Source organism: Carcharhinus amblyrhynchos, chromosome X, assembly GCF_965287045.1.
Source record: "Carcharhinus amblyrhynchos chromosome X, sCarAmb.v2.hapA, whole genome shotgun sequence".
In the NCBI taxonomy this organism is placed as follows: Eukaryota; Metazoa; Chordata; class Chondrichthyes; order Carcharhiniformes; family Carcharhinidae; genus Carcharhinus; species Carcharhinus amblyrhynchos.
In genome coordinates, this window is record NC_137359.1 from 5,372,475 (window position 1) to 5,656,754 (window position 284,280).

Consider the following 284,280-nt stretch of genomic DNA (forward strand, 5'->3'; position numbering starts at 1 on the left):
GGGCAATGTGCCAATGCTCAGGGAGCACTTTGGCACTGGCCATTGGGCATGGGGCAGCGCCAAGGGGGCAGGACCTATTGGGAGGGACCTCGAGGTGGGGCCTGATGGGGGCGAGGCCTAGGTAGTGATCAGTGGGGGTGAGGGGGTCCCGTTTCCACTCTGCATGTCTAGGATCAGTGGGGGAGGTGGGTCAGCTGGGAAGGGGTGGGGGGAACGGTGTCGACACTGCAAAGCGTGGATTGGGACTGCGTGGGGGGGGTGCGGTTACTGTCAGAGAGGTTAATCAGAGGGGCGGGCTGGAGATCATGGCAGGCCGTGATGAGAGGGTCAGAGCTGGGCCCGGGAATTGTCAGGGGGCCAGCGATTGGGCCGTGGGGTAGGGGGGGTGGGGGGGAGGAGAGCCAGTGTTTTTGGGGTCACGGAGCTGGCCAGCAATCATGCTGGCCAGCAATCAGGAAGCTGGCAGTGTGGGCCACTGTGTGTGTGCCGATCTCAACACTGACAGATTAGCACATGCGCAGTAGTCCACTCAGTGCGTTGGTTTCAACTGTTCCAGCCCCCTGAAAGTTTTATGATATTCATGCTGGTGGCCTCTGTGGTGGACAGAGTGTGGGAGATTCTTCTCTGAACTCCCACTGAAAAAACCAGCGTGAATTATTCCACTCTTACGCGACACTTAGAAGTTTTTTGGAGGAATTCTGGCCATTATCATTGAAGGGAGTACAGAGGAGGTTTAGTAGGATGACCCCAAGTATAGAACGACTGCCATATGAGGAAAGAGTAAACAGGTTGGATCTTTACGTCTTGGTTTCAGAGGTGATGTGATTGAAACATATAAGATTCTCGGGGGGTTAGACATGGTAAATGTTGAGAGGATGTTTCCAGTCATGAGAGAGCGTAGGACCAGAGGGCATAATCGCAGAATAAGAGGATGCTCATTTAAGACAGATCTGAGGAAGAATTTATTCTTGCAAAAGGTGCTAAATCTTTGGAATTCTTTGCCCCAAGAAGCTATGGAGGCTGAGTCCTTGAACATTTTCAAGGCTGAGGTCGATAGGATTTTAATCAGTAGGGAAATTAAGGGTTATGGAGATAAGGCAAGAAAATGGACTCAGTGAGTGTAAGATCAGCCAAGATCTTATTAAATTGTGGAGCTGGCTTAAAGGGTTGAATGGTCTACTCCTGTTCCTATTTCTTATGGTCTTATGGACCTTGAATGGGCTGTGCACACCTCCAATCAAGGGAGTTCATATTCATATTCAACAAGGCACACGGGGAGCATGGCCATCATAACATATAAAATTGCTCTTTGTAGTGTTTTATTACCTTTCTTCCACTTCAATAAATACTTTTATTTGGTGTTTAACAAAAGAGAGATCTGAATGCTCACTGTTTCTGCAAATGTTTCTCGTTAATATCCAAAAAAAATCCACCATACAAAACCAGTGTTTCATATTTGAAAACTCTCACACATAACATCAGTGGGGTTTCATAGAAAGTAGAAGCCGGAGTAGGCCATTCGATTCTTCGAGCCTGTTCTGCCATTCGTTTTGATCATGGCTAATCATCAAATTCAATATCCTTGAATTGTCATTTGGTTTTGCTGGCTTGTCCCAACAACCCCACCCTCCTCCACATGGCCACTGTCGCTGTTCAACTTTTCTCCCACTGAGCACTGCTCTCTGTTCTCCTATTAACACATTCTGCTATCCAACCTTTGCCATTCTTAACACTCTTTAGTCCCTAATGGTGCCATTAACAGTCCCTATGTCTTATGTCAGTGACATCATTGTCAATCTCTCCTTAGCTGTGACCTATCACTGATTTTCCATTCTGCCCTACCCACCTCTCCAAGTATATAATTCATCACATTTCTAACCTATTTCAGTTCTGTAGGAGGGTTATATGGACTCAAAATGTTAACTATTTCTCACTTCACAGATGCTGCCAGACCTGCTGAGTATATCCAGCACTTTCTGTTTTTATTCCTTCTTGGAAGATTTTATTCCATGGTTTCAGTTGGCATAGCAATAAGAGGGCTTACAATTGACCTTCATACCCCTGGACAATGGAGGATATTCAAAACATCTGGTCCAAAATGCTCAGTAGGAGTTTATCCCAATCAAAAAGAGGGATTCCATGAGAAAGAAGTAAAATCCATAGTTAACAAAGGAGGTAAAGGATAATGTTAAATTGAAAAGCAAGGATATACAACGTGACAAGAGATAGTGGTAGACCAGGGGATTGGGAAGTTTATAGGATCCAGCAGCAAAAAACTAAACGACTCATAAGTAGGAAGAAAATTAATTTTGAGAGAAAACTTGCATGTAGCCTAAAGACAAATAGTAAGAGATTCTATGGATGTATGAATAGGAAGTGGGTGGCTAAGGTAAATGTGGAACCTCTGCTGAATGAGGTGAATTGATAACAGCAAGCAAACAGCAGATATGCTAAATAATTTTTTTGCATCAGTCTTCACCATGGAAAACATTGCAAATATCCCTAAGATATCAGATGGGTTAATTTCAAATAACATGGTAGAACTTACAAAAATTCCAATCATAAGGGATAGAGTATTAGAGAAACTCAAGGGGCTAAAAGCAGACAAGTCACCAGGACCCAATGAACTGTATGCAAGGGTTTTAATGCAAGTGGCCACAGAGATAGTGGACCCATTAGTTGAAATGTTTCATAACTCGCTAAATTCCAAGAGGGTACCAGAAGATTGGAAAACAGCCAACATGATAAAAAGGTTCAAAAAGGGAGAAAGGCAGAAGGCAGTAACTATAGGCCAATTAGTTTAACCTCTATTATTGGCAAGATGCTGGAGTCACTAATCAAAAAGGCAGTAGTGAATCATATAGGAATCAAACCTAGTCAACATGGTTTTGTGAAAGGTAAATCATGTTTGACAAATTCACTTGAATTCTTTGAGGATGCGACAGGGAGAGTAGATAGAGGGGATTCTCTGGATGTAGTGTATTTAGATTTCCAAAAGGCATTTAATGAGATGTCACATAAGAGGCTGGTGCATAACGTAAAAGCCCATAGAATTGGAGAAAGTGTGGATTGAAAACTGGCAGTCACATAGAAAACAAAGAGTTGGAATAAATTACTCCTTTTCAGAATGGAAAAATGTAACTAGTGAACGACTGCAGGGATCAGTTCTTGGCCCACATTGTCCACTATTTACATTAATGACCTTGAGGAAGGAACAGGATGTAAGGTTTCTAAATTTGCCGATTAAACAAAGATAGGTAGAAGGGCATGTTTTGATGAGGATATTGTGATTCTGCAATGAAATATATAGATAGATTGGGTGACTGGGTGAAAACCTGTCAAATGAAGTTAATGTGGGGAAGTGTGAGGTTTCTTTCTACTTTCCTTGTATTTCACACTTGCTTCATGTGTTCCCAGCCTCCTAGCTTTGACAAATGCCTCATTTTTCTCTTTGACTATTCTCACAATATCTCTCGTTATCCAAGGTTTCCAAAACTTGCAATACTTATCCTTCATCCTTACAGGAATGTGCCGGTCCTGAATCCCTATCAACTTACACTTGAAAGCCTCCCATGTGCCTGATGTTGATTTGCCCTCAAACATCTGCCCCCAATCTACATTCTTCAGTTCCTGCCTAATATTGTTGTAATTAGCCTTCCCCCAATTTAGCACCTTAACTTGAGGACTACACTTTTCTTTATCCATCAGTACCTTAAAGCTTACTGAATTGTGGTCACTGTTCCCAAACTGTTCCCCAAAGGTTGGTGGATTTGCGGATAGTGATGAGGACCATCGGAGGAAACAGCAGGATATAGATCAGTTGGAGACTTGGGTGGAGAGATGGCAGATAGAATTTAATCTGGACAAATGTGAGGTAATGCATTTTGGGAGGTCTAATACAGATAGGAAATATACAGTAAATGGTGGATCCCTTAAGACTATTGATAGGCAGAGGGACCTGGGTGTACAGGTACACAGGTCATTGAAAGTGGCCATGCAGGTGGAGAAAGGAGCCAAGAAGGCATATGGCATGCTTGCCTTCATCGGCCGGGGCATTGAGTTTAAAAATTAGCAAATCATGTTGCAGCTTTACAGAACCTTAGTTAGGCCACACTTGGAATATAGTGTTCAATTCTGGTCGCCACACCACCAGAAGGATTTGGAGGCTTTGGAGAAGGTACAGAAAAGATTTATCAGGATTTTGCCTGGTATGGAGGGTATTAACTATGAGGACAGGTTGGAGAAATTTGGTTTGTTCTCACTGGAACGATGGAGGTTGAGGGGGTGACCTAATGGAAGTCTACAAGATTATGAGAGGCATGGACAGAGTGGATAGTCAGAAGCTTTTTCCCAGGGTGGAAGAGTCAATTATTAGGGGGGCACAGATTTAAAGTACGAGGGGCAAGGTTTAAAGGAGATGTATGGGGCAGATTTTTTACAGTAAAAAGACTGACAACACCAGGTTTTAGTCCAACCTATTTATTTGATAATATACTCACAAGCTTTCGGGGTTAGCCCCTTCGTCAGGTGAATGGAGAGTTCTGGCCTCAGACAGAGCATATAAAGCACAGACAGTTTAGAGATTACTGATTAGAATGCGAATCCTTACACCTAACCTGCTGTTCAAGACCTGAAGTGGCTGATAATGTGAGTGGAAGGAGCACTGATCACAGTTTAAAGAGATGTGTATTGTCTCCAGACAGTACAGTAAGTGAGGTTTTGCAAACCCAGGCAAGTCACGGGGGTTACAGGTAGTGCGACATGAACCCAAGATCCCTGTTGAGACCGTCCTCATGTGTGCGGAACTTGGCTATCAGTCTCTGTTCAGCGACTCTGCGCTGTCGTGTGTCGTGAAGGCCGCCTTGGAGAATGCTTACCCGAAGGTCAGAGGCTGAATGCCCGTGACCACTGAAGTGTTCGCCAACAGGAAGGGAACAGTCTGGCCTGGTGACTGTCGAGCGATGTTCATTCATCCGTTGTCGTAGCGTCTGCATGGTCTCCCCAATGTACCATGCTTCGGGACATCCTTTCTTGCAGCGTATCAGGTAGACAACATTGGCCGAGTTGCAAGAGTATTTACCATGTACCTGGTGGATGGTATTCTCACGTGTGATGATGGTATCCGTGTCGATGATCCGGCATGTCTTGCAGAGGTTGCTGTGGCAGGGTTGTTTTTTACACAGAGGGTGGTGGGTGCCTGGAACTTGTTGCTGGGGGAGGTAGTGGAAGCGGATATGGTAGTGACTTTTAAGGGGTGTCTTGACAAATACATGAATAGGATGGGAATAGAGGAATATGGCCCCCGGAAGGGTAAAGGATTTTAGATAAGTCGGGCAGCATGGTCAATGCAGGCATGGAGGGCCGAAGGGCCTGTTCCTGTGCTGTAATTTTCTTTGCTCTTTGTTCTTTGACTGGAGAATAGCCAATGTTGTTCCTTTGTTTAAGAAGGGCAGCAGGGATAATCCAGGAAATTATAGGCTAGTGAGGCTTACATCAGTGGTCGGGAAATTATTGGAAAAAATTCTTAGGGACAGGATTTACTCAAGTTTGGAAACAAATGGACTTATTAGTGATAGACAGCATAGTTTTGTGAAGGGGAGGTCATGCCTCACCAAGTTGATCGAGTTTTTTGAGGAAGTGACAGATGAGGGAAAGGCAGTGGATGGTCAATACATGGACTTCAGTAAAGCCTTTGACAAGGTACCTCATGGTAAACTGGTACAGAAGGTGAAGTCACACAGGATCAGAGGAGAGCTGGCAAGATGGATACAGAACTGGCTTGGCCATTGAAGACAGAGGGTAGCAGTAGAAGGGTGTTTTTCTGAATGGAAGGCTGTGACTAGTGGTGATCCACAGGGGTCAGTGCTGGGACCTTTGTGGTTCGTAGTATATATAACTGATTTGGAGGAAAATGTAGCTGGTCTGATTAGTAAGTTCGCAGACCACACAAAAATTGGTGGAGTTGTGGATAGTGAAGAGGATACAGCAAGATATAGACTAATTGGAGACTTGGGCGGAGGAATGGCAAATGGAGTTTAATCTGGACAAGCGTGAGATAATTCATTTTGGAAGGTCCAATGCATGTAGGAATTATACAATAAGGAGTATTGATTGGTAGAGGGATCTGGGCGTACATGTCCACCGATCAGTGAAAGTAGCAATGCAGGTGGATAAGATAGTCAAGTAAGCATACGGCATGCTTGCCTTCATCGGTCAGGGCATTGAGTATAAAAATTGGCAGGTCATGCTGCAGCTGTACAGAATGTTGGTTAGGACTCACTTAGAATATTGTGTACAATTTTGGTTGCCAAATTACCAGAAGGATGTGGAAGCTTTGGAGAGAGTATAGAAGAGGTTTACCAGGGTGTTGCCTGGTCTGGAGGGTATTGGCTATGAGGAAAGGTTAGATAAATGCGGTTTGTTCTCACTGGTATGACGGAGGTTGAGAGGTGACCCGATAGGAGTCTACAAGATTATGAGTGGCATGGACAGAGTGGATGGTCAGATGCTCTTTCTGAGGGTAGAAAAGTCAAGTACTAGGGGAGATAAGTTTAAGGTGCGTGGGGCCAAGTTTAGAGATGTGCGAGGCGAGTTTTTTATACAGAAGGTACTTAATGTCGGGAACACGCTGCCTGGGGAGGTGGTGGGAGCAGGTACGATAGTGGCATTTAAGGGGCAACTAGATGAATACATGAATAGGACGGGAATGGAAAGATATGGACTCCATAAGTGTATACGGTTTTAGTTTAGGCAGGCATCATAATCGGTGAGGCTTGGAGGGCCGAAAGGCCTGTTCCTGTGCTGTACTTTGCTTTGTTGTCCTTGTTCTTAAATAGTCTGGGTCTATATTCCTTAGAGTTTAGACGAGTGAGGGGGTGACCTTATTCAATCATATCAGATCCTGAGGGGGCTTGACAGGTTAGATGGTGTGATGTTTTTACTAGTGGGAGAATCTCAAATAAGGGGACATAGTTATAAGATAAAGGTCTGGTCATTTATAAATGAGGTATGTAGAAACGTCTTCTCGCAGTAGTGAATCTCTAGAATTCTCCACCCCAAAGAGTGGTGGAGACTGGATCATTAGAAGTATTTAAAATGGAGGTGGATAAATATATGATAGATCGATGAATAGAGGGCTGTGGAGAAATGGCACAGAAACAGAGTTGAGGCCGTCATAGATCAGCCATGACCTTTTTGAATGGTGGGAAGACTTAACGGGCCTAGTGCCCTTCTCCAGCTTCTATTTCTTGTGTATGTTCCTGTTACTTGATCGCCATCCAGTGTCTTCTACTAGAAAGTGCATGTGTTTTGGGCTGAGAACAGATTTGGACTCTGTGGTAGTCAGCCATGAGAAGAAAGAAAGGGTGATGAAAGCAGATTCAATAGTAATTTTCAAAAATGAGTTGGATAGATACCCAGAGTAAATAGCAGTGCTCTAGGGAAAGAACAAAGAAGTGAAACTAATTGGATAGTTCTTTCAAGGAGACTTCCTTCTGTGCAGTATGATGCTATAAAAGAACATAATTTATATGGCACTTTTTGCAACCACAGGACTTTCCAAAAGTAAGTACTTTTGCAATGTTGTCACTGTTATACTATAGGAAAACACGGCAGCCAATTTGTGCACAGCAATTTGATGATAACCGGATCATCTGTTTCAATGATGTTTGCTGAGATATAACTATTGGGGAGATTTCCCCTGCTCTTCTTCAAAAAGTGCTATAGGATCTTTTGCATCCATTTCAGGTCTCAGATGATTTTTCATTTGTTCCAAGAGATTACATAGCTCTGGATAGGCTGGGAAATGTTTGTGTTATAGGCATAAGTCAGGAGTGTGATGGAATACCATGTTAATGGAGCTCCAAAACCACTCAAGAAGTTCAAAATCTGACAAAGCACTGTATTCACCATCTTAAACTCCACTACTTCCACCATTAGTACACTGTGGCTGCAGTGTGTACTTCCTTCAAGTAGGACTACAGCAACTTGTCAAGGAGTTCTTTGGCAAGATGTCCCATGCCTGAAACCTCCATCACCAACAACAAGGACAGCAGACACATATGAGAACACCATCACCTGCAAGCTCCCCAACTTCAAATCACATATCATCCTGATTTGGAACTATATCACTGCTCCTGAATTGTTGCTGGTCAAAATCCTGGAGCACCCTCTGTAACGGCACTGTTGGCCTTTTGGCTAAGATCAGGCATCAAATTAAGCCCAAAATAGGGTGCAACGTCTTACCTTGTCAGCTTGGATCTTGTTTGACTCTCTTGCTGGGACCCTCAGTTGGATTCAGTTGGATTTTGAATTTGGTCTTAGAGCGAGCAAGAAATGGATTTAGGCTTGCCTGGTCCACTCTGAGCATTGGTTTGTAACGTCATGGGTGGGGTTAAAAAAAAATTTTAAAAATAGCACTGTGGGCATACCTACTCCACATGGACTGCAGCAATTCATCAGCACCTTCTCAAGGGCAACTAGGGATGGGTGATAAGTTCCAGCTTTGCCAGCAATGTCCATATCCTGTGAATGAAAGAAAAAAGTGCATTATGATTATATGGAACAGGCTGGAGGGACCAGTTGATCATATACTGTTTGTATGTTCATACTATGATCTGTCAGCAGACAAAGAGGAAAGTTTCATTTCATTTATGTTACTGACAACTGGCCACTTTCCAGATATGAGCAACCATCAATGCAGTCATGTCTTTATTGAAAGCTGGATGCTAGTCTCATACATCCAGCTCTCCTCAAACATACAAGCATAATGTGATAAAGATGGGATAGAGAGAACAGCAGTGACTTGAATTCAGCCTCATTGTGCTCTCACATTCTGCCTCTCCCTTTCCCTATGTTCTGCTCCCCGCTCCCTGTCCCCCTCCCTTTCTCTGCTACCTTTCCAGAATGAAGCATTACCTCGAATGGGCCTCCAAACTGAAGCCAGGACTTGGAGTTGCACTGCTGCCCAATATGTGGGGGGTGGAGCCTAAAGTGATCTTTTATAAATCATATGACTGTCTAAAGTAAATAACAACTGGCGCTCTGAATTTAAAGATTTTGAAAAACTGCGCCACCCTGTCCCATGACATGGTACCCTACAGTCAACTCACGAAAGGCTATGAACCAAGAATTTTGATAATTTTTCAAAATCTCAAGAGGTAGAAAATGCAAACAGATTATTTGTGTTCTACCCCATCAAGAATGAGTTAATGAAAGCATTACTTATTTGAGTCATTACTGAGAAATTGTACCGTTTAATCACAAAGTGAGCATTTAATTGAGTCCTGGTTTTAGTGAATCTAACAAAAGAGGAAGGTTTGGAGTGATCAGCATGGCAGTGTCGTGAATAGTATAGAGGGATTTGAGTCAGCATAGATTCATGTAGTGCTTACTGTTGCCATGATGCTGGAGGAGAAAGAGGAATTAGGAGTACAGAGGGGCATATGAAGCACCCAGGCCCAAGAATTCTTAATCTGGCTCTAACCAGGGGCCTGCTTTGCTGGAGATGCTGAGGGTTTTAAAGACAGAGCCTACTGCTGCTGTACTTATGCCCTTGCAGGCTCTTTATTTACAACAATAACATCCCAATAGCTGTATTTCCCTCAGCTTCAAATGTTTATACACTTGAGGACATATGCTCCCATTCCTTATTTTTCCTTATTTTTACATTTATATATGCTACCTGTACTGCTAACCCTTTATAGAAATGTTTGAGGTTGAATTTCACTCATGTTGTCTGACATTAATGGGATAGGAATGGCCTCAAAATGGGGTGAGTGCCTTACTGTCCTGTTAACACCAACTGAACATCATGTTGAAATGAATCGAGCACCAAGTGTCCAAAGTATTATCTATTTCAGGCCATGGACCCTTTTGATTATAGAAATTGGGGTGCTATGGCGTAAATAGATCCCTGATTGCCATTTTTGATCACATGGTGTCAGAGGCTGATGAAGGGGCCAACCAAAGATTTATATCTATTTAGCTTCATGGGCCTCAGAGGAACAGGAATATCCCCAAAAAATAAGCTGAGATGCTGTAATGTCCTAATTATGTTAGGGGTTGTGAGTTTTTAAAAAAAGAAAAAGGTGTGATTTACACACGGAGATTCAAACTAACAACAACAGATTTATTTTAGGAGCTCTGGCCTGTACAGAGTACAAACTGAGAGTAAAACAACAGAATGTGCAACACCCCAATATTGTCATCGTCAAATCGTGTGATCAGCTCTTAACTCAACCTACAACCAAACATATATAAATATTATATATTAAATATATAACAGTTGCTGTCCACTCTCCCTGATTGTGACTCCCTCCTGAAACTTACTACTTGGCAGCAGCTCCTGCCCGATCTTGAGTCCGCAATCCAGTGAACTGCCACCCAGGCATGCACAATGCCAGTTTTAAATGAGTCTGGGGCCTCAAACCGGAGGGGTCCTCTTCACCACAAACAAGGGGCAACCAGTCAATGGTGAAAATTAACCCCACTGACTTAATTCAAAAATTCTCTATTAAATTCATCAAACATGACTTGCCTTTATCAAATCTATGCTGACCGTCCTTGAATATCCTGTGCTTCTCTAAACGCTGACTTATTTGATTGCAAATTATGGATTCTGAGAATTTGCTCATAACTGACATTACACTAACTAGTCAGTTGCCAGCTTGCTTATCCTTCGCTCCCTTCTTTAACATGGGTGTTACATTGACTATCCAGCCCAACAACATTCCTTTCATATTTGAGGAGGTTTGGAAAACTGTGTCCTCTTTGACTTCCTTCAGCATTCTGGTGCCTTATCAATTCTGCTCCTTTTTTCAGTACAAATTCTTTTTCTATGGTTTTTTTCTAACAATTATTCCACACTCTCCCCTGGAACATCTAAAGTTTCATTGTTCCCCCCTCATTAATTGTAATAAGAACAATTTATCCTTTAATTATACAAATGTATCCATTCTGTACTCTGTCCAATCCATTTTAACATTTTCCACTGCTGATGTTTCCACCTGAACCAGTTTGATCAGGTCTTTCTTATCTTACTCAATTTTTTTTTTATTTCCAGTCCAGCTTTCTTATGTATGACTCTTCGTTAATCTTAGCTGTTCTTCCATTAAATATAATTAAGTTGTAACTCACTATTTCCCAATTATTCTCCACACTTTCACAACACTTATTGGTTCCACTTAATTTCCCAGAACAAAATCCATCAAGGTTTCTTCTTACTCAATTTAAGATTTAACTTTATTCCTATTCTTCACTCAAGGTCATTGGTCCTGTGTAAGAGGCTACACAGTGGATGGAAGAAAAATCAGAAAGGATCCAAGTTGTTTGAAAGTAATTTGGCCTGGGGCATGGTGTGAAAGAATGTTAATATATTTTGGGCTGTACTTTTCTCTGGGGCAGGATGGACCTTGAGCACATAATCGAAGCTAATACAAAGGTAGTACTGCACTTTTGGAGATGTATTTTTGGATGAGACGTTAATCAGGGCCTTTATCTGGGCTCACAGATGGATATAAAGGATGCAACAGCATTATTTTGAAGAAGAGGAGGGGGGGAATTTTGCTCCAGTGCTCTGGGGTAATATTTATCCCCCCAACCAATGTCACTAAAATGGTCAGCTCTTACATTGCTGTTTATGGGAGCTTTCTATGCACAAGTTATCTACCAATGTTTCTCTAAGTTAAAACAGGAACTACATTTCTCGAGTAACTGACAATAAAGCTCTGTGGTAGAGTGGCAAAATCTGGTGAAAATAACTTAAGTCTGAAGATAAAAGAAATAGGAGTTGAGAGTAAAGGTCAGATCAAGGGAAGGGACAGTCAGGGAACCAATACAGTAATAAAGCAGATGTTAAAAAGGAATACTAAAAATCAATTATAAGAGGCAACTGTAAAAGATGAATAAGATTATCTGTATAGCAATTTACATAGTTTCCAAAATAAAACAGAGGAACTGGAGGCAATAATCTGTACCGAGGAACTAGATGGAGTAGGCATATGTGAAACATGGCTATAAAAAGAACAGGACTGACAATTAAATGTTGCAGGATATAATTTGATTTGATTTATTATTGTCACATGCATTAGTACAGTGAAAAGTATTGTTTCTTGCACAGTATACAGACGTTCATAGAGAAGGAGAGAGTGCAGAATGTAGTGTTACAGTCGTAGCTAGGGTGTAGAGAAACATCAACTTCATACAAGGTGGATCCATTCAAAAGTCTGGTGGCAGCAAGGAAGAGCTGTTCTTGAGTCGGTTTTATATGACCTCAAACTTTTGTATCTTTTTCCTGACGGTGGAAGACAGTATGTCTGGGATGCATGGGGTCCTTGATTATGCTGGCTGCTTTTCAAAGGCAGCGGGAAGTATAGACAGAGCAGATGGATGGGAGGCTGGTTAGCATGATGAACTGGACTTCATTCACAACCCTTTGTAGTTTCTTGCAGTCTTGGACAGAGCAGGAGCCCATACCAAGCTGTGATACAACCAGAAAGAATGCTTTCTATGGTGCATCTGTAAAGGTTGGTGAGAGTCATAGCTGACATGCCAAATTTCCTGAGCTGCCTGAGAAAGTAGAGGAGTTGGTGGGCTTTCTTAACTATAGATTCAGTGTGAAGGGACCAGGACAGGTTTTTGGTGATCTGGACATCTAGAAACTTGAAGCTTTATACCATTTCCAGTTTGTCTCTGTTGATGTACAACAATACAGCAGTGACTACACTTCAAAAAATACTTTTTTTTAATCATTCGTGGAACATGGGTGTCGCTGGCTGGCCAGCATTTATTGCCCATCCCTAATTGCCCTTGAGAAGGTGGTGGTGAGCTGCCTTCTTGAATCACTGCAGTCTGTGAGTTGATCCAGAATGCCGTTAGGGAGGGAATTCCAGGATTTTGACCCAAGGACTGCGAAGGAGTGACAATATATTTCCAAGTCAGGATGGTGAGTGGCTTGGAGGGGAACTTGCAGGTGGTGGTGTTCCTGTTTATCTGCTGCCCTTGTCCTCTAGATGGAAGTGGTTGTGGATTTGGAAAGGTGCTGGCTAAGGATCTTTGGTGAATTGCTGCGATGCATCTTATACATTGTACACACTGCTGCTACTGAGCATCAGCGGTGGAAGTATTGAATGTTTGTAGATGTGATGCCTATCAAGCGGGCTGCTTTGTCCTGGATGGTGTCAAGCTTCTTGAGTGATGTTGGAGTTGCACCCATCCAGGCAAGTGGGGAGTATTCCATCACGCTACTGACTTGTGCCTTGTAGATGGTGGACAGGCTTTGGGGAGTCAGGAGGTGAGTTACTCGCTGCAGGATTCCCAGCCTCTGACGTGCTCTTGTAGCCACAGTGTTTATGTGGTGAGTCCAGTTGAGTTTCTGGTCAATGGTAACCCCAAGGATGTTGACAGTGGGGGCTTCAGTAATGGTCACACCATTGAATGTTAAGGGGCAGTGGTTAGAGTGTCTCTTATTGGTGATGGTCATTGCCTGGCATTTGTATGGCATGAATATTACTTGCCACTTGTCAGCTCAAGCCTGGATATTGTCCAGATCTTGTTGCATTTGAATACGGACTGTTTCAGTATCTAAGGAGTCACGAATGGTGCTGAACATTGCGCATTCATTGGCGAACATCCCCACTTCTGACCTTATGTCGGAGGGAAGGTCATTGATGAAGGAGTTGACAATTGTTGGGCCTAGGACACTACCCTGAGGAACTCCTGCAGAGATGCCGTGGTGCTGAGATGACTGACCCTCCACAATCATAACCATCTTCCTATAAACAAGGTATGACTCCAACCAGCGAAGAGTTTGCCCCAAATACCCATTGATTCCAGTTCTGCTTGGGCTCCTTGATGTCACACTCGGTTGAATGTGGCCTTGATGTCAAGGGCTGTCACTCTCACCTCAGCTCTGGAATTCAGCTCTTTTGTCCATGTTTGAAGCTGTAATGAGATCAGGAGCTGAGTGACCCTGGCAAAACCCAAACTGGGTGTCACTGAGCAGGTTATTGCTGAGCAGGTGCTGTTTGATAGCTCTGTCGATGACCCCTTTCATCACTTTACTGATGATCGAGAGTAGACTGATTGGGCGGTAACTGGCCTGGGTTTTGTGTGCAGGACAAACTTGGGCAATTTCCACATTGTCAGGTAGATGCCAGTGTTGTAACTGTACTGGAAGAGCTTGGCTAGGGGAGTGACAAGTTCTGGAGCAGAAGTCTTCAGTATTATTGCCGGAATGTTAATCAGGACCCATTGCCTTTGCAGCATCCAGTGCCTCCAACCATTTCTTGATATCACATGGAGTGAATTGAATTGGCTGGAGACTGGCATCTGAGAAGTTGGGGACCACTGGAGGAGGCCGAGATGGATCAACCATTCGGCACTTCAGGCTGAAGACTGCTGCGAATACTTCAGCCTTATCTTTTGCACTGTGCTGGGCTCCTTCATCATTGAGGATGGGGATATTTGTGGAGCCTCCTCCTCCAGTGAGTTGTTTAATTGTCCACCACCACCATTCCTGTCTGGATGTGGAAGGACCGCAGAGCTTAGATCTGATCTGTTGGTTGTGGGATCGCTTAGTTCTGTCTATTACTTGCTGTTTTTTGATATTTGGCATACAAGTAGTCCTGTTTGGTAGCTTCACCAGATTAACACCTCATTTTTAGGTATGCCTGGTGCTGCTCCTGACATGCCCTCCTGCACTCTCCATTGAACCAGGGTTGATCTCCTGGCTTGACGGTAATGGTTAAGTGGGGGATATGCCGGGCCATGAGGTTACAGATTGTGCTGCAGTACAATTCCGCTGCTATTGATGGTCCACAGCGCCTCATGGATGCCCAGTCTTGACTTGCTAGATCGGTTCAAAGTCTGTCCCATTTAGCACGGTGATAGTGCCACACAACATGATGGAGGTTATTTTCAATGTCAAGGTGGGACTTTGTCTCTACAAGGATTGTGTGGTGGTCACTCTTCCCGATACTGTCACGGACAGATGCACCTGCAGCCGACAGATTGGTAAGGATGAGGTCAAGTATGTTATTTCCTCTTGTTGGTTCCTTCACCACCTGCTGCAGACTCAGTCTAGCGGGTGGTGAAGGAAGGTGGTTTGTTAGCTGTAAAGGACCTTGGGACATTCTGAGGTCATGAAAGGTGCAATATAAATGCAAGACTTTTCTTAATGATTAATCCATTTTTATATAAAATGCTGGGTCCTATATTGTTGTGGAGAAGGATTGTGTGTACAGGCACAGGCTGAAAACCCCAGTGTTAATAAGTCTTCTTTCCAGGGACAATGCAGGTAAAACTTTGATCTACCCACAAGAGGAAGCGGGAGTCTTTTGCTCTACTCTGACTCATCTAACTAAAGAAAAAAATTTCCCTTCAGGCCACAATGTGGTAATGTGGATTTCATCCGAAAATTGCACGTGCTTATACTAATCAAAGGAAGCAGGAACTCCCACAGACATAACACCTTGTCACGTCTCTGAGCACTTCACAAGCAATGAGGTACTTTTAAAATGCAGTCACCGGTGTAATGTAGGAAAATGCAGAAGTTAATCTGTGCCACAAACAGCAGATAAGTGAATGAGCAGATTGGCTGTTGTGGGATGCTAGTTGAGGGAGCAGTGTTGACCCAGGACTCTAGAAAAGTCTGATTGTACCATTTGGGACCTCAAAATGTCTCTGGATATGCTCTTGAGATAGGGAGAGGAATCCTTCATCTCACCAGTCTGAGCTGGACACAAACACAGCTTCTAGAGGTGTATGGATAATCTGTTCATCCAGTGTGCTATTCTACACTTTTTCTACCCAATTGAACATATGCTTAGAAACAGTTAGTACTATGAGCCTTCCAATTCTTGATCAGGTACTTGGTACATGGCATGTAATGTGAGCTTTATTATAATTTGTTCATCACAAATTTGCCTTTTACAAACTTTTAAAGTAATTCTTAAGTATTTTAAAATGTTGAACAGTACAGTTGTAGTCCTAAAATATACCAATGGAACATAAGCATCAGCAGGATAAAAGTTTGAAATAAATAGGTATGAAATAGTATAAATACATAAATGCAAATGGAATATTTTGTACCTAATAGTTCAAAATACTCGATTGTTTCTACTTATGTTAAATTGATCAATTTCATTTGTTAAAGGGATTAAATAAGGAAAGTAAAAATACACAGGCCTTGAGGCTCTGACAACAAAGCATGGAAAAGTGTTACATTCCCAGAGGTCAAAGTAGATTTTCTTTCAACTTAAAAAAGACTCTTTAATCAATTATCTTCCAACATTAAGTTAGTAAGTTAAACCACGGATGGTGGTGGTAAGGATTAGAAAACAGTGAGGACAAAAATAATTATTTGACAAGGGCTTCAATCAGAACCTTTCCAGAATGATAGTTGAAATATTGTTGACTTAGAAGTAACTATTGTGCTAGTCACTGGTGTTGGTGCAATACCACTTTAAGAAGGGATGTTTCATTTTGTCCAGTAGGGTTCAAACCTGCTTCAGAAAACAGCCTCACAAAAACACTAAGCTCTGGAATTGTAGGATCACATTGGGGCGCAATCTTTCTGGCCCGCCCCTGCTGCATTGGCCAATCGTTGCAGTCAGCCAGGAAGATAGTGTGCGAGGCTTTCGCACCAGGCGCGGACTGGTCTTGCACCAAAAGCCATCTTTGTGGCCCTGTTTTGTCAGTGCGATTAGCTTCGCACCCATTCTGGGCACAAAACCAATTCAAATGTTCATGTCATGCTTTGCAGAACACGTCCGGCACAGCCATTTCTGGCCTCTGGGGCGTTCCCCCTGTCATCGGTGAGAGGTCTCACCAACGAGAACTATTCCTGGTCCCCCCAACAGGACCTGACATAATGACCACGCCGGGGAGATCGGAGGTCACTGAAGTCCTCGGGTGGTTGGAGACATGGTCGGGCAGTGCCCATCAGCACTAGGCACTGTAACTATGGTAAAAAGTCTGACAACACCAGGTTTAAGTCCAACCGATTTATTTAATAGTAAACTCACTAGCTTTCGAGGTTACCCCCTTTGTCAGGTGACGAAGGGGGTAACCTACGATGAAGGGGGTAACCTCGAAAGCTAGTGAGTTTACTATTAAATAAATCGGTTGGACTGAAACCTGGTGTTGTCAGACTTTTTACTGTGTTTACCCCAGTCCAATGCCGGCATATCCATATCATCACCGTAACTATGCCAGAGGCAGTGCCAAGGGGTGGGGCCTGGGGGCCTGTGGGGTGGGGGAGTGAAGGGAGAGCTCTGCAGGAGGTAGGCAAAGGGGAAGCTCTGCGGGGGGCCAGTGGGGGAGGGGGAGGGATGTGAATCTCCCAACGGCCAAAAAAATTGACAGATGTGGGAAGATTGTGCGGGGTGAAACATTCCGGTTTTTATGACACTTAGTCACCAGCTTGTCCTGCCAATCAATCAGCGAGGCGAGCCAGTAAAATTGGGCAAGAGGTGAAAAATCAGTTTCAGGCCTGGTTTTTCACCTCTCATGATTTTACTAGCCCTGTTTTGCTGGCAAAATTGGCTTCGTGCTCAGAAAAGGTGCAAAACCAATTTCAATATTCATCACATGATTACCATGTCATTGGTGAGTTCTGGACTTTATTATCTGGGCTCACCAGTCGAGGTGCCCATCGGATAGGATCACGTGTAGTCCGCACCAACGGAGGCCTGATGTGATGGCTTTGCTAGTGAGAATAGTGCCCATTGAAGCTCCCCCGCCGCAGGAGGACAGGGCTGGACAGTGCTCACTTGGACGGTGCCAAGGGGTCAGGGCCTGACTGGGGTGGGGGAGGGGTTGGCATGACAGAAGAGGTGGGAGGGCGCTCCCTGGAGGGGGGAAGAGGGAAGTCTGCAAGGTGGGGGAGAGGGGGGGCGCTGGTAGGTTGATCCAGTTGCCTGCCATTTTAAAGCATTTTGTTGTGAAGTGGACCACAGTGTTCTACACAAACTGGACATTGTCTTTCCAAAGATAATTAAGTCCAACCGTTTTCTGGATTGCACTTTGTTCCTTGCCAAGCAGCCCTCTGAACTATACCTCACAGCCCCCTGTGTTTTGGTGCTCCGAAGGGTTTCCTGAAGGATGTCCAAAGACACGGGCTACTAGAGATGAGAAGGATTGAAATCTCTCAAGAGTTCTAAACAATGTACAGTTCAGCGTCCAATCTATGATCTTGTTTTTCTTTGTGGGCCTGTTGTCTGCAACCACATTGTTTGTGGTTCTGTCGTCTGTGATGCTGTCTGAGCTCTAAAATATAAAAAGTACAGAGTATTGACAAGACAGCAAAAATTGTACATGTAATCACAGTCAGTGTGATATCTTACATAATTATATCACACAGTAAATGTCATTAATGATTTCACCAGCTAGATAGTGCAGCAGGATTAGATGCAATCCTTTCATTTCGGGGATCTGGGCTTAAATGCAGACCCGGTTGAAGGGATGAAGTATCTCCTCTTTGTCAGATTAAAGAGTTCTCTATTTGGGCAGTGCACGGTGATCACAGTCTAAAAATGTTTTAAAAGCATTGACATTGAAATTGTTTCTTTTAGCATTCAACGTCCCTCCTCCTCTGGTTCACAGCCACACATTTTGAGTAAGTATGAGGCACTTGGTTATGGAATCTCTGGAACAGAATTTATTGATGTCAAACTTGAGTGAGAGGCTTAACTAGACATAAGACTATGTCTTTCAGTTTCTGTATCTTTCAATCTCTCCAAAGATCTCCTGGTGGAAAACTAGGTTTCCTTATACACCACATTTTGCCTACATTGAAGTTACATGTCACAGACAAGTGTGCATGATGTATCCATTCCCAAATCCTTTGAAAACAGCCTATTCATGTGAATTGTTCTGGTTGTCTACTCCAGACTACTTTCTTTGAGTCAGACTTGCTGACTCAACTGTTCTTAATCTTTCTGAATGAGTAGGCTTTATTAACTATTATCTTTCTATGCAATAGTTAATGGATTATTAGGGTTATTACATTGCTGACTTCCTTACTGTCACTTATTTTCTTGCATAAGCAGTTTTCATACAGAACAATCAGCCATTAAAAGCAGAAGGCAAGTTATACTTTCTTCTCACAGCATTTCAAAGTCAATCTATTTATATTAGAAAGCCTTTGAAAGCTCTAAGATAAAAAAGAAGTTTGATTATTCATATCTAACAAGATGTCTAACCTATAACTCCAACAGTTCCCTCCCTTAAGTTACTGTTCTGCATCCCTTTCAAGCCTGCCATCATCACTTGCCACCTCTTAAAAAAAACCCTGAATCCTCCAGCAATATTTCCTTTAATATGTTGTTGTGGGCAGCAGGTTTATTTTTCAGTGCATGGTCCCTTTAAACTTTGCACACACGTGAAATGTCATGATGTGGGAATGCCAGTGTTGGACTGGGATGGACAAGATGAGAGGTCACACACACACCAGGTTATAGTCCGACAGGTTTATTTGAAATCACAAGCTTTCGGAGCACTGCTCCTTCGTCAGGTGACTGACTTCACCTGACAAAGGAGCAATGCTCTGAAAGCTTGTGATTTCAACTAAACCTCTGGAACTATAACCTGGGATCTGTGACCTCTCATCATGAAATGTCACAGTCCAGAGCCTGTGCGGTACTTTGCAGGCTGCTTGGTGGCCGCGCACCTGGACAGTTTAGCAGGAACATTGTCCTTCAGCCTTGTGAATTATTGCTTCATCTCCAACCTCCTAATTTATAGAAATTAATGTTACCTTGATTGACTGGAGGAGATCCAGGATGATTTGTGAAAGATTTTGTGAAAATTTCCGAATGTCACTGTTGTGCTTTGACTCTATCACGTTTCCCAGTTGTTTGAACTGATTGTGGTAATAGGAAAGACCTTCCTTAATCTTCTTAAGGCACGTCTAAAAGAGTCAAAGGGTAAAGATACTTCAAGTGACACCACTGTTTGTGTTGTATACTTGTCTCATTGATACTGTACATTCCTAATCAAGTCCCAACTATCCACAGTTCACGGACCTATTCATAACTGGCATTCCTCTGACAGGTCGGCAGCACCAGGATGACGCAGATGAATGGAAAGAGCCCTAGCCCAGACCTTCATGAAGCTGTAAGGGTCTTTTCTCCTGAATGGTCTTAATCATATTTGGGTTCAATTTCGCAGGCATCACAAACTTGCTGATAACTCATCCAAGTGGCCACAGTATGTGTGCGAGGTGAGGCACTGAGTATTGGCAGACAATTTGACTGTCAACAGTACCATAGCCATGTGAAGCCAAGGTTAGATGGTTTTCTCTTTTTCCTTCCTCCCAACCCTTCCTCCCACTGAACCAGCGTGTAATTTGTTTTTATGTTTACTTTCAGAGAGCACTGACCATCTTTCTGCTATGAACACATTCTGCCATCTGACCTTTAGGCCAGTATTAACACCTTATTTAGTCTTCAATACATAAGAACATAAGAAATAGGAGCAGGAGTAGGCCATCTAGCCCTTCGAGCCTGCCCCACCATTCAATAAGATCATGGCTGATCTGAAGTGGATCAGTTCCACTTTCCCGCTTTCTCCCCATAACCCTTAATTCCCCAGTCTATCAGAAACCTATCTACCTATCTATATCTATCACTAACACTCCTTTTGCCTTGTTCATCAAATCTCTCCTGAGTTCCCACCTATCCCTGACCTTCTATTTTGCTCCACACCACTTCCAAAGTGTAAAATCCATCACATTTCTATCTGTCCATCTCTGAGGAAGAGGCATGCAGACTTGAAACATTAACTATATTTTCTCTCTCAACACAGATGCTGCCAGACCTGCTGAGTTTTTCCAGCATTTTCTGTTTTCATCTCAGATTTATCTTTGTAACCCAATTGCACTGAGACAAATTGCAGCACCCCTGACACTATCCTGGCTGAAATTTTTAAAATGTTCTCGCAATGTGGGCATGTTGGAATTTCTAGCTCATCCCTAGTCATCCTGAAAAAGGTGGTTGTGGGCCTTCTCCTTGAACTGATGATAGCAGTTTGATACAACGAAATGGCTATCAAAACTGAGGGGAAAGTTAGACATAAGATCATAAGAAGTAGGAGCAGGAGGAGGCCATCTAGCCCTTCGAGCCTGCCCCGCCATTCAATAAGATCATGGCTGATCTGAAGTGGCTCAGTTCCACTTTCCCGCTTTCTCCCCATAACCCTTAATTCCCTTGTCTACCAAAAACCTATCTACCCGTGTCTTAAATATATTTAGCGAGGTAGCTTCCACCACTTCAACGGGCAGAGAATTCCAGAGATTCACCACCCTTTGAGTGAAGAAGTTCCTCCTCAACTCTGATCTAAGCTGCCCCCCTCCCCCCTTATCTTGAGGCTGTGCGCTCTAGTCCTGCTGTCCTTTCTGAGCAGGAAGAATCTCTCTACCTCTACCCTATCCATCCCTTTCATTATCTTATATGTCTCTATAAGATCCCCCCTCATCCTTCTAAACTCCAACGGGTACAGACCCAGTCTATTTAGTCTCTCTTCGTAGTCCAACCCCCTCATCTCCGGTATCAGCCTAGTGAACCTCCTCTGCACTCCCTCCAAGGCCAAAATATCCTTGCGCAAGTGCGGCGACCAAAACTGCACATGGTACTCCAGCTGCAGCCTCACCAATGCCCTGTACAGTTGCAACAAGACTTCCCTGCTTTTATATTCTACCCCCCTCGCTATAAAGGCCAGCATCCCATTTGCCTTCTTGATCACCTGCTGCACCTGCAGACCTGGGATAGAAGCTGAGAATATTAGTTTGTATGGTTCATTACAAGTAGCAGTAGTCATTTCTACTGGGGCAGAGCTGGCCATGTCAATTTTTCTCCCTTGCACATTAAACTAAATCTCCACACAGAGCTCCCCACGTGTGAGACTAGATCAAGAAATAGCAAAGGTCACCAAATTAGAGGAATATCACTCAAAGGCTGAAAGTTCAGTATTGAGTTGCACAGTGAGAAGTTTACACAACAAAGAAAGAGGGGTTAGAGCATTGGCGAAAGGGAGGAGAGGGTTATGATATCTTGTCAGGTTGAACCAGAATCCTTTCCTTCTGTTGTGTCAGTCAAGAAACAGCATTAGGTGTCTCCACAGGTTCTGTGGGCTTAACTATACTCAGGAAGTGGAGAAATGCCAACCGTTGTGAAGGTTAATTTGGGGATACAAATTAAATACTTGCAAGAAAGTAAAATTACTGTGTTTTTAAATCAAGGGATAAAGTGCAGTTAAATCAGAAAGTGAAACAATGGGACTAACCAACAAACAAGTAGGAATATCTCATCATCACCCAGTATGCAGTAGTTTTTAAATAAATTATCTGGGTTCTGGCAAATTTGGCATTTATGTTCACCACTAATTACCCTCGTACAACTCAGAGACGTGCTTGGCTACTTTACAGAACAGTTACAAGTCAACCACATTGGTGTGGGCCTGGTAAAGACAGCAGGTTTCCTTCCTTAAAGCACATTAGTGAACCAGTTGGGTTTTAACGACAAGCTTCATATTGCTTTTATCAGGTTCTCAAACTGCGACAGTGGATTTTATGGCACATACTGATGGATTGTTCGTCCAGCAGCATAACTACTACACTGTTGTACATTGTCAGCTAATGCTTACCTCTGGAACAGTCCTGAGTGTGATTGGGTCACAGTTGTCATTGACTTCTATGCGTGGGATATCCTCACTGTCATTCAGTTTAAGAGAACTTGGGCAGTGCTCCTTTGGAGAAAATTATGGTATGATCATATTAATAGCTTTAATATATCATTAATTGCACATTGTCATATTATTTTAACTTCACTATTTGTCATGAATAGACATTTTATGCAATGCTTCACTGTCCTGATGCTCTGGTTACTCATTGCCATTAAATCTGTCCACAATTCCAAAGCTAATTTGCTTCAATAACAATAATAACTGTACACAGCTTCCACTATTTTTCCTGAGCCCAATTGGAGCATCCGCCTAACACCATCCCAGCAGAACCGGTTCAATCCTCCAGCCGATTGAGAAATTAGACGATGGCTGGAAATCGAGGAACGGCTCCCACTTTATCAGTCATGGCACATCAAGGGTTTAAATTCTTTGTTGGTCTACAGCCGTGTCATAATTTTGCCAAAGGCTAATAGAATATGAGATGAAATTCAAAAGCCATATATTTACATACCTTTATTTCCTATGTGTAAATATATTTTGATGCAACAGATTCTACCCTAGTGAGTTGCCTCCACCTTCCGTAAAACTCTAATTTACTTTATGTCTACATTCTCCTGGATGGTAACAAGTTCAGCAGTTTGCTTTTGCGGGCAATAAGCTTTTCACAATTGAATTGTGAAATTGAAAAGTTTAAAAAAGAATTGTACTACCTCTGTGAATTGCTGACCTCTGTATTTACGGCTGAGAGTTCGACTGCGTTATGTTTCTGTGTCAGATTCATCGCCTGACATGACCGTGGAAATTTAAGCTGACGCTACACTAGAACATGCAGCCTATTAGCGGTCAAGCATCTCGAGCCACGATTTATTCTTTCATCTGCTGGAGAATTTGTGCAACAACGGACTCGAACAACTGTTTGGGAGATTACAGAGTGGAATTGGATCTTAAACTACTAAAACTGTGCACTTGTAATTGTAGTTTACGCAGCCCCAATATAAATTGTTGACCACAGCTATCCAAATTTGGGAGGTGTGTAGGACAGGACAGCTGCTGTGTCGAATGTATCTTTCTAACCAAAATCTACAATGAGTGCAGAGGTGCCTTTTACCAGTAGAACGAGACATAGTCACCAAATGGACATAAATGGAATAAAAGAGACAGGAACAAAGCTAGATGAGTGACAGAAAACAGAATAGTGATCAGCAACGAAGCAACTCACCACCACCTTCTCAAGGACAATTAGAAAGAATAAAAAAAAGTTCGGTGATGAGTCGAGTTTAAATCCTGCAGGCATCTATTAACGGAATTCCATTTCTCATTAACCTTAACGTGAGTCAAGGTGGCGTGATTGAAAGGAAATGAAAACAAAAGGCTGGAAACACCTAGGTCAGGCATCATCAGCGATTGCAATGATGAAATGCCAGCGACTTAATATGTTAATTCTGTTTATCCCTCCATAGATGCTACCTAATCTGCTCACTCCCATAACTAGCTAAGATTTCCCCTCCCCACATTGAAGGTTTCCATATATTGGGAATTTACTCATCCATTGTTCTTAACAGTGTGATGGTATATGGGATGCGTGAATTCTAAGCCACGGGCGGAATTTTCCCAGAATGTTTCGAAGTGTCATAATGACGAGAAAACAGGAGTCCACCATGCTGGTGCTTACGGCAAGCTCGGCACGACAATCCTCCAGCACGCTTGTCAATTTTTTTGACAGCTAGCAGTTTTGTGTCAGTGCAGGGGGTTGGAGCCTAAATATGCAGATAAAGCCAGATTCAGAGCGCCGTTTGGCACTGCGCCCCAGTATGCTGGTGAACCGGGAGACCTCCTATCCCCTCCCCCCACACAGACACCAGTCTTCCCCACCCCTCCACACCCATCGGTGGCAATTATTATATTGTCACCTCCCCCCGCCCCCAAACCGACGCGGGTTGCTGGCATCAGGACCCTCCCACTGAGTTCTCTGGCTGACCCCCGACGTGCCTCCCCCCATCACTATCCCCCATTCCCCCGCGCGACTCACCCCCGCACGAGATCGTACCTGCGCAGCCCCCCCCCCAATCATTATCGCCCCCCCGCGCGACTCACCCCCGCACGAGATCGTACCTACGCAGCCCCCCCCCAATCATTATCGCCCCCCCGCGCGACCCACCCCCGCACGAGATCGTACCTGCGCAGCCCCCCCCCAATCATTATCGCCCCCCGCGCGACCCACCCCCGCACGAGATCGTACCTGCGCAGCTCCCCCCCAATCATTATCGCCCCCCCCCGCGCGACCCACCCCCGCACGAGATCGTACCTGCGCAGCCCCCCCCCAATCATTATCGCCCCCCGCGCGACCCACCCCCGCACGAGATCGTACCTGCGCAGCCCCCCCCCAATCATTATCGCCCCCCCGCGCGACTCACCCCCGCACGAGATCGTACCTGCGCAGCCCCCCCCCAATCATTATCGCCCCCCCCGCGCGACCCACCCCCGCACGAGATCGTACCTGCGGAGCCCCCCCCCATCCCCCACATCACTGTGCATAACAAAGAACAACCCAGCGCGGGAAACAGGCCCTTCGGCCCAACGAGCCCGCGCCGCCATTTTAACAAAGCCATAGGCCTGTCATGGTGCATAGCACATCCGTCGTAGCCCCACCCCCACTTAGGCCCTTGGTACTGCCCCGGGCACACTTACAGTGCCCACCTGGCACTGCTAGAGTGTCATGTGGGTGTTGCCAAGCCCCTGGAGATTTCAATGGCCTCCGATTGCCTCCCCCACCCTCACACGGCCCTGGTGCCTGGTCTCCCGCTGGTGGTTCCCGCCACTGTGACGTCTCGCCCACGAGGTGGGAAGCAGCCGTGCTGGACTCACTAATTACATGGAGATACAGGTAATCTTACGCGAATGCGTTTAAAGTCGTCTTGCCAGTAAACTGGGGCGCGTATCGGACTTTTAGCCTCTCACGCTATGTTTCCGGCTCGCCACGCTGATGAACGGGCTGGCGAGCTGGTAAGTTCACACCGATGCATGTTTTTAAAGGGACTTTAAAAGGACTAACGACCTTTAATTTAAAATGTTTGGCTGAGCTCTGCTGATAGCTGATGTACATGAGTACCTGAGTCGTCCTCCTAATGACTGGTAGTGAGTAGCATATCTAACACCAGCTAACTCAACACAGGCTGGCGAGGGAACCTGCTGTGTCTGGGACTCTACTGCACCATTGTCATACTTCTCCATGGGTCTCATTATTTGAAGATTTAAGAATTAAAATTTGAAGCTGTTTGCCTCAGTATTTAGTATTTATTTTCTAATCTGTCATTTCATATCAATCTGTAGGGTTCAAATATAAATTATCATATTGCGCATTCTGTTCTTAACATACTAGCTGAAACTGGATATAAATACAATTAGGGCCTGTGTTTGCTGGAAATTATTTCCGAAAATATATATTTTTTAATGGTACAGTTACCATCTGCATAAGAAACAGCTTATTTCATAAGAAACATTGGAAGGAGAGGTTTTCCCTAACCCTCCCATTAATAATAGTGTTTAATGGATATTTATTATAAGAATGTTGCCGAAGGTTTTGGTCCTGCATTCATCGGGGCAATGGCAAGAATGTCAAAATTGATACCGTCCCGACAATTAATATTACAAGACAAAAGGGTGCTGATTAAGGTGGTTTGACATTTGCCTTTCTTGGCTTGTCCTGAGAAGTGCAAGACGAACAGCCTCGGCGTCATGTCTCTTTTTCAGCAATATTCAAGTTCGAATTTCCTTCCCTGGTGCTGGGTAAAGGTGTAGTGGATCACAGTGTCTCTCATGAACACTATCGGCTCCCTCGCACATTTCCATTTTTTTAAAAGATTGAGAGTCTCTACCTCTGATGTTTCTCATTTTCTTAAAACTGCTCCGACAACTCCGATCTGTTTTTATTTTGATGTTAGTTTTATCTATTTTCAAAACATTTCAACTCATGTGAGACTAACTTCGTTAATATTTACTCTGAGAATAAATTACTGCACGTAAAGTAGAGGTAAATTGTACTGAATCAATTATTCCTAAGATTTAATTGCTTTTATAAATTTATTCTGTCCCAAACAATTCAACGATTTAAAATGCAGTGTAGACTTTTTATAACAGTTTTATAATATTTAATTATTATAATGTATATATTTTACTTGGAGCTACCCAATGTGAAATTGAAAATTATTTCCCCTTTGGTTTGTTATAATTGTTTGTTGATACAACTTTAAATATATTGGAGGAGAGCGTGTTAAATAATAAACTTTGCATAACTCACCGGTCTATGTGTGTAGTTAAAAGTCTTGGAAGTGAGATTCCTGGAAAGAATTCGACACGATGCCCAACTTGACAGGTGATCCGAGGCTGAACCCATGATCCCGGCCACGTTGAGCAGCAAGATGAGCGCCAGTATCTCGCTGGATCTCTTCATTGCTCACTGAGAATGTTACACACAGTTCAACAATGAGCCACAGCGGATTGTCAAATACAATCGACTACAAGACGCAACGTGCCTTTCCTTTATATAGGACTCGGTAATACAGCGGGATTTCCCACCAAAGACCAAAGCGAGAGGAAGAGCGTGATTCTATACAAATAAAACACCTCGACCCGACTACCTTTCGAATGCTCCACACAGGGCTCGCTTTTCAAATACAAATTTAAGTTCCCACTCGGGTATCATCGGGTCCAAAAAGTTTGTAACTTCGGTGGTGGGAAAAATTTTAAAAAACCATAATCCAAGACAGATTTCACAAAAATATTTGTCACTTGGACAAATATGGATTAATTAGAAAGACCCAGCACAGATATGTTAAGAACACGTCTGTTTAACTAATTTGAGTCATTTGATAGTAAAGATCATTTTATTTGATAGAGTTTACTATCAAATAAATCGGTTGGACTTAAACCTGGTGTTGTCAGACTTTTTACTGTGTTTACCCCAATCCAACGCTGGCATATCCACATCATAACTAATTTGATTGAGCTTTTGGATGAAGCAACAGAGAGGGTTGATGAGGGACACATAGGGTGAGATTCTCCAGCCTCACAGCCGCGTGTTTCCCGCCAGCGGGAGGTGGCGCATTGTTTGCTCGTGGCAGGATTCTCTGGTCCTGCTGCTCTCAATGGGAATTCCTATGGACATTAGCCCATACCAGCAGGAAGCCCCGTTGGCGGGATGCGCTGCCAGTGGGACTGGAGAATCCTGCTGGCATGAACGGCTGGAGAATTTCGGCCATGGACTTCCAGAAGGTGTTTGATATAATGCTTCATAACACACTTATCAGCAAAGTTGAATCCCATGGAATGAAAGGGACAGTGGCAGCATGGATACAAATATTAACTGGATGGCAGAAAACAATACCAATGAATGATTAATTTTTAGACTGGAGTGTGGTGTACTTTGATTTGATTTATTATTGTCACATGAATTGGTATACAGTGAAAAGTATTGTTTCTTGTGCACTGTACAGACAAAGCATACGGTACGTTAAGGAGTTCATAGAGTACATAATGGAGAAGGAAAGGAGAGGGTGCAAAATATAGTGTTACAGGTATAGCTAGGATGTAGAGAACGATCAGCTTAATATAAGGTAGAGGCAGGCAATGGCCTAACGGCCAATTATCAGTAGACTATTAATCCAGAAACTCAGCTAATTCTGGGGATTGGGGTTCAAATCCTGCCACGGCAGGTGGTGACATTTGAATTTAATAAAAATATCTGGAATTAAGAATCTACTGATGACCATGAAACCATTGTCAATTGTCAGAAAACCCCATCTGGCTCACTAATGTCCTTTGCGGAAGGAAATCTGCTGTCCTTACTTGGCCTGGTGTACCTGTGACTCCAGAGCTGCAGCAATGTGGTTGACTTTCAACTGCCCTCTGAACAAGGACAACTAGGGATGGGCAATAAATGCTGGTCAGCCAGCGACACCCATGTCCCACAAATGAGTAAAAAATAAGGTCCATTCAAAAGTTTGATGGCAGCAGGGAAGAAGCTGATGTTCCCCAGACGTCCAAATTAGGATTGCAGCTTTTCTTTACATGTATAAATTGGATGTTCAGGGAATAATTTCAAAATCTATAGTTGACACAAAACTTGGCAATATTGTGAACTATGAGAAGGATAATGATCAACTTCAAGAGGACACAAGTTGGTGGAACGGACAGACCTGATTAAATTTAACGCAGAGAAGTATGAAGAACGTTTTGGTAGGAAGTATAAGGAGAGGCAATATAAAATAAGGAGTGTAATTCTAATCTAAAGGAAGTGCAGGAGCAGAGGGACCTGGGGATATATATGCACAAATCACTAAAGGTGGCAGGACAGGTTCAGAAATTGATTAAAAAGGCATAACAGGTCCCAGGGTTAATAAATAGAGATGTAGGGAGAAATTTTATGGGGATAATGGTGAATCTTGGCCACTGGCTGGAGAGCCAACAAGAGAACTTGAAGGAAGGCCTGCTGAATTATGAGCCATTCCTGCTGAATTATGAGTAAGTGAGGTAAATAATAGGCCAATGATAGGTCTTCCATGAGATCAGGAGGGGAATCCTGCCCGCTGAGCACTTCTAGCCAATCAGAGGCTGGCAGGTCTTTTGCACAACAGCATCACTGAGAAGGAGGTGGCTGCTGCCAGAGTGACACTCCTGGAGGCCTAGGATTGCGGAGTGACCCAGGCCAGAATTAAGTGACAGTGATAAGGATTTTGTGTGATGGGAGGGTCACAGGGAAGGGTGCAGGAGGGAGTCAGCAGCAAAGGCATAGGGGTGGTTCTCAGCAGCCCCTCCCCCCTCCCTCCCAATGACACGTCCCTTGACCAGGCACTGAGTGGCTTTGAAGAGAGTCCCCCTGTCTACTAGGAACAACAAGCAATCCCCACAGATTTGCATGTCGTATTTCCTAGGTGGTGATAGGGCTGCCCACTTCTGTCTTAAAACCTGCAGCAGTGGGTAGAAACCCTTAATTAGGTATCAATTCACCCAACCCGCTACCATCCCACCCAACTAAATGCTTTCCCCACCTCCAAACTCAAGACAAGGAGAGCATAAAATATACACTTAGATGATGAAAGTAGTTATGACGAAACTTTATATAGCTGTAAGAATGTTGCAGTTGACAACCTGACAAATTTGCGTCAAGGAACCATCTTAATTACTCACTAAGGAACTATGCGGGTTTTACTGGGCACCCTGTGTCTCAGGATGAATGATGGCGAGGTTTGAGTCACCAAACCTTCCTACACTACACAGCATGGGTGGAACTACCATTACTGTAACAACTGTGTACAATTAGGATAATGATCACAAGCTATTGAGTGAATTAATTAACCATTTATAACCAAAGCATGGAAAGAGAAGACAAATGACAAGTTTCTTCACGCCCATATTGGTTTTTCCTTTGGAGAATAGTGGGGAAGTGGTGGAAGGATTTCCAAGCTGACTATAAGCCCATTGAATCATATTATGAATGCTCCTTCTGTGACCAAAATGTCCTGGCGTTGGACTTGAACCTGGAACTGTACGGGCGCTACCACTGTACCAGAAAGCTTCATAGTCATTCATTAACAATTGTTTATTAAATTCATAAGCATAATTAGCAATATTTAAACTTAAAAATTGAGAATATAAACTACTGTCAGTGGATATAGTTGTAGATGGAGTTAACTAACAAAATGAGCTATAGAGGTTATATACGTAGTTCTGTGATTCAACGTTAAATGGACTGATGATCATCAAATTATAATCCAGATCAGTGCCTGAGATAGATATAACTTGGCAGATTCATTTAAGGTTTGGGAGATTCCCCTCCATCCCAGAAGCACAATCAAGTTCCCCTTGTCCTCACTTTCCACTCCACCAGCCTTTGTATTCAAAGGATCACTCTCCTCCATCTCCAGCATGATGCCACCACCAAACATAACTCTTCCCCGCCCCCCTCCCCCACTCCCCTCCTGTTCCCTCTTTGATACCATGGTCCACATTACCCCCAACACTGCTAGCCATAGGAATTGGAGCGGGTGAGAGGCGGATCACAAATAGGTCTGTTGACTTCGGGTGGGATTTTATGGTTTTGGGATGAGCGAGGCCGTAAAATCCCACTCATCATCTCCTTACTACGCCACCTTCCTATGCAGTCACAGGCTGTGTAAAACCTGTCCTTTTATCTCCTCTCTCCTCACTGTTCAAGACTCCAAACGTTCCTTCCAGGTGAAACAGCAATTTACTTGTACTTCTTTCAAGTTAATCTATTGTGCTCACTGCTCAAGATATGGTCTGCTCCCATATGGGAAGATCAAGCACAGACTGCAGGACATCTCTGCTCAGCCTGCTAGCATGACATCAACCTTCTGGTCACTTGCCACTTCAATTCACCATCTTGTTCTCATGCACACATTTGTCCTTGGCCTGCTACACTGTTCTGTGGAAGGAACCTTCCACGCACCCGATGAAGGAACTCCGTTTCCGAAAGCTTGTGGGATTACTATCAAATAAACTGGTTGGACTTTAACCTGGTGTTGTGAGACTTCTTACTGTGTTTACCCCAGTCCAACGCTGGCATCTCTATGTTGTGAGACAGAAACAGAGCTGACCTTTATTCTGCTATTAACACCCACACTGAATCTGTGCTTTGTTCCTTTGCTTTTTGTTCCATGAAATTGTTGATATTTTATCTCCCCTGTCAAAGAATTACAAAGAATTACAAAGAACAACACAGCACGGGAAACAGGCCCTTCGGCCCAACGAGCCCGCGCCGCCGTCCTACTATCTCAGTGACCTATTCATGATTTTAGTCTACGCCTAACGTGCAAGGATCAGGGAGGTCCAATTTAGGGACAATTTAGTACCCAATCAATCAGCCTAAAAGCACATCTTTGGGGGATGTGGGAGGAAACCGGAGCACCCGGAGGAAACCCACGCAACCACGGGGAGAACGTGCAAACTCCCACAGACACAGGCCCAAATCCATGTGTCCGCACAGCACTGTCCCCTAATCTATGCCGAACCTTCCTTTTTGCTCCACCTGATTTGCCCCTGCTTTTCAACAGCATCTCATTTCTACCATTCTTCAGTTCCAAAGAAGAATCATATGGACTTGAAACATTATTAACATTATTTCTCGCTTAACAGATGCTACCAGAGCTGCTGAGTTTTTCTAGCACTTTCTATTTTATATCAGATCTCCAGCATCCATAGTATTTTGCTTTTGTTTGAGACTAATTTTGATAGCTAACAGGTTACCAACATTACATAGCTAGACTCTAATTTATCCAGTAATCTATGCGCTGGTATAGGTCATAGAGTCATACAGTGTAGAAAAGGCACTTCTGCCTATCGATTCTGCACCAACAATAACTACCACTAAAGGCAAGCTAATCCCATTTTAGGTAGTTAGCAATTTTCCAGACCTTATTAAATCTTGCATTTACGAGCTAAGCGGTTGAGTATTTGTCTCTCGTGTTAACGTCTGGGATGTGGAACGATAAACTTTATTCTGGAGAGGTATTGTCTATTCTTCTCATTCTTTGCCCTGGCTGAATCCACGTTACACACCAGTAACTGTCTCTATAGACTGTTGGCTTCAATCTCACCTTCTTTGATCTCAGGAATACAAATACATTTAAGTAATAGACTTATAAGAACATAAGGACATAAGAAATAGGAGCAGGAGTAGGCCATCTGGCCCCTCGAGCCTGCCCCGCCATTCAATAAGATCATGGCTGATCTGTCGTGGCTCAGTTCCAATTTCCCGCCCTCTCCCCATAACCCTTAATCCCCTCGCTTATCAAAAACCCATCAACCCGCGTCTTAAAAATATTTAGTGAGGCAGCCTCCACCACTTCAACGGGCAGAGAATTCCAGAGATTCACCACCCTTTGAGTGAAGAAGTTCCTCCTCAACTCCGTTCTAAACCGCCCCCCTTTATCTTGAGGCTGTGCCCCCTAGTCCTACTGTCCTTTCTGAGCGGGAAGAGTCTCTCCACCTCTATCCTATCCATCCCATTCATCATCTTATACGTCTCAATGAGATCTCCCCTCATTCTTCTAAACTCTAACAAGTACAAGCCCAGTTTATTCAGCCTCTCCTCATAGCTCAACCCCCTCAACTCCGGTATCAGCCTAGTAAACCTCCTCTGCACTCCCTCCAAGGCCAAAATATCTTTGCGCAGGTGTGGCGCCCAAAACTGCACACAGTACTCCAGCTGCGGCCTCACCAATGCCCTATACAGCTGCAGCAAGACCTCCCTACTTTTATATTCAATCCCCTTCGCTATGAAGGCCAGCATCCCATTCGCCTTCCTGACCACCTGCTGCACCTGCAAGCTGGATAGTTAAACTTCTACAACCTCTTCCCCTTTGTCCGGGGAAAGGGGCCCCGGTGAAGACATCCTTTAACAAGGGGAAAAAAATAATAAGGATAGAAGAAACAAAAAGAATCTTCAGAGCTTTGACAAAGGGTTATCTGGACTCGAAACATCAGCTCTTTCTCCTTATAGATGCTGCCAGACCTGCTGAGATTTTCCAGCATTTTCTCTTTTGGTTTCAGAATCTTCAGAGAGATGTGCCAAGCACTATGTTACATACTTCACACATCAAAAATACCTTTGCATTATTTGATTAAACCTGAATGATGTCAGAAAAGTACAATGACAAGAATTGTCAAATTAAATGAATTGATGCATTCACACCAGAAAACATCTACCTTATCTCGAAAATACTGAAGAAAATAAATCTTCACAGAAGACAGCATCCAAGTATGTCACAGAAAATTTGTCCATCAGAAAATACAGTTTTTTGAAGCTGCCCCTTAGTGGTTTATTTGTTATATAATTGTCTTTGGGAACAAACATGCTTGTTATTGGAATGGTCAGGAAGCAACCCCTTATTTTAAATAATTTTGTGCACAATACACTATTGGAAAACTGACTGCAGTTCCACCTTTTAAAATATCTGGTGCTCACTGGCTTCAGATGATTTGATTGTTGATATTGACAGCTTCCAATGTCAGTGATATAGTTGATGATCCTTGTGACATGCTGACAACCTGAGGCATGGGTTGTAAGTTTATGGCTGGGATAGTTAAGGAAGAATTTAATGTGGTCTGCACTTTCCTTTGCTCTAAGTGTGGTTTGTTTGTCTTGTTGTTTAGTTCTAAAAGATATTTTTAAAAATTAATTTCCAGATATTGTGCGTGGGGGAAATCACCTAAAAATATTGTCACACTGTCAATGCAAATGAAAATCAGGAGAGATGTATGACAGGCAACTGATCTAATACTGTTATACACTTTTTCCCCAAATCAAAATTAACCCTGGGTGTGAATAGCAACATTTGGACTAGCCACCAATTAGCAGTTCAAGGTTCCTCTAGCACTGTTTGAAAATCAGGGAGTTTCTGCAGAGTTCAGGTCCAACATTCCTCTCTCAAACAACAGAAACAAAATAAATTAACTTCTCATTCATCTAATTTGTTGTTCATGGGATCTTCTTGTGTACAAATTGGCTGCCATGTTTGTCAACAGTGACTGCACTTTAAAAACAGTTAATTGGCTGTGAAGTACTTTGGGATATCCAGCAGATGTGAAGGGTGCTATCTATATGTAAGGTGGTTCTTCGTCAATGAGATAAATCATATCAATGCACACCATTTATGGAAGAGACAGAAATGACAGAAGGATAAATTCATCAGTACATTCTCCCAGTAGGCAATCTTACTGAAAGGGACATTTGTGCTGTGATGTTGTGATTCCATTGCTGACCTAGTCAGTCTTTGAGTACAGCTCTGCTGGGAGTGCAGATCTGCTCAGTTTACCCTAGACCTCTTCTCAGTCCCCAGTCAAAATTAAGTTTGCGAGCCACTTTTATGAGGAAGACAATGCCCCTTTAAATAGACATGGTGGGCAGACCAGTCAGCAAGAGAATAGGTTGAGCAGTTCAGATTGCTGCCTGTAAAGAGGCAGTGATGAATGTCTTGGTGGGTCCTCTGGCGAATGCTGAGACTCCGAAAGCTAGTGCTGCCAAAAACACCTGTCGGACTTTAACCTGGTGTTGTGAGACTTCTTACAATATTGAAAGACACAGTGGAATGTGTGTGTTTATCTAAGAGGGAATGAAGCCTGGGATGGTGACAGGAATGAAGGATGGCTGAAGACTAGTGATGAATTGGATGGTGGGAGGTGCAAAGTATTCAAGAGGAGAGAAATAAAAGGTGCCATGACTGGAGAAGGAAAGGAGATAATGGCCCAAAAATTGCCAATTAAAAAAAGAGAGAAATTATAAGCTCAAATCAGTAACTAAAATGTGCATATGTGTGAACGCTGAATGAGTAATCCATTTATTTAAGATACAGAGATTGACAACTTGACTGTGTTTACCCGCATTTTTATAAAATTTAACCCAAGCGCAAACTTTCTTAGCAACTGTACCCACCTATTTCAATTGGATCAAGAAGGGTGGCATTGGGTAACCCAGTGTCACAGGGTCCGCAATCAGCAATACAAATGCCCCTCATTAATGAACATGTTCTAGCTCTGTCATTCTTTCATATTAATCTTCACTTTGTCAGTGATTAAAAGAAAAGGTTTTCTATTTCTCTCTCTCTTACCATTTTCATTTATTCTGTCTCCTTTCTACATTCCTCTTACTAATTTTTAATTCTTTCCCTTGATGCAGCTCCTTTTTCTTCCTCTCCTACATTTCTTTCAAATACTTTTATTTTCCTTTCTTCGTTCTCTCACTTTCTCTTATCTCTCCAATTTCTCCCTTTTCTCTGTCTCTTTCTATCTGCTTATGTTGAATCTATGACAATACTGCTTCTGTCAAGTTGAAACCTGAACATGCTATAGAAAAATACATAGAAAATAGAAGCAGGAGCAGACTGTTTGGCCTCTCGAGCTTGCTCTGCCATTCATTATAATCATGGCTGATCATTGAATTCAATACCCTGATCCTGCCTACTTCCCATATACCTTGAGCCCTTTACCCCCAAGAGCGATGTCTAATTCTTTCTTGAAATCACACATCTACTTTCAGTAGTAGTGAATTTCACAGATTCAGCACTCTATGGTGAAAAAAATTTCTCCTCACCTCAGTCCTAAAAGGTTTACCCCTTATCCTCAAACTATAACCCCCTAGTTCTGGACTCCCCCACCATCGGGAACATTCTTTCTGAATCTACCCTGTCTAACCCTGTTAGAATTTTATAAGTTTACCCCTTATCCTCAAACTATAACCCCCTAGTTCTGGACTCTCCCACCATCGGGAACATTCTTTCTGAATCTACCCTGTCTAACCCTGTTAGAATTTTATAAGTTTACCCCTTATCCTCAAACTATAACCCCCTAGTTCTGGACTCTCCCACCATCGGGAACATTCTTTCTGAATCTACCCTGTCTAACCCTGATAGAATTTTATAAGTTTCTATGAGATCCCCTCTTACTCTTCTAAGCTCCAATGAATATAATCCTAACTGATTTAGCTCTCCTCATATTTAGTCCTGCCATCCCAGGAATCAGCCTGATAAACCTTGACTGCACTCGCTCTATAGCAAGGACGTCCTCAGATAAGGACACCAAAACTGCACACAATACTCCAGGTGCGGCCTCACCAACGTCCTATACAATTGCAGTAATACATCACTATCCTAAATTCAAATCATCTTGCTATGAAGGCCAACATACCATTTGCCTTATTTACCGTCTGCTGTACTTGCACGCTTACTTTTAGACTGATGCACGAAGACACCCAGGTCTCACTGAGTATCTCATAGAAACTTTAAAAATTCTCACAAGGTTAGCCAGGTTAGGTTTAGAAAGAATATCTCTGATGGTGGGGGGAGTCCAGAACTAGGGGTCATAGTTTGAGGGTAAGGGGTAAAGGGGATAAGGGCTGAGGTGAGGAGAAATTTTCTCTCCCAGAGAGTGGTGAATGTGTGGAATTCATTACCACAGAAAGTAGCTGAGGCCAAAACATTGTGTGATTTCAAGAAAAAATTAGATATAGCTCTTGGGGCTAAAGGGATCAAGGGATATGGGGGAAAGAGAGGATCAGGATATTGAATTTGATGATCAGCTATGATTATAATGAATGGCAGAGCAGGCTCGAAGGGCCAGATGACCCTACTCCTACCTCGAGTTTCTATGTTTCTATGAATCCACCTCTCTCAGTTTACACCCATTCAAATAATAATCTGCCTTCCTATTTCTGCTACTTAAGTGGATGACCTCACATTTATCCACATTTTGCTGCATTTGCCATGCCCACTCATTCAGCCTGTCCAAATCATGCTAAAGCATCGCTGCATCCTCCTCACAGCTCACCCTCCCACCCAATTGTGCATAATCTGCAAATTTGGAGATAATACATTCAGTTCCCTTGTCCAAATCATTAATATGTAATGTGAACAGTTGGGGTCCTAGCACAGATCCCTACAGTACCCCACTAGTTACTGCCTGTCAATCAGAAAAAGACCTATTTATTCCAACTCTTTGCTTCCTGTCTGCTAACCAGCTTTTTAACCATCTCAAGACATTATCCACAATCCACTTTACATAGTAATCTGCTATGTGAGACCTTGTCAAAAGCCTTCTGAAAATCTAAATAAACCATATCCACTGGTTCTCCCTGGTCAACTACTTTCATCCTCAAAAAATTCCAGTAGATTCGTCAAGCATGATATCCCTTTTCTAAAACATGCTGACTTTGTCTGATTCTAACACTGCCTTCCAAATGCTGAGTTATGAAATCTTTGGTAATAGACTCCAGCGACTTCCCCAGTACCAATGTTAGGTTCACTGGTCTATACTTCCCTGTTTTCTCTCTACCTCCCTTTTTGAATAGTGGACTAACATTAGCGACCCTCCAATCCGTTGGAACCAGTTCAGAGTCCAAAGAATTTTGGAATATGCCCACCCGTGGATCTTTTATTTCGAAGGCCACTTCCTTAAGTACTTTGGGATGAAGCTTATCAGGCCCTGGAGATTTATCTGCCTTCAATCTCTTTAATTTCCCACAAACCATTTCTCTACTAATACTGATTTCCTTCAGCTCCTCACTAAAACTTTTGGAACAGAGAAAGTTTAGTCAGCTAAAGGACATGAAATATGGGAATAGTATCATGTTACTTTCTCGATAGATGTTCAGTGTCTTTGCTGGACAACCCACATAACATGAGTAACTTGTTTCAGGACCTAATTTGTTATCTTTGACTTTTGAAAATTGTACTTGGTAATCTGACAGTTTTTAGTTGGACCAGGTCTCATGTTCAAACTCTATTGTAAGATCATTTCTCTGATTGTCATGACCGAAAGGCTGTGTTGGCCCATAGACATATTACATTTGTTAGTTTATAATATCAGAAGCAAGAAACATATAGGGTGGGATTCTCCAGCCACACTCGCCCCAGTGCTGGAAAATCCTGCCCAAGGTCAACGGATCTTTGCATGGTACATGCTCCACCCGCTACGCTTCCCATAGCGGGTGAGATGGGAAAATTTGTCCCATAGGGTACGATTTTCCCAAAATAATATGTCAAACGAGAGTGAAAATGGGAGAGAATCACGTCCATTTTTTGGGTGAGCTCCCAGCTGAAATTGTATAGCATTTAGAAAATAAAATAGGCAAAATGTGATTCTCACCTGTAGGGGGAGTAGGTAGGGCCTATTCACACTGGGAAGCCAGCTGCTGAACTCTAGGAGTTTCATCCCAATCTCCAAATGCACTGGCAGATCTGCAACCCTCTCCCCAATTATCCCCCTCCCCCAGACTTTCTTTCTCTGTTGAATGCCCCCCGCCCCCTGCCCACACTCCCAGATATCAACCTCCACCTATCACCGCTCCTGGTTTTCTCACCATATTTTTCTGCAAGGCAAGGTCCGCGATTTTTCAGCACTCTGTGCCAAACAGGAGCCATCATGCGATTCTCACCAGAAATGAGTTGTGGTGGGGGGGAAGCCTGAGCTTTTGGTGTGTCACACAGGTACCCCGATCTCCCAGTGTACTGGGAAATCTGCTAACCCTCACTGACATTGCACCCCCACCCCATCATGGATGTCTATAGAATCCCTAGAATCCCTACAGTGCAGAAGGAGGCTATTTGACCCATTGATTCTGTATTGACCACAATCCCACAAGCCCCTATCCTCATAACCCTACCTGTTAACCCTACTAACCTCCTGATGCTGGGGGCAATTTTTTTTACATGGCCAATCAACCTAACTCACACATCTTTGGAGTGTGGTAGGAAACCAGAGCACCCGGAGGAAACCCATGCAGACATGGGGAGAATGTGCAAACTCCACACAGACAGTGACTCAACCTGGGAATCGAACCCAGGTCCCTGGCACTATGAGGCAGCAGTGCTAACCACTGTGCCACCATGCTGCCCCCTGTCACCTCCACCCTACAAACATTGGGCCCCCCCACCCCCTCCTGCCGATCGCGAACTCTGCAGAGTTCTCCCCTTTATCCCCTCTCTGCCATCAGCACCCCTGCAGAGTTGCTCTTGCCTCCCCCTCTATGTTATCCTCACCGGAATGGACCCAATGGGCACGTGACTTACCCACACTGTCTGCAGCTGAACTTCCTTGACGGGAGAGCTCCATACAAGCACTAAGGATAAGTGCACAGGCAGTCACAACAGGAAAATGGCACTAAAAAGGAGTGCCCCATGATTGAGTGACGCAGAGCTGGGATGTTTGCTGGACTGTCTAAACTGTCTAAATCTCTAAACTGTCTGTGCTTTATATGCTCTGTCTGAGGCCAGAACTCTCCATTCACCTGACGAAGAGGCTAACCCCAAAAGCTAGTGAGTCTATCATCAAATAAATCGGTTGGACTAAAACCTGGTGTTGTCAGACTTTTTACTGTGTTTACGCCAGTCCAACGCCGGCATACCCACATCATGTTTGCTGGACACAGTGGAGGAGAGGCAGGCAATAACCTCACCCCGAGATGGACGATGACTCAGGGATTGTGCCAGTAATGCGGCCTTGGAGGATGTGGTAGCAACCATCAGTGCACTGGCATGGAGGACCAACAACCAATGCATTAAAGATGAGCAACCACCCTTGGGCAGGAAGGGTGAGTGTCCACCTCCTCCTGACACCAATCCCATCTGTCATGCTTGCACTGACACCCCATGGCCTTCCAGCGCCTCCCCCCCACATATTCCTCCAACCTCTCTGACCACCTCTGTCAAAACCCCAGAGTACCACTCATGGTTTCATGGCATTAGCAGGGCCAGTTTGGCCATTTCCGGCTTCCCGGACGTGAGCGGTCTCATCATGCTTCCCACTAGTGGTGACCAGGCACTATGGCATGCCAGGGGGATTGGAGACTATTGAAGTTCCTGGGTGGTCGGAGGTATGGCTGTGCAGTGCCCATCAGGCATTGCCAGCCTGGCAGTGCCCATCTGACACCCTGGCAGTGCCCCCCACCCTGGCACTTTTATTACACTAAATGCCAAAAGATTGCTGAAAAAACTGCACAAATAATTTGCTTGTTCGGCACTTAGAATGTTTTTCATAAGATCATGCCCTCAGTGTCAAATGAGCGAGAAAACTAGAGTCATTTGCGTGTTTTTTTTTCAGCAAGCCGTGCATTGCAACCTTATAACACAGTGCAATGAAAGAACCTCAACGCGATTCTCCCCAGCATGGACCCTCCGGGCACGTGACTCACCGGAATTGGCCGCAGCTGTACAGCATTATCAAGGGAGAACTGCATATAAGCACTGATGATGGAGTCACAGGCAGTCACGCTGGAAGATGGCACCTTGTAGAGTAGCCCCACGGTTCACCAAGGGAGAGCTCGGCAGTCTGTTGGATGCTATGGAGGAGAGGAGGGGACATTTTCTTCCCCCGGGAAATCCAGAGTTGGGTTGGCAGTGAGGCCTGGGAGGCAGCAGCAGTGAGTGCCGAGGCAGTGGCACGGAGGACCGGCTGCCTGTGCCAGAAGAAAGTAGAAGACTTTGTTCAGGCAGCAAAAATGAGTGTCCATCCCCTCTTAGCATCAGTCCCGCCTGTTGCGCCTGCAAATGTCAATCCACCCCCCTGACACCCCACAGCCTTCCAGCACTCGAGCCCCTAGCATCTGTCTCCAACCTGTCTGGTACCCCCTGTCATAACCTCTGCCTGCTAAGGCACAGCACCAACCGACCCCACCCAACCGACCCCACCACTAACACCCCCGACACCCCATGCCCTTCCTTCCAGCCATCAGGCTTTCAATTTCCCCATCTGTCCCCAAGGGAGAAGATGGTCCATAACTGCTGGGAGTGGGAGAAAAAAGGGACAAAGGTGGCCAGGGCCCTCCAGATCCCGGCTCTCCAGGGGACGCCCACCAAGGGCATCACAGGCTATGGGGTGCGGAATGCAGCTGATCACCTCCATCTCTGATGTGCATCTTGGGGGGGCACCCAGATGTAGTGGTAGGCCTCCTAAATGGATGACCACCCCAACCATACCTAGAGAGTATGGTTGGGGTGCTTCTGTGTGGGAGGCTGCCTTTGGACCACTGGGTATGCGATTCCCATTCCCAGTGCCTGTGCCAGACCCCTGACTGGCATGGGACTTCAAGTGCTAATCCCAAGCAGACCCAGCAGTGGGTGCCCTGTAGGCCTACGTGTCACACAGCTTGGCATGGCATCCCCAGCACCCACCAAACCGTAGGACAACCCCCCACATATCAACTCCCCACTCCCAGGGCATTGTACCAGATAGTGCTGCCCCTGACCCTCACTCAGACATGGGCCCAGGCGCCAATGTGCAGTCAGAGAACAGGTAGGAGTCAGACTTGTATTGCACCAGGGCAGCATCACAGTGTGCCACAGAGTGAGGCATCCTGCTGCCTGGACCAGTAACCCGCTAACATGGCCAATCCAAGCCCATCACCATGATGTGGTGTCAATGGAACTTGGAACTCATGGTAGTGCGTGTGGACAAGTTTTGGGGAGGTGAGAGCGCATGCCTCCTAGTCAGAGAACTTTGTGGCAATATAGGCCTTGCTCACTGCGCCCCCCCCATCCCTCCCCAGCCGCGAGACCCTTGCCACCTACTGGCTCCTCTTCGACTTCAGGGTCTCCACATCCTCCTGGGCCCCCTCCTCCTTCTTAGAGTCATCCGCCTGATTCTCCCTCCTCCTCCAGAATGTTTGTCTGCTTCTGTGCCAGGTTGTGGAGCACACAGCAGACCACGATAATATGGTGACCCTCAGGGACTGTACTGCAGGGCATCACCAGAGCGGTCCAGGCAATGGAGCTGCATCTTCAGGATCCTCATTGTATTGGGGCTCCACCTCGGTCCCTGGCTTCTGCCAAGTCCTCAGCTGGTGGCCTGGAAGGAGTCGATTGTGTAAAGGTTTAGGAACAGTGACCCTCACCCGCCACCAGGAGCAGGTGTCCCCCTGCCCCTCAAGGTGTCAGGTCCATGAAGATCTGACACAGGTGCTGCACCATCTCCTTACTGATCCGCAGCTACCTGTGGTGGCAACACATGGCATCCAGCAGCTTGGTGCATGACATGCATGTCCTGAAAAAACAGGGGTCTCTGTCTCCTCTGTGCCCTGGCCCCCTCAGGCCAATGGGTGCACATCTCCCTCCCCTGACCAGTGCCCCCCTCACCTCCTGCTGCAGCCTCTGGCCCAGACTGGCCTTGGAGTGCACGGACATCTCCTCCTTCTCAACAATTATCTTTACTCTAGTCTAGGCAACCCAACACCACCCCCAGTGCCATGCACCATCTCGATGGGTTGCTGACCGTCACTCTACCCTCGCCATGGGGGCATGAAGATCATGTGTGGCTGTGCAGTGTCCCCATTGGGAATCTTTGAAGCATAGACCTAGGTCCACCCACCTGGACGTCTGGTACAGTGCCTTCCAGGAATGGCTTGCAGTTCAGACGTATGGGGGAAAGGCACACTCGTCGCTAGCATGGGATGAGTTCCCATCGAGGGCAGCACTGCAGAATCCATGCAGTGTGCGAAGCCATGTTAACATCAGCAGATCTCCCCTGACTGGGGCAGCAGCTGCTAGGCATGGTTCTTGTTACTCTTAGTGAGGCTTGGGTTGGGATGTCAGCAGTCAGCCACAGGGCCTGTCCAGCAGATGGATGGCAGGGTAACCATGGTGACATAAGTGGGATTGGCTGTCAACCTTATATGCAACTCTTTGTGGGTTGTTCAGTGGGCAGGGGGAATGCACACAACATGAGACCCCAAACCAGTGGTGACCCTCAACAGCAGGACTCCCAGATTGGCACGAGCTCCCCACAAGCCCCTGCCCCCATGCAAGCCCCCACTCTATCCCTAACCATGGCGGCGACTGACACCACCACCACCAAACCCCACCCCAGGTTGATGCGTACTGGGTACTGGTACTCACCTCATCGTTTGCCTTTGTCACTGCTGTGTCTGAACATCCTTATATAGAGCAGGTGTGATTGTCGCCAGCTTTTGGTCATCTGCCCTAATATCTCCTTGTATCATTGGTGTCAAATTTTGGCTGATTACGCTCCTGTGAAGCATCTTGGGATGTTTTACTATGATAAATATGTAGTACATGTAGTATAAGTCAGTGAGACTGGAAATGTTACTGGACTAGTAATCCAGAGGCCGAGGCTAATGCTCTGGGTTGCAGAATCAAAGCCCTTCACTGCAACTGGTGGAATTTAAATTCAATTAATAAAATGTAAAATGAAAGCAAGGCTCAGTCTAGGTAACATCATCAATTGTCATAAAAGCCCACCTGGTTCACCTTTAGGGAAGGAAATCTGCCATCTTTGTTTGGTCTGGCCTACATGTGATTCCAGACCCATAGCAATGTGGTTGACTCTTAACTGCCTTCTGAAGTGGCCTAACAACAAACGCTGACCTTGCAGTGATGCCTACACCCCACAGAAATAATTCTTAAAAAGTCAAAGGGAGACTTGGATTTTTATAGCGCCTTTTGGGATCTCGGGACATCCTAAAATGCTTCACAGCAAGTATTTTTGAAGTGTAGTCACTGTTGTAATGTAGAAAATGTGGCACAGAAAGCTCCCACAAACAGCAATGAGATGATGGCTAGATAATCTGTTTTTAGTGATGCTGGTTGAGGGATAAATGTTGGCCATAGGACACTCGGGAGAACTCTCCAGCTGTTCTTCAAATAATGTCATGGAATATTTTATGTTTATCTGAAAGGACTTTGGTTTAATTTGGACTTTGGACTTTGGGGGGGCGGTTTAGAACGGAGTTGAGGAGGAACTTCTCCACTCAAAGGGTGGTGAATCTCTGGAATTCTCTGCCCGTTGAGGTGGTGGAGGCTGCCTCGCTAAATATTTTTAAGACGCGGGTTGATGGGTTTTTGATAAGCAAGGGGATTAAGGGTTATGGGGAGAGGGCGGGAATGTGGAACTGAGCCACGACAGATCAGCCATGATCTTATTGAATGGCGGGGCAGGCTCGAAGGGCTAGATGGCCTACTCCTGCTCCTATTTCTTATGTTCTTATTAATGTCTCATCTGAAACATAGCACCTCAGCAAACTATTCCACTGTAAGAGGCATGACAACTGAATTCAATCAAGTCTTTACGTGACACACACGTACGCACAGCTCACTTTCCAACAGGAGTCATTTGGGAGAGTCATATAATTTTTCTGATAAACTGGAAATTCCTCCTGACTCTGTATCCTCTCCTTCAATGACAAAAATTTTGAAGTTTTAACTACATGTTGGTTCCTTATTCCCACACTCTTAAGGACATAAGGAGGGAGACGAGGACTGCACTTGACCAAAGATTCATGGCCTGTTTTTTGAGGAAGTGGTTACTGAGTCTGACTTAGCTGGAAATAAATTTCAACAATGCAATAAAAGAGTGAGTGAGCTCATTCCCTGTTGCGCTAATCTCTCAACAGGGAATCTGAAATTATTTTCTCTGATGTAAGGACTAAATACACAATTTTCCAAATGACATAATTAATGTGATGTTCTGTCCCATGCTGAAGTACATATACAGTAAGAAGTCTCACAACACCAGGTTAAAGTCCAACCAATTTATTTGATAGCAAACTCACAAGCTTTCGGGGTTTGCCCCTTCTTTCAGGTGAATGGAGAGTTTTGGCCTCAGACAGAGCAGAGAACAGCGCACACAGTTTACAGTTTACTGATTAGATTGCGAGTCTTTACAAATAACCTGCCATTCAAGTCTTAAAGATGCAGACATTGTGAGTGGAAAGAGCATTAGGCATAGGTTAAAGAGATGTGTATTGTCTCCAGACAGTACAGTAAGTGAGGTTTTGCAAACCTGCAAATCCGTTGTACGCTTGAATGAACATCACTCGACAATCACCAGGCAAGACTGTTCCCTTCTTGTTGGCGAACACTTCAGTGGTCACGGGCATTCGGCCTCTGACCTTCGGGTAAGCGTTCTCCAAGGTGGCCTTCACGACACACGACAGCGCAGAGTCGCTGAACAGAGACTGATAGCCAAGTTCCACACACATGAGGACGGTCTCAACCGGAATCTTGGGTTCATGTCGCATTATCTGTAACCCCCATGACTTGCCTGGGTTTGCAAAACCTCACTTACTGTACTGTCTGGAGACAGTACACATCTCTTTGACCTATCCCTAATGCTCTTTCCACTCACATTGTCTGCATCTTTAAGACTTGAATGGCAGGTTATTTGTAAAGACTCGCATTCTAATCAGTAATCTGTAAACTGTGTGTGCTGTTATACGCTCTGTCTGAGGCCAGAACTCTCCATTCACCTGACGAAGGGGCAAAGCCCAAAAGCTTGTGAGTTTACTATCAAATAAATTGGTTGGACTTTAACCTGGTGTTGTGAGACTTCTTACTGTGTTTACCCCAGTCCAACACCGGCATCTCCACATCAGAAGTACCACATGGACTGCAGCAGTTTTAAAAGGCTGCTCATCACGACCTTCTCAAGAACAAGTAGTGATGGGCAACAACTGTTGGCCCAGGCAGTGATGCGCACATCCTATGAACTAAAATAGGTAGGAATTAAGAACAAAGAACAAAGAAAATTACAACACAGGAACAGGCTCTTCGGCCTTCCAAGCCCGCACTGACCCCATGCTGCCCGATTGAACTAAAACCCCCTACCCTTCCGAGGACCATATCTCTCTATTCCCATCCTATTCATGTACTTGTCAAGACGCCTTGAAAGTCACTACCGTATCCACTTCCACTACCTCCCCGGCAGTGAGTTCCAGGCACCCAGTACTCTGTGTAAAAAATCTGCCTTGTACATCTCCTTTAAACCTTGCCCCTCGCACCTTAAACCTATGCCCTGAGTTCATCATAACTAGCTCACTTATGATGAACTCAGCATACAGTTTCTTGCCTTTTGAGATTCATCAGAATTTGACTGCGGGACAATTCCCATAAATCTCTACACTTGTCATGTGTGGTCCAATTTGCTGCTCATGTACTGTGATTTTGCATAGCGACCCCCTAAGACAGTGAAAGCACTCGGCTGGCATTTTCAATTGCCCATGGTGGCAAGATTGATGTGAGTGGACTTTAAAAATAGCACTCCAGGATGATGTGGCAGTGTCCCAATGCCTCCAGGATGCACTGGAATTTGGAAAATGAGGGAGGTGGGGGGAGGGTGGGGAAGAAGTCGGGAAACTGCTCACTTCCAACTTAACATCCATTAAGCTCCTTGAGGAGCTTGTTAACAGGCTGGGGATGGGGCAGAAGATAATTTTCAAATTGCAGTCTGTTGCACAGTAACTTTTGGCCACACAAGTGTTAGACAATGTCCATCTCCAGCAGAAGGGAATCTAACCATCCTCTCTTGTCATTCACTGGCACTACTATTACTGAACTCCCACTATCAACATCCTGGGGGGGGCGGGGTTTACCATTGACCAGAAACTAAACTGAATTAGCCATATAAATACAGTGGATATCATAGGCAGATGGGTGGCACGGTACAGTGGCACAGTGGTTAGCATTGCTGCCTCACAGCACCAGGGACCTAGGTTCGTTTCTCGGCTTGTGTCATTATCTGTGTGGAATCTGCATGAGTTTCCTCCGGGTGCTCTGGTTTCCTCCTACAGTCTGAAAGACATGCTGGTTAGATGCATTGGCCATGCTAAATTCTCCCTCAGTGTACCCAAACAGGTGCTGGAGTGTGGTGACTAGGGGATTTTCTCAGTAACTTCATTGCAGTGTTAGTGTTAGTCTACTTGTGACAATAATACTTAATCTTAAAAAACTAGGAAGCCTGCAGCAAGCAACTCACCTCCTGACTTCCCAAAGCTTGTCCACCATCTACAGGGCACAAGTCAGAAGTGTGATGAAATACTCTCCACTTGCTTGGATGAATGCAGCTCCAACAGCACTCAAGAATCTTGACACCATCCAAGGCAAAGCAGCCAGCTTGATTGGCATCTTTTCCACAAACATTCACTCCCTCCACCACTGAAGAACAGTTGCAACAGTGTGTACTATCCAAAAGATGCATTGCAGGAACTCACCAAGGCTCCTTAGGCAGCACCTTCTAAGCCCCGACCGCTACAATCTAGAAGGACAAGGGCAACAGACACATGGGAACACCACTACTTGGAAACTCCCCTCCAAGTCACTCACCATCCTGACTTGGAACTATATCCTGTTCCTTCACTGTTTCGAGGTCAAAATCCTGGAACTCCCTCCCTAACAGCCCTGATTGTATTGCACAGCTGTCAGGTTCAATGCTGGAACAATTAATTTATTTTTTATGATGAAACGTTTTTGCCACTAAGGATTTTTGTCCTGGCAATACATTTCAGTTGGCTGTTTGGCCACTTTTAGGTATGGTGAAACTGCTGGCCCTCTGATGTGCTGCCACCTGTCTCCCAAGAGGCAGCAGCAGGCCCTGTCATTGTTGCCACCTATCTTTAAGGAAGCTCAAGCTTCCTGGCAGAACTCAGTGTTACTGGTTAGGCGCTGAGCTTGCTATCTGTCCAACAAAGATATTTATATTTAAAGATTGCATTGCATGAGCAATAGTTGGGACCTGGAAATTATTCCAATGTCAGGTTCATGACCCTGGATTGAAAATCAAACCCCTGGTATTTGAGGGGATCCAAAACAGTAGGAAATAATTCCCCCTCACTCACAATCTACAAGGAAAAGGCGGAACTGATTTATGGGGCCTTTGTATGAAGAAATGCACATCTTTGATTTTGCTTTGTGGAGAAACTATTAGGCTAGTGAAAGAAAGTTGAAACCAAGAATCATAGCGATTACATGAAAGAGGCAATTACACCGATTGGGCTCATCCCAGTACTAGCTGTCAGTTTATTCTCTGTAATCCCAATTCCACCTATTCATTTATACTATTTTTCAGGAAAGAGAGGCTTAACATATGAAGAGTGTTTGAGAACTCTGGGTCTGTACTCGATGGAATTTAGAAGGATGAGGGGAGATCTCATTGAAACTTACAGAATACTGGAAGACCTGGATAGAATGGACATGGGGCAGATGTTTAGTAGGAGAGACAAGGAGCTGAGTGCACAGCCTCAGAGTAAAGAGACAGCTCTTTAGAACTGAGATGAGGAGGAATTTCTTCAGCCAGAGGGTGGTGAATATATGGAATTCGTTACCACAGAAGGCCAGATCATTGAGTATATTTAAGACAGAGATAGATAAGTTCTTGATTGGTAAGGGGATCAAAGATTATGGGAAAAGGCAGGAGAAAGAGGTTGAGAAACTTATCAGCCATGATCAAATGATGGAGCAGACTCAATGGACCGAATGGCCTAATTCTGCTCCTATGGTGGTCTATTTTCAAATACACAATAATCACAACAAGAGAGGAAGTGTTAGAGGAGTTGGAATCCTTGAAAGTGAATTAGTCGCTACGGCCGGATGGATTGTTCCATAAGATGTTGAAGGAGGTCAGGGAGGAAATAGCAGATCCTCTGAGGATTATTTTCCAATCTTCACTAGACACATGGGAGGTGCTGGAGGATTGGAGGAATGCAAATGTGATTCCATTGTTTCAAAAGGGTACAAAGGAAATGTCAAACAATTACAGGCCGGTTAGTCTTACTTCGGTGGTGGGCAGCGGAGTGTAACGGTGGAAGGGTGTTTTTCAGAATGGAGATCTGTAGCTAATGGCATTCCACAGGGATCAGTGCTGGGACCTCTGTTGTTTGTAGTATTTATAAATGATCTGGAGGAAAATGTGGGTGGTCTGGTTAGTAAGTTTGTGGATGACACGAAGATTGGTGGAGTTGCTGATAGTGCCAGGGATTGTCAGAGGGTACAACAGGTTATAGATAGATTGGAGGCCTGGGCATAGAAATGACAGATGGACTTTAATCTGAACAAGTATGAGGTGATATATTTTGGAGGATCAAATTTAGGTGTGAATTATACTGTAAATGGTAGAACCCTTCAAAACATTAACATACAGAGGGATCTGGGCATGCATAAGAACTAAGAGCAGAAGTAGGCATCTGGCCCCTTGAACCTGCTCCGCCATTCAATAAGATCATGGCCAATCTTTTCATGGACTCAGCTCCACTTACCCACCAGCTCACCATAACCTTTCATTCTTTTATTGTTCAAAAATGTACCTATCCTTGCCTTAAAAACATTCAATGAGGTAGCTTCAACTGCTTCATTGGACAGGGAATTCCACAGATTCACAACCTTTTGTGTGAAGAAGTTCCTCCTCAACTCAGTCCTAAATCTGCTCCCCCTTATTTTGAGGTCATGCCCCCTAGTTCTAGTTTCACCTGCTAGTGGAAACAACTTCCCTGCTTCTATGTTATCCATTCCCTTCATAATCTTATATGTCTCTATAAGATCTCCCCTCATTGTTCTGGATTCCAATGAGTATAGTCCCAGTCTACTCAGTCTCTCCTCATAAGCCAACCCTCTCAACTCCAGAATCAACCTAGTGAATCTTCTCTGCACCCCCTCCAGTGCCACTATATCCTTTCTCAAGTAGGGAGACCAAAACTGTACACAGAACTCCAGGTGTGGACTCACCAGCACCTTATACAGCTGCAACATAACCTCTCTGTTTTTAACTCCATCCCTCTAGCAATGAAGGACAAAATCCCATTTGCCTTCTTAATTACCTGCTGCACCTGCAAACCAACTCCTTGTGATTCTTGCACAAGGACACCCAGATCCCTCTGCACAGCAGCATGCTGCAATTTTTTTACCATTTAAATAATAGTCCATTTTGCTGTTATTCCTACCAAAATGGACGACCTCACATTTACAACATTGTACTCCATCTGCCAGACCCTCGCCCACTTGTTTAGACTATCTATATCCAAGAACAAAGAACAACACAGCACGGGAAACAGGCCCTTCAGCCCAATGAACCCGCGCCGCCATCTTAACAAAACATTTTCCTACACCTACCTTGACCCATGTGTATGCGAATGGTACCCCTATTGTAGCCAGATTCAGGGGAGAATAGTGTAGGGTCAATTTGGTACACCTATCAGCCTAAGAGCACATCTTTGGGGTGTGGGAGGAAACCGGAGCACCCAGAGGAAACCCACGCAACCACAGGGAGAATGCGCAAACTCCCACAGACACTGGCCCAAATCCATGTATCTGCACAGCTAGCAGTGATAGTACTGAGCTGCTGTGGTGCCCGTCCGCTGGTCCAGGTTTAAGCACACACAACGACGCAAAGTACTAGGCCACTCTTGAAACATCCAAGTGCAATCCCTTTGCAGATTTTCAGTGTCCTCTGCACACTTTGCTCTGCCACTCATCTTAGTGTCATATGTGAATTTTGACACATTACACTTGGTCCCCAACTCCAAATCACCTATGTAAATCGTAAACAATTGCGGTCCCAACACTAATCCCTGAGGCACACCACTAGTCACTGATCGCCAACCAGAAAAACACCCATTTACCCTCACTCTTTGCTTTCTGTTAGTTAACCAATCCTCTATCCATGCTAATACATTACCTGTACATAAGAACATAAGAAATAGGAGCAGGAGTAGGCCATCTAGCCCTTCGAGCCTGCCCCGCCATTCACTAAGATCATGGCTGATCTGTCGCTGCTCAGTTCCACATTCCCGCCCTCTCCCCATAACCCTTAATCCCCTCTCTTATCAAAAACCCATCAACCCGCGTCTTAAAAATATTTAGCGAGGCAGCCTCCACCACTTCAACGGGCAGAGAATTCCAGAGATTCACCACCCTTTGAGTGAAGAAGCTCCTCCTCAACTCCGTTCTAAACCGCCCCCCTTTTATCTTGAGGCTGTGCCCCCTAGTCCTACTGTCTTTTTTGAGCGGGAAGAGTCTCTCCACCTCTATCCTATCCATCCCATTCATCATCTTATACGTCTCAATGAGATCTCCCCTCATTCTTCTAAACTCTAACGAGTACAAGCCTAGTTTATTCAGCCTCTCCTCATAGCTCAACCCCCTCAACTCCGGTATCAGCCTAGTAAACCTCCTCTGCACTCCCTCCAAGGCCAAAATATCTTTGCGCAGGTGCGGCACCCAAAACTGCACACAGTACTCCAGCTGCGGCCTCACCAATGCCCTATACAGCTGCAGCAAGACCTCCCTACTTTTATATTCAATCCCCCTCGCTATGAAGGCCAGCATCCCATTCGCCTTCCTGACCACTTGCTGCACCTGCAAGCTGGGTTTTTGCGACTCATGCACAAGGACCCCGAGGTCCCTCTGCACCATCGCCTGCTGCAGTTTTTCGCCCCGTAAGTAATAGTCCTTCCTACCATTATTCCTACCAAAGTGGACCACCTCACACTTGCCAACATTAAATTCCATTTGCCATTTCCTGGCCCATTCGCCCAGCCTATCTAGATCCTTCTGCAGATTCTCCACACCCTCTGCACAATTTGCCGTTCCCCCAATCTTGGTGTCATCAGCAAATTTCAACACCCTACACTCGGTTCCCTCCTCCAGATCATCTATATAAATGGTAAAAAGCTGAGGCCCCAGCACCGACCCCTGGGGCACTCCACTAGTCACCATCCGCCAATCCGAATAGCACCCGTTGACCCCCACTCTCTGCCTCCTATTTGACAACCAATCCTCTATCCACGCTAACACCCTACCCCCAACTCCATGTCCCTCGACCTTCTGCAATAACCTCTTGTGAGGTACTTTGTCAAACACCTTCTGAAAATCTAGAAAGACCACATCCACCGGCTCTCCTCTATCCACCGCCCTAGACACATCCTCATAGAACTCCAGTAAATTTGTCAGACACGACTTCCCTTTAATGAAACCGTGCTGCGTCTGCTCTATCAAGCAATTCCCTTCAAGATGCCTCGCAATTTCCTCCTTAATGACAGATTCTAACATTTTACCTACCACAGACGTTAAACTGACCGGCCTATAATTCCCCGCCTTTTGCCTGGCACCCTTCTTAAACAACGGCATAACATTAGCCGTTTTCCAATCATCCGGCACTTCCCCGGAATCCAGCGACGTCTGGAAAATAACCACCAAGGCATCCACTATCACCTCCGCCATTTCTTTCAGAACCCTCGGATGCATTCCATCCGGTCCTGGAGACTTATCCACAATCAGCCCCTCCAGTCTGTCGAGCACCGCCTCTCTAGTAACAGTAATGTCATTAAGACCCTCCAGTCCTACCACCTTTCCATCGCTAACACCCGGCAAATTATTCACGTCCTCCTCCGTGAAGACAGAAACAAAAAAGTTATTCAATACCTTAGCCATATCCCCATCCCCTACCACTAGGTCCCCTTTCTCATCCTGTAACACTGTGCATCTTTATCTTATGCAGCACCTTGTCAAATGCCTCCTGGAAATCCAGATACACCACATCCATAGGTTCCCCATTGTCCACTGCACATGTAATGTTCTCAAAGAATTCCACCAAAGTAATCAAACATGACCTGCCCTTCATGAACCCATGCTGCGTCTTACCAATGGGACAATTTATCCAGATGTCTCGCTATTTCTTCCTTGATGATAGATTCAAGCATTTTCCCGACCACAGAAGTTAAGCTAACCTGCCTTTTGTCTACCTCCTTTTTCAAACAGTGGCATTACATTTGCTGTTTTCTGATCTCTGGGAACCATCTCTGAGTCCAGCAAATTTTGGTAAATTACCACTAGTGCATTTGCTATTTCCCCTGCCATCTCATTTAGTACCCTGGGATGCATTCCATCAGGGCCAGGAAACTTGTCTACCTTTAGTCTCATTAGTTTGCCCAACATTACCTCTTTCGTGATAATGATAGTTTTTAGGTCCTCACCTGCCATAGCCTTCCTGTCATCACTTTTTGGCATGTTATTTGTATCTTCCACTGTGAAGACCAACACAAAATACGTGTTCAATGCCTCAGCCATTTTCTCATTTCCAGTTATTACATCTCCCTTCTCATCCTCTAAAGGACCAATGTTTACTTTAGCTACCCATTTTCATTTTATGTACTTGTAGAAACTTTTGCTATCTGTTTTTATATTCTGAGCTAGTTTACTCTCATAATCCATCTTACTTTTCTTTATAGCTTTTTTTTGTGGCTTTCTGTTGACCTTTAAAGATTTCCCAATCCTCTAGTTTCCCACTAATCTTTGCCAGGTGCAGGTCCACAGTTCCCTCGAAGTGCTAATACAGGTAGCCAAGGCGACTAAGAAGGCATGCTTGCCTTCATTGGCCAGGGCACTGAGTACAAGAGTTGGCAAATCATGTTGCAGTAATAAAACCTTGGTTAGGCTGCATTTGGAGTATCATGTGCAGTTCTGGTCACTACCAGAAGGATATGGAAGCTTTAGAGAGAGTGCAAAGAAGGTTCACCAGGATGTTGCCTAGTCTTGAAGGTGTTGGCTGTGAGGAGAGGTTGAATAAACTAGGATTGTTTTCATTGGAAAGACGAGGCTGAGGGGAAACCTGATAAAGGTCTACAAAATTATGAGAGTAGACAACAGGATGGATAGTCAGAGGCTTTTTCCCAGGGTGGAAGTGTTAATTACAAGGGGGCACAGCTTCAAGGTGAGAGGGGGAGAGCTTAAGGAAGATGTGCAGGGGAGGTTTTTCACACAGAGGGTGGTGGGAGCCTGGAACGCGCTGCCAGAGGAGGTGATGGAAACAGGCACATTAGCAACATTTAAGAAGAATCTGGATGGGTACATGATTAGGGAAGGAATAGAGGGATAAGGACCAAGTAAGGGCAGAAGGGTTTTTTTTTTCAGTTCAGGCATCATGATCAGCATGGGCTTGGAGAGCCAAATGGCCTGTTCCTGTGCTGTACTTTTCTTTGTCCTCTTTGTTCAAATTGTCAGAATCAACCCTGAAAGATCAGATAAACTATCACTCAGGAAGGCATGGATTAGTTAGTGAAAGCATGATTTTGTTAAGGGAAGGGTTTGACTTACAAATTTTGTTGAATTCTTTGAGCAAGTGACAAGGAGGATCAGCGAGGGGAGTGCAGTGGATTTTGTCTACATGGATTTTAGTAAGGCATTTGACAAAGTCTCACATGGCAGGCTGGTCAAAAAAGTAAAAGTCCATCGGATACAGGGTCATGTGGCAAATTGGATGTAAAGTTGGCTTAGTAACAGGAAACAAAAGGTAATAGTTGAAAGCTGTCCTTGTGAAAGGAAAGCTGTTTCAAGTGGTATTCTGCAGGTCTCAGTGTTGGGACCCTTGCTGCTTGTTATATATATTAACGATTTGGACTTGAATGTTAAAGTTTATTTATTAGTGTCACAAGTAGGCTGCCATTAACCCTGTAATTAAGTTACCGTGAAAATCCCCCTAGTCGCTACACTCCGGCACCTGTTCGGGTATACTGAGGGAGAATTTAGCATGGCCAATGCACCTAACCAGCATATCTTTCAGATGTGGGGGCACAGTGGGGAAATTTATAGATGACACAAAAATTTGTCATGAAGTGGATAGTGTAGAGAATAGAGTAAGCTCCAAAATGATATAGATGGACTGGTGAAGTGGGCAGGAAAGTGGCAGATGGAGTTCAACTCTGATAAGTGTGAGGTAATGTATTTAGGGAATGCACAATTAAGTGGGAACATACTATGAGGGGTGGATGTAGTGTGGGGTAGCACAGTGGCACAGTGGTTTGCACTACTATCTCACAGCTCCAGGGATCCGGATTCAATTCTGGCCTTAGGTAACTGTCTGTCTGTGTGGAGTTTGCACGTTCTCCCCATGTCTGTGTGGGTTTCCTCTGGGTGCTCCAGTTTCCTCCCACAGGCCAAAGATAAAGATGTGCAAACTAAGTGGATTGGCCATGCTAAATTGCCCCTTAGTATCTCAAAATGTGTAGGTTTGATGGATTGGCCATGAGAAATGTGTGGATAGGGCAGGTGAGAGGGCCTGAGTGAGTTACTCTGTCAGAGAGTTGGTGCAGACTAAATGAGTCAAATGGGATTCTATGATTCTAAGCAAGAGATCTTGGCCTGCAAGTGTACGGGTTGTATGAGGAACGGTTGAGAACTCTGGGTCTGTACTCATTGGAGTTTAGAAGGATGAGGGGGGATCTTACTGAAACTTACAGGATACTGTGAAGCCTGGATAGAGTGGATGTGGAAAGGATATTTCCACTAGTAGGAAAAACTAGAACCAGAGAGCACAACCTCAGGCTAAAGGGACAATCCTTTAAAACAGAAATGAGGAGGAATTTCTTCAGCCAGAGAGTGATGAATCTGTGGAACTCTTTGCCGCAGAAGGCTGTGGAGGCTAGGTCATTGAGTGTCTTTAAGACAGAGAGATAGATAGGTTCTCGATTGATAAAGGGATCAGGGGTTATGGGGAAAAGGCAGGAGAATGGGGGTGAGAAAAATATCAGCCATGATTGAATGGCGGAGCAGACTTGATGGGCCAAGTGGCTTAATTTTGCTCTTATGTCTTATGGTCTTCAGGGTCTCTAAAGGTAGCAGTACAGGTAGATAAGATTGTAAAGAAAGCGTATGGAACGCTCTCCTTTGTTGGCAGAGGTATAGAATATACAAGTAGGGATATAATGATGGAATCATATAAGATACTGGTGAGGCCACAACTAGAGTACTGTGTACAGTTCTGGTCACCATGGTACAGGAAGGACATAATTGCTCTGGAGAGAGTGCAGAGAAGATTTACCAGAATATTGTCAGGGCAGGGTTTTTTAAAGTTTATTTATTCGTGTCACGAGTAGGCTTACGTTAACACTGCAATGAAATGTTAATCCCCTAGTCGCCACACTCCAGCACATGGTGGGTACACTGAGGGAGAATTTAGCATGGCCAACGCACTTAACCAGCATGTCTTTCGGACTGTGGGAGGAAACCGGAGCACTGGGAGGAAATCCACGCAGACACGAGGAGAACGCAGTAATCCAAGCCAGGAATCGAACCCAGGTCTTTGGTGCTGTTAGGCAGCAGTGCTAACCACTGTGCCACTTCAAATTGTATCTCCAAGAAGAGATTGGAGAGGTTCGGGTTGTTTTGCTTGGAACAGAGAAGGCTGAGGAGTGACATGATTGGGGTATACAGAATTCTGAGGGGTAGAGATAGAGTAGACAGGAGGAACCTGTTTCCCTTGGCAGAGAGTTCAAAAGCCAGGGGTCATAGATTCAAACTAAGTGGTGGAAAAATTAGAAGGGAAATGAGGAAAAACGTTTTTACACAGAGGTGTCTGGAATTTGCTGCCCAAGTGGTGGTGGAGGCAGAGACCCTAAACTCTTTTATCAAGTACCTGGATCTGCACCTTAAGTGCTGTAAATTGCAAAGCTGTGGGCCATGTGCAGGAAGATGGGATTAGAAAGGGCATCTGGGTGTCTTCGGGTCAGCATGGACAAGATGGGTTGAATGGCCCCTTCTGTGCTGTGTCATTTCTGTGGTTCTATACCTAATTCATTTTAAATCTCTGGCTCGAGAGAATGATAATGTAGTGACTACCTTACTTGGCTAGTAATTCAAAGCTGAAGTTCTAAGAAAAGTAATATTCAAAGCATTTACTGTTTATTTCTCCAAATGCTGCCAGACCTGCTCAGTTTTTCCAGCATTTTCTGTTTCTATTTTAGACTTCCAGCATCCACAGTATTTTGCTTTTATTATGGCAATGTAAAGCCTGGATTAATAATCCAGTCTGAACATGAGATCAAATCACAGCAGTTTGAGATTTTGAATTAAAAATTTAAAAATCTGGAAAGAAAAAATAAAAGTGATTATGAAAACTGTTGAATTGCTGGTAAAAACCCAACTGCTTCACAAATGGCCTTTGGGGAAAGAAACCCACCACGCTTACCTGATTTGGATCTACATTTGACTCCAACCCTACACCAAAGTAGAACTGAACTGCCCTTTGCAATGGGTTTAGCAAATCAGTCACCACTCAATTAAATTTTTTTTTTAACAATGAAAAGAACTACCTAGTTCCTTTTTTAAAGTTACTGTAGATTCTGCTGCCTTCACTGTTTCTGGATTAACTTCCTAAAAACTTTCATCATCTAAAACAAATCCCCTAACTTCTCCCTTTGTTCTTTTGGTGATGATCTTAGCCTATGCTCTCAATTCACTGACTCACCGACCAATGGGGATAGTTTATTTTCCCAATTTACTTTATTAAAGTTCCTTATAATTTTTATTCTATACTTACCACAACCTTTTGAACCCAAGTCTGAGATGATAATTCTTCAATATCAAAGAAACAGTAGTCAAAATATAGTCTATGATCGCCAGTAGGCCCTATACATGTGAGCCCCTGGGTGATCTCTCAGGAAATTCCTGCACAGAATGCTCAATTTATGTCTGGGCGTACTCCAGCACAGGTAAATTGTCAGGGAATTCCACCTTATGGTAATTCCCCACAATATTTGAGGCAATTAATCGAGCTTGCTGCTTGTGGTCATTATCCAGTAACCCTAGATGTGTGGACCTGATCAGAAGGATTGGACTGCACTGTCTTGTTTATCCAAGCATTGTGTTGCTGATAGAAAAATATGCATTTCTTCAGTGCCTTTCATGACCTTGAATGTCCCAAATAAAACTGAGTGCAGTTTTGGGCGCCGTACTTACGCAAGGATATTTTGGCCTTGGAGGGAGTGCAGAGGAGGTTTACTAGGCTGATGCCGGAGTTGAGGGGGTTGAGCTATGAGGAGAGGCTGAATAAACTAGGCTTGTACTCGTTAGAGTTTAGAAGAATGAGGGGAGATCTCATTGAGACGTATAAGATGATGAATGGGATGGATAGGATAGAGGTGGAGAGACTCTTCCCGCTCAGAAAGGATAATAGGACTAGGGGGCACAGCCTCAAGATAAAGCGGGGGTGGTTTAGAACGGAGTTGAGGAGGAACTTCTTCACTCAAACGGTGGTGAATCTCTGGAATTCTCTGCCCGTTGAAGTGGTGGAGGCTGCCTCGCTAAATATTTTTAAGACGCGGGTTGATGGGTTTTTGATAAGAGAGGGGATTAAGGGTTATGGGGAGAGGGCGGGAATGTGGAACTGAGCCACGACAGATCAGCCATGATCTTATTGAATGGCAGGGCAGGCTCGAAGGGCTAGATGGCCTACTCCTGCTCCTATTTCTTATGTAAAGCCAATGAACTACTTTTATATTGTAGTAGTCATTGTTGTACTGTGGGAAATGCGGCAGTCAATTTCACACAGCAAGTTCTCACAATGAGATATATAATCAGATAATCTGTTTTTAGGTGTGAGTTGAGGGATAAATTATGGTCACGACACCAGGAAGAACTCCACGGCTCACCTTTGGATCGTGTCTTGGGATCTCTTTTGTCCAGCCAAAAGGTTTAATACCTCACCCAAAAGACAGCCCCTCTGACAGTCTAGCCCTGCCTCGGTATGACTAAATTATACGCTCAAATTCTCTGGAGAGGGATTTGAACCCACAACCTTTGACTCAGGAATAGCAACAGGGGGAGGGGAAGAGTTTGGGGGATGGTGGTGGTGGAGTACTGGAAGACAAGTCAGTGCCGGTAAATTGCAGCAAATAGCCAGCAGCTTTGGAAGAGAAAGTGGATAATTTGAGCAGGAGGAAAGAATTACAAAGAGAAAAATCAAAGTTAAAATGTTGCAAATCAACAAGCAATTCCCACAACCTGACAGTTCTTCCAAGCTTGTATCCCACTTCCAAGGGATGATTCCACAATTCACTCGCTGACGTTCAAGTCTTAAATATTTTGATGACTTTTCAAAATGTAATAAATAAATAGTCCAGGCAATGTCATTACTAGTAACTCTGCGCCAGATGTGAGACAGGTTATGTTATGAAAATATTTTATCACAAATCACTGTGAGTGAGTGCTTGCCTTGCTGTGCTTATTTTTTACTAAGTTCCATGGGACATGTAAAATAGTGGCATGGGATCTTTAACACACATTTGATTCATGTAATTCCAAAGTAACCTTCACAGTGAGTGAAACAAGTTTCATCATTGACTCTGACTTATTGTTTCTTGTTGTGAAACCATTTCTGACTTTATGATGTTGACCTACATATGGTAAAAAGCAGGCGGGGTTCTGCGCCTGACTATATGCTGGAAAATGTGTGTATGTAGGTGTCAGAATCAAGCTTACACAATATAATTTCTCTCTCATTACCAGCCTGTTGATATTTACTACTGAGACTGACGAATGAAGAATGTGCTGTTTGGTGAGGCTGTGAAAGGTGCTAGTGCTAAAGGTAAGCACTTCCAGGAGAAATAATAGAAATAAAATTATCCCACACAATCAGCTCTTTCTTTATATCCCCTGTAAGGATTTATTTTATTTTTCCTTACAAAATTCCTCTCCTCCAAAAACATTACTGAGGTACAATCCTACAGGTACCACATGATCATATGTGAACCTTGACATTCAGTGGTACAGCAGTTAGTTTTTCCATAGTGAGGCATGGTAACATAGGAATTCCCGGACCAAAGACAATGTAGATCCTTAGCCAAAGAAAGCTTTGATACTGAGTTGTATGTATTAACTGAGTTCCTGCCAATTTATCATAGATGCTTGTGGGGTATTTCAAATGCAGAGTGACTATTCACATCCAGTCATTGACTTTCAAATGGCTCAGTAACAGGAAACAAAAGGTAATGGTCGATGGCTGCCCTTGCGAAAGGAAAGCTGTTTCAAGTGGTGTTCTGCAGGTCTCAGTGTTGGGACCCTTGCTGTTTGTTTTATATATGAACGATTTGGACTTGAATGTTGAAGTTTATTTGTTAATGTAGGCTTACATTAACACTGCAATGAACTTATTGTGAAAATCTCCTAGTCGCCACACTCTGGCACCTGTTCAGGTACACTGGGGGAGAATTTATCATGGCCAATGCACCCTAACCAGCATGTCTTTCAGACTGTGGGAGGAAACCGAAGCACCTGGAGGAAACCCACGCAGACATGAGGAGAATGTGCAGACTCTGCACAGACAGTGATCCAAGCCGGGAATCAAACCCGGGTCCCTGGCGCTGTGAGGCAGCAGTACTAACCATTGTGCCACCATGACACCCTGTTCTACTGTTCTACTGCTCTGCAGTAGAGTTCACCAGAGTTCTACCACACTGTTCTCTTTTATTCTACATGCTTGTTTATTGTGAATCATTCTGCTGTATTAACCAAAACTAACGGGATGATTTTAATCCACCCATGGTTTACATGGACGATGGTTTGTGAGGCCAGTGTCTGCCTAAGTGCATGTGCTGTTAGTTTTGCTTTCATTCTTTACAGTGTCTGTCTTGGACTGACATAATGCCATATGCTTTTCTGCAAAGCATTATTTAATTCCTCCATTGGAATTTACTCTGACAACAGGTTGAACCCCTGAAGCTCCAGTTGGTTCAGATAAGATTCCAAGAATGCCTATATGTCAGCCTTCTGGGTCCTGACTTTATGACACTTTTGTCCCATTACGCAGCCTGACTCATTGAACTTCCTTCACTAAAAATTTCTGAAGTTCCTGTCCAGCTTGCATTGAATCATAAAAAAAAACCACTAGATGCTTTATTTCAGCATCCTGGAACTCCTGAATTACCACACATTTGTGGTTAAGAAGCTGAGTAGGAAAATCTGGAACAGGTTCACTTTTTCCAAGGAGAATCAAATTAATTTGATTCAAATTAGCCTTCCCTGTTTTCAAATTGTATTTATAAACATGTGCTACAAAAGCCATTTCAAAATTGACCCCCTGACCTCTGCCTCTGATTTCCTTGTAATATACATCTCATGTTACAGAAGTGTGTACATACAACAACTTATATTTATATAGTGCCTTCAATGTAATAAACCATCCCAAGCTGCTTCACAGTAACAATATAAAACGAAATATGACACCAAGCCACACAGGGCACAGTGGGGTGGTACAATGGCACAGTGGTTGGCACTGCTGCCTCACAGCACCAGCGACTTGGGTTCGATTCTGGCCTTAGGTGACCGTTTGTGTGGAGTTTGCATGTGCTTCCCGTGTCTATGTGGGCTTCCTCCAGGTGTTCCGGTTTCCTCCCACAGTCCAAAGATGTGCAGGTTAGGTGGATTCGCCATGCTAAATTACCCCTTAGTGTCCGAAGATGTCTAGATTAGATGGATTAGCCATGGTAAATATGTGGGGTTACAGTGATAATGTGGAGGAGAGGGCCTGTTTGTCAGAGATTGGCCATGCTAAATTGCCCCTTAGTGTCCAAAGATGTGTAGGTTAGGGGGATTAGGCATACTTAGTCACCCTTTAGTGTCCAAAGATGTGTAGGTTAGGTGGATTAGCCATGATAAATGTGCAGGATTACGGCGATAGGGAAGGGTGTGGGCCGAGGTAAGATTCTGTTTCGGAAAATCGGTGTAGACTTGATGAGCTGAATAGACTCATTCTGCACTGTAGGGGTTCTATGATAAGGAGTTATTAGGTCAGATGAGCAAAAGCTTGGTGGAACACGTGTGAAGAGAGATGATGTGGAGTTGTCAGCGTTGGACTGGGGTAGGCACAGTAAGTAATCTCACAACACCAGGTTAAAGTCCAACTGGTTTATTTGGTAGCACAAGCTTTCGGAGCACTGCTCCTTCATCAGGTGAGTGCAGGATTTGTCCTTTAAAATCAAGATGTTTGACCATAAACCAATGTAGTTCAGTGAATATGAGGTGATAGTCAACAGAACTTGGTATGAGTTAAGATATGGGCAGCAGAATTTTGGATGAGCTGAAATTTATGGAGGGAATGTGGGAGACCAGCCATGCATGCATTGGAATCGTTAAGCCTCAGGATAACAAAGGAATGGATGAGGGTTTCAGCAGCAGATAAGCTGAGAAATGGGTGAAGTTGGGCACACTAAGGAAGTGAAAATAGGCGGTCTTAGTAATGGCATGAATATGAGGTTGGAAGCTTATCACATAAGAACATAAGAACATAAGAAATAGGAGCAGGAGTAGGCCATCTAGCCCTTCGAGCCTGCCCTGCCATTCAATAAGATCATGGCTGATCTGTCGTGGCTCAGTTCCACATTCCCGCCCTCTCCCCATAACCCTTAATCCCCTCTCTTATCAAAAACCCATCAACCCGCGTCTTAAAAATATTTAGCGAGGCAGCCTCCACCACTTCAACGGGCAGAGAATTCCAGAGATTCACCACCCTTTGAGTGAAGAAGTTCCTCCTCAACTCCGTTCTAAACCGCACCCCCTTTATCTTGAGGCTGTGCCCCCTAGTCCTACTGTCTTTTTTGAGCGGGAAGAGTCTCTCCACCTCTATCCTATCCATCCCATTCATCATCTTATACGTCTCAATGAGATCTCCCCTCATTCTTCTAAACTCTAACGAGTACAAGCCTAGTTTATTCAGCCTCTCCTCACAGCTCAACCCCCTCAACTCTGGTATCAGCCTAGTAAACCTCCTCTGCACTCCCTCCAAGGCCAGAATATCTTTGCGCAGGTGCGGCGCCCAAAACTGCACACAGTACCCCAGCTGCGGCCTCACCAATGCCCTATACAGCTGCAGCAAGACCTCCCTACTTTTATATTCAATCCCCCTCGCTATGAAGGCCAGCATCCCATTCGCCTTCCTGACCACTTGCTGCACCTGCAAGCTGGGTTTTTGCGACTCATGCACAAGGACCCCGAGGTCCCTCTGCACTGTCGCCTGCTGCAGTTTTTCGCCACGTAAGTAATAGTCCTTCCTACCATTCTTCCCACCAAAGTGGACCACCTCACACTTGCCAACATTAAATTCCATTTGCCATTTCCTGGCCCATTCGCCCAGCCTATCTAGATCCTTCTGCAGACTCTCCACACCCTCTGCACAATTTGCCGTTCCCCCAATCTTGGTGTCATCAGCAAATTTCGACACCCTACACTCGGTTCCCTCCTCCAGATCATCTATATAAATGGTAAAAAGCTGAGGCCCCAGCCCCGACCCCTGGGGCACTCCACTAGTCACCATCCGCCAATCCGAATAGCACCCGTTGACCCCCACTCTCTGCCTCCTATTTGACAACCAATCCTCTATCCACGCTAACACCCTACCCCCAACTCCATGTCCCCCGACCTTCTGCAATAACCTCTTATGAGGTACTTTGTCAAACGCCTTCTGAACATCCAGAAAGACCACATCCACCGGCTCTCCTCTATCCACTGCCCTAGACACATCCTCATAGAACTCCAGTAAATTTGTCAGACACGACTTCCCTTTAATGAAACCGTGCTGCGTCTGCTCTATGAAGCAATTCCCTTCAAGATGCCTCGCAATTTCCTCCTTAATGACGGATTCTAACATTTTACCTACAACAGACGTTAAACTAACCGGCCTATAATTCCCCGCCTTTTGCCTGGCACCCTTGATACCAAGGTTGTGAAAAGATTGGCTTAATCTCAGACTGTCGTTAGGGAGAAGGATGAACATGGTTTTTATACGTTTATAGTTTATTTATTTATTACTCACAAGTAAGTCTTACATTAACACTTCAATGAATAACTGTGAAATTCCCCTAATCGCCACACTTCAGCGCCTGTTTGGATCAATGCACCTAACCAGCACGTCTTTTAGAATGTGGGAGGAAACCTGAGCACCTGGAGGAAACCCACACAGACATGGGGAGAACGTGCACACCTCACACAGGCAGTGATAGTGGCTAGGGAACAGAGTTTGAGCTCTTATATATACACTCTTCTCTAACCAGAGATGGGCACCTGATATAAAGTGCAATTCTTGTTTCTCTTATTTTGAAATACTCACTGGAAATCCCACTAATTCTAGTCAATGTTATTTTATTGTATTTTACATATTCACATTGGGAGGGGAAGTTTTCCTTCTGTTGGGCCAGTCTCTCTTTTCCCCCAATGGGTGAGGCTTCACTTGTGGAATGTTTACTTCTGACACTTATTAAAAGGCCTAATGATGACTAGAAAATCATTGGCAATTGTCATAAAAATCATTCAATAATGCCCTTTAAGGAAGGAAATCCGCTGTCCTTACCTGGTCTGGCCTGCACATAACTCCAGAGCCACAGCAATGTGGTTGACTCTTAAATGCCTTTTGAAATGGCCTAGAAAGCCATTTAATTGTTTCTAACTGCTACAAAGCCTATTACAAGGAATGAAACCAAAGAGACCAACCTGCTGATCCTGCAAAGTTCTCCTTGCTAACAACTGGAGCTTGTGCCAAAATTGGGAGAGCTAACATCGTCATACTGATGGAACCATATCTTAGACAATGTCTCAGATACCACTACCACCATCCCTGTCCCACCGATAGGACAGAGGTGGCTTCACAGTGGTATACAGTGGGGAGGGAGTTGCCCTGGGAATCCTCAACATTGTCTCTGATCCCTACGAAGTCTCATGGCACCAGGTCAAACATGACAAGGAAACCTTCTGCTGAGCACCACATATCCCTCCTCCCACCCACCCTTCAGCTGATGAATCAGTACTCCTCCATGTTGAACACCATTTGGATGAAGCATTGAGGGTGGCAAGGGCACAGAATTTACTCGGGGTGGGGACTTCAGTGTCATCACCAAGAGTGGGTCCTAGAAGATATGGCTGCTAGACTGCGACAGGTGGTGAGGGGGCCAACAAGGGGAAGCACATACTTAACATCATCCTCACAAACTTGCCTGTTGCAGATATATCTGTCCATGAGAGTATTGATAGGAGTGACAACCGCACAGTTCTTGTGGAGATAAAGTCCCACATTCACATTGAGGATACCCACCATTGTGTTGTATGACATGACTACTGTGTTAAATGGGATAGATTTCGAACAGATCTCACAACTCGAGACTGGGCATCTTTGAGCCACTATGGACCATCAGCAACAGTAGAACTGTATTGAACCATAATCTGTAACTTCACAGCCTGGCAAATCTCTCACTCTACCATCACCACCAAGCCAAGGAATTATCCTTGGTTCAATGTAGAGTGCAGGAGGCCATGCTACAAGCAACATCAGGCATACATAAAAATGAGGTGTCACTCTGGTGAAGCTACAACACAGGACTACTTGTGTGGCAAACAGCATAACCAGCAAGTGACAGACAGAGATAAGTGATCCCACTACTAATGGATGAGATCTAAGTTCTGCAGTCCTGCCACATCAGTTGTGAATGGTGGTGGTGGATAATTAAACAACTCAGTGGAGGAGGAGGCTCCACAAATATTCCCATCCTCAATGATGGGTGATCCCGGCACATCAGTGCAAAAGATAAGGCTGAGGCATTTCAATCAGAAGCGCCGAGTTGATGCTCCATCTCGGCTTCCTCTGGAGCTGCCCAGTATCCCAGATACAATTCGATTCACTCCAAATGATATCAATAAATAACTGAAGGTACAGGATACCTCAAAGGCAATGGGCCCTGGCAATATTCTGGCAACAGTACTGAAAACTTGTGCTCCAGAACATTTTGCACCCTAGCCAAGCTGTTCCAGTACAGCTACAACACCGGCATCTACCCAACAATGTGGAAAACTGTCAAACAGGTCCCGTACACAAAAAGCAAAGCAAATCCAAATCAGCCAATTACTGCCCCATCAGTCTACTCTTGATCACCAGTAAAGTGATGAAAGGGGTCATCAACACTGCAATCAAGTGGCATTTGCTTAACAATAACATGCTGACTGACCCTCAGTTTTGGTTCCGCTAGGGTCACTTAACTCCTGACCTCATTATAGCCTTGGTTCAAACACGGACAAAAGAGCTGAACCCCAGGGATGAAGTAAGAGTGACTGCTGCTGATGTCAAGGTCACATTTGACCAAGTGTGTCATAAAGGACACCAAGCAAAACTAGAATCAATGGAATCAGGGGGAAAACTCTCGACTGTAAAATTAGATCAGCCATCATCTTATTAAATAGTGGCGCAGACTCATGGAGCTGAGTGGCCTACTCCCAACTTGTACGTTGACAAATTTATATGCCCAAAGACAGCAATTCAGAAAATGCAGCACTCTCTCAGTACTGCAATTGTCTGTCAGTCTAGATTATGTATGGAATCTGAGCTGTGGGACTTAGACCTTCTGATCAGAGGGGAGAGTGCTACACACTGAGCTAAGCATGATACCTGAATTGAGAGTGAAAGTGTGAGGAGCTGGATTGGATACAGTAGCAGAACCTTCCCAATTCCACAGAGGCAAATTTGCAGATTGGCGGCTGACCCGTTACCACCACTGGGCAATCTTGGCAAAGGCAGGTGAATTAAGTTCATTCAAAATATGAAGTCTAAATTACTTAAAATAAACCAGAGTGCATCATCTTTAACAATAAAAACAGAAAATACTGAAAAAACTCAGTGGGTCTGTCTGGCAGCACCTGTGGAGAGAGAAACAGAGTTAATTCTTCAAGTCTGTATCAAGTCATATGGATTCAAAATATTAACTCTGCTTCTCTCTCCACAGATGCTGTGCCAGACCTACTCAGGTTTTCCAGCATTTTCTGTTGTTTTATCTCAGATTTCCAGTGTATGCAGTATTTTACTTTTATTTTATTGCATCATCTTTAAAACTAATTTCTTAGGGGTGCATTTTGAGCCCCAGAAATCCAGGACCTATTTGGTGTCTTCAACATTTCAAATTCCCTTTCAGGTTTTCATGTCTTTGAGAAGTTTGTTAATTAATAACCTATCATTACTTTAGGGTATTCCAAAGTGCTTTTACAGTCAATTAAGTATTTTTGAAGTATAGTCATTATGGCAAAATAAGAAATGCTGTAGCCAATTTGTGCACAATAAACTCCTACAAACAATAATGAGGTAATGACTAGATAATCTGTTTTATTTGATTTGATTTATTATTGTTACATGTATTAATATACAGTATTGTTTCTTGTGTGTTATACAGACAAAGCATACCATACATAGGGAAGGAGAGAGTGCAGAATGTAGTGCTACTGTCATAGCTAGGGTGTAGAGAAAGATCAATTTAATATGAGGTAAGTCTATTCAAAAGTCTGATGGCAGCAGGGAAGAAGTTGTTTTTGAGTTGGTTGGTGCGTGACCTCAGACTTTTGTATCTTTTTCCCGAAGGAAGAAGGTTTTAATGATATGGATTGAGCGATAAATGCTGCTCAGGAAGAATTTCCCTGCTCTTCTTGAAATAGTGCCCCAGAAACATGCCAACTTTGGTTGGACATACTGCTGGAGGTTTCATCATGAGTCCTGCCTCCATCTGCTCTAGTCCTTTCCGCCCGCTCCTAAACATTTTACAACTGTAAAGTGTTCAAGGAAAAGGATTTTTCCAGTGATCAGGATGTTAAAACCCCTGAAATGTGTAAATGCCCCATCATGAATCACTCAGGAACAGCAGGACAATAGTGAGGATGGGGAACTTGAAATAAATAGTTACTTTCTTATCAACCTATCTCAAAACAAGCTGCACCAAAAAGGAATGATAAGAATTTGCGTTGAAATCCCCCGACCTTCTTTGACCCTTCCCTCGATCGTTTTGCCTTTCTTTTATCTCCCTCAAGCTCATTTCGATTTTGAGGCGGAACCATCATCATTCTCCAAGCGGCATCCGTACAAGGCCCAATTTTAAAATCCCACCTCCACATGCCTTTGATTGGGTGGAGTGTATGTCAATCAGCCTTATAGCTGAGGCAGTGTGTTGTGGGTATGCCTGGAAAGCTGTTGTGAGCTTTGTGTTAAAGGTGGTTGTTTATGTTTGTATTTGTGTTCAGTGTGATACGATAAATGGTAAAGAGGAAGCGCTGGTAGGTTTGATATTAATATTGCAATAAATGGGCCGCGGAACTAAAATTGAATAAACCGGAAAGGGTATCCCGAGATACTGGCTGGGCCTGGCTGACGTTTTCCATCGAACCCCCCCCACGCACCTTAGCCATCGTCCGATGGCTGCTGTATCTCGTTGAAATGATGAGCCTGACAACGATTGTTTGCAATTAAAAGTAAAGGGAAACGACACAGGAATTGCAGCAAACTGGCAGTAATATCGCGCAGGGGCCTTCCTCCACCTGAACCAGTTCTATGTGAAATGAATTGTCGGAAAAATTAATAAAAACGTCGGGGGATCAGTAAAAAGTTTCCATTTGCTTGTCTGAGTTGACTAGATTACCGTTTGTTTTGTCACCTAGTGGCCCGCTCTGAGCAAATGTACAAATTAGTCCGGTTTGCTGCGCACAGGACTTTGGGCTTGTATGTTTCATCTTCCTAATACTACACTATTCATACATCATAACATCAGAAAATCGTGATTTCTTTTAGTTTAATGATAAGGCATATTCTGGGGGTCCTGGAGAAGGAGATGTTCTGCTTAATTCACAACCCTTCTTTAGAATTTGTCCTTGATTCAGAAGGCCATTTTGATTTCCTGTTGTAAAGATGAGGGGGAGCCAGTAGATGTGGTTTATTTGGACTCAGAAGGATTTTGACAAACCCCACATAAGAGATTAATGTGTAAAATTGAAGTGCATGGATTGGGAGTAATGTATTGAGATGGATAGAGAACTGGTTAACAGACAGGAAACAGTAGGAATAAATAGTTTTTTTTTAAATGGCAGGCAGTGATTGAAGTACTGTAGGATTGGTACTAGGATCTCAGCTATTCACAATACATGTTAATAATTTAGGTGAGGGAACTAAATGTCACATCTCCAAATTTGCAGATGTTACAAAGCTGGGTGAGAGGATGAGCCATGAGGAGGATGCAAAGAAGCTTCATTGTGATGTGGACACATGCACAGCAGATGCAGTACAATGTGCACAAATGTGAGGTTATCCACTTTGTTAGCAAAAACAGGAAGGCAAATTATTATCTGAATGATGATAGATTGAGAGAGGGGATTGTACGACGAGACCTGGGTGTCTTGTACACCAGTTGAGAGGAAGCATGCAGGTGCAGCAGGCAGCGAAGAAGGCAAATGGTATGTTGACCTTCATAGCGAGAGGATTTGAGTACAGGAGCAGGGATGTCTTGCTACAATTATACAGGGCCTTAGTGAGATCACACCAGGAATATTGTGTGCTGCTTTGGTCTCCTCATCTCGCTATAGAGAGAGTGCAGCAAAGGTTTACTAGACCGATTCCTGTGATGGCGGGACTGATGTATGAGGAGAATTTGAGTTAGTTTGGATTATATTCGCTGGATGAGGGGGATCTCATAAAACCTATAAAATTCCAACAGGACTGGACAGGGTAGATGCAGGAAGGATGTTCCCAATCAGGGGTTGTAGTCTACAGACATGGAGTAAAACCTTTCGGACTGAGATGAGAAGAAATTCCTTCACCCAGAGAATAGTGAGCCTGTGGAATTCGCTACCACAGAAAATAGTTTACGGGAAATCATTGTATATATTCAAGAAGGAGTTTGATGTAGCTTTTGCAGTTAAAGGGATTAAAGGATATTGGGAGAAGGTGGGAGCAGGATACTGAGTTGAATGATCAGCCATGATTGTAAAGAATGGCAGAACAGGCTTGAAGGGCTGAATGGCTGACTCCTATTTTCTGTGTTTCTATATTCTGCATTGCAGTTTATGCTTTGATAATGGAATTTTATTTTGATACACATTATAGTGTAGCAACTGCTTGTGTTCATGTGTGCGGCTTTTTGAAGTATAAAAATGTCTCTGGCTCCTTGGCAGAGGTGTGAATGGAATCATATACTCTTTCATGGTGTGTGTATAATGTAGTAAAGGAATTTCTTAGCTCTGGAATTGGGCGGAGGTGGGAAGTACAGGATATTGTTGAATGAAAAAACTGGGAGTGATTTTTATTCTTGTATACATATTCTAGACTGACAGTCAATTGCAATAGTGGTCTAAGTAACAGTTCTTTGGATTGGAATTTCCTTCTTTCCAACTGCCCTTTTTTTCATCCTTAGAATAAACCATGAATTTTGATGGCCTTGATTCTAGCCTTGGAGAATACTCATCGTCCTTGCACCCTGGCATTGACCCATCCCTGGACAGTTCAATTGAGCATTCGCTAGACCCAAGGCTTGACCCAAACTTGCTGCAGAATGTTGAACTGGAAGCAGATGGTGTCCAGCTGGATGGCATGTCGGTTTCAGTGCCTGAATCTGTCCACCTTGTGGAGGGAATGTATTCAGAGCTGCACAGAGTTGTCGCAGAAGTTGGAGTCCCTGTAACTGCATCACATTTTGACCTTCAAGATGAACTACTCTGGGTGGGAAATCATGGGGTAAGTGTAGTACATTAACCTGTTCCTCCATCCAATTACGTTAATGGCTCTGGTGGTGTGCACAGGTAAATAAGGGATTGGCATGTTATACTTGCATAGTCTACAAGTTTCTCGATTAGCTGGTTTGATTCAGGGTCTCCTGAATGAGTCCTGGTCCATGGTTTTGAAACTTGACTTGTAAAGATGGAATTTGAAAAGAAACAGATGCACTTGTTTAATATGCAGAGTATGCTGAGATTAAAAATTATTTATCACCTGTTCAGAGCCTGGAATTTTCTTTTTCAAGTGAATGCTTTATGCAGTTGAATGTAAACCAACAGATCCAAACATCACATTGTAATACAAGCATACAGAATTCTAAAAATGTGTTTTGAATGTTCAGAAATGTGCTGATGGTCGATGTGGGATCAGCTTTCAGGTTGCTGCAATGTTGATGCAAAAATGGCTGCTGGGATATCTTTAGAAAACCTATTTTTCCTTCACAACTTACCCTTACATAGTAAGGAAATCCCAAAATCCCACTGGGCTGGTCCCCATAGCAACTTGATTGAGATGAGGAAGTTACCAGCTTTGCTCAGGCAATGACTTACAAATCCATATGCTGCCGGTTGACTCAATGTTATCCCACGTAATATGGTTTTGCTTTATATGGGTCATTTCTTCACTTTTATTGTTGAAATTGGGATTCAAAATAAATGTTTGACAAGTCCTTTTCGTAATCAGTTCGTGTTGTTTGATAAGTCTTAAACTAATTTATAGATTTTTTCTAAGCATGTTGCTTCTTTAATGTTGGAAGTTGATTTGTGATATAGAACTGAGGTGTAATCATTGCGAGGTGATGCTGCGTACAGTGAAAAAATCCTCTCAATTTTCTTGTAATTTTTTTGATGAAGGAGATGCTTAAAACTTGTGTAGGTATCAGAAATGGAATTCTAGATCCTCTTGAATTGTCCTCAGTAAAATAAAACATTGTGGTTTCTGCTAAATAATTGATTTATATTTGCTGCTGCTACATAATACATTGGGAATATTAAAGTTTGCTTTGTGTGGAGGTGGATGGGTGCATGAGCTCTTTATCTTCAAAGGAGCGTGACTAAATTTGTCTTTGAAATTTCTTTGTCTAGGGCCATGCAACCTCCTTCTTCGGCCCCACTATGGAGCGATACTCATCCTTTCAAGTTAACGCCACTGATGACATACGTCACATACAAAGCATAGAAAGTGGAGTTCTCTTTTTAAATAAGAATAATCTCAAGTGCTTTACTCGAGGGGGACTTATAATGTTTGACTATGTGTAAGTTTTTTTTTAAGTTCAGCTTGCTGTAGCATAAAGGCAAACTATTAAAAGTACGTGAAAAGCAGAGTTGAAGAGGTAAGGAGCATTGGAGTTTTTAAATTCATCCTTGGGCTGTGAAGATTGCTGGCAAGGTTAGCACTTATCGCTCAAATATAATTGTCCTTGAGAAGATGATGGTACTTATCAAACTGCTGCAATCCATGTGTCGGATTTGTCCCAGAGTGCTGTTGGGAGGGAACTTGAGGATTTTGACCTTCTGACAGTGAACAGCAATTATAGTTCCAACTCAGAATGGTGAGTGACTTGGAGGGGTAATTCCAGGCAGTGGTCTTCCCATGCATCTGCTGCCCTTGTCCTTCAAGGTGATAGAGGCCACAGGCTTGGAAGATGCTGTCAAAGGAGCCTTAGTGAGTTTTTGCAGTATATCTTGTAGATGGTAATACTGCTGCCATTATGCGCCTCCGGTAGAAGGAGTGAATGATTACATTTATTGGATGGGATGTTGATCGAGCACGCTGCTCTGTCTTGGGTGATGTTGAGTTTTTTGAATAATATTGGAGCTGCGCTTATCCAGGGAAGTGTGAGCCCATCACACTCAAGAATTATGCCTTGTAGATAGTGGGTAGACTTGGGAAGAGTTACTTATGAGAATTCCCAGCCTCTGATCTCTTGTGGCCATGGTGTTCAAGTTATGATGGTGCATGGTGGCACAATGGTCAGCACTGCTGCGTCACAGCACCCCGGGTTCGATTCCCGTTTAGGTCACTGTCTGTGTGGAGTCTGCACGTTCTCCCTGTGTCTGCGTGAGTTTCCTCCCACAGTCTGAAAGATGTGCTGTGGTTAGGTGCATTGACCCGAACAGGATTGTGAGGACCAGGGGAATTTCACAGTAACTTTGTTGCAGTGTTAACGTAACTTAATTGTGACTAATAAATAAAACTTTTAACTTTTTATGTTTACACACCTGCAATCTTATTCCCCTCTCTTTCTCTGCCCCCTCTCCAGCCCTCCCATCCCCTTATTTTCACCCCCTCCCTTCTCCCCTTGTGAAGATTGACACTGTCCTTTGTCACAATGACAAAGTGCACAGAAGGGTGTGTTGTCTGCCTGGTGCTCGGGTCCAGGATGTCACATCTGGGCTGCAGAGGAACCTGGAGTGGGAGGGTGAGAATCCGGTCGTTGTAGTACATGTGGGTGCCAACGACGTAGGCAAAATGCGAACTGAGGATCTGGGGAGGGAGTATGAAAAGCTGGGAATGGAATTAAAAAGTAGAACCGACAAGGTGGTTATCTCTGGACTACTGCCTGAACCGAGTGCAGACGGGCGTAGGGTTGATAAGATTAAGGAAGTGAATGGGTGGCTCAGGGATTGGTGTGGGAGGAATGGGTTTGAATTTATGGGGCATTGGCACCAGTATTGGGGTAGGTGGGACCTGTTCAGGTGGGATGGGGTTGGTCTGAACCATGCTGGGACCAGAGTCCTGGCGAATCGTGTAGGTAGGACTGTAGATAGGGCTTTAAACTAATTGGGGGGGAGGGTGCGAGGGTAGGTGACATTACGGGGTCTAAAGTAAAGGAGAGGGTACAGGTAAGGGAAGAGGCCAAGGATGTCCCAATAATAAAGGGAGTAGGGGGCGTGAGTATGGTTGGTGGCGTTCTGGCACATAGGGTCCAGGTGAAGGCTGGGATGAAGGCACTTTATCTGAATGCACGAAGGATTCGGAATAAAGTGAATGAGCTGGTGGCGCAGATCAGCACAAATGGATATGATCTGGTGGCCATTACAGAGACGTGGCTGCAAGGTGACAGGGACTGGGAGCTGAATGTCCAGGGGTATCAAGTGTTTAGGAAGGATAGGCAGGAAAAAAAAAGGGGGGGGCGCCGCGTAGCTCTGCTGATTAAGGATAGCATCAGGGTGGTAGCGAGGGATGATATTGGAGCCAAAGAGCAGAAAGTGGAATCGTTGTGGGTGGAGATTAGGAACAGCAAAGGGAGGAAGACGCTGGTGGGTGTCGTTTATAGGCCACCAAATAATGACCTGGAGGTGGGGCGGGCTGTTAACGCGCAAATAAATGCGGCGTGCAGGAATGGGACGGCCGTGGTTATGGGAGATTTCAATCTACATATTGATTGGTCGACCCATGTTGGACGCGGTGGGCTTGAGGAAGAGTTCTTGGAATGCTGCTGGGATAATTTCCTTGAACAGTGTGTGTTGGAGCCGACGAGGGAGCGAGCTATCTTGGATCTGGTGTTATGTAATGAGGCGGGTAGAATTAGGGACCTTGTGGCGAAGGATCCTCTTGGGAAGAGTGATCATTGTATGGTGGAGTTTCTGACGCAGATGGAGGAGGAGAAAGTGGGTTCCCGGACATGTGTCCTTTGTTTGAACAGAGCGGAGTACGGTAGGATGAGAGAGGGATTGGGGGAGCACATCGGAAGGTAGGTCTGCTGAGGAACAGTGGAGGATCTTTAAGGAGATCTTTCTTGGTGCTCAGCAGAAATTTATTCCGATGGTTAAAAAGGATCGTAGGAGGAGAGATAATCAGCCGCGGATAACAAAGGAGGTGAAGGAAAGTGTTAAATTAAAAGCGGATGCGTTTAGAGTAGCTAAGAGTAGTGGGCGAGAAGAGGATTGGGAGAGGTTTAAATGTCAACAAAGAAGTTGATAAAGAAGGTAGGATAAACTATGAAGCTGGACTAGCGCTTAATATAAAAAAGGATAGCAAGAGTTTTTATAAATATATAAAAAGGAAGAGGCTGGCTAGGGTGAACGTTGGACCCTTAGAGGATGAGAGGGGGGACTTAGTTGTAGGGGATGGGGAAATGGCTGAGGCCTTGAATAACTTTTTTATTTCGGTCTTCATGGAGGAGGACGTGAATAATTTGCCGGGTGTTAGTGATGGAAAGATGGTAGGAGTGGAGGGAGTGAATGACATTATTGTTACTAGAGAGGCAATGCTCGACAGACTGGATGGACTGATTGTGGACAAGTCCCAAGGACCGGATGGAATGCATCCAAGGGTTCTGAAAGAAATGGCGGAGGTGATAGTGGATGCCTTGGTGGTTATTTTCCAAACGTCGCTGGATTCCGGGGAAGTGCCGGAAGATTGGAAAACGGCTAATATTTACGCCGTTGTTTAAGAAGGGTGGCAGGCAAAAGGCAGGGAGTTATAGGCCGGTTAGTTTAACGTCTGTTGTAGGTAAAGTGTTAGAATCCGTGATCAAGGAGAAAATAACGAGGCATCTTGAGGAGAATTGTTTGATAGAGCAGACGCAGCACGGTTTCGTTAAGGGGAAGTCGTGTCTGACGAATTTATTGGAGTTCTATGAGGATGTGTCTAGGGCGGTGGATAGAGGAGTGGATGTGGTGTTTCTTGATTTTCAGAAGGCGTTTGATAAGGTGCCTCACAAGAGGTTATTACAGAAGGTCAGGGGGCATGGAGTTGGGGGTAGGGTGTTAGCGTGGATAGAGGATTGGCTGTCAAATAGGAGGCAGAGAATGGGGGTCAATGGGTGCTATTCGGATTGGCGGTTGGTGACTAGTGGAGTGCCCCAGGGGTCGGTGCTGGGGCCTCAGCTATTTACCATTTATATAGATGATCTGGAGGAGGGAACCGAGTGTATGGTGTCGAAATTTGCTGATGACACCAAGATTGGTGGAATGGCAAATTGCGCGGAGGGCGTGAAGAGTCTGCAGCAGGATCTAGATAGGCTGGGCGAATGGGCCAGGAACTGGCAAATGGAATTTAATGTTGGCAAATGTGAGATTGTCCACTTTGGTAGGAATAATGGTAGGAAGGACTATTACTTACGTGGTGAAAAACTGCAGCATGCGACGGTGCAGAGGGACCTTGGGGTCCTTGTGCATGAGCGCAAAAAACCAGCCTACAGGTGCAGCAGGTGGTCAGGAAGGCGAATGGGATGCTGGCCTTCATAGTGAGGGGGATTGAATATAAAAGTAGGGAGGTCTTGCTGCAGCTGTATAGGGCACTGGTGAGGCCGCAGTTGGAGTACTGTGTGCAGTTTTGGTCGCCGCACTTACGCAAGGATATTTTGGCCTTGGAGGGAGTGCAGAGGAGGTTTACTAGGCTGATACCGGAGTTGAGGGGGTTGAACTATGAGGAGAGGCTGAATAAACTAGGCTTGTACTCGTTAGAGTTTAGAAGAATGAGGGGAGATCTCATTGAGACATATAAGATGATGAATGGGATGGATAGGATGGAGGTGGAGAGGCTCTTCACGCTCAGAAAGGACAGTAGGACTAGAGGGCACAGCCTCAAGATAAAGGGGGGTTAGTTTAGAACGGAGTTGAGGAGGAACTTCTTCACTCAAAGGGTGGTGAATCTCTGGAATTCTCTGCCTGTTGAAGTGGTGGAGGCTGCCTCGCTAAATATTTTTAAGACGCGGGTTGATGGGTTTTTGATAAGAGAGGGGATTAAGTGTTATGGGGAGAGGGTGGGAATGTGGAACTGAGACACGACAGATCAGCCATGATCTTATTGAATGGCGGGGCAGGCTCGAGGGGTTAGATGGCCTACTCCTGCTCCTATTTCTTATGTTCTTATAAGACGTTGGTTCATCCAGTATTGCTAAGCAGCTACTGTGTATGTACTGACATAAAGGGGATGTACAAGGCAAGTTCTTTTTACACAAAGAGTGGTGGGTGTCTGGAACTCATTGCGGGGAGAAGTAGTGAAACTGACTTTTAAGGGGCATCTGGACAAAAACATGAATAGGATGAGAACAGAGGATAAGGGGTTTTAGTTCGGTCAGGCAACATGCTCAGTGCAGGCTTGGAGGGCCGAAGAGCCTGTTCTTGTGCTATAATTTACTTTGTTCATTGTATCTGGCGAGAGTCTTGCTCTACTTAGGTGCAGAAAAATAGGGTTGTTGTAGTGGGAGACTTTAATTGCCCTGGCATAGACTGGAAAGTGCTTAGGGCTGTGGGTCTGGACGGGGAGGAATTTGTAAAATGCGTACAGGAAGGTTCTTTGGAACAGTATGTAGATAGCCCAACTAGAGAAGGGGCTATACTGGACCTAATTCTGGGAAATGAGCCCAGTCAGGTTGTCAAAGTTTCAGTAGGGGAACATGTGGCAAATAGTGACCACAATTCTGTTAACTTTAGGATAGTAATGGACAAGGATGCGTGTTGTCCTACGGGTAGGGTGCTAAATTGGTGGAAGGCTAACTATAGCCGGATTAGGCAGGAATTGGTGGCCGTTGATTGGGAGAGGCTGTTTGAGGGTAAGTCCACGTCTGGCATGTGGGAGTCTTTTAAGGAACAGTTGATAAGGCTGCAAGACAGGCATGTGCCTGTATAAAGGAAGGATAGGAAAGGTAGGATTCGAGAGCCGTGGATAACCAGGGAAATTGAGGATCTGATCAAAAAGAAAAGAGAGGCGTATGTTAGGTCCAAGCAACTGAAAACAGATGGAGCTCTGGGGGAATACAGAGAGAGTAGGAAGGAACTCAAACAGGGAGTCAGGAGGGCAAAAAGAGGTCACAAAATGTTCTTGGCAAACAGGATTAAGGAGAATCCTAAGGCATTTTATTTATATGTTAGGAACAAAAGAGTTGTCAGGGAAAAGATTGGACCTCTCAGTGACAAAGCAGGGGAATTATGCTTACAATCCAAGTGATTAGGGGAGATCCTAAATTAATACTTTGCATCAGTATTCACAACGGAGAGGGATGTGTTGACCTGTTAGAATCTCCATTACAAGGGAGGAAGTGTAATGGAGATTCTCTCTAACGGGTCAAAACTGACAAATCCCCAGGGCCTGATGGCATCTATCCTAGACTGCTCAGGGAGACGAGATGAAATTGCTGGGCCTCTGACAGAAACCTTTGTCTCTTCATTGGACACAGGTGAGGTCCCTGCGGATTGGAGGATAGCGAATGTGGTACTGTTATTTAAGAAGGGTAGTGAGGATAACACGGGTAATTATAGGCCGGTGAGCTTGATGTCTGTGGTAGGGAAGTTGTTGGAAAGGATTCTCAGAGATAGGATGTATGCACATTTAGAACGGAACAATCTCATTAGTGACAGACAGCATGGTTTTGTAAGAGGGAAGTCGTGCCTTACAAATTTGGTGGAGTTTTTTGAGGAGGTGACAAAAATGGTTGATGAAGGAAGGGCCGTGGATGTCGTCTATATGGATTTCAGTAAGGCATTTGACAAAGTCCCTCATGGCAGGTTGGTGGAAAAAGGTTAAGGCTCATGGGATACAAGGAGAGGTGGCTAGATGGGTAGAGAACTGGCTTGGCCACAGGAGACAGAGGGTAGCAGTGGAAGGGTCTTTTTCCGGCTGGAGGTCTGTGACCACTGGTGTTCCGCAGGGATCTGTACTGGGACCTTTGCTATTTGTGATATATATAGATGATTTGGAAGAAGGTGTAACTGGTGTTATCAGCAAGTTTGCAGATGACACGAAGATGGCTGGACTTGCTGATAGCGATGAACGTTGTTGGACAATACAGCAGGATATAGATAGGCTGGAAAATTGGGCGGAGAAATGGCAGGTGGAACTTAATCCAGATAAATGCGAAGTGATGCATTTCGGTAGAACTAATGTAGGGGGGAGCTATACAATAAATGGCAGAATCATCAGGAGTGTAGACACACAGAAGGACCTGGGTGTGCAAGTCCACAGATCCTTGAAGGTGGCGAAGAAGGCATGTGGTATGCTTGTCTTTATAGGACGGGGTATAAAGTATAAAAGCTGGAGTCTGATGTTGCAGCTGTATAGAAGGCTGGTTAGGCCACGTTTGGAGTACTGCGTCCAGTTCTGGTCGCCGCACTACCAAAAGGACGTGGAGGCTTTAGAGAGAGTGCAGAGGAGGTTTACCAGGATGTTGCCTGGTATGGAGGGTCTTAGCTATGAGGAGAGACTGGGTAGACTGGGGTTGTTCTCCCTGGAAAGACGGAGAATGAGGGGAGACTTAATAGAGGTGTACAGAATTATGAAGGGTATAGATAGGATGAACAGTGGGAAGCTTTTTCCCAGGTCAGAGGTGACAATCACGAGGGGCAAGGTATAACTCCGATATCAGAGGGACGTTTTTTACACAGAGGGTGGTGGGGGCCTGGAATGCACTGCCAAGTAGGGTGGTGGAGGCAGATACGCTGGCAACGTTTAAGACTTATCTGGATAGTCACATGAGCAGACTGGGAATGGAGGGATACAGACGAATGGTCTAGTTGGACCAATGAGCGGCACAGGCTTGGAGGGCTGAAGGGCCTGTTTCCTGTGCTGTACTGTTCTTTGACTTAGCATCTCTCCTATACCAGTTGAATTGCGTGCCACTGTCAGTGTCCAAAGTCATGAAGAATGGTAACTTGGCAAGGTTTCAGAGGGCTGTTGGAACTTGTGGAAAATGAACCAGCACCCTCGTGAAGAAAAAGAAAATTAGAAGAAAAAAATTGGATCTTGAAAATTCTGACCTGTCATGTTTATTTGTTCCATGTAATTGTGTTCAACAGCCACTGAGGGACCTCTAATTTTGTAAGATGCCATGCAATTTATATGCTTAAAAGCTTGTGTCACAATTGAAAAGTTACTTTGAGATAACCTTCAGACCCCAAGGAGGTAAATTCTTCCTGGCTCCTGGGGCAGGTTTGGTTTTCAGCTCACACGCTAACTATAAACACAGCAATTATTGACTTAAAAGTCAGAACTAGATTTATCATTGGAATAGTCACACTAAATGAATTACTTAAAACACAAATTTTGGTTCAAACATTTTAATTTTGCATATCCTGAACTTTCCCCCCATTCCTTATTTTAATTTTCATTTTGCTTTTCCTTAATATGCTCTTGCCTATTTTAACTTTCATTTCCCGTTTTTAAAATGTTAGACAATTTGTTATTTCAGTCTTTCTGTTTTCCACTGTCCATTTGAAGGGTTGTGCAACTTCAGGAAAAAAAATTGCTCGTTTTATTATCTGAGAGACCCTAAAGACTCAAAGTTGACAGTCACTTTGCTTAGCAGCGGTTTTCCAGGGTTGAAGCAGGAGAAGCACACAGCAGAAGAGTAGACTAGTTTGTGGAGATTACTGCAGTGTTTTGGTCATCAGGCACAGAGTCAAAACCACTTTTCAGGGCTGTCACCGAGTATCACCTCTTTCTCTGAAACATATACATAACGGCAATGACATAAGTGTCCTGGTGATAGTGCTGCTTTATTTTTAAAACCCCTTTCTGTCAAATGGACATTGCACATCACTTGAATCTGCAGTATTTGTGAGTAGTTAGGTTCAGAATTGTTTGATTTACCATGTGCCATTGTATCCCTACAGTGCAGAAAGAGGCCAACTGGCCCATTGAATCTGCACCAACTGTCCGAAAGAGCATCCTACTTGGGCCCGCTCTATCCCTATAACCTCGCACATATACCATGGCTAACTTACAATCTTTAGACTGTGGGAAAAAATTGGAGCACCTGGAGGTAACCCACATAGACACAGTGACGATGTGTAAACTCCACACAGTCACCCAGGCCAGAATTGAACTCAGTCCCTGGCACTGTGAAACAGCAGTGTTATAATTATTGTGCCACCGTGGTGCCTGAAGCTCCCCGTTGTCTGTCACAGATATTGAATGTCTCCAATATGTCTCAAAATCGAGCAAACTTACAATTTTGGGATTTACGATATAATATTGGATGTTGTGGGAGCAGTGGCAGAAGATTCTATTTTTTATATGCCTTTACCTTTATAGAAGATTGCAGGCACTTAGTGAAAGCATTAGTCGTATTTCATTAAGATAGAAGTTCAATTAGTATGAGAAGCATTACTAAACCAGACATTGTAACTGAATAGTAAAGGGTTATGTAGAAATTTTGTCTTAATCTAGCCAAACGTCAAATAATGTTTTTATCAAATCTGTGTGTTGGCACAGTGTTAAACATGGATGTGTAGTGTCTGTGCAGATACTCACTCTGCATTTTTTTTAAAATTTCTAGTATGGATGAAGCTGAGGACATGCACAGTCTTCTTCTCACTGACAACAACTCTGTTCTTTTGGGGGGCCTTCAGAATCACATCATAGAAGTGGACTTAAATTCAGTACAAGAAAACGAAAAGGTAAAGTTCAAATTATATTATTTTTTCATGTCATTGGTTTTAAATTATTTGATTCATGTTTTAAAGGTATTTTTCTCCCTTAAGTGCTGTGATGATCTATGTCAGTGGTTCTTAGATTGGGGACTGTGGAATATTGTGAAGGGAACCTGTTGCTGTGGTGCGACAGGTCAGATGTGTGCTGTTGGCTGTCGTAAGGATTTCACATAATCAATCACATCCACAGCCCTGACAAAATTTCATGCAAGCAGAGTGCTAAGTCTAATTATTATAATTTAGGGTTGGGTTGTGATTACTAATCTAGGTCCACCAAAAACTTTTGAGAACTGCTCCTAGTATGGTATTGTTGATACAGGGGTCCCACATGCTTTTGTGCTACCTCAAGACCCCTCCTTATACACTTCGTTGGGACTGCCATTGAGAATCAGGCATTGGAAATGCTTGAGAGAATGCTTTGTGATTAGTTGTGGGTGATTGTAGTTTTTCTCGTCAATGCAGATACTTGATTAGTATTAAATGGTTGATTGTGGCATCTATTCTATTTCTAATAACTTGAAGGGAGTTTTTAACGGAAGATGTTGCATTTTTTTTCTGTTTCTGAGCACCTTGAGGTAATGCTAAGTAATTTGTAGATTTGCTGGTTTATTGTCCTCTTGCTTTTTCTCTGTTTCCCCCCCATTCCTCCAATTCTTTGGGGGTCTCTTTGCCCCCCTTTTCCAAACTAATCATTTTTTGTGGTTTTCTTCACTGCAGGCCTCAGAAGTTAAAAGGCAATGCTGCATCTGTATCCAGCTCTTGTTTCTTTCGCTCCTAAATAATAGATGATTTTTGGCTCAGACACAAATCAACGAAAGATTAGTGGAAAATATTTTTAATATGTTCTGAATAATTGGTCATATTCTTGTACAGTGCTTAATTTTCTGTCTCTTTCCAGTACACAGTTGAAGTTCCAGGAGTCACAATCATGCGACAGTCCAACCGCTTCTTCTTTTGTGGTCATACATCAGGAAAGGTATTTATCCTGAATGTACTGAATATAATACAAGAATTTGTAGGAAAAGGACATTAGACTGAACAGAGTGCTTTCCTTTCCATCATGTTGGCCTTTCCCTCAGTCCTTTCTCATTCCAGAAATAAATTCAGCCATTTGATACTGTCTGTTTAGCAGTTTTTGCTAATAATTAATTCCTTGCTCTGTTCGCCTCTGGGTGGAAGTATTCAATGGTGACTTCACTTCTTACTGCTAACTCACTTAGTAATCTTAGTTTCCAATTTGCATAGCGAGCAAGGGAGATCAGGGAGTGACTTCAAGGCAACAATCTTATCTAGCAGTTTTTAATCATAATTTGAACCCTGCCATGAGATTAAGCCCTGCAGTTTGTAGATTTTCTGGCATTCATTTTTTTAAAAGTTCCACTGGAGTTCTTAGGGATGAATTTGTTTAAATAGTCAATTACCAAGCAATAAATTAGTATATAGGAAAGGCTTTCTTGCCAATTCTATATTTATTTTGTCATCCAGAATATTGAATGTTTTATGAAATGTGTAATTCCTGTAGATATCCTGCCTGATTTCTTTCACTTTGAAGAAAGAATCAACATTTTCAAAATGTTTCTTTTTGGAAAACTCTGGAAAACCCTAAGAGATTACTATCCTTACGCTTGGAAACTGCGTTTTACTCAGCAGCATGGGGATTACCTATTACTATTGAGTTGCTAGTAAAATCGGATGACCTATGAGAGGCGTGGACTGTCCTCAAATAATTTCCAAGTAAATTTTACTGGAAAGTCAGAATGATTACTGTATTTAAGAACATAATAACATAAGAAATAGGAGCAGGGGTTGGCCGTCTAGCCCTTCGAGCCTGCCCCGCCATTCAATAAGATCATGGCTGATCTGAAGTGGATCAGTTCCACTTTCCCGCTTTCTCCCCATAACCCTTAATTCCCTTGTTTATCAAAAACCTATCTACCCGTGACTTAAATATGTTCAGCGAGGTAGCCTCCACCACTTCAACGGGCAGAGAATTCCAGAGATTCACCACCCTTTGAGTGAAGAAGTTCCTCCTCAACTCTGATCTAAACTGCCCCCCCCTCCTATCTTGAGGCTGTGCCCTCTAGTCCTGCTATCCTTTGTAAGGGGGAAGAATCTCTCTACCTCTACCTTATCCATCCTCTTCATTATCTTATACGTCTCTATAAGATCCCCCCTCATCCCTCTAAACTCCAACGAGTACAGACCCAGTCTATTTAGTCTCTCTTCATAGTCCAACCCCCTCGTCTCCGGTATCAGCCTAGTGAACCTCCTCTGCACTCCCTCCAAGGCCAATATATCCTTCAGCAAGTGTGGCGACCAAAACTGCACACAGTACTCCAGCTGTGGCCTCACCAGTACCCTGTACAGTTGCAGCAAGACCTCCCTACTTTTATATTCTATCCCCCTCGCTATAAAGGCCAACATTCCATTCGCCTTCCTGATCACCTGCTGCACCTGCAGACTGGGTTTTTGCGACTCATGCACAAGGACCCCCAGGTCCCTCTGCACCATAGCATGCTGCGGCTTTTCGCCTTTTAAATAATAATCCCTCCTACTATTATTTCTGTCAAAGTGGATAATCTCACACTTACTAACATTATACTTCATCTGCCAAAATTTTTTTATTAATTCATGGGACATAGGAGTCGCTGCCTGGCCAGCATTTATTGCCCATCCCATTGGAGGGCAGTTGAGAGTCAACCACATTGTGGTGGCTCTGGAGTAACGTGTATGCCAGAGCAGGTAAGGACGGCAGATTTCCTTGTATAAAGGACGTCAATGAACGAGGTGGGTTTTTCCAACAATTGACAATGCTTTCATGGTCATCAGTAGATTCTGCATAAGAACTAGGAGCAGGAGTAGGACACCTGGCCCCTTAAGCCCGCTGCACCATTTGGTAAGATCATGGCTGATCTTTTTGTGAACTCGGCTTCATTTACCTGCCCGCTCACCATAACCCTTAATTCCTTTACTGTTTAAAAGTTTATCTTTCCTTGCCTTAAAAACTTTCAATGATGTAGCCTCAACTGCTTCACCGGGCAGGGAATTCCGCAGGTTCACAACCCTTTGTGTGAAGAAGTTCCTCCTCAACTCAGTTGTAAATCTGCTTCTCCTTATTTTGAGGCCATGCCCCCTAGTTCTAGTTTCACCTGCTAGTGGAAACAACATCCCTGCTTCTATCTTATCTATTCCCTTCAGAATCTTATGTTTCCCTCAGATCTCCCCTCATTCTTCTGAATTCCAATGAGTATAACTCCAGTCTACTCTGTCTCCTCATAAGCCAACCCTCTCAACTCCAGAATCAACCCAGTGAATCTCTTCTGCATCCTCTCCAGTGCCTGTATATCCTTTCTCAATAAAAAGTCTGACAACACCAGGTTTTAGTCCAACCGATTTATTTGATAATAGACTCACAAGCTTTCGAGGTTTCCCTCTTTGTCAGGTGAATGGAGAGTTCTGGCCTCGGACAGAGCATATAAAGCACAGACATGCAAATCCTTACACCTAACCTGCTGTTCAAGACCTGAAGTGGCTGACAATGTGAGTGGAAGGAGCACTGATCACAGGTTACAGAGATGTGTATTGTCTCCAGACAGTACAGTAAGTGAGGTTTTGCAAACCCAGGCAAGTCACGGGGGTTACAGATAGTGCGACATGAACCCAAGATCCCTGTTGAGACCGTCCTCATGTGTGCGGAACTTGGCTATCAGTCTCTGTTCAGCGACTCTGCGCTGTCGTGTGTCGTGAAGGCCACCTTGGAGAACGCTTACCCGAAGGTCAGAGGCTGAATGCCCGTGACCACTGAAGTGTTCGCCAACAGGAAGGGAACAGTCTTGCCTGGTAATTGTCGAGCGATGTTCATTCATCTGTTGTCGTAGCGTCTGCATGGTCTCCCCAATGTACCATGCTTCGGGACATCCTTTCTTGCAACGTATCAGGTAGACAACATTGGCCGAGTTGCAAGAGTATTTACCGTGTACCTGGTGGATGGTACACTAGGGAGACCATGCAGATGCTATGACAACGGATGAATGAACACCGCTCGACAATAACCAGGCAAGACTGTTCCCTTCCTGTTGGCGAACACTTCAGTGGTCACGGGCATTCAGCCTCTGACCTTCGGGTAAGCGTTCTCCAAGGCGGCCTTCACGACACACGACAGCGCAGAGTCGCTGAACAGAGACTGATAGCCAAGTTCCGCACACATGAGGACGGTCTCAACAGGGATCTTGGGTTCATGTCGCACTATCTGTAACCCCCGTGACTTGCCTGGGTTTGCAAAACCTCACTTACTGTACTGTCTGGAGACAATACACATCTCTGTAACCTGTGATCCGTGCTCCTTCCACTCACATTGTCAGCCACTTCAGGCCTTGAACAGCAGGTTAGGTGTAAGGATTCGCATTCTAATCAGTAATCTCTAAACTGTCTGTGCTTTATATGCTCTGTCTGAGGCCAGAACTCTCCATTCACCTGACGAAGAGGGAAACCTCGAAAGCTTGTGAGTCTATTATCAAATAAATCGGTTGGACTAAAACCTGGTGTTGTCAGACTTTTTACTGTGTTTACGCCAGTCCAATGCCGGCATACCCACATCATATCCTTTCTCAAGTAAGGAGACCAAAACTGTACACTGTACTTGGGTGTGGCCTCACCAGCATCTTATACAGCTGCAACATAACCTCTCTGTTTTTAACTCCATCCCTCTAGCAATGAAGGACAAAATTCCATTTGCCTTCTTAATTACCTGCTGCACCTGCAAACCAACTCCTTGTGATTCTTGCACACGGGCACCCAGGTCCCTCTGCACAGCAGTATGATGTAATTTTTTACCATTTAAATAATAGTCCATTTTGCTGTTATTCCTACCAAAATGGATGACCTCACATTTACCAACATTGTTCTCCATCTGCCAGACCCTCACCCATTCACTTAGACTATCTATAGCCCTTTGCAGACTTTCAGCATCTCTGTACACTTTTCTCTGCCACTCATCTTAGTGTCATCTGTGAATTTTGACACACTACACTTGGTCCCCAACTCCAAATCATCTATGTAAATAGTAAACAATTGCGATCCCAACTCTGACCCCTGAGGCACACCACTAGTCACTGATCGCCAACCAGGAAAACACCCATTTACCCCCACTCTTTGCTTTCTGATAGTTAACCAATCCTGTATCCATGCTAATACATTACCTGTAACGCTGTGCACCTTTATCTTGTGTAGCAGTCTTTGGTGTGGCATCTTGTCAAATGGAAATCCAGATACACCACATCCACAGGCTCCCCATTGTCACTGAGAACAAGTCTGGAATGAATTCTTTGAGAACGTTACATGTGCAAAGAATTCATTCCAGACTTTTTTTTATTGATTCAAATTCCACCATCTGCCGTGCGAGATTCAAACCCAGGTCCTCAGAACATTAGCTGAGTTTCTGGATTAATAGCCTCGCAATAATACCACCAGGCCATTGCCTCCCTGAATATTATAGATATAAAAATTAATATTTTGCTGCGCTAGGAAGACGTTTTTTAATAAAGCAAAAATTAACCAGGTGATAGACTTTAAGGTTTTGTAGTGAGATTTTTACCTATCCTGACCTGAGGCTTAAAAGTTCCACGTGTTAATAACTGAGGGCACATTACTGCCCAGCTTTGAGATGTAAAGCAAAGTAACTTGTGACCAAGTGAGAAAGAAAATGAAAAGGACTTTTATTTATATAGTGTGTTTCATGACCTCTGGATGTGCCAAATTGCTTTACAACCAATGAAGTATTCTTGAAGTGTAGTCACTGTTAAAATGTGGCAGCTAAGTTTGCACATAATAAGGTCCCATAAACAGAAATGAGCTAATGACCAGATTGCCTATGTCATTTCGTACTGGCCAGAACATATGCCCATTAAAGCACCATTGGGGTGTGCTTATGCAACTCTCCACCTCTGGTGCTTGTTTCCTTTTTTTGCTGTAAAGTATGTCATACACGTTGTATTCTGCTGCAGCTCTCTGTTTCCCACTGCTTGCCTTAAGTGCAGTAAAGGGCATTACCATCATTGAATCACCCACTATCAACATCCTAGGAGTTGCTATTGACTAGAAACTGAATTGGACTACCCATATGAATTCTGTGGCTGCCATGGCAGGTCACATGCTAGGAATCCTGCGGCGAGTAACTCACCGCCTGACCCCACAAAGAGTATCCACCATCTACAAGGCCCAAGTCAGGCGTGTAATGGAACACTCTCCACTTGCCTGGATGAGTGCAGCTCCAACAACACTCAAGAATCTTGTCACCATCTAAGACAAAGCAGCCCCCTTAATTACTACCCTATCCATAAACATGCAATCCCTCCAGCACAGACAGACAGTGGCAGCCATGTGGACCATCTACAAGATGTACTGCAGGAACTCACTAAGGTTCCTTCGGCAGCAGCTTCCAAACCCATGACCACTACCATCTAGAAATACAAGAGCAGCAGATACCTGGGAACACCACCACCTGAATATTTCCCTCCAAGTCCACACGATCCTGCCTTGGAAATATTAATTTTTATATCTATAATATTCAGGGAGGCGATGGCCTGGTGGTATTATTGCGAAGCTATTAATCCAGAAACTCAGCTAATCTGACAACACCAGGTTAAATCCAGTAGATTTATTTGATAGTAAACTCGCAAGTTTTCAGGGTTTCCCTCTTCATCAGGTGAATGGAGAGTTCTGGCCTCGGACAGAGCATATAACAGCACAGACAGTTTGCAGATTACTGATTAGAATGTGAATCTTTACACCTAACCTGCTGTTCAAGTCCTAAAGAGGCCGACAATGTGAGTGGAGACAGCATTAAGCACAGGTTAAAGAGATGTGTATTGTCTCCAGACAGTACAGTAAGTGAGGTTTTGCAAACCCAGGCAAGTCATGGGAGTTACAGATAGTGCGACATGAACCCATCTGTAACCCCCATGACTTGCCTGGGTTTGTAAAACCTCACTTACTGTACTATCTGGAGACAACACACATCTTTTTAACCTATGCTTAATGCTCTTTCCACTCTCATTGTCGGCCTCTTTAAGACTTGAATAGCAGGTTATTTGTAAAGACTCGCATTCTAATCTGTAAACTGTGTGTGCTGTTATATGCTCTGTCTGAGGCCAGAACTCTCCATTCACCTGACGAAGGGAGAAACCCCGAAAGCTTGTGAGTTTACTATCAAATAAATCGGTTGGACATAACCTGGTGTTGTCAGATTTCTTACTGTGTTTACCCCAGTCCAACGCCGGCATCTCCACATCTTGGAAATGTATTGCCATTCTTTCACTGTTGCTGGGTTGAAATCTTGCAATTCCCTCCCTTACAGTACTGTGTGTGTACCTGTACCACAGAGACTGCAGCGGTTCAACAAGGCAGCTCATCAGCACCTTCTGAAGGGCTGCTAGAGATGGTAATAAACGCTGGCCTAGCCTGCAAAGCCCACATCCTGTAAATGAAAAACGAACTTGTCCACACCTGACGTGTTTAAACATGCATGTTCACCAGAAGTTATTGGTTAATGATCAGGCATTCAAGCCCTGCCAGATTCTTCTCCAACACCACCCCAACAACACATCCCTCCCATTGTGCTTGTATGAAACACTTCTTCAAGAGCAATTGTAACTTAATATTTTTAGAACTTAGCTTCATTTGTTCATTTAATTTTATAATTTTATGTTTGAAATAGTCAGTGAGGTAGTAGCTCCAAAATCACCAGTACATTCAGGGTAAGTGGTTGCAACCACCCAATGGAGAAGTGAGGCTTTTTTAGAAATTTACAGCAGAAGCGGAACTGAAATAGTCTTAAGAAAATAGGAAGAACAAACTAGCGGTGTCAACTGTTGGAATTGGTAACTAATCTCCCACAAAGACCATAATGGCTGATTAGGTTTGACTTGTTTTCTTACCAAATTTCCCATTTTTCTCCCCTTCTCAAGGTGGTTTAAATGATGTGGGCGTCCCACCTGAGATCTTTCTTCTTATTTGAGCTGAAGCACTGAGTGTTGGTAGGCTGATGGGAAGGAGGCATTACAGCTGAGCCTAGTTCTGTCTTCCAATGATGTCCTCATGTGCATATTTTCAGCAGAATTTACTGCATAGCTATCAGGAGTGGGCACCCTGGTTGTGTCACCTACTCCTCCACTTCCTCCTCCCGCCCCCAATCCATCCATATGTATGTACGCATGCACACATGGTGAGCTTAATTTAAGAACATAAGAAATAGGAGCAGGAGTAGGCCATCTAGCCCTTTGAGCCTGCCCCGCCATTCAATAAGATCATGGCTGGTCTGTCGTGGCTCAGTTCCACTTTCCCGCCCTCTCCCCATAACCCTCAATCCCCTTGCCTATCAAAAACCTATCAACCCGCGTCTTAAATATATTTAGCGAGGCAGCCTCCACCACTTCAACAGGCAGAGAATTCCAGGGATTCACCACCCTTTGAGTGAAGAAGTTCCTCCTCAACTCTGTTCTAAACCGGCCCCCCTTTATCTTGAGGCTGTGCCCTCTAGTCCTACTGACCTTTCTGAGCGGGAAGAGCCTCTCCACCTCCATCCTACCCATCCCATTCATCATCTTATGTGTCTCAATGAGATCTCCCCTCATTCTTCTAAACTCTAACGAGTACAAGCCTAGTTTATTCAGCCTCTCCTCATAGTTCAACCCCCTCAACTCCGGCATCAGCCTAGTAAACCTCCTCTGCACTCCCTCCAAGGCCAAAATATCCTTGCGTAAGTGCGGCGACCAAAACTGCACACAGTACTCCAGCTGCGGCCTCACCAGTGCCCTGTACAGTTGCAGCAAGACCTCCCTACTTTTATATTCAATCCCCCTCGCTATGAAGGCCAGCATCCCATTAGCCTTCCTGACCACCTGCTGCACCTGTAGGCTGGGTTTTTGCGACTCATGCACAAGGACCCCGAGGTCCCTCTGCACCGTCGCATGCTGCAGTTTTTCACCACATAAGTAATAGTCCTTCCTACCAAAGTGGACAACCTCACATTTGCCAACATTAAATTCCATTTGCCAGTTCCTGGCCCATTCGCCCAGCCTATCTAGATCCTTCTGCAGACTCTCCACGCCCTCCACACAATTTGCCATTCCACCAATCTTGGTGTCATCAGCAAATTTCGACACCACACACTCGGTTCCCTCCTCCAGATCATCGATATAAATGGTAAATAGCTGAGGCCCCAGCACCGACCCCTGGGGCACTCCACTAGTCACCAACCGCCAATCCGAATAGCACCCATTGACCCCCACTCTCTGCCTCCTATTTGACAGCCAATCCCCTATCCACGCTAACACCCTACCCCCAACTCCATGCCCCCTGACCTTCTGTAATAACCTCTCGTGCGGCACCTTATCAAACGCCTTCTGAAAATCAAGAAAGACCACATCCACCGGCTCTCCTCTATCCACCGCCCTAGACACATCCTCATAGAACTCCAATAAATTCATCAGACACGACTTCCCCTTAACGAAACCGTGCTGCGTCTGCTCTATCAAACAATTCTCCTCAAGATGCCTCGTTATTTTCTCCTTGATCACGGATTCTAACATTTTACCTACAACAGACGTTAAACTAACCGGCCTATAACTCCCTGCCTTTTGCCTGCCACCCTTCTTAAACAACGGCGTAACATTAGCCGTTTTCCAATCTTCCGGCACTTCCCCGGAATCCAGCGACGTTTGGAAAATAATCATCAAGGCATCCACTATCACCTCCGCCATTTCTTTCAGAACCCTTGGATGCATTCCATCCGGTCCTGGGGACTTGTCCACAATCAGTCCCTCCAGTCTGTTGAGCACTGCCTCTCTAGTAACAATAATGTCATTCAGGCCCTCCACTCCTACCATCTTTCCATCGCCAACACCCAGCAAATTATTCACGTCCTCCTCCGTGAAGACTGAAACAAAAAAGCTATTCAAGGCCTCAGCCATTTCCCCATCCCCTCCCACTAAGTCCCCCCTCTCATCCTCTAAGGGTCCAACGTTCACCCTAGTCAGCCTCTTCCTTTTTATATATTTATAAAAACTCTTACTATCCTTTTTTATATTAAGTGCTAGCCCAGCTTCATAGTTTATCCTACCCTTCTTTATCAACTTCTTCGTCATTCTTTGTTGATATTTAAACCTCTCCCAATCCTCTTCTCGCCCACTACTCTTAATTTGTAGCTAATCCATGGCTGTGTGGCTGAGATTGAACTGGGAATTTTCCAAGACTGTGGCAGTGTGTTCACCAGCAGTACCATTGAAGAGTATGCACCTTGCTTTTACTGTAATTATTGGACTTGTGTTTTTAGGTATCCCTCCGAGATTTGAGAAGTTTTAAATTGGAGCATGAATTTGATGCTTACTCTGGAAGCCTCTCTGATTTTGATGTACACGGAAACCTGCTGGTGACATGTGGCTTCTCAAATCGAATGAATGGTCTGTCATGTGATAGATTCTTGATGGTGTATGATCTCCGTATGATGCGGGCTATCAGCCCATTGCAAGTTCACGTGGATCCTCTTTTCCTGAGATTTATTCCTACGTACACATCCAGACTAGCAATCATCTCTCAATCAGGTACCTTTCCAAAGGCCAGAATTGTAATGGAGCGTTTATATTGCAGCATTTATAATTATAATAGGAGAGGCTGAATAAACTAAGCTTGTACTCGTGAGAGTTTAGAAGAATGAGGGGAGATCTCATTGAGACATATAAGATGATGAATGGGATGGATAGGATAGAGGTGGAGAGACTCTTCCTGCTCAGAAAGGACAGTAGGACTAGAGGGCACAGCCTCAAGATAAAGGGGGGGCGGTTTAGAACGGAGTTGAGGAGGAACTTCTTCACTCAAAGGGTGGTGAATCTTTGGAATTCTCTGCCCGTTGAAGTGGTGGAGGCTGCCTCGCTAAATATTTTTAAGACGCGGGTTGATGGGTTTTTGATAAGCGAGGGGATTAAGGGTTATGGGGAGAGGGCGGGAATGTGGAACTGAGCCCCGACAGATCAGCCATGATCTTATTGAATGGCGGGGCAGGCTCGAAGGGCTAGATGGCCTACTCCTGCTCCTATTTCTTATGTTCTTATATTGGGAGAACTCCTTTAGCAGTAAGATAGATGATAAATGTCCTAAAAGTGACAAATAATGCACTGGTTTTTACTTAAGGTGAATGTCTGTAATTTGCCTATGAAGGTCAGTTAGAGGTTAATTACTGGGAAACTTTATTTTGGTTTGCAGCCCTCGTAAATCCCCAGTTTCTCCCCAAAATGAAAAAAATCATCAGGAAAGGAATAAATTTCCTTATTATCTACTTAAAAAATAAGCATGGCACTAATTTGCGTGCATGATGGCTGGTCTAAGAGATTTTGCATACAGATTCATTTTTCTGTTACTTCACATTATTGTTAATAATTTAATATCAAACATAAATGGCTGAAGACTCCAAACAGTTTTTAATGTTTGCATATTTTTGTTCAGCTTTTTTTCTTGTCAGTCCTGTTTTTGGTAAAATCTCCTCAGTTTCAACTCTCATAATTTTGCCTGGGATTACTTTGAAATGAATTCCTGACACTTTGTGAATTGTGGATCCTCCATAATGGTGATAATCCAGCAACATTGAAGGAAAAAAAATAAAAAGGATAAGGTGTTTGCAACATAAATTGGAAATATTTAGGAATATATACTTGAGATTTAGAATCAGATTTATAATGGGCTGAAACTCTTCTGTTAGGATTTGACATTGTGAATGGCTTGTAATATGCTCTTAGTCATTTGTCAAGTTTTAAGGTTGCTTCTTGGTTACTGCATGCTCATACAAATCACTTCTGACAATTGTACTGCAGTGGTAACTAGTTATGAGATACATAGCGTGTAGTAGATGAAATGTGAGTTTTAAATACCAGGTGTGCAGCACACCATTTTATTTGATAAAATATTTTGTTTAAACCATGGCTTGTTGCAGTGATGTTTTCCATTTGTTGTTTTGCAGGGCAGTGTCAGTTTTGTGAACCAACAGGCCTTGCAAGCCCAGCAGATATTTTCCACATTAACACTGTAGGACAGCTAGTCATGACATTTGACGTGTCTTCTAGCAAGCAAGCTTTGGTGTTTGGAGATTCTGGAGGATGTGTGCATCTTTGGGCAGACTCACCAGATGCTACATTTAATGCCTACTCCCGTGAGACTGAGTTTCCAATGCCGTGCATGGTAGATACCCTACCACACCTAGACTGGAACGATGATCTCTTGCCTTTATCGCTCATTCCTGTGCCTCTTATCACTGAGTCTTTATTGTCTGACTGGCCTACTGCAAACTGCAGTGTTACACCCAGGTAACTGAAAGTTTATAGTTCGACACTTAAGCACACAAATGCAAGTTTTTAACTTTAACTGACTGAATTTGCTTGCTGTCTAATATGTTGTTTTTCCAGCATTTTGAGGTTTTGCTGTTCACTGTCTTTTTTCAGCAGTTTTTCATTTTAATAACTTTAACCAAGGTCTTATTACTTTAATTGGTAATATTCTCCTTTTTCACCCCGGGAATAAGAAACACACTCGAAAATATGATTTCACCTAAGACACTTGGTTTTACTTTGTCTTCTGCATTTACTTCTATTTCTTGGGTTTCACCATTTATGCCAGTTCGCAGAATCTTAGAATCCCTACAGTGCAGAAGAGACCCATTGAATCTGCACCACCTCTGAAAAACCATCTTACCCAGGCCCTCTCCCTGCAGAAGAGACCCACTGAATCTGCACCAACTCTGAAAAATCATCTTACCCAGGCCCTCTCCCTGCACTATCCCTGTAACCCTAAACATTTACCATGGCTAACCTACACATCTTTGGACAATTGAACCCAGGTCGCTGGAGCTGTGAGGCAACAGTGCTAACCACTGTGCCATCCAATGTATAGGCAATAACATCAAAAACCATCAAATGTAGTGGGAAATTCACAAAAAAATTGACCTACTTGCATGACTTACCTCACCAATAACATGCACTAAGTTCTGTGCTCTCCCTATAAGTGTTGGTCACTGGTTAAGTCAGGATTCGAGGTAACATTGTTCAGCATAAATTGATTTCCCATTCTAAATGTGTTTGCCACTCCATTTTGGATTATTTTCAACCAAGCATCTTATCCTTCAACAAGAGCCTGTCACATAACTTATTCCTAGTCCCCACTGCTGTGAACCTGTCACTAGGCGACGTGTGAGAGGACATTTTTGTGAATCCTCTGCTTATGATTAAGAAAAAAACGCTGATAACTTTAGCTTCTTTGTTCCTTGATCTGCTCGATCAGGATTTGGTTGCAGAATTGTGGGTAAATGTGCAGCCTGTAACAATAGGAAAACTTGTTGGTGTCCAGATGTGGCATGCCACAGGACAGTGTTCCATTTGAGTTCTTAAACTTTGTGACCAACCATTGGATTTATTTTGCATAGGATCTGTGAGAGGTTTAAGTATATTAGAATTGATTTGGTTCTGGTAAAGCCATTTTAATGTGGTTTGTGCCAACAGTGTAATAGAGACGCACAAAAGATCTGGATTTCCCATTTGAAACACTTAAAAATTTTACTGTGGCCGGCACAGTATCAGACTGTATAATTTTTTTCCCTTTTATTTTCCTTACTGTCCATGTATTACATTTTGACTGTAAAATTGAGGAAAATTTGCATGTTCTTTGTATATTCTTTGTGACATAATATTGCCACTGTGCATTAGAATCAGTGTACAATTTATGACAAAATTCCTGGAAAGGAGAGGAAAGCAAACAAAAATATAATCATATTTCTTGTATTATAGAATGCCCAATGTCCTCTATCTCCTTAGAGATCCACAGTTCACTTTGAGGGTCTTGTAATTCCCCAGTAACTAAAAATGGCCAGCTAGTCTCTATTTTAGATTAAATATACTGGTGGTTACTTGATTTCAGACGAGCTCCACCTGTTGATCTCGAAATACTGCGCACCATGAAGAAAGTTGGGTTTATTGGATATGCTCCAAATCCCAAAACAAAGCTGAGAAATCAGGTAAGAGTAAAGAAAATGCACATTTCTGTACTAGTTATTAAATGAGGCAATAGTGGCCTTAATGAATAAATGTTTTGGTATGGAGTTATTGTTTAGTTGGAAAGGTGCTGGCTAAATGAACTATTTTTCATTAAAAAAAACTTTGGAGAAGAATATTATCAAGCTCCCCGAATAATTCATTTCATTCATGGAGTGTGGGCTTAGCTGGCTAGGCCAGCATTTATTGCCCATTTTTATTGCCTTTGAGAAGGTGCTGGTGAACTGCTTTAACCACTGCAGTACATGTGATGTAGGTGCACCCACAGTGCTGTTGGGGAGGGAGTTCCAGGACTTTGAGCCAGCAACATTAAAGGAATAGTGATCTAGTTCCAAATTAGAATTGCAGGTGGCTTGGGGGGAGCTTCCAAATGGTGGTGTTCCCATGTATTTGCTGCCCTTGACCTTCTAGATGGTAGTGATTGTGGGTTTGGCAGGTGCCGTCTAAGGAGCCTTGGTGAGTTTCTGCAGTGCATCTTGTAGACGGTACACACGGCTGTTACTGAGCATCGGTAGTGGAGGGAGTGAATGTTTGTGGAAGGGATGCAAGTGGGCTGCTTTGTCCTGGATGGAGTTTCTTGAGTGTTGTTGGAGCTGTGGGCAAGTGGAGAATATTTCATCACACTCCTAACTGTGCCTTGTAGATGGTGGACGGGAGGTGAGTTACTTGCTGCAGGATTCCTAGCCTCTGACCTGCTGTTTTGATAGTGGAGGATTCAATGATGATAATACCATTGAATGTCAAGGGATGATGTTTAGATTCTCTTTGTTGGAGATGGTCATTGCCTAGTACTTGTGTGGTTTGGGTGTTACTTGCCACTTGTCAGCCCAAGCCTGGATATTGTCCAGGTCTTGCTGCATTTGGACATGGATTTCTTCAGTATGTGAGGAATCGCAAATGGTGTTGGACATTGTGCAATCATCAACAAACACCTCCACTTTTGATCTTATTCTGAAAGAAAGGTCATTGATGCAGCAGCTGAAAGTGCTTGGGCCCCAGGACACTACCATGAGAAACTCCTGCAGACAGAGCCTGGAGCTGAAATGAATGACCTCCAATCACCACAGCCAGCTTCCTTGGCCTGAGGTATGGCTCTAACCAGAAAAGATTTTTCACCCAATTCTGATTGACCGCAGTGTTGCTCAGACTCTTTGATGTCACACTCAGTCAAATGCGGCCTAAACATCAAGGGCAGTCACTTGCGTCTCAACTCTGGAATTTAGCTCTTTTGTCCGTAGAATAGAATCCCTACAGTACAGAAGGAGTCCATTTGGCCCATCGAGTCTGTACCGACCGCAATTCCACCCAGGCCCTATCCCCGTAAACCCACTTATTTATGCTGCGAATCCCCCTGACACTAAGGTAAATTTAACATGGCCAATCCACCTAACCTGCATATCTTTGGACTGTGTGAAGAAACCCACATAGACATGGGGAGAAAGTGCAAATTCTGCACAGACAGTGACCTAAGACCAGAATTTTGAACCAAGTCTGTAATGACATCAGAAGCTGAGTGAACTCAAACTGAGTGTCAGTGAGCAGGTTTTTGCTGAGGAAGTGGCACTTGATAACGCTATTAATGACCTCTTCCATCATCACTGATGATAGAGAGTAAACTGATGGGCAGTAATTGGTTGGGTTGGATTTGTCCTGCTTTTTATGTACAGGACAGGATAATTTTCAGCATTACCAGTGTTCTAGCTGTGCAGCAAGTTCTGGAGTGCACGTCTTCAGTGCTATTGCTGGAATATTGTCAAGGCCTATATCCTTTGCCGGATCCAGTGCCTTCAGTCATTTCTTGATGTCAAATTGGCTGAAGACTGACATCTGTGATGCTGGGAAGTTGCTGAGGAGACTGAATTGGATCAACCACTTAGCATTTCTGGTTGAAGATTGTAGCAAATGCTTCAGCCTCATCTTTTACACTGATGTCAAAATGTTTTTTTCCCCTCTTGTTAGTTCCCTCACCACCTGATGCAGGACTTGATCAACTCAGGTGCAACCAAGCCACTTTTGGTGATGACATTGAAGTCCCCCACCCAGAGTACATTCTGCACTCTTGCCAGCTCAGTGCTTCCTCCAAGTGATGCTCAATATGGAGGAGTACTGATTCATCAGCTGAGCATGTGGTGATTAGCAGGAGGTTTTCTTGTCCATGTTTGACCTGGTGCCATGTGACTTCATGGGAACCAGAGTCGGTGTTGAGGACTTCCAGGGCAACTCCCTTCAGACTGTACTATTGTACTGTCATCTCTGCCTTATTGGTGGGACTTTGTGGGGTCCGGCATCGATGTTGAGGAATCCAGGGCAGCTCCCTCCCGACTGTCCATCACTGTGTAGCCACCTCTGCTGTGTCCTCCTGCCCATTGAACAGGACATATCCAAGGATGGTGGTGGCGGTGTCTGAGAAATATCTGTAAGGTATCGTTTGGTGAGTATAATTAAGTCAAACTTGACTAGTCTGTGAGACAGCTTTCCCAATTTTGGCACAAGCCCCTAGATATTGGTAAGCAGGATTTTGCAGGGTCGATAGGGCTGGATTTTTCACTGTTGTTTCTGGTGCCTAGGTTGATGCCGGATGGTCTGTCCGGTTTTATTTCTTTGAGAATTTTTAGCATTTGAATGCAACTGAATGGCTCGCTAGATCATTTTGGAAGATATTTAAGAGTCAACTGCATTGTTGTGGGCCTGCAGTTACACGTAGGCCAGACCAGGTAAGGACATCAGATTTCCATCCCTAAAGAACATCAGTGAACCAGTTCAACAAAGGCCATCATTACCTTTAATTCCTGATTTTCTTTTTATTGAATTCAAATTCCAGGAGATTTGAACCCTGGGTTTCTGGATTACTAGTCCAGCGACAATACCACTACACCACTACCTCCCCTCAGTCATTTCTCAGTCATGTAGAAAAGATTCTTGATTCATTTTGTGGTCTATGTTGAGGTACCTGGGATGGCAGTGGAGACTGCAGTTGGCCTCAGTTCCCTTGGGCAAAAGACCAGAAGACCTTTAATGGTTCTCATGCCTACTTGCTGTCCAGCAAATGCTGCCAAAATGTAAGTGGCGTTCAGATGAATACAATAGGCCTCAGTTGTGAGGTCCCTTATGGTTAAAAAACCTGTTGTAATTCACAGTTTAGTTTACATATGAAGAATGGTTATTGAAGGGAAGTTGACATGCAATCTTGCCCGCAGTGGAGGCATGCTGTGCCTCCATTGCGCAGGCAAAGATGGGCAATTTAGAGGTCATAGAGTCATAAAGGTTTATAGCGTGGAAACAGGCCCTTCAGCCCAACTTGTTCATGCCCACCTTTTTTTTTAAACCCTTAAGCTAATCCCAATTGCCCGCACTTGGCCCATATCCCTCTATACGTGTAACTATCTAAATGCTTTTTAAAAGACAAATTGTACCTGCCTCTACTACTATCTCTGGCAGCTTGTTCCAGATACTCACCACCCTCTGTGTGAAAGAATTTCCCCTCTAGACACTTTTGTATCTCTCCCCTCTCACCTTAAACGTATGTCCTCTAGTTTTAGACTCCCCTACCTTTGGGGAAAAGATATTGACTATCTAGCTGATCTGTGCCCCTCATTATTTTATAGACCTCTATAAGATCACCCCTCAGCCTCCTACGCTCCAGAGAAAAAAGTCCCAGTCTATCTAGCCTCTCCTTACAACTCAATCCATCAAGCCCTGGTAGCGTCCCAGTACATCTTTTCTGCACTCTTTCTAGTTTAATAATATCCTTTCTATAATAAGGTGATCAGAATTGCACACAGTATTCCAAGCGTGGCCTTACCAATGTTTTGTACAACTTCAACAAGACGTTCCAACTCCTGTATTCAATGTTCTGACCGATGAAACCAAGCATGCCGAAAGCCTTCTTCACCACTCTGTCCACCTGTGACTCCACTTTCAAGGAGCTATGAACATGTACCCCTATATCTCTTTGTTCTGTAATTCTCCCCAGTGCCCTGGTTCAGTCTACCAAAATGCATCACCTCACATTTGTCTAAATTAAACTCCATCTGCCATTCTTCAGTCCACTGGCCCAGTTGATCAAGATCCCGTTGCAATTGGAGATAATCTTCACTGTCCACTAAGCCACCAATCTTAGTGTCATCTGCAAACTTACTAACCATGCCTACTATATTCTCATCCAAACCATTAATATAAATGACAAATAACAGTGGACCCAGCACTGATCCCTGAGGCACACCGCTGGTCACAGGCCTCTGGTTCGAAAAACAACTCTCTACAACCACTCTCTGGCTTCTGTCAAGAAACCAATTTTGTATCTTAGAACATAGAACATTACAGCGCAGTACAGGCCCTTTGGCCCTCAATGTTGCGCCGACCTGTGAAACCAATCTAAAACCCATCTAACCTACACTATTCCAATGTCATCCATATGTTTATCCAGTGACCATTTAAGTGCCCTTAATGTTGGCGAATCCACAACTGCTGCGGGCAGGGCATTCCACGCTCTTACTACTCTCTGAGTAAAGAACCTACCTCTGACATCTGTCCTATATCTATCACCCCTCAATTTAAAGCTATGTCCCCTCGTGCTAGCCATCTCCATGCGAGGAAAAAGGCTCTCACTGTCCACCCTATCTAATCCTGTGACCATTTTATATGCCTCTATTAAGTCACCTCTTAACCTTCTTCTCTCTAACGAAAATAGCCTGAAGTCCCTCAGCCTTTCCTCATAAGACCTTCCCACCATTCCAGGCAATATCCTGGTAAACCTCTTCTGCACCCTTCCCAATGCTTCCACATCCTTCCTGTAATGTGGCGACCAGAACTGTACGCAATACTCCAAGTGCGGCCGCACCAGAGTTTTGTACAGCTGCAACAAGACCTCATGGCTCCAAAACTCAATCCCTCTCCCAATAAAAGCTAACACACCGTACGCCTTCTTAACAACCTTATCAACCTGGGTGCCAACTTTCAGGGATCTATGTGCATGGACACCAAAATCTCTCTGCTCAACCACAGTACCAAGTAACTTGCCATTAGCACAGTACTCTGTATTCCTGTTACTCCTTCCAAAGTGAATCACTTCACACTTTTCTGCATTAAACTCCATTTGCCGCCTCTCAGCCCAGTTCTGCAGCTTATCTATGTCCCCCTGTAACCTGCAACATCCTTCCACATTGTCCACAACTTCACCAACTTTAGTGTCATCTGCAAATTTACTAACCCATCCTTTTACGCCCTCATCCAGGTCATTTATAAAAATGACAAACAGCAGTTGCCCCAAAACAGATCCTTGCAGTACACCACTAGTAACTGAACTCAAAGATGAACATTTCCCATCAACCACCACTTTCTGTCTTCTTACAGCTAGCCAAGTCCTGATCCAAACTGCTAAATTACCCTCAATCCCATGCCTCCGTATCTTCTGCAATAGCTTACTGTGGTGAACCTTGTCAAACGCTTTACTGAAATCCATGTACACCACATCAACTGCTTTACCCTCATCCATCTCTTTGGTCACCTTCTCAAAGAACTCAATAAGGTTTGTGAGACATAACCTACCCTTCACAAAACCATGCTGACTGTCCCTAATCAAATTATTCCTTTCTGGATGATTATAAATCCTATCTCTTATAATCCTTTCCAAAACTTTGCCCACAACAGAAGTAAGGCTCACCGGTCTATAATTACCAGGGTTGTCTCTACTCCCCTTCTTGAACAAGGGGACAACATTTGCTATCCTCCAGTCTTCTGGCACTATTCCTGTAGACAATGACGACCTAAAGATCAAAGCCAAAGGCTCTGCAATCTCCTCCCTACCCTACCAGAGAATCCTAGGATAAATCCCATCTGGCCCAGGGGACTTATCTATTTTCATACTTTCCAGAATTGCTAGCACCTCCTCCTTATGAATCTCAATCCCATCTAGTCTAATGGCCTGTACCTCAGTATTCTTCTCGACAACATTGTCTTTTTCCTGTGTGAATACTGATGAAAAAAATTCATTTAGCGCCTCTCCTATCTCTTCGGACTCCACGCACGACTTCCCACTACTGTCCTTGGCTGGCTGTAATCCTACCCTAGTCATTCTTTTATTCCTGACATATCTATAGAAAGTTTTAGGGTTTTCCTTGATCCTGTCTGCCAAAGACACCTCATGTCCCCTCCTGGCTCTTCTGAGCTCTCTCTTTAGGTCCTTCCTGGCTAACTTGTAACTCTCAAGCTCCCTAACTGAGCCTTCACGTCTCATCTTGACATAAGTCTCCTTCTTCCTTTTCACAAGAGATTCAACTTCTTTAGTAAACCATGGTTCCCTCACTCGACCACTTCCTCCCTGCCTGACAGGCACATACTTACCACGGACTCGCAGTAGGTGTTCCTTGAACAAGCTCCACATTTCAATTGTGCCCATCTCCTGCAGTTTCCTTCCACATCCTACGCATCCTAAATCTTGCCTAATCGCATCATAATTTCCTTTCCCCCAGCTATAACTCTTAGCTACTGTCTTCATCTTTAACCTGTTTTTCTTTGGCACTTGAAGCAATTTTATAATCTGCCACTTCAGGATACTTTTTAAATTGCTAATTTTATAGAGAAAACAAGTTTAAATTAATTTAACAGTTCTTCTGGATTGTTTGACCTCCGAAGGGGTCCCAGAGATGGTGGTTGGGGTCACAAGCTCAGCCTCCTCCAAGGTAGCAATAACAGTTGGAGGGGAGACTCAGGCTGGACAGCCCTGGGCTCACTGACTGCTTGTTAAGAAGTGGTGGGGTAGACGGTGATCCCAAAGCACCTTTCGACTTTGGGAAATGTTTTGAGTGGCGAGTGCTTAGCAGGCCTGGTATGATTGTGCATGATTGGTGCCGGCTTGGGCTGTTAAGTGTAATTCAGTGACAATGTGGTATAAACCAGCAGTTCACGCGGCTAATGAGAGTTCAGCTTTAAACTACTGTGTTTTTGCTTCTATCTGCCTGACGTACACCAAAGGCTGGTTAGAATATAGAATGCATTACTGCAAGAAGCTATGGCTATTTAAGAAGAATTTAGATGAATACCTCAAATATCGTAGGTTAGGTGGATTAGCCATGGTAAATGCATGGGGTTATAGGGAAAGGGCAGAGGGAAGAGCCTGGGTGGGATGCTCTTTTGGAGAGTCGGTGCTGACTCGATGAGCTGGATTGCCTCTTTCTGCATAAGAAATAGGAGCAGGAGTAGGCCATCTAGCCCTTCGAGCCTGCCCCGCCATTCAATAAGATCATGGCTGATCTGTCGCTGCTCAGTTCCACTTTCCCGCCCTCTCCCCATAACCCTTAATCACTGTAGGGATGCACTGTAATACACTGTAGGGATTCTATGGTTCTATTGAAGGGAAAGAGCAGAGAGGTGGCAGGGGATGGTGGAGGAATTGGATTAGTGCAGTTTGATCAAATGTAGTGCCAGCACAGGCTGATATGCTGAATGGCCCTAGCTACTGTAGATATGATATTCTCGATGCTGTTCTGCCTCTCGAGCAATATCAATCATCAGTGAACTCTCTTCATTGCTACTTGTGAAGCAGAAACTATATTGGTGGACCAAGTAACATCAGTGTGCAAATAACGAATGTGAAGCGGTGACTTGCGTTGATAAACTTGAGGTGGGTGTGTGGTTTTGTTGCTGCCATCTGCGGTTACGTTAATTTCAAGTATTAAAAGGGGGTCACATTGGAAAATAATTTGGGAAGCACTTGTGTTATTAATAATATTCATCTCCTCTCCTGGGTCTTTTCCATTTTGTTCGGCAGCTGCAGAGCACCTGATCTCAGACTTCTAATTAAAGATATTATGCAGTTCCAAGTTATGACAGAAGGATCCAGGGTAACAACTATGAATTTTCCTGCAAGGAAGCCCCAAACGTATGGTCAGGCTGGGATGAGAACTCTGTGCAGTTGTGGGCATGACCCTGAGTGATACAGCTCATATGTGTCACAACATACCATGCTATAACCTCTTGTAACCTTCCAGCAGAAATGGCATGTGGGGAAAGTCCAGTTTTATTTGTTTTGAATTCTTAAGCATTTGCTGGACTGGTGTGTTTGGATTAAGTGGACCAGTTTGTTTCATAGGGAATTGAGTGCAAAGCTTTTGTTGTGGCACATCCACATTGGTGCAAGCTAAATCAATATTTGTGGTTTAAAAAGTGGCAGCTTTTAAATTTGCCAAATTAGAGTCTTATGATTTTACTTCTTTATGCCTTTTTTTGCTCCAAGTACTGACTTTATGGCTGTATGGGAACCAGCAACCCTTGAGTTGCTCCCAAGTGGCCACTGTCCATGTATGCACCTAGACAGTAAGTGTCAGCAAACATTTCACCACAGAAGCGTAACTGCCCAGTTTAATTCTGCGCACGTGCATTTTCTGGCCGATTTCACTGGATAAGGAATCCTGACATTACTTTTCCTTCCTTGGTTAATGCTAATTGTAGTTCTCCTCCAACTGCTGTCCAAGCTAAGGTCAGCTAACTTGACACAGCCCAGGAAAAAAATGATGTATGCTGTTCCGTGACTTCCAGTTTAGTCATACAATGGGTTCATTGTTAACCGCTGGGCCATTAGCAGAACTCATTGTGCGTTTGATGTGTCTAATTATTCATTGAAGTAAGTTACCTGTTTATAGGTTCCATATAAACTGAAGGAAATGGATGCAGAATTTGACAGCTACAATCAAATCCCTGAGTCTCCTATTGGAAGGGAGGAAGAGCCTCATCTATACATGGTGCCAAAGAAATATCGAAAGGTCTGACTCAAATAAATTATAATAGTTGTTTGGTAGTATAGAACTTGAATATTGTTGAAAAGAGAGACATGTGGCTGAAGCTTCTGGTCTTGCATGCATCCAGACAAATGGAAGAATGCCCTAATTTCAAACAATCACACCAATTTATACTATAGAAAGAAAGGTGCTGACTGGTTGGCAAGTTGACTCTGGCTAATATGTTGCCACAGAGAAAGCAATGGGGAAATATAGGCTCCCCAAGCTCCTGGGTAATTCAAAAAAAGCTGCAGGGCTTGAACATATTACTTTTGTTTGCAGAGAACAGGGATCTCTGCATGTGAATGTATGTTGCTTCCAGCGTTAAGAACTCACCTGTTTGTTAGTGCAGCTATTAGTGCACACAGGATTGTTCACCAAGCCTCAACACAGAATTGCATCTAACAGTAGATGTTTTTTGAGTTTTGCAAATGGAGCCTAGTTGAATACGGTTTGTATACCGCCTATTCTGGACAGCCCAAGGAACATGCTGTTTAATTTGATTAGGGGCGTACCAGGCATTGCACTGAAACTCATGGACAACGTTGCTCAGTTGTGTGGTAGGCTTGAAAGTCTTTTGGACTCTCAGCAGCATCCTGTTAGTGGAAATTACCACTCACGTAGCTACAACTTGTCAATCAATCAACACTCTTTTCTCTTGCAATATTAATTGTTGTAATTGTTTAGCCTGATGAGTAGAAGACAAAAACTTTGGTCAGCGTGTCTCTCTTTTCAGCAATATTCAAGAGATCATTGTGTAGACTATATAATAAGAACATAAGAAATAGGAGCAGGAGTAGGCCATCTAGCCCTTCGAGCCTGCCCCGCCATTCAATAAGATCATGGCTGATCTGTCGTGGCTCAGTTCCACATTCCCGCCCTCTCCCCGTAACCTTTAATCCCCTCGCTTATCAAAAACCCATCAACCCGCTTCTTAAAAATATTTAGCGAGGCAGCCTCCACCACTTCAACGGGCAGAGAATTCCAGAGATTCACCACCCTTTGAGTGAAGAAGTTCCTCCTCAACTCCGTTCTAAACCGCCCCCCCTTTATCTTGAGGCTGTGCCCCCTAGTCCTACTGTCCTTTCTGAGCGGGAAGAGTCTCTCCACCTCTATCCTATCCATCCCATTCATCATCTTGTATGTCTCAATGAGATCTCCCCTCGTTCTTCTAAACTCAAACGAGTACAAGCCTAGTTTATTCAGCCTCTCCTCATAGCTCAACGCCCTCAACTCCGGTATCAGCCTAGTAAACCTCCTCTGCACCCCCTCCAAGGCCAAAATATCCTTGCGTAAGTGCGGCGACCAAAACTGCACACAGTACTCCAGCTGCGGCCTCACCAATGCCCTATACAGCTGCAGCAAGACCTCCCTACTTTTATATTCAATCCCCCTCGATATGAAGGCCAGCATCCCATTAGCCTTCCTGACCACCTGCTGCACCTGCAGGCTGGGTTTTTGCGACTCATGCACAAGGACCGCGAGGTCCCTCTGCACCGTTGCCTGCTGCAGTTTTTCGCCCCGTAAGTAATAGTCCTTCCTACCATTATTCCAACCAAAGTGGACCACCTCACACTTGCCAACATTAAATTCCATTTGCCATTTCCTGGCCCATTCGCCCAGCCTATCTAGATCCTTCTGCAGACTCTCCACACCCTCCGCGCAATTTGCCGTTCCACCAATCTTGGTGTCATCAGCAAATTTCGGCACTATACACTCGGTTCCCTCCTCCAGATCATCTATATAAATGGTAAATAGCTGAGGCCCCAGCACCGACCCCTGGGGCACTCCACTAGTCACCAACCGCCAATCCGAATAGCACCCATTAACCCCCACTCTCTGCCTCCTATTTGACAACCAATCCTCTATCCACGCTAACACCCTACCCCCAACTCCGTGCCCCCTTACCTTCTGCAATAACCCCTTGTGAGGTACCTTGTCAAATGCCTTCTGAAAATCAAGAAAGACCACATCCACCGGCTCTCCTCTGTCCACCGCCCTAGACACATCCTCATAGAACTCCAATAAATTTGTCAGACACGACTTCCCCTTAACGAAACCATGCTGCGTCTGCTCTATCAAGCAATTCCCCTCAAGATGCCTCGCTATTTCCTCCTTGATGACGAATTCTAACGTTTTACCTACAACAGACGTTAAACTAACTGGCCTACAATTCCCTGCCTTTTGCCTGCCACCCTTCTTAAACAACGGCGTAACATTAGCCATTTTCCAATCTTCCGGCACTTCCCCGGAATCCAGCGACGTTTGGAAAATAACCACCAAGGCATCCACTATCACCTCCGCCATTTCTTTCAGAACCCTTGGATGCATTCCATCCGGTCCTGGGGACTTGTCCACAATCAGCCCCTCCAGTCTGTCGAGCACCGCCTCTCTAGTAACAATAATGTCATTGAGACCGTCCAGTCCTACCACCTTTCCATCGCTAACACCCGGCAAATTATTCACATCCTCCTCCGTGAAGACAGAAACAAAAAAGTTATTCAAGACCTCGGCCATTTCCCCATTCCCTACCACTAAGTCCCCCCTCTCATCCTCTAAGGGTCCAACGTTCATATATAGTTTGTGACTAACTGTTTGGATGTCTCTTGTAGTATATGGAAATTTAGGGCTATATTATTACAGGCATTACATTAAAGGAATCTAAGGGGATGTGATGGAATATTTCTAAATGATAAGCTAACTGTCATGACCTCTTCCTCAAACCTCAGTCATTGTGTTTGTAGACTCTCTGTTCTGGAACAAGAAGATTATACCGTCGTGGGATAGTCTTGAACAGAAACTCATGTTGGGGGAGTGGAACATTGAGGGACCTTGTCCTGAACTTTGAGTTTCGTCAGGGAGATAATGTGACTGGAAGTGATGGGTGTACCCCTGAGTTAAACTAGTACTTTGATGCTTCCATCAACCTTGTGATTTGCGTCAGACCTTTCACCTTGGCCAGCAGCCCCTCATCCCTTATGTTACAGTGATGTCCAGATTGATCTATAATTCCCCTGCTTTGGGGATTTAATAATGGGTCTGCATTATTAAGACTAAATAGGAGCAGTTACTTATGTGTTTTTTGTTTAAAGTATTGGTTTGATTATGAAGAAATCTTTTGAATGTATGACATCTGCCTAAATTATTTAGCGGTTTACTTGTGTATATATATTTGTTTAGGTTACTATAAAATACTCAAAACTTGGTTTGGAAGACTTTGATTTCAAACACTACAACAAGACGCTGTTTGCAGGTCTGGAGCCACATATTCCCAATGCTTACTGCAACTGCATGATTCAGGTCAGAGATGCTCTTCCAATCTCTCATTGCCTTATAAATTGTCGACAGTTTTATGTGAAAAATAGAAAGAACACAATTCCGGTTTTAGCTTCATCAAAACTAACATTGTTAACAAATGTAAATGTAGATAGAGTTGTGATCTTAGCCAGTAAGAAACTAAGCATTTTCTCCCCATTCTATGGTACTATATGTTGGTACTCTTTGTGTAATTCAATAAATATAATTTTAAGAATGTTGTGTAATTTGTGACTATGCAAGTGCGAGTTCATTTTGCATAATGTGCTGAGTGGAGGATATTCGAAATCAAACTATAGTTACTTCTAACTTTAGTGTTTTTGAAGTTAATTTAATTTGCATGCCTTTGGGCAGAAGAGTGCATCATTCTTCACTGGTGTTAATGAATGTTATGACTGGTGCAGTTGTACTTTCACCTTGAATATGGGCAGGGTAGAGGGAGCTTTTCTCTTTTTCTTGTTTGAGTGTACGTATTGGAACAGTAAGTTCCTGATCTGGAAATTTCAATCTGTTTTCTTTTTTCCTCTGTCGCTCTTCTTCTGTTACAGGTGCTGTATCTGCTGGAGCCCATTCGTTGCCATGTTCAAAATCATCTGTGTCAGAAGGAGTTTTGCTTGGGTTGTGAGCTCGGATTTCTGTTTCACATGCTTGATCTTTCAAGAGGCGACCCATGCCAGGTATATAATTATTAAATCAGTTCAGTAAGATGAACTTGGCCTGTGTGCAATATCCCCTATATTTTTTTTCTGGTGTGCACAGGCAACTTGTTTTAAGTGAGCAGCTGCCTTTTTTTGTGCCTGGATGCACAGACACAGTAATTGAAGGAGGTGATTTGTGTGCAGCGGGTGCTGAGACTTTGACGTCACCATGCAGTTTAGAGGGAACATTACTTGTGTCCACTTAGACTAGATCTTTGAGCATGCCACCTATAGCATGGATTGTTCTAATTGTTCCTTATTAAACAGAGTTGCTGCCCACCTTTTGTATATTTTGAACAAATAAACAAAAAGTTACAAATGCTGGAGGTGGAAACGGAAAATACTGGAAACACTTTGAAGTTGTTATTGGAAACAACAGACAAGTATATGTTTACATTTTTTTGTCTGTTCGCAAGAAGATTTGCAATCAAAACAGAAAGTGAAGTCTGATCTAAAGCTTTTTCTTCTTTTAAATCTCTCATTCCCCTCCTCAGAAATTAGCCTTCTTTAAAATGATTTTTAAAATATTAATGATTAAAATGTTAAAAGTTTAAGGATTAAATTCAACCAAGAATGTATTAGTTAGCTGTAGTTTAATATTGTATGGGAAGTATAGTTCTGAAATTCATGAAAGTGAATTTGAAACAAGGTTTGTTCATGACATCTAGTAACAGAAACCCACAAACAAGCACTGAAAGTAATAATAATCTGGAAGTGTAGACGTGGGCTGTGGTACTTTTGTTATGATTGTTTTTCTCACTGGATGTTGGTGAATTTAGCAAATATGTTAATGTCATTAAAGTGAAATATTTAACTACAGTTCAATTCTGCAATTAAAACACAAAATACAAAGCTGGTTAATCAATAGTTGAAAAATAAAAGTAGCCTGATGTACTATGTTTTGATGAAGGGTCCCTCTCAAAAAATGTTAGTGTTTCAGATGCTAAATGGTATGATTAATATTTAGAGTTTTAAATAGATTTCCACATTTTCTGCACTTTGCAATTAAATTTCATTTTAGGATCATGCGAGCCTCTTACTTTCTTACTCCCTTGTCTCTCTGAGCCACACACCTCCTGCAGGTTATAGGATGGCTCAACAGCATGTAAGCTACATCTGTCAGGCTTGTTCTGAATAGCCACAGAAAGCAGTAGAAAAATGATTCTGGTTTTCCTTCTGTCCCCGTGGTGAAATGCCAAACCTCTCAACTTGGTGTAGCAGCCTTATTGAGATTGGGAGTAGCAGTTTAGGTCATCAGTCTCGTATCCTGCTACTTTGCCAAATATAGCAATTTTGTATTGCACATTCTGTATTGTTGTTATCATTTAAAGCTTTTATTGCAAATATAAAGCATTCTAGGTTAAACAGAATCTTGTGTGTGTAACTGCCATTTCTTTTTTCTTATTGGACAAGGAGGTTGCCTGAACTGGAGAGTTTTAGATATGAGGAGAGGTTGGACAAACTTGAATTGTTTTCACTGGAAAGGCAGAGGCTGAGGGGCAACTTGATCATAGAATCTTTACAGTGCAGAAGGAAGCCATTCAGCCCATTGAGTCTGCACCAACAACAATCCCACCCAGGCCCTATCCCCGCAACCCAACACATTTAACCTACTAATCTCTCTGACGCAACCCCCCCAAACACTAAGGGTTAATTTAGCATGGCCAATCAACCTAACCCACGTATTTTTGGACTGTGGGAGGAAACCGGAGCACCCAGAGGAAACCCATGCAGGCACAGGGAGAATGTGCAAACTCCACACAGACAGTGACCCAAGCCAGGTATTAAACCTGCGTCCCTGGTGCCGTGCCATCTACAAAATTGTGAGGGGCATACACAGGGTGGATAGTCAGGGGCATTGACCCAGGGTGTAAGGGTCAACTACAAGAGGGCACAGGTTTAAGGTGAGAGGTGGTAAGTTTAAGGGAGAGGTGCAGGGAAAGTTTTTCACACAGGGTGATGGGTGCCTCGAACGCGCTGCCAGTGGAGGTGGTGGAAGCAGGCACATTAGCAACATTCAAGGCGTATCTTGAAAGGCACATGAACGGGAGGGGAACAGAGTGGTAGAAACCACGTATCAGTGCAGGCTTATTTCACATTACATTGCAATAGTTGTTTATTCTAATAACCACTTTTCAAACAGTGATGGGATCATTAAGTGCAACTGAATTTGCTTGAACATCTCAACAGCACCACCTACTGTTTTGTCATGGAATTATTTTGCATTGGTATGCAGCAGTTATCCCTAAATCCATTGGATTTTGTATGCTGTTTATTTTTCACAGTCATTGTTGGCTCCAAAGTGACATTTCCAACAATGGAAGATCAGAACCTCAGTGGACCTACCTTGACAATGTTGATGAGTCTGATGGGCCTCCAGTGCACTTGGGTGCCGCCCATAATTAGCCAGCCATGCTGCTCATTAATAGAGGGGTGGATTTAGGTTGGGATCCTCCTCCTTGCTCAAGATAACACAGAAACCCAATGCTCTCATGTAGTGGTAGACTTCTCGTTGTTCAAGTAAGTCCAATCTGTAAGTGATTTCATCATCTTCATTGAGCCCTTTCATGACTGAAGAGTCCGATGCATCCACAAAGCTGGTAGTTCATGTTGTCATTGTTGGTGCTTGGGGCACTTCTGCAGCTGTGCCTTCCTCTGGGCATATTAAATGTTGTGAGTTTGGTGTAGATGATCCTCAAAATATGATGAACCAAAGGTTGCAGTATTTTCCCAAAAGAGGTAATCTGCAATGCAGAAATTCATAAGGCTCGCCAAATGATACAAGGATACCTGCAAAAACGGAGCCTGGCAAGAACCTAATGCAGGTTCTTGGTGGGAAACATGTACTGTGGTGATGAGCAGTACAGTCTTGTATATTTAAAGCCCCCGTGCAGACTTGGCGCTTGTCAAATTTTGACTATTGCCACTCTATAGATTTGGTAAATGGCGTATGTCCCTGTATGGAGTGTGTTTGGGAAATCAGAAACTCTCGTGGTTTGGCAACACTATGTTGTGGAGATGGGATTTTCTTATATGCTTGATGAATGGCTGGCCATATACCAGAAAACATTTTGTATGCTCCCAGCTGATATTACCACTGGACAGTCGGCTCCCAGAGTGGAACCCAGCTCGATAGATCCTAACTTTTATTTTTTGTTTAGAGATGTGGATGAACAGAGTTGCAGGAGTGCTGGTTGATGTTGTTCAACAATTAAATAAGAACATAAGAAATAGGAGCAGGAGTAGGCCATCTAGCCCTTCGAGCCTGCCCCGCCATTCAATAAGATCATGGCTGATCTGTCGTGGCTCAGTTCCACATTCCCGCCCTCTCCCCAGAACCCTTAATCCCCTCGCTTATCAAAAACCCATCAACCCGCGTCTTAAAAATATTTAGCGAGGCAGCCTCCACCACAATTCTGCCAAGCCTTTGGCCTTTTCAAGCTCTGTGGATGGCTTTGATTTCCTGCAGTTCATCATTAATCCTGAACCCTTCCTTGATGATTATAATCATGATTTTGTGATGTTATATCTTATCCTGACAGGGGCGATTGACTTTCTTTTTCTGATTGGCAGTCAGTGACTAGTGGAGTTCCACAGAGATCTGTGCTGGGACCCCAACTGTTCACATTATATATTAATGATTTGGAAAAGGGAACGGAATGTATTATCTCCAAATTTGTAGATGATGCAAAGTTGGGTGGGAGGGTGAGCTGTGAGGAGGATGCAGAGATGCTTCAGTGTGATTTGGACAGGCTGTGTTTGGGCATCCGCATGGCAGATGCAGTATAATGTGGATAAATGTGAGGTTATCCACTTTGGTAGCAATAATAGGAAGACAGATTATCATTTGAATTGATGTAAGTTGAGAGAGGTGGATACTCAACGAGAACTTGTTGCCTTCGTGCATCAGTCGCTGAAAGGAAACATGCAGGTATAGCAGGCAGTAAAGAAGGCAAATGATATGTTGGCCATCATAGCGAGAGGAATTGTGTATAGGAATAGGGATGTTTTGCTGCAATTGTATAGGGCATTGGTGAGGCCACACCTGGAGTATTGTGTACAGTTTTGGTGCTCTTATCTGAGGAAGGATGTCCTTGCTATAGAGGAAATATAGCAAAGGTTTACCAGGCTGATCCCTGGGATGGCAGGTCTGTCATATGAGGAGAGACTAAATCACACTTTTCCACATTGTATTCCATCTGCCACTTCTTTGCCCACTCTCCTAGCCTCTCCAAGTTCTTCTGCAGTCCCCCTGCTTCCTCAATACTACCTGTCCTTCTACATATCTTTATATCATCTGCAAACTTAGTAACAGTGCCTTCTTCTAAATTGTTAATGTATATTGTGAAAAATTGTGGTCCCAGCACTGACCCCTGAGGCACACCACTAGTTACCAGCTGCCATCCTGAAAAAGACCCCTTTATCCCCACTCTCTGCCTTCTGCCAGTCAGTCAATCCTCTATCCGTGCCAGGATCTTACCCATGATGTGGATATGCCGGCGTTGGACTGGGGTAAACACAGTAAAAAGTCTGACAACACCAGGTTTGTCTAAGGCCAGAAACCTCCATTCACCTGACGAAGGGACTAACCCCGAAATCTAGTGAGTGTACTATCAAATAAATCGGTTGGACTTAAACCTGGTGTTGTCAGACTTTTTACCAGGATCTTACCCTTAACACCATGGGCTCTTAACTTATTTAACAGTCTCCTATGCCGCATCTTGTCAAAGGCCTTCTGGAAATCTAAATAAATCACATTCACTGGTTCTCCTTTATCTAGCTTCCTTGATACCTCCTCAAAGAACTCTAACAGATTTGTCAGACATGACCTCCCCTTGATGAAGCCGTGCTGACTCAGTCCTATTTTATCATGAACTTCCAAGTACTATGCAATCTCATCTTTAATAATGGATTCTAAACTCATGCCAATCCACCTAACCTACACATCTTTGGACGCTAAAGGGCAATTTGGCATGGTCAATTCACCACCTAACCTACACATCTTTGGACTGTGGGAGGAAACCGAAGCACCTGGAAGAAACCCACGCAGACAGGGGGAGAATATGCAAACGCCACACAGACAGTGACCCAAGGCCAGAATCGAACCTGGGTCCCTGTGGGAAGCAGTGCTAACTGTGTTGTGTTATGTAAAATGAAAGATCTTTTATTTAAAACTTTCTTAAAAACTATCTCCATTTCCTAGCGAATAGCTTTGGAAATGCCAAATACGTATTTAATACATTTCATCAGGAAAAAAAATGTTATTTAAAGGATTAAGAAAGAAAATTATGGAAATGCTAAATAAAAGTGATGTGTTAACTGCTAACACAAAAGCAGTTTTAGTATAAAATCACAAAGAAGGTACAGATCAGGAAGGCCTTTCATTCCTCTAGAATACATCCATCCACAAACTTTTCTCGTCCCTCTATCATGGCATCCAATAGGCTTTTGAACAAATTCATAAACCTATCCAGTCAGGGGATTTTCACAGTAACTTCATTGCAGTGTTAATTGTAATAAATAAACTTTAACTTTAAACTTTAGATAAAGTACTGGAAATGTACAACAGGTTTGTCTGCATCTGTAAAGAGAAACAACAGGTACATCTTTTGGATGCAGACATCTCGGACTATAAGATAATTGAGTCCTTTAATAGAACTCAAAGGAAGAGGGAAGAGAACAATTTTGCCTTTTCACTGTTTGAGCCTATTTCCCTTTGTGTTAGTGTCATGATTTACCTTGAAGTAGAAGTAAATGATAATGGTACCCTTTCCAAACTCTCGAACCTCTCATACGTATATGAAGTAACCTGTTTCTTTTGAGGCTAACAGGTTCTAGTTTTAAGTTATGAATGGATGTAAAATTGGGAGGAAAGCAAAATCCTTTTTTGTTTGTTCCCTTTACTCTGCTAGGCCAGCAACTTTCTTCGTGCTTTCCGAACTATACCAGAGGCGTCAGCTTTGGGATTGATCTTGGCTGATTCCGATGAAGCAACTGGGAAGGTGAACCTGGGTCGACTGATACAGAGCTGGAATCGATTTATATTGACGCAACTACACCAGGAGACACAGGAGCAAGAGGGTCCACAGGCCTATCGGAGTGTCATGGGGAGGTGAGACAGCACTTTTAATGTGGACTGAACCAGAGGTTGTAAGGATTTATTAATTCTGGTACACAGGAAACATGCAACAACATGTACTATTAAATGAAAGATCGTCACACTTGAAGGGAATCTGCTCATCAATATTCTCACAATTGTGACATCACAGAGCTACTTATGAACAAAAATATTCTTTAATCTGTTTTATCCGGTGGGCAGTTGACATTGCCCACTGGATAAAAGATTGTTAAATAGTATTTAAATGATTAAGAAAGGAAATTATGATAAATGATATGAATTTGGAACTTGTAGTGCAGGTAACAGCCTCTCAGCACCAAAGCACGATATCTCTGGGTTTCATTCTACTACTTTTACACTTCACTCTTTGTTTTAAATCTCAACCCCATTACTGCAGAGAGGAGGGATGGCAAATGGAGAAAGAAGAGACTAGGTAATTTGTGATGCCACCTGATCCTTTTATGCAGTTAACAGTGAAAATGAACACAAACCTAATTGCTATTTTTACCAAATAGAGTACAATATACTATCTAACTATACTATTTAAATATACTACTGTCTCAAACTCTACCACTTCTTAATTTCAGTACATTTGGATCCTCTGGTGAATCTGTAATTGGGAAGCTGTTTGGTTGTGAAGTAGAGAACTGTAGCACTTGCCGCTGTGGGAAGGAAACTGTTCGTGTTTCTTCAAGTCTGCTTTTCACTTTGCAGTATCCTGATATGAATAGTGCTGGTGAGTAATGCACAGAGAATATGTTTTTTTTTCAGGAATGCAGTGTATTGCCGTGAGCTGCACTTCAGTGGCTAATTAACTTAACTTGTCCCTTTAAGGCTGCAATTTTTAAATGTTATAAGAACATAAGAAATAGGAGCAGGAGTAGGCCATCTAGCTCTTCGAGCCTGCCCCACCATTCAATAAGGTCATGGCTGATCTGAAGTGGATCAGCTCCACTTTCCCGCCTTCTCCCCATAACCCTTAATTCCCCTGTCCATCAAAAACCTATCTACCCGTGACTTAAATATATTCAGTGATGTAGCCTCCACCATTTCAACGGGCAGAGAATTCCAGAAATTCACCACCCTTTTAGTGAAGAAGTTCCTCCTCAACTCCGTTCTAAAGTGCCTCCCCTTATCTTGAGGCTGTGCCCTCTAGTCCTGCTATCCTTTCTAAACGGGAAGAATCTCTCTACCTCTACCCTATCTATCCCCTTCATTATCTTATATGTCTCTATAAGATCCCCCCTCATCCTTCTAAACTCTAACGAGCACAGACCCAGTCTGTTCAGTCTCTCTTCATAGGCTATCCCCCCTCAGCCTTCTAAACTCTAACAAGCACAGACCCAGTCTGTTCAGTCTCTCTTCATAGGCTATCCCCCTCATCTCCGGTATGAGCCTAGTGAACCTTCTCTGTACTCCCTCCAAGGCCAATATATCCTTCCACAAGTGCGGTGACCAAAACTGCACACAGTATTCCAGCTGCGGCCTCACCAGTGTCCTGTACGGTTGCAGCAAGACCTCCCTACTTTTATATTCTAACCCCCTCGCTATAAAGGCCAACATTCCATTCACCTTCTTGATCACCTGCTGCACCTGCAGACTGGGTTTTTGCGACTCGTGCACAAGGACCCCCAGGTCCCTCTGCACCGCAGCATGCTGCAGCTTTTCGCCTTTTAAGTAATAATCCCTCCTACGATTATTTCTGCCAAAGTGGATAACGTCACACTTGCTAACATTATGCTCCATCTGCCAGGTCCTCGCCCACTCGCTCAGCCTATCCAGATCTCTCTGCAGACTTTCCACACCCTCCACGCAATTTGCTTTTCCACTCGTCTTCATGTCATCAGCAAATTTCGTCACCCTACACTCAGCCCCCTCCTCCAGATCATCTATATAAATTGTAAACAGTTGAGGCCCCAGCACCGATCCCTGTGGCACTCCACTGGTCACCAACTGCCAACCAAAATAGCACCCATTGATTCCAACTCTCTGCTTCCTATTAGACAGCCAATCTTCTATCCATGCTAACACCTTACTCCCAACTCCATGCACCCTAACCTTTTGCAGCAATCTCTTGTGAGGCACCTTATCAAATGCCTTTTGGAAATCTAAAAACACCACATCCACCGGTTCTCCTCTGTTTACCGCACATATATCTCAGCACATTCTGAAGTCAGTTATAAACTTATTCCCATTGAGTCCATTCTGAGCTTGAATCATAGACTAGTACAGCACAATGGCCATTTGGACAATTGCCTGGATAGATTAGTAACTATTTCTAAAATCTCCAGAAACTCCTTAAGATCAAAGATATCAACAGTAAATGACTCGTACTGTTCTTTGTGCTTTTTAAGGGTGATTTAAATTTGGATGGATGACGTGGTGAACCCTGAAGTGTTCATCTATGTTTAAAAAAAATCTTGTTTGTCTGTGCTTCCTGTCAATTTTTCCCATTTTATAAATTCCTATGCCTATATTTAAAGTTTAAACTCAATGTAATTACATGTTCCCCCCAACCTATGGCCACATTGTAGCACCTCAGTTTAGTGTCTCCCGTCACCTCAGACTGTACTGCAGAGAAAATCCGAGGTATCAACCACTTGTGCAACTTTCTCAAATTGCAGTACTTTTCACAATACAAAGAACAACCCAGCACGGGAAACAGGCCCTTCGGCCCAACGAGCCCAATGTACCTATAAGTAATGAGAAATCAAAGTATTATGTAAAAATGACAATATATGATTTTAAGATGGAAACTCAGTTGCACCTATGCTTCTGGGTCCAATTACCTCAAACTCTATTCCTATTTCACCTGAATATTGTATTTCCGTTGTGAGGGACCAAATCAGAAACCTCAAGGTATGTTGTGAAGTTAGACTAGACCGCAACTATTTTTTTATTTTGGCATTAGTTTTTTTTTTAATTCATTCGTGGGACATGGGCACTGCTGGCTGGCCAACATTTATAGTAAGAAGTCTCACAACACACCAGGTTAACCAGGTTATTCAACCTGATGTTGTGAGACTTCTTACTGTGTTTACCCCAGTCCAACGCCGGCATCTCTACATCAACATTTATAGTCCATCCCTCATTGCCTTTGAGAAGGTGGTGATGAGCTGCTTTCTTGAAATGCTGCAGTCCATGTGTTATGGGCTGACCCACAATGCCATTGTGGGCAGGGGGAATTCCAGGATTTTGGCCCAGCGACTGCAAAGGAACAGCAAAACATTTTCAAGTCAGGATGGTGAGTGGCTTGGAGGAGAACTTGCAGATGGTGGTGTTCCCATTTATCAGCTGCCCTTGTTCTTCTAGATAGAAGTGGTTGTGAGTTTGGAAGGTGCTGTTTAAGGAACTTGGTGATTTTATAAGTGCATCTTGTAGGTAGTACACACTGCTGCTACTGAGCGTCAGTGGTTGAGGGATTGAATGTTTGTAGATGTGATGCCAGTCAAGTGGGCTGCTTTGTTCTGGTTGGTGTCAAGCTTCTTGAGTGATGTTGGAGCTGCACCCATTCAGGCAAGTGGGGAATATTCCATACACTCTTGACTTGTGCCTTGTAGATGGCAGACAGGCTTTGGGGAGTCAGGAGGTGAGTTATTCGCCACAGTATTCCTGGCCTCTGACCTGCTCTTGTAGCCACTCTGTTTATGTGATGAATCCAGCTGAGTTTCTGGTCAATGGTAACTCCAAGGATGTTGACAGTGGGGGGATTCAGTGATGGTAACACCATTGAATGTCAAGGGGCGGTGTTAGATTGTCTCTTATTGCTGATGGTCATTGCCACGTATTTGTGTTGCGTCAATGTTACTTGCCACTTGTAGGCCCAAGCCTGAATATTAGTATGAGGATAAGATATTTCACTCCAGGTATGATTCTATTGACACACTAGGAAGTTTTTTTTATCAAAACAAACTTTATTTTTAACAATACAGTTTAGATATAACAAATGAAGCATTTAAACATGGCAAGATACAATTCTTAACTGTTAACCTATCTTTATTAGTTCCAGTTTAAACAATATTCCTCATAGAGTTAAACCCCTCTTCAAAATCAGTTAGCAAACAACACAGGCCTACATGCTTTTACTTGTTAACAGTCCGAAAGCATTTTCACAACTCTGGAAAGAGTTGTCTTTGACACCCAAACAGCAGCCTCCAAAGAGAAAGAGAGAGAGTGAGAGTTACATACAGAGAGGGACACCTCTTGCTTTGTTCAGGATCAAGCAGAAACTTACTGTTTTTCTCTGTAAGCTTAGCTCCGCCAATTTATGAGACACTATCTCTTGTTAATCAACCTAGTTAAGTCCTATTTTTGAAACCCCAGGAGAAAAACCAAAAAATAAACAAAAGTGCATTAACTTGGATTAAAACAAATACCCCATTATCTGAAAGAAATTATTCTCCTGCATCCTCAGCATGTGGACTGCCTGGTGCAGACAAATCAGCACCTTATAAACAGCCGACTTCTAAACATGCCCTTCACAAGAAACATGATATCAATACATTTCTTAAAGGCATGGTATCGTCACACCACTTTCAACACTGTGGGAAATCAACTATAATATTGTTGGCATTTCCTATTTGTCACTTGTTTCTTGTAATGCATTTCCCTTTACCTTTGTTGATTTAACTCCCAGTAAAGCAATAATAAATTGGAGTCAAAGAATTACAGAGCATCTAAATCAAAAGCAAAGATTAGCCAGTACAAGGATGTGTGAAAATAACCAATCCTAAATGATTAGTCAGAACCTATCAATAATCACTTTAAAATAGACTCAGGTTTTGAAATAGAAATCATTCCCTGTGTTTTATGAAAATTTTAATAACACAATTAAGACTTTGAATAAGATAAAAACAGAAAATTATGTTTTGCAAAAAAGTGAGTAAACTTACAACTGAGCAGGAGCTAATCTTGTGAAAAGGGAAATCTATCTGCTTTGTACGTATGCTGTGAATGCAGAGCTACCTGAAAAATGACATGTTTATTGACCCCAGTTCTTTATTGAATAAATTCATTAAATGCCTTTTTAACTTTAGACAAAACTATTCGACAGTACGAGTTTGCTGAAGTACTGAAGAGAAGTATTTGTCTTGAACAGAACACCCAGGCCTGGTGTGAAAACTGTGAAAAGTACCAGCCTACGGTTAGTATATTCGGACTGGGAGAAAACCAGTAAAGGGTTGGTATATTTGCCAAGAGTTGTGTATAAAATGAGAATTACACCATGACCTGATGTAATGTGTGATGTGTAGAGAATGATGGATCAAATTGGAAGAGAATAAACTGATGAGCAGGCTCAAATCATGGTGTACCTATCTGAGCTATTTGAGGGGGTTTGTCCAATTGCTGAGAATATTCTAACTGTACTTTTGTATTGAAGCTGTTTAATCTAGTAACCTATGAATGGTAATTTTAGATTCTGATTTTGTTATGTTTGCATATATTTATATATAGAATCATAGAAATGACAACAGCACAGAAGAAAGTTATTCAGCCTGTCATGTTTGTGCTGGCTCATTCATCCAGTGCCATTCCCTTGCCTTCTCTCAGTAGGCCTGCACATTCTTCCTTTTCAGCCATGTATTCCATGGTATAATGGTGAGCACTTTGTGCAAGTTCGGTGAACATACATCTGGTAAAGGAAGAAGCTGGAGCTAGCCTGTCTTCAACACAGGTTTATTCATAAAATTCAGTATAACATAAATGCTGATTATCTTTCCCTTCCACATCGTTCTCCACACAGATGGAAGATGGTTCTTGTATGTGTCCTAACCTTTCCCCAATTCAGCAGTATCAGCTGTACTTAATCACAACTAGAGCATGCGCTCGATTGCCACAGTATTTGCAACATTAACACTGTGGACTCTAAGTCCAGTAACTCTTCAGGAACCTTTTTTAAGGAAACATTTTCTTAAGGCAGGGGAGTAGCACTAGGCGAATTGCTCCTGCAGAAGGCCAGCACAGAAATGACAGATTGCATGGCCCCCCTCCTGTGCTGTAACCATTCTACGATAATATAACTTGAATTTGAATGCCTCGATTGAATCTACCACCATCACACTCGGGAATTGCATTCCAGATCCTCGTGACTTGCTATGTAAAAACATTTTTCAGTGTATTCTAGTACAATTCTGTGGCTCTTGCATCATGATGTCTGCAGTAATAGGCTGTTGTACAGCAAGATGTGAATGTGGAGATGTGCAAAACTTTCCTGCCAGAGATTGCCCTGTGAAGCATGTGTTGTTTTAGAGTCCTGGACAATTTCTATAACCCAATCTTTTGATTGATAGGTTTACAATGCAAGATTAAATTTTCAATGACATAGTGAACATTTTCTTAGAATGCTTCTAAGATACGCTCACTGATGTTATGTCACAAGAATCTTGGGATAGCTATCATCATCAAACTTATAAAAGTTTAATTTTTAATTCAATAAAAAAATGAAAAGCAGCACTCCAATCTTGAGGAGCATATGCCATCTATCTCAGCTAACACTTCAAGGTCTGTACTCAGGTACAGTTCTGTTGTCAGAGATGCCATCCTTTGGATAAGATATTGAAGTAATGCCCTGTTTGCTTGTTCTGTTCCTTGCCATAGAACTGGTGAAAATATGGAAATTGGGTTGTATTACCAAAAACTACAGGGAAATGTTGACTTCCCATTTATGTACATAATGGAAAGATTTGGGGTATTTAAATTGGAATCTTACAGAAATGCAAACAAACATTCAGCATTGTTATAATTTTAAAGATTCTTCACTCTCAAAAGTCCAAATTGCTTGATTTATTAATTTACAATTTGTGAAGACATCTGAGAATATCTTTCACATTTGAATGTAGCAGGGACATATGCAGAAATTGATAGTTGGTTCCAAAAAGTTCTTTAAAAAAAAACAAGGCTGCCTTGTTCACGAGCAACACGATGAAGTAACAGGCTGTATCTTAGATTACATGTGCAGGATCTTTCTGGCCTTTGAACTAATTGGAAACTGGTGATTTTCATATCACTATTGTGCTTTGTTTTGTTTCTCTTCCCACACCTAGTGGTGCACAAGGCAAACTTTCATCTGCTTTCCTGGAACATCACTAGGCTGCCACTAGTGGCTTACAACTTGAGGGGCACTACTCCGCATCAGGCATGACAGACCAGGAATCTCTCCTTCGTTTAATGCCTGCCACAGGTGTTTCGGAAGGATTTTACAGATTAATACTCAAACCTGTTTGCTCTGTTTTTAAAAAAAACACCTTTCAGCAGATCTGGCAGCATCTGTGGAGAGAAAAACAGTTATGTTTCTGCTTGATGACTTTTCATCAGAACTGAATGAAACTTCCAATGATGATTAGATATTGTATTTTGTTCCAGGTTCAAACCAGAAATATCCGATGCTTACCTGATGTTCTTGTTATTAATTGTGAAGTTAACAGCAGAAAGGAGGCTGAATTCTGGAAATGCCAAGCTGAGGTCTGTAAAGAGGAATTAATTGTTGTTATTTCAAGATTACCTACTTTATACATCTGCTAAAATTATTTTAAATGTTTGTATCCCAGTCTGGAAAGTAGTGTTCTCTCTTTTGAGATTCTGGAATTAACAAATAAAACAAAAATAGAAAGAGTAAAAGAAAGTAAATGTCTTGCATTTATATAGCACTTTTCACAGTCACAGGTGTCCCAAAGTGCTTTAAAACCAATAAAGTACTCTTTGTGGTTTAGTCACTGTTGCAATGTTGTGCTTAGTTTATGCAGACTTTGGTGATGAAGAAAGGCAATGCCTCCCAACATTTCTCCGGTTGAAGAGAGAGTCAAATTTGGAGCACCTCTTTAAGAGACTAATTGGAATGGTAGAACAGGTTGCCTGAAGGAATGAAATGCGCTGCAGTGGCAAGCTGCTAAACAAAGGCCAGGCACACTCCCAACAAATGAGAGGAAAACAGAATTAATCATTCCTAGGCCACTTTTTTGCATCTCTTTGTGGCCAGATTCAAAGCAGTATGCTGGTGCTGAAGAGCTGATGGACTGTATCATTGGAAAGGCTCAGGAAGGGCTGAGCAAGATAAAGTTAACTTTTTGACATTTCCTTCCAAAAGGACAGTAAATTACCAAAAATAATCAATGCCATGTGCACTAGCTGAATAGTGAGGGAATTTCTTTTAATACTCATCTCGTTCTGATAACCGGCCCAAGATGATGAGGACTTTTCAATTCCAATTTTATTGACATCATCTGTTACATTTGCGTCTTCAGATATAACTTTCATTAATTAGTTTTGCTGATTCAGTGTACCTTGTATTGGACAATATGTTGTGGCTATGCTGAATTCAAGGATGATAGTTCTGTGAGAGAAATACTTGGTTCATTTCAGTAGCGGTTGTTTATACGTATGAAATATCTGGTCCTGCCAAATGGTCGTACTGACAGTGCTGTATCAGATCAAATTGTTGTGTCAATCAAGTGGTATTTTAAAGACCAAATACTGGACATATCTTCCAGTTAAATTAAATAGGAACATGTGCAAGCAATACTCTCAGTTAGATCATTGCTGATCTATACCTATATGTACGCGTGTGTGTGTATACATCACTGAATTGTTACAGGGCAGAAGGAGGTCATTTGGCCCATCATGTCTGCACTGGCTCTCCGAATTAACAACTCGCCTAGTGCCATTTTCCCATCTTCTCCTTGTAACCTTGCCGATTCTTTTCAGATAACAGTCTAATTCCCTTTTGAACACTTCAGTTGAACTTGCCTCCACTACACTCTTAGGCAGTGCATTTCAAATCCTATCCACTCACTGTTTAAAACAAAAAGTTTCTCCTCTGATTATTTTTCCTTCTTTTACTAATTCCTTTAAATCTGTGCCCTCTCATTTTCAATCCTTTCACGATTGGGAATAGTTTCTCCCTATCTAGTCTGTCCAAACCTCCCATGATTTTGAATACTTCTATCAAATCTCCTCTCAGTCTTTTCTCAAAGGAAAACAGTCCTAACTTCTCCAGTTTGTCTTCATATCCAAAGTTTCTCCTCCCTGGAATCGTTTTCCTGATTCTTTTTTGAAAACTCTAATGCCTTCAAGTCCTTCCTCAAACACAGCACCCAGACCTGGTCACAGTATTCCATATGAGGCTGATCTTGTAATTTATACAAGTTCAGCACAACCTATTTGTTCTTAGAGCCATTGAAAAGTGACGGTGCAGTTACGAAGCCATTCAGCCCATCGTGTCTGCACTGGTCATAAAAGAGAAAAAGGAAACTAGCCGCTCATTTTAATCCCACTTTTCAACACCTGGTCTGTAGCCTTACAGGTTACCCTCTTGTACTCTCTGTCTCTATTAATAAATTCCATGATGCTGTGTGTTTTATGAACTGCTCTCTCAGCCTGTCCTGATTTATGCACATATACACCCAGGCCCCTCTGCTCCTGCACCACTTTAGAGTTGTACACTTTATATTGTCCCTCCGTGTTTTTCCAAGCAAAATGAATCGCTTCACATTTCTCTGCATTGAATTTCATCTGCCACCCATTCCACCAACTTGTCTTATGTTTCTTTGAAGTTCTACACTATCTTTCTTATAATTCACAATGCTTCCAAGTTTTGTAGCAATCTATTAAAAGGTCCAACAGGGAATTCAGAAACATTTCTTTACCCAAAGAGTAGTGAGAATGTGGAATTTGTTGCCAAAGGTTGAAACAATATAGTATAGATGCATTTAAGGGGAAACTGGACAAGCATATGAGGGAGAAAGGAATAGATAATTACTGTGGTAGAATTAAGTGAGAAAAGTTGGGAGGAGGCTGGAGTGGAGCGTGAATACTCTCCTAGACTGGTTGGGCTGAATGGCCTGTTTTTGTGTTGCATTTCAAATTTCAACTGTCCCAGCAGCCTTGGGGGGGGGAAAAAATTACAAATTTTTACTACCCTTTGTCTGAAAAAGTGCTTCTTGATTTCGAGGTAAAACAGCCTGACTCTACTTTAAGATTCTGTCTCCCTTTCGTAGATTCCCCAATGAGAGGAAATAGTTTCTCTGGGGTATTCACCTGAACGCATCTGTTCATTTCAAATGCCTGATTAGATCTTCACTCAACTTTCTGTACTTGAGAAAATATATAAGGCCAGTTCAGCTAACCTACCCTCATTATTTAATCTTTCTAAGCACTAATGTCATGAGTTAACTCTGCACTGTACCCTTTTAGAGTTCAATATATTTTTCCTGAGATTCATTGCTACGAGATGTGTACCAGTGTCTACAGACCAGGAAGATTCTGATTCGATCTTATGTGTGCTAAGTCAGTTTATATCTTCGGCAGGGTAGTAGTGGGGGGCACCACAAATTTTTTTCTGCTACCTACTCTAGCACGGGTACTATGAGCCAGGGCTCTGAATCACAATGCAGTAATTCCTGCTCTCAAATTCATGGGAATGGCTGTCAGGTGAGGAGTATTCTTAATGGCAAGTGCTTGTAGTTCGCAATTGGATGAGAACAAAACAGGATTTGGCTCTAATGCCTTCTCTGTTCAAATAGCATACTAACTTTCACATGTAGGGTCTCGTGAATAATGACTGCGTAAATGAGAGAGTGTACCAGGCACTCTGCATAAGTCAACATTTTCACAACAGGAGAAAAATGAGGATGGGGTCAGTTTAAATCCAAATTTACACTGGCAGCTTAAAGTTTTTGTGAATTTTAATATACTGGAGTGATGTGCTTTATTTTGTGACAGTATGAATTGCACAACAAGATGAGAAAGGAAGATTTGGAGGCAATGAAAATGAAAGAAAATAACCCAACAGAATGGTAGGTTTGCTTCTTTTAGCACTTTCCTTTCAACATGAGTGATTAGTTTGTTTATAATGTGGCTTAGTTCAAATGCTTCTATTGAATAATCTTGGAAAAACTATGCATATGCAAAATTTTCCTTTAGTTGATTCATAGGATGAGAGTGTCACTGGCGAGGCCGATATTTATTACCCATCCTTAATTCTTGAGAAGGTGGTGGTGAGCCACTGCCTTGAGTACAACTGAGCAGTTCATTAAGCCACTTCATAGAACCATAGAATCCTACAGTGCAGAAGGAGGCCATCCGGCCCATCAAGCCTGCACCGACCACAATCCCACCCAGGCCCTATCCCCTTAACCATGCACGTTTACTTTGCTAATTCCCCTGACACTAAGGGGCAATTTAGCATGACCAATCAACCTAACCTACACATCTTTGGACTGTGGGAGGAAACTGGAGCACCTGGAGGAAACCCACGCAGACACAGGGACAATGTGCAAATTTCACACACGCTGGCCCGAGGCCGGAATTGAACCCGGGTCCCTGGTGCTGTGTGGCAGCAGGGCTTAAGCACTTCAAAGGGCAGTTGAGAATCAACCATGTTGCTGTGGGTCTGACATCAGTGTAGGCCAGACTGGGAAAGCGTAGCAGGCTTCCTTCTCCAAAGAACATTAGTGAAATAGGTGCGTTTCAGCAACAATCCAGTAGTTAAATGATCACCATTACAGCACTTTTTATCACAGATTTATTCAATTAAATTTAAATTCCCCAGCCACCACTGTGGGATTTGAACTCCCATCTCTGGGATACTTGTCCAGGCTAGTTTAGTGACATTATTGTCTCCTAAAAGGCCAATAACAGAAGTGCAACTGCTCCACCATTCAGTAAGATTCTGGCTGATCTGATTGTAACCTCAACCCCACATTCCCGCCTAACTCCCAATAACCTTTCACCCCTTGTTAACCAGTCTATTAAGTTCTGCCTTAAAAATATTCAAAGATTCTGCTTCTACTGCCTTTTGAGCACTTAGAAATTGCGTAGAGCATCAAAGATTTATACCTAATGATAAATCTTTGTGGCTGTGATCACTTGATCTGTGCTTAGAGTGAGTCAGATATCTCAGTAAAGGCAAGAATTGAGAAGTGTTTTGAAAGAGCATTGAATCACTGGTGTGTAATCAGTCTGTTGTCACAACCTACATTCCAGTTAGTTTATTATACCATAATACAAATAAATGATCCAGTCAATGAGAAATGATGTGCAGAAAACCTCACATTTTCCCTCCTTGCCTTGGTGAATGAATCTGCTACCAGTCGGCCCCTGATAATTTTTATTTTGTTACCAAAATCTGTTGTATGTGGAGCTTATTAGATCTTACAAAGGTACTTAGTTTAAAAACTATACATAAAAGCTTTCAAAAGATTTAGTGTAAATCATGGATAGGAAACATTTAACAAAATAGTAATGGTATCATAATCAAGAATTCTAGTGAATAGTGTTTGAGGATTACTATGTGTGGATCCACAAGAGATGGGTGAGATCCTAAATGAATATTTCTCATCGGTATTTACTGTTGAGAAAAGCATTGATGTTAGGGAACTAAATAGTGATGTCTTGAGGAGTGTTTGTATTATAGAGAAGGAGGTGCTGGAAGTCTTATAGCGCATCAAGGTAGATAAATCTGCGGGACCTGATGAGGTATATCCCAGGACATTGTGGAAGGCTAGAGAGGAAATTGTGGGTCCCCTAGCAGGGATATTTGAATCACTGGCAGTCACGGGTGAGGTGCCTGAAGATTGGAGAGCGGTAAATGTTGTGCCTTTGTTTAAGAAGGGCTGCAGGGAAAAGCCTGGGAACTACAGGCCAGTGAGCCTCACATCTGTGGTGGGTAAATTGTTGGAAGGTATTTTTGAGAGACAGGATCTACAGGCATTTAGAGATGCAAGGACTGATTAGGGACAGTCAGCATGGCTTTGTGAATGGAAAATCGTCTCTCACAAATTTAATAGAGTTTTTTGAAGGGGTAACCAAGAAGGTCGATGAGGGCAGTGCAGTTGATGCTGTCTACATGGACTTTAGCAAGGCCTTTGACAAGGTACCACATGGTAGGTTGTTGCATAAATCTCACATGATCCCAGGTGAGGTATCTAAATGAATACAAAATTGGCTTCTTGACAGAAGCCAGAGGGTGGTTGTAGAGGATTATTTTTCAAACTGGAGGCCTGTGACCAGCAGTGTGCCTCAGGGATCAGTGCTGGGCCCACTATTATTTGTCATTTATATTAATGATTTGGATAAGAATATAGGGGGCATGGTTAGTAAGTTTGCAGATGACACCAAGATTTGTGGCATGGTGGACAGTGAGGAAGATTATCTCCAATTGCAGCGGGATCTTGATCAATTGGGCCAGTGGGCTGATGAATAGCAAATAGAGTTTAATTTAGATGGCACAGTGGTTAGCACTGCTGCTTCACAGCTCCAGGGTCCTGGGTTCGATTCCTGGCTCAAAGCAACAAGGGTTCTAATTGGTGGATCTCTGTACTCTTTGACAAGGGAACGTTTGAGCACTTTGCTCGACAGACTGGAGGGACTGATTGTGGACAAGTCCCCAGGACCGGATGGAATGCATCCGAGGGTTCTGAAAGAAATGGTGGAGGTGATAGTGGATGCCTTGGTGGTTATTTTCCAAACGTCGCTGGATTCCGGGGAAGTGCCGGAAGATTGGAAAATGGCTAATGTTACGCCGTTGTTTAAGAAGGGTGGCAGGCAAAAGGTGGGGAATTATAGGCCTGTTAGTTTAACGTCTGTTGTAGGTAAAATGTTAGAATCCGTCATCAAGGAGGAAATAGCGAGGCATCTTGAGGGGAATTGCTTGATAGAGCAGACGCAGCACAGTTTCGTTAAGGGGAAGTCGTGTCTGACAAATTTATTGGAGTTCTATGAGGATGTGTCTAGGGTGGTGGATAGAGGGAAGCCAGTGGATGTGGTCTTTCTTGATTTTCAGAAGGCGTTTGACAAGGTACCTCACAAGAGATTATTGCAGAAGGTAAGGGGGCATGGAGTTGGGGGTAGGGTGTTAGCATGGATAGAGGATTGGTTGTCAAATAGGAGGCAGAGAGTGGGGGTGAATGGGTGCTATTCGGATTGGCGTTTGGTGACTAGTGGAGTGCCCCAGGGGTCGGTGCTGGGGCCTCAGCTATTTACCATTTATATAGATGATCTGGAGGAGGGAACCGAGTGTATGGTGTCGAAATTTGCTGATGACACCAAGATTGGTGGAATGGCAAATTGCGCAGAGGGTGTGGAGAGTCTGCAGAAGGATCTAGATAGGCTGGGCGAATGGGCCAGGAACTGGCAAATGGAATTTAATGTTGGCAAATGTGAGGTTGTCCACTTTGGCAGAAATAATGGTAGGAAGGACTATTACTTACATGGCGAAAAACTGCAGCAGGCGATGGTGCAGAGGGACCTCGGGGTCCTTGTGCATGAGTTGCAAAAACCCAGCCTGCAGGTGCAGCAGGTGGTCAGGAAGGCGAATGGGATGCTGGCCTTCATAGCGAGGGGGATTGAATATGAAAGTAGGGAGGTCTTGCTGCAGCTGTATAGGGCATTGGTGAGGCCGCAGCTGGAGTACTGTGTACAGTTTTGGTCGCCGCACTTACGCAAGGATATTTTGGCCTTGGAGGGAGTGCAGAAGAGGTTTACTAGGCTGATACCGGAGTTGAGGGCGTTGAGCTATGAGGAGAGGCTGAATAAACTAGGCTTGTACTCGTTAGAGTTTAGAAGAACGAGGGGAGATGTCATTGAGACATATAAGATGATGAATGGGATGGATAGGATAGAGGTGGAGAGACTCTTCCCGCTCAGAAAGGACAGTAGGACTAGGGGGCACAGCCTCAAGATAAAGGGGGGGGAGGTTTAGAACGGAGTTGAGGAGGAACTTCTTCACTCAAAGGGTGGTGAATCTCTGGAATTCTTTGCCCGTTGAAGTGGTGGAGGCTGCCTCGCTAAATATTTTTAAGACGCAGGTTGATGGGTTTTTGATAAGCGAGGGGATTAAGGGTTATGGGGAGAGGGCGGGAATGTGGAACTGAGCCACGACAGATCAGCCATGATCTTATTGAATGGCGGGGCAGGCTCGAAGGGCTAGATGGCCTACTCCTGCTCCTATTTCTTATGTTCTTATGTAAATGTGAGGTGATGCACTTTGTTAGATTGAACCAGTGCAGGACTTACTCAGTTAATGGTAGGGCATTGGGCAGAGTTACAGAACAAAGAGATCTAGGGGTACATGTTCATAGCTCCTTGAAAGTGGAGTCACAGATGGACAGAGTGGTGAAGAAGGTATTTGGCGTACTTGGTTTCATCGGTCAGAATATTGAATACAGGAGTTGGGACCCCTTGTTAAAGTTGTACAAAGAACAATGAACAACCCAGCACGGGAAACAGGCCCTTCAGCCCAACGAGCCCGCGCCGCAAGACATTGGTAAGGCCACACTTGGAATACTGTGTGCAATTCTGGTCACCCTATTATAAAAGGATATTATTAAACTAGAAAGAGTGCAGAAAAGGTTTACTAGGATGCTACCGGGACTTGATGGATTGAGTTATAAGGAGAGGCTGGATAGACTGGGACTTTATTCTTTGGAGCGGTGACCTTTTTGCGGGGTGACCGCCTAGAGGTCTATAAAATAATGAGGGCCATTGACAAAGTAGATAGTCAATATCTTTTCCCGAAGGTAGGGGAGTCTAAAACTAGAGGGCATAGGTTTAAGGTAGAGGAGAGAGATACAAAACTGCCCAGAGGGACAATTTTTTCACAGAGGGTGGTGAGTGTCTGGAACAAGCTGCCAGAGGTAGTAGTAGAGATGTGTACAATTTTATCTCTAAAAAGCATTTAGATAGTTACATGGCTATGATGGGTAAAGAGGGATATGGGCCAAATGCGGGCAATTGGGATTAATTTAGGGTTTTTTAAAAAAAAGGATGGCATGGACAAGTTGAGCTGAAGGGCCTGTTTCCATGCATAAATCTCTGACTCTATTATGGAGCAATGTTTACATCGGATAGACAGCACATTTAGTCCAACCAGTCCACGCTGGTGTTCCACTTGAGCCTCTTCCCATCTTTTCTCATCTAAATCTACCATCATAAGTGTCTATTCCCTTCGCCTTCAGAAGCTTGTTTAGCTTTCCCTTAAATACATCTGTACTATTTGCTTCAAGCCCTCCCTGTGACAGAGAGTTCTATTCTCTTACTGCTCCTCTTGCACTTTGTTGCAGTTCTCAGTATCCTCCCACCAATTTGGTGTTATCCACAAATTTAGAAATTATATTTGATTGCAAAGCCTAAATCGTTGATGTAAATTGTGAACAGTGGTCCCAGCACTGAATCTTGTGGAACACCACCTTCTGCCACTCTGATAACACACCCTCAGGTAACTGGTTTATTATCTGAATATTTCAACTGCAACAGCGGGCTATTGATTGGTATTCTGGTTGTCACTTTACTCCAGAGAACACAGCGCCTTTTGAGAAAAACCAGCCAGCAATTCTCTACAGAACTGAGAACTCTGCTCCTTCTGAACAGATGCACCCAGTATCTCTGTCAAAGAATTGAGCAAATCTATTAAACTATATCTGAATGAAGTTTTGAAAAATAAATTCCAGTTTATTTTGTTGTCTCATATAAAGTTGTATCATTCTCTTTCAATTTATCAGGTAAGCATGCTTTTTCAAAAGGAAGAAAAGATAGTTACTTTTCCAACTATTACATCTGAAACTTCTGTGGTACAAATAAAATAGTTCATAATTACCTTTACTTGTATGGTATTTATATAATTTGCAAAGCTGATGAAAAGCTTTATCTGTCAATACAAACACTAACTAGCGTATCCTGCATGTTTCCTTGGATAATCTATCTTCTTGGAATTTTTTTCATTTAATTTCAAAGGATATCCCAAATATCCCAACGCCTAAAGGAAAAAAGTGCTGAATTTCATGTAACTGTTGACAGTAATATGAAGTTCCATTTACAAGTCGAGACATTCATTTTTTTTTCAGGGAAGCACTTTGTAATGCAGAAGGCCTGAGCTTCTATACATCAATCGAGGAACTGAAAAATATATGGATCCCATGTTCTATCAAGATGAAGCTCACTAAAAACAAAGAGCTGGAAGTCACAAACTGGACTGAAAATGAAGGCGTATGTAACTATTTCTAGGCTTTGATTGCTTGTTATGTCTTTTCAAACCTTGAAAGATTGATTCTGATATCTAAATTTTTAGTGCAGATCTGAGAGGTAATCGAAATCGGGTGGTGGTACACTTCACAGAATCTCAGAATTGTTATGGTGAAAGGAGACCATTCGGCCCATAATGTCTGCACCAGCCCTCCAAATGAACATTATGAATTAGTATTATTCTCCTGTCTTTACCCAGTACCCTTGCACATTGTTTCTATTCAAATAATTAATGCGCCCTTATGATTCAGTTGATGTTACGACTGGAGAGGAAGATCCTAGAAGGGAATCTTGGCTCAGAAGACTGTAACGTTTACTTTTTTTAGAAAACACGAAGGAAGAGAGTCACAGTATTGCCTATTAGTTTTTAACAACAAGAAAAAACATTTATTAAACATGAAAAGTTTGATTATGATACAATACTTCACTCTTCTCCCCGCTTAGCTTCACAAATGTACACAAATTTCAAGGATAACACCTCATTCAAAAACCAACTGGCAGATGCCACTCACTCGATCTTTTGTGGGTTTCTCCTCAAATTCTCCCAGATAATTGTCGCATAAGTTTCCAAACTCCACACTCCGAAAGATGCACTTTAAAATCTTTCAAACAATGCTTTCCATCAGCTGTTTTCATCAAGCATTCACTTCCAGATTTTCCAACTATTTCAAATAAAGCTTCGTCCCCACAGTTTTAACAAGGATCTTCTTCCAGGTTTTCCAATTCTCCTTCAGGTTTCCTTTGTCTTGAATGCTTTTACACAAGCCCTGAGATCCAGCAACTGTTTGCCTGACAATTATTTAATCTAATGTTTCTCAAACTGTAGTAAGATATCACATACTTATAATCACTTCCGATATCTTTCTGGCTTCTGGCCAGGTAATTTTTTTTCAGCTGTCTGTCTTCATTGAACCATATCTTAATCCAGTCCCCATTTCCTCTGTTTCTCGAACTTCAGACTTCCTAGCTGTCCTTTAGATTTCTGCCACTGACCTTTCCTCTAGCAATGCTGAGAGATGTTTCTTCTTCTGCTGCCTGTCAACAGCTGCTATGAATTCAGTTAAAAAGAATCACAAAAAGCCTTCCTTTCCCAAGCTTTAATTTACTTTTCACGCCATAACTCTCTCTAAGCACAACTTGAATTGACCAAAACCCCCAAACACATTTGTCTAACATGAATCTGAGTGTAGTTTTACTCTGCTTACACAGAACCACTAAATTAAACCTACTTAAATCAAATCTTATTTCTAATGTTTAACAATACAAACATAGATCACTTAAAACTAGCTCTGTTTCCTGACATCTTGAATGCCTTGATTGAACTTGCCACCACCACACTTACAGGCAGTGCATACCAGACCCAAACTACTTGCTATGTGGAAACGTTTTTTCTCGCATCACATTTGCTTCTTTTGAAAATTACTTTAAATCTGTGCCCTCTTGTTCTTGATTCTTTTACAAGTGGGAACATGTTCTCCCTATCTAATCTGTCCAGCCCCCTCATGATTTTGAACACCTCTATCAAATTTTCTCTTAGCCCCATTGTCTCCCAAGTGGAACAGCCTCAACTTCTCCAATCTATCCTCATAATTTAAGTTTCTCACCCCTGGAACCATTCTTGTAAACCTCTTCTGTGCTCTCTCCAATGTGTTCACACCCTTCCTATAATGTGGCATCCAGAACTGTACACAGTACTCCAGCTGAGGTCTGACTATTGTCTTATATAAGTTCAGCATAGCCTCCTTGCTGATATGCTCAATGCCCCTATTAATAAAGCCCAGGATACTATATGCTTTTTTAACTGCTCTCTCTCCAACTGTTCTGCTACATTCAATGACTTATGCACATATACACCCTTTGCTTCTGCACTTGCTTAAGAATTTTACCCTTTAGTTTATATTGTCTATGTTCTTCCTACCAAAATGCATCACCTCACATTTCTCGGCATTGAACTTCATCTGCCACCTATCTGCCCACTCTACCAACTTATCTATGTCCTTTTGATATTCTGTGCTGTCCTATTCACAGTTTGCAATGCTTCCAGGTTTTGTATCATCCACAAACTTTGAAATTGACCCTGCACACCAAGATCTAGATAATCAATATATTATCAGAAAAAGCAATACCGTGCCTGGGGAACTCAACTACAAACCATCCTACAGCCTGAAAAATATCATTTGACCATTACTCACTGTTTCCTATCACTCGGCCAATTTTGTATCCACGTTGCTACTATGCTCTTTATTCCATGAGCAATAACATTTCTCAGACGTCTGCTAAGTTAAGACACGGCAGGGCAGCTTGGTCGAGTGGACTGCAATGTGTGGGAATTATGAACGCTACTGATGTTCAAGATGAGCATATGTGCAGGAACTGCTGCAGAAACTTGAGTTCTGGATTTCAGAGCTCGTGAGGCAGCTGGAGTCACTGTGGTGCATCTGCAAAGCTGAGAGCCACTTGGAAAGCACATTCAGGGAGGTGGTTACACCACAGCTTAGAAACCATGAGTCAGAGAGGAATGGCTGACTGCCAAGCTGTCCAAGAGAATCCACAGGTAGTGCAGGAGTTCCCTGGAGCCCTGCTTAAAAATTGTTTTTCTGTTTTAGAACATAGAACAGTATCGCACAGTACATGCCTTTCGGCACAGTACAGGCCAAACCCAAGATCAAGCTATCCCACTCCGTGTCATTCTGGTGTGTCCCGTGTGCCTATCCAATAACCACTTGAAAGTTCCTAAAGTGCCCGACTCCACTATCCCAGCAGGCAGTGTATTCCACACCCAACCACTCTCCGAGTAAAGAACCTACTCGGACATCCCTCCTATATCTCCCACCATGAACCTTATAGTTATGCCCCCTAGTAACAGCTACATCCACCCGAGGAAGTAGTCTCTGCACGTCCACTCTATCAATCCCCCTCATCATCTTATAAACCTCTATTAAGTCGCCTCTCATCCTCCTCCGCTCTAAAGAGAAAAGCCCCAACTCCCTCAACCTTTCCTCATAAGGCCATAATCTTTCCTCACTGGCCATAATCTTTCAGTCTTCCCTAAACTCAGGGGGTGCCAGAGGACTAGAGGATTGCAGACATTGTGCCCTTGTTCAAAAATGGTTGTAAGGATAAGTCCAGCAATTACAGATCAGCCAGTTTAACTTCAGTGGTGGGGAAGCTTCGAGAAACAATTATTTGGGATAGAATTAATAGTCACATGGAAAAATTAGGTTGATTGGAAGAGTCAGCATGGATTTCTAAAGGGGAAATCGTGTTTAACCAACTTGCTTGATTTTTTTGTAGTGGTAACAGCAAAGGTTGATGGAGTTCATAGAATAAAATCCTACAGTGTTTAAAGAGGCCCTTCGGCCCATCGAGTCTGCACAGAACACAATCCCACCCAGGCCCTACCCCCTTATCCCTACACATTTACCCACTAATCCCTCTCACCTACACGTCCCTGGACACTAAGGGGCAATTTCTTAGCACGGCCAATCAACCTAACCCACACGTCTTCGGACTGTGGGAGGAAACCAGAGTACCCGGAGGAAACTCACGCAAACATGAGGAGAATGTGCAAACTCCACACAGACAGTGACCCGAGCCAGGAATCGAACCCAGGGCCCTGGAGCTGTGAAGCAGCAGTGCTAACCACTGTGCTACCGTGCCACCCATGTGGTGTACATGGACTTTCATTTTGCGTTATGAAAGCTTATATAACCAGGCTATTGTCTCAATTGATGGAATTAGAAAGCAGGTGCTGCTAGGGGGTTCCTTGCTTAATTGGAAAAAAAGTTGACAGTGAGCTGCTGTGCATGATTTAATGGTTAGTTACACAGCAGCTTGGGTTGAGAAGTGGAACTAGATTATGTGCAGATATTTTTCTCAAGGTGAAGTGGTTAGTGTCTTTTCCACAACGCATGGAAAATGGATATATTTGAGAGCAAAACCTGGAGGAAAGACCATTTAAACAGAAAATTGTCTTGAATGTTAAGTTTGCAATTGGTGCCCAGGTTAATTTCTCTAGTTACAGAAATGGCTAGCATTTCCTTTTGCTAAGTAGTAGGAAATTTGAGGAGTAAAACCATTAGCAATCCATTGCGGTTATGCAAGTAACTCACTTTTGCAAGTGAAGTTTATTTAAAGAGTGTTGACTGAACAAATAGTACAGTACCTGCTATAGCTACTAGAGGGAGCACTGCTACTTACACAGCTCTCAGTGAGCCCTTGTGGCAGAAGCCTGGTATCAATGTGACTGTAATGTGGGTCCTTATATACTGGAAAACTGGAATATTTTGTACTCGACCACTGTTCCTTTCTCCATCACAGCTGACATATGATGCTTCAGTTTAATTATAATTGGGTTCAAAAATATTTTTTGTTAATTGTATTTACTGCTCCTTATTGCATCCTAAGAACATAAGAAATAGGAGCAGGAGTAGGCCATCTAGCCCCTCGAGCCTGCCCCGCCATTCAATAAGATCATGGCTGATCTGTCGTGTCTCAGTTCCACATTCCCGCCCTCTCCCCATAACCCTTAATCCCCTCGCTTATCAAAAACCCATCAACCCGCGTCTTAAAAATATTTAGCGAGGCAGCCTCCACCACTTCAACGGGCAGAGAATTCCAGAGATTCACCACCCTTTGAGTGAAGAAGTTCCTCCTCAACTCCGTTCTATACCTCCCCCCCCCCCCTTATCTTGAGGCTGTGCCCTCTAAGTCCTACTGTCCTTTCTGAGCGGGAAGAGCCTCTCCACCTCTATCCTATCCATCCCATTCATCATCTTATATGTCTCAATGAGATCTCCCCTCATTCTTCTAAACTCTAACGAGTACAAGCCTAGTTTATTCAGCCTCTCCTCATAGTTCAACCCTCTCGGTATCAGCCTAGTAAACCTCTTCTGCACTCCCTCCAAGGCCAAAATATCCTTGCGTAAGTGCGGCGACCAAAACTGTACACAGTACTCCAGCTGCGGCCTCACCAATGCCCTATACAGCTGCAGCAAGACCTCCCTACTTTCATATTCAATCCCCCTCGCTATGAAGGCCAGCATCCCATTCGCCTTCCTGACCACCTGCTGCACCTGCAGGCTGGGTTTTTGCAACTCATGCACAAGGACCCCGAGGTCCCTCTGCACCATCGCCTGCTGCAGTTTTTCGCCATGTAAGTAATAGTCCTTCCTACCATTATTTCTGCCAAAGTGGACAACCTCACATTTGCCAACATTAAATTCCATTTGCCAGTTCCTGGCCCATTCGCCCAGCCTATCTAGATCCTTCTGCAGACTCTCCACACCCTCCGCGCAATTTGCCATTCCACCAATCTTGGTGTCATCAGCAAATTTCGACACCATACACTCGGTTCCCTCCTCCAGATCATCGATATAAATGGTAAATAGCTGAGGCCCCAGCACCGACCCCTGGGGCACTCCACTAGTCACCAACTGCCAATCTGAATAGCACCCATTCACCCCCACTCTCTGCCTCCTATTTGACAGCCAATCCTCTATCCATGCTAACACCCTACCCCCAACTCCATGCCCCCGACCTTCTGCAATAACCTCTTGTGAGGCACCTTGTCAAACGCCTTCTGAAAATCAAGAAACACCACATCCACCGGCTCTCCTCTATCCACCACCCTAGACACATCCTCATAGAACTCCAATAAATTCATCAGACATGACTTCCCCTTAATGAAACCGTGCTGCGTCTGCTCTATCAAGCAATTCCCCTCAAGATGCCTCGCTATTTTCTCCTTGATCACGGATTCTAACGTTTTACCTACAACAGACGTTAAACTAACCGGCCTATAATTCCCTGCCTTTTGCCTGCCACCCTTCTTAAACAGCGGCGTAACATTAGCCGTTTTCCAATCTTCCGGCACTTCCCCGGAATCCAGCGACGTTTGGAAAATAATCACCAAGGCAATGAAGTTACTGTGAAAATCCCCTAGTCGCCATACTCCAGCACCTGTTCGGGCACACAGAATTTAGCATGGCCAATGCACCCAACCAGGAAGGAAATTGGAGCACCCGGAGGGAATATGTTTTCCTGTATTCCCTCCCAGAGTTTCTTTGAAGGAAATGAAAATACTTATGTTTACTCCCTAGATAATATATGTTTTGCATGTACTCCTATGTTTTACATAGAAGCTAGTAACATAGTGGTACAGTTGTTAGGACTGCTGCCTCACAGCACCAGGGACCCAGTTTCAGTTCCCGACTTGGGTCACTGTGTGGAGTTTACACGTTCTCCTTGTGTTTGCATGGGTTTCCTCCGGGTGCTTCAGTTTCCTTCCTGGTTGGGTGCATTGGCCATGCTAAATTCTCTGTGTGCCTGAACAGGTGCTGGAGTATGGCGACTAGGGGATTTTCACAGTAACTTCATTGCAGTGTTGATGTAAGCCTATTTGTGACGAATAAATAAACTTTAACAGTGCAGCTTAGAAATTAATTATAATCAGACGACTGGAATTGAAGACTTTTCAATGTGTCATTTTTGTAATTATGATTTTCCATCTTTTAACGCTAATTTGAAATGATTAAAATCCTTTTTGAAACAATAGCCAGACCAGACAAAGATAATATATTGAATTTCAGACTCAATTGTGCTGTTGTGCAGATCTGCATCTCTGCAAAGAGGACAGGGAGGGAAGTACTTTTACTATGAGTTAGAGATCAAAACCTGAGGATTGTGCTGAATAATTCACTGAGTGTTGGGAGAGAAGGAGGGAAGGGAAAGATCTGGGAAACATTAATTTTAAAGATATGTTGGAAACTACACATCGTTTCCAACATTCCAATTTTATAGTTTAACTTGAACAGTGAAGTTTTGTTCTTATGTCACGGGTAGATAGGTTTCTGATAGACAGGGGAATTAAGGGTTATGGGGAGAAAGCGGGAATGTGGAACTGAGCCACGACAGATCAGCCATGATCTTATTGAATGGCGGGGCAGGCTCAAAGGGCTAGATGGCCTACTCCTGCTCCTATTTCTTATGTTAACAACATAAATCTACTTTGAAGAAATTTGTTCTTTGATGTGTTTAAATAATCAGCATCACAAGACGCTGCTTTTACTTTTTAGGCTTATTATTTTTTAAGTCAAATGCACCTATATTCAGGCTAGTGTGTATTCAGTATATTAAGATCTGGTACTTTCAAACTATAACTGATTTGTTATGTGGAAATCATTGAGCAGCCTAAGGTGGCTTACTGTTTACTTTGGCCCTGTTCTATAGCTGAGACCTTCAGAAGATGAAGAGAACACTTACTTGTATGATCTAGTGGTGACAGTGGCACACATTTTAGATCCTCGGACTGGTGGTAATCTTGTGGCACATATTAAGGTTGGGGAAACGTATCATCAGCGGAAGGAGGTACAGTATGATTTGCTGCCAGATGCTTTCTACACTGGTAATGAGAGTGGTCAGTTCTAAGCTACTGTAAGTAATGCTGTTAGCTCAACTGTTTCATTAGAGGGAGAAAAATCAACTCTACAAAATGTAAAGTGTTTAAGTACTGTAAGATATATCATTCCTAGGATCTTGTCAGATTATCAGTTGGCCTTGTTGCAGCTGCTTTGAAACTGCTGTCCACTGTCCTTCCAAAATGCTGAACAATTAAAGAATCTCAAAACCTTATCAAGTGAGATTTCAATAAACAGGGATGGGGATTTGCCAAATGGCAGTTGCCAATTCTAAAATGTGAGAGAATCTTTCCATTTTTAGAAGTCGTAGGTTGGTATTTGGTAAAGTTTTAGCAATGAACCTCCACCACCACTTAAGACCAATAATTTTTCCTTTAGTTAATTTTTTTGAATTAATTTTTTTCCTTGGACTCGAGTATGCATCAAGGCATCACTGAGGGCATCCAACTCCTGTATTCATTGGCATACTAGCATAACCTTTCTGTTGTATATCAATAGTAACATTTTCATATTTACACTGTTTTCCTTTGGGTAATTGACACTGCCTTTTGGATTGAGGACAGGAGTCTCTGGAAAGGTGTTGATATTTGTCAGGGTTTCCCCAATTCAGTAATGTATGAAACGGCTGTCTTAATCCAGCATTTAACATGTGTATCTCACACCGTACTTTATGTTTCAGGGTGTCACTCACAAACAGTGGTATCTGTTTAATGACTTTCTCATAGAACCAGTTGACAAGGTAATAAATGATGGTGACTTTATCTTTTTGGTATTGAAACCATGTTGAGGGAGAAGGAAAAGGAAGGAGGAAGGGTAGCAACATTTGAAATGCATTCTTTGTTCATGTTTTGTGATTTTGCCCTAAGAATAGATCAAAAATCTTTTTCCATGATAGCTTATTATCTCTTCCTTCCCCCTCCCACACGCAAAGTATGTTGATAATTCAGTTTAGTGGAAGCAACAACTGGCTATATCAATATTGCTGCTAAGTGCTACTACAGTAATATGTGACCCATGACTCCACATGGTTCTGAGTTTCAGCTTGTGGTCATTACAGGGAAATGTGAGCGTGGCCAGCAACTTCAACATGCAGAGAAAAGATTACTCTTGCACAATTTCTAGCCATTTAGAATATGTAACTGGGAGGTGGGTGAGGACAAAAGTGAATAACTAAGTGTAACAGTATATAGGCATCCTGGTGAATTTTACCAGACTAATAGAATGCAGGTTTGTGCCCTGGTTCCATGTATAACAAGCTCCTACTGTTAGCTGACTGGAAGTAGAAGGGGGAAGGAGTTAAGATTCAAAACTGAAGCTAACAGCTTCACAGATGTGGAGAATCATTGTTAGACATCATCTAATAGAAAGTTACAGAATAATGTTGGCAAGAGGCCTGTTGAGAAGCTTACCTGATGAACCACTTAGACAAGAGTGTCACCTGTCACATGGGAATCTAAAGAAGAAATTCTCTTAAATGGGAGGTTGGTGAGAATTTTGTTGAAGTAGGGATTTAAAATTGGCATTTTGTTTTTGCAGTGTGAAGCTGTGCAGTTTGATTTGAGTTGGAAGATTCCCTGTATTCTGTACTACGCTAGACGGAATCTGAATTCCAAATACGACTTAACCAGTAGGTAACATTTATTGAATTATCAAATCATGAATTGCTGACTGGAGAAGCATAGGATTATCTGGAAGAAACCCAAATTTACTCCACCCTTGGTACAATATTATTTGGGTAATGCCCAGCATACTGCCTTTAGCTTGTTGACCCCTAACAATATGTGTATCAATATGGCAAGAGAAAGTAGTTAATTGCACTGTACAATGTAATACTGAATTGCATAGACCAAAAATATTGCAAATTTGATGACCAGTCTCTGCTGAGTTTGCTGACATAACTGGGGAAGCAGAAGGGATTGCTACAAATAGTAGGAAAGAACTCAAACGGGGAATTAGAAGGGCAAAAAGGGGTCATGAAATGTCCTTGGCAGACAGGATTAGGGAGAATCCTAAGGCATTTTATTCATACATTAGGAACAAAAGAGTTGTCAGGGAAAAAAAATCGGACCTCTCGGGGACAAAGGAATTATGCTTAGAGCCCAAGGAAATAGGGGAGATCCTAAATGAATACTTGCATCAGTATTCATAAAGGAGAGGGACATGTTGACTGGAGGTGTCTCAGAGGGAAGTGTGGACCCATTAGAGAAAATCTCCATTACAAGGGAGGAAGTGTTAGGTTTTTTAGGGAACATTAAGACTGATAAATCCCCAGGGCCTGATGGCATCTATCCTAGACTGCTCAGGGAGACAAGAGGTGAAATTGCTGGGCCTCTGACAGAAATCTTTGTCTCTTCATTGGACACAGGTGAGGTCCCTGAGGATTGGAGGATAGTGAATGTGGTACTGTTATTTAAGAAGGGTAGCAAGGATAACTCGGGTAATTATAGGCCGGTGAGCTTGACATCCGTGGTAGGGAAGTTGTTAGAGAGGATTCTTAGAGATAGGATGTATGCACATTTAGAATAGAATAATCTCATTAGTGACAGACAGCATGGCTTTGTGAGAGGGAGGTCATGCCTCACAAATTTGGTGGAGTTTTTTGAGGAGGTGACAAAAACAGTTGACGAGAGAAGGGCCCGTGAATGTTGTCTATATGGATTTTAGTAAAGCGTTTGACAAAGTCCCTCATGGCAGGTTGGTGCAAAAGGTTAAATCTTATGGGATAAAAGGTGAGGTGGCTGGATGGGTGGAGAACTGGCTTGACCACAGAATGCTGTGGATATGCTGGCGTTGGACTGGGGTAAACACAGTAAAAAGTCTGACAACACCAGGTTTAAGTCTAACCGATTTATTTGATAGTCAACTCACAAGCTTTCAGGGTTAGTCCCTTCGTCAGGTGAATGGCCAGAACTCTCCATTCACCTGATGAAGGGACTAACCCCGAAAGCTTGTGAGTTGACTATCAAATAAATCGGTTGGACTTAAACCTGGTGTTGTCAGACTTTTTACTGTGTTGACCACAAGAAGACAGGGTAGCAGTGGAAGGGTCTTTTTCCAGCTGGAGGTCTGTGACTAGTGGTGTTCCGCAGGGCTCTGTACTGGGACCTCTGCTATTTGTGATTATATATAAATGATTTGGAAGAAGGTGTGATTAGTAAGTTTGCGGACGACACAAAGATGGCTGGACTTGTGGATAGCGATGAACATTGTCAGAGAATACAGCAGGATATAGATAGGCTGGAAAATTGGGCAGAGAAATGGCAGGTGGAACTTAATCCAGATAAATGCGAAGTGATGCATTTTGGTAGAACTAATGTAGGGGGGAGCTATACAATAAATGGCAGAACCATCAGGACTATAGACACACAGAAGGACCTGGGTGTGCAAGTCCACGGATCCTTGAAGGTGGCATCACAGGTGGTGAAGAAGGCATATGGCATGTTTGCCTTTATAGGACGGGGCATAGAGTATAAAAATTGGTGTCTGATGTTACAGCTGTATAGAACATTGGTTTGGCCGCACTTGGAATACTGCGTCCAGTTCTTGTCGCCACACTACCAGAAGGACGTGGGGGCTTTAGAGAGACTACAGAGAAGGTTTACCAGGATGTTGCCTGGTATGGAGGGTAGTAGCTATGAGGAGAGATTGGGTAAACTGGAGTTGTTCTCCCTGGGAAGACGGAGAATGAGGGGAGAACATAAGAACATAAGAAATAGGAGCAGGAGTAGGCCAACTAGCCCTTCGAGCCTGCCCCGCCATTCAATAAGATCATGGCTGATCTGTCGTGGCTCAGTTCCACATTCCCGCTCTCTCCCCATAACCCTTAATCCCCTCTCTCATCAAAAACCCATCAACCCGCGTCTTAAAAATATTTAGCGAGGCAGCCTCCACCACTTCAACGGGCAGAGAATTCCAGAGATTCACCACCCTTTGAGTGAAGAAGTTCCTCCTCAACTCTGTTCTAAACCGCCCCCCTTTTATCTTGAGGCTATGCCCCCTAGTCCTACTATCCTTTCTGAGCAGGAAGAGTCTCTCCACCTCTATCCTATAGAGACCTAATAGCGGTGTATAAAATTATGAAGGGCATAGATAGGGTGAACAGTGGGAAGCTTTTTCCCAGGTCAGAGGTGACGATCACGAGGGGTCACAGGTTCAAGGTGAGAGGGGCGAGGTTTAACTCAGATATCAGAGGGACATATTTTACGCAGAGGGTGGTGGGGGCCTGGAATACACTGCCAAGCAGGGTGGTGGTGGCGGACACGCTGGGATCGTTTAAGACTTATCTGGATAGTCACATGAGCAGACTGGGAATGAAGGGATACAAACGAAGGGTCTAGTTGGACCAATGAACGGCGTAGGCTTGGAGGGCCGAAGGGCCTGTTTCCTGTGCTGTATTGTTCTTTGTTCTAAATAGCTACAGAACCTATGGGCCAAAGTACTGGAAAATCATCCAGGGTCCTTGCTGCTGTTCACTAATCACTTAGGTAGAATAGCCATGGTAAATTGTCCCTTAATGTAAGGGAAATCCGCAGGGTAAATACATTGGGTTACAGAGATAGGAGTTGGGTAGGAGTGTGGTTGGTGTAGCCTAGGTGGGCCAAATGGCCTCTTTCTGCACTGTAGGGATTCTATGATTCTTCACCCTGACTTTTTTAATCCTTCCTTTACTAATATACATAATTTACATCAGCGAAACAGGCCTCTCAGCCCAACAGCTCTATGCTGATGACCTGTTTAATATAGGTGGTTGTTTTTTCTGTTGAAATCATCAGATGGATCTCTTGTCTCTGTGTCTAAATCATTCCATGTATTTCTCAAAATTTGTTTTAAATGAAGTACACCAGTAATAATAATTTTGCTAAATAATAGATATCTATTAATTGTGCCTCAACCACTTAATACATCAGTGATAAAGGCAAAATACTGCGGATGCTGGAATCTGAAACAAAAACAGAAAATGCTGCAAAAACTCAGCAGGTCTGACAGCATCTGTGGAGAGAAAATAGAACCAATGTCTCGAATCTGGATGAGAAATGGGCTCTATTCTCTCTCCACAGATGCTGTCAGATCTGCTGAGATTTTGCAGCATTTTCTGTTTTTAAATCAGCAGTTATTGGAGCAGTGCACACAACATTCTGCTCTTCCTGATGTGAGAAGTACGAGGAAGTCATTCTGTAAGTGTCCAGAATGCTAGAGCCCAAAACCTCTCTGATTTGGTGGTGCTATTATTTCTGCAACCCTGCTTCCAATTAGGGGATAGTTTATTCATATGATTGAGTTCATATTTTCTAATCTCCAGCGCATATACTGGCCTGCTAATTACAAGTCTGTTTTATCAGTAATTAATTAAATTATTTTCCCCCTTCAGTAAAGAATCCAATTGAAGCTAGTGTTTTGCTGGCAGAGGCGTCCCTTGCTAGAAAGCAGCGAAAATGTCATGCAACTTTCATCCCACTAATGCTGAATGAAATGCCCCAACCCAGTGACTTAGTGGGCTTGGATGCAGAGTTTGTTACATTGAATCAGGTATGTATCAAACAACTTGAAAAAGGAGTCAATTTTGCAAACCTGCCTGGGGAAGGTGTCTCTGTTTAAGTTTATTTTTCATATAATACTCCAATTTTACCATAAATTTTTGGACAACAAATTGCCCCATTATCTGCCTTCCCTCATTCCCCATCTCCAAGTCAAGAAAGTGAGAGAGTGCAGGCAATTAATGACACCAATCTCCGATTGGTGAATGACCAACATGCAGGATTAAATAATATGGTCCTTATGGAAATGTTGTACTGGTGTAATAGAAATACCCTTTTTTGTGGTTAAGTTACATTATTTGGCCAGAGTACAAGAGCTTTAGTCCACATTTAGCCCATGTGATACCTGTAACTAATTGATGGCATTGGGTGTCAAATATTCCATTTCTGAACACTAAGTGTGATAATCCATGTGCTGGGCAAACCGATATTTTCATTTTTGTGTGATGTCCCCTTTCAGACTGAAGTGGGAGTATTCTGAAAGAGGGTTCATTGATTTCCTGATTATGATATCATTGGGTTCCAAAAAATGTCCATGTTACCTGAGATTGCCATGGAGATGAACCGCTAAGCAGCAACCGGTAAATAGAAAGCCAATTACAGTGGAATTGGCTCAGCCTGTTTGGCACTTCAGAACACAGAGAATTTGTGCAAAGAGCAAACAGTAAGGTTCTCTTCAAATGGAGTAGCTTTCGGTTTGGTAATCATCAAACGGATCTTGAGTTGGTCTTTGAGAATAAGGCAGACAGAGACTGCGTGTGATATACAGTTGGAAAGAGCAGAGAGCTGAAGACTGGAAGACAAACAGGTTGTGGATTGGACAAGACCCATCACTGCTGTTTGTATTGTAAAGCCCATCAGATCATCTGAAGGCATGTTAGAGGGGAGCCTCTGGGGGTTCTATGCTACCAGGACTGCAGTGACCCAAGTGAGAGAGGGTTCATAGGCAAGAGCCTTGTTGGTGGTAACTGTATTCAGGGATATCAGATGGAGCACAGAAGCTGGTGAATGCGACTTGAGGGCCAAAACAATTGACTGGAAAGTGAGAGACCCTATAGAGCAGAGGCCAAGTTGGAAAGACTGAGAATTGAAGATGGTGCCACATTTGTGTGAGAAGTGATGCAAGTACTTTTACTTACGTTAACTATATCTTTGATGTATCAACTATTTAAAGTGAAATTTACCTCTTTGAAATATCCCTCACCTGGTAACTAGTGGTTGAATTATATTGATTTTAGCCACTTGGTAATACACAACTTGGCTGTACATGAGACATATGTTGAAGCTTTTCCTCTGACAATTATCAAGCCAGATGCAAAAATGCCTGATTTCAAAGGGAACAACAATTTATACTGCACGGAGAAAAGATGCTGATTGGTTGGGAAGTCAGCTCTAGTCGAGCTGTTGCCATGGTGAATGCACCAGGGAACTATTGTTCCCCCATGATTTTGTTTATTCAAAAAATGCATTATTTTGTTCTATTTCTTTTGCTGGCAAAGGACAAGTCCTTGCATATGAATGTATAAAGCAAACGTAAATGAGCTACATTGCAAACCCGACTGATAATCTTAGGAATGTTTGAACAGCCTGTCAGGCATGTTCTGTTTGATCATGGCTGATCATCCACCTCAATCCACTTCCTCACACTGTCCCCGTATCCATTAGTCTCCAGAAATCTATGGATCTCTGTCTTTAACATGCTCAATGATTAAGTTTCCACAACCCTCTGGGGTAGAGGATTAACCACCCCCCAAGTGAAGAAATTCCTCTTTATCTCGGTCTGAAATGGTCTACCCCTTTTCCTGAAATTATGTCTCCTGGCTTTGAGCTCACCAGCCTGTCGTGCTCTGTAAGAATTTTGTAAATTTCAATGAGGTCATCCTCATTCTTCAAAACTCTAGGGAATATAGACACTGTTCCCTTATAAAACAATTCCATCATCCCAGAGATTAATCTGGTGAATATCTGTTGCCACTCCTCCTTTGGCATGTATATCTTTCTTTAGAACATAAGAACATAAGAAATAGGAGCAGGAGTAGGCCATCTAGCCCTTCGAGCCTGCCCCGCCATTCAATAAGATCATGGCTGATCTGTCGTGGCTCAGTTCCACATTCCCGCCCTCTCCCCATAACCCTTAATCCCCTCTCTTATCAAAAACCCATCAACCCGTGTCTTAAAAATATTTAGCGAGGTAGCCTCCACCACTTCAACGGGCAGAGAATTCCAGAGATTCACCACCCTTTGAGTGAAGAAGTTCCTCCTCAACTCCGTTCTAAACCGCCCCCCCTTTATCTTGAGGCTGTGCCCCCTAGTCCTATTATCCTTTCTGAGCGGGAAGAGTCTCTCCACCTCTATCCTATCCATCCCATTCATCATCTTATACGTCTCAATGAGATCTCCCCTCATTCTTCTAAACTCTAACGAGTACAAGCCTAGTTTATTCAGCCTCTCCTCATAGCTCAACCCCCTCAACTCCGGCATCAGCCTAGTAAACCTCCTCTGCACTCCCTCCAAGGCCAAAATATCCTTGTGTAAATATTCTTTAGCTAAGGAGACCAAAACTGTGCAGAATACTCCAGGTGAGGTCTCACCTAAGCTCTACATAATTGCAGACATCGTTACTCCTGTACTTAAATCCCTTCTCAATGAAGGCCAACATATGATTTGCCTTCCTAATTGCTTGCTGTACCTGCGTGCTAGCTTTTTGTGACTCAGCAGCATGAATATCCAGGTCCCATTGGATGCCTGCACTTCCCAACTTCTCACTATTTAATAAGTACTCTGACACCTTGTTTTTCGACCAAAGTGAATAACTTTGAACTTAGTCACATAGCCATCTGCTATGTTCTAGCCCATTCGTTTAGCCTAAGTCCTCCAAAGCCTCCTTGCATTCTCCTCACAACATGCATTCCCACAGTTTAGTGTCATCAGCAAATTTGGACATATTACAATTGGACCCCACATCCAGATCATTTATATAGATTGTGAACAGCTGTGGACCTTGTACCACTCCTTGCAGTACCCCACTAGTAAAAAGCCTGCCACCCTGAGAATGACCCTGTTTGTTCCTAATCTTTGCTTTCTGTCTGCTAACCAATTCTCAATCCAGAAGTGTTCTGCCTATTGTGAACAGCCACTAGGATGTGCCATTTGATACAATCCACCAATTGTTGGGATGTACAGCCTACATTAGCAGGCATCACACTGGCACTGAAATTTATATGCCACATTAATCGTTTGTGTGGTAAGCAGAGAACATCTTTTTGGCTTGACGGCAGCATCCGTTTAGTGGAAAAACCACTTCTGTTGCCACTGCATAGTTGCAGCGTGAAATGAATAGCTTCACCTGTTGCTCAAAATTTTGAGCTACTTTACCCTTTCAGGGTAACTTGAGGTAAACTGGGCAATTTTCAAGTCTTGGGCTCATTTGTGAATATGCACAGAGATACACAACAATCAATTATCAGATTGGAGTAGCATATACAGCAACCTATCTTCTGCAGGCAAAAGGAGTATGTCTAGACATTACATCTTTTTTGAATAAGCAAAGATATGGAGAACTATAGTCCCCTGGAGCATTCACCAAGGCAACATCTTAACCAATCAGACCTGACTTGCCAACCAATCGGCCCCATTTTCTCGTTGTTGTTCCCTTTGAAATTTGGTATTTTTGTGTCTGTCCTGATGAGTACAAAATGCTTCGACAGCATGCCTCATCTTTCAACAATACTATGTTGATTTTGGTTAGTTTCTTACTGTAAGAGTTTTAAAAAGTGAAATCTTGTCCAGTGATTTTCTTTTTATTGATATCGTGGAGATTCCTTTTTTCAAAAAGTAATCCATTTGTATGGGGACCGTAACATGAGATTCATTGTTTTCTAGTGAATGTTTCCTAATGAAGTCAAATAAGATTTTTAAACATTTTTACGATAGTCTATTATTTGGCTTTTAAGATAATTAAGATCATTCCTATTAGTCAAGCCACTGCAGATTGTGTCTAACGAAAGAAAATTCAAAATAGAACAATCTGCTTTAAGTGTATAAATTTTGTGATCTCTGATTCCCGCCCAAAGTTAGATGGCACAGTTTTATTTGCTGAAGTCACATTTGGTTTTTTTTTGTTTGTGATGTTTTATACTACGTGATACTTGCAGGAAGAGGCAGAGCTGCGTAGCGATGGAACAAAATCCACCATAAAACCAAGCCAAATGTCAGTTGCCAGAATCACATGTGTGCGAGGCCAGGGACCGAATGAAGGGGTTCCCTTCATTGACGATTACATCTCCACACAGGAGCAGGTAATGTGATGGAGCCCATGGTGGTCTGGATGTGACTGTCTAATTTGGATGACCTGTGTTTTGAAGTTGATGTATAGAAGCATGTTGTTTATATTACTAACATAAATTCTTTGAGCATTCAAATTAATCAATTGTCTGACACTGTATTCTCAGTAATAAAAACACTAAGTGGCTGGAAAAACTCAGCATGTCTAGCAGCATTTGTGAAGACTGAAACAGAATTGATCTTTGAATCCAAAGTGACTCCTCTTTGGACTCGAAACATTAATTCTGTTTCTCTCTTCACAAATGCTGCCAAACATTCTGAGTTTTTCCAGCATTTTCAGTTTTTATTTCAAATTTCCAGCGTCTGTAGCATTTTGCTTTTATTTTACTGTATTCTAAGTTTTCAGCCACTGTGCTGGGATTATTTCTTTGGGCTAAGCAGAGAGGCACCAGAAATCAAGTATCTTTGCAAGAAGGGAAACCATGCCAGCTCATTGTGCCACCAGCATAGTATGAGTAGCATGTTGGCCACCCTCCTTTTCAGCTCCATGATCTGAAATTGGTAGAAAGAAGAAAGTATACTTTTTGTACATTAAATGTTATAGCACAGGAGACCATTTGGTCCATCATGTCCATGCCAGCTCTCTGAAAGAGCAACTCAGCTAGTCCAGTTCTCTTTTGTTCCCTCAAATCTTTTCAGATAATTAACCAATTCCTGTTTCAAAGCGACATTGTGAACCTGCCTCCACCACAATCTCAGGAAATGCATTCCACATCCTAACTGCTCACTGCATGAGAAATGTTTTCCTCATGTCACCTTGGGTTCTTTTGCCATTCACCTTAAATCAGTTTTCTCTGGTCTGGACCATTCTACTCCTGGGAGAAATTTCTCCCTTTCTATTTTGTCTAGACCGCTCACAATTTCGAACGCATCGATCATATCTCCTCTCAACCTTCCCTTTTTTAAGGCAGACAGCCACAGCTCTTCTAATCTACCTTGTAATTGATCCCTAATTTCTGGAACCATTCTTGTAAATCTATTCTTCACCCTCTTGAATGCCACTTCGTCCTTTCTAAAATGTGGTGCCCAGAATTGGATACAGTACTTCATTTGAGACCAAACCAGTGCTTTGTAACGGTTCAACATAACCTACTTGCTTTTGTACTCTCTGCCTCTACACTAAGTCCCCACTTACTGTTGACTCACTTTACACCATTTCACTTTAACATTGTTAATAACATAATTATTCATTTAACAGCACCAGTTTCACTTTAACATTGTTTGCTACAGACCTCCTGTCCTGTGGGCTGCCTGCTCACATACCTTTACCACAGTGCTTCTGCACTCGACCCTCTTCCCCCATCTCACTCCTGGCCTTGCTTTGCCCCCACCCCCACCCCCCGTTTGTTCTTCAGCTGTTCCGTCCTGGATCCTGCCTGAGCTCACACTAAAGTCCTGTTCTGACGTCCAGCTAGTGGAGAAGTCGGTTGGTGCAGGTAGCCCTGGGGCCCCAGCTGCTACCTGCACCAATCTTTGCTGGGTCTGGTCAGTCTAAAAGTACTTTCAGTGGGTGAAGCATTTTACGCTTATTGTATATTGTATTTCTTTTACTGTATATTTAGTGATGTATTTTATTTTGTAAGTTATTTCAACTAGGAATGCATAGAGGTGACACGGTGGCACAGTGGTTAGCACTGTTACTTCATATCGCCAGGGACCTGGGGTTTGATCCCCGGCTTGGGTCACTGTCTGTGTGGAATTTGCACATTCTCCCCATGTCTGCATGGGTTTCCTCTAGGTGTCTGGTTTCCTCCCACAGCCTGAAAGATGTGCTGGTTAGGTGCATTGGCCCGAACAGGCACCGGACTGTGGCGAATAGGGGAATTTCACAATAACTTCATTGGAGTGTTAATGCAAGCCTTACTTGTGATTAATAAATAAACTACTTATAGTGGTGCACACGTATGGTACAGTATTTCAACTTGTACATTATTCTTTGTGGGCAAGAAATGCCTGAACGAGCCTAACTCAGGCTCCCATAGGAATCAATTTAAAGCCAATGATTTAGTAAAAGTTGTTTCACTTAAAGTTGCGAATTTCAAAAGCACAACCACAATTTAAATGAGGATTCCCTCTAAAACCCAGGATCTAATATGCCTTATTAACCACTTTCTCACCCTATGCTGCTTTCTTCAATGATTTATGAACATATGCCCACAGATCTGCTGGCACCTGCTCCCCCATTAGAATTGTATTCTTCATTTTGCTTTGTTGCCTCTTGTTCTTCCTCCCAAAATGTATCACTTGTTACATCTCTACATTAAATGTTATCTGTTTCATGTTTGCCCTGAGCCCCCTCTCGCTCTATGTGTCTCTCTCGCTCCCTCTTGCTTTGTCTCTCTCTCTCTCTCTCTCTGGCTCTGGCTCTCTCTGGCTCTGGCTCTCTGTCTCTCGCTCTGGCTCTGGCTCTCTCTCGCCCTGGCTCTCTCTCGCCCTGGCTCTCTCTCGCCCTGGCTCTCTCTCGCCCTGGCTCTCTCTCGCCCTGGCTCTCTCTCGCCCTGGCTCTCTCTCGCCCTGGCTGTCTCTCGCCCTGGCTGTCTCTCGCCCTGGCTGTCTCTCGCCCTGGCTGTCTCTCGCCCTGGCTGTCTCTCGCCCTGGCTGTCTCTCGCCCTGGCTGTCTCTCGCCCTGGCTGTCTCTCGCCCTGGCTGTCTCTCGCCCTGGCTCCCTCTCGCCCTGGCTCCCTCTCGCCCTGGCTCCCTCTCGCCCTGGCTCCCTCTCGCCCTGGCTCCCTCTCGCCCTGGCTCCCTCTCGCCCTGGCTGCCTCTCGCCCTGGCTCCCTCTCGCCCTGGCTGCCTCTCGCCCTGGCTGCCTCTCGCCCTGGCTGCCTCTCGCCCTGGCTGCCTCTCGCCCTGGCTCTGGCTCTCGCACGCTCTCTCGCTCTCTCTCCCTCTCTGGCGCTCGCTCTGGCTCTGGCTCTCTCTCTCTCTGGATCTGGGTCTCTTTCTCTCTCTCTGTCTCTGGCTCTCTCTGTCTCTCTGGGTCTCTTTCTCTCTCTGCCTGTCTCTGGCTCTCTCTGGCTCTGTCCCTCTCTCTGGCTCTGGCTCTCTCTCTCTCTCTGGCTCTGGCTCTCTCTCTCTCTCTCTGGCTGTCTCTCTCTCCCTGGCTCTGGCTCTCTCTCTCTCTCTCTCTCTGGCTCTCTCTCTGGATCTGGGTCTCTTTCTCTCTCTCTGGCTCTCTCTCTCTCTCTCTCTCTCTGGCTCTGGCTCTCTCTCTGGCTCTCTCTCTCTCTGGCTCTGGCTCACTCTCTCTCGCTCTCTCTCGCTCTGGCTCTCTCTCTCTCTCTGTCTCGCTCTGGCTCTCTCTCTCGCTCTGGCACTCTCTCGCTCTGGCTCTCTCTCTGGCTCTCTCTCTCTCTGGCTCTGGCTCACTCTCTCTCTCTCTCTCTCGCTCTGGCTCTCTCTCTCTCTCTGTCTCGCTCTGGCTCTCTCTCTCGCTCTGGCACTCTCTCGCTCTGGCTCTCTCTCTCTCTCTCTCTCTCTCGCTCTGGCTCTCTCTCTCGCTCTGGCTCTCTCTCTCTCTCGCTCTGGCTCTCTCTCTCTCTCGCTCTGGCTCTCTCGTTCGCTCTCTCTCTCTCTCACTCTCTCGCTCTGGCTCTCTCTCTCTCGCTCTGGCTCTCTCTCTCTCTCGCTCTGGCTCTCTCGCTCTCTCGCTCTGGCTCTCTCGCTCTCTCGCTCTGGCTCTCTCTCTCTCTCGCTCTGGCTCCCTCTCTCTCTCGCTCTGGCTCCCTCTCTCTCTCGCTCTGGCTCTGACTCTCTCTCTCTCGCTCTGGCTCTGGCTCTCTCTCTCGCTCTGGCCCTCTCTCTCGCTCTGGCCCTCTCTCTCGCTCTGGCCCTCTCTCTCGCTCTGGCTCTCCCTCTCGCTCTGGCTCTCCCTCTCGCTCTGGCTCTCCCTCTCGCTCTGGCTCTCCCTCTCGCTCTGGCTCTCCCTCTCGCTCTGGCTCTCCCTCTCGCTCTGGCTCTGGCTCTCTCTCTCTCTCTCTGGCTCTGGCTCTCTCTCGCTCTGGCTCTCTCGCTCTGGCTCTCTCTCTCTCTCTGGCTCTGGCTCTCTCTCTCTCTCTCTCTCTGGCTCTGGCTCTCTCTCTGGCTCTGGCTCTCTCTCTCGCTCTGGCTCTCTCTCTCGCTCTGGCTCTCTCTCTCTCTGGCTCTCTCTCTCTCTCTCGCTCTGGCTCTGTCTCTCACTCTGGCTCTCTCTCTCGCTCTGGCTCTGTCTCTCGCTCTGGCTCTCTCTCTCGCTCTGGCTCTGGCTCTCTCGCTCTGGCTCTCTCTCTCTCTCTCTCTGGCTCTCTCTCTCTCTCTGGCTCTCTCTCTCTCTCTCTCTCTCTCTCTCTCTCTCTCTCTCTGGCTCTGGCTCTGGCTTTCTCTCTCTCTCCGGCTCTGTCTCTCTCTCTGGCTCTCCGGCACCCTTTCTCTCTCTCTCTCTCTCTCTCTCTCTCGCTCTCTCTCTCTCTTGCTCTGGCTCTCTCTCTCTCGCTCTGGCTCTCTCTCTCTCTCGCTCTGGCTCTCTCTCTCTCTCGCTCTGGCTCTCTCTCTCGCTCTGGCTCTCTCTCTCTCGCGCTCTGGCTCTCTCTCTCTCGCTCTGGCTCTCTCTCGCTCTGGCTCTGGCTCTCTCTCTCTTGCTCTGGCTCTCTCTCTCTTGCTCTGGCTCTCTCTCTCTTGCTCTGGCTCTCTCTCTCTCGCTCTGGCTCTCTCTCTCTCTCTCTCTCTCTCTCTCGCTCTGGCTCTGGCTCTCTCTCGCTCTGGCTCTGGCTCTCTCTCTCTCTCGCTCTGGCTCTCTCGCTCTGGCTCTCTCTCTCTCTCTCTCTCGCTCTGGCTCTCTCTCTCGCTCTGGCTCTCTCTCTCGCTCTGGCTCTGGCTCTCTCTCTCTCTCTCTCTCTCTGGCTCTGGCTTTCTCTCTCTCTCCGGCTCTGTCTCTTTCTCTGGCTCTCCGGCGCCCTTTCTTTCTCTCTCTCTCTCTCTCTCTCTCTCTCTCTCTCTCTGGCTCTGTCTCTGTCTCTCTCTCTCTCCGGCCCTCTCTCGCGCTCTCTCTCTCTCTGGCTCTGGCTCTCTCTCTCTCTGGCTCTGTCTCTCTCTCTCTCTGGCTCTCTCTCTCTCTCTCTCTTTCCGGCGCCCTTTCTTTCTCTCTCTCTCTCTCTCTCTGGCTCTGGCTCTGGCTCTCTCTCTCTGTCTCTCCGGCGCCGTTTCTCTCTCTGGCGCCCTCTCTCTCTCTCTCTCTCTCTCTCTCTCTCTCTCTCTCTCTCTCTGGCTCTCTCTCTCCCTCCCTCTCTCTCTCTCTCTCTCTCTCCCCGGCGCCGTTTCTGTCTCTGGCGCCCTTTCTCTCTCTCTCTGGAACCTAAAAAAGAGAGCACTGAGAAAAGAATGGTTTGATAGAGCAGACGCAGCACAGATTCGTGAAGGGGAAGTTGTGTTTAACAAATTTATGGGATTTCTATGAGGATGTGACTAGTGCGGTAGACAGAGGGGAACCGGTGGATGTGGTGTTTTTAGATTTCCAAAAGGCGTTTGATAAGGTGCCTCACAAAAGGTTGCTGCAAAAGGTTCGGGTGCACGGAATTGGGGGTAAGGCGTTAGCATGGATAGAGGATTGGTTGTCTAATAGGAAGCAGAGAGTTTGTATCAATGGGTGCTATTCTGGTTGGCGGTTGGTGACTAGTGGAGTGCCGCAGGGATGGGTGCTGGGGCCTCAACTATTTACCATTTATATAGATGATCTGGAGGAGGGGGCTGAGTGTAGGGTGACGAAATTTGCTGATTACATGAAGATGAGTGGAAAAGCAAATTGCGCAGAGGGTGTGGAAAGTCTGCAGAGAGATCTGGATAGGCTGAGCGAGTGGGCGAGGACCTGGCAGATGGAGTATAATGTTAGCAAGTGTGAGGTTATCCACTTTGGCAGAAATAATAGTAGGAGGGATTACTATTTAAAGAGCGAAAAGCTGCAGCATGCAACGGTGCAGAGGGACCTGGGGGTCCTTGTGCACGAATCGCAAAAACCCAGTCTGCAGGTGTAGCAGGTGATCAGGAAGGCGAATGGAATGTTGGCCTTTATAGCGAGGGGGATAGAATATAAAAGCAGGGAGGTCTTGCTGCAACTGTACAGGGCACTGGTGAGGCCGCAGCTGGAGTACTGTGTGCAGTTTTGGTCACCGCACTTGCGGAAGGATATATTGGCCTTGGAGGGAGTGCAGAGGAGGTTCACTAGGCTGATACTGGAGATGAGGGGGTTGGACTATGAAGAGAGACTAAATAGACTGGGTCTGTACTCGTTGGAGTTTAGAAGGATGAGGGGGGATCTTATAGAGACATATAAGATGATGAAGGGGATAGATCGGGGAGAGGTAGAGAGATTTTTCCTGCTTAGAAAGGATAGCAGGACTAGAGGACACAGCCTCAAGTTCAGCGGGGGGGCAGTTTAGATCAGAGTTGAGGAGGAACTTCTTTACTCAAAGGGTGGTGAATCTCTGGAATTCTCTGCCCGTTGAAGTGGTGGAGGCTGCCTTGCGGAATATATTTAAGTCACGGGTAGATAGGTTTTTGATAAACAAGGGAATTAAGGATTATGGGGAGAAAGCAGGAAAGTGGAACTGATCCACTTCAGATCAGCCATGATCTTATTGAATGGTGGGGCAGGCTCGAAGGGCTAGATGGCCCACTCCTGCTCCTATTTCTTATGTTCTGTCCGGCGCCCTTTCTCTCTCTCGCTCTCCGGCGCCCTTTCTCTCTCTCGCTCATTCACTCTCTGGCATGCTCTGTGGCTCGCTCGCTCTCTGGCTCTTGCTCAGGGAGATGTTTTGTGTCTTTCCTCATGAAGACAGACAAAAAATATTTGTTTAGTTTCTTTGCCATTTCTTTTTTACCCATTAAACCATCTCCATTCTCCACCTGTAAGATGCCCATATTTTTCTTTAACTTTTTTTCTTTTTGCATACCTATAATAAGCTTTTTCAGTCCATTTTTATGTTCTTTGCTAGTTTATTTTCATGTTATATTTTCTCTTTCTTTACCAGTGCTTTGGTTCTTCCTCACTGAATTGCAAATCCTGAGGCTTATTTTTTTGGCACCTTTATATGCTCTTTTTGATCTGATAGAATCCTTAATTTCTCTTGTTAGCCATAGTTAGATCACTTTTCCTACTGGCTTTTTGCTCCTTAAAGGAATGTAAATTTGTAATAATTATTTTACTGTTAACCATTGCCTGTCTATCATTATATATTTTAATATAGTTCCCCAATTGACCTCAGCCAGTTTACTCCTCATATCTTCATAGTTTCCTTGTTTAGATGGAAGACCCTAGTTTTGGATTGAACTACATCATTTTCAAACTTCATGTAAAATTCTCGTCAACTTTCAGTACAGCCAACCTTTCAAATGCATCATCTTGATGAATTTTTAACCGATCCAGTGCCATCTACTGCCACCTGATTTTAGAATCAGAACCTTCTTTGGTGAAGATTGATGCAAAGTACTCTTTTCATCCCGAAGCCATGCCCTTTGCATCCATCTATGAATCCCCTTTTTGGCCTGGAACTGACTCCTCTCCTTTTAGTATTGACTTGCCAATAGGAGACTTTTGGATTCCCTTTTCCATTAGCTGCTCATAGTCTTCTCATAGTCACTCTCTGCTTTTTCTTACTTCCCCTCTGAACTTTATATCTTCAGCCTGTTTCTCACTTGTATTATCAACCTAACATTTGTATTTTTTCTGCTTCATTTTGCTCTATCATTTTTAAATTGTGGGGAGCTTTGGCTTTGTTTGTGCCACCATTGTAGAAATGTACCTTGACTGTGTCTATACTATCTCCCCTTGGCTGATGGTTCAATTTCAGTTTTGCCTGCCAATCTTTGATTCTCGTTTATCTGGGCCAGCTCTGTTCTCGCCCATTAAAATTGGCCCTCCTCCAGTTAATCCCTCTGGATTGCTTCTTGTTCTTTGCCATAGCTAACCTAAACCTTCTGATAGTATGAACACCGTTTCTTTAATGGGTACATCACCCGTTTGCTAGAACTAGATCCAGCAATGGCTCCTTCCCCATTGGACTGATCAAAGAAGCTCTCCTGAATATTCTTCAGAAACTCTTCCCCCCCCCCCCCTTTACACTAATACTATCCCAATCTATATTTGGGTAATTAAAAGTCCCCCATTATAACTACAGTTTTTGCACCCCTCAGTAATTTCTTTGCAGATTTGAGCCTCTAACTTTCCCACTAATTGGAGGCCTATAGAAAATATCCAGTTGTGTAATTTGTAGCTCTATTGTTTCTTAGCACTAACTAAATAGATCTTTGATCGCTCTAAGACACCCTCTCTCCAGCACTGTATTTGCTTTTGTCATTATTGCCTCACCTCCTCAGTTCTTTCCTAGCCTATTTTTCCTTTTCTAACTTTCCTGAACACTTTGTATCCAGGAATATTTAGTACCATGTTCTGCCTGTTTTTGAGCCAGGTCTCTGCTATCACCGCATCATATTCTCACAAGGTTATCTGTGCCTGTAGCTCACCAGCCTTTTCACCAGACTGCGTGTGTTTACATGCATGCATAGTAAACCTAATTTAGATCTAATTGCAGAAAATGCTAGAAAATCTGAGCAGGTCTGGCAGCATCTGTGGCAAAAGAAACTAAGTTAATGTTTCGAGTCTGTATGTGTCTCTTTCAGAGCTGAAGAGAGGTTGAAATGTGATGGATTTTATACAGTTGAAGAGAGGGAATGGAGCAAAAAAGGTCAGGAATAGGTAGGAGCTCAGGGTAGATTTGACAAAGATGTGCTGGACACAAAACAAAGGGAGTATTAATGGTAGTGTTGAGTGAACCTTGTTCTGCTATTAACACATTCTGCTATTAACAGATTTTGCTATCTTATGTTTATACTACTATTGGCATCTCCTTTAGTCTTTAACACTGTCATTAACATTCCCTTTGTCTTGTGTCCAGGACATATTTGTCAGATCTATCCTCAGTTCCCACCGATACCTAACCTTCTATTTTACTCCACCCCCTTTCTTCAACTGTTTAAAATCATTCACATTTCTACCTCTCCTCATCTCTGATGAGGAATTATAAGGGCTCAAAACATTAACTCTGTTTCTTTCTCCACAGATACTGCTAGATCTGCTCAGTTTTTCTAGCACTTTTCAGTTTTTATTTTAAATTTCCAGCATCTGCATATTTGCTTTTTTTTTAAAGACCTAATTGCATTCGCTCTTACTCGGACCTCACTTCATGCCTTACTATTTTTTTTGCACCCTCTAATATTACCTCCAGGTTCCCATTCCCCTGCCAAGTTAGTTCAAACCCTTCCCATCATCAATAGCAAACCACCTTGCAAGGGTATTGGTCCCAGCTCAGTTCAGGTGCAACGCTTCTGGCTGTTTGGGACTCATTTCCCCAGAACCAAATCCAGTGTCCCAGGAATCTAAAGCCCTTCCTCCTGTACTATCTCTCCAGCCATGCATTCATGTACCCTTACGTCCTATTTCTAGATTCACTAGCAAGCAACATGGGAGTAACCCAAAACTGTGACATCCTGCCTGCTGGTTTATTTTGTAGCTCCCTAAAATCTGCCTGCAGGATCTCATCCCTTTTCTTACTGAGGTTGTTAATACCTATATGGACCATGACCTCTGGCTGTTTACCCCCTTCCTTCAGGGTACTCTGCAGGCTCTCAGTGACATCCTTGATCCTGACACCAGGAAGGCAACATACCATCCTGGATTCACATCTGCAGCTGCAGAAAGGCTGTTTTCTTAACTATAGAATCCCTTTGCTTTTTTAATTCCAGTCTTCTATCTGAAAATGATCTTATTCCACTTATTCGACAAGTTTGTCTTTTTGAAAATAGGTTGTGGACTACCTGACTCAGTATTCTGGAATCAAACCTGGGGACCTTGATGCCAAAATTTCATCCAAGCACCTAACCACCTTGAAATCAACATACCTGAAACTCAGATTCCTTATTGATGTTGGAGTGAAGTTTGTGGGACACGGGCTGCAGAAGGACTTCAGAGTCATTAATCTTATGGTTGGTTTAAAACATTCTTTAATCTTAAACAGAATACTTTAGGATAAACCAACTGTAATAATAACCTGTACTAATTGGTACACTTGCATTGTTTTCCTTCAAATCTTGTTAGCTGGCCCCTGGTTGTCCTCGCCATCTTTATGGCACTACCAAAGAGAGAAAACAATGTTAAAGATAGAGGTTCAGTGAGGAAATGTTGTATTTCATTTCAATACAGAATATTTTGTTATAGTTAGTTACTCTTGAGGTGGAAGAAACCTGAGGCGATGATTTAAAAAATCATTCAAATGACAGCACAAAAACTGACCACTAAGCTCATCAGTTCTGTACTAATAGTTTTTCTCCACAAACCACCTTTGTCTATTCTGCTGTTTCTTTCAGCCCATATTCTCTTTTTCTAGCAGCTATCTCGTTCCATCTTTTTTAAAAGAAAAACAACGGACTGTGCTTTAACAGCTGTTTAGGACCAAGAATTCCACATTCAAAGATGTTTTTGTCCTATTTAAAATTACTTGTGTGATCACAAGTTGATGCTGCCTGTTACAATTTTGTCAGTTTGTTCAACCCTACAGTGAAGTTCGCTTATATCTTGCTACGTGACATCCAATGATTTTGTTTTCTTTATAATTTGGAGATTAACCAGTATGTAGAAGTGTTTCCGAAATTTACTTCACTGAAAGATCTGACTCTAATTTTTAGATTCTGCTGTCTAGTCCCTGGCTCCACAACCAATAGAATGAGTTCCTCTCTATCTGTTCCCCTTAGTATTTTGATAACTCTGATCAAACCACCCCATAACCATCTAAATTCCAACCCTAGTTAGTGTATTTTCTCCTTGAGTCCAGTTAGTGGGGGTTTGTTTGTTCAGTTCCCTAGATGACTAGAGTGTGGTGCAGAATGACACCACCAGTGTGGGTTTAATCCCTTTACTGGGTGTGGTAGTTCATGGAAAGCTGCTCCTTGCCTTGCCCACATGCTTGATGGGGAATGGTGTCCCACTATCTATATAACCACTCCTGTCTCAAAGATGCCTATGGTCCTTCATGGATGATGGCTATTTATTGCCATTGTAGGTCCAGGTTTCATTCTAGTAAATCTATATTGTACTTCATTTAAGGTTAATATATTCTTCCTAAGGTCGAGTCCCCAGAATTGCTCACTACACCAAGTGTGTTCTAACCAGGATTAAATCTCTACCAAATCACTAATTAATGCAAGTTTGATTTGTTTCCAACGAGGTGATTGATATTTATTGCCCATTCTTAGTTGCCCTGAGGGTTTTAAGTGTCAACCACATAGAATCTCAGGTAGGCTGGTGTGGAAGGTGCCGTTTCCTGGTGGACACTAGTGAACCAGTTGGGTTTCCCGTAATCTGGCAGTTTTCATGGCCATTTTCTGGTACTGATGCACAAATTGCAGATTTATTGAATTCTGCATTACACCTTGCCATGTTGGGATTTGAATTCACAACCTCTGAATTGTGAGTCCGGAACCACTAGACCACAATAACTCCAAGACTGGAGTTACTTGAGCTGGATTCTCTGGCTGTTTCTTTTTTTGATGCAGCACTAAGTATCATTGTTGTTCTTATTGGTTTTTTTTTCCTTTTTCTGCCTCTTTTGAAGGTGCTGCCTCACGTTTTGGGATGAATTACTGTAGGTGCTGACATAGTACAAGTTGTCATTTTTCGTGAGTGTCCACCATAAGTGTTCACAACCTAATTGACTGGAGGGCAAATTGAAAAATGAGGCTGATCCTGACTGGCTGTAATATTTGGGAGCAGGTGCCCTGACCTCTAACCTACACTGGCCCATGGGTGCTAAGGATAACTGTAATGTCCTTTATTGTGAACTCAACTGTCTACCACACATTGCATTTAACAACTGAGCCATTATCTTTTTAAAAAGAGATGAAAACGTGATGAGGCACATTTCCAAGTGAGCATTGCTAGTGGGTGAAGTTCCCTGTTGGCTGCATCTATTTGAAAATGAATCCAAATGGCTTTATTCTGTGGAACTTAATATGGCAGGAGGTTGTCAAGATCTCTTTGAATAGATTTGCTGTCTGTGATGTCAGTTCCATGCGATGCAGGCTGGTTGCAGTACATCTTGTAGAGATCAGCAGACAAATTTGTATTAATATTGTGATAATCAGAACCTTCAAAAAACACTGCTGTAAGCAAAGATTAAGCTTAACAGTATGAATTCTAGCCTGAGAGAAGACTGGTCTAACAGGTTGCCATTACCAGGATAATGTATGACTTCAGGAGTGAAAAGGCAAGTTTCAGAAATATTTCACCTCATCAGCTCAGTGTGGCATAAATGTCAATGCTGCTGCAGCTCAAGGAGATATTTAGTGAGTTGGCTTCACGACTTCCCGTTTTTGACTAATCCAATTTTTTTTCCCCATTTCTACCTTCAGATTCCGAAGGAGCAAGTGATAGACACTGTGTATTTGTTTCACATGCCTCGGAAGAGGATGATTTCATTGCGTTTTCTTGCATGGTATTTTCTAGGTTTGTATTGATTGCTGTTTAAAATTTTTAGCTTTTGTTAATGTCATCTGATGTACGCAATTCCAAACTCCCTTGTCATGGTTCCCATTGCTTGCTGTGAAAAATAAGATACCTACCCGTATTGATAAGATTTCTACCAGCATTGAGATTTCTGTAATTACAAGAAATTCATTCTATCATTCCATGAGGCACACATGAGAAGATTATACTTTGCAGTGTTTCACCTCTTTCAGTCTGTGATTTTGCTGTCTGCTTTGTAGTAGCTGAGCCCCTTTGACCTGGAAGGTCCCATTCTTGGTCTGTGTTGTGTTCGTTGATCTCAGTTGGGTCAGAAATGGGAGAACCACAATTGGCTTGGTGCACCTGGAGTATTGGAGGAAAGCAACCAGGACTCCAATTCCTGATCAAAGACCAGCATTCCATCCTGGAAAGTGCACATTTAGGGAGGACTTGTACTTGAGAAACAGGACAAGACCAGGTTCAGCTGTGATGTTCTCCACAGTCAAGTAGCTTGCTGATAGTGGCCAGTTAGGCTCATGTGGAAAATTACCACTTGATTAACAGGAATTAATGCCACAGCCTAACAAGGAGTTAGTGCTAGGAGAAGTGGAGGGGAAACATTAGGCAAGGAAATATGTGAGGAACTGATATTGAGCAGTGAGCAAGTCCTTCTCAACCTTTATAAATATCTGGCCGGACCTCAGTTGGGGTATTGTGCCCAATTCTCGGCTTTGCACTTTATGAATGATGTTAAGAGCTAGGAGAGGTTGCAGGGGAGAATTTACTTAAAATCTGGTGAGACTGATTGGCTTCTTGTACTTTTTCACATCTCTGACAGAACTCAAGATTCAGGGTGAAACGCATGACAGTATAGAGGATGCTCAGACAGCCCTGCAGCTATATCGCAAGTATCTTAAATTGACCAAACATGGTATTGATGTGGATGAATTCCGGAAAATACTAAAAGGTCTATATGAGAAAGGCAGAAAGATGGATTGGAAAGTACCAGAGCCAGAAGGAGAGGTGCCGAATAGTCCAAAAAGTAAAGTACCTTTTTTATTTCCTTTTTTTTCTGTGACAGTGTTTCATTGCTTAAAGTTGAAATCAAATAGTGTATCCTTATCAAAATATTAATGTATTGTACCAAAATTCAGCCGTGAAAAATTAAATTGGGGTACAGGCTGGATACTGGCTTTCCCCTCTGGCCCAGCTGGATGAAATGAAAACAATGTCTGCTAGCTGTGGAAATCCTACAAGGTGAATTTGGTACTCTGAATCCAGTTCCCAGTTGACATGTTGGGCCCACAGTTCAAAACTGTCCCTAATGCAGTATGAATTGACAATCTGAGTCCACAAGACAGATGATGTGAGAAATGGAAAAATGGCACGCTGGTCTTGTAGGAGTTGTTTTTGTGGTTGAGAGACATTTATTTAGTGAATCATGCTATACCATACCCCAGAGCCTTCACTTTACCGCTGCTCCTTTATCATTAGTCTATTCCTTATTCTCTGCCACTTTTGAGCTGCTATTTAGCTATCATGTAAACCCTTCAGGATATCTTTCTGCACTCCAGAAAAACGTAATTTGTTAGTGCTGATACTGGTTACCCAAAATGGAAAATGTTTCCTTTCCCAGCACTAACATCCCTCAATGAGCACAAAAAAATGAAAGCATAGTATTCAGAACTGGATCTTCATTTGAAAATCTATTTCAAATCTAATTGGCTTGATCAGTGAGTGCAAAATTGTCTGCAAACCCAACAATTGAACTGTGCTGCAAAGAATTTATGTAGTTGCTTATGCCTGGATTCATATTATCTGATGAGATTAACCCAGCCACCTGGCCCTGCCAGACTCTAACTGCTTGGAATTAGTTCCTCCATCAAGACAAAAGAGTGCAATCATATAGCACTGAAGGAAACTGATTATTCAGCCTGTGATGGCTGTTTGGTGGAGCTATCCAATTAATCCCAGTCCTGGGCTCTTACCCATAGTTCTCTAACTTTTTTTCCCTTCAAGTTTTTATCCTGTGGTACTCATTGAAATGTAAGTATTCAGTTTCTTTAAAGGATTAAGATACTGAGATTCTGTTTTTTTAACTCTCACCTTTAAAGTATAATTCTGTGTTGTACAATTTCAAAAAATCTATCTGCCATGGTAAATATAACCTGCACAATGAGCATATATCAGTTCGAAAGATAAGCCAAGAATATCAGTCTGTGTCACTCTTGGTTTCCACACATAATTCATTCCTTACCAAGCAATCATATCAAATTTGTTTGTTACTTCTTTTCATTGAGGAACTTTTTGCACCTGATACTCTTCTCCCCATCACCCTCTCCCACCATGCAAGTTGGAAGCACTTTGAGATTTGATAATGTGCTAATTGGGGCATTTATTACCTGAACAGTAGTTTATACTGTGGTTTAATTCATCTGGAGTAATCTTTTTGATATGTTATTCCTGAGCAGGTTTGGTCATTAAGGATGTTTGCAAACATTGTTTGTTATAGGTTCTCATGTGAGGAACAGCCAGCTTTACGGAGCTAATAGCTTGCTCAGTTGAATGTTCTTTTGTCTGAGTCAGAAGGTTGTGAGTTCAAGCCTTGATCCAGGACTTAGGCCTCCCAGCCAACTTTCCTTCATTCTCAAATTTCCTGGTTATTAATCAGTAATGTTATTAATGCAATCTTGTGGTGCGCAAATCATTTGCTGCATTTGTCTGCGTAACAGTGTTTCAAAAGAAAACTTTAGAACTTCCTGAGGATGTGAAATGGCATTTCTCATTCTTTAGATAAGCATCTTTTCTTTTCAAAAGTTAAAAAGAATACTGTTTCTTACAAAATTGTTTTATTTGTGAAGCACCCCCCCATGCCAGCACTGTACGTAACTGAGAATGCTGGCTGCTTGGCCTACACTAACATTTGCTGTGTGCAGCCAATCTACTCAGATGTCTAGGAATGCTTGGAGTGATTCCCTCGCTTCCCATAGGAAAGCAGCTGGCCTGTTCTCCAGGTTTCAGAGTTGTAATAGGATTCATTTCTGGAATGTTACATGCAATGAATCACTGGTTACATCTGGATCTGGCTTTGAATCCGCCCTTAGACTGATGGAATGAAAGTCTCCACTGTGATAGCTGCAGTGAAATAGCTTTGGGCTTTCTCAACTTGCCACCTTTGGGCTAGGTGCAGGCCCACAGGATAGAGCTAGCTACAGTTGGTACTAAATTACCAATTGTACACAGGCACTGATAGCTAGTATGGGCAATGGAAATGTCATAGTTAGAATTTTGTGCAAAGTGGAGGAAGCTCTACGCTGCCTCTGCTGTTGCATGTACTTAATGCTGACCCTGCGTGTAAAAAGCGGAAAATGCCCCGGAATATATCTCACCCTGGTGCGCAAATCATTGGAATCTGCTTTACGTGCTTCTCATTACCCAAAATCAGTTGTTGGGACTTATTCTTGATGAATTTTTAATGCAGCATCTTCAAGCTTCTTTTTTTGTCTTAAATTAGGCAACCAGTTTTCTCACCTCTGATGGGTTTATATTGTGAAGACATATGAATGAACTATTTAACCTAATGAGGAGCGAATCCTGCAGCATTTGAAAGGGAAAGAGTTTATATTTTTAATAGATTCTGGAAGAAACCGGTTTCTAAACGGAGACTGGAGAGTGCTTGACCTGTCTGTGTTAAATTATACCACCAAAGAAAACTAATCTGACTGGCTTAAAAATGGGAGTAAATTGTTTGGAAGAAGGAGAATTATCAGTCACTTGCAGTAAAATGGAAATAGAGATGTGAAGTGAGAAAGAAACAGGAAATACTGGAAACACTTGGCAAGCCAGACAACATCTGAAGAGAAAGAAACGGAAAGTTCACGTTTTAGGTCGATGACCTTTGCTGTGATTGCACTCGCCATTGTCAAAGATCAGCATTCTGCCAAGCCTCCCAGCTCTCCAGAGGTTTCTCTGCAAACATTCCGTGCTTTTTAAAAAATCCATGTTTTTCGTAACTGTTTCCTTACTCTGTTCCTGCGCTTCTTGCTCCCTCTCCTTTGAAAACGAATGTCTGCCTGGAACTGTACTCATCGGACAGAATAACCTCCTAATGATGATGAAGGCAAAATACTTAATCCAACAGCTCTGTGGCTGGCAGACTTTGAGGTTTTGGCAGCTCTGATATTAAGTAAAAATCTATATTCAAAAAGAGTGTTTGCATGTTGCAGGAAGAAAGGGAAGAAGATAGGTAGGGATCATAAACAAGGTGAAGGTAACATTGTCACACATTGCCATCAGATTGCACATACATCTCTTATTGAGTAACATCACTGCTTTGTGAGAAACAGTAGCCTTCCCTGCAGTAGAGATCGTGTTTTTAATACTGTCACATTAAATAAGGTACTTCACAGTGATTTTAACAGTTCAACAAAATCTTTTAGATTGTTTTATGAAACAAACATGGGAATGATGATTTAGAGATTGTATTTATGGTTCCCAAGGCCTCACAACCACCACCATCTGCTTGCCCCATTAGCCAGCAGGATAATGTAAGATCTTCAGCCGCTACATTGCCAAGGTTACTGAACTTTCAGGACTTTTGAAATTCTAAATGTAGCCTTTTTAAGCTTACAAATGATCTCCAACAATCTTTAGTACAATATTTTGCATATACCTGTAAATATGGTGAGAGACACTATCAATATTCAGTATTAAGTTACATCTACTTGGTTAACCTGCATTGGAAAGAACAACATTTTGCACTTCCTTTCATACAATTGGAAGCTCTTTTTAAAAGTTTGGTTGCAAAAGCTCTGCTGTACCTTTGTTCTCTGAATAAAAGAATAAAAATTTTATTTTTTAAACAAATTCCTGGTTTGGTTCTTTACTTAATTTTTTCGCTCATGTCAGTTTTTCATAATTCTGCATTCTGCTGTAAGTAAAAATATTTACTGTGCTTGAGTTAAGGTTACACTTGCATGCAAAAATCAATGTTTCTAGTTTGCTGATTGATATTTTTAGCCCAATTCATGTTACCTTTGGAAAATACATAACTGGACAATTCAAAGCAAATGCAGACAGGTGTGTACATATACTGCTTCGTGTCTTGAATCAGGATTCTCAACATAAATGCAAGCTACTTTTAAGAGCGGGAATTGTCAAAATATTTGACAGGATTATGAATTGCTTGTAATAATACTGAAAATTGTTCAGTTATGCATTGGCACTCTAAATATGTATGGGATTTAATGTAAACTGAAGTATTTTAAAGCAGGCATAGACCTTTAACTCTGAGTCTTTGTATCAACGCAATCTTTGGAAACCAGAAAGTGACTGGTAAAAGAAATAAAAATAGAAAATGTACATGTATTGATAATTTAGGGAAGTCGTACTTCACAACTCACTGGACTGGGAGGTGCTAGATGGGAGCCAACCATTTCTGTAGGAAGAAAACAAAGAAAAAATGTATCTTGAAAAGTGTGTAATGTTTATGGAATGGTCTTGGAGTAAGCCTCGACCCAGGTGATCATATACATCCATTAGAAATATTGCAAAAAGAAAAGAAAAACAGCCTAATATAGAGTAGGGAAGAATCGTTAAATATTTTAAAAATTGAATTGATTCCAAGATTTAAGAATTAATTTACTTGAATACTGCTGAAAAGAGGAGACATACTGTCAAAGCTTTTCATCTTGCACTTATTAGGGTAGACATACCAATTGTAAAGGGAACAACCATTTATATTGCATGAGAAGAAAGTGCTGATTGGTTGGCAGGTGAACTCTGATAGCAGCATTGCCATGGAAAATGCACCAGAAAACAGTTAACTGCCAAACTTTTGTTTAAATTCAAATGAAGCGGGTTGGCTTCAATTGGTCAAGGCATTGCCATGGGGAATGAACCAGGGAATGGCTGTCCCCCAAGCTTCTGTTTAGTTAAAAAAAGGAGCAATGCATGGACATGCTCTTTATGCCTATAAAGGACAGGAATATATGTTGCTTCTGGCATGGGTGAATTAGCTATGCTACAAGCCCAACAGATCATCTTAAATTGGTTGTCAGTGTAATTATTAGTACAATCAAGATTGGTTAGCGCTGACCAAATCAGAGAATCACATCTAATGTTGAACATTGTTGAGCTTTGAAAACATGGGCTGGTTGGGTACAGTCAGTACTTTGCCTGTTGCAAACAGCTGAATTCCGCAATTATTGTGACTGACTATTGGTGCCATGTGATGCTACGTATGGCAGCAAACCTCCAGTGGCAATTTTTCATGAGAGTGTTTAGGCACTGAACTTTATCTGGCCATTTGACATTTGAAAAAATTCTAAATGTGGGTGACATTGGCAATGTCGGCATTATTAGACATTTGGGAAGTTAACAGTTGAACTTGAGACAAAAACAAAATAAGAGACAAGTAACAAGATTAGCAGGTGTCTAGAGGAATAATGAGATGCGATTTACCCAATAACAAAATTAGCGGGCATCTAGCGATATTGAGGTGCAAATTGCCATATCAAAAAAACTGGATGAGTGTGAGGTGATGTACTTAGGCAGGACAAACAAGGCAAGAGAATACATGATGAACAACAGGTCCCTAGGAAGCACTGAGGATCAGACGGACCTTGGTGTGCATGTACACCAGTTCCTTAAGGTAGTAGGACAGGTGGGTAAAGTAGCTGAGAAGGCATGTGGCATACTTGCCTTTATTAGCTGAGGCATATAGTTGAAGAGCAAAGAGGTTATGCTAGAACTATATAAAACATTGGTTAGGCCACAGCTAGAGAATTGTATGCATTTCTGGAATCCACATTATGGGTGGGATGTGATATGATATCATTGGAAAGGGTGCAGAGGAGATTCACCAGGATGTTTTCTGTTTAGTTTTGAAGTGGAATTGGATAGACTGGGGCTGTTTTTATTGGAGCAGAGGAGACTGAGGGGAGACATGATTGAGATGTATACAATTATGAGGGGCATAGATTGAGTAGCCAGGAAAAATCTTTTCCTCTTGATGATAGTTCAATGACTAAGGTAAGGTGCAGGAGGTTTAGAGGGGACATGAGGAAAAATGTTTTCACCCAGAGGGTGGTAGTTGTCTGGAACTCGCTGCCTGAAAGGGTGGTGGAGGCAGAGATCCTCACTGAGATTTATTTAGATTTGTGATGCCCAGGCATACAAGGCTATGGACCAGTGCTCGAAAATGGGGTTAGACTGGTTGGTTGGTTTGTCTTTGACCGGCACAAATGCAACAGAACGAAGGCCCTGTTTTCTGGGTGTAGACTGTTATGACTCAAAGCTGTTTACCATAGATCGATGAGGCTATACAAGAGATAACGTCTAAAGGCAAGGAATTTGAGAAGTGTAGAGCCAGATGCACAAGGTGGAATATCAAAGAGATGAACGGTTTAACTGCTACACCTTCATTGGAGAAGGGGACTAGTTTTTCATACAACAGTTAGACCATCTCCATCTAAACTTCAGAGAGGCCAGTTCCATCTATGATCAGAGCCATGGGGGCATGTTCCATCTAACATCTAGAGCCACGGCAGATTGCAGATATTCTCCTCTAAAAGACGCAGGCAGGAACTTAACGTCCTGCCCGTCATGGGAATCGGAGCAGGCAAGGGGCGGATAATGGGAAGGTCTGTTGACCTCAGGCGGGATTTTACGGTTTCGGAACATGCAATACCATAAAATCCCACCCGCAGTTTCCATATCTTCGCTGAACCAGGAAAAGATATTTTCCCAGACTTGATCATCTAAGCTGTATTGTGTGGTAACTATGAACTGGATTTGGCTTTTAGAGTTACTAAATTGGATGTTGTTTGAGAAGAGGGTGGTCTCAGTGAGTTCAGAGATTGGGGGTGTCTTTTTCAAAGGTAATTTCAGATAAAACAGTGTGTGTAGCTACTAATAAGTGTCCTGGTGTATATTAGTCTTGTCATGCAATTTTCTTTTACTTTAATAATAAATACCATTTTTATTAATTGTTTACACAATGATTGAACAGTTTCCTCACTGGGTTGTACATTGTTTCTCGCATTGTTACAAATAAATATAGAACGCTAAGAACCAGTGTTTCAAATTATCCTTTGGGCTTTGAGACACTCGTGCAGGTAATATCTGCAGGGTTTTTAATAGCATTTATTGTTTTATCTCTTGCTGCCCTGAGAAGGTGGTGATGGACCTTCTGCTTGAACCCTTGTAGTCCGTGATAAAATTGCTTCCACAATGGTGCGAGAGGGAATTCTAGAATGTTGATCCTGTACCAGACCAGAAACCTGCTACTTACATCATGAAGTGTGCTTCAGTTTCAGACTAGCCTAACTTGCACACTGGCCAGCATGATCTTGAATCTAGAACTTTTCTGGAGTTTGTCCAGTTTGCTTGTCCAGAAAACTTTTATTCAATGTGCTTCTTGCAGAAATACAATTTGAATCCTGTTGACATTGGAAGAGGTGCAATCCAGTTCCGACGCACTGCATTGTTTTATCAATGTTAAATGTTTTGCCTGTCTTTGACAAAGGGATATAATGTGCATGATACCATTTGAAATTTGTGGCCAATTATCCTAATCACAGGATTCTTCATACACTTTCCCCAACAAATGACAACTTACAAAGGCTATTGCGGCCAACATGTCTGGGCTTCTGAGTTCATTGCTTTTCCTTAGAGGAAGTACCCTGCAAGCCCCAGGCTTATTAATCCTCAAACATTTTTTCGAACAATTAAAAAGAACCCCTTTTTTTTGATCACGTATGCAATTTTCAGAAAAGACTTGGGTTTAAAAGTTAAACGGTGATGGGGGAGCAATAAGTCCTTGACATAAAAGTAGAAATTGAAATCCTCAGAGGGTGGTGAGGGTCTAGAATGCACTGCCTGGGAGGGTGGATGAGTACTTGGCATGCCATAACATTCAAGGCTGTGGGCCAAGTGCTGGCAAGCATGCATTGGTGCAGGCTCGATGGGCCGAAGGGCCTCTTCTGCACTTAAGTATTCTGTGATTCTGAGGTAGATTTAGCTGTGGTATTTGGAAGTGCTAGCTGAATTCCATTACAACATACGGAAAATGCCAAAGCTGCCTCCTTTGTTCTTAGAATACCTGGATAGAGTAAAAGTAGAAAACTCCTAATTCTGTCAATTTATTACAATGAAAGCAACACATGGTTTTGTACAAAGAGCACATATCGATTAGTTCAAAGGCTTCTTCACTGCTTGGCGTGTGAAATGTTTCCATCCCAGTTTCATTAATTTAGGTCTTTTATTTTCCAGAGAGTGTGCTGTTGTTATTCTGTTGCATTTAGTTGCTGGAGTTGATGGAAAAAATATTTAGTACCATTGATTTTATAACTGGATGATGGATTATAATTCATCCCAAATCATTATGAATTGTTCAGAAAGGAAACATGCTGGCAATTTCCCAAATTTCCTTAACCATGTTTTATGGAATCTCAGTTTCAGTAGCAATCTCCATTTGAAAGTAAAATCTAGGAATTTTCAGTACCGAATTATAAAACTTGTTTTGCTCTTTGGGTTTAAAGGTTATTTATTAGTGTCACAAGTAGACTTCCATTCACACTGCAATGAAGTTACTGTGAAAATCCTCCAGTTGCCACACTCTGGCGCCTGTTCAGGTACACTGAGGGAGAATTTAACATGGCCAATGCATCTAACCAGCACATCTTTTGGACTGTGGGATGAAACCGGAGCACTTGGAGGAAACCCACGCAGACACAGGGAGAATGTGCAAACTCAGCACAGATAGTGACCCAAGCCAGGAATTGAACCCGGGTCTTTGGTGCTGCGGCAGCAGTACTAACCACTGTTTGAGATCAAATTATTACAAAAGCCCACCTTAAAATCAATTCTGCCTGCTTTCAAAGATTTGAAATATTACCAAAAACAATATTTGACCCCCCCCCCCCCCCCCAACACACAAGTTTTCCAAAGTAACAACAACCACAGACACTGTAATGTGACACCATATGGAACACCATACTGCAAATGATGTTTAACCTATGTCGAGGCAAGACCATTTGCATGCTCATTGAAAGTATCAGCTCGTAATCTTAGAAAATGCATAACCCAATTTTTACAATTCATTTATGGGATGTGGGCATTGCTGATTCGGCCATTTATTGCAATTCCAGCTAAAGAACAGGAGTTGCAAAAATCCCAAACTCCAATGGTCCACCTGTCGCATCAACCCATTTTGTTCTATTTAACCTATCTTGTGTCTCTGTTTGAATACTACAGTAGTCATGGCTATTTCACCTCGTTCCTGTTATGTTGCACGAATGTTCTGTTCCCCAGATTTTCTCTGTTGAAATGAAGACCGGTTAGAATTTTTTTTATTTTGCAGGGTCTCCCAACTGCGATATTTCTGCCTTCCATCTGTTTTACAATCTTAAGGCACCTACAATCTATAAAATCTAAACTTTGTGTGTTAATTTATTTCCTATTCTCTGCTTTCAACCTTGATCTTCATCTAGGTTTCTTAATTTAAATTATTTATGACATACCTTAAAATAATTCTAAAAATAAAAAACAATAGTAATGAAGATAGTATTTATTGGCAACTATTGCATATCTAATCTTTAATTTCATAAAATGGCAGTACAGTTAAATCTGTTTTGATAACTTGGCTAATGTTCATGTCAGTTTGACAGCAAACGATCCTTGCAACTGATTCAAGTTTTCTGGTTATGTTATTTAGGCTCCATTTCAGAGTTTTGCCATAGCTATTGCGTGAAAACACCATGCAGATATTTCATTTTCACCACTGATTGACACTGACTCAAAACAAACAAAGAGATTGTTGAGAATATACTCCATCCTGTAAAATAAAGCATGGACGCAGCAGTTGGCCTCATTGCCTATGCATTGGGAGAAATTAGCTGGGGTCCAACTCCTAATCGCTATTTGCTGTGTCCCTACTCTAGGTGTGTGCGTGCCTACATATGGGACACATGAAGCATATTTTACAGGCCCTGTGATCTCATGGTTAATAAACTGCCAATGGTCACATGAAAAACGGCCACTTAGGTAATCAGGGGAGATGGGGAGAAAATTGGAAACAAAATATATATGTGAATTCATTGCACATGCATACAGATGATACATTGTTTGTATATGGAAAACTCTTAACTATTTTGCCCAGGTATAACTGCATTGACAGATCTATAGCTAAGAGACCAAAGGGGGCATTTTTGATTTGTTGGAATGAGTAAAGCCAGGAGTGTCCAGATTTTCACTTTACATGAGAACTTCTCATTATTCTGTTGGTGATTTGAAAAATGAAATCATATACAAATAATTTTATTTCAAAACAGCAATAGACTGATTAGCTATACAATAACTTATTTCTCATGTCGAAGAGTTTAAGATGATGGATCAAGGAAACCATGTACATGTTTCCTATATATTATTTGTATTCTAAAATAATTTGGTATATCAAATCTAATTATCTTGTGAAAAGATGGGATAGGGACAGTATAAGTTTTTTTTAAAAAGGCATTTGAAGAGACTAGTTCCTTCTTAGTTGTAGTGTGAAGTAAAATGTCACCTTAAGTGTCTACAGTTAAACTGAGTGCATTGATAATGGTCTCTAAGTGCTGTCTGGACCGATAAGCTACAAGGCCACCTGTATTGGCCCATTTCTCAGTTTCCTTTGCTCCTTCATCAGGTTTCTTGTAAAGGAGCTCTGGAAAGCTGCTGGGGCCTCCACTGTTTAGCTCAATCAGAGCTTTGGTGAGGTTGACAATCCCCCCTCCCATAGATTTCAAGATGGCATGAGGGGCACAAGTATCCCATTTAAATGTAGTGTCTTCTGTGAAGACATAGGCATCTACTAAACCAAGGATGGTGCACAAGCCCTTGTATCCTGCCCCACAGGCATAGTACATTCTTTCATCGCAGAGAGGTGCTAATGCCTTCTTGATGCTTTCCTTCTCACTTGAGCTCATGACAACTGAGATTTCCTTGCGTGCAGGTATCTGTTTTGATATGGAGTGGATATTGATGTCCTTGTAGGAAATGCCCCAGTAATATTTCCCCTGCCACCTGCAAAATAATTTTATACGTTATCATAACAAATGAGATCTACTTTCTTAAAGAGATTATCTTGTCTTCCACTCCCTGGGATCTTGCTTCCATTAAGCAGTCCTGGAATTGTTCTGAATTTTTTTTATTCAGGCAAGGGATGGGTTTTGCTGGCTAGGCGAGCATTTATTGCTCATATCTAATTGCCCATGACGACGTGGTGGTGAGCTACCTTCTTGAATTCATATGGTGTACGGAAAGTGCTGTTACTGAGGGAGTTCCAGGATTTGACCCAGCAATAATGAAGGAACAGTGATATAGTTCCAAGTCAGGATGGTGAGTAACTTGGAAGGGAACTTGCAGGCAATATTGTTCCTGTATGTCTGCTGGTCTTCTTCTAGATGATGGTGGTCATGGATTTGGAAGATGCTATGTAAGAAGCCTTGCTGAGTTCCTGCAGTAAATGGTACACGTTGTAAATGGTACACATTGCGTTAGTGGTGGAGGGAGTGGATGTTTGTGGATAGGCTGCCAGTCAAGCAGGCTGTTTTGCCCTGGATGGTGTCAAGCTGTCCAGGACAAGCCATCCAGGTTGAGAAACTACTGGAGAAGATGCTGAAGGAGAGAATCTATCTCCATTTGGAGAGGCAAGATTTGATCAGGGATAGTCAGCATGGTTTTTTCAGAGGGAGGTCATGCCTAACAAATCTGATTGAATTTTTTGAGCATGTAACCAAGTGTGTGAATGAGGGTAGTGCGGTTGATATGGTTTATATGGATTTCAGCAAAGCCTTTGACAAAGTTCCACATGGGAACCTTATTAAGAAGGCTAATGCACATGGGATACGGGGTGATCTGAGAAGGTGGATTCATAATTAGCTTAGTGGTAGGACAGAGTATGTTGACAGATGACTGCTTTAGTGACTGGAGGCCAGTGACCAGTGGCATACCACAGTGATCCGTACTGGGCCCCTATTGTTCATCATTTATATAAATGACATAGATGACTGAGAGGGGTAAGATCAGTAAGTTTGCCGATGACACAAAAATTGGCCAGGTGGTTAACAGTGAGGTTGAGTGTCTTGGGTTACAGGAAGATATAGATGAGATGGTCAAATGAGCAGGTAAGTGGCAGATGGAATTTAACCCAGAAAAGTGTGAGTTGATGCACTTTAGAAGGAGTAATTTGACAAGGAAGTATACTATGAAATGTCTGACACTGGGAAGTTCTGAAGAACAACGGGACCTTGGCATGTTTGTCCAGAGATCTCTGAAGGCGGAAAGGCAGGTTAATAGGGTGGTGAAAAAGGCATATGGCACACTCGCCTTTATCAATTGGGGTTTGGATTACAAAAGCAGAGAGGTCATGTTGGAGTTGCATAGAACTTTGGTGAGGCCACAGCTGGAGCACTGTGCGCAGTTCTGGTCACCACATTATAGGAAGGATGTGAACACACTGGAGGGGGTGCAGAGGAGACTTACTAGGACGCTGCCTTGGATGGAACATTTAAGTAATAAAGAGAGGTTGAGTAAGCTTGGGCTGTTTTCATTGGAGCAGAGGAGACTGAGGGGCGACCTGATTGAGGTGTTCAAGATAATGAGGGGCACGGACAGGGTGGATAAGGAGCAGCTGTTCCCCTTAGTTGAAGAGTCAGTTACGAGGGGACGCAAGTTAAAAGTGAGGGGTAGGAGGTTTGGGGGAATTTGAGGAAAAACTTTTTTATTCAGAGGGTGCGGATGGTCTGGAATGCACTGCCTGTGGGGGTGGTGGTGGAGGCGGCATACCTCACATCATTTAAAAAATACCTGGATGAGTACATGGCATTCCATAACACTCAGGGCAATGGGCCAAGTGTTGGCAAGTAGGATTAGGTGGGCAGGTCAGGGCAATTCATGCATCGGTACAGACTCGATGGGCCGAAGGGCCTCCTCTGCACTAGTATTCTGTGAAGCCTCTTGAGTGCTGTTGGAGCTGTACTCACCAAGACAAGTGGAGAGTATTCCAGCATACTCTTGACTTGTGCCTTGTTGATGGTGGACAGGCTTTGGGGAGTCAGAAGACAAGTTACTTGCCCCAAGATTCCTCGCCATTGACTAGCTCTTATATAGCCACAGTATTGTATGACTAGTTCAAGTTAAGTTTCTGTGACATACCTATGGATGGTGATAGCAACGTCTGGGACATTGTCTATGAGGTGTGATTCCGTGAATGAGACTGTCAGGCTTTTGCTTGACTAGTCTGTGAGACAGCTCCCCAAATTCTGGCACAAGCCCCCAGATGTTAATAAGGAGGACTTTGCAGGGCTGAGTTTGCTGTTGTCATTCCCGGTGCCTCAGTTGAGGCCGGGTGGTCCGTCCAGTTCCATTCCTGTGTCAGCTAATTGTGATCTGGATATGCAGTTAAGCGGACAGATGGCCTTCTATAACATGAAAAAAAAGGAGTTGAAAGTTTGCTGAATGTAATAGGTCAAGTAGCTGCACTAAAAGAAAGGGACAATTGTCTTTAGTTCAGAAACAGAAAATGCTGGAAAATCTCAGCAGGTCTGACAGCATTTGCGCAGAGAGAATATAACATTTCAAGTTTGGATGACCCTTCATCAGAGCTCAGAGCTGACAAAGGGTCATTCAGACTCTAAAAGTTCTACTCTCTCTCTCCACATGCTGTCAGACCTGCTGAGATTTTCCAGCATTTTCTGTTTTTGTTTCAGATTCCAGCATCCGCATTAACTTGCTTTTACCTGAGTGTTTTTAATTGTTGTTTTTGATGTATTTCTTTCAACATCTATTGCTACAGGTGCTTGTTAATCAAAATACTATTCCGTTGGCCATGTGCCATTGCTGGCACTCTTTGGAAGCAAATACCGAAAACCAATTTACCTTAAATTGAGGTCTATTTCATTAAATGGTATATTAATGACTCCCATGATTGGCTGTCCTGAGTTTCTGTCGAAGACCCCAATAAGTACAGCAGCAGATTTCAGACCGTATGGGTGGATGCCATCTTTGAATTTCTCTTCAAGTTGTCCCTTGATGTACTGATTAGTTGAATCTGTAAACAGAAATATGGCAGTTTTTAAAAAATGATTACATTGTTAAAAAATCCTTCAGACAGCATTGCTTTGTTGGAGGGTGGTCATGCCTAACAAATTTGATTGAATTTTTTGAGAGTAGTGCAGTTAATGTAGTTTATATGGATTTCAGTCAAGCCTTTGGCAAAGATCCCACATCTGATAAAGAAGGTAAAAGCATGCGATCCAGGGAAACTTAGCAAGCTGGATCCAAAACTGTCTTAGTGGTAGGAGACAGAGGGTGATGGTAGAAGGCTGTTTGTGTGACTGGAGACTTGTCCAGTAGCATACCACAGGGATCAGTGCTAGGTCCCTTTGTTGTTTGTGATGTACGGGCAATTTGATGAGTAAGTTGTGAATGACAAAGTTTGGCAAGGTGGTTAATAGTGATGTTGAAGGTCTTGCATGTTGGAAGATATAGATGGGTTAATCAAATGGGCAGATCAGTGGCAGATGGAATTTAATGCTGCAAATTGCTAAGTGATGCACTTTGTAAGGAGTAGTAAGACAAGGGAATACTCATTCAATGGCAGGACACTAGGAAGCTTCAGAGGGACCATGGGGTGCTTGTCCACAGATCCCTGAAGGTCTTCAAATTAATAGGGTAGTTAAGAAGGCATAATGAATATTTGCCTTTATCAGTCATGGCATAGACTATAAGAGCAGGAAGGTTATTTTGGAGTTGTACAAAACTTTGGTGAGGCTCCAGCTGGAGTACTGTGTGCAGTAGTGATAGCCTCACTATAGGAAGGATGTAACTGCACTGCGGAGGGTACAGAGGAGATTCACCAGGATGTTGCTTGGGATGCAACATTTGAGCTATGAAGTGAGGCTAGATAAGCTTGGGTTGTTTTCTTTAGAGCAGTGAAGGCTGAGGGGGGACCTGATCGAGGTGTATAAGGTTGAGAGGTATGGACAGGGTGGATAGGAAGTAGCTGTTCCCCTTCATTGCAGGGTCAATAACAAGCAGGCATAATTTTAAGATGAGGGGTGGGGTGTTTAGAGGGAATTTGAGGAAAAGAAATTTCACCCAGAGGGTGGTGGGAGTCTGGAATGTACTGTCTGGTGGGGTAGTAGAGATGGGATACCTCACAACCTTTAAAACATACATGGATGAGCACATGAAATGTCACATTCAAGGCTATGGACTAAGTGCTGGTAAGTGGAATTATAATGTAGACTTAGTGTAGTTTTGTTGGTGCAGACTCAATGGGCTGAAGGGCCTCTTCTGCATTGTATGACTCTATGACACCAAGTATAATTAACTAAATTTAAATGACAGTGCAGCTTGCCATTCCAACTTCATTCAGTTCTTTGAAATATACAATCCCAGTAAATCTCAGTCAGTTGCATTTTTTTCTCTTGCTTTTATTTTCTCCCTTTAAAATCCCATTTAAAAAAATGTTTCCCACTGCCATGGGAAAAGAGGGTAGAGGAAGCTATTTTGAACTTAAATTACAGGCTTCTTTGTAAGCCCATGAATAACACAGAAGGCAGTTTTATCTTATGCAATCTGCAGCCATTTGAGAGGTAGGGAAAATGTGATAGAAGTACCAGGCCTGCACTTTAAGCAGAGAAATTGCTGCATCGTTCACCACACAACGTGGGTGGGAGCTCGTGCTCTAATTGAAGACTGAATTTGTGAGGATTTAAAGGAAGATTTGCGTAGCTTAGAGCTAGAGGAATGATCTACTCTATAACTCTCATACCAAAAGGCAGTTCTGGGATTACAAGTTAAACAGCTGGGAAAACGAAAAAGAAACAAACCATCAGGAGTTGAGAATAATGCTAGATTAAGTCCTGGAGGATGGATTGTCCACTTAAGGGATAGTGTAATGCATGCCGCAGCGAGAGATTTTTGGTTAAGCTAAAATTTATATGGGTAATCTCTTTTCTACATTTAAAATACAAGTTACATAGAAGGTAGGAGCAGGAGGAGGCCATGTGGCCCTTCGAGCCTGCTCCGCCATTCATTACAATCATGGCTGATTGTCCAACTCAATAGCATAATCCTGCTTTTTCTCCATAACCTTTGATCCCATTTGCCTATGAAAGGAAAATAGTTTTAATCAAGTAGTGTCTTTTAATCGTATTTTAAGCGTTAAATGTGAAATCTTGACCTGATTGTTTCAGCTGTTAACTTTTAAAGAGACATTCAAACTTCAAGTTATCAGTCTCTACAGAGATTGTAACATTACAGAGGGCTTAACTACAGGGTGAGGATTTTTTTTTCTCTGAAGGTTTCACTTACCAATAGGATCAACCCAGATCCCTAGGGTGTCAATAGGGATATCTATTGTTAGCTTTTGCAAGTCTGGACCATCAATGTGAACATCTTCATGAATACACTTGGCCAAAAGGCCAGCAGCTTTCAGATTCCCCTCTAGCACTTTACTCAGCAATTCTGCTGTCCCTTGCTCTGTTTTGCAGACTTTCACAGTTATGGTTTCACCTGTAATGGGAATAAGGGAACAGGTATGACTTTTGCTTGACTGTAGTTCATCAGAGTTATCGAAAGAATTCAAGTGGTGATATCAGTTCAAAAAGATCAGAATAGCCCAGGTATGCCAGCCTTCCTCATTCCATTTAACTTTTTTGTAGGTGACGTGGACAAAAGGGACACACGTGGGTTCCATTCAAAAACAAGCACAGTGTGATTAAAACACAACAGTTATGTTGTGATCCCCAGTGTCTCACCCCTGGAGAAGTCATGTAATCTTCTGGGTATAGGCAAAATCAAACAGATTCCAAAACCTTGTGCCAATTCAAGAGGAACAAAACCTGGAAAATACCACTCTTAAGGTGATTTAATGAGTTTAGGAGATCACAGTAACTATGAGATTCAGGTTGTTGTCCTAAGACTGTTGTTGGAGAAAGTGTTTTTAATGTTCCTATGATCCCAATCTGGGTTTATGCATGAAAAATGGCTATCTGTAGGAGGCCGTGGGACACCTGTAACCATTTGGAACTATATATCCCATTTTAAAAAATCCTTCTCTTCCTAAGGTACTGACTTGAGGGGAAAAGTTTACAAACGACCCAACAAGGAAAAAAAATAATATCTTGTCAGCAATTTCACTTTGAAAGTTTAAAAAAAAGGCTAAGAATTATGATTGATATCAACACCCCTTCATTTTGTTTTCTCCGTTTCTGTGAATTTTGTGAAGTTTTTATTAAAGCAAAAAGGAATGTGTTAGGAATACCAAAATAAAGAAGTTGCTGAAACCGTCAATATGAGGGAGCCGAATTAATGTCAGTGAATATAATCATTCACTTACAACTGATTCAGCGTTATTTTAGCTCTCTCACATTTGGAAACTTGATTATGTTCTACATGATTGTAGAATAACTAAGTATCTTATAACATACCCAAACCATTTTCAAACTTATTGGATTCTTCTCCAGCGATGTGAGGGGCAAGCTCTGGAAACTGATTTGACAGACACATAATGACAAAAGTATCTGGAAGTTATGAAGATAATTTAAACATACAATCAACAAAACACAAGATAGCCAAGCAATTAGCAGCCAGAAAAATCAAGTTTAAAAAATAATAATAAGTATGTATGGGATGTCAACCAGTCATCTATGCAGGCCAGCCCAAATTGAATCATTGAGGGCAAAATGGAAACTGAGTTCTTCCAGTCCTCTTTTTTTCCAATATAGTATAATTCAGCACACGTCCCTGATCAAATGAGAGATTATTCCAACAGTTAAAATAAATTGATGAATGTCGCATGATATTTTTACTTAAAATTACAATGTGTGATTGTTAATACCACAAAAAGAAACTCTTTTTGAAAAGATCTTTACACAGCAAATTACAGCACCACAATGAGAACGTGCTCTGAAGGGTTTCCTTTTCATCTTTCCCCCATCTGTTTTTATTTAAGCTCTTGGAGCAATCTTCTTGCTCATTAAGTTGAGATACAGAAACCTGGTAAGCCAACCCTCAGAAGAAGTGGAATATTCTTCAAATGCCAGCTTTGGATTCTAACTCACATCAGATAAACTATGAGTCAGAGACAATGTCATGTTTCCATTGCATCACTCTGAAAATGCCTCAACCCTTGAATCTCCATCATGATGGTTCCAGTTAACACTGCACCTGAGCAAGATACATGACTGGAGCATTTGAATGCATTTTTGGAGTATGTATTCAAGTGACTTGGGGACTGCATTGATATTACTGATTACAGAAAGGGGATCTCTTATTTGAAACTGGACAGAATGGTTCTTGTGCAGTGTTTCACCCAGCCTGCTGTTCTAGTACAGCCAGTACCTTTTCTGCAATGTCATTCTTAATGACTTCTTGAATGATGACATCTGCCAGAGTCTTGAAATCTTGAACAAACTTCTTATTTTTATCTGGTCCTTTCTTCTCTTCAATCAGAAGCTGGAATAGTGCCTCCTCTCGTTTACAAGCTCGAGCAATATTTGCTGATTTCTCAGAAGCACAAATCAACGCAGTTAGGATACTGGCCATTGCTGCAAAGTGGTAACCTTTTAAGCACTGCTTAAAAAAACAAAACAGAAATGTTAAGGCAGGTGATAGGTTCCCGTTGTCCAAAAGGTTTTCTAAACTGCACAAAATAAATAGGATATTGCAGCTGAGTAGACACCCAATCCCTATTATAGCAAGTAAAATTAGGGAAATATTTTTTCCATATCTCAAAAAATAAAATTTGATAGCCTGATCCTAGCTTTTTTTAAAAAATTCTTGAATGGGATATGGCTGGGCCAGCACCTACTGCCCATCCCTAATTGCCCTTGAACTGAGAGGCTTGCTTGGTCATTTCACTGGTAATTTAATAGTCAACTACATTGCTGTGGATCTGGGGTCACATGTAGGCCAGATCAGGTAAGGATGGCAGATTTTTTTCCCACAAGGACATTAGTGAATCGGTTGGGTTAAGGTTTCATGGTCATCGTCATGCCTTTAATTCCAGATTTTTATTGAATTCAAATTTTACCATCTGCCATGGTGGATTCAAACTGGATGCCTGGGGGATTACCCTTGGGTGTCTGGATTATTAGTTCAGTGACCTGTGTCGACAATTACAATTTTATTATACATAAAACAATCTCACACAAACTGCCAGATTCAAAGGTTATATAAAGTTTATTTATTAATTACAAATAGGCTAAGCTTTAACACTGCAATGAAGTTACTGTGAAAATCCCCTAGTTGCCACACTCCTGTTCAGGTACACTGAAGGAGAATTTAGCACGGCCAATGCACCTAACCAGCACGTCTTTGGATATTAACGTTTCATTGTCGTTTTGTCCTTTCTGACTGACTGCGCACACAATTTGGCACTACTGAGCAGCCTTTCTTTTATCACTGATTGAAAATGTAACAGCAGGCTAATTCTCAGTGGTCAGAGGACAATCTTGTCAGTTAACCAATAGAGAAATTGTTTTCTGAGTTTCTTGAAAAGCACATTCTTTCTGAAAGAGTTTCTTTAGTTTCCCCACGTGTGAAACATTTTGGTTGATGAAAATGGAGCAAACTGAAGATGGCAAAGGATTTGCAGGTCACCACACAAATCTCCCCTCCTCTAACCAGCTGTTGATAATTTAATTCAGTACCAGATTGTCCTGCCTCAGATGGTGTGTACAATATGTGGCAAAAAACACACAAGGTTTACTTCCAGCCATCACTAATCAGCTAATTTAAAGAGAGATGTGTATTAACAAAGCAGCTTATCATATTTCTTAAAGCACTTCAGGTACAATGCCCAATTTTGAATTGAGGTGACTGACTATGTAGGAAGATGTAACAGCCATCTTACGCACAGTATGATCACATAAGCAGCAATGTGGTAAATGACTTTTGAGGGAGTGGGGGTGGGGGGTGGCTGGCGTCAGAGAAGAATGTTGGCCAGGACACACAACTCCCTGCTAAAAAGGAAAAAAAGTCTAAGGACATGTACCAACTGACTCAAGAACATCCTCTTCCCTACTGCCACCAGACTTTTGAATGGACCTACCTCATTAAGTTGATCTTTCTCTACACCCTAGCTATGACTGTAACACTACATTCTGCACTCTCTCTCCTTTGCTTCACTATGTATGGTATGCTTTGACTGCATAGTGAATGAAACAATACTTTTCACTGTATACTAATATGTGACAATAATAAATCAAATCAAAAACATAATATCAAAAGAGAAACAGTGCCTCCATCCCCCACCTTAAGTAAATGTATAGTTGTCTCCCCTCATGCAGCAATCCAGATTCAGTAAGATTTGCACTAAATGCATTATTGAACTATTCAAACCCAACCACATAACTTACTACTGCCTAGTCTCATAAAGCAATACTTGCCTTTAGGCCTTAATATGGAGCATAATAAATATTATCAGGCTACCTAATATCAATATCCTTCATTCTAACCTTTCCAAGCCTCCCTCTGAAAATGTTGACAATGCGCAGCAGGTTAGTCAGCAACTGAAAGACAAAATTCGCTGTCACTCTTTATGCCATTGAAAATTGGTGAACTTGGTTAAGCGTTAAGTGTTGCAATTTTGGTTCACTAACATCTGGTGTACTGCAGACTCAGTGTGATTGAGTTGTATCTGATAAGGGTCCTACATAGAAAAATCTAAACAAGGATTACAAATATATCAAACTCAATTTTCTGTAGAACACATAAGACAGGACATGGAGCACCAGTAAGGATTATATATGTACATACCGCAGTGATATTTAAACACGAAGTTGTGTTTAACGAATTTATTGGATTTCTATGAGGATGTGACTAGTGCAGTGGACAGAGGAGAACCGGTGGATGTGGTGTTTCTAGATTTCCAGAAGGCATTTGATAAGGTGCCTCACAAAAGGTTGCTGCAAAAGGTTAGGGTGCATGGAGTTGGGGGTAAGGTGTTAGCGTGGATAGAGGATTGGTTGTCTAATAAGAAGCAGAGAGTTGGAATCATTGGGTGCTATTCTGGTTGGCAGTTGGTGACTAGTGGAGTGCCGCAGGGATCGGTGCTGAGGCCTCAACTGTTTACAATTTACATAGATGATCTGGAGGATGGGGGCTGAGTGTAGGGTAACAAAATTTGCTGATGACACAAAGATGAGTGGAAAAGCAAATTGCGTGGAAGGCGCGGAAAGTCTGCAGAGAGATCTGGATAGGCTGAGCGAGTGGGTGAGGACCTGGCAAATGGAGTATAATGTTAGCAAATGTGACGTTATCCACTTTGGTAGAAATAATAGTAGTAGGGATTATTATTTAAAAGGTGAAAAGCTGCAGCATGCTACGGTGCAGAGGGACCTGGGGGTCCTTGTGCACGAGTCGCAAAAACCCAGTCTGCAGGTGCAGCAGGTGATCAAGAAGGCGAATGGGATGTTGGCCTTTATAGCGAGGGGGATAGAATATAAAAGCAGGGAGGTCTTGCTGCAACTGTACAGGGTACTGGTGAGGCCGCAACTGGAGTACTGTGTGCAGTTTTGGTCGCTGCACTTGCGGAAGGATATATTGGCCTTGGAGGGAGTGCAGAGAAGGTTCACTAGGCTGATACCGGGGATGAAGGGTGTTAGCCTATGAGGAGAGATTGAATAGACTGGGTCTGTACCTGTTGGAGTTTAGAAGGCTGAGGGGGGATCTTATAGAGACATATAAGATAATGAAGGGGCTACATAGGGTAGAGGTAGAGAGATTCTTGCCGCTTAGAAAGGACAGCAGGACTAGAGGACACAGCCTCAAAATAAGGGGGGCGGGCAGTTTAGATCAGAGTTGAGGAGGAACTTCTTCACTCAAAGGGTGGTGAATCTCTGGAATTCTCTGCCCATTGAAGTGGTGGAGGCTACCTCGCTGAATATATTGAAGTCACGGGTAGATAGGTTTCTGATAGACAAGGGAATTAAGGGTTTATGGGGAGAAAGCGGGAAAGTGGAACTTGTTGAATGGCGGGGCAGGCTGGAAGGGCTAGATGGCCTACTCCTGCTCCTATTTCTTATGTTCTTATATTCCTCAAATAGTTGCCAGAGCAGTAGTGTGCCCTGACCAGAAACCACTACAGGTATTCCAGTACAACCATAGGAAAAATGCCTCCATTGAAAGACTTTCCATCATGGTTTTCTTTCCCCTCAAATGTTATCACATAATGTTCCAGGTTAAAACAGTATAAAGGGAACTGAGTATTCACCATAATAACATTACGATCATATCTCCAAGTGGAATTTTTAAAAAAAACAAACTTTCACCTCAGGAACATTGCAGTTAAGCAAGGGCTCGTTTGAGTGATAATGGGAGAGTCACGTACATTTAATCTGTAAAGTACCATTACACTAAACATCAATTACCCTGACTTATTCTAATCTATCCATTTTCTAGGCAGAATTGAACTCAGGTCTTGTGTTATGTATTTTTGTGGTCAGACATCTGTACATTGGAATTTATCTGTTTTACTTCATTCGAGATTTCAGATTAAACTACAATTAACAGACAAGATCACCCATAGGCATCCCTCTCACTGTGCTGCACTTTCACAGTATCATAGAGCAAAGGAGACTATTTGGCCCATCAGTCCTCTGGCAACAAGCAAGGAAATTTAAATTGAGACCTCATATTTTGTTTCAGAACTGCAGGTATATAGGCATATATTATCCACATCTATCTTAATTGATTTATCTAACAGGACTCATCAATGCTCTTCATTTTAAAAACTTCATTCACAACCCCTCTAATTCTGCACTTAACTGAAGTAAATAAACCCAAGTTTTGGAGTCTGTCTATGTAAATACTAAAGCTCAATGTCATCCATGTTACCCTCCTCTGCACCCTCTCTAAAATCCCTATATTAGTCACCATATTCAGGGACCAAATGGCTGTGGAACATTCTTTAGAAATCTTACTTCCTGGTAAAAACAGCAGGTTGGGCCTGGTGTAATATACAAGATGTTCTCGGAGTTTCATCTAGAATTTGAGTGGGTAGCATTATTGTCTGGCTTTCAGACATATAAATTGCTGTTCCCAAAACTGGACTAACGCACTCAGCACCTGAATATACAAACACTTTTTTTGATTCAGTCAGATCTAAACCAAATGAAACCTAATAAACATTGTTGAGTGGAAAATCTTAGTTCAACAGGATGTCATTGACAGGCATTACAGCCAACACAAGCAATTGACTCTGAACGGCCTTTGTGCAATTCCAAAATGCAGTCAGGGCAAGGTGGGAGAAGAAGAAGAAAAGTGAGAGTAAGCAGAGGTGTAATGACCGAATGTAAGAGGAAAAGCTTCACAGCATAGTGGCAGAGTAGTTAACACTGCTGCCTCACAGTGCCAGGACCCACTGTCTGTGCGGAGTCTGCACGTTCCTCCTGTGTCTGCCTACATTTCCTCCAGATGCTTTGGTTTCCTCCCACAGTCTGAAAGACATGCTGGTTAGGTGCATTGTCCATGATAAATTCTCCCTCAATGTACCCAAACAGGCACCAGAGTGTGGGCGACTAGGGGATTTTCACAGTAACTTCATTGCAGCGTTAATGTAAGCTCACTCCTGACACTAATAAACTTTAACATTTATTCCAACATGCCACCAACTTCAGGAAGCGTAAAAGAGAACATGTCCCTGTCTATATCAACTTCTTCCGTCGGGAAAAAGATACAAAAGTCTGAGGTCACGTACCAACGGACTCGAGAACAGCTTCTTTCCTGTTGCTGTCAAACTTTTGAATAGGTTTACCTTGCATTAAGTTGACCTCGCTCTACACCCCAGCTATGACTGTGACACTGCATTCTGCACTCTCTCCTTTCCTTCATTATGAGCAGTATGTTTTATCTGTATAGCGCGCAAGAAACAATACTTTTCACTGTATGTTAACACGTAACAATAATAAATCAAATCAAACAACATGTAAAAGTACGTTACAGCCCAAGTATTCTACTGTATGCTGGAGCTTGGTTCCCAGACAAGCAGATTTGATGAACATAATCTGAAAATTAACAGAGACATCATATCAGTTTGGTATGTCTGAAACCTGGGTTCAAGCGGCCACAAAACAAGGGCACATGATTTGGACTGACACTTCAATGGAGTGCTGCTTTATCAGAGGTATTGCCTTTCAATGAAATGTCAAACAAGGGTCACATCTCCCTGTTTAGTTGGCCTTTAAAGATTCCCCAGTACTATTTGAAAGGAAAGCTTGTCCAGCACCCTGGCCAGTGTTCCAGCTTCACCCAATACCTCCCAAAAAAGATAAACTGATCATCCATTTTATTGGTATTTATGGGATGTTGTTGCTGCAGAATTGGTTTCTGAATTTCTCTACACAAGCCAAAACAACTGTGTAATATATATCAAGGTTACTCAAACGTGGGAGAGTTTAATAATCCAAGTATTGTTCCTGAAGCTATGTGTTCACTTCAGGTATTTCTTTAGTGATGATCTTTTATTTAGAGTGATGTAAGGCAGCTCCTCAAGTCTTTGCTCTGTTAAATCAATTTCCTGGTGGTCAGTGGAAAAATTGAAGATCCAGGAAAAACTGCATTAGAAATGTGGCACCAATGTATGGAAGCCTGATTTAACAACATAAACATGGAGCCAACTCATGGTGCTGGGTTCACAGAATCCAAATCTAATAGTGCTTCTTCTATGCATTGGAACTGTTTGAGATAGCCTCCAGACCAACATTCTGTACAGAGTACTTCCTAATGTGCTACATTTATAAATTCACATTTACCTCTTGAACCCTGAGAGCCAGTCCAACAACACCGACCACCACTTCTCAAGAGAGTCTGCTGCTTGAGACATCATCATGATCAGTTATAGAAAAGCTGCTCCGAATATCTCATTGTTCAACCACCTTGCTTCTGATACAAGATTGGTGACAAAAATATTTATTATAAAGTGTAACTACGTGTTAAAAGATGTGGGTGTCACTAGCAAGACCAGCATTTGTTGTCTATCCCTTGTTGCCCTAACTGACTTGCTGGACCACTTCTGTTAAGTGCAACGTTGAAGTGGAACTGGGGTGATATATTGGATAGACGTTAATCCAGGCCTCTGGATTTTTACTCTAGGAACATTACACGGCGCTATTAATACTGCACTACGTGGAGTCCACCGACAGAAGAATAATACAAAGCACCATTACCAAACTTACACCAGGGAGTCCGGAATTTCCCGGAGGCTGTCAGTTCAGGGGGTTAAAGCCGTCCAATACAGTCTGGCCCGAGAACGTTAGTGGCGCATCTGCAGCCCGTTCCCTGTATATCAGCTGCAGGCCTCCGCTCCACACAAAGCCGCCGGGAGATCGGCACTTGGAACTGCTCCTTGTCGAAATGTGCAGGGGCGGAAGAAGCTTAAACCCAGTGTGTTTATTTTCTCTCTCCCCACCCACATCTGTCACAATCTTCCCCGCCCCGGGCTTCAGAACCTGGACTTTGATCGTGAGGGCGACTCCTGGAGGCCCAGGCACTGCACTAGCGGAGTTAAGCGCCCGTAAATTACTCGAGAAATTGATAGGATTTTTAAAGACATGGAAGCGATTGCTCGCACAAAATTAGGACGATCAAGTATCAAAGTAAAGCATCCCCTTTTGAAGGGATACAAACAACAAATTTAAATTCGCAAGTAAAAATGTACTTTTGATATATAAATGTTAAGTTCATGAGTTTTGATCTCGTTACATTGTTTTATTAAAGAGATTAATTTACAGCGATAAAGTTCATTTGCAACGTGTCACCCAGCATCATGCTAATCTGACCTTCAACAACAATTTGCATTTATCCAGCACTTTTAGTAGACGCTTCACAGCAGCATAAGCAATCAAAAAGTGGCACCAGGTCAAAGAAGATGTTAGGACAAGTGACTAAAAGTTCGATCAAAGAAACAGGAACGTGTTTTTTTTGTTTTTATTCCAATCAAATCAAGTATAATTCAGAGTCTCAACAAGTTGAGACATTCCCAATCCAAGCTAACAATTCAGGGCTCTCACCTCCTGTCTTGGGCTTGATCTACATGATCCAAGCTGATTGGAGTAGGTGTAGTTCCTCCTCCAAGCTTGATCTCATTTGCATCTTAGCCAAAAGGCCAAGATGCCGCTTTAAAAATTGCTTCAAATGAAGCTGAAATGTAACCTAGTTATTTCAGTCAAGCACAGCATGTCAATACTGCACTTGATTTTAGCTAAAAGGCCGAGAAATGTGTTAAAGGAGGAAAGAGAAGTTTCGGAAGAAGTTTCCAAGGTTAGGGCTGACACAGTTGAAGGCAGTCACTGGTGGGTGAGGCGAAGCCTTTTGGCTAAGACTAAGATCAAGTGTAGTTTTGGCGTCCTGCACGTGGTTGAAGTCATGAAGTTACACTGCGGCTTCACCCGAAGCAATTTTTTAAAGTGGCATCTCGGCCTTTTGGCTAAGATGCAAATAAGTTCAAGCCTTGCAGAAGGTGCAATGCCTACTCCAATCAGCCTGGATCATGTAGATCAAGCCCAAGACAGGAGGTGGGAAGCCTGTCTTGTCAGCTTGGATATGGAATGTCTTTAACCTGGTGTTGTGAGACTTCTTACTGTGCTTACCCCAGTCTAACGCCGGCATCTCCACATCATTTCTCACTTGCTCAAACTTTGAATTGGACTTTGATTGGATTGAATTGGATATAGACAAAAAAGAAGTCTTTTAGCTAAGATCAAGTGTAGAATCTGATTCTGCACTTGATAGAAGCCAGTGAGGTTACACTGAGGCTTCACATGACACAATTTTTTAAAGCCATCTCGGCCTTTTGGCTAAGATGAAGCTCAGATCAAGATCGGGAGGGGGTGCAATGCCTCCTCCTATCAGCTTTGATCTTGTTTGATCAAGCCTAAGATATGAGGAATGGCCTGTCTTGTCAGCTTGGATTTGTAATGTCTCTCTTGTAGGGACTCTGGGCCAAATTGGGTTTTTGATCAGAAATAAATATTTTAAAAAAGCCTTTTGGCTCAGATCAAACGTCAGATCAAGCCCAAGATGGGACGCAATGCCTTATCTTGTCAGCTTGGATCTTGTTTGTCTCTCTTGTGGGGACCATGAATTGGATTCAATTTGAATTTGATTTTTGGAGCAAACAAGAAGCTGGATTTGGGTTTTCCTGGTCCACATTGAAGTGACTTTCTAACTTTAAGAATGGAGTAATTTTTTAAAAAAATTCAAGATGCAAAAGAGGCCAGAGCATTTGATGGAGGGTTCTGAGGCTGGAAAAGATTACAGACAGCAAAGTCATTCGAAAAGAAAAATGTGAATTTAAGTTTGAGGTATCACTGGATCTGGAGCCAATGTAGGTCAGTGAGCTCAGAGAGAAGGGTAAGCAGGTGTGAATTTCACCTTTAAAGTTGTTTCATCATCAAGACTGCTCTATAAGGAAATGAAACTCATTGAGGTCAATTGTAGAGCCCTACTATTGCCACAACTGAGATCAGCTAATTCAGCACAGATTGAACCAGGGATTTTCTGTTAAAACAATGAAGAGCTCTGTTTGCCATCTCTCACTAATGATGTCTGAAATCAGGAAGTCACCATGTGGGGAATGTTGACTTATGGCCAACCTGTGTCTTATTATGGGGATATATTGCTTTCAAACATACTTGTAACATCCTGCATCATTTATTCTTCTAGCAAGCAGAATTGCACACCAGAAAGGCTTGTTGCCAGGTTCAGTAATGATGTTAAAACATTCATCTTCTGGTTGAAATTAAATACATAGAAGTTGCAAAACAGAAAGAGACCATTTAGAATAGAATCATAGAATCCCTACAGTGCAGAAGAGGCCATTCAGCCTATTGAGTCTGCACTGACTCTCTGAAAAAGTATACCCAGGCCCTCTCCCCTGCTTTATCCCTGTAACCCCACACATTTACCATGGTCAATCCATGCTAAATTGCCTCTTTGGACACTAAGGGGCAATTTAGCATGGCTTCTGCCCCCTAATCTGCACATCTTTGGACATTAAGGGGCAATTTGGCATAGCCAATCCACCTAACCTGCACATCTTTGGACATTAAGGGGCAATTTAGCATGGCCAATCCACCTAACCTGCTCATCTTTGGGACGTGGGAGGAAACATTCTCCCATGTCTGCATGAGTTTCTTCCAGGTGTTCTTTCCTCCCACACTCCAAAGATGTGCAGGTTAGGTTGATTGACCATGCTGAATTATCCTGTAGTATCAGGGTAAATATGTGGGGTTACAGAGATAGGGCCTGGGTGGGCTTGTTGTCACTGCAGGCTCGATGGGCTGAAGGGCCTTCTGCACTGTAGCGATTCTATGATTCAAATCCGTGTTAACCCTTCACATGGGCAAATAATTCTGTCACATCAGCGTTTCTTGAAATTCAGTGTTGCTTTGTGCTGAGTTACAGAGTTCTGCTAGATAGTTCTGAGATGATCCTTTCCGCAAAGCCTAATGCATAATCCCAATTTTTCAACATTTCGACATTGTGTTCACAAGTTTAGCCTTTGATCAAATTGATTAAACTGCTCTCAGGATTTAGTGTCTATCTATGTTGCACAGGTGTTGCTGAGCAATGCAGATCAGAAAGAAATTGGACCTTGGGCCTGAAATGAGTGCAATGAGAACCAACTATGGGAGCCAATGTACAAAGGATGCTTGAAAGACTTCTGATATTTTTTGAAGCATTTGACAGGCATCATCGATGGTTGCCTAAAAAGGAAGGGTATAACGTCTATTTCAGCCCTCTGGCCTAAGCGGTGGCTGCCACCCAATGATAAAAGCAAAGAAAAATTTATTTAGTACCAGATGGAGCATTTATAGCTGATAATGTTAGCCAAACACGCTTTAATTTTTGGCATCTAGGTAACACCTTCCCAGATGGGCCGAAGGCCTCCTTCTGTACTGTAGGAATTCTATGATTCTATATAAAAACCGAAACTGATGGATAAACTTAGCAAGTCTGGCAGCAACTGTGAAGACAGAAACAGAATTAATATTTCAAGTCCATATGACTTCTTCAGAGCTGAAGAGAGCATGATCTTTGATTTCCTAGTAACACATTCTGCTATCTTACCGTTTTGTCACTATCAGCACCTTCTTTAGTCCTTAATGTTGCCATTAACACCCGTTTTGTCTTGTGTCCAGTACATCTTTGTCAATCTCTTCTTAGCTCCGACATATCCCTGACATGTTATTCTGCTCCAACTTCTCCAATGCCCCTCTCCAATTATTCATTTCTACTCCTCTTTAACTCTGAAGAAGAATCATATGGACTCAAAACGTTAACTCTGTTTCTGTCTCCACAGATGCTGTGATGTGGATATGCTGGCGTTGGACTGGGGTAAACACAGTAAAAAGTCTGACAACACCAGGTCTGACAACACCAACCAAATTGGTTGGACTTAAACCTGGTGTTGTCAGACTTTTTACTCCACAGATGCTGCCAGACTTGCTGAGTTTATCCAGCACTTTCTGTTTTTAGATCAGTGTTATGTACTTGTATTTATTCCCACTGGCTCATGCAAAGCTCTGCTGTATTAATGTCTGCACTGGAAATTATGTAATAGACCTAGTGCGAGAAACAGAAAGAGAAGAAGCAGCTATAGAAAAGGTCACACAGCATTAATAAAGCTCCATTCGTTTTTCACCAAAGTCTACCCAGCATATCATGTATCCAGTACACAGTAAAAACTGGCAATAAGGACTATGGACATGCACTTGCTCGCCAGTTGGAAAGAAGAAAATTAACCAAATTAAAAAAGAAAACTTTCACATGTCCTATGGAGGCTAATAGGTGGACATGAAAAGACGATACTCTGCAAGCAAATTATATTAGCAGTGATAAATAAGAGGCTGAAACTCGATTAGGTACCTTGTGTGTAAGGTAATTGAGGTAGCTGCTGGAACTGCGGATGTGCAGTGTGCATATGGGAAACCTGCTTAAGTAAAGTAAATGGCAGAAGTTCACAGCATTGTGGGACCCTTTGGATGAAAATGTGGAGCGGTGGAGCTCTTATACTAAACGTTTTGACTATTTTGCACAGGCAAACAAAAAACTAAAGGCATATGGTGCCCACTTTCCTAAGCGTGGTGTGGACGGAGGGGGGGAATCGATTAATCTCTTCTGTAGTTTAGTCCAACCTGACAAACCGGGCACTAAAATGTACAAACAGATTCTGCAAGCACCGAAACCTCTGGTGATTGCAGTGTACTTTAGATTCAATAAAAGAAACCAAGAGGAGAGGGAGTCAATTATGCAATTAATGGCAGTGCTTAAAAGACTTGCAGAATATTGTGAGTTTGAACAAGTGCTGAATGACGCTATTCAGGACAGATTCATTTGTGATCTACGCAATAAAGTAATTCAAAAACATCTGTACCTGAAAGTAATTTTACTCTCCCAAAGGCCATTGAAATTCCTGTTTCTATAGAACTCACTGCAAAGGAAGCCCAGCAATTGATATTGTGTACCTGATTACACAAAATGTCCATTGAATTAACACCCAAAGTTATCGAGGCTCATAGATGTTACCGGTGTGCAAAGCCAGGGTATTCTGCTCCTGAATGCTGGTGTAAATATATGGAATGTCGAAGCTGTGGGGAAAAAAGGACACAGAGTGTGCCTGCAGGAAGAAAAAAATGAGCTATGAATAAAAATAAGAAGCAAGAACAAACCAAGACAGCGTTTAAACAAAATAAAAGGAGAAATGTCCATGCTGTACAACAGGGTTGAAAGGAGCAAAGAGACAGTCATGTGAGGAGTTATCACTAAATGTGTTAACCATTGTTGGTAATACACACTGATACTGGGTCACTCCACTGCTGGATGGACAGCCAGTAAGGATGGAAGCTGACACAGGGCAGCAGTATCACTGGTGCCAGAGACTATTAACAATGAGAAACTCAAACACATTCCCTTAGGGCCATCAAAGGTAGGTGTTGAGGAGGAAGACCAGGTGAAGTGATTCCACTGAAGGGCCACATTGAAGTGGCTGTGCCACTGAATGGGCAAACAGCAGATTCGTCACTACACGTAATGAAGGGAAACTATCCAGCATTGATGGATCATACATGGCTGGAGAAGATTCAACTGAATTGGGCTGAAGTCAACATAATGACCAATGGAGAATCAGGCCTCATGAAAATTCTAAGAAGGATACTGTTGTTTTCGATGGAGAATTAGGGAGCATGAAGGACATTACAGTCAAACTGAAAATAAAAAACAGAAGCCAAGTGAAATTCTTGAAGGCAAGGTCTTCACCATGTGCTATTGGGCTAAAGATGGAGGCTGACTTGGAGCGACTGGTGAAAACTGGAGTTCTGGAACCTGTCAGCGTCAGTGAATGAGCCATGCCTATTGTCCCAGTCATCAAGAAAGATGGATTCGTAAGGGTTTGCGGAGACTTCAGGGTTACCATAAATCCAGTGTTATGTGCTGAATATTACCCATTCCCTCATATTGAAGGCCTGTTTGCAAGATTGACCTGAGCCAGGCTTATTTGCAGATGAGTGTGGACAAAAAGTCACAAGAGCTTCTGACAATTGTGACACACAAAGGCTTGTTCCAGTACCAAAGATTGATGTTTCGTACCACATCTGCTCCTGCATTTTGTCAAAGGGCAATGGATCAGATACTGAGTGGACTGAGTAGAGTCCAGTGCTATTTGGATGATATACTAGTCACTGGAAAAGATGAAGAGGAACACCTTTAGAACTTTGATGCCACTCTTCAGAGATTGGAACACTGTGGACTGAGAGTCTATGAAAGGAAGTGTGAGTTTTTCCAATCCTCCATTGAGTATTTGGGACACGTGATTGATGCCACTGACTTTCACAAATCTCCTTCTAAGTTAAGGTCATTACAAAGGTACTTGCGCCTCAGAATATTAACCAGTTAAGTTGCTTTCTGGTATTGTTGAATTAATATAGAAGATTTGTCCCAACCTTAGCAACAATTTCGAAACCATTACATAACCTCCTGTGCCAGAACAAGATGTGAAAGTGGTCAAATCAATGCAATAACACCTTCAAGCAAGCCAAAGAAGCATTGCTTAAGTCTGAAGCTCTCACGTACTTTGACCCTACTTTAGCCATACAGTTAGCTTGTGATGCATTCCTCTATGATGTGCAAAAAGTGGTCTCCCACATCATGCCACTGTGTGAAGAAAGACCCATTGCTTTTGCGTCTTGAACCTTGAGCAAAGCTGAAACTATGCCCAGATTGAATGGCAAGTATTAGGGATCATTTCTGGAGTAAAGAAATTCCAATAGTTCCTGTATGGGACATAGTTTATATTGCTGATGGACCACATCCGCTCATTACCATTTTTGGGCCATACATGGGAATTCCGTAAATTTCAGCAATTAGAATGCATATATGGGCATTGCTTTTATTTGCACATACTTACACCATTAAATACCAACAGTCAAGTCGACATTGTAACACAAATGGACTTTCAAGATTGCCACTACCATGGTGTTTGTCAGACTGCTCAAAGGGGAATATCTTCTACTTTGCACAAGTAAACAACACACCTGTCACTTCTAGATAAATGAAAAGACATACTTGGAGTGATCCCCTGCTCTCAGAAGTGATAGATACGGTTTTATGAGGAAACTAATACCTAACCTGAAACCCTACTACTGCAGGAGTACAGTCAGAATGTTTTCTCTGGGGCTCAGAGTGACTATTCCGCCACCATTGAGAAAGCAGGTGTTAGAAAAACTACATGAGGGCCATTGCGGAGTCAAATGCATGTTGGAAATAGCAAGAAGTTATTTCCGGTGGCCTGGACTTGATGCGAAAATTGAAGAGAAGGCTAAAACATGCACTTCCTGTGCCAAAGTAAGAAACCTGCTGCCCTTAGCACTGCTGCATCCATGGGAATGACCTGAAGAGGCTTGGCAATGGATGTTGTGAATTTTGCAGGACCTTTTGAAGGTCATGTGTTCTTAGTAATGATTGATGTTCACACCAAGTGGCCAGAGGTTGCTGTGATGACATCTACCTCATCTGAGAAGACTATTGAGAAGCTAGGAGAAATATTTAGTCACTTTGGATTTCCTGAACAGCTGGTAAGCAACAACAGGCTTGCATTTGTCTCACAGGAATTTGAGAACATCCTACAAGAAAACAGTATTCAACACCTAACATCTGCACCATATCATCTAGCTACTAATGGACTAGCAGAACATTTGTCCAAAGTCCTGAAACACACCTTGAAAGCAACCAAGGAACAAGGTTTGCTTATCAAAAGCCTTAACAAATTCCTGTTGGTCTACTGGAAAATCACATATTCCACAACCAAGACCTCTCCTACCTTGCTCATGAGGCAGCCATGTTCTGCATGCAATCCCTCAAAAGTTTAACCTCCAAAAACTAAGGAGATTGTGCAACAGTAACAACAACCACAAATGGAATGGCAGGAAGGCAAGGTGAAACACAGACTTTTCCACCAAGAACAAGGTGTTTTGGTTCGGAACTACCCCACAGAGGAGAAATGGGTTCCTGCCACAGTCCTCGCGCAGACTGGTGCTGTCTGTTACATTGTCCAGATCAGAGATGACATTATTTGGAAGAGACATGCAGACTGGTTTTTGGCTGGAAGAACAGATCTATGGAATCTGGAGCCTGTTGAAAATTCAGGATCAGATTTACAAAGCCTTGACCTGAACCTTTCTACAACCCCTACACAACGGACACTATTGAGAAAAGCAACACCTCACCTCTGTTCAGATGCAGAGACAACCTCTAGTTCCCACATCAATGCTAGTTAAACCAATAACCAATGATGTTAGCACATAGACAAAGACATCAGAGGCTCCCATCAGTGTGAAGAAGATGCCAGCGGTTCACTGTGGATGTTCCGAGATTGTTGGACTTATTCATAGTGACTGACTTATTAACTATTGTTCATGTTCAACTTGTTTTGAACTTGTTTGGGGATGTTCAATTTAAGGGAGAAGGAAATGTAATGTATTTGTATTAATTCTTATTGGCTTACTGAGCTCTGCTATATTAATGTATGCACTGGAAAATATGCAATAGATCTAACTTTGGAAACAGAAAGAGAAGCAGCAGCTATGGAAAAAAATCACACACTATTAATAAAACTCCGTTTGTTTTTAACAAAAGTCTGTCCTGCATATCACGTCTCCAATACACTACAATCAGATTTCCAGCATCTGCAGTATTTTGCTTTTATAACAACTTCCCAGGCATCATTTATTACAAGAGATATTTTATGTGAAATTATAAGCATGTTTGTCCTGATATGGGAACGTATATTTATAAACATTTACAAAGAGAACACTTTAAAAATCTCACAATATCTTCAATGTAAAAATGTGTAGCTGTCTGGTAAAAATCAATAACACATCAGCTACTAAAGGCAGTATATTATTTATGCAGTGAACCATTTAGAGAAGATTAATGATCGTTTATAAGTTTTCTAGATACTCCTGGCACAAAGAGTACAATTAGGACGAATTAACAGACATTTTAGCTATTATCTTGCACAATTAATTCTAATCCCTCTCTCAAACTCTTGGGACACTAGAGTCCAAAGAAATTAAATAAAACAATAATAATCTCTTGTAAAGTTACAAGATATTTTTGCCCTTCAAATAAATTTGAAATAAAGTGGTACAATGTTGAAGTGCCCATGTAGCGTTTCATGGAGTAGTAGGACAAGACAATCAGGAAAAGGTTCCTGTGTTTGATTACTATCCAGTGACCCCTGTAGAAAAGCACGCATTGAATGGGTACAGAATGGACTCAGTCACGAACGTGTAACTTATTGAACCTCACTATCTGTGCTCACAGGTGAAGAATGATCATTTGTGCAAGCTACCTGTAGGTGCCTGTACTCCTCAGCAAGAGTATAAGGAAGAAAAGTAAGGGAATATGGTGGCACAGTGTTTAGCACTGTTGCCTTACAATGCCGGGGACCCAGGTTAAATTCTGGTTTTGGCTGACTTTGCCGAGTTTGCACATTCTCCCTGTGCCTGCATGGGTTTCCTCTGGGTGCTCTGATTTCCTCCCACACTCCAAAGGCTAAATTGCCCCTTAGATGTGTAGATAAGGTCTGCTAGACATTTCGATTTTGGAGCTTGTCTGTTCACAATTTTCTACTCATTAGAATGAATGGACAAAAAAAATGAACTGGTGAGCGTAGAAGCAGAAAATTTCAGCCATCCTGCCTGATGGGATGCTGGGCTTCATAGCGAGGGGGATTGAATATAAAAGTAGGGAGGTCTTGCTGCGGCTGTATTGGGCATTGGTAAGGCCGCAGCTGGAGTACTGTGTGCAGTTTTGGTCGCCGTACTTACGCAAGGATAATTTGGCCTTGGAGGGGGTGCAGAGGAGGTTTACTAGGCTGATACCGGAGTTGAGGGGGTTGAGCTATGAAGAGAGGCTGAATAAACTAGGCTTGTACTCGTTAGAGTTTAGAAGAATGAGGGGAGATCTCATTGAGTCGTATAAGATGATGAATGGGATGGATAGGATAGAGGTGGAGAGACTCTTCCCGCTCAGAAAGGATAATAGGACTAGGGGGCACAGCCTCAAGATAAAGGGGGGGAGGTTTAGAACAGAGTTGAGGAGGAACTTCTTCACTCAAAGGGTGGTGAATCTCTGGAATTCTCTGCCCGTTGAAGTGGTGGAGGCTGCCTCGCTAAATATTTTTAAGACGCGGGTTGATGAGTTTTTGATAAGCGAGGGGATTAAGGGTTATGGGGAGAGGGCGGGAATGTGGAACTGAGCCACGACAGATCAGCCATGATCTTATTGAATGGCGGGGCAGGCTCGAAGGGCTAGATGGCCTACTCCTGCTCCTATTTCTTATGTTATGTTCTGATGAAAATTTCCAGGTGACTAACCCTGAACCCAGGTTGTCTGATGGTCACCCCAATGAAAAATGACCACTTGACCATGGCAAGAGTCATATGTAAGTAATATATGTTATCACATGACATTGATCTTCACATTATATGCCCACAAAAAAGGAATGATAAAACACAAGGTTAGCATTATTTCATGGTTGGAATACATCTGTACATAAATGTTTCTGCAGTTAAATTAAAAGAGCTTCAAACCTTTGCTATATTGCCAAAAATCTGTATAATCTTAAAATTCCAACCCTTCTGTTATTTGTTGGGAAATATTATTCCAAGCTTTTGCCCTATTCATACATTTATCCATTTCTCCTTCCCTCCCCTCTCTGATCTCTATAGCAACAGTTGATCGAGCTGCCCACCGTCTCCTATGAGCCAATAGCGGGATGGCTTGTTGAGCACTGAGTAAAGCGATTGTCGATTGGATACACGACGAGCGGGGAAGAGCCTGGCAAGATGGCGGCGGACAGGACGGCGGTGGATATCAGCAAATTGAAGGTAAAGGGAGTTGAAAGGATGATGATGTAGGGTGAGCTGTGTCCGTGATTAGAGTGAAGGCTTTATGATTTAGTAACCTGCCGGCGCTTCAGCCTCTCCATTCTGATTCGATCCCAGGAATTCTTCTCTGGAGACCCGCGGGTTGGATTTTTTTCTTCCTCTGTTTGAAAGGTGGGGTTACTTTTTTTTTTCCGGCTGGTCTAAAATTCCCTGATTCTTTTAAGCAACTTAACTGTGTGGGAAACGTTCCGAGAGCTCCATTGTGAAGAAACACATGGCTTCCCATAATGGCCGAGTGGCTGAATGCACCACCCAGGGAAGTCAGACGCCACCTCCGAGCAGGAAGCCGTCCCCTACTCTGTGCCATGCTATTTGGTCACAGCTTGGACTGCACTGCTGTGTACTACGACAGTTATTTGAAAATGGGATGTCATCACCTGGACGTGTGAGAGCAGGTAGATGAAACAATAAAAACTGTTATCATTTTTGATTTTGTAAATAGGAGGATGGTACAGGAGCAAAGATAAGCACGTGTAGGTTGTTGGTTAAGCCACATCTAAAATACAATGCAGTTTTGGATGCCCATTTAAAAAAAACGTTGAAGCCTTAAAGTTGTAGGCTTACGCAGCTAAAGGGAATGGGAAATTTATGTAGTGGCTCTGAGATACTAGGACTGTCTGAACTGAAACAGAGAAGTTGAGACAATTTAATCAAAGTTTTTACAATCTGAATGATATGAGTAGAAAAAGGTTACCTTATGGTTATGGAGTTGGTGAGTCATCAATCTTAAATTTCTTGGATGAGTAGGAAAGTTAGAAATTTCTTTAGATTTGGAGTATAAAATGCTTTGATTTGGGAATGGCAGAGACCATTTGTGAGGGAAACGTTGGATCAGTGTTATAAGCTAAGGAATAGAGGACTTTAGGGAGTGAATTAGTTTTGGATTGTTCTTGGGAGAAGAGTGTTGGGATTAGTTTTGGGTTCATGCATGGTTATAGGAAGAGAGCGATGTATATAAATGGTTTTGGATTGATTTTGCCAAGAGTCAGCACAAACATGAATGATTTGCTGCCTTTCCTCTAAATGTCTGTGGTTCTGACTCTGTTTTCATTGTACTTTAGTTGACTGAACTGAGACAAGAATGTGCTTCAAGAGAGCTGGACACTAAAGGAAACAAGCAGGATCTCATCCAGAGACTGCAGGCTTATCTGGAAGAACATGGTAAAATCATGTCTGCTATTTAATACCAAACAATATTTTTAAATATTAATCTGAGTTTATGAATAATTGATTTTTATTTTAGTTATTCAAAGCATGTTGAACTTGCAAAGCATATCATTGAGGCCCTATGTTGGACATTACACTGAATTCAAAATCATAAATTAGCTGCTCTCTGGATAAAAGGGGATTGTTGAGAGTCATTGCCGGTAGTTGTTTTGTTGGGGTCAGTTGATCAAAGTGCTTGAGTTGCATCCTTCTAGATTATAATGTTATTCGATTTCCACTTGTGACTATTTTGTTGGAATTCTGTCTTAATTTAGTCGCTGTAATTTCAAACATTAGTATTAAATGAATTATGTTTTCCTTTAATAGGAAAATAAGACCAGGAGTAAGCCATTTGATCCATCGAGCCTGCTTTATCATTCAAACCGATCATGGCTGATCATCTACGTCTATGCCATTTTCCGCTACTATCCCATATCTCTTTATGTCAATCATATCCAGAAATTTATCGATATCTGTCTTGAAAATGCTCATTAATTAAGCTTCTCTAGCTTTCTAGGGTAGAGAATTCCAAAGATTCATTACCCTCTTTAAGTTAACTTTCAAATAGAATGCGTATCCCATTGTTTCTCGTGCAACGGGTCCTCTATTTGGGTCAGGTTTGCTGAACATGATGGGTGTGTGTGCAGAAGAAGTAAATCTACTTAAAGATGTTCCATGGAAGTAGAACAAAGAGAACTATCAAACAAGGCAAATTTAGGACTTCACAGTAATAATCAACATTAGAAATGGGCTTTTACTTAAGATAGCAAAGCCAAAAGTTCTGAAATTACTTGTGGGATGCTTTGCCAGGACTGTAGGTGCTTTTAAGTGAATATGCTAAAAGGGGCCAAAAGGCTTTTCAGTACTGTATTTACCTTGTTACATGTCCTTATACTATGAACTGCCAGGGATTTTGGGTTAGACTGCATTCTTGCAGCCCAACCCTGTTGAAAGCGACCACTTTAGTGGAGTCAGTTTGGGAAAGAATATTTTGGTTTAATCATTAGTTTGCCAGATGTGGATTTTTATTGTCTTTTTTTTTAGCGCATTAGTGTACACTACATTCATATAAAATGCTAGTTTCAGATTATTGTTAGAGTTCAATTACTGTAATCACAGTTCATCGTTTAAAGTCAAATATTGCAGATTCTGAAAAGTTGAAATAAAGCAGAAAATGTTCGAAACACTTGGCAGGTCAGGCAGCATTTGTGGAGTGAGAAGTAGAACTAACATTTCTTTCATCAGAGCTGGTGGTACCTGAGTATTTCCAGCATTTTCTGTTTTTAATTCCTTTTTGCTAAGTCCTGTCTGCTCATCAGGGTATGTTGCCTTTTACATAATCTGAAAATTGCTCCATTCCAAGTGTTTCATTGATTTGGACTGTTTTGCTGACTGCCTACGTGATAGCTAGAATTTTGGCTAATAGGCTCTATAACAAAGGATGGAAAGAAAAGCTATAAATGCAGTAACCCGTTTTCTTTCACATCTTGACTGTGCACTTACTTTATTGATGATGGTAACCATGACCAGCTATGCTAACCAGCCATTAAATAATCTTTCAATCAGAAAACATCTAGGGTGTGAATACCTACAACAGTCAAAGCAGTTATTTGCAGAATAAGCTTCCTCTTTATTCTTCAGAATTGATGCATAAACCAAATTGTGTCCTCATTTGAGTGTTTTGCTTTTAGAAGGAATTATGGAACAAATATTTGTGTAGAGGTTCAAATTCCATGACACTCTGGTACCTAGAGTTATAAATCCATGTTAATTCTTAAAAGGAAATGACTAGTCTACTAGTTGAAAAGACGTCTGATAGAGTTGCTGTCCCTTTTAACTAATGTTCTTAAACTTGATCCTAATCGGGCAATTGTTATGTTTTAAAGCAACACAACAGAAAAGGTTAGAATTAGCTCCTCCCTCATTAACTGTTCCTATTTAAATTGTGTTGTGATATTGGGGTACTGGTGTTTAGGATTTATCCATTCTACCGATAAATCAAACGGATGTTAAAATTAGTTAATATGGATTGAGAACCTAATGTTGAGATGCCATTTTAAAAGTATATGGCAAGTGCATTATCATATACACATTTTGTTTTGTGCTCAGTAACAATTCAGTAAGCTTGTTTTGAAATGCATTTGTTAACAACATGGTACTTCATTCCTCAAAAAAATTAATGTGGGTACCCCAGTGACTCGTGTTTACCCAGTTGAACCCCGCATATCAGGAGGAACCCAGGTTTCTTCTTCAATCTACTGATTTTAAGTGACATCAACTAGAGACAGCTGGATGTTGCAACAGAAGCTGAAAGTACTGGAAGCACTTGGGTCAGATAGCATCCTTGGAGAGAAGAAAAAAGTTAACATTTTGAGGACCCATTGGCTTTAGCATCTCTGGATTAGAAGGGAAAATTGGCCTTGTTCCTGAGTGCACGTTGAGCTCTGCATTTGTTTGGATGTCGAGTTAGGATTGGATCAGGCTTGGCTGTAGTGTCTCCTTTTGGTTGGTGGGTCCACTGAGATTGATCATGAATAATGGGTGGGTAGATGAGATAATGGAGTGTGACCGATGTTGATGCTTAGGAGAAGGAAGCTTGTAGAGCAGATCGTTAGTGATAAACCATGGATCTGCACAGAAGATCTGACATTGCACTCAACACAGGCTTGCTATGCATTGTTATTCAAGGGTGCAATGTACTTGCCTGATGGCATCACTTTCTATATTGTGGGGCAGTGACTTTTGATATGAACTCTTAATAAAGCATTTTTTTAAAACCCCTTGGAGAATTTTTTATATTATTGTCTTGTACTGCACTTCCCTCTCTTTGCCACTATTCTAGTATTTCACTAAGCATGGCCTCTAGTAGAATAACTGAAATATATCGATAAATCATTAAGTCCAAGTCCTTGCTCCTTTTGTTATCCGTTCCAAACTAGCTGAGGTGCAGTATCAATTCACTCTTATTTATCTTGCAGCTGAGGAAGAAGTGAATGAAGAGGATGTTCTAGCTGAAGATACAGAGGTAGAATTCTTCTTTGTTACTTTCTTGAATTTTCTGACATTGTCATCAGAAATGTGTTTGTCATCCTTAGCTGGGTGAATGTGCGGTAGCTCACTTCTGAGATTCTGCCAAAGTCACTCATTTCACTGGCAGTACTCAGTGAAGATGGGTGACTTGATATTTCTGCACTTATGACCATTACACATTTGAATTTCACACACCATATTTCATTTCCTTCTCTACAAAGTTTGTGATTTTCTTTTTTGTTTATTATTGAAATATATGAAATTCAGAGAGGCCTTAGCAGGGTAGAAGTTGCAAGACTGTTTTCTTGTTGCTGAAGAGTCCAGGACTAGCTGTCACAGTCTTGGGATTAGTCATTTAGGACTAAGATTAGGAAAAGTTTCTTTGGTCAGAAGGTTGTGAATTTTTGGAATTCTTGGTCTCAGAGGACTGTGAATGCTCTGTTGTGGAGTATATTTAAAACTACAATCAATTTTTGGGGATGTATAGTTGAAGTAGATCAGATATGATCTCATTGAATGGAGGAGCAGGCTCAAGAGACCATTTGGCCTAATTGTGCTTCTATTCTCGTTTGTATATAACATCTAGTCAGTACCAGGGAAAGATTGCACAACAGTATCCAAATCCTCACTTGAATCTTGAAGTTACATGTTACATTGCTCACGTGAAGTGACCTGTCTGAATAAAGTACAGTTTTAGAGCTCGCCTTTGTTGTTTTCCAGTCTGTGTCGGCTGGCTATTTGAGTTCGGTATGTGAGATGAGACAATGGAGTCTCTCAATTCAGTTCAGGCTCCAGTCTGTGCTGTGGTCGATGCACAATACCAAAGTACTGAAGTTTATCAAGTTTACTTTAATACTGGAAACTTAAGGTTGAAAGGGTTTCTTTTTTGCTATTAGAAGGTATTCCATTTTTTTTGAATGAGTTAGCCAAGCTCCACCCATTGGGTAGAATTGCCTGCTTTAGTTATGAGTCAGTTATGTAACATAAGTGTCCTGAGGCATGGAAATAACAAGCTATGTACTGGGGTAATTCAATGTTTTTAACCTGTTTTTGGTTTGTAATACATGATATGTTCAATGAATGTTTCAGATATTTTGTGGATTATGGAATTTATTTGGGTGAAATAGTAAATTGCAACACTTCAACTAGGTATGGCTGTAAAAGAACTCCAATAGTGGGCCAAAACTTATAGAATATAAAAGTATACTGTTATAAATCCATAGGAAACGAGTAGTGTTCGATTCATTGTTTTAGTTGTTGCTTCCATTTGGGGATTTCTGCAGATACTTCCTGGTGTCCTTGGAACAAAACATCTTTATCAAATAACCATGTCAAAGATGGGGATGTGGAAGCAATGTTGTTAAGTGTTGACTCTCATTGCTGGCACTGCTCATTGACCAAAATCAAACTACTGGGAGCTCTAGTTCTGTGATAGAACATCATGTCTCTGTGCCTCAGAATAGGCATTGGAAATAGAATCCTAGAATATACTAGTACAGCATAGAAGGAAACTAGTCAGCCCATTGAGTCTGTGCTGGCTCTTTCAAAGAGCAATGCTGTTAGACCCATACCCTGACTCTTTCCCCATATCTCTGCATTTTTATTTCTCTCAGTACTTTTCCAATTCCCCTTTGAAGGCTGCTATTGAATTTGTATCTGGTATCTTAGAGCATTCCAAATTCAGAAACCGTTTCAGCCATAAGTTTCCAGTTTTAAGTAAGCTTTATAAACTTTGTACTGAAGGGAAGTAATAGCCTTCAGATGAGAATTGGAGGAAAAACAGAATATGGGAAAAGAAATTAGGACTCTTTTAAAAGAGTCAACGTATACTGGGCTAAACAGCTTCCTCCTGTACTGCATTGTTCTTTGACTCTATGGAAAACAGGTTCCTTGTGCTGCAATGAAGTTATTAAAAAGTGATACCTGTGTATGTCAGCTAATAATTGAGGGTAGAATATTTTAACTATACGTTCTGTCAGAAGTATGGACACTGCATTCTTGAGCATTTATATTTTTCATTTTATATGCAGGAAGAGGAGCAGCAGCAACAGCAGCAGCAGAAGGTTGAGCCAGAAGTTCAAAATCAGACTGTTGCTGTCAAAGAACCAGAGGAGTAAATATCAACCAATTCCAGTTTAAATGATTTTGCATTGCATTTTGCTGTCTGTTTCCAGACAACTACAACGGTAGAGACTCGTAGTCTCCACGTCCAAGTGCTGATTTTCCAGCATGTGCTGGGAAAAATTCTACTTTGTACTTTAAGCAGGGCTACTTAACTTTGTGACTCTGCACTATATATCGCAAATGAACATAGCTTAGTGCAAGAACCTGGCTAGTAATGTATTTTTACAATGTTTAAAGTCAATAATCTGCACTGTACATCAAAATGATGAGAAGATCTGTGATGTCATGGATGACTTGAAATAATTCCAAGTCAGGAATTATTTTTATAGGCTAGGGTTAATTATTGAGTATTTAATGTCTAACGCTGTGATCGTGAACTTAGTCTATCATTCAATTATTTTTTCCCTTCAGCTGCCCCACCACCCTCCAGCCAGTCTTAATTTTAATCTGAAATGCTACCTTCCTAGTTAGGGAAAGGAGATGAACTGAGCATTGTTCTTAGTTGCTCTCTACTGGTTGATTAAAAAATGTCAGTGCAGTTGCTCGTTCTTTTGCTCTTGAACAAAGCACTCCCTTATTATGTGATCTGTTACTCTACTATCGCGTCAGGCAACCTGTTGAAGCTTTATTGGGATCAAATGATTATCCAGTGTGAATTTCAAAACTCTCCCTTCTGAATGAGAGTCACTGTTCCATTCCTGGATCTCCAGCTGTCTTGACTTGATATTTCTGGACATGATGCAAGTGTTTTGTGGTTCCTAACTCGAAATTATGAAACAGTTTTTGACGCTCATTAACTATTTAAGCTGACCGTAAGACGATGTTCCGCTGCTTCCATCATAAATTCTGAAAGTATTTCTTTTTCAGAACTGCAGCAAAGAAGCTGGTTAAAATAATGGCACCAATGACAGAGAGTGAGGTGGGTATCGGCGGACCGCTGCAAAATAATCCTGATCCAGCATTTTACTACCGTCATTTTTATAAACAAAGCATATTGTGTTAGTGTTCTGTAAACAATTAATTGAATCTTAACTGATAAACCTCTCAATATCATGTGTTAAATAGTTTGATCTTTTAGATGTTCACTTGCTTAATGTGCTGGATTTCCCACAAGTTTTCTATTCTGCATTCAGTAAATACTATTAAAAGTATTATCTAACTAATTCTAAAATATCTCTTGCACTACAATGTGCTTGCTTTTTCTTTGTCTTCTCCCTTTTCCATTCACTAAGACGTGCACCTCTGGTAGGTGAGGGTGGTTGATGCTGATAGCAGGCATGTTCAAATGAATGTGATTTGCCATTACACGTAATGGCTGATGTAACAAGCAGTCTGGATCGCCTTACTGGCTCAATACTTATGGGTTTACAGCGCGTGTGTGACATCAGTCAGCATGACACTGGTTCTCTCCTTCACTTAACTGTCCCAGTGTCCCTCCAGCACAGTTCAATTGTGCAGTGTATGTAGAATCCATCTTATTCTTTGCTTGTTCTTTGCCATCATTCATCATTAAAGCTTGAATAGGAAGTATTGACACTGGTTGCAGGTTATAAAATCACTAAAAGCTTCCTGCAACTGGAGGGCTGAGAGCGCCAAAAGCTGGTCGGCGGGCGTGCGGGCTGCGAGAGCGCCAAAAGCTGGGCGTGCGGGCTGCGAGAGCGCCAAAAGCTGGGCGTGCGGGCTGCGAGAGCGCCAAAAGCTGGGCGTGCGGGCTGCGAGAGCGCCAAAAGCTGGGCGTGCGGGCTGCGAGAGCGCCAAAAGCTGGGCGTGCGGGCTGCGAGAGCGCCAAAAGCTGGGCGTGCGGGCTGCGAGAGCGCCAAAAGCTGGGCGTGCGGGCTGCGAGAGCGCCAAAAGCTGGGCGTGCGGGCTGCGAGTGTGCTGAAAGCTTCAAATAGTACATCGCCTGATCTATTTCTCAGAGCTGTTTAAAATTGAATATGAATATAATCTTTGAAAACATGTCAAGTTGTAATCATGCATGCTTGTATGACATCACAGCTGTTTCTGTCCGAAGCAAATGGTGCATTTTAGAAGCTGTAAACTTTGCGATTGATATGTATCCAAATAGCTGATGATCACTTTTTTTTTCAATGAAACTGTCCTCTAAACTTTTTTTCTATTTGTGGCTGATCCAAGTTTCCACGAGTAATTCTTCTGGGGCCTACCTGATACTTGCTACTCATTGAAAAATGAAAGTATTGAGTCCTGAGGTGGTGGTGCAAGTTTTGGATGTTAACCTTGAACATTCTGTTGGGTACATTAATGCTAATCACCCCTGTAAATGACAGGGTCTTGGAGTTATGGTTGTGCCTGTGCTGTCCAGGAACTAATTATAAGATGATGTAACAACAGTACAACTCTCGTGAAGGAACAGAGATTTGTCTTTTACGTGTGTGTGACCTCCAATCTTTTTGAAGACAAGATGACCTGATGAGGCCAGGCCATCTTCAAATGGTTAAATTGCTTTATTTCACAGCACGTGAACTTAAAGCAACTATTATGATCAGGTATCAGTGCAACTCTCTTGTAATAATAAATAATGAGCACATCACTCAAGTGCCTTGCTTGAAAATCTTGCACCTTAGCCCTAACTGAACAAAAGCTTGCTCTCTTGGCTTTAAAAAATCAACGTAGGGTGAGTATCTGGTTTTGCTGTACCCTGTCAAACGACCAGGATAAGGGACTTTCCCAATGTAATGGGTATGAGGCATTGCTTAATTCCTGAAATATGCTAATATTTGTGTATTTTGAGGAGCAGCTTCAAGACTTAGCTTATTAAAATTTTCACTGCCTGATGTCATGTCATCCTTAAACTTTGTATGAATGCATTGTTGCTTTGAAAAAGCAAATGTATCTGGGAGAAAATTGGTCTAAAATTCCAAAATGTGACTGTTGTATTGACGCACGTTGGGATGTGCCTTTAAACAAACTATGGGCTGATTTGACTTTTTGAATGATCAAACACTGAAGAACAACCAAGAGATGGCTAAAATTTCTATTTTGTTTGCTTTCTAACTGTTCCATTAAAGGGGAATGTGTCTGTATGTTGCTTTAAGAAGCAATGTGCATTCCCCAAATGATTGGAATTTGTGGAGAATGATGTAACACAAGGGGGCGCTGTCATGCCTTTCAGATCGCCACAACTTGACGTTTCTTAATTTTCATGTCACCTCCAGCTCTTTTGCCATTAACCGTTAATCTACATGATCAACTTCTGCATCAAACTATTCATGATTTTGAACGTCCCTATCAGATTCCCTCTTGACCTTCTTTGCTCTCGGGTCTCCCAGCTTCTCCAGTGTAAGATGTTTTTCATCACCAATGCTATTGTATTATATCTGTTCTATGCTCTCCAAGGTCATGATATCCTGCAGTGTGGTGGCCAGGATTGAACGCAGTATGCCAGCTGAGACCTGACCAACATTTTATAAAAGTTCAGCATAATTTTTGTACTCCTGTTTTTACTTTTTTAAAAGCCATATGAGATTCTTGACTTTAATAGTTTTCTCAGTCTGTCCTGTCATCTTAACAGATTCCTGTACAAATACCCCTTTAAATTGTATATTACCTCTCCTCATCCTTCCTACAAATTAATTTGCCATGTATCTACCCATTTTTGTCAGTCTTTGTATCCTCATTGTTTGTTTATTTCTTCCAGTCTGAGAAATGACCATTCACCATTATCCTAGCCAAATCTGTTTTTCCCCAGATGAGCCCAAGGTTGAAATATTTTTCAAGGTTTTTTAATTGCTGAAATATGGTAACTTGATATTCAAGTACTTTGGAATCATTTGAACAGAGATACCATTGAGGTTGTGGCATTCTTCCCATTATCGATGTCAAGTGGCATTGACACCAGCTATTCCACAGGCCCCACAATCCCATATTTCTGATTGAACTCGATGCCACATTAGAATAAAATGGGAAGCCTGATTGGATAAAATAAAAGAAAGCACTTGACCACATCCCTAAATTTTGAGTGAAATGTTCTGATGTGGTTTAGTGCTCAGTCTTGAGGTGCTTTTACGTTTAAAATGTAGCTGATGGTGCGTATAACCTTATGCTGTTAATTACAAGTTTTGTTTTACTTCTAAGGAGCTCACTTTTTTGTGAGCTTTTCAAAATATTATTATGTTTACTAACTGCTAATGCAGTAGGATGCTGTGTAAAAACAAATGTAAGCGGGGAAGGGGCACCAAGCGGCCAACATAGCTCTACTCTTTGTGCAGTGTAAAAATGCCCTTGGCCAGTGCTGTATGCGTAAGTACAGTGCAGTGTGAAGTCCAAGTGTTTGCCCATGCCCAGGAAAGGAAATGTGGCTAATGATTTCCAGGTGAAATTGGAAGAGGCTCACTTGCTGTTCCTCTTGGTCAGATAATGATGCATGGGACAGGAGGCCATGGAGTGGGAAGAAAAAGCTTTAAAACATCAAAATCTTTTTATTTGCAACTAAACATTGTGTGGGTGGTGGAGGAGAATGAGAAAAAGAAGGAACTTTGAACACTGATATTGACCTGTCTTGATCTTTAAGGGTAACGACTTTTCTCAGGGTACATCCTGACACCAAAGTATCCTGTTCCTTCCACTGTCTTGGTTAAGTTTTTAATTCTGTACATAGTGGGAGGTCAGATCCAGGACGTATGTCTCCCAATGCATCATGCGCACCTACCGCTGTTAGGGATCTTTAAAGTGTAAGAAATGATTCAGCTTATTGCATGAATTTGATGTCCCTTCTTTATTTCTCTACAGAGGCTAAAGAAAAGAGCAGAACGGTTCAATGTACCAGGAACCGCAGAGAGTAAGAAAGCTGCTCGTGCTGCACGGTAAATTGATCAAAAAGAGTTGCAAGTGGCGTTCAGAATGTAAACTTGCTGTTAAATCTTAAATTCTATCTCAGTGCAGTATGTATTTTGAGAGGGGTGGGGGGGTTGAATTAAGTTTTCAGGTGAATAGTTTTTCATGCATTGTATGTTAATACAAAGATCTCCAAAGATTATGGTGTTGGGGCTTTTGTATAGAAATTATAATACAAAAACAGGTCAGCTGGCCCAGCTAGTCTTTGTCAGTATTTAGCTTCCAACAGAGCAATAATCCTTATCACGTGTCTGCAATGTTCCCCTATCCCTTTAACCTACTTTCCTTCAAACAACTATTTAAGCAATTCTTAAATGTTGACATGGACTTTCCTGTATCCTAGAGGGAAGCAAATCAATTCCTGAATGCTGTCCAATGACTGCTGCAAGTTTTATATATGGATGTTTTGATGTAAACTCAATTCCTCTCTGAGAGGGAAGAAAACCCGAGAGCAGAGGAAGAAAACACCACAAACTTTTGGTGTGGATTAACTGCAGTCAAACGTGAAGTGCTGTCCTTTTATGGTGTAAACTGAAGCTCACATGGTGAACATTTAACCATCAGCAAACCAATCCAAAATTGAGTCCAGTTTACAGGTAGCTGAATGAGCTTAACTGTTGAGCTAATCTGCTGAACCATGCACTTGGTGTTCCGTTCGGTTTTGTCCTTCTGCAATTCATGTTTGTAGGATCATAGCCTCCCTGCAGTGCAGAAGGAGGCCATTCAACCCACCGAGCCTGCACTGGCAACAATCCCACCCAGGCCCTAAGCCCATGGATTTACTTTGCTAATCCCCCTGACACTAAGGGGCAATTTAGCATGGCCAGTCAACCTAATCTGCGCATCTTGGACTGAGAGAGGAAACCAGAGCACTGGGAAGAAACCCACGCAAACACAGCAAACGTGCGAACTCCACACAGTCACCGAGGCCGGAATTGAACTCGGATCCCTGGCGCTGTGAGGTAGCAGTGCTGATCACTGTGCCACCGTGAAGTTGTTTTTCTTAAATCTTTAATTGGCTGAGAAATAAAAATACTGGTGCTTGCAAATCAATTGAGCTTTGTTCTTCCCACTCAACAACATTGTTCAAGTGTCTGTATTAAATCCTGTCCAGAAGGTGGCAGTATTGGTGCAATAATTGCTACCATTTTTATAAATGGTTCTCTGAAACAAGCTAGGTCCAGGAGTAAGATTGTCAGTGGTCTCTGCTACAATACTGTTTCTCTTTCTTTTATATGTGTGTGATATATGATTTTCAGAGAATCTAATAGTTTATTATTCCGTCCAAAATAGGTTTGGTTTGCCTGTCGCAGCAAAAGGTAAGAACAATATCATCCTTGTTTGATCCAACGTTGTTTCCAATATTATAGATCTGATCTTATGAAAATATAAACCTGAGAAAGAAAAGTGCACCAATATTATCCCATCCCATGTAATTATATATAGTAGCATTCCATAAACAATTTGTCCAAGTGAACTTTAAAATTGCAGTACTTGTGAATCTGGAGCTGATGGGATGAAGCAGGTATTTTTCTCTTTCCCATCGCACAGCTATGCATCTCCAGCAAAAAGAATTTGCTTTATTAAGTATTTTAACACTTGTTCTTAGAATCTTTATTCCATTCCACATTCCTTCACCAACCTCCACCACCACCCAAAGCCAGTTCCTTGGCTCAAGAGTCAAGTTATTTGAATTATTGCAATAAGCCAGTAACCTGCAACAAATATTTTGTTCTGATTTTTTTTTGAAAATGCTATTCTTACTTTCCCCCTTTTAAATGTGTACATGTCTACCTGACTGCCCACAGTCCCCATGTTCCTGGCCTGACCAGAGTGAAGCAGTGCTTAACACAGGCCAGGGCTATTATTCACGGTGAATGTGAATTTGAAGTGGACAGTGTGTGCATACTTGACTGTACTTGAATTAATTCCCATTATTAATGCACTTCATCTAGACCCAGAATTAATTTAGTGGTGATGGTGGTTAATAATCTTGGGCTGCTAGATTAAAGAATTCTATTTCAGTTTGGGTTTCGCCAGGATCATTCAGCTCTTGACCTCATTACAGTCTTAGTCCAAACATTGACAAAAGAAACTGCCACTGTGGGCAGCCCTGCTGCCTCACAGCACTAGGTATCTAGGTTCAATTCTAGCCTCAGATCACTGTCCGTGTTGAGTTTGTACATTTTCCCCGTGCCTGCGTGGATTTCCTCCGGGTGCTCTGGTTTCCTCCTACAGTCCGAAAGATGTGTGGGTTAGGTTTGGTTGGCCATGTTAAACTGACCCAAATGTCAGGGGATTAGCACGGTAAATATGTGGGGTTATGGGAAAAGGGCCTGGGTAGGATTGTGGCTGGTACAGACTCAGGAAGGCGGTGGTGTTTGGGGGGGGAGGGGGGTGTTTTTGGTTGTTGGAAACAATTATCTCAACCCCAGGACATTGCTTCAGGCTTTCCTTAAGATAGTTGGACCTAGGACACTGACTTCAGCTACTTCATCAATGACCCACTCTCCACCATGAACTTTTGCACTCCCTCCACCACTGATGCACAATGGCAGCAGTATGTATCAGTTTTACAAATGGCAAGCTGCCTTCCAAATCTGTAATGTCTACCATCTAGATTAGAAGGACACAGACACATCATCTGCAAGTTCTCCTCCAAGTTGTCTATCATCCTGACTTGGAAACTATATCACTGTCCCTTCATTGCTGTTTGTCAAAAACCTGGTATGCCTTCCTGACAGCGTTCAGAATCCCTACAGTGCAAAAGGCAGCCATTTGGCCCGTTGAGTCTGCACCGACTGTCCAATAGAGCATCTTTCCCCAGGCCAACAACCCACAACCCTTGCCCTTGCCCTATCCCTGTAACCCCACACATTTACCATGGCTAATCTACCTAACCTACAAATCTTGGGACACCAAGGAGCAACTTATCATGGACTTGGGTCCCTAGTGCTGTGAGGCAGCAGTGCTAACCACTGTGCCTCACAGACTGCAGTGGTTCAGTAAGGCAGCTCACCCCACCACCATCCTGAGAGCAATTAGGGAAGAGCAACTAATGCTAGCCTTGCCAGCAATGCTCACATCCCATGAAAGAATTGAAAAAGCATGTCAAGAGTTACACCGATGATTGTGCCAGTTCAGAAAAATTGCACAGTAGTTTTGGCAGCTTGCAAATTGGTTTCTCAAATCTCTAAAAATTTATTATTATATGAAGTCTTCATTGAGGTACTTGTGTCATATTGTTCTGCATTATTTAATTTTTGATATCCAGTATCCCAGAGACAACATTTTGTATTGTGCAATAATCGGCCCTGATTATCAGTGCTGTACATATTTATATACAGTGATTATCAAACCCTATTTCCAATATTTGTCTTTGGTGTTCCTGTACTTTGAACTATTAACCAGGCTGAGTGTGAACTGCATTCGTTCCAATACAGGTACTCCTGGGACTATCAAAACTATGGTAAGTTGTTTTTTTTTTAAGATCTCAACTTTTTTTCTCTATCTCATCATAATTTGAGAGGCTATTTCTTTTTTCTAAACTTTTAAGTATTTACATGGAATCCAATGCAAATATGAGTGAATTAATCAGTTTCTAAAATAACTTGACAATGCTGCAGGTTCAGAATGTGTTATTTAAAATTACTTTCAACTGGAATATCCTCCAGCCTGTGCACTAGAAATGGATTCAATCATATGCAATGATGCAAGTTCCAACCTAAATTGGGCCCTCAAATTTGATATGTGATATGAGATATTTGATGTTAAAAGAAAATAACTGCTTCATGTTTAGTGTTGCCATTTGTTTAAAATCAGGCTGACAGTCTCAATTTTAAAATGTTTGTCCTTGTTTCCAGATACTTCCATGGCCTCCCCCCCCTCCCTCCCTATCTTTAAATTCTGACAGTCAGATTTCAACACTTCTATGAAATGCCTTGGGAGGTCTTACTACTTTAATGCTATATAAATGCATGTATTCTCCATAGTGCCCAAGTTCTGACTACTTCTTGCACGTCCCTGATTTTGTTTTAATCACCTCACTATTGGCAGCTATGCCATCAACTGCCTGGTTGCTGAATTTTCTCGCGCGCACACACACCACACACACCCCAATCTCAGTCCCTCTCCCCTTGTAACATGCTTCTTAAGACCTACTTCCTTGACCAAACTTTTAGCTTCCTGATCTAATATCTTGTGTGGCTTGGTGTTAAATTTTGTTCAATGACTGTGCAGTACTGTTGGCCTTTTACTGTATTAAAAATTAAAGCTCTGAATGTATCATAGAAGCACCTAATTTGAGAGTAATTTATTATATTTACTCATACTTTGATCCTAACTTTCAGATCAGTGCTGAAAAATTGCGAGAGAGAGCTGAAAGATTTGGTATGAATGTATCATCACTTTCAAAAAAGGTAAAAGTTATTTGGTTTAAAGTGCCAACTTTTTTTGTTGTCCTTCTTTTGAACTTTTGGGTGGGGGAGGTGTAATAATTTTTAGGGTTGGTATGAAAATCCAAACAAGTGTAATGGTTAAATTTGATCTATATTATCTGTCCTTTTCTCCTGCCTTGCTGATGTGCTATGAGGGTTTTTCTAACAAAGGAAGATGTAGAAGATATCTTTAGTTAACTTAATGTTTTAAATGCAGTATCCGTTAACCATAGTCTTGATGTATTCACTGGATCTTCTGGTACGTTGTCTGTCTTTACAGTAGAAAACACAAATTCCATTCCAGAAATAGAGGGTAACCAAGGTGTGGAGAGTAACTTTTTATTGGAGAAACTTAAGGGCCTAAAAGCTGACAAATCCCGTGACCTTCTGCATACATCCTCGGTCAGAAAGAGAAAGCTATTGAGACAGCTTGTGCTCTGGTTATGGTTCTCCATATCTTCTTAGATTCTAAAAGTGTTGAAGCGGTTTGAAAGTTAGCAAGTGTAACTCCACTAGTTGCAAAAAGAGGAAGCAAGAAAAGTGGGGAATCATGGGCAGAGTTAACATGGTTTTCAAAAGGGGCAGCAATGTTATTGTTTTTCTCTTTGAGGATGTAACTAGTAGGTTAGGTGAAGGGGAGCCAGAACTGAGATGAGAAAGTTCTTCATTCAAAAGGTTGTGAATCTTTGACATTTTCTTTCTCCATAAGATTATGGATCCTCCATCATTGAGTACATTTGAGACCACGAGAGAGATTTTTGGGATTGTGGGGTATCAAAGGATATGGGAAGCAATTGGGAAAGTGTAATTAAGACAGAAGATCAGCCATGGTCATGTTGAATGGTGAAGCAGGCTCAAGGGGCCCTACGGTCATTTACTATTTGTTCTATTTTTATGCTCTTAAAATGTCTAAATGTAATGCTAACCAGGACCTGTATGGTAACCTGTTCACATAAGGAGGCAATTTCAGTTTTTTAAATATACATTTTAGTGTCTTGTTTGAGCCTGAGATTAACTTGTAACTACACGCCCACTTCACCCTATTTCCACTTTGAATGTTGCCTCTACCTCTACTCACCTGCTGCTGAAACCCTCATTCATACATTTGTTACCTTTTGGTTGTTAGTGTTCCAGCAGAATCCAGACAAACTTCCTATATTCTACCCTCCATAAACTTGAGGTTGTCCTTGCACAGTCATGTTTACCTATTATCTGACCTAAATTGACTCCCAGTGAGGCAATGACTTTCTTTCAAATAAGAATTGTCATCTTTGTCTTCAGGACCCTGTCTCTCACCAATAATACCCTGATTTCTGCTCCCCTCTGATTCTAGCCTCTTGGGCATGGACAGTTTTAAACACACTTGGTGCCTTTGTTCAGCTACCAAGGCCCTAAGCTCTGGAATTTCCCCCTCTAACCTCTCTTTTTCTTCCTTTAAATGCTTCTTAAGATATATCTCTCTGACCAAGCTTTTGACCATCTGCCCAAATGTCACTTTGTGACACGGTGTCAAATTTTGCTTTGTGACACTTCTTGGGGTGTTTTATTACATTGAAGGCACTATATAAATGCAAGTTGCAATAGGATGTGCATTCTATTCCATTGATTATGCTGAGTTGTGGGATTCTGGGACGTGAGTTTATTGATTAAACAGCTGCTTTTAATTTTATGTATTTGTCTTTTAGTCTAATGAGATTTTGGGGAATTGTAAATGACGTGACATTCTACAGGATACATTTAAATTTTGAGAAAATAGTACCAAATGCTACTACATTACTGTTCATGTAATTAAGTTTTAAGGAACTAATGGAAGAATAAAAGAACAGTAGACCCTGTTTTCTTTATGTACTATAGTTGCGTAAAACTACATTCACTTCCTTCTTCCAGTGTATCGACTCTGGATCCTAACCCAACTCTACACAATCATTCCTTTTTGCTGTTCGTCAAACCTCAATTATTCTATTGAACTCCTCAATTAACTTTGTGTTACACTCCCTTCTATTGATTTTTGCCAGTGTGCCTAGTTATTACAATATTTTACAACATGGTGACCTCTGGTGACCAAAAAAAAGGCAAATACTTCAGTGGCAGTTGAGTAAAGGCAGATGACAAGTTTCAAGCAATTATTTAAAGTATTACTAGTTGCGATGGCAGGTAGTCTCAGTTTATTTGGGGGTAGGGGAGGAGACAGAAGGAAGGTCTGGCTTCTAGGTTGGAAAGCACTGGTGTATTCCATGGTTGACTGGTTAATCACTTAAAATTCAATTGTACTTGGCTTGTGATCAGTACAGAAAACATTATTGTAGTTGGTAATAGATTTGGCACACTGCACACTTGCAGGAAATGCGCACATGGAGCGAATTATAATGACCTCCGTTAGGTGGTAAATGTTTTGACTGCACCAAGGATAGAAAATTTAATTATCACAGGGTGCTTGGGAAGTTTTTGTACGCAGTTAGAAGCGGGCTCATTGCAGCATGCTGTGAAATAATGACCCTCTTGCATAACACTGAAGCAACAATACAGCTCTGTATTAAATATCCAGTTTGCCATTTCTTCAAAACTGCATGAAGATTTCTGCCAACATCCCACTACATTTTTATAGCAAGTGTAAACTTTTATTACGTAGCACACTTCAGTGGGCTCCATCTGTCACCTGGGTTTTTGCTGTGTTTGAGTCCACAAACAAATTGGCTTTGTGTTGAGAGTGCTGCCTGGGTGAGCCTCTTAAGGTGACAATGTGTGCTTTCTACCCCCTCTGAGTTCTTGTAGAGCTCTCAATCAAGCCACGCTAGATGGTATAATGAGTGTTGACGGCAGGGAGAATGTGGCTGGCAGCTACAAAAAAATTGCAGCACAGTGAAGTTGTCATTGCCGTTGGCCCCTTGCTGTGAGAAGGGACTTGTGATTGATGTGTACACCATCTCTTTGTATGTCTGCAACACTGGAGTGATCTGCTAGGCCCCATTCCTCTACTGCAGACTGGTAACAACACAATTAAAAACATGAGAATCTGGGAGATTACAATATCTGAATCTCGGCCAATGGCCAGCAAAAATAGCCACAAGGCTGGATTTATAAGGATTTGTGTCGTTTTCTTTTCTAAGTTTATTTTCCTTCCTGCCTTTCAGATGAGGTGAGCGCAAATGGGCTTTGCTTACTGAGCCATTTAAAGGGAAAAAAAGCTTCCTCATTGAACTAGGTCATACTTATTCCACACACCTCCCCCCACCACCCCGCCCACCCTGCTGTCCCAATACCCTGGTTGAACCAGAGCTGTCCTACATGATGTGCATTGGTGCTGAACACAAGTAGCAAAGTGCAGTTGTGTAATTGAGGAAGTGCTCTATTCAGTAAACCCTGGTAATACAATAATACTTGAATAGGAATCCTTTGTTTATCTGCATGTAGCTGCAAGCTCATGTCATAAGAAACATTCTCCAAAGAGAAGCTTTCAGTATTTGAACATACGTAGAAAAAAAAATTGGTGTAGGAAAATCAGAACTCTTTGCTTTTTAAAAGTGATTACTTTGCTTCTATTTTCCCCTGTGAGTGAATCCTGGTGCTTCTCATAAGATGCAATCAAAAATACTTTGGAGCTGGCATTTTGTTACTTCTGTAAATATTTGAATAGATAGTGATTCTATTAAAAGCTGTCCAAATTATTAAACAGTTCTAACTATTATGATCTGTTATGTCTTTCATGACTAATCATTGGGCTGAAATGCCTGCCACTCTTGACTGCGTAGGAAATGTTTACAATGTGGAATTGACTACTGTGTAGAAGTTTATTGGACCTCCTGGATGTTTCCTGCTGATGTAAGCAATATTTCCACTTTCAGGGCTGTTTTGGTTTAATTGCTTGGAAGCAGGAGACATATGCTGTTTACAGGCTGTTGCTGATGGGGAGAGGTTGTAGTTGCTTTTTTTAAACTTGGGTGTCCTACACTATAGGGGCCTGAATCCTTCATATTAGTTCAGTTTAAAATAAACTGAGGAGTGCACAGAAGAGAGGCAGTTTATGCTTTCACAAAAAGAAAGTCTCTTAGTGCCATTGTAATTTAGCTAGTAGACACCATACAATGATTTTAAACTACACTTTGAGTACGTTCTCTCAGAGCTTTTGAAATTATTACTGAACTTTATTTCCATGCTATTTTTGATGGTTTGAATCAATCTTTGTTTGTATAGCACGCAAGCTATAGCAAGAACTCTGGCTGTGACTTCTGTTGAGGTATGGTTCCCTGTGCACCAGCAGCCCTTTCTTTATTGCTCCCTATTTGGTGAGTGTCAGTTGGCTGGTTAGCTGGCAGGGAAACTTCTCTTACCTGATCCATACAAGCACTCTTCAGCAGGGGGTCACTTGACAGCAATTAGGAATGGGAACCTTTTTTTCTTCTGTTCCACGACCCAGGGGTCTGAAAGGAATGGAGTGTTGTAATCACAGCCCTGTTGCATAATAATTTTAAGTACTGTATTCTTACCTGATCCTTTGACATCACTTGTGTTCACTGCTTTTCAAATTCAATTAGTTAGATATTTTGAAAATAACAATTTTGTGCCACTTTGAGCTGCGGCAGAGGTGACTATGCCATTTTGTAACTTGGAAGAGGGTTTTACAGAAACTAAAGCACTGCACTTCTGGCATAGTTTTTCTAAGCTGCTTTATACAAGAATTTTAACTTGAGATGAAGGGGAAAGGAAATATTCTGAATTATAACAAAGAAAAGTACAGCAGAGGAACAAGCCCTTTGGCCCTCTAAGCCTGTGCCAATCATGATGCCTTAACTAAACTAAAACGTTCTGTCCTTACTTGGTCTGTATCCCTCTATTCCCTCCCTATTCATGTACCCATCTAAGTGCCTTTTAAATGTTGCTAATGTGCCTGCTTCCACTTCCTCCACCACCACTGGCAGCACGTTCCAGGCACCCTCCACTCTGCATGAAAAACATCTCCTTATCTTTCCTCCTCTCTCCTTGAACCTGTGCCCCCTTGTAATTTACACTTCCACCCTCGGAAAAAGCCTCTGCCTACCCACCCTCGTAATTTTGTAGACCTCTGAGGTCTCCCTTCAGCCTCTGTCTTTCCAGTGAAAATAATTCTAGTTTATTCAACCTCTTCTCGTAGACAACACCTTTTGAGACCAGGCAACATCCTGGTGAATCTTCTTTGCACTCCCTCCCAAAGCTTCCACATCCTTTTGATGATGTAGTGACCAGAACTGCACGCAATACTCCAAATGCGGCCTAACCAAGGTTTTATATAGCTGCAGCATGATTTCCCAATTCTTATACTCAATGCCCCAGCTGAAGGCAAGCATGCCATATACCTTCTTAATCATCTTGGCCACCTGTTACCTTTTTAGGGAACTGTGGACCTGCATGCCCAGATCCTCTATGTTAATGTTTCTAAGGGTTCTGCCATTTACAGCGTAATTCACACCTAAATTTGATCCTCCAAAATACATCGCCGCACATTTGTCCAGATTAAACTCCATCTGCCATTTCTGTGCCCAAGTTTCCAATCTATTTATATCCTGTTGTATCCTCTGACAACCCCTGGCACTATTACAACTCCATCAATCTTTGTGTCATCTGCGAACTTACTATCCATCTTTTCCTGCAGATCATTTATATATACTACAAACAAACATGTTTATGATTTGTCTTTTTATTCACTTTTGAAATGTGGGCATTGCTGGCTGGGCTGGCATTTTTTGTCCATCCCTAAATGCCCTTGAACTGAGTGATTTACTAGATCATTTCAGGATGTATTGAAGAATCAACCATGTTGCTGTGAATCTGGATTCATATGTAGGCCAAACCAGGTAGAGGATGCCAGATTTCCTTCCCTAAAGGACATTTGTGAACCGAACTAGCTTTAATGTCAATTAACAATGGTTTCATGGTCATTAGACTTTTAATTTCAGATTTTTATGGAATTCAAATTTCACCATCTGCCACAGTGGGATTTGCAATACCCTGGGCCCTGTGACGATACCACTACGCCACCGCCTCCCCCATAAACCTGCATTTTGTTCCAGTTTGTGTTCATGTCTAATTATTTATTTTGTAGAGCTTGCCAGAAGTGACTGTGATGTGTATTTATGTAGCACCTTTGCAGAGTTAAATGTTCCAAAGCATAAGTGCAATTATGTAACAACAGTTTAACACCAAGCCATTTTAGCATTAGGACCAGATGTCAAAAACTTACTGAGGTTGGTGTTGAGGGCTTTGAGGGGAGAGAGAGTGAGCAATCAAGGTTTCTGGCTGGCCAAGAAAGCTTGTAATTATGTTTAGCGATAAAAGCGTAGATAGGGGATATAGCAGCCGATGAACGGAAGTAGGGGTGAATGTGGGCAATGTTACAAAGGTGGGGAGGTCTTGGTGATGGTGGATTTGAGGTTGGAAGCTTGTGTGAATCAAATAGGACAGCAAGTATCTGTAGAGAGGATTTACAGTTGAATATGTTCAAGAACCCTATTCAACTTCATGTTCACTGTTTTTCTCCGCATGACTAGGGGTGTTTGTTACCACATAAACTTGTTGGACTTTAACCTGGTGTTGTGAGACTTCTTACTGTCTCTCTCCACATGCTGCCAGACCTGGGTGTTTCCAGTGTGCCTATTTTTAATTAAAGAAAATGCTTTCTGTTTCATCCTCCCGTTCTAACCTATTGGATGTTATTTTAATATATAAATTGCTTTAACCAAACTCTCTTTTCGGGAAACTGATTATAATCCAACAAGTCAACCTCTGCTGCTGCTGTTTCGTTCAACACCAAATCAATTGTCAGCAATAAAAACCTCTTGTTCTCCTCAAAGTGCTACACAACCAAGTCATGTCTTTTCTCTTTGCTCAGGTATTTTAATAGGGCAGAACCTCACTGTCAGCAAATTGCCTTGCATGATTCAGCATGTACATTTAACATTCACTATTTGAAATTCTTTCACGTTGCACGGAGAAGTGTAATTTTCAAACTGGCAAGAAGTGGATGATTGAATTTCCAGAGGTGCATTTTCTTTCTTTGGCAACAGCACAAAAAATGCACATGTCTAATAAACATTTAAACAGTGTTTACAGTTTTTCAGCCAAACAATGAAGTGCATTCTAACCCTGTTGTATCTGTTCTCTTTTCCTGGCTCTGCTGTGAGACGGGACACTTTTTGTACTCAAATTCTTGGTACACTGCTGTCTGTTATCTGACCAACCAATGTTGTCATTGTACTTGCTCAGTTTAGCCAAAAAAAAACTAACGCGCTCTTAACTCTTGCTACCCAGAGCGTATTGTGGCTTAGTGCAGTACGTGAACTGCTGGGACATAATGAGAAACTTTTTTTTATTCATTTCAAATTTTTAATGATGCCTGGCTGGAGTACAATACCAGCTCTCTGGAATGTTACCCAGGTGCCCATTCTACATATTCTGTGTGGCTCAGTACCTTACCTTAAATTGCTACATTAAAGCAGGTGTCAGAATTTACTTAATGTATGTTTACTTGTAGACTGAAGATGATGAGAAAATGAAAAAGAGAAAGGAACGGTTTGGAATTGTGACCAGTTCAGCAGGAGGTGGAGATGATGTTGAGGTAATCAAATTTAACATAAATTATTAGTACCACCTATGAACTCTAGACTTTTTTATGGCTATATTTAATGAGCAATGCATGAATGTGGGTAAATGATCTTTTAGCTTAATGTGAGTCATTGCATTGGTTAAATATCGGCTTTCTATGTTTGGAGCTGGCAGAGCCTTATTTCAGTAATTTGAATCTGAGATTGATGGACTTTTGCTAAACTGGGGTATAAACGGGTATGGAAACAAGGCGGTTACAGAGGTTTACAGCATGGAAACAGGCCCTTCGGCCCAACTTGTCCATGTCACCTTTCTTCTTTAAACACCTGAGCTAATCCCAATTGCCTGCATTTGGCCTATATTCCTCTCTGGAAGGATGGAGTTAAGATACAGATAAGCTATAAATGACCACCTCCTGTTCCTGTATATTCCAAGCCAGTTAATCAATATTGAATGTAATTACCTTGTGCTTTGAGTGGTCGCATGGATATGGTATTGAATGCATTATATAATCCTTCCACTTAGCACGTACAATCAGTTCCACCACAAACAGAATGATGGTTGTCATGTTGGGTGTGAGTGGCCTGATGACTCGTTCTGTGCATCCTTGTGATATAATCATTTAACAATTAATTATGATTACGGTCAGGCTAAACTATAAGAAAACTATAAATTGGACTTTCTGATATTGATTTTCTTTTTTAGGCAAAGAAGAGGAAAAGAGCAGAACGTTTTGGGATTGTCTGATAACACCTTGCTTTTTTTTACCCAGAATATTTTAAATGTGTATCAAGTAGATTTTTTTTAGAATACTTTTTAAACTGAAAATGTGGTTTATTTCCCTATTGTGTATCAGTTTGCAGTAATGGTGTTTGCAAGGTGTCAGAAATTAGATGATTTATTTAATTACAATTGCTAGAATGTACAGCTGCTTCAGCAATAAGGAATAAGATGCTGAGATACCAAGGAGCGTAAGTTACTGCTGCAGGCTGGAGATAATCTTAGTGGAACTTTATGCAGGTACTGTACAACCAAGTGAAACTTGATTAAATAATTAAAGAAGGTTGTGTCTTTGTTAAACATTGCAAGCTGCAAAAGTCTTAATTTGTAAATGCGAGTGCATGTAACTGTCATGATATTGTTGCATCACCTTGGTCTTTAAACATTTTCAGTCAGTAAAACCTTGATGGGTGGAGCAGTGGGCAAATTGCAACACGAGTTTAACACAGGTAATGCCAGAGATTTGATGCCGGCTGCTCAAAAAAAGCACAAACTATTCCCTATCCAATGCCAACCCTTTAACTGAATATTGGCGATGTTTCCTTCAGAAAGAACTTTTATAATTTTTTTGAGTAAGGTGGATTATGTTTTGTTTGTGTTATTAAGGCAAAATGAGCTAGGAGAAATTGACAATCATAGATATTATCAACCATCTACCTGATTGATCAGTGAAAATTCATACTGCACACAGCCATTCTTCATTCTCCCTTCATTCAAAATGGTGAAATACAGATGACTAGCCATTTAAACTTCTACTTTCCGAAATCATTACATCCAAGATTTGACCCAATCTTGTTATGCACTACCATCTATATTATGCGATCATCTACAGAAATACTCTTAAGAAATTGAGACTTAAAACTTGCGTTGGCTGTTGAAATGAGGTTGATTTGAATCTTTTGCACCTTTGAGAGCAGGTTTACATTTATTACAGGGGAAGAGAATCAGTGTAAAGTACATTTTCAGCTATTTAGTGAAAGAAAAGCTGAAAGATCCCGCTGGATTTGGTATGCTCTGCTAAAGAATTAAAAAAACCTTGGTTAAGTTAATGAATCCATTTATAAAGAAAAGGGGCAGCTAATTGGCAGGGAAGGAAGACTGATATTGGATGGTGTCCGGTGTGCCACATAGAAGTGTGAATCATCCTGTTATCCCATTTACTAAATTCTTGTACAATAACTTATTTTTAAAATTTCAGATGGCCCAAAGCATTTGTGTGCATGCTTTTTTAAACTTGCGGCATTACGTTCTCTCTTGCCCTTGCCCTCCCCACAATCTTGTGATATAGCTGCAGTGGCTTAGTTTACTGGAACAATAAATGTTTGATCATAAACCATCGATTATGTGAGATATAAAACAGGTTTCCCAACAGCCTAACTAGCAGGTGGTGTGATGCAATAAAATGTAAAACCCTTGTCTGAGTGTCATTTCACATCTAACAACTTTGCTTTATAAACTTACATTTCCTGCCAAGTAGGTGTGTCCACACACATTGGATGGTTTAGAATGGAATTTGTTTAGAACCTGTTGTAATTTTTACTAAATAAAGCATTCCCCATACACTCCTACCTCCCCCACCCCTCAGGTTGCTGGACCACAAATGTACACAGCAGTTGTCTATATTTTTTAAAAAAATATATCTTTGCTTTGATGTTTGGTGTCTCTGTTTGGTATCTTCAGTAAAATGGGTACAAATCAGATATTTCACTATCTCCATTTTCTCCCTTTCCTGGAAGTACCAACTCTTGTTACAACAGTGCCTTGTTTAAGTGATTATTCCTCATGGATGACCATAAGTGTCAGCAGACTTGCATTATAGAGACATCACAGCAAGCGTGCTCTTCCTGCCTTCCTCACATACTTCCACTAGCAATTATTGGATAGCAATCAAAAGCAGAAATCCTTTCCCTTTCCTCTTCCCCTCCTTGTTGTCCTGTCACCCAATGTCTACATGTGTTGACTGAGTACAGCATCAAACTACTTTCTTTGACGTGAGCAAACTCTACCTGGTCCACATAGTTCAATAGGCTCTACCCACTTAGATCATTAGGAGCTGACATTAATTTTGCCCTAGCAGTCCACCTAAAATATCTATTCACTCATGCAATCTGGTGGTATGTGTTAGTTTAGTTAACCATGGCGACAACATGGTTTGGCCTGATCCTGTAATCTCTCACTTGCAGCAGGGATCACTGACCAGAAATCTAGAGCAGGAACATGAGGGGTGCTGAGGCTAAATGGAACAGCTGCAAGCTCAAAATAAAGCAGCAATTTGAACTGGAGAGCTTCCTAGTTGGTATGCCTCAGCTGCACAATGGGGGAACTGAATCACTGGTGGGTTCCCTGTTACTGAGTTCTTGTCTTGATAGAGCATTAACATGTTTAGTAGAAAATACTTTTTAAAAAATTAACCATTCTGCACTGGCTCAAATTTAAAAGTAAGTACTTTTTTTAATTCATTTATGGGATGTGGGCATCACTGGCTGGACCTGTATTTATTGCCCATCCCCGAGGACATTTAAGAGTCGACCACATTGCTGTGTATCTGGAGTCACATGTAGGCCAGACCGGGTAAGGATGACAGATTTCCTTCCCTAAGGGCATTATTGAACCAGATGGATTTTTATAACAATTGATAATGGTTTTCTGGTCATTGTTATCCTTTTAATTTCAGGTTTTTATTGAATTAAAACTTCATCTGCCGTGGTGAGATTTGAACCGAGGTTGCCAGAACATTGCCCTGGGTCTCTAGTTTACAGTAACAATACCATTCTGCCATTGTGTCCTGTCAACATCTATAGGGAAGTTAGTTTGGATGTTCTCAATCCAGTTCCTTGTGGGGATTGAGTCAGTTTCTGACTGTCTATATTTCGTGCTATTTAGAAACATTTGTCCAAAGACCACAAGGTGGCTTGTGAGGCAAATAGAAAATACCAGATTGCAGCAGAGTACTCTTCTGAAATTAGAGTGCAGTTTTATCCCCTCTAACTGGTGTATCTGACTTGGAGCCATAAAAGTTTACAGCACAGAAATAACCCATTAAGCCTACTGTGGCTATGCTGGTTCATTGCTGGAACAATCCAAAATTAATTCCACTGCCCTCGTCTCCTTAAAGTTGTATGTTCCTCTTTTAAATATTTATTCACGTTTCCCTTAATAGACCCTGCCTCAAATACTCTTTTGGAATTTGAAACTGGATGCATGAAAGAGGAAGTGTTTCATTTACTGTCCTTAATTCTCATCTTCACTCTAGTACTAGTTTCCTTCATATAATGACTTTGAAAAAAGATGAGCTGATCTATTCTGTAGCTTTATTTTACTATAGAATGATTTTCAATTTTGATAATTGTCCTTCACTGGAAACAGTTGAGAAATATTTGATAGCAATTACCTGACCGTGTAAATAATTAAAAATATTTGCTGTTTCCTCCTTTGTACTCTATCATTCACAGGTGGGAATTCACACTGATCTTTTCCAATCTGTCCATAAAGCAACCTGATGTCAGTCATTTTTTTGGAGGCAGTCTGTGCAGTTTAAGCATACAAAGAATAAATTTCAGTGTTTTACCATAGTTGACATTTGAAAGAAGGTATGAAGAATGACATCACCTCACTTGGGTGGGGATAGATTGCTAATCCAAAGTTTCTACCACGTGACAATTTTGCTTTGATCTCACTGTACAGTGGAAGATACTAGTGAAAATTAAACCAATGGTTCTGCAAAACTGGCTGTGTTGCTATATGTTTTTGGGATACAATTTTGCTTTTTAAGCTAAGACAGGAAAAGCATACATCATTAGAACTTGCCAGTTTCTCATTGATAAATCACTTTTAACAGCCTCCTTGTCTACTTAGGTATGAGTATAGTAACAAATTTTGGCATGTAGACATGCTTTATGTTGTGCTATGGCAGATTATTTGCCCTATCCATCACGTTCCTAAAAATGTACTCCTTGCTGACTGAGGATGTAAACAGATAATAAACAGCTTGCCCTAATGATCAAAATTGAGTCCTCCTCTCTCCCACCACCAGAGCTGACTCTTTACCTGTATTCCCCTCTCTGCTACTGATCATCATATTGGGCAGCAATCCTGCATTATTACTCTTCAATATAGAGGAACATAGCTTATATCTTTCAGAAACCTAGCAATTATTTGATTAAAGACTGAAAACTGGAAGCTTGCAATTGAAGCCAAATTGCAGTATTAATCTTACTGATGTGCTTTAAACAAAAAAAAATCTGTATACAATTTAAGTCTCTCCAATTGAGAGTGTTGAAGGAAGCTGGAATCTGCAGGATGGCTTGTGTTGTCTCTTCACACATTCCTACTAGTTCCGCTTGCTCTATTAAATAGCTCCTTACAGGTAGACGACAGAACTAAACTGGTAGTTTCCTTTCTTGCAACTTCGTTTACAACCAAGTGTTTAACCCTTTGAGAACAGCACTGGCTCTCCCTACTGATGGCTGTCAGCTTGACAGCTATTTTCATGGCCCTATTGGTGTTTTTGCTTTCAAATTCATCCCCACCCTAATGGCTAATAAACTATTATGTTCTCAGTCCATCTCCCGTTACTTGCTGTTTTAGATAATCTTGCTGTTTAATTCTGATCAGAATCTAATTCTTCAATCTGAACAAACTGCTTAGGAAATTCATCTTTTATGATGTCAAGGGGGTTGGGAGAGACACATCTAAGCCTCTAAAGGCCTCTTGATCAGTAAACATATTGTAAAGGTTTATTCTGAAGATATTGCCGCTTATCTGTGAAACCAGCTTTTCACATTTGCAGTAACTTCTTGCCAAGTTCTCTTTCGCACACCCAGCATATTGACTTCAAAAGTTTTAATTTTCCAAATCCCTCCAATCTCGCCCACCTTGAGTGATTTTCTTTAGCTGTATGCAACCATTCCAATGTCATCTGTTCCTCTAACTTGCATGATTCTCTTTTTCCACACCCCAAACCATCAGAGGTCAGCCTTTCAACCACTGCTGTAATAACTGCTTGCAAATTGGAGGGGAGGGTCACAACATGGGCATCTGAGCCATTGCAGGCAGTTTTCCAATCTAGCCAAAGGTGAATTTTATCCCTGTTCGGTATGGAGCTAGCAGCCCTGCCAGGTTAGGCAGCAGGCAAATCAGCTAGTGTTGATGCTGGTTCAGGCTCTACCTGATGCACACTTTCACACTGGTGGTCCCTACATAGCAGTCAGCTGTAGGAACAGACTTACTGTTGCTTTAATGCTGGAGGTAACCCATGGCCTAAAATATTGATTGGCGTATTAGGCTGCTAAATATTGGCAGAGTTTCGGTTGATTTGGCAATGATGTAAATCAATGTTTCTTTAACAGCTCCCGTGGATGCTGAAGTAAGGATTCTGGGACAGTGAAGAAAAGGGGTTATGAAATGCTGAAAAGCAACGAGTAAAACAGAGCTCAAAGACTGTCTTTGGAGGCCTGGGTAGGTAAGGGTTAAACATTTAGCCCTATTTTGTCACTGGAGAAAAAGCAAGTAATTACACTAGAATTCCTAAATGTGTTGTATTCCCATGTTGTAGTTGGTTTATAGAGAAGGTAGGGGGTCTTCCTCCTCACATCCGTTGCATGTGGGAAAACCTGGTCTTAAAACGGAAGGAATCTTAAAACGATTTGCATCTAAAGGGTGTAGGATCAAACCCTGCTCTGTTTCCTGCCCCTAGGTCCTTTGTGAAGATCTGAGCCGTGGTACAGTTTCATTTACTTGACTGGAAATCTTTTTCAGTTGAATCTATCCTAAGTGTGTTTCCTCACATAATAGGTAGTAACCAGGGCAAATACTTTGAATGTGAAATGTTAACTTTATAACTTAGCATTCTTCTTCCCTTGCTGCTGCCTTCTCTTTCACCTCTACCACCACTTAATTTACTCCTGTTAAGGTGGTGTGCTATACTACAAATATATGGTTCCCTCCATTACCTCACCTGCATGACCATTCTTCTAAAATACTCATCAGGTCAGGCAGCATCCGTGGAAAGAGGAAGAGAGTTACGGTTTCAGCTCAATGACCTTTTGTCCGATCTAGAACAAGATGGAGATGTTGCAGGTTTTAAGCAAGTGAAAGGTTGGGGAAGGATGAAAAGCAATGCCTGTGTGAGGGTGGAAAGCAGGAGTGATTATGGGACAAGTACAAAAACAAAAAAACGTGGTTGGAAGAGATGCAAATCATCACCAACAGCTGCTATCCAAAAGAATGGGGGCTGAGATTATAATCTGAGATTGTTGAATTTGATGTTGAGTCCAGAAAATGTTTAATGGAAAGACACAGTGCTATTTCTTGAGCTCACATTGAGACTTGAGCATAGGAGACTGAATGCAAATGTGATGAGTTAAAATGAGAAACAAAAGCTCGAGTATTGTGTAGGGAATGGTCCTTTTAGAATGCTGAAAGGGGAATAAATGTATTTGATATCTTGCTAAATGGTGACAGAAATGAAAGAATTTGTTGAGCAATGACCATCTTTCATTGCTAGTAAAGTATTTATTGTAGGGAGGCGGAGGTTGGGGAAGAACCTATCACATGCAATAACTCTTTTTAAAAAAAAATAATAGCAGGGAGAAGAATGGCTGTCCTAATGTCAGACATTGTTGATACTTTTCTTGAGCCAAAGGTTGCTGAAGCCAATTATAGTATCCCCTCACTGCAAGCCAGACTTTCTTAAGGATCAGAGCAATTGTCTTAATGCCTCACCACAGATTGTTACTGAGGAACCTCAGTTTAGGATCTTCCGTCCCATAAAATGAGCTACAACATTTTCATTTTTGCTCTGGACAGAACTAGCTGGTTTTACTCTGATCAGGTTCAGTACAATTGTGTTATCAGTCCTTCAGTGAGGAAGGATGGTAATGGGAAGTTTCCTATTCCTGATCATTGTCCAATCACCTGTATTGAAGGCAAACTAGTGCAGGCATAGTTTGGACCGGATTGGACTTGGTTATCCAAAGGCTTACCCGTGGAAAATGGTTAAGTGAATAGGAGAGGAGATTGTTTAAATTAGAAAAGAAATGAGGCATGAACTGTAGGCCAATAACAGTGAACTTGTTAAGCCATGCAGGTGGTGTCCATGGATTTATTGCCTGCTCTGTACAACTTTTTTTTTTCAAGAACTTTATGAAGTGGACTGAGTGAGCCTTGAATGCTATTGTGACTTTGAGAGCCAGTAAAAGTGCTTAGTTTTCCAGAATAATTTGTGGAAAGAAGGGGTAAGTGGCAAATGTTCCAGAATGGGCTTGTAAAGACTCCAAATGCTTGAGACAGAGGAAGGCCAGGTCTGCAATTGTGCTATATCACATCTCCATTGAGATTTACAGCACCATGAAGGTGGACGATCCTGACGACAGAGAGCAGGGATTGGGCATTGTGTGACCAGAAGGAATATGGGATATGGAAGACTGCTCTCTAGCACCTCACATTGAGAAAAATGGTGCAAAATACAAACCTAATTCTCTAAACTCAACAGTATATGGTATGTTAAAATTTATATTTTCATAATTTTCCTTGTTTCCCTGCTCTTCCTGCACCCAACACAAAATTAGACTGCTGGGGGAGAGGCTTCAACATTTCCCTTCAGCATAAACTCTACAGCATTGACCCAGAGACAAAACAGGAAAAACTTGGCACTTCTGGCAGCATCTGTGTTGAGAGACATTCCGTATGATTCCGTATGACTCTTCAGAGCTAAATTAGCAGACTTAAAATGTTAACTCTTATTTTCTGTCTCCACAGATGCTGAGAGTCTTGAGTTTTTTCAGAATTTTCTGTTTTGTTTCATATTCCAGCATCTGCACCATTTTACTTTTCTATTATTGACCCAGAGGCAGTTGTCCTGTTGGTGTTTAATATTTTAATTAGTAACAAAAGGTTAGATCAGAAGTTTCTTTGATGTTTCAAAAACAATATTTGAACTCACAATGGAATTTACATTTATAATGATTCATCCTTAAGTCGCAGTGGTGCAGCCCAGAGTGCTGCTGCACAGTACCACGGAGGCAGGTTTGCCTGGCCAGGCTGTTACCGTATTGTAGTTTCTAAGAAATCTGCATCTTGGTGCTCCTTTTATGATGAATAGACTAAATAACTGAGTTGAGATGGGCTAAGCACTCTCCATTTGCTGTACCCAGATAGATTCCTCTATTAGGTTGGGCTGAGTTCATAGCTAGGCCCATGTTCTTGATACAGATTTTCAATTTGTCGTGAGCTCTTTCTAACATTCATCCCTCCGTCGCTTCCTTCAAGGACTATGTGATTTTTGCTTCATTTTTATAATGCACGAATGACACTGTTCGGTATAAATGTTTTATTGCTCCAACAACCACAAACTAAAGCAAAAAAATCAAAGCAATATTTCAGCACTTGGCAGATAAGTTTTCTTTCTGAAATACTGAGATTTCAAGTACACAACTCATTTAATCTTTTAAACAAATCCCTTGCTACTTCTATGCAAATATTCCATTGTACCAAAAATACTGAAAACAACAAAATGGGACAGATTTCAAAGGAATAATATACATGACATGAACATAACTAACACAAGCAACTATATTAACTTTAGTTTATACAATATTGTATATGTAATGCATACACAAGTTTACAGCTGATTTGATTTTATCTTCTGGAATGGTTTATGAAGATTATTGATGTTTAATCCATCATGCACTGATTACAATCAGTTGATTCAAGAATGCTGGCATTGGGCCACTTTGTGCATACTGTACTCAATGCTGTTATCGTTCATTTCCCCCTCTGCTGCATGTTTAATACCATTCCTTTTTTTTAATGGTGATAGTTATTGACCAAAGTGGCCTGCAGATTATTCTGTGATCCCCTCTGAGCTCCCTATTCTCCCACACACATTCTATCAACCCAAACACGTTCAATAACCCAAACACCTTCAATAACACGTTGATAAAAAATATATGCAGTCAAGTGTCAACTGGGTTTCAAATTTAACACCAGTACACTGAAATGTTCAAACTGGTCCCTGAGGGAAGAAAGTTTAGCTGTCACCTATCCCCAATGGTAACAGTGACCATGTTGGATCTTTGCCAAGATCAAAATGGCCTTTATGCTTAAATGTTCAACTTTTTCTCTCCGCCTGGTCCAGTATGTTAAAAGCACCCACCTAGAATGTAATACACCCCTATCCACAATGTGTGACTACTAAAATAGCTTGTTTCATAAACCACTGCAGACAATAACTTCACAAAGCCTCTGTCATTATGTACTATATTCATTACATGCCCCATTTTAATATACTTACAAAATAAAACTTGCAAATGCAGAAGAAAAATGGCTTAACCCTCTGTTTCAATTTAGCATGGTAACATTGTTTTTCCTGAAAGTCAAGACTGTTTTGGTACATGTTACAGTGGAGAGCTGAATAGACACAATTTTATTTGTAGTAAAGTCTAGGCATCTCTAATAATGGTACTGAAATGGAACATTTCTGATAGTTGAGCATTGTGCCACTTTCCCACTGGTACAATAATAGAGACTAGGTAAAAGCTGGTATTAATGCTTATACTTTGTTTGCACAATGACGTGCAAACTTAGATTTGCATGTTTTTCATGAATTGTACACAATAGGGTTGTTTAATGTATGTCTACAATAAACACCTTGTTTCTTTGACTTCCCATAATGTAACAGTTAACATTTTCAGGACCGAATCAGACAATGTTTTGTACATTTGGATATCTCTCCTTTTCTATCCATAGAATCCCAACAGTCCAGCCCATCAAGTCTGCACTGACTCTCAAAGAGCATCCCACCCAGGCTCTCGCCTCCACTCTATCCCTGTAACCCTACATATTTACCACGGCTAATCCACCTAACTAATCTACACATCTTTGGACACTAAGGGGGCAATTTAGCATGACCTATCCACCAAATGCAGGGAGAACATGCAAACTGCACAACCACACCCAAGGACAGAATTGAACCCGTGTCCCTGGTGCTGAGGCAGCAGTACTAACCACTGCCACCATGCTGCCCTCTTGTATTATCCTCTCAAATCTTGTTCAACAGCACAGTACTTCTGTTTTAGTCCAAGTCTCCCAATTACTTTCTGTTCCTCTGTTATTTAGGCTTCACTTGTTATGGAATTAACTGATACACAAGGTCAGGATAGGGGAACAAAACAATGTGAATGTTCAGAACTGAGAGCAGACTTAAGGAAATGGAATGATTCATACTTAGTTTCAGGCTGCAGTAACCCAATGGACTGAAAGACATTCTTTTCAATGTTAGAGGCCCTTCCATTGAGAATGGAGGAAATGGTCATAAAGACAAGGGTGATCCAAAATTTAACCCCTACTGTTGCATGGGCTAGTCTCTCACCTCCCCATCCCTCCCCGTGCATGGTTCATTTAATTAGTGTGGCCATCAGTTCTTCAAGACCAGTTTGTTTTGAAGTAAACCTGAGAACAAGAGAATAAGCATTTCTAAAGCTTGTTTTATTTTGGATCTCTAAGTACTTTGTACAGTGAGGATAGTCCAGATGTTCCACCTCATTGCCCTTTATACATTGAGCAGGATCAATTTTAGTCCTGAAAATCTTGGGCAATAACTTGGGAAATGAACACATCAAAAGAGAATGCAACCCATACAATTGGAGTCACTCATCCTGCACATGTTGGCCCTGATTTAAACTTTCACTTAATGAGCATGGTGTTTGGGAGGAATTATAATCATCTGAGGCCTCACTGTTCCCACCCCTCTGGCTGGGTTCAGGTGGCACTTGGAAAATTATTCAAAGGGGTCCTGATGATCAGATCAGCCTCCATATCTCGACACTCACCAGTCTGGGGTCTTGCACACCATTTGTGCTGCTCCAGCATCCCCTGTTTTGTTTATCATTCAGAACCAGTAAATCAATAAACCATGCATGAAACTCCACTTCATATTTTGTTAGACCCAACTATCACAGCAGATGTCACCAGCTTCCAGTTAATTGGCGATCTGTGCAAGGTGATCAACTCCTGTTACTGGATATGTACTCCCTTAGTATATGCAGTATTTTCCTGTGAGCCACTGTTAAAAGATATGGCAAGATTGCATACTTTGATACAGTCCTCTAAACATTCAGATACTACATCTGTTCAGTGTATACACTCTGTACAAATTCGGATTACTTTAAAAAAATAAATTGGAGATAAAATGGGCTAATTCCTCTGGTAGGAAAACAACAGGAAAATATTTAATATCTGACATTTCTACAATGTGTAGATTGTTAGAACATAGAACACTACAGCACAAACAGGCCCTTCGGCCCACAAGTTGCGCCGATCACATCACCTACCAACCTACAGACATTGTTGTCTTGAATTCAGTCTTGGGGTTTGTATGGCAAACTGCTTGAGCTTTGTTTTCATATTTTTGTAACATCACTTGAACTCCATGGTGTGTACTCCTCACCTATTGATCAGCCTTTCTAGATTTTGCTTCAAACAGGGACTACTTCTAGAATTGTGAGGCAGCCTCCTATGTGGGTTGTTGGAAGCTTTCAGTGCAAAGCTGAAAAGTTGTCAAGTTTCCCCATCCCATCTCCTGTTTTAAAGCACAAGCAGTTGCGAAGAATGACGCATGTACAGCAGGCAGTCCACAGATGTATGCCCTACTATGTTAAGAATTACATAAGTGTTGGAAGGGAGACCCATGCACCCAATAAATTGTAATTAAGCACCATAAGCCCATGGAGGTAAGTACTTTGTCCCTTTTAAACTGCAAATACCTATTCCTACACACTTCCTCTTCCCAACATCCTCACTGTGCTTAAATCGAGACTTGTAACATTCCTATTCTCTCAGCAGGTCTGGCAGCGTCTGTGGAGAGAAAATGGAGATGACGTTTTAAGTTGGTGCGACTTCTTTGGAAGCATTATATGGACTCCAAAAGTTAACTCTGTTGATTAACTCAGATGTTGCCAGACTTGCTGAGTGTTTCCAGATTTTCTGTTTGTTTCAGATTCGAACATCCACGTTATTTTGCTTTAATTGCTGTTCTCTCCCTCCTTCCCAAGCCTTCAGAACTATGGATCTCCTCACACCTTTCCTTTTAATTAATCTTGATCTTTATCAGCTTTTAAATTCCATTCTTGGTGTCAATCATTATTCCTGATATCTCTTCTCTCTTTCCAACTCTTATACCTTAGGTCTCAAACATTCACTTAGTTTCTCTGCTTTAGAGAAAATGAAGAACTGATTGGCTCAGCAGTTTTGTACTTGGCTATTGAGATTATGGAGGCTACAGTAGTGGGCTGATTCATTCTGTATGCAGAATAGCCTGTAAGGAAATGTCAAACTTTTTCACTTACGTTTTTAACAGAATTCCCCGATCTACCCTGTTGAATTAGGATAGCGATGCACAGAAGGAGGCCAGTCAGCCATTGTACCTGTGTCAGCACTTTGAAAAAGCTGATTAATTAGTTCCGCCATCCCTACTCTTTCCCTATAGAGTTGCAAGTTTTTTTCATTTTTAATCCGTGACCAGTGGTGTTCAGTAAGGCCCAATGCAGGGGGGAAGTGTACAGTAAATGGCAGAACCCTCAGAAGCATTAACGTAGAGGAATCTGGGCGTACAAGTCCACAGTTCCCTGAAAATGGCAGCACAAGTGGATAAGGTGGTCATGAAGGCATATGGCATGCTTGCCTTCATCAGTTGGGACAGAGTATAAAAGTTGGCAAGTCATGTTGCTGCTGTATCGAACTTTAGGCCACATTTGGAATATTGTGTACAGTTTTTTATTCATGCCTCAAGTAGGCCTACGTTAGCACTGCAATGCAACTATTCTGAAAATCCCCTGCTTGGGTACACTGAGGGAGAATTCAGCATGGCCAATGCACCTAACCCGCACGTCTTTTGGACTGTGGGAGGAAACCGGACCACCTGGAGAAAACCCATGCAGACACAGGGAGAACATGCAAACTCTGCATAGCCAATTGAACCCAGGATCCTGGTGCTATAAGGCAGCAGTGCTAACCATTGTGCCATCCTATAACCACCACACTACCAGAAGGATGTGAAGACTTTGGAGAGGGTGCAGAAAAGGCTTACCAGGATGTTGCTTGGCTTGGAGGGTATTAGCTACGAGGGGAGATTGAACAAACTTAGTTTATTTTCACTTGAACATTGGAGGCTAAGGGTGATCTGGTAGAAGTTTACAAAATTGAGGGTGTGGATAGTCGAAGTCTTTTTCCCAGAAATGTCAATTACTAGGGTACGTAGGTTTAAGATAAAAGGGGGGAAGTCTAAAGGAGATGCAAGAGGCAATTACTTTTTGCAGAGGGTGGTAATTACCTGAAATGCGCTGCCCGGGGAGGTGGTAGAAGCAGATACAATAGCAACTTTTAAGAGGCACCTTTTACAGATGCATGAATAGAGGGATATGGACCGTGTGGAGCCTTAGTTTGGAAAGGTGTCATGCTGGTGCAGACTAGGTGGGCTGAAGGGCCTGTTCTTGTGCTGTACTGCGTTTTATTTTAGAGATCCAATTCCCTTTGGAAAGTTATAGTTGAATCAGCCTCCCCTGCTGTTCCAAGCACTGCATTTGAGATCATATCTCCCTGCAGTTTTTAAAAAATCCTCTCCCTGATTTTTTTTTTGCCTGCCTTAAATCAGTGTCCTCTGTTTACTGATCCTCTTCATGTAAACAGTTTCTCCCCATCTACTTGCAGACTTGGTTGAGGCTGTATATAGCTAAGGTCACTTTGGGCTATTTGGACAAAAGTGGCCTATTATTTTCTCTGCCAATTTTGCATTTTTTCTTGTCCACTCTTTGGGTTCTCTCCACTCTAGCATACTGAGTAGAAAATGAGCTGGCAATCTGTTCAAAGAGCTCTGCCAGTTTTGTTCTTACTCTGACTGCTGGGGCACACATCCATGATAGCAGCCCAATCTTTTTCTTGGGTTGTGAGAGTGTCCCATTGTGGGGTAAGATGGTCACTCTTGCTACATTTATATTGTGCCTTTACTGTAATAAAACATTTTCAAGTATTCACATATACAGTGTAGGGTACAGGCATAGTAGTTACTGAACTAATAATCTAGAAACCTGGAGAAAGATCTCAATAATAGTTCAAATCTCATTGTGGCAGCAAGGGAATTTAATTTGTTAATTAAATAAAAATCCATGTGATTCACTAATTCCCTTTAAAGAAGGAAATCTGCTGTCCTCACTCGGTCTCGCTTGTATGAGACTGCAGACCCACAGAAGTGTGGTTGACCATTAACTGCCCCCTGAACTGGTCTAGCAAGTCACCCAGTTGTATTCAAGAAGCCAGCTCACCACCACATTTCTTGAAAAATTGGAAATGGGCAATAAATGCTAACCTCACCAGCCAATGTCTGAATATATATTTTTCAAAACGGGACCGTTATTAAATACTGAACTAAGTAGGAGCTAGTCAGATAGGTGATCAAGAATGTACTCAAAGAAATGGGTTTTAGAGATCTTAATGGCAGAGATGTTTAGGGAAGGAATTCCAGAGCTTGGGGCCTAGGTGGTATGGCTACCAATGATGAAAATTAGATGTGCTCAAAAGGCCAGATTTGGTTTTTAAAGCGGGAATCCTTAATCTTATGAATCTAATCACAGTAACTGATGAGAGAGAGAGAGAGACAGAGACTAGCCTACTGCTGCTTATAAATATTCACAAGCTGAATTAATATGCACAGTGATGCTGACCCCAAAAGATCTTGTTATTATTCCAACATTTGTAGTATCGTCCAAAAATGACTCTTGAGAAATGTGCCACAATTTGCTACAGTCTAACTTATTTACATATTCCTTCTATCTTTGGAGTTTAATGAAACTGCTTGTTTCTCAACACAACTATTTGTAATTGATTGCAACATCTGTCAACTCTTTTTCTGTCCATTTCCAGCCACTCTACACTGATCAGCATATTCATGAGCTGTTTTGCAGGTCAGCATCATGGTATGCATATTAAAGAGAAATTCTCATGAATATTGATGAGCCTAAGAAGAACACTACAGTTCAACAGTGAATCCTATATCAAATACTTAGCATATTTTTTAAAGTACTAGTCATGGTGTTTCCATGGATGTGATCCCCATATGGACTTCCTGCCCACCTGAGTATGTGATAGTGTGACCACAGCACAAGGTGAGGTCAACATTTGATCAGCTGACTTCATTGGGTAAATAATTAGATTGCAACAACCTGCTAGAAATCCTTAGATAGGGATGTGACTTTGGTCAATGCTGTTTTAAACTTGCCTCTTCTTATCTCCGACTATCTTGTCTTAAATACTTCATCCCCCTGCATCTTCTCTATGCTGAAATGAAGATTCATCAAAGTAGTACTTGGTATTTTCCTGGGGTTAATTGGTAAAAAGTCCACTATTTCCCTTGATGTATATTAATGACTTAGACTTTGGTGTACATGGCACAATTTCAAAATTTGGAAGTATGGTAAATTGGGGAGGATAGTGATAGAGGGCATGGACTGCTGGAATGTGTAGACAGGTGGTTGATGAAGTGATGCATTCTGGAAAAAAGAATGAGAAAAGGCATAAACTGAAAGGTACAATTCCAACAGGTGTAGGAACAGAGACATCTAGGGAATATGTGCATCAGTTTTTGGAAGGTGGTAGGGCAGGTTGAGAAAGTGACAAGATTGAGCTAAGTACGCTGAAAATGATGATCAGTCAGGATCATCTAGCAGGTGTTATCCAATCACAATCCTGTTGGGTTGTTCCCGTCAGCTGTTTGCAGCATTGCAAACCCATGCTTGCAAAACTCAAAATATAGCATCTGAAATTATCACTCAGGCTCACAATGTACTTGCACCTTATGCATGCTAGAAGCTACATATGTTCACACACAGGCCTGCCCTTTGCAGACAGAAGGACTATGTTAATGTATTGTCTTTACAGCTGATAGCTATTCCTTAGTTCATTCCCCATGGCAATACCTCTGCTAGAGTTCACATGCCAACCAGTCAGTACTTTTCTCATGCAGTGTAAATTGTTGTTCCTTTACAATTGGTATTCTTGTGAACTGTTCTGATGAGTACAAGATGAAAAGTTTCGACAACATGCCTTTTCAGCACCACTCCCAAGCGGCTATGAAAAGACTTGTATTTATAGCACCCCTTTCACAATGCATCAGACATCTCAAAGCACTTTATAGTCAATGAAGTATCTTTTGAAGTGCAGTCACTGTTGTACTGCAGAGAAGAGTTTAATCTTGAACTGCTTTTATGCATTGTGCTACTGAAAAGCAATTAACAGCAGAAGGACAAATTGATAAAGCTGCAATAATAGTCTGTGGGTTCCTATGTTTTAGAAACAGTACAGAGTAAAAAAGCAAAGGAAATAAATGTTGAACTTGTACCAGTCATCAGTTAGACTGTAATTCCAGTCTGAATTCCAATTGATTGAGATTTGTCTCATTCTCATCAGCCTGTCATTTTGCCCCCATTCAGTTTAATGAACAGGAAAATCTTGATTGGTAAGTCAGGAAAGAACTCTTAGTACTGGCTGGTGCAGAGAGGAGGGAGCTTTCTGCTGACCTGAAGTGTTTAATGTCCTTGCTGTCTGCTTGAACTGAAAACACGTTCCATTCTCAGTGCTGAGATCACTCTTGGGTTGAGTCACCCCTAACCAAAACTTAGTGACTTCAGTCTGGAAAACTCCAGCTGATTCCCAAGCTCACAGCTTTTTGTGGGAGAAAGTTCTATATTTCTCTCTCCCCTATGCGAAGAAGTGCTTCCTGACCCCACTCTCATGAACGGTCTGACACGAGATCATAGGATTCCTACAGTGCAGAAAGAGGCCCTTCGGCCTATCGTGTCTGCACTGGCAACAGTCCCTCCCAGGCCCTATTTCTGTAACCTCACACATTTACCCTGACACTAAGGGGCAATTTAGCATGGCCAATTAACCTAACCTGCACATCTTTGGAGATATTAAGACAATGCCCCCTTGTTCTGGACTCCTCCCTGATTTCCACCACCCCCCACCCCCCCCCACTCTCCCCTGAAAATGTTTCTCTCAATCCTATCAACTCCTTTTATTATTTTAAACATCTCAATTACATCACTCTCAATTTTCTATACTGAAGGGAATATAAACTTTATGCAACCTCATCACTTAATTCTTATTCCCAATATGATTATGGCAAGTCTGTGCTGCACCCCCTGCAAAGATAATATATCCTTCCTAAGGTGTGGTGCCGAGAACTGAGTACAATTAAGATGTTGTTTGATACATGCGACTGAAACATTGCCTCCTTCCTGTTCTATTCCCTCCTCCTAGAGGTAAAAGGCTATGATGGTTTGATTGGAGAGGGGATGATCACAATCATGTCCACATAGTGTACCAACTTAGAGTCAAAGAAGCTAAAAGGTTTCCGGGCCAGAGACTTAGTTGTTTGGTACTACTAGTGAGATTCCCAGTATTTTGCGTGCAATAGTAAAGGGAAAATACAAATACCGGAAGTCTGAAATAAAACCACAATGCTGGAAATGCACTTCATGTCAAGTGGATTCTGTAGTGAGAAGGGATAGATTAATGTTTGGGGTGAAATTCTTCATTGGAACTATTCTGTGTCTTGCCCAAACTTTCTCTGCCTTTCCAGCATTCCTTGGTTTTACTTTTTCAGGTGCATGAATTCTGCTATGAATACAAATGGAAAAAAAATTCTCTCCAGGGCCCTCTTCATCGATCTACAGCTCACTGAAGTCTTCTTTTAAATGTTTTTGAGGAAGAATTTGTAAACTTGAGCATCCCTGCTTCATATTTTGACGTTTTTGTTTTAGAGAGCCTCGCTGTCAACATTCGCTGTTTAAAAAAAAAACAGACTGCTGTAGAGAATCATTATAAACATCAACACCCGTTTGAACTTTCCCTACTTCTGTTAGTTTTTAAATTATTTTTGTTTAAACAGTGAGGTTTGATGACATCACAGACTCTCTTTTGGATGGTTACTGATTCGAAGATTGTGTGGAAACAAAATTTAAGTCAGTTGGTATCATTTACCTAGGTGCTTCGCCTTCACCTTTTATTTTACACATCGTGTTGGCCTTAGTAATTCCTCAAATGATTTGCGCTGATATTGCCATCAGCAGTCACTGGGACAGGGGTGGGGGAGGGGGAGAAAAACAGATATCTGGAATCAAAGTTAATTCTAGTTCTTATTAACCAGTTGGGTTTTAAAATAAAATGTTTCCTGATGATGAGACTCCACCTTGAGGCCCAGTTTTTTCTTTCTCTGCTATTGCACAGTACATGGCGTAAATTTGACATAACATTCAAGACCAATGAACGTTCCAGGTCCCAATGGCAGGGGAAAGGAAGTTTGGTTGATTCTATTTTTTTTTAAGAGCAGCCACACCGATCGACCACCATGCCTGGAATTTGCCCATTGATGATCTGTTGCTTGTCATTGAAGTAAAGCATGTTGATAGGTGACATTTTGGTTGGTGTACAGCAGGGGCCTGCTGAGCCCCGTGCATTGGCATGATGCACCAAATGGGTATGTGGGTATTTCTGCATGAACATGTACTCGCATTGGCCGGAACAGTAGTTGGCTTTGTATCGCTTGGGAGCAATAATCCAGTCCCAGCCAAAGGCTTCAAAATCAACTGTTAACGGGTAGCGGCAGCAGCGTGACTCTGTGGAGTGCTCATCACAGTCTAGCCCCAAGTTTCGCCGGGTACGTTTGTTGGTTTCTGCCACTTTGACTTCCAGGAACGGTTGCTGTTAAAGAAAAAAAAATCTTTTTCATTGGTGTTTATTGATAACCCTTCCCAATGCCACCATAATTCTAAATCTGCTCTGCTGCAGTGGGATAAAAGAGCAAAATATAAATTCCAATACAAAATGCTTCAATTTTATCCTCTGTTAGTTGCACTTCTTTCCACATGTAGTGCAGGAAACGAACACTGTTAAAATTTCAATACTGTTAACGGCCATTTCAAATATGGTTAGGTTTAGGAGAGTAACAATCATTTTTAATTGCCAATATTCACAAACTCAGCAGTTGCGATAAACGTTGAAATTTGCGTACTCATCACTGTCATTTTAAATGCATTGTTAGAATTCACATTCCTAGAAGTCAGTTTAAATACAAATAGCAAATTGAAATGTACAAAGCAAATTGCTGCAGATTTTGGAAATTTGAAGCCAAAATAGAAATGCGCAGCAGGTCAGTCAGCGGGGAGGACTGTTTCCATGCAGCCCCTTAGAACAGACTATCTTGAATGTGCAGTTCGAGTTTATTTGATCCTAGCAATTATTGTTAAAATTCACATTTCTATTGACATTTTGTGCGCTTTAGTATAATTTGATTTATTATTGTCACGTATTAATATACAGTGAAAAGTATTATTCCTTGCGCATGATACAGACAAAGCATACTGTACATAGAGAAGGAAAGGAGAGCGTGCAGAATGTAGTGTTACAGTCATAGCTAGGGCGTAGAGAAAGATCAATTCAATGCAAGGTAAGTCCATTCAAAAGTCTGACAACAGCAGGGAAGAACATAAGAACATAAGAAATAGGAGCAGGAGTAGGCCATCTAGCCCTTCGAGCCTGCCCCGCCATTCAATAAGATCATGGCTGATCTGTGGTAGCTCAGTTCCACTTTCCCGCCCTCTCCCCATAACCCTTAATCCCCTCTCTTATCAAGAACCCATCAACCCGCTTCTTAAAAATATTTAGCGAGGCAGCCTCCACCACTTCAACGGGCAGAGAATTCCAGAGATTCACCACCCTTTGAGTGAAGAAGTTCCTCCTCAACTCCGTTCTAAACCGCCTCCCCTTTATCTTGAGGCTGTGCCCCCTAGTCCTACTGTCTTTTTTGAGCGGGAAGAGTCTCTCCACCTCTATCCTATCCATCCCATTCATCATCTTATACGTCTCAATGAGATCTCCCCTCATTCTTCTAAACTCTAACGAGTACAAGCCCAGTTTATTCAGCCTCTCCTCATAGCTCAATCCCCTCAACTCCGGTATCAGCCTAGTAAACCTCCTCTGCACTCCCTCCAGGGCCAAAATATCCTTGCGCAGGTGCGGCGCCCAAAACTGCACACAGTACTCCAGCTGCGGCCTCACCAATGCCCTATACAGCTGCAGCAAGACCTCCCTACTTTTATATTCAATCCCCCTCGCTATGAAGGCCAGCATCCCATTCGCCTTCCTGACCACCTGCTGCACCTGCAAGCTGGGTTTTTGCGACTCAGTCTGTTGGTACGTGACCTCAGACTTTTGTATCTTTTTCCCAACGGAAGAAGGTGGAAGAGAGAATGTCCAGGGTGTGTGGGGTCCTTAATTTATGCTGGCTGCTTTGCCGAGGCAATGGGAAGCGTAGACAGCCAATGGATGGGAGGCTGGTTTGCGTGATGGATTGGGCTACATTCACGACCTTTTGTAGTTCCTTGCGGCCTTGGGCAGAGCAGGAGCCCAGACCAAGCTGTGATATAAGCAGAAAGAATGCTTTCTATGGTGCATCTGTAAAAGCTGGTGAGAATCATAGCTGACATGCCAAATTTCCTTAGTCTTCTGAGAAAGTAAAGGCGTTGGTGGGCTTTCTTAACTATAGTGTCGGCATGGGGGGGGACCAAGATAGGTTGTATAATTCACATAGCCCAGCAGCCATTTTAAATGCATTACTGAAATTCAAGTGCTTAATGGAAATTTTAAATTTATTGTTCAAATTCATATCCTCATACGTCCAACAATCAGATTAAGTATGCTGTTGTACAGCTCGTAGCCATTTAAGATATAATATTAAAAATATAATCAGTACTTACCATCTCCGGCTGGGACGAATGCAGTTCTCAGCCTGCCTGAAGTTGAAACTTCAATTTGATTTTCCCATTCTGTTTTCATGCTGAATGACTAAAGTAAGTTGTAGTGGTGCACCTAGCTGGATTCCCACTGCTGTACCTCCTATGAGTATTTGCATTTGCTCTCCACCATGTAAATTAATGAATAGGACTATCAGGTGAGACCAGGTTTGCAAAATAGTATGGGCGAGCTGTAAATATTGTCATTCACTTAGATGAGCTAAGTTAGATGCGACAAGTCAATATTAGGCACGTGGAGACATCAAGTATCAATATAAATGAGAGTTGGCTTAGCAAAGTCTCTAGCAATTACAAGGAATGAAATAAGTTGTATAGCGCATTTCAGAATTTCAGGCTGTCCTAAACCACTTTACAGCCAGAACTACTACTATGAAGTTTATCCATTGATGTAAAAAACGCAGCAACCAATTTGCGCACAGCAAGGTCCCACAAACAGTTGTGATAAATGGCCAGGTCACCTTTTTTTTTAGTGATGTTGGATTTGTTCAGGAAGCCATCATGAGAGCTCATTTTAAACCTCTTGCTATGTTGCCACAACCTTAGAATGGTGCTTTCCTATTGCATCATATGTGATGATTCCATTTCCTATAACAATAATCATTGTAGCCTGACAAAGTGAGATTGCCAAATACAGATGTTTTCTGCAATTAACATTTTATTTGAAATTGGCAGGAATCATTTTTCCCTTTGCACAACTCAGTTCAAGAAAAGGTGTAACATTTGAAACTACTCATATCCTGCGATATCTGCATCCCTCCCCCGCAGAACTGTGGGCGTATTTCCATCACATGGACAGCAGCAATTCAAGAAGGCAGTTCACCATTTGTTTTTAAGGGAAATTGGGGATGGGCAATAAATGCTGGCCTTATATTTATCCCATAAAGGGACCAAAAAAAAATGGCTGTGAAGGTCTGTTCATGCCACCCTAGTTCAGTGGGGTAATTAAATGATTAGGTAGGAATTCAACAGTGGAGCAACTAAACTCTTTGGCAGAGTGTCTGCTCAGAATAAATTCTGCTGTTGCCACATTGTTCCAGGAGCATGAGGCTTGAACTGTGCTACACTCACCAGCACTTAAATCAGCTGATTTTCCTCTGGAATACTTCAAACAAACATTACAGCAGTCAACTATTAAAAGCTCATTATGCTGTTCAGCCTCTCCCTCTTCAATCGCCTTTTCAGGAAGTATATTCCAGTTCCTGACTATATTGCACGAATATTTCTTACCTCCTATCCCCTTTGGTTCTTTTGCCAATTATCTTACATTTGTGTCCGTTGGTGGCACAGTGATTATCATTGCTGCCTCTCAGCGCCAGGTTCCTGGGTTCAGTTCGGACCTTGGGGTCAATGTCTGTGTGGAGTCTGCACGTTCTCCCTCTGTCTGCGTGGGTTTCCTCCGGGTGCTCCGGTTTCCTCCCACAGTCCAAAGATGTGCAGGTTAAGTTGATTGGCCATACTAAATTGCCCCTTAGTGTCCAGGGAAATTAGCAAGGTAATTAGTGGGGTTATGGGGATAGAGCCTGGGTGGGATTGTTGTCGGCGCAGTCTCAGCAGGCCAAATGGCCTCTTTCTGCACTGCAGTTATTCTATAGTTACTAACCCTTCTACAACAAAAAAAATTCTTTTATTTTGGCATTGATGATCAGGAAGATGCTGGGCTTTCAGTCACCAATCACATGTGCTATTTGTGTGTGATGCTGTTGAAACTTGATAAACCTGTATCTCCTTGATACAGAGGACTTAAAGTGAACAGTACTCACCAGTCCCTTCTCTCCATTTCCTGGAGATGTGACAGCCAGGTCGTTGCCATTCATATCAAAGGCGTTGATCTCAATGCCCCAGTTGGTGTGAGGTTGCTTGAACCAGTTCTGCAGCACGTGCTTAAAGTCGATACTTTGCCAGCGCCCATTGCGGGAGTTCAAGTCTATTTTTAAGGATCGGATCCGCGAGTGCCTGCTGCCCTTCTCCGTCACAGGTTTCAGCCTGAGGATCTGCAGATACACGGTGGAGGTGTGTAGAACTGGACGCAGGTAAACCCACAGGTGAGCTCGCACCACATTTGTAAATGTTATTTTGGGGCTAAATTTAAAAAAGCAACATTTTGGGCTCCCATCCACTTGGACACAGGGTTCAGCTACAAAAAGAAAATCAAAGAAGTAATCATAGCTAACTAATACATATCTTATTGGCTATTACTCAGATCCAAGCATAGAATTTTACGCAGTTTAATCATGTAAAGAAGAGCAGTCCTCAGCTTAAAGAAAATGCCATCTTCAGTAGAAATATCAGGAAACAAGCTGATTGCAAGGATTTCATCCTACCTAAAATACAGCATTACATTCAAGGCAAAGAAAGCAATTGTTATACATTTGTTTCCTTGTGAACTTGTGGAATACAGTTAGAAATTTGAATTTCCAAAGTTTAAAATTAAAACCGTTCCTTCTGCTGTGGTGTATTATGGTAGGCAAGATTGGTTGCTGCTTCTGTGCTAGATGGCAGAAATTTTGCTCATAGATCAAATAGATACTTGTATGAAAAGTGGATTCAATAATTTGTGATCCACAGTGGCATGGAAAGATGTACAGTACAGAATGACAGTTCATTAGGGTTATTTTGGGTGGCCTGACTTATAAAACCCATCTGGAGAAATGCAAGTGAAATACAAAATGATTGGAGTGACACTGTAAAGTAGCTTCGTTATGAGTGTCACAAAATATTCCAGTTTTTCTGCAGTACCTGTTAGTGACAACAGTACAGTATATGCATTGTCCAGCAATATGACTGGACTTGTATTAGCTGATACCTCATTTGTGGAGACATTAACCACAGATACACAGCTTTTCCACATTGCTCTAAAGAGTTCACATCAAGATAGTTTTGGGCTCAGGTTCCATGCCTGCCATGGAGCTAAGCCACACAGACCAGGAAGATCCTAAATTTTGATCCCTAGTCTTTGTTGAGTTAACTTATCTCAGCCAGGTTCACGGTAGTGTAAGTGTGACTTTTAACCGTTGTATTCACGCGCTACAGAGTTACGTTCCTGCTCCTGACTGAGTCCCAGTGGAAAGCATGGATGTATCTAAAAGTAGGTTCCAGCTTGGCTATGATGTCCTCCATGTATTAATCTGTTAACATTCACTGGTTATGCACATGGACAATAACCTCTTGGCAAGTTATTGAAGAATTTTTGGTGCACCCAGGAGCATTACCCCAACTAAGAGTTGCACCATCAGGAGGGAAGAGAAAAGGAGAGAGTAGGAAATTGTTCCCCGTGAAGCCCCATGAAGCTTGTGAAGCAGGGCAAGCCTTGTTTCCTTATGTTCAGTGTCTCATTCTGCAATCAGATTATTGCTGAGTTCCACCAAAAGAAATTAACTTCTCCACTATTTTTTTTACTAATACTTATTTTTTCAGATCCTAAACCTTACTAATCCCTTGGTTCCCTAGTATTCCTGTGAGGTATTTTGCATTTTCTGTTAAGACATGTTATTTGTCTAGTTTGCCTGCCATTTCTTTATTCCCCATTATAATTTTTCTGTCTGACTGTAATAAGCCCACATTTGTCTTTGCTAATCTTTTCCTTTTAACTTAACCTATTAAAACTTTTACTACTCTTTTTGTTTCTCATTTGTTTAATTTCTTGTCTTCTCTATCAGCTTCTTGGTTCATCTTTGCCGAATTCTAAAATGGTTTTTTGGCAACTTTTATAAGCATTTTCTTTTGGTTGAATACAATCTTTAACTTCTCTTATTAGTCATGGTTGGATCACCTTTTCCTTTGTTTGTGCCGCGAAGGAATATAAATTTGTTGTAAGCCAAGTATTCATTCTTTAAATGCTAGCCTAGGATGTTGTATGTTTTATTAACCACTCTCTCAACCTGTCCTGCCACCTTCAGTGATATACGTATGTATTCCACTGCTCCTGAAACCCCTTTAGAATTGTACCCTTCATCTTCTATTGTGTCTCTGCATTCTTCCTACCAAAATGAATAACTTCACGTCTCTATTAAATTTCATCTGCCACTTATCTGCACAATACACCAATCTGTTTGACCTTAGTTCTACGCTATCTTCCTCACAGAGCGTCCAAGTTCCATGTCATATCTGCAAATTTTGAAGCTGCGCCCTGTAGACTATGGACTAAGGTCATTAATATATATCAAGAAGATATGTCCCAACACACTGACCCCTGCAGAACTCCACTCCAACTTTAATCCAGTCGAAAAATATCCATTAACCATTGCTCTGTTTCCTGACACTCAGCCAATTTATTTTCCAAGTTACTCCTGTCCTTTTTATTCCATGAGCTTTCACTTTGCCCACAAGTCTGTGTGGCATTTTATGAAATGCCTTCTAGAAGTCCATCAATAGCTCTCATCAACCGTCACTGTAATCTCATCCAAAAACTCCAAGTTAGTGGAGCACAGTTTTCCCTTTAAAAAAAATCTGTACTAGCTTTCCTTAATTAACACTCATTGCCTAAGACATAATTAATTTTATCCCAAATTAGTGATTTCATTTATTATTGTCACATGTATACAATGCAAAGTATTGTTTCTTGTGCACTAAACAGACAAAACATACCATACGTAGGGAAGGAAAGGAGGAGTGCAGAGTGTAGTGCTACAGTCATAGCTAGGATGTAGAAAAAGATCAACTTTATGCATGTTAGGTCCATTCAAAAGCCTGGTGGTAGCAGGGAAGAAGCTGTTTTGAGTCAGTTAGTATGTATTCTCAGACTTTTGTACCTTTTTCCCAATGGAAGAAGGTGGAAGAGGCTGTGAATACCCTCGCCAGTTGGTCTGTGCAGGACTGAATGCTTGTCCAGGTACCCCATCTAGGCCAATTACTTTCCATAGGTTGACTTTTGAGAAGGCTGCTGTGACATCAGCAATGGCAACCCTGAATACAGGTTTGTCAGAGGTTTCCGGAATGGAGGGCATGCTCTCACTGACCTGTTGCTCAAAACGGGCATAGGATGAATTGAGCTCATCAGGAAGGGGTGCATTGGAACCTGTTATGTCTTGCAGACTTTGCCATAGTTGGCAGGAGCCTGTGTGGCTAGCTTGGGACTCTAGGTTGGTCTGGTCCTGTCTTTTGGCATCTTTGGATCTCCACAGATCATATCTGACTTTCCTGTATTGGTCTGGATCGAGTGACTAGAACACCTCAGACCTGGACTTCAGCAGCAGAGGATATTCCTGTTCATCCATGGTTTTCGGTTGGGAAACACGCAGATTTGCTTCTTTGGCAGACAGTCTTCTACACACTTACTAATGAGGTCAGTTACTGTAGTGACATACTCGTTCAGGCTGTGTAGCAGTGGTCTAGGACGTTTGGTCCTCTTGTGGAGCAGGAGATGTGTTGGTGGTATCTTGGTAGAACACACTTGAGCTTGGCCTAATTAAAGCCCCTGGTCATGAAGAACAAGGCCTCAGGATGTTTCGTCCCTCAAAGCTATTTGTGATGGTATATATTTCGTCCAAAGCAGTCTTCATCTGCGTGTGGGGTGGAATATTAACTGCTGTCAGGATAACACAGGTGGACTCCTGCAGTAGGTAGTAGGGGTGGCATTTTAGCGCCAGGTATTCTAGGTCTGGGGAGCAGAAATTTGCACTCAGAGGGTGGTAGGTGCGTGGAATCAGCTGCCGGAGGTGGTGATGGAGGCGGATTCAATAGGGTCTTTTAAGAGACTTCTGGATGAGTACATGGGACTTAGTAAGATTGAGGGTTATAGGTAAGCCTAGTAGGTAGAGATGTGTTCGGCACAACTTGTGGGCCGAAGGGCCTGTTTGTGCTGTAGTTTTTCTATGTTCTTATCATTTCTAGAAACTTCCCCATCACTGAGGTTAAAGTGACAGGCCTGCAGTTGCTGGACTTACCTTTGCACCTTTTTTTTAAACAAGGGTGTAGCATTTCCAATTCTCCAGTTTTGTGGCACTGTCCCTGAGTCCAAGGAAGACTGAAAAATTATGGCCAGTGCTTCTGCAATTTCCACACTCACTCCCCCGAATGGAATGCATCTCATTCGGTTCTGGTGCCTTATCAACTTAAAGTTTAGACAGCCTATCCAGTACCACCACCTTATCAATTTTAAACAGTGTCTAAATTACCTCCTCTTTCACCATGACTTGGTTAGCATCTTCTTCCTTGGTAAAGACAGATGCAAAGTATTCATTTAATATCTCAGCTATGCTCCCCGCCGCCACCATGTGTAAATTTCCTTTTCAGTCCCTATACAGTCCCACTCCTTTTACCACCTATTTCTATTTTTATGTCTATTGAAAACGTTTGGATTCCCCATTACATTAGCTGCTAGTCTCTCTTTAATATTTGCTTTTTCAGTTCCTCGCTGAACATTCAATATTCAGCCTGGTTCTCAGTTGCATTATCAACCTATCTGTTTTGTCATCCAGGGAGCTCTGGATATGTTTGTCTTGCCTTTCCACTTGATGGGAATATTCCTCCTCTGTCTGAATTATCCCTTCTCTGAAGGCAGCCCATTGTTCAGATGCCTTTTTGTCTGCCAACCTTTGATTTTGGTTAATCTGGGCCAGATTCATTCTTACTCCATTGAAGTTGGATTTCTCCCAGTTAATTGCCATTACTCTGGATTGTTCTTTTTCCTTTTCCATAGCCAACCTAAACCTTATCATTGATCAATGATAATTGTCACCTAATATTTCTCCTTGGCCCACCTCATTCCCAAGAACCAGGTCTAGCAGTGCCTTCCCTCTTGTTGGACTGAAAACGTACTGCTGTAGAAAATTTCCTGCACACTCTAGGAACTCTTGCCCCTCTCTGCCCTTTACACTATTACTGTTCCAGTTTCTGTTTGGATAATTAAAAATTATAACTATTCTATAATTCTTGTACCTCTAATTTACTTGCAAATGTGTACCTCTACATCCATCCCTCTCATTGGTGGCCTGCAGACCACACCAAGCAATGTAATTGCATCTTTCTTGTTCCTTAGCTTGAGTCAAATAGATTCTGTCTTTGACCCACTCTAGGAAGTTCTCTCTGTCCAGCACTGCAATTTTCTCCTTAATCAATGCTCTTTCTTCCCTGAACACCTTGTATCCAGGAATATGTAATATCCAGTCCTGCCTTTCCCTGTTATCACCACAATATATTTCCAAATGGCAATCTGTCTATAACACTAATCTTAATTTCCATGCATTCATATACATGCACGAAAACTCTAAATTAGACTTTATTACTTTCTCCCATGCTCTAAACCCAAATAATAACTTAGTTTTTCAACTTAATCTGCTCCTATCTAATATGAAATTATTCCCTTCTCTAGTAATCCCAATATTCTAACTTTATCTACCTTATTCAATGATCTTCCTCCACCATAAGATTAGAAGTGTGGATGTTCACTGTTTTACTGTACTCAGTACCGGTCATGAATGTTTGGGTACTGAAGAAGTCTGTGTCCAGATGCAGCAAGACCTGGACAACATTGCAGCTTGGGCTGCGAAGTAGCAAGTAACATTCAAACCCCACAAGCGCCAGGAAATAACCATCTCCAACAAGAGAGGGAATCTAATATCTCCTCTTGACATTCAATGTCATTACCATTGCTGATTCCCCACCAACAACATCCCAGGGGTTACTAATGATCAAAAACTTAATTGGACCAACTATGTAAATACAGTAGCTACAAGAGCAGGTCAGAGGCTGGGAAGTCTGTGGTAACTCAACTTTCTGACTTGTCTGTCTACCATCTACAAGGCACAAGTCAGGAGTGGAATACTCTCAACTTGCCTGGATGAGTGTAGTACCAGCAGCATTCCAAGAAGCTGAATACCATCCCAGGCCAAAGCACATCACTTGATTCACGCTCTGTCAACCGCTTTAAACATTCACTCTCCTCACTTACGATGTACAGTGGCATCAGTGCACTGTGAACAGGATATGCTACAGCAACTCACCAAAGCTCCTTTGACACATCTTGCAAACCAGTGACCTCCAAAACCTAGATGGATAGGGGCAGCAGACTCATAGAAACGCCACCACTATCTGCAAGTTCCTTCCAAGTTGTACACTATCTTGAATTGGAAATATATTGCCATTCCTTCACTGTCACTGGGTCAAAATCCTGGAACTCATTTTCCAGCAGCAGTGTAGGTGACCTACACTAGATGGACTCCAGCAGTTCAACAAGGTTCAATAAGGGTGGCCAACAGATGCTGGGCATGGGTGAAAGTTTATTAGGGAGTAGGCAAGACTTTGGGGTTGAGGTTACAATCTGATCAGCTATGATCTTACTGAATGGTGGAGCAGTGGCTGCCTCTCAATTAATATGTTCAAAAGAAAAAAACGCAACCTCCCACCAATGGTGATGCTATAGCATCTCTTAGCTCCTCAACCTGCAGAGAAGCCCCTATCCTTCAACAAACATCTCTCTACTTCCCAAAGGTGTACGTAACTGTAAAGATAATGATATAGGATAAAAGTGTTATACTGAAGAAGTGTATGACTTTAAAGTGGGGATTGGATGATCTGTATGCTCTGTTCCAATGGCACTCTGCCCTTTAGCCCCCACTTCATCTGACATTTCGTTTCAACTCCCTCGGGATAATTTTAACTTTGGTGATGTTCTGAAATGGGCAATTTGAAATTAGACATTGATTATAGACTCCACCCAATTTCCCTTTGGAAATTAGATGAGATGCATAATGTGGCTAATTCAATATCACACATTTTCCATTACTTAAAGTTAATGCCATCAGTGCAAAATCTAGAAAGACAAATGTGATCACTTGGCTTTTAAAAGTCTCGGTTCTGGATTCACAGCCTTCTGAATAAGAACCATAAAATTTCACGTTTGTAGGTATCATAGAGTGGGATACTGTAGGATCTAGGATTCTGCAACAAGGAGTCAGTTTAGTGCCCGGTATTAAATTTAACAAGTCAAAGTGGAGGAATAGTTATTACTGTATAGTCATCTAATCATAGATAGCATTTTCAGGCTTTGGGAATATAGGATTATGCGGGGTGGGGGATGTGGGTCGAATCCTCTCTCACAATTAGTGAGTAGGTTCCCTAAGCTGCCGGCAGAATCATGAACAAAATACTATGCGTTTTCTGAAAGCTGCTGAGTAACTGTAATTTGACAGCCAACTCTCTAGGGACAATCCTTACTTCCCACTTTTGAGTAATGTGAAATAAAAAATTTCCTAGTGGTTAATGAATTTGCTCTTGCATCCAAAAGCACTTCACCAGCCGTAAAGTCCTTTGAGATGTCCGGTGGTTGTGAAAACACTGAGTGTGCATACAATACGGACTGCAGCAGTTCAAGGAAACAGCTCACCACCACCTTCTCCAGGGCAATTAGGGATGGGAAATAAATGCTGCCTAGCCAGCGACACCCACATCCCCTGAAAGAATAAAAAATAATACAAGTCTTCCTTTCTTAATCTGAATTCCAAGTGACTTGATTTTGCTAAATTCATATTTAGATAATCCCTCTGCAGGTGCTTTCTGGAGATAACGGGATCTTAGACCGGAAACACGTTTAAAAAAAACTTTATTCCTTTGTTTTTGTTACCTCAAAATTATTTTTTATAACGACAGGACATGTGTTACTCACTTTCTCAATATTGTTTGTAATGTCTTTTTCAATATGGGACAGAAATAAACAGGAGAGGACCCAAGAAACAGTGATCCACAAAGCAAAGGAGCAGGGACTGAGGGAATGGCAGGCACGGGAGGAAGGTGGTAACTCTGGGAGCAGTGCCCAAGAGGCTGAAGGTGAAAAGAAACTTAGAGCAAAAATAATAAAGGAAATGGAGAATGCGAAGTACAAAGAACAACACAGCATGGGAAACAGGCCCAACGAGCCCACACCGCCATTTTAACATTGAGTCCCCTCTCCACCCATGACCCTTGTCTATGCTTATCGCATTCTACATTGAGGGAAACTAATTTAGGGACAATCAGCCTAATATTACATCTTTGGGGTGTGGGAGGAAACCGGAGCACCCGGAGAAAACCCACGCAAGCACGGGGAGAATGCACAAACTCCCGCAGACACTGGCCCAAATCCATGTATCTGCACAGCAAACAGTGATAGTCACTGAGCTGTCGTGTTGCCCAGCATCTGGTCACCGTTGTAGAACAGTAGGAGGTTGTAGAACAGAGCCAAGCTAGACACAAGAAACTGGTCTGCATGATCGGGTAGAGAGGTGAATTTCAGGAACTCGATATCTCTGTTTTGAATTTCTTCCCCATTATTCTGTTGTGATTTAGTGTTTTGTTGTGCTGTTTAGACCATGGGTTTCATGGCAGCAGCTGCTGCTTAACCTGTCCAGTAACATGCTGAGTGAGGGTGACTGTTCTAATTTCCCCACAATAGCCTGGTTGGTGGTTTCATAGCATTAATTTGGCAGATTGGAGGCAATGTATGCCCATTTTTGTGCTATGGATAAAGGTCCATCATGACCTAGATTGAGACTTCCCCTGTTGTGAAAAACCTTGCAGCCAGTGGAGAGAAAAGACTTTAACCATCAGTTCAATCCAGTCCAGAGTAAGAAGAGCACAAGAAATAGGAGGAGGAGTAGACCACATGGTCCCATCAAACCTATACCCTCCGTTTAATACGATCTTGGCTGATCTTGGGCTTCAACTCCATTTTCCTGCTTGCACCCCATATCCCTGAATTCCCTGAGCTACCAAAAATCTATCTTTCCCAGCCTTAAATGTGTTCAATGATGGAGCATCCACAGCCCTCTGGGATAGATAATTTCAAAGATTCACGACCCTTTGAGTGCAGCAAATTCTCGTCATTACAATCCTAAATAATTGGCTCCTTATCCCAAGACTGTGCCCCCGTGTTTTGGATTCCCTGACCAGCGGAAACAATCACTCAGCACCCAGCCTATCAAGCCACTTCAGAATCTTGTAGGTTTCAATTCTTTGCATTTTTCTAAACTCCAGAGAATATCAATCCAATTTACTCAGTCTCTTATCATAGGATAACTCCCTCATCCCAGGGTCCAATTTAGTGAACCTTCACTGTACAGCCTCCATTGCAAGTATATCCTTTCTTAAATGAGGAGAGCAAAACTGCACATTACAGCATTACAGCTGTGGTCTCACCAAAACCCTGTACAACTGTAGCAAGATTTCTTTATTCCTGTACTCCAATTACCTTGTAATAAAGGCCAGTGTGTCATTTGCCTTCCTAATTGCTTGCTACCCTCGATCTAATGCACCAACCAGTCATTTTTTTTTAATCTTTGCATTTATCAACTTTCTAAAAATCATAGTCCCATTTCTGCCGTTCCAAATTTCAATAGTTTCTTTCCAAAGATAAAGTATGATGGGAATTCTAATTTTTATAAAATGAATTGACAGAAGATCTCTCAGACCTTTCACTCTTGAACTTTTTGAAAAGTATTTTATCTTGCAAAGAACTGTGCTGGGAGGGCTTATTCATAAAATTTATCCATTAGAAATTTTAGCACAGAAGAAGAGGTTTTTCTTTTTGTTGGATTCAGGATCTTTGAGGGTCTAATTTTACGCTGTTCAATTTTCCTGCTTCTGGCCCAAGTCTTATATTCTTCATTCAGGAATGATCCAAGACCAATTTTAATGCTGTTATTAGCATTGATCAAATTGTGGCAAAGTATTGCAAAATTGTCTGTAAAAGTTATGCCTAACCTTCCCCTTCATGCATCCAGTGCTTATACTGAGAGCTTGGCCCCTTGCTTTAATTTCTCCAGCAATGGAAATAATCTGGCAACCAGCGAACACTTAGATTTTAGTTATTCATTGTGCAGTGTTGTCGGGGATTGCTTCCGCTCAGGAACTGGTAAATGAGAAAATCTGAAGCACTAAGCAGAACAAGCTGGAGCAATGCCAATTTATGATCAGGTTGCAGGATGCCTAAGTCAATGATGTCACTGTTAGGTGAATACAATTAGAAAACTGTACCCAGAGTTACAGAGAGTAGTGCAGTGAGAGAACAGGCCCAGGGGTTACACAGGGTGAGTGCAGAGAGAACCAGGCCCAGAGGTTACGCAGGGTGAGTGCAGAGAGAGAACTCTGATCAAATGTGATTGAATGATTGAGGGATGGGGAATGAGATTGACATATGACAGATGAAATACATGCTTGAGAGGAGAGGACAAAACTGGGGAAATTAATCTTAGTTAAAATTATTTAGAATTATTAGATGTGCAAGTCCCTCCTGGGTGTATGCAATATATTGTTCTGCTCCATCAGCTCCATTAAAGAGAATGCTGTAGCATTACTGCTGGTTCAGAAAAACAATTTGCAGTTCATTACAGGAAACTATTCATCCCCAATTTAGTAAGAGGATAGAAGTATATACTGTAAAAAGGGACAGGATTTTAAATGCTCTGCATTAATTTGCACTGTTCAGCCTTGAGTTAAATGAATCCAGAAACCAGGAGTGTCCAATATTGACTAATGGTCCTAAAAATCAAATTCATTGTTAACACGATTTTAATACCCAATATGTTCATTCTATGAAAGACTGATCTTGTCCCACTGACATCTGCAGAGAATTGCACTGGGATTTGTATTCCCCAGTATGTGCTGCTCTATTTAATAGCGTCCTGTGGCCATCGGGCAGTTAGTCAGCTGCAGTCCCAGCCTATTTGCAGTAAATGACCCTACCCTAACAGACAGGGGTCACGACCCCATATCTCTGGCCCCACATAATGTCACCTGGCTCTCAAAGTGTTTGCCCAGGATAGAACTGAAAACAAACAAGGTGGAAAGCATAAAATCCTTGTAAGCACTTCCAATAGAATATTTGCCAGCTCTTTATTCTCACCTTCTTTATAGCAATCCTGTTGTGTAAATTCACCCTAAGTGAACTTTTACTGATGCCGTCTAAGTTCATTTTTCCTTGTCCCCTCAAATGGGGACCTTAAACTCTCCATTGGGCAGATCAAGTGATTCAGTGGAAAGGTTACCTTTTTTCAGTTTAGTCTCAGGAGGATGGGAATCACTGGCAGCATTGGCATTTATTGCCAACCCTAGTTGCCCCTTTACAACTGATTTGCCTGACCACTTCAGAGGCCAGCTGACCAGGTTGATTTGCAACTGGAGCTACGTTTAGGCCAGACCAGTTAAGGATGTTCCCTTCTTAAAAGAACATTGAACCATTCAGATTTTTGTAAAAATCTGATAGCTTTGTGGTTACTTTTACTGATCTCAGCCTTCACAGATTAAAACTGAATTCAAATTCCCTAACAGTGGAACTTGAATTCCATTCTCCAGTAAGTAACATAACTGCTACACTGCTGTACTCATTGTCACAGGCTGTGCAGTAGATGAAGCTGCTAGGTGATAGACAAAAGGTGGTAGTATTAACCACAAGCAAAGCAGGTTCTTATGGAACACTTAATTTCCTCTTTGCACTCCAAGTGTATAGCCTGTTCTAGAGGACCCTGTGATTTTGTTATTCTTCTGATCCTTTCTAAAGCATACTTTAAGAAAAGAACTCTTCATACATGAAGCTTTTGTGAAACAAAAGAGAATTCAAGGGATGTACACAATAATTTGATGTGGTACCTTTAAACCAAACCAGGACAAGACTTCATATATGTGCCTCACAGCTTTAGAGACTCAAGAGGCCCTTAGCTAAAGGTTCATGGGGTCACAGAGGTTTGATAAATAGCTTTCCTAACTAATTAACCTCCACGATTTATTTTCCCACTGGACAAGGGGAGGCCTCGGATGAGACGTCACCCATAAAAAAAAGCCATTTCCTCACTGTCGACTCAAATAGGCGATCAGTGAGAGAAACTTCTTTTTTGTGCCAGTGTGTCAGATTTCTAAATGAATTTCTAAAGTGTGGAGAAAAAGAGAGAGGTGTATGTTTTCCTTTTGTTCACCTTTTGGGTTTTTTGGGGCAGGGGATCTCATCCCATCAGGTTATAATCTGGTTTACACTGGTTCAAATGTTCAAAAGAGGGTGGGGGAGTGCTATAAACAGACACAGCAAACACTGCCAATTTCATGGGTAGTAACAGTTCAAAGGATCTTATACCACCCCCCCTGGATAAAATGGGAAGTGTACAATGCATTCGCTTTCTCTTTTATCTCTCTAGAATCTGACTGTATCTTCCCAATCTATTGTGTTTTGCACACTTCTGCTCTCTCTGCCATTTTTGTGGTCAGAAGACAAGAGAATGTGATTAGCACACATTCATATGTTGAAATAACTTCAGACATTCTAAAATAACTAAAGCTAACATGGTCTGTCTCATGTCTTATGTTAATCAAGTCTTGTGTTTAATTGAGTTACGCCGAAGATGTAATTTCTGTTTCATTTTTATATCAGTGTTTCAAATGTGCTGCTTTAGAACATGTTTCTAAATAGAAAAGTGCCAAACAGCGCTAATGGACCTTAAAGGAAAATGTGTCCTTTAATATGGATTTCTACCTTAAATTCCCCTTACCTCGCACAAGTCATTACCTAAAATAAAAATTATAATATTCAAAGCAAAGACAAATGCTTTGTGTGTCTGCTGTGCAGTGTTTCTGAACTGTCACCCGTTTTCCTTTTTTATTCTTTGTTCACGGGATCAGGGCTTTAATGCCAAGGCCAGCATTTATTGCCCATCCTTAATAGCCCTTGAAAATGTAGTGGTGAGGCATGTTCTTGAACCGCTGCAGTCCATTTGGTGTAGGTGCAACTCCCTACTTAACAGCACTGAGAGTGTAAGATTTTGATGCAGTGATAGAGAAGGACCCTCACTGTATAGTTCCAGTTGAGAGTGATGAGTTACGTGGAGAGGAACTTGCAGTTGTGGCGTTCCCATGCACCTGCTGCCATTGTCCTTCTAAGTGGTAAAGATTGTGGGTTTGGAAGGTGCTGTCGAAGGAGTCTTGGTGAGTTGCTGCAGCACATCTTGTAAATGGTACACACTGCTTCCACCGACAGTCTCAAGTTACATGACTAATTGTACAGATTAACACTGATACCTACTGAGTGTTTCATCAGCATGAAACATTGACATGGATCAGTCAGCGACTGAGGTGCTGAGCAGTTGGTGGAAGCTTTTGTACTTAAAATAAAATGAAAAATCAACACCAGCACAGATTTAATTTGTTTAGGAATCTATGTGCTATTTGTCTAAGTTGACCATTTTATGTCTAGCATGATACACAGTATGTATAGAACATAGAGCATTACAGCACAGTACAGGCCCTTCGGCCCTCGATGTTGCGCCAACCAGTGGAACCAATCTAATGACCCTCTAACCTAAACTATTCCAATGTTATCCATATGCCTATCCACTGACCATTTGAACGCCCTTAAAGTTGGCGAGTCCACAACTGCTGCAGGCAGGGCATTCCACGCCCTTACTACCCTCTGAGTAAAGAACCTACCTCTGACATCCATCCTATAATTACCACCCCTCAATTTAAAGCTATGTCCCCTCGTGTTAGCCGTCACCGTCCGAGGAAAACGGCTCTCACTGTCCACCCTGTCTAATCCTCTGATCATCTTGTATGCCTCAATTAGGTCACCTCTTAACCTTCTTCTCTCTAACGAAAATAACCTCAAGTCCCTCAGCCTTTCCTCATAAGACCTTCCCACCATACCAGGCAACATCCTAGTAAACCTCCTCTGCACCCTTTCTAATGCCTCCACATCTTTCTTATAATGCGGCGACCAGAACTGTACGCAATACTCCAAGTGCGGCCGCACCAGAGTTTTGTACAGCTGCAACATGACCTCACAGCTCCGAAATTCAATCCCTCTACCAATAAAAGCTAACACACCGTACGCCTTCTTAACAACCCTATCAACCTGGGTGCCAACTTTCAGGGATCTCTGCACCTGTACACTGAGATCTCTCTGCTTGTCGACACTACCAAGAGTCCTTCCATTAGCCCTATATTCTGTACTCCTGTTACTCTTACCAAAGTGAATCACCTCACACTTTTCCGCATTAAACTCCATTTGCCACCTCTCGGCCCAGCTCTGCAGCTTATCTATGTGTTATGTATATCAGTATATGTTCTGTTCAGGTGTCAAGGCACTGTCTAAATGAGAAATCCTCAAGCACTATGCAATGAGGAATAACTTCACATGAACTGCAAGTGTTCAAAAAAGCCTATCACTACCACCTTGAGAGTTTCTAGCGATAGGTAATAAACAGCAACACCCACATCATAAAATTTTTTTAAACTGATAATGGGACCTGCAAGAAGCACAGGACTCTATTTTAAATAAATATTCCACTCTCTAAATAATGCTGGCTTACATTCTCAGTCGTGTTTCAATTACCTAATATGGCAAGCAGCACACTTCCTAGTTGCCATATTGGAACCATTATAGGCTGGATCGCATCTTGAAAACAGGTGCACTGTGGCCAAATTTCACAAATATAATAGTAATTTTATGCAAAAACATCACAAACATTCTAAGCAAACACTAATCAGATGTATTTTCTCTTAGGGGATTCTTGTCAACTAAAATGTAACAGCTTTCTCCACTTTTCATAAAATCATTGAATTCCTGCAGTGCAGTAAAAGGCGATTTGGCCTATCATGTCTGCACCAATTCTCTGACAGAGTATCTTACCCAGGTCCATCTCCTGCCCCATCCCTGTAATCACACATACTTACCCTGCTAATTCCCCTAACCTACATATCTTGGGACACTAAGTAGGAATTTAGCACGGCCAATCCACCTAACCTGCGCATCTTTGGAGTGTGGGAGGAAACCGGAGCACCCGAAGGAAACCCACGCAGACACGGGAGAACGTGCAGACTCTGCACAGACAGTGACCCGAGCCGGAATTGAACTGGGGTCCCTGGCACTGAGGCAGCAATGCTAACCACTGTGCTACTGTGCCATTTATTTGCAATTATTTTTGTAAAGTGATATTTTCCAGAGAATTCTTTTAGTTTCAGACTTGTTTGTGCCTTTTGAAACTGCTTCCAATTTGAATGGTTACAGCCTGGAAAAGAAAGTATGGATCATTTCTGAGATAGAGCACACCTTTCAAGGAGTCAAAAGTTAAAAGAATGTCTTTCTTCTGAGGATGAAAGCTGATGAAAACACCTTGTTATTAAAGCAATTAAATAGTACAGTTTCTGATTTTATTTGCTTCTGTATTGCTAAAAAAGAGATGTGCTGTTGAAACTTTTCATCTTGCACTCATCAGGACTAAATTATGGAATTACATGGAATCTCATCTAATGTTGAACATTATGTTTTGAGATTTTTAGTTGGGTATAGTCAGCACTTTGCCTGTTGTGAACAGCCAAACAGTGATTCTGCAACTGGACAACACTTGCTAAACAATCCTGATTGTGCTAAGAAGTACACTGACAACTAACGTAAGATTATCATTCAAGCTTGTAGTGTGGCTCACTTACATGCTAGAAGCTATATATATTGGCAAGTAGGGCCCTGACTTTTGCAGAAGGAGCATGTTCATACTTAGTGCCTTTTTCAACTAAGCAAAAGTGTGAGGGACAGCCATTCCCTGGTTCATTCTCCATGGCAATGCCTTGACCAGTCAGAGTTGACCTGCCTGATTTGAATTCAAACAAAAGCTTGGTAGTTGAATGTTTCCTGGTGCATTCTGTATGGCAACATTTCTATCAATCGGAGTCCACTTGCCAGCCAATCAGCACTCTCTTCTTATGCAGTGTAAATTGTTATTTCCTATACAATTAGTATTCTGACTAATTTTGTCCTGATGAGTACAAGACAACAAGCTTTGACAGCATTCTCTTTTCTTCAGCTATACTCAAGTTTTGTACTACCAAAAGACTAATTTATTTTTGTTTCAGTAAATAAGTTTTAAAAATTTATTTCACAATTGATTATCCTATCTCACTCAGAGTGATCTATCTAGAAATGTCTGTTTGTGATTGTGCAGGAACAATAATCCAGAAATGACCATATTGGCATCCAAGCTGTTGCAATTTGAATACATGAACAATATCTCAGAAATTACTTTATGATATCAACTAGTGAACCATAATAATAGCAATTGCTGTTTGTAACATTAGCTTACAAACTATAAGTCTAGAAACTGCTGATGGACAAATTGCTGCATGAAAAACTGCCCAGAAATATCAATCGGATCTGAACTCTAGCTTTCGAATTACTGTTTACAATATTAACCAATTACAAACTGTAATTAAGAACTGTAACATTAAAATTTTGAATTACAGAATAAGAAACAATGTTTGCAACACTTGCATATAGCGCAAAATGACTGTTTACAACATACAAATACAAAGTGTAGCTTAAAATGACTTTGCACTTGCAAATGATCTATAGCATAAAGTGATTTTGCGACTTATTCGGGACCTATGGCATAAAGTAACTTTGCGACTTACGTGTGATCGATAGCATAAAATGACTTTGCGACTTATGATCTATGACATAACTTACTTTTTGGCTAACATACCATCTATAGCATATTGTGATTTACACTTGTGAGGTATAGCTTAAAATGACCAATTGTGGCTTACAGGCACAATCTATAGCTCAAAACTCCTCTTTGTATATACACCATAATAAACGAACTTTTCAAGGGCATTTTGCTCTTTCTGCATCAAACATTTAACATTTTTATTTCCTTCTTCATTTTTCTCTTGCACAAGCTGTTTATATGGCTAAAACAAACCTTGCAATTAATGCTGTATTGCAAGCTGGAGCTAACCAAGTGGAGGAGATGAAAATTACTTTGGCTTTTGCTGCAAATTTTGAGGTAACTTATTATATTCTTGTGATTTTAAAGTTAATATTTTTCTCATGTTCAACACATCAGGCCACTGTAGGAGAACATTCTCCTCTTGTCTCTATTAGATCTTTACCTGCCCGACAAGATAAATCACTCAAGTAAATATCTCTTTTGCTAAGTTTTCCCCTCTCTCTAATAGCTTTGGACAAACTGCTTAATTTTGCTAGTCAGACTGAGATTTGCAAAAATAATTTGACCAAAGCAGATTTAAGTCAATGTCCATTACATACATAAGCCAGCAATTAAACATATTCCAACCCATAAAATGCTGCTGTTTGAATTGATTGGCCTTTAACATCTAGTTATAATCTTGACCATTTCTGTGGCAACAGGAAGGGAGAAGAAAGGCATTTCTGTAACGTTTTTCACAACTTTAGGATACCCCAAAATGTTTTGCAGCTGGTGCAGTGCTTTTGAAATGAAGTCACTGTGGTAATGTAGAAATAAAAAAGGCTACTGCCAGGACATAAAATGCTTCATTTTGGTCATAAATACAACAGCCCTGATTTTATAAGCCTGAGAAGTTGGGATTGCCACATCTGCTGGATATAGTGATGGAAATCCATGCATTAATTTGGATTGGATAACAAACAGATAGAGCTCAGCCAGAGAACACTCTTGGCTGAAGAAGAGCACAGAATCTAACAAGGCTGCAGCTTACTGTGAAAAGAAACTACTTTTTCACAGTGGCATAATGGAGGAAGGTGACCAACACTGATGTTGTGATGCTGAAGAGTTAGAAGTCCTGCAGCAGAAAGTGCACCAAGGGAGAGCAGTCTTATTTTGGGGTGAAGTCCACCACTCCTTGGCACTGGCATGAAATTTGCCGCCCAGGTTTTCCAGGTCCCTTGGCTGCAAATGTTTGCCGACATAAGGTCAAATGTGGAGATGTGTGCTCTTGTGGACTCCATCAGGTATGGCATAAATGTTAGTTCTATTCTCTGAAGTAAATTTTAAAATGAAACTGAACAGCCTTTCATATGTCTAAATTAGATGGTCCATTTTTCCTAAAGATGGGGATAATAGCCCCAAACAGATGTTGAACTATCCAGGTCAAGCTATTTGAGCTATTGGGCTTTCTCACAGGTGTCCACAGCCATGGTTGTACAGTGTAGTCTTCTTCTCCTACAAATCATCCAGACAATCTCTCCCCTTAAGCACTCTAGGGGGCTGCACAATGAGGCTGCTTCTGGATAGCAGCCACTGGCATTCATGATGATACCGCTGGTCAGATGCCACCTGAAGAGTAATTGAGGCAAATCTCCTGGAAGGCAGTGGGTTGCCATGAAGGACCTTGTGTACAACATGTGACTCTGCACTCAAGAGAACCTAGCGACCAAATAAATGTTGTGTGCCCTATCTAGATGGTGACTGCTTTCCCACAGGAAAACTGATGAGTTTCTCCTCTTCCCGCTCCCCACCTCAAACATAGTAGCTCTCATCCTGAAGATTGCGTGATATAGTCACTGTCTCTTTGGATTGCTCAAGTGATTCAATAGCAGGAACATTTCCACCACTTGATTTCTCTGGATAAGGGTGACCCTTTATAGCTATAGTTGATGATCCCCAACACCAGATTGATGTTGCTGCAACAATTCCAGTGTCTATCGGAACAGGTTCATGGAACTGAATGGTCTATTCCTCACCCTGTGCATCACTCAGTACAGTGTTCTCCTACACCACAGCCAAAGTCTCCAAAGCATTTACCATTTGCTTCATACTGCAAAATATTGGCCCCCAAAGAAGAATGACCATGGGGAATAACAAGAAGCAGGTCCACAGGGGGAGGACACAGACTGACATGAGTGTCACTGATATACAGGCAGGAAGATTACTTTGGAACTCTGATCAAGAACTACTTCCGATAATGGAAAGTCTACATATTGTCAACCCAAGGATTGCTATACATTCCTTCAAAAGCATTTTCAATGCAAGGGCAAGATGATATTGTGAGTTAACTTGTGCTATTTGCATATATAACATTGTTTAAACTCTACATTTGTGTTTTCCCTTGGTGAACCCCATAATGCGTGTTTGTCTTGGGCTGGTTTCAAATAATCCTTTTAATTTAAAGGAGCCACTATGGTGGTAGGTTGAGGTTAGTAAGTCTGGGCTTGTTGGGATGGTTTTGATCTTGGACTCTGGATGTATGATGGAGTGACATGATGCTACAGTGGGAGTGACATCAAACAATGCCAATGCCAGCCCATTCTCGGGCACTTGCTCAGATATTTTGAGGTGCCTGGTTGGAATCGAGGATGTGTGGACATATTGAAAATAAACCACTCTATTGGACCTTGCCAAGCACCATGACTGGGCAACCACTCTGGGCACCCATGTATGACCTGCATGAGTAGTCCATGGGTGTATCAGATGCAGGTAAAACAGATTATCGCTCCTTTTCGAAACACTGCCAAATTGGAAAGACTGGGCAGTTTGCAAAGATGTCATTGATAGTGTTGCTGAGAGAATACCATTCAGTGCTTGTTTTCTCAGCTTTTGGGGCTCTCCTGCTGATTTCTGAAGGTCGCCACGACAGGCTGCTCAAGTCCTTCCCACATAACTCAGTGATGGCAGAAGTGCTGTTCCATCTACTCTCTGCCAGAGACTGCAGGTTACTCATGTTGGCCTCAAAAGATGTAGCAAATGTCCTTTTTGCTGCAGCATCAAATCCCATATGAAAGCAGGCCCAGTAGAATATGAGCGCCTTGTCTATATAATCACAGTGTGGCATTAGCTTGCAGCCTGGCAAGATTTTGCACCAATCTCTCCTGCCACCTCCATCTGCTCCTCCTCACTTGTGATTCACATGGTGTCCTCTTCCTCAAACTCATTAATTCCAGTCTCTACATTCTAGAATACACATACTGGGTGATGGAGGTGGGAAGAGTGCTTATCACGAACTGTTGTAATGTGCTAGGACCTGCTGGAACCAACTTGTCTTGCTTTATTTTGACAAGACTTTCCAGGGAAAAGGAATGGGGTTTACAATGCCTAAGTAAGATTATGCTTCTAAATAGACGTCAGATCATGTGGCGTCTCATAAACCACTTCATTCATACATTCCTTGCCATGAAGATAATGAAAGGGAGTCACAAGTATGAAGGATACTTGCTCATTGGTGATACTAAGCCTGCAAATCTATCCAAGCCAATGGCCTCTGTAGCTTATCCTCCAAATCCTAAAGTGGTGTCAGTTGCTTTGACAACTGCAATCAAATGCTCACCACATTCCACTAGCCCTGCACCCCCACCAACATATTCAGTTTCCCACCCCCACACTCCCACCAAATGCCTGTCTTAGTCCTCTCCTTCTGATTGCACCTGCAAACAGAAGACAGTAAAGAAGACAGTAGGATTTTCCTTGGGTGTCCCCAAGTAACACCCGTGCTCTGATCATTTCCCTCACTGGAGACATAACTCTGAGCTGGTGTGGTGTTTCTGCTGGCAGTGCTCTGTGAGCTGACCTGGTATCTGAGCAAGGTATTGCTGTGCGCCACTGCAGTTCTTCCCTCCACCCTCTGTTCTACGCCAAAGTGCAGCAAAAGAAAAGGTGAATGCTCTTCATATGCTCTCTCCTCAAGTGTGCAGGAGGAAGACATTCCATTAGAACCACTTGTTTCATATCCAAGCAGTAAGCATGTATGCAAAAGATGGGGCACTTACCTTAGCACTTATTTGCTTATGTACAATCTCTTATTTCCTCCCAGTTATGACTCTCATCAACCATCCTCCATGTAGCTTGCACCTGTCTCCACAACAGGTTGACTTCAACTTCACAAAGAGCAACCCTGCTTTGCCAAATCTCCTGCAGCGTGAACTCCAATGCTTTGCCAATGAGGCAGACAATTTGGCCCACACATCCTTGGACAACAAACAGGATGTTTAATTGAGTGGCATTAAAGAGTACCAAGGAGACTGTAGCCACTATGTTGCTTAACATTGGTGTTTTGTGATATTATTGTAAGAGATTTATTTTTAGAGATTCCCATTTGTGATATTTTATGAACTATAGCCTGGAAATTATCGTTTGTGTCATTGAGTGGACTATAGTTCATGGTATTTCGTGAACTGTAGTTGAGAAATTGCCATCAGTTAGTTTATGAATTATACTCTAGAAATTAGGGTTTGCGATGTTTTATCAATGATAGTTGAGAAATTGCTATTTATAATATTCTATGAATGATATCCTATAAATTATTGGTTGTGATATTCTATGAATGTATTCTATGAATTTACTGTTGAAATTTTGCAGCAATAATCTAGAAATTATGGTTTGTGATATTTCATGAACTATGGTCCAGAAATTCCGGTTGCAATATTTCATAAATTATAGAAGCTATTGTTTGTGATAGTTCATGAACAATAGACTAGAAATTTTATGAATGACACACTAGAAATTAAGGTTTGTGATTTTTTAAAACAATTTATCACCTAGAAACTATATTTTTGAGATTTTTTATTGACTAGAAATTACTGTATTTTAAATTATACTTCAGACATTACTGTTTGATATGAATTATAGTCTAGAAGTTATTTATATTTTAATTATAGATTCGAAATTGCTGTTTGTGACCATCTATGAATGATTGTCTAGAAATGTGATATTTTATGAATTATTGTTTAGAAATTAGTGTTTGTGATATTTCAAGAATTATAGTCTGGAAGTTACTGGTTTGATATAAACTATACTCTATAAACTGCTGTTTGTTAGTTTATGAACTACAGTTAGGAATTAGTTATTTTATGAATTATAGTCCAGAATAAATCAAAATCTAGAAACTGCGATGTTATAAACTATAGTCTAAAAATGACTATTCCTGTGATTATTACTGTGATATTTTATGAAATATAGTTAATGACATTGTGTGACCAATAGCCTATCAATTAGTATTTGCGATATTAGTTTATAACTATTTGTGTCATTCTAGCATGAGCTACAGTTTCGAAGCGGCTGTTAATGGTTGCTGAAAACATCACTGGGTATAATATTGGCACGTGGACTGTACCATGGAAGTTACTGTTTGGTGATATTTGCACGTGAAACCGGGAAGGGGTTGTTCCAAAAACAGTTTCCTCGATGTTAGAGCTACCGGAGGTGTCCAACACAGGAACACGAGGCTGTTCGCACTTGGATAGCAACATCATGTTTAACCCTCGCTACAGCAACGGCCACAGTTAAAGATTAATATCTACATTCGGAGATTGAATTCTCCAACATTTCCTTTTTAATTTCTGTTTGAGCCGATCGACATGCTTATCACAGTGTGTGGAAGATGAGACTGAGGTACTCACGTTCGGTGGCCATGGTAATGACAGTTTCTGTCGTGGCGTGATACTCGTCGTCTTCCAGAAGAGGCTCTTTGGCTAGGCAGTCATCCCCTTGGATATCATATCGGTCCAGCAGTTGCTGCAAAGGGGGAGCTTTGGGCAGGAGCTGATTGACAATATCTCGACTGATGTTGGGAGCTTGTTTCAGACGCAGCTTGCTCAGGATCTGAGATTTAATGGATTCCAATCTCAAAGCTTTGCTGTGCTCCCTCCATAAACAGGCAGAGCATTCTTGTCTCCCAGGTTCCGCCTGGTCTAAGACCCTCTCCCCAGTTTCTGAATCCTTCTCCAAGACCGGCTCGTCACTGACTGTCAATCCCAGGGAGATCAGAAGGCAAAAGAAAACCTGTGATCTATGCATGATCTGACTTTGTGTGTGTGTGTGTGTGTGTGTGCTGTGCCCTATTGAGAATGAAGGGAAAGTCCTGAATTCTAGACTAACCGGGAGAGAGGAGAGGAAAGTGGGTGAGTGACACGCTGTGGATGATAAGTGATCAACTGAGGCGCCCCTTTTTATATCACAACTTTGGCCGCAACTATTGTGTCGTAAAAATCCAGGATTGGCTGAAGAGCCAAACAAAAGGCTTTCTGGCTGTCAGGAGGAGAGAGAGAGAGAAGAAATAAGAAATCGCCTTGTGTCAGTGCCAGTTAACATTCGTTCCCGAGCCCCGCTCTCAGCCTCACACTTACATACCTTCTCTCAGGCTGCCCTTCTGTTCCTCTCTCGCATTTATTCTGCTCTCAGGCGCGCAATCTGGAGTATTTCCTGCTTTTAAACACAATTCAGAATTCTTATTTTTATGGACAGACAGTATATACTTTCTGCACTTTATAATTCGTACATAGGAATCACTGGCATAGTCCTCGTGTTGAATTAGTATAATTTCTTTTAAAATCTTTGATGTTTCACTGAAATTTTTTTCGTAAATTCCGCTTTGAAATTAACCAAGAATTGACGGTCAAGCATTCGCGCGCCTGTGAAACTGACCTTAATAAACATTGTTGAAGTTTATTGCTATTTGTGGCCAGCGCTCAGGATTCAAGCTGTGATCCGAAATGTCTTCCTCATATTTCCATGGCCTAATATTTTAACTCTTGTGAAATAATAGATTATCTTTGGGGTAGGGGGATAGTTATGGGGTACATTCACAATTGCGGCATGTTCCCTGAGATGTGGGGTGGGGGGGATGGTCTTTACAGGGTTTGCTTGTTGTATAATAAGGCTCGAGTTCCCCTCCCAATTTGGATTCACTTCATATTAAGTACAGGAATGTTTTAAAGCATTAAAGCACAAAGTACTATTTCTATTAATCACTCGTTTATTCACCCGTTCGTATCTATTTGCAATGTCGCGTTAAACCTCGAAGTGCCGGTTTCCAAGTCTAGCGAGCTCTGTGGTTGTTTCAGGAGTTGGAATTGTGCTGATTCTCAGCTTCACTTGAACTAAAACAACCGAGAAGGGCAAAGCGAGAGGTCAGGCAGTACGCAATGTTGCAATGCGAGATGTGGAATTCAGCAATTTAATGGAGAGGTGAAAACTTCAACCGAAATTTAAGTTCGCTTCGTTAGTTTCACATCCTCATTTGCAATTGCAAGATTATTATTGGTATAGATTAAGGGAACAAAAATAATTTTCCGTCCAGGTAGTGTAAAATCCCAATTTCAACAACAACCTGTATTTATGTGGCGCCTTTAAAGTAATAAAATGCCTCCCAGCCAACAAAATACAGAAGATAACATTTGTTGGGATTCGAAAAAAGAGGAGACAAGTTTCTTGTGATCAGGTTTGTATATCCCAAGATTTCAACAGCACCAGATTGTGTATCATTCGATTTAATCAGCTAAAACTTAAGCCCCGTTAACTGTACTCTTTGACTTCTCTTTAACTTGAGTTGCATTGGTAACCAGTTTTGTGTATAAAGTTGAAAAAACTGGACATGCTGATCCCAGATTTGTGCTTACAATAACATGGGTAAAATCACTCGCCAAAGCTTGCCCCATCTGTAGTTAGCAGATCGAATTATTGAAAGTATTATGTCGGATTTATTAATATTCGTTTTTTTTTCCCCTGTACAGACCATTAAAAACATACTCCGCTTTATTTTGTGTTGTGTGTGAGAAAGACCCCGACCGAGAGAGAGCGAAGAAGTTCTGATCTGCCTTTATCTACTTTTAACGGTGAGACGAACTGGACAAATTTTCAATGTGTTCACTGTATTGGATACAATGTTCTGAGATAACATTTTAAAACCAACATTCTGCAAGGCAGACATCACCTGGGTCCCTAACCCTCTCAGCTAAAATCTATAGACCTTAGGTTTGAAATTTCCACAACTTTTTGGGGAGAAAGCGGGCAGGATAGAGTGAGGCTTTAAACGAGAATTATTAACATCGGATAAGATTTTCAAACATAATTTCCATCATGACTGTGTGGAAACAGAAGTGTTGGAGGGGATACTGGAAACCCGATCGCTACCACGAGATTTCCGCTCGACGAACATAAAACTTGTAATGCGTTCAAAAAAATACTTCAAATGATTTAGTGATGCATTTGTCTCGCTTCTGGATTCTGTCTGAAGCAGCTTTCAGTCTGGGATTGTACAGTCACAATGGTGCCAACCTGCGACTGATTTGTACAAGGGCATTAATGATGTGGAAACATCTGTCCTGACAACCTCATCCTGAACAAGCAGACATCAGGAATGGGAAAACCATGGCAATGCATTTTTGGCTTGCGGGATTGAAATAGGCAGAACGTCACTTAGGGACAGGAGGAGGCCATTCAATCCCCCCTCCTCCAGCCTGTTACACAGGGGAGGAGCCATTCAGCCCCTCCTCCTCCTAGAGCCTGATACACAGGGACAAGAAGAGGCCATTCAGTCCCCCCTCCAACCTGTTACACAGGGAGTGGGAGGCCATTCAGCCCCCCTCCTCCAAGAGCTTGATACATAGGAATAGGAGGAGGCCATTCAGCCCCCCATTTCTCCAACCTGTTACACAGGAACAGGAGGAGGCCATTCAGCCCCCCTTCTCCAGGCTGTTATACAGGGGAAGAGGCCATTCAGTCCCTCCTCCTCCAGCCAGTTACACAGGAACATGAGGAGGCCATTCAGCCCCTCCTCAAACTTGTTACACAGGAATCTCTTACGCAATAAAAATCTATCCATCGAAAATTTCAACTGACCCTTCCCAGCTCCAACAGTTTGTTTGGGTGGCCGGGGGTGGTGGGGAAGGAATAGTTCAGGAAGTGCCCCCTGAACACGGACTGGCTCCAATTTCAAGGTTGTACCCCCATCCCCCCCACTCCCGCCTCGTTCTGGACTCTCTTCCCCCAACCAGAGGGAGCAGTTTCTCTTCATGGACCTTAACCTTTGAGACTGGAGAGAAATCCCAGCCCAGTGTGTGTGCCCTGAGCTCAGAATTTAACCCTGTCAGTTCCGGGATGGTTCTGGGGAATATGTGCTGCCCCCACCACCCCAGTCCTCCCGGTAAGATCAATATATTCTTTCTGTGATGGGATGTTCGGAGTTGAAGCAGTTCTTTAAATGGGGTCTCATCAGAGTTGTATACATATATTAAAACACTTTACCTGAATGCGCGAAGCATTCGGAACAAAGTGAATGAGCTGGTGGTGCAGATCAGCACAAATGGATATGTTCTAGTGGCTATTACGGAAACGTGGTTGCAGGGTGACAGGGACTGGGAGCTGAATGTCCAGGGGTATCAGGTGTTTAGGAAGGATAGATGGGAGAAAAAAGGGGGTGGGTTAGCTCTGCTGATTATGGATAATATCAGGGCAGTAGTAAGAGAAGATATAGGCTCCAAAGAGCAAAACATGGAATCGTTGTGGGTGGAGATAAGGAACAGTAAGGGGAGGAAGACACTGGTGGGTGTGGTCTATAGGCCCCCAAATAATAACTTAGAGGTGGGGCGGGCTATAAACAAGCAAATAAATGATGTGTGCAGAAACGGAATGGCGATAATTATGGAGGATTTTAACCTGCATATTGATTGGTTGACCCAAGTTGGACATGGTGGGCTTGAGGAAGAGTTCTTGGAATGCTGTCGGGATAGTTTCCTTGAACAGTGTGTGACGGAACCTACGAGGAAGCAAGCTATCTTAGATCTGGTACTGTGTAACGAGGCAGGTAGAATTAGGGATCTTCTTGTGAGGGATCCTCTTGGGATGAGTGATCATAGTATGGTTGAATATCTGATGCAGATGGAGGATAAGAAAGCAGGGTCCCGAACCTGTGTCCTCTGTTTGAACAGAGGGGAGTATGATAGGATGAGAGCGGAATTGGTGAATGTAGATTGGGGGCGCAGGTTGGTTGGTAGGACGGCTGAGGAACAGTGGAGGATTTTTAAGGAGTTGTTTTTCAGTACTCAGCAGAAATATATTCCGATGGTAAAGAAGGACTGTAGGAGAAGGGATAACCAGCCGTGGTTATTGAAGGAAATAAAGGAGAGTATTAAATTAAAAGCTGATGCGTTCAGAGTGGCTAAAAATAGTGGGCGATTAGAAGATTGGGAAAGATTTAAAAATCAACAAAGAATGACTAAGAAGGTGATGAAGAAAGAAGTATGAAGCCAAACTAGCTCTAAATATAAAAAATGACAGTAAATGTTTTTACAAATATATAAAGAAGAGGAGGCTGGCTAGAGTGAATGTTGGACCCTTGGAGGATGAGAGGGGGGATTTAGCGGTGGGCAATGAGGAAATGGCTGCGGCTTTAAATAAGTTTTTTGCCTCGGTCTTCACGGAGGAGGACATGAATAGTTTGCCGGATATTAAAGATAGAAGGATGGTAGGAGACGAGGTCCTTAATGTGATTACTGTCACTAGAGAGGTAGCGCTTGATAGACTAATGGGACTGAAGGTAGACAAGTCCCCAGGACCGGATGGAATGCATCCCAGGGTTCTGAAAGAAATGGCAGAAGTAATAGCAGATGCCTTAGTAATTATTTATCAAAATTCGCTGGACTCCAGGGAAGTGCCGGAAGATTGGAAAATGGCTAATGTTACACCGCTGTTTAAAAAAGGTAGCAGGCAAAAGGCAGGGAATTATAGGTTGGTTAGTTTAACGTCTGTAGTTGGAAAAATGCTAGAATCCGTCATCAAAGAAGAAACAGTGAGGCACCTAGAAAAGAATGGTTTGATCGAGCAGACGCAGCACGGATTTGTTAAGGGGAAGTCGTGTTTGACGAACTTATTGGATTTCTATGAGGATGTGACTAGTGCGGTAGACAGAGGGGAACCAGTGGATGTGGTGTTTTTAGATTTCCAAAAGGCGTTTGATAAGGTGCCTCACAAAAGGTTGCTGCAAAATGTTAGGGGGCATGGAGTTGGGGGTAAGGTGTTAGCGTGGATAGAGGATTGGTTGTCTAATAGGAAGCAAAGAGTTGGTATCAATGGGTGCTATTCTGATTGGCAGTTGGTAACTAGTGGAGTGCCACAGGGATCGGTGCTGGGGCTTCAACTGTTTACCATTTATATAGATAATCTGGAGGAGGGGGCTGAGTGTAGGGTAACAAAATTTGCTGATGACACAAAGATGAGTGGAAAAGCAAATTGCACGGAGGGTGTGGAAAGTCTGCAGAGGGATCTGGATAGGCTGAGCGAGTGGGCGAGGACCTGGCAGATGGAGTACAATGTTAGCAAATGTGAGGTTATCCACTTTGGTAGAAATAATGGTAGGAGGAATTATTATTTAAAAGGCGAAAAGCTGTAGCATGCGACGGTGCAGAGGGACCTGGGGGTCCTTGTGCACAAATCGCAAAAACCCAGTCTGCAGGTGTAGCAGGTGATCAAGAAGGCGAATGGGATGTTGGCTTTTATAGCGAGGGGGATAGAATATAAAAGCAGGGAGGTCTTGCTGCAACTGTACAGGGCACTGGTGAGGCCGCAACTGGAGTACTGCGTGCAGTTTTGGTCGCCGCACTTGCGGAAGGATGTATTGGCCTTGGAGGGAGTGCAGAGAAGGTTCACTAGGCTGGTACCGGAAATGAGGGGGTTGGCCTATGAAGAGAGACTAAATAGACTGGGTCTGTACTCGTTGGAGTTTAGAAGGCTGAGAGGGGATCTTATAGAGACATATGAGATAATGAAGGGGATAGATAGGGTAGAGGTAGAGAGATTCTTCCCGCTTAGAAAGGACAGCAGGACTAGAGGGCACAGCCTCAAGATAAGGGGGGGTGCAGTTTAGATCAGAGTTGAGGAGGAACTTCTTCACTCAAAGGGTGGTGAATCTCTGGAATTCTCTGCCCGTTGAAGTGGTGGAGGCTACCTCGCTAAATATATTTAAGTCACGGGTAGATAGGTTTCTGATAGACAGGGGAATTAAGGGTTATGGGGAGAAAGTGAGAAAGTGGAACTGATCCACTTCAGATCAGCCATGATCTTATTGAATGGCGGGGCAGGCTCGAAGGGCTAGATGGCCTACTCCTGCTCCTATTTCTTACGTTCTTATGTTCTTAAAACACTTGGGTAATATTCCATTTGTTTTGAGGCGTTCGTTCAGTACCAAAATTATGAAGTCATTTAACGATTCGGGTTTTTTTTTTGAAAGCCCGTTGGCTTTGACTTGGAGTGACCTTTGAATCAAGATAGATTCAGTCTGTCTCTGGGGGTGACTGGGGCTCAGATGATGGATGAGAAGCCCTGGGGCAGTAACCATCCATTTCAGAGTTCCCCTCCTCTCCGGGACCTTGTCCTTGCCCTGTGCGTCCATCCATGGGGCTGGAAGCTGTTGTGCAATGCAGGGGAAATCATCTTCACCGCAGCCTCTGGCCGAATTTAATCGTTGAACCGTTTCAGATGGAAGTCAAATTTACTTTGGATTGTTTTCCTCATACTCGAACATGCTAGATCGACTGAGCTAAAGCTTGCGGTGGGGAGGCAGGCGATTTCTGTCGATTAACCAAAAATGTACACTTATTGAAAAGGCCTTTTTATCTGAGGGGTTAACACTTTTAAGTCTCCCTACCCGCAATACAAGGAGGCTTATAAATCCTGCCCCTGTGTGTTTCTGATCACAGCTCGCCTTACCGCTCCAAATTAAAATCAATCTAGTTAGATATTTAAAAAGAAATCTCAGCTGACACTTGCATGAACTCATGTGTTTAGAGACATGGGAATTTCGTAATGATAAATAACCACGATTCTTTACAAAATCGCCCTATAGGTGCCCGGTATGTTTCAGTCGACTTCACTTCCTCGAATTAAATTCTTAAGGTAGTCTCCCCCCCACCCCTCCTTTTCCAGACAGTATCGAAGTTCCGTCCTCGTTCCAAAACCTAATTTGGTTGAATCTTGTGGGAGGACTGTTGATTTTCTTTAAATACAGAAAGTATTCAATTAATTGCAGTTTTTCAATCTGCGTTGTAGCATGGGGCATAATGTGGATGTCAAGTGAACACTGCTTTCCTGTGTTACGCAGGTCGCTGAACCATGTAATGGTATTGAGGCGTACAGTATTGTGTTGCAGAATGACTCTCTGAAAGCAGCGATTGATCCCGTTTCCAGTCGCCTGATACTGTGCAGAGGCTGCCATCTACTGGACACCGCTGCAACTTCAAATCGACTGGTTCAGGTCTGCCGAGGTCTGTTCGCTGCACAACCGAGAAATGTAGATTTGTATTTATATAGCGCCTTTCACAATTTAAAGTCGCCCCAAAGCTTTTTTTATAGTCAATGGAGTAGTTTTGAAGTGTAGTTACTGTTAGTGTATAGGAAATGGAAACTTTTGTCACTGATGACCCACTGCTACATTTCCCACTTTTAATTTGCACACAGCAAATTCCCACAAACAGCATTGTGATCATGACCAGATCATCCTTTTGTGATGTTGATGGAGAGATAAATATTGGCAAAAACACCCAGTAAAGCTCCACAGCTCTTCTTCCAATAGCGTCTCCAGCTCCAGCGTCAGAAGGTATTTTACAGCACTAGCAGGTGAGTTTAAAGATCCCATTGAAAATAAGAGACCAGGGAGAAGGTCAGTGAACGGGATGTGGGTGGGGAGTTGGACATGGTGTGGTGGGGGTGAGTGTCAGACATCACAAGGGGGTTGGGGGGGGGGAGCCTGGTTCGGTCACTGAGGGTCGGGTTGGTGGGGGCAGGGTCAGGTCAAGGGGGGAATGCTGTGAGGGGTGAGGTGCTTCGTTGCAGGGGTGGGGGGGAGCGGGTGACAGGTTGGGGATGAGAGGTGTATAGTGCTCAGTTTGGATATTTAAAATAGTTATGCTGATGTTAGAAGTGCTTTTATTTCTTCTAACTCTCTGAGTAACTATTAGCGTATCACTGGCAGAACCATCTGAAGATAGTGATTTAAATCACTTTGTCTGATGGTTCCCAGCACAGCACAACTGTCCAGGGGAAGTTAGCACTTCTGGACAATTCCCTTTACCTGGGAACATTCAAGATGCTCTTTTGAAGAGTTGGTACAGACTTCATAGAAATCTTACAGCACAGAAGGAGACCATTCGGCCAAATGGCCTCTTTCTGTACTGTAGGGATTCTATGAACACATCTTTGAGGTACCCTCCAAATCCAACGCTGGGGAACCCTTGTCTCAAATATGGAACCTCTGACACTGCAACAATCTTCAATACTCAGGCTTCTATGTTACAATCTATGTTCTGGAATAGGTCTCGATTCCACAACTTCCGAGCTAAGAATGCTACCCACAAAGCCACAGTTGACATACAGGAGATGAAGCAAGGCCCATTTTACAGGACACCACCCAACCAAGATTCAGAGAATAGAAAAGGCAATTAAATCCAGTGTGTGTTTTAAACACCTGTAGATTGTAGATGGAAGGGAAGACTTGTGTTGGCCAAGAGTTGCACAAGTTTAAGGCCCTGAGAAATAATGATTTTGAGTGGGAGTTGTGTGATTAGGTTATCCGTTCAACAAAATGGGGATGCGTGGAGAGGAGCACACAAGATGGAGTATCTCAGACTGAGAAAGGACAAGGAAAGGTCAATGGAGCAATATTGACAAAAAAATCAACAGAAAGAAAGAGAGGCTTGAGGTGAGAGAGAGGGAAGATCAGATGACAAGTTAATCATTTCATCAATGAAATGTATTTGAAAATTAATCAATGTTTTTCATTTAGTGAGAGTTGGCAGTGATTGATGTGGAAGCCAGTGACAGCATTAATTAAAGTATCTCTGTGCTGGAGCATATACCATTTATTATGTATGTCCTACGTCTAAGCTAATGGAGCTTTAAACAGTAAAGGAGCTGTGTGTGAAATTCTGCCATCTGCGTTCCTGTTTAATCGTTATTAATGCTCATCAAAAACATGTTTTATAGACATCAAAGATACTTTTGGTCTCATTATGTTTAATAGTGTTAATAATTAAAGTGGTAACTTGCCAATTAAACCATTAATTACAGGTCAGAAAGGATGAAAATAAATGCAGAAATTATTTTACATCTCTTTTTTATGGAATTTACTATTAAGGCCTCATTTGAAATAGGCTTTAATATTCCTCAGTAGGAGAAACATTCAGCCAAACATCTGCCCACTGTATTCCACTATATCTGACGATGGAGTCATTTGTGGACCTTTTTTGTGCATTTTGAGATAAAGAATAAAAACAGGGAACACTAAAGATAGAAACAGAAACAATGGAAGTTGGAAATCTGAAATAAGAACTGTAAATTCTAGAACCACGTTATTTGTAGAGAGAACAAAGAGATAATGACTTTTAAGGGGCGTCTTGACAAATACATGAATAGGATGGGAATAGAGGGATATGGTCCCCTGAAGGGTAGGGGGTTTTAGTTCAGTTGGGCAGCATGGTCGGTGCAGGCTTGGAGGGCCGAAGGGCCTGTTCCTGTGCTGTAATTTTCTTTGTTTTATATTCATTGGAGTTTAGAAGTGTGAGAGAGGATCTCATAGAAACTTATAAAATTCTAACAGGGTTAGACAGGGTAGATTCAGAAAGAATGTTCCCAATAAGAACATAAGAACATAAGAAATAGGAGCAGGAGTAGGCCATCTAGCCCTTCGAGCCTGCCCCGCCATTCAATAAGATCATGGCTGATCTGTCATGGCTCAGTTCCACATTCCCACCCTCTCCCCATAACCCTTAATCCCAAAAACCCATCAACCCGCGTCTTAAAAATATTTAGCGAGGCAGCCTCCACCACTTCAACGGGCAGAGAATTCCAGAGATTCACCACCCTTTGAGTGAAGAAGTTCCTCCTCAACTCCATTCTAAACCGCCCCCCCTTTATCTTGAGGCTGTGCCCCCTAGTCCTACTGTCCTTTCTGAGCGGGAAGAGTCTCTCCACCTCTATCCTATCCATCCCATTCATCATCTTATACGTCTCAATGAGATCTCCCCTCATTCTTCTAAACTCTAACGAGTACAAGCCTAGTTTATTCAGCCTCTCCTCATAGCTCAACCCCCTCAACTCTGGTATCAGCCTAGTAAACCTCCTCTGCACTCCCTCCAAGGCCAAAATATCCTTGCGTAAGTGCGGCGACCAAAACTGCACACAGTACTCCAGCTGCGGCCTCACCAATGCCCTATACAGCCGCAGCAAGACCTCCCTACTTTTATATTCAATCCCCCTCGCTATGAAGGCCAGCATCCCATTAGCCTTCCTGACCACCTGCTGCACCTGCAGGCTGGGTTTTTGCGACTCGTGCACAAGGACCCCGAGGTCCCTCTGCACCGTCGCCTGCTGCAGTTTTTTGCCACATATGGTGGGGGGAATCCAGAACTAGGGATCATCGTTTGACGATAAGGCATAAATCTTTTAGGACTGAGGTGAGGAGAAATTTCTTTTATTCAAGACCTTTCATCAGAACTGACCATGATATAAAGGCTTATTTTGTAGTATGTATCACTGTCAAATATGAGGGTTTCAGCTTTGCGTCAGTTAGTAGTGTTCTTATCTCAAGTCAGAAGCTTTGCATTCAGGTCCTACTCTGGAGATTTGAACATAGAATCCAGGTTGACAGCACCAGTACTGACAGAACTTACAATATTGAAGGGGCAGTACGAGGGAGCGCTGAACTATCAGAGAGGCAGTACTGCACTGTCAAAGGATCAATATTGAAGGAGTGCTGAACTACATAGAAACTAGAAGAAGGAGGAGGCCATTCAGCCCTTTGATCCTGCTCCTCCATTCATTTTGATCATGGCTGATCATCCAATTCAATATCCTGATCCCCCTTCCCCCCCCATATCCCTTGATCCCTTTAGCCCCAAGAGTGATATCTAATTTCTTCCTGAAATCACACAACGTTTTGGCCTCAACTACTTTCTGTGGGAGTGAATTCCACACATTCCCCACCCTCTGGGTGAAGAAATTTCTCCTCACCTCAGTCCTAAAAGGTTTACCCCTTATCCTCAAACTATAACCCCCTAGTTCTGGACTCCCCCACCATCGGGAACATTCTAAATCTACCCTGTCTAACCCTGTTAGAATTTTATAAGTTTACCCCTTATCCTCAAACTATAACCCCCTAGTTCTGGACTCCCCCAGAGTTTCTCCGACCTCTCTTCATTGCTAATGCCCTCCATACCTCCATGGAGAAATCTAACACGAGGGGGCATGGCTTTAAATTAAGGGGGGGTAGTTATAGGATGGATGTCAGGGGTAGGTTCTTTACCCAGAGGGTGGTGAGGGATTGGAATGCCCTACCTGCTGCAGTTGTAAATGCGCCTAGTTTGGGGGCGTTTAAGAGATCCGTGGATAGGTTTATGGACGAAAAGGGATTGGTTTAGGTTAGAGGGTCATTGTTTTGTAACTGGTCGGCGCAACATCGTGGGCCGAAGGGCCTGTTCTGCGCTGTAATGTTCTATGTTCTATGTTCTATACCAGGCAACATCCTGGTAAATCTCTCCAAAGCCTCCACATCCTTCTGGTAGTGTGGTGACCAAAATTGAACACTATCTTCCAAGTGCGGCCTAACTAAGGTTCTGTAAAGCTGCAACATGAGTTGCCAATTTTTAAACTCAATGCTCCAAATAATAATCCTAAATGACTTAGTATCTCTTTAATGACAGACCTGCCATCCCAGCCTGGTAAACCTCTGCACTCCCTCTATAGCAAGCTCCTCCTTTCTCATAAGGACACCACAACTGCACACAATATTCCAGGTCTGGCCTCACCAACACCCTACACAATTGTAGTAAAACAATCCTTATTTCTATATTCAAATCCTCTCACTGTGATGGCAATGTATCATTTGCCTTCTTCACTACTTGCTGTACCTGCACACTTACTTTCAGCAACTGATACACGAGGGCTCCAAGGTCTCACTGAGTATCCACCTCTCTCAATTTACACCCATTCAGTAATAATCTGTCTTCCTATCATAGCTCCCAAAGCGGATAACCTCATGTTTATCCACATTATACTGCATCTGCCATGCAGATATCCACATACTCAGCCTGTCCAAATCACACTGAAACATCTCTGCATCCTCCTCACAGCTCACCCTCCCACCAAACTTTGTATCATCTGCAAATTTGGAGATAATACATTTAGAACTGTTGGAGAGGCAGTACTGAGGGAGTGCTGCACTGTCGGAGGATCAATACTGAGGGAGTGCTGCATTGTTGGAGAGGCAGTACTGAGGGAGTGCTGCATTGTTGGAGAGGCAGTACTGACGGAGTGCTGCATTGTTGGAGAGGCAGTACTGACGGAGTGCTGCATTGTTGGAGAGGCAGTACTGAGGGAGTGCTGCATTGTTGGAGAGGCAGTACTGAGGGAGTGCTGCATTGTTGGAGAGGCAGTACTGAGGGAGTGCTGCATTGTTGGAGAGGCAGTACTGAGGGAGTGCTGCATTGTGTTGGGGGTCAATTATGAGGGAACGCTGCATTATGGGAGGGTCAGTACTGAGGGGAGCTGCACTGTTGGAGGATCTATACCAAGGGAGTGCTGCATTGTTAGAGAAGTAGTGAGGGGACACTGCACTGTTGGAGGGTCAGCTCTGAGGGAGCACTGCAGTGTTGGAGGGTCAGCTCTGAGGGAGCACTGCAGTGTTGGAGGGTCAGTACTGATGGAGCACTGCACTGTTGGAGGGTCAGTACTGATGGAGCACTGCACTGTTGGAGGGTCAGTTCTAAGGGAGCACTGCACTGTTGGAGGGTCAGTACTGATGGAGCACTGCACTGTTGGAGGGTCAGTTCTAAGGGAGCACTGCACTGTTGGAGGGTCAGTACTGATGGAGCACTGTACTGCTGGAAGGTCAGTTCTGAGGGAACATTGCATTGTTTGGGGGGGGGGTTCAGTACTGAGGGAGCGCTGCACTGTTGGAGGGTCAGTTCAGAGATAATGTCGCATTGTGGGAAGGTCAGTATTGAATGGGAATTGTGCTGTCGGAGGGTGAGTGCTGAGGGAGTGTCGCCTTGTGGGAGGTCATAGAATCATAGAACCCTATAGTGCAGAAAGAGGCCATTTGGCCCATCGAGTCTGCACCAACCACAATCCCACCCAGGCCCTATCCCCATATCCCTACATATTTTACCCACTAATCCCTCTAACCTACGCATCTCAGGACACTAAGGGGCAATTTTAGCATGGCCAATCAACCTAACCCGCACATCTTTGGGCTGTGGAGGAAATTGGAGCACCCGGAGGAAACCCATGCAGACATGAAGAGAATGTGCAGACTCCACGCAGACAGTGACCCAAACCAGGAATCGAACCCAGGTCCCTGGAGCTGTGAGGCAGCAGTGCTAACCACTGTGCTACTGTGCCACCTCAGTGCTGAGGGAGCGCTGCACTGTCAGAGATGTGAACTGAAGGAACGCAGTACTGTTAGAAATATGGTACTGAGAGAATGTCGCACTTTTGGAGGTGCCACCTTTCAGATCCAAGCTCTCTTTGTGGGATTTGAAATAGAAAATACTCTATGCTCAAATTTCTCTCAATTTCCTTCAAATGATATTCAATGTAAAGGAATCCTGATTCATTAGTTAAGGGGCAATATATAGTGGTTAGCATTGGTTTTAAAATTCTCATCCTTGTTTTCAAACCCTTCCATGGCCTTATCCCTCCCTATCATCATAATCTCCTCCAGCCCCTACAACCCACCGAGACCTCTATTCTCTCCTAATTCTGGCCTCTTGAGCAATTCCCCAATTCCCATTCTAACCTTTGGTGGCTGTGCCTTCAGCTGCCTGGTTCCCAAGCTCTGGAATTCTCCAATTAAACCTTTATGCCTTTCTCTCTACATTTCTTTCCTTTAAGGTGTTCCTTAAAACCTGCCACTTTTACAAAGTTTTTATCTCCTCTGAAACAGTGTCAAATTTGTTTGAAAACAGTTCTGTAAAATGCCTGAAAGATGTTTTAATTGTTTTGCCTGAACCCATCAGACCCCATGACAATTCGCTCCTATTGACTATACATCTGCTTTTGGTGGATTCATCCTGCCACTGTGGGAGAGAAAATCCATTTGTCTCAACTGTCAAACTGTTGCTTAACTACAACAGTTCTCCCAGCTAATAAGTACCCCTGTTGCTGAGTTGGTCTTGTTACAAATCTCTCTAATTCCCCTCCTTTTGAAATCTGTAGCAATTGTTTACAACTGGGAAGCTTGCTAGATCCATTTCAGAATGCATTGAGAGTCAACGTGGTAGAATATTGCCCCATTACAGTGCAGCCAATCTGACAGTGCAGTGCTCACTCTGTACTAACACTCTGACAGTGCAGTGCTCACTCTGTACTAACCCTCTGACAGTGCAGTGCTCACACTGTACGAACCCTCTGACAGTGCAGTGCTCACACTGTACGAACCCTCTGACAGTGCAGTGCTCACTCTGTACTAACCCTCTGACAGTGCAGTGCTCACTCTGTACTAACACTCTGACAGTGCAGTGCTCACTCTGTACTAACACTCTGACAGTGCAGTGCTCACTCTGTACTAACACTCTGACAGTGCAGTGCTCACTCTGTACTAACCCTCCGACAGTGCAGTGCTCACTCTGTACTAACACTCTGACAGTGCAGTGCTCACACTGTACTAACACTCTGACAGTGCAGTGCTCACTCTGTACTAACCCTCTGACAGTGCAGTGCTCACACTGTACTAACACTCTGACAGTGCAGTGCTCACACTGTACTAACACTCTGACAGTGCAGTGCTCACACTGTACTAACCCTCTGACAGTGCAGTGCTCACTCTGTACTAACCCTCTGACAGTGCAGTGCTCACTCTGTACTAACACTCTGACAGTGCAGTGCTCACACTGTACTAACCCTCTGACAGTGCAGTGCTCACTCTGTACTAACACTCTGACAGTGCAGTGCTCACACTGTACTAACACTCTGACAGTGCAGTGCTCACACTGTACTAACCCTCTGACAGTGCAGTGCTCACTCTGTACTAACACTCTGACAGTGCAGTGCTCACTCTGTACTAACCCTCTGACAGTGCAGTGCTCACTCTGTACTAACACTCTGACAGTGCAGTGCTCACTCTGTACTAACCCTCCGACAGTGCAGTGCTCACTCTGTACTAACACTCTGACAGTGCAGTGCTCACTCTGTACTAACCCTCTGACAGTGCAGTGCTCACTCTGTACTAACACTCTGACAGTGCAGTGCTCACTCTGTACTAACCCTCCGACAGTGCAGTGCTCACTCTGTACTAATCCTCTGACAGTGCAGTGCTCACTCTGTACTAACCCTCCGACAGTGCAGTGCTCACTCTGTACTAACACTCTGACAGTGCAGTGCTCACACTGTACTAACACTCTGACAGTGCAGTGCTCACACTGTACTAACCCTCTGACAGTGCAGTGCTCACTCTGTACTAACCCTCTGACAGTGCAGTGCTCACTCTGTACTAACACTCTGACAGTGCAGTGCTCACTCTGTACTAACCCTCCGACAGTGCAGTGCTCACTCTGTACTAACACTCTGACAGTGCAGTGCTCACTCTGTACTAACCCTCTGACAGTGCAGTGCTCACTCTGTACTAACCCTCTGACAGTGCAGTGCTCACTCTGTACTAACACTCTGACAGTGCAGTGCTCACACTGTACGAACCCTCTGACAGTGCAGTGCTCACTCTGTACTAACACTCTGACAGTGCAGTGCTCACTCTGTACTAACACTCTGACAGTGCAGTGCTCAGTCTGTACTAACCCTCCGACAGTGCAGTGCTCACTCTGTACTAACACTCTGACAGTGCAGTGCTCACTCTGTACTAACACTCTGACAGTGCAGTGCTCACTCTGTACTAACCCTCTGACAGTGCAGTGCTCACTCTGTACTAACACTCTGACAGTGCAGTGCTCACACTGTACTAATCCTCTGACAGTGCAGTGCTCACACTGTACTAATCCTCTGACAGTGCAGTGCTCACACTGTACTAATCCTCTGACAGTGCAGTGCTCACTCTGTACTAACCCTCTGACAGTGCAGTGCTCAGTCTGTACTAACACTCTGACAGTGCAGTGCTCAGTCTGTACTAACCCTCTGACAGTGCAGTGCTCACTCTGTACTAACACTCTGACAGTGCAGTGCTCACTCTGTACTAACCCTCTGACAGTGCAGTGCTCAGTCTGTACTAACCCTCTGACAGTGCAGTGCTCACTCTGTACTAACCCTCTGACAGTGCAGTGCTCACTCTGTACTAACCCTCTGACAGTGCAGTGCTCACTCTGTACTAACACTCTGACAGTGCAGTGCTCACTCTGTACTAACACTCTGACAGTGCAGTGCTCACACTGTACGAACCCTCTGACAGTGCAGTGCTCACTCTGTACTAACACTCTGACAGTGCAGTGCTCACTCTGTACTAACACTCTGACAGTGCAGTGCTCAGTCTGTACTAACCCTCCGACAGTGCAGTGCTCACTCTGTACTAACACTCTGACAGTGCAGTGCTCACTCTGTACTAACACTCTGACAGTGCAGTGCTCACTCTGTACTAACCCTCTGACAGTGCAGTGCTCACACTGTACTAACCCTCTGACAGTGCAGTGCTCACACTGTACTAATCCTCTGACAGTGCAGTGCTCACTCTGTACTAACCCTCTGACAGTGCAGTGCTCAGTCTGTACTAACACTCTGACAGTGCAGTGCTCAGTCTGTACTAACCCTCTGACAGTGCAGTGCTCACTCTGTACTAACACTCTGACAGTGCAGTGCTCAGTCTGTACTAACACTCTGACAGTGCAGTGCTCACTCTGTACTAACCCTCTGACAGTGCAGTGCTCACTCTGTACTAACACTCTGACAGTGCAGTGCTCACTCTGTACTAACACTCTGACAGTGCAGTGCTCACTCTGTACTAACCCTCTGACAGTGCAGTGCTCACACTGTACGAACCCTCT

At 42.6% G+C, this 284,280-nt stretch overlaps 4 protein-coding genes across 23 annotated transcripts; 1 reads left to right on the top strand and 3 right to left on the bottom strand.

The window, feature by feature from the left end:
* Positions 1 to 18,051: 18,051 nt before the first annotated feature.
* LOC145362049 (uncharacterized) lies at positions 18,052 to 27,130 on the bottom strand. Its single transcript, XM_080218100.1, has 4 exons — positions 26,978 to 27,130; positions 22,642 to 22,743; positions 19,757 to 19,909; positions 18,052 to 18,267 (listed from the first exon to the last, which is right to left on the bottom strand). Exons 1-4 carry the CDS (start codon positions 27,128 to 27,130, stop codon positions 18,052 to 18,054), a joined length of 624 nt encoding a protein of 207 aa, XP_080074226.1.
* Positions 27,131 to 67,671: 40,541 nt separating this feature from the next.
* pan2 (poly(A) specific ribonuclease subunit PAN2) lies at positions 67,672 to 213,627 on the top strand. 8 transcript variants are annotated; one of them, XM_080218084.1, is made up of 29 exons: positions 67,672 to 67,745; positions 69,935 to 70,254; positions 71,379 to 71,548; positions 80,519 to 80,639; positions 81,571 to 81,648; positions 91,003 to 91,270; positions 92,680 to 93,022; positions 94,626 to 94,722; positions 103,399 to 103,518; positions 106,714 to 106,833; positions 107,397 to 107,525; positions 113,459 to 113,658; positions 114,252 to 114,400; positions 118,701 to 118,807; positions 121,027 to 121,125; positions 124,381 to 124,454; positions 130,500 to 130,641; positions 137,908 to 138,045; positions 138,775 to 138,834; positions 139,632 to 139,722; positions 143,464 to 143,621; positions 147,784 to 147,927; positions 157,805 to 157,984; positions 160,406 to 160,499; positions 161,338 to 161,541; positions 209,111 to 209,184; positions 210,509 to 210,534; positions 212,659 to 212,684; positions 213,565 to 213,627. In XM_080218084.1, the coding sequence occupies exons 2-26, from the start codon at positions 69,943 to 69,945 to the stop codon at positions 209,161 to 209,163; spliced, it is 3,651 nt and encodes a 1,216-aa protein (XP_080074210.1). In that variant the 5' UTR covers positions 67,672 to 67,745; positions 69,935 to 69,942; the 3' UTR covers positions 209,164 to 209,184; positions 210,509 to 210,534; positions 212,659 to 212,684; positions 213,565 to 213,627. The 8 variants fall into 8 exon arrangements, with proteins under 8 accessions (XP_080074210.1, XP_080074209.1, XP_080074215.1 ...); XM_080218083.1 differs by having other exon boundaries at positions 67,681 to 67,808; XM_080218085.1 differs by lacking the exon at positions 67,672 to 67,745 and adding an exon at positions 67,929 to 68,156.
* Positions 169,262 to 186,975, bottom strand: inpp1 (inositol polyphosphate-1-phosphatase). 12 transcript variants are annotated; one of them, XM_080217801.1, is made up of 7 exons: positions 186,728 to 186,975; positions 185,308 to 185,403; positions 179,892 to 180,122; positions 178,979 to 179,039; positions 177,861 to 178,061; positions 175,419 to 175,590; positions 169,262 to 172,562 (listed from the first exon to the last, which is right to left on the bottom strand). In XM_080217801.1, exons 3-7 carry the CDS (start codon positions 180,093 to 180,095, stop codon positions 172,067 to 172,069), a joined length of 1,134 nt encoding a protein of 377 aa, XP_080073927.1. In that variant the 5' UTR covers positions 180,096 to 180,122; positions 185,308 to 185,403; positions 186,728 to 186,975; the 3' UTR covers positions 169,262 to 172,066. The 12 variants fall into 12 exon arrangements, with proteins under 12 accessions (XP_080073927.1, XP_080073928.1, XP_080073933.1 ...); XM_080217802.1 differs by having other exon boundaries at positions 179,892 to 180,125; XM_080217807.1 differs by having other exon boundaries at positions 185,251 to 185,403.
* A 26,717-nt stretch (positions 213,628 to 240,344) lies between the features above and the next one.
* Positions 240,345 to 269,609, bottom strand: LOC145361854 (growth/differentiation factor 11-like). Of its 2 annotated transcripts, XM_080217830.1 has the most exons (4): positions 269,589 to 269,609; positions 266,929 to 267,310; positions 244,631 to 245,004; positions 240,345 to 240,759 (listed from the first exon to the last, which is right to left on the bottom strand). In XM_080217830.1, the coding sequence occupies exons 1-4, from the start codon at positions 269,607 to 269,609 to the stop codon at positions 240,379 to 240,381; spliced, it is 1,158 nt and encodes a 385-aa protein (XP_080073956.1). In that variant the 3' UTR covers positions 240,345 to 240,378. The 2 variants fall into 2 exon arrangements, with proteins under 2 accessions (XP_080073956.1, XP_080073954.1); XM_080217828.1 differs by lacking the exon at positions 269,589 to 269,609 and having other exon boundaries at positions 266,929 to 267,716.
* Positions 269,610 to 284,280: the final 14,671 nt, after the last annotated feature.

Excerpts from the sequence above, each read along its gene's own strand:
- inpp1 (XM_080217799.1), bottom strand. The coding sequence starts at position 185,554 with ATGTTCATCAAATCTGCTTGTCTGGGAACCAAGCTCCAGCATACAGTA. Across the intron at positions 178,062-178,978 it reads TAAGTTTGAAAATGGTTTGG|GTGAAACCATAACTGTGAAA; the intron begins GTATGTTATAAG and ends TTCCCATTACAG. Across the intron at positions 175,591-177,860 it reads GATCTGGGTTGATCCTATTG|ATTCAACTAATCAGTACATC; the intron begins GTAAGTGAAACC and ends TTCTGTTTACAG.
- pan2 (XM_080218084.1), top strand. The coding sequence starts at position 69,943 with ATGAATTTTGATGGCCTTGATTCTAGCCTTGGAGAATACTCATCGTCC. Across the intron at positions 70,255-71,378 it reads TCTGGGTGGGAAATCATGGG|GGCCATGCAACCTCCTTCTT; the intron begins GTAAGTGTAGTA and ends TTCTTTGTCTAG. Across the intron at positions 107,526-113,458 it reads CAAGAGGCGACCCATGCCAG|GCCAGCAACTTTCTTCGTGC; the intron begins GTATATAATTAT and ends TTACTCTGCTAG.
- LOC145361854 (XM_080217830.1), bottom strand. The coding sequence starts at position 269,609 with ATGCCCTTGTACAAATCAGTC. Across the intron at positions 245,005-266,928 it reads CATTACCATGGCCACCGAAC|CTGAACCCTGTGTCCAAGTG; the intron begins GTGAGTACCTCA and ends TTCTTTTTGTAG. Across the intron at positions 240,760-244,630 it reads GAAATGGAGAGAAGGGACTG|CAACCGTTCCTGGAAGTCAA; the intron begins GTGAGTACTGTT and ends TTTCTTTAACAG.
- LOC145362049 (XM_080218100.1), bottom strand. The coding sequence starts at position 27,130 with ATGAAGAGATCCAGCGAGATACTGGCGCTCATCTTGCTGCTCAACGTG. Across the intron at positions 22,744-26,977 it reads TTAACTACACACATAGACCG|GAGCACTGCCCAAGTTCTCT; the intron begins GTGAGTTATGCA and ends TTTTCTCCAAAG. Across the intron at positions 18,268-19,756 it reads ATCTCCTCCAGTCAATCAAG|AGCTCAGACAGCATCACAGA; the intron begins GTAACATTAATT and ends TTTATATTTTAG.